The 227,629-nt window shown below is 46.7% G+C and overlaps 10 protein-coding genes across 22 annotated transcripts; 6 read left to right on the forward strand and 4 right to left on the reverse strand.

Moving 5' to 3' along the window:
- The first annotated feature begins 652 nt into the window (after positions 1-652).
- NPFFR1 (neuropeptide FF receptor 1) lies at positions 653-4,722 on the forward strand. Its single transcript, XM_065672827.1, has 4 exons — positions 653-695; positions 2,345-2,641; positions 3,469-3,568; positions 3,918-4,722. The coding sequence occupies exons 1-4, from the start codon at positions 653-655 to the stop codon at positions 4,720-4,722; spliced, it is 1,245 nt and encodes a 414-aa protein (XP_065528899.1).
- A 572-nt stretch (positions 4,723-5,294) lies between these two features.
- Positions 5,295-16,230, forward strand: PPA1 (inorganic pyrophosphatase 1). The gene is made up of 11 exons (XM_065671052.1): positions 5,295-5,404; positions 5,590-5,654; positions 8,109-8,162; positions 8,620-8,739; positions 10,701-10,787; positions 11,102-11,228; positions 11,731-11,858; positions 13,358-13,443; positions 13,670-13,739; positions 14,864-14,903; positions 15,903-16,230. The coding sequence occupies exons 1-11, from the start codon at positions 5,341-5,343 to the stop codon at positions 15,932-15,934; spliced, it is 873 nt and encodes a 290-aa protein (XP_065527124.1). The 5' UTR covers positions 5,295-5,340; the 3' UTR covers positions 15,935-16,230.
- Positions 16,231-16,539: 309 nt separating this feature from the next.
- On the forward strand, positions 16,540-22,344 carry SAR1A (secretion associated Ras related GTPase 1A). The gene is made up of 7 exons (XM_065671053.1): positions 16,540-16,647; positions 17,029-17,103; positions 18,357-18,476; positions 19,022-19,087; positions 19,645-19,748; positions 20,386-20,517; positions 21,243-22,344. The coding sequence occupies exons 2-7, from the start codon at positions 17,046-17,048 to the stop codon at positions 21,357-21,359; spliced, it is 597 nt and encodes a 198-aa protein (XP_065527125.1). The 5' UTR covers positions 16,540-16,647; positions 17,029-17,045; the 3' UTR covers positions 21,360-22,344.
- A 990-nt stretch (positions 22,345-23,334) lies between these two features.
- Positions 23,335-44,314, forward strand: TYSND1 (trypsin like peroxisomal matrix peptidase 1). 3 transcript variants are annotated; one of them, XM_065671055.1, is made up of 4 exons: positions 23,335-24,356; positions 24,434-24,567; positions 24,654-24,839; positions 24,930-25,330. In XM_065671055.1, exons 1-4 carry the CDS (start codon positions 23,350-23,352, stop codon positions 25,139-25,141), a joined length of 1,539 nt encoding a protein of 512 aa, XP_065527127.1. In that variant the 5' UTR covers positions 23,335-23,349; the 3' UTR covers positions 25,142-25,330. The 3 variants fall into 3 exon arrangements, with proteins under 3 accessions (XP_065527127.1, XP_065527128.1, XP_065527129.1); XM_065671056.1 differs by lacking the exons at positions 24,654-24,839; positions 24,930-25,330 and adding an exon at positions 44,115-44,314; XM_065671057.1 differs by lacking the exons at positions 24,654-24,839; positions 24,930-25,330 and adding an exon at positions 37,922-38,055.
- SPOCK2 (SPARC (osteonectin), cwcv and kazal like domains proteoglycan 2) lies at positions 25,766-31,127 on the reverse strand. The gene is made up of 10 exons (XM_065671051.1): positions 30,892-31,127; positions 28,527-28,572; positions 28,131-28,245; positions 27,937-28,039; positions 27,749-27,857; positions 27,553-27,672; positions 27,247-27,465; positions 26,678-26,740; positions 26,418-26,555; positions 25,766-26,317 (listed from the first exon to the last, which is right to left on the reverse strand). The coding sequence occupies exons 1-10, from the start codon at positions 31,105-31,107 to the stop codon at positions 26,172-26,174; spliced, it is 1,275 nt and encodes a 424-aa protein (XP_065527123.1). The 5' UTR covers positions 31,108-31,127; the 3' UTR covers positions 25,766-26,171.
- On the reverse strand, positions 31,819-72,204 carry ASCC1 (activating signal cointegrator 1 complex subunit 1). Of its 5 annotated transcripts, XR_010610798.1 has the most exons (12): positions 72,110-72,204; positions 70,211-70,332; positions 69,368-69,467; positions 68,326-68,423; positions 66,690-66,868; positions 58,789-58,925; positions 56,506-56,625; positions 52,569-52,693; positions 50,621-50,700; positions 34,649-34,787; positions 33,244-33,404; positions 31,819-32,298 (listed from the first exon to the last, which is right to left on the reverse strand). XR_010610798.1 is itself a non-coding variant. In XM_065671060.1 (11 exons), the coding sequence occupies exons 2-10, from the start codon at positions 70,317-70,319 to the stop codon at positions 34,674-34,676; spliced, it is 1,062 nt and encodes a 353-aa protein (XP_065527132.1). In that variant the 5' UTR covers positions 70,320-70,332; positions 72,110-72,204; the 3' UTR covers positions 31,819-32,298; positions 34,649-34,673. The 5 variants fall into 5 exon arrangements, 4 of the variants coding, with proteins under 4 accessions (XP_065527132.1, XP_065527130.1, XP_065527133.1 ...); XM_065671060.1 differs by lacking the exon at positions 33,244-33,404; XM_065671058.1 differs by lacking the exons at positions 31,819-32,298; positions 33,244-33,404 and having other exon boundaries at positions 34,149-34,787.
- On the forward strand, positions 71,885-78,777 carry ANAPC16 (anaphase promoting complex subunit 16). The gene is made up of 4 exons (XM_065671063.1): positions 71,885-71,993; positions 73,721-73,878; positions 76,006-76,080; positions 77,918-78,777. Exons 1-4 carry the CDS (start codon positions 71,938-71,940, stop codon positions 78,031-78,033), a joined length of 405 nt encoding a protein of 134 aa, XP_065527135.1. The 5' UTR covers positions 71,885-71,937; the 3' UTR covers positions 78,034-78,777.
- Positions 78,778-84,150: 5,373 nt separating this feature from the next.
- On the forward strand, positions 84,151-85,560 carry DDIT4 (DNA damage inducible transcript 4). The gene is made up of 2 exons (XM_065671064.1): positions 84,151-84,289; positions 84,396-85,560. Exons 1-2 carry the CDS (start codon positions 84,193-84,195, stop codon positions 84,869-84,871), a joined length of 573 nt encoding a protein of 190 aa, XP_065527136.1. The 5' UTR covers positions 84,151-84,192; the 3' UTR covers positions 84,872-85,560.
- A 2,936-nt stretch (positions 85,561-88,496) lies between these two features.
- On the reverse strand, positions 88,497-110,321 carry DNAJB12 (DnaJ heat shock protein family (Hsp40) member B12). 4 transcript variants are annotated; one of them, XM_065671066.1, is made up of 9 exons: positions 110,157-110,321; positions 104,352-104,526; positions 102,830-102,975; positions 99,572-99,757; positions 97,446-97,525; positions 96,224-96,333; positions 93,004-93,176; positions 91,873-92,015; positions 88,497-90,481 (listed from the first exon to the last, which is right to left on the reverse strand). In XM_065671066.1, exons 1-8 carry the CDS (start codon positions 110,287-110,289, stop codon positions 91,897-91,899), a joined length of 1,122 nt encoding a protein of 373 aa, XP_065527138.1. In that variant the 5' UTR covers positions 110,290-110,321; the 3' UTR covers positions 88,497-90,481; positions 91,873-91,896. The 4 variants fall into 4 exon arrangements, with proteins under 4 accessions (XP_065527138.1, XP_065527137.1, XP_065527141.1 ...); XM_065671065.1 differs by having other exon boundaries at positions 91,867-92,015; XM_065671069.1 differs by lacking the exon at positions 110,157-110,321 and adding an exon at positions 104,667-104,955 and having other exon boundaries at positions 91,867-92,015.
- A 425-nt stretch (positions 110,322-110,746) lies between these two features.
- On the reverse strand, positions 110,747-223,414 carry MICU1 (mitochondrial calcium uptake 1). 4 transcript variants are annotated; one of them, XM_065671070.1, is made up of 14 exons: positions 223,330-223,414; positions 222,171-222,261; positions 207,964-208,125; positions 196,548-196,725; positions 189,816-189,978; positions 177,634-177,677; positions 162,183-162,248; positions 160,856-160,970; positions 150,496-150,578; positions 145,318-145,515; positions 127,391-127,528; positions 120,670-120,778; positions 113,417-113,506; positions 110,747-111,623 (listed from the first exon to the last, which is right to left on the reverse strand). In XM_065671070.1, exons 3-14 carry the CDS (start codon positions 208,122-208,124, stop codon positions 111,463-111,465), a joined length of 1,506 nt encoding a protein of 501 aa, XP_065527142.1. In that variant the 5' UTR covers position 208,125; positions 222,171-222,261; positions 223,330-223,414; the 3' UTR covers positions 110,747-111,462. The 4 variants fall into 4 exon arrangements, with proteins under 4 accessions (XP_065527142.1, XP_065527143.1, XP_065527145.1 ...); XM_065671071.1 differs by having other exon boundaries at positions 223,272-223,344; XM_065671073.1 differs by lacking the exon at positions 162,183-162,248.
- Between the last annotated feature and the right edge of the window lie 4,215 nt (positions 223,415-227,629).

Genomic DNA, 227,629 nt, shown 5'->3' on the forward strand with positions numbered 1-227,629 from the left:
GATAAATGCTCCCCAATAGCATGGGCTGGCTGGGGGCATCCAGGAATGGTTGCTTCTGTAAATATTTGACTTCTAGAGTTGCCAAACCCGATGTTTGGTAAAAGACCATGGTAAGAGGGGGTTTGTTGATGTTGGCAATCAGAGAGGAGCTGGAGTCGAGCAGAGCAGCTTTGGGCTGGGACCAGCATCCCAAAGGATCATATTGCTTTTCCCCACTGTGTGGGTGATTTACACTGGGTGGAGAACAGTGGTCCTCCCAACTCGTGCTGGGGCTCCCAGCGTGTTTCCTCCCCCCCGGGGCAGGCAGGAGCTGGCATCAGCTGGAGGAGAGGGAGTCAGCAGCAGGGTGGGAACCTCTGGGTGGCGGGGGGACCCCCGACCCTTCCCCGGGACCAAACCTGCTCCAGCTCTCTCCTTGCCCCCGCTCCCTCTGCCTCGGGCGGGGGGGGGTGCGTACCCCGGTATCCATGACGATGGGAGGCTGTCCCCCCGCCGCCCCCCTCCGCTGCAGCCGCCGAGCAGCCGCAACCGGCTCGGCGGCACCAGCGGCAGCGCGGTACCGGCACCGGAGCTCGGCTCCGGGAGGGGGACTGGAGGAGGAACGGGGACAAATTTGGCAAGCTCCCCCGGCGGCAGGCCCCCCCCTGCCCGCATGCCGGCGATGCCACCCCCGGAACCGGGCTGGGACAGTGGAGGTGAGTACCAAGATCCGATCTATTTCATTCATTTCAAATAGGTGTCCAGCCTCTTCCACCCCCCGTGTCCTCCCCACCACCACCACCACCTTCCGACCCCTATTCCATCAACTCGGTCTTTCCCTGTGGTGGTTTCCCTGAGCCAGGCAGCGGGGCAGGTGACCCATCGCCCCCCGGCCGGTGTCCCCCCTTCTCCTCGTCACCGCGTCCCAGACGTCAGCGCCGAACGGAGGATGTCTCCATCTATCCAGCACCAACCCAGGCACTTGGCAGCCCCTTATTTTCCTTTCCTCATCTTCCACCTCGCTTTTGAAATTGCCTGTGATTTTTTATGCATAGGATACCCACCTCCCACTAATGCTGCAAGACACTGTAGCCCAAAGAGATGAAGTCCAGCAAAGTTTCAGGCTTAATATCACAGGTTTCAGGCAATCTCATTAGAGTCTTTGCTATTACTTCTGCTAAAGAAGCCAGTTCATGTGCGTGCATCTGATGCTGACCAGCTGAAGCATCTTGCTCCAATAGCCCTGATGTTTCCTTGCCTCTCTGAGAGGCTCCTTCTCCTGTGCTGGTGCTGCAAACCCCTCTGGCACCTTTCTGAAGCTCCGCTGGAAATGTATTGGCCAAATCCTGCACCCAGAACAGTAGCATATTACCCAGGCAGCGCAACCCCTGTGTGACAGAGCCTTAGAGAAGCCAGGGGTCCCAGCAGCTGGGAAAAGCATCTTGGATGGCAAGCTGAGCACCGGCACAGGGCTGGGGGGATGATACAGCCGCCCATCATGCAGTGGCTTTGCAGTGCTTTCTCAGAGCAGTGCTGACCTGCCGGTGGTTAGGCTGAGCCTCTAAAGCAAAAATATGCCTTTTATTGTCTTAAAATCACAGCCTGGGTTTGCCTGGAGCAAGTCGCCACTGCAGGCAGCTCCTGCCTGCACGCGGCATCCTCTTGTGTCCCTGCCTGCGTAAAGCCAGGGAAACCCAAGGGTGGGTGCTGCACAGACCTGCTCCCCCTGTTAAACTTGTAGTGACAAAATGTCATCCCCCTTCCATGAGAAGCAATCAGGGTCCCATATAACCATCATAATTACGCATAATTATTGCTTTATATGTAAGGGGACGAAAGGATCTTCGCTTCCCCAGCCCCTCTCCTTTGGGTACTGGAGCTTTGTTGGGTAGAAGATTTTTGGGGATCTCACATTGTGGACCTCATAAACACAAGGAGAAGCAGCAGCAGCAGACACCCAGGAGTAGGGATGCTCCCAGGCTGGCTGTACTAGGGACCCCCACAGATAAAGCTCCCACACTGCCAGAGCATTGCAGTGTCAAGACATGGATTTCTCTTCCCTGCATTATCCCTACAGAAATCCCACGAGAACAGGATGTCTTCTGTGCTGCTTTAATTCCTTGTTAAAATAATGATATAAAATACTAATGATATAAAGTAATACTTCAGAGGAGGTGCTGCAGTACCTTGGGCTGGGCTGTGTAACCCAAGGAGGAGGAGACTTGTTGAGCCACTGAGAAGATGCCAGTGGAACATGTCCCAGCCAGGCTGGGCACTGGTGCAAATATGGAACCCCACCTCCATGTGATAAAGCATAATAGCTTTATGCTCTCCCAGCTTTGCTGTGCTGCCTTCCTTCCCTCAGGCCCTTCCAATGGCAGCTGGCCCAACTCTACCACAAGTGAGAGCCACCTCCCGAGGGAGAACTACACCTTCTTGGCGTACTATCAGCATTCCTCCCCCGTGGCTGCTATGTTCATCCTGGCCTACACCTTCATCTTCCTCATGTGCGTGATCGGCAACATCCTGGTGTGCTTCATCGTGGTGAAGAACCGCCAGATGCGGACGGTCACCAACGTGTTCATACTCAATTTGGCAATCAGTGACCTGCTGGTGGGCATCTTCTGCATGCCCACCACCTTGGTGGACAACCTCATCACAGGTGAGTAGTAGAGGGCAAGACAAAAACAGGGGGAGAGAAAATGGTGGTGAACACCACCCACCTTCTGCCCCCCACATACGAGGCCACCCTGTGGGTGATGTTTTTGCTGAAGATGAGGAGGGCAGGTGGTGGCCACTCAACCACTTCTGAGGAAAGGTATAATTTCATTAACAGCTACTATTTTAGGGGGAGGAAAACATTTTTCTTTGAGGCTTTGGACTTTTTTGGCAAAATAAGTGACCTTAATGCCACATTTACACATTTATTTAAAGTTCAGCCACTCTGTACCAAGCAACCCTGAAAAAAACCCACCTTACATCGATCTTCTCCTGTGCTGGCTCAGCTCTGCCCATTGACCTTTACAAAGATAAAAGGTGACAGTGGCACTGTTGGTGGAGTTTAACCACAGCAGTAGCTGGGCACAGGGCAGAGTCTGTATTTATTTATTATGGGGCGTGATTTATTTATTGCCAACACCGTAGCATTGGGATCAAGAAACAAGACAAAAGCCCTTCTGATGGAGGATCACGAGGTCAGTCCCCATGAAAACACCCCAAGCCCTATATAAGGGTAAGTGGAATTACAACTACCATGCTTCTTGAGCTTCTAAGAAATGTAACATGCATCTTTTTTACCAATTTTGTGTTTTTTCTCCAAGCATCTGTTGCTAAAGGCCATCTCTGTAAGAGCCAAAACACAACTCCCCCTTAGGAGCAGGATTTAGCAACCCCCAGCAACAACACAGTAGATGGGGACATCTGGAGGGAGCTGGTGATGTAATTGTCCAAGCCAAAGGTACCTACAACCTCCATGGTGTCCCTTCACAGGCTGGCCCTTTGACAACACCATGTGCAAAATGAGTGGCCTCATACAGGGCATGTCTGTCTCTGCCTCTGTTTTCACGCTGGTGGCCATCGCTGTGGAGAGGTATGTTGGCATGAACATGTGGGGACATGGGGTCCTAGCCACCGCCAGAGTGTTATGGTATCCCATGTGGTTTCCATCATGGGAAATCTCCTGGGGACATCAGGAGTGTGTCCCAGATCTCCAGAAGGATGACAAAGTTACCCATGGAGAATCCCAGCACGGTGTCCTTCCCCACCTTGACCTGAAAACACCAAATCTGGAGAGATCCCTACCTATCTCTGTCACCAAAAGCCATATGTAAAGAGAAACCCACCTTATCATCCCCTCCCACCCCTGGGTCCTGGCTACCCTCCTTCCTCAGAGACATCCCACCAGGTGCCCAAAGCCACCAATGCCTGCCCTCCCACAGGTTTCGCTGCATCGTCCACCCCTTCCGGCAGAAGCTAACACTCAGGAAAGCCCTGGTGACCATCGCTATCATCTGGGTGCTAGCCCTGCTCATCATGTGCCCTGCTGCCATCACCCTGACTGTCACCAGGGAGGAGCACTACTTCATGGTGGACACCTATAATAACTCCTACCCCCTCTATTCCTGTTGGGAGGCCTGGCCTGAGACGGGGATGAGAAGGATCTACACCACTGTCCTCTTCTCCCACATCTATGTAGCCCCCCTCGCCCTTATCGTTGTCATGTACGCCCGCATTGCCTTCAAGCTCTTCAAGTCAGTGGCACCTGCCCATGGCCAAGAGGAGCCAGAGGGGAGGAAAGTCTCCCGGAGGAAGGCCAAGGTCATCAACATGCTGATTATCGTCGCCCTCTTCTTCACTCTCTCCTGGCTGCCCCTCTGGACACTGATGCTGCTGACGGACTATGGCCAGCTGAGCGAGGGCCAGCTCCGCCTTGTCACCGTCTACGTCTTTCCCTTTGCCCACTGGCTGGCCTTCTTCAACAGCAGCGCCAACCCCATCATCTATGGCTACTTCAACGAGAATTTCCGACGGGGCTTCCAGGAGGCCTTCAGAGCCCCCATCTGCTCACTCCACTGCCATCACCATCACCACCACCATGGGTCCTACACCTCTAGGAGCCATGGGATCTTCTTTGGTGCCCGCAACCGTGTCTTCACGCATGCACGGGCCAGTGATTCACCACCCGCCTCTGAGTCAGGGCCATTGGCACCACGCCGCACCGGTGTCCACGCATGGGACAGCTGAGCAGCCATGGCACCAGGGGCCTGTGGGGTGGGAAACAGGGTGCATCTCCACATCATGGAACAGGTTGTCCAAAGAAGTGGTGAATGCACCATTCCTGGCAGTGCTCAAAGCCAGGCTGGACAGCGCCTTGGGCAACACGGTCTAGTGTGAGGCATCCCTGCAGGGGGGTTGGAACTAGATTCTCTTAAGATCCTTTCCAACCCAAACCATTCCATGACTCTATGGGCCGTGAGTCACTGAAATAAAGACGCATCCTGCTGATGCCACATCCCTGCCTTTTGCTCCTCTGCTTTCCGCACCCCCACCACGGCAGATTGGGGGTGGAAGGGGGGGGCCACCAGCCAAGTTCCCTGCGGAATGACAGGCCACGGGGAGAACGGGCTGTCCCGTGACATGGAGAATCACGACGTGCTCTATCACGACACTCGCCACGCGACCCCGCGTCCCCCCTGCCACGCCACGCCGAGAACGGCTGCCGCCGGCGGTGCGCGCGCCCGCCCGGCGCGGGGCGGAGCTTGCGCAAAGACCTTGGCGCATGCGCAGTAGCCACCCCCTTGGCCCGGGGGGCGCGGCGCAGCGCGTCTGCGCAGTGCGTGACCGGCGGGCTGCGCGGCAAGCATGGCTGGATACAGCGTGGAGGAGCGTGCCGCGCCTCACAGCTTGGAGTACCGGCTCTTCTTCAGTGAGTCCCCGCCGCCTTCCTTGTCCCTTTCCTTCTCCTCGTCCTCCCGGTGTGAGGGTTGGGAGGCGGAGGTGCCCCCCTTCTCAATGTGAGGTGCCCCCCCTCCTCAGTGTGAGGTGCCCCCCCTCCTCAGTGTGAGGTGCCCCCCTCAGGCCGCGCCTGACTCGCCCCCTTTTGCGTTGCAGAGGATGCCGCCGGGTGTTACATCTCCCCCTTCCACGATATCCCCATCTACGCGGATGCCGGCAAGGTAAGGGGAGAGGGACCGGCGCGAAGAGCACTCGGTAGTTCGCGTGGCCTCGTCGGCTTGGGGGCAGTGACAAGAGAGACCGCTGGAGCTCTGGGTGTGAGCATTGGTGTATCGGTGCTCGCTAGGAGGGTGGCCCTGCGAGCCTGGAGTACCTGAGAGAAACTCCCGGTCCGTTGCACTTCCTCTTGGCAGGAGCACCTAACAGAAGCACCGTCAGATCTTGCCAAGACTTTACCTCTCTTTCGGGTAGAATGATGTAAGAGAAGAGAGCAGGTGATCTGATTCTCGTGTTTGTGTCTGAGATAAGAGTGGTTGTCTCGAATTTGCCCATGAGGCCACGTGAAAGGGTTTTGGGTTAAAAGAATCAGTTTTCTCTTTAGCTAAATATCTACATCCACGCCCATGGATGATATTTCAGGCTTGGGTTTTGACTGCAGTAAAGCCACTTTATAATCGGCTGCTGATCAGAAGGCAGGGATGTTAAATTCTTACTGTAGCAGCTCTTGGGAGCCTCTTGCCTCACAAAAAGTGCAGTGTTGCAGGGCTTTTACATCCTTCCTTCAGCTGGTGGTTAGGCAAATTAGGCTGTTCTGAATCACTGCCTAAGTGCCCCAGCTCTAGGAAGCTGAAGTGGCTGTGTTTCAGTTTTCACTGAATGCTTTGTCAGGGCTCTCTAACTGGGTTCCTTACCTTTGTAGCTCTCTCTCCTTTTAACACATACTAAAAAGCTGTGCAGTTTGAGAAACGGGGTGGATGAACTGTTGTAATGTTCATGGTGTAATTTGGAGATACAGAGTGGATATGGGAAAGGAAAAGAGTATGCAGGACTGAGAAATGAGCCTCTAAAAAGTACCTGATTGAGCTTTGAGGTGCAGGTATTGTCAGAATTTGCTTTGGAAAGCCTGACGTGGCTTTTGCCTGCTCAGAAGGGAAAAGACAGGTTGTAATCATCAAGGACAGTGGTGAAGCAGTTTCAGTGGCTGACTGAGAAAGCAGTTTTCAAAAGCAGGTATCTGAAAGGCAACTCAGGCAAGGGAAATCCAGGTAACACTACACTGCAGACACAGAACAGGGGAGGAAAGAGCAGGGGAGTGAGCATAGGGGTGAGGAGGGTTTCTGTGGACTTGTAACGCATAACAAGGGAAACTGGACTGCTGGGATTCACTTCAGTTGCTTAGTACTGGTTGCCAGCGTGTTGGTGCGAAGTCATTAAGAGAAGCAAGAATCACTAAAGGTCAGTCCCTGAAGTTACACAATAGTGCTGATCACATTAGACGTCTTTCTGTTGCTGCAGTGACTCTCTGCAGAGGTTTTACTTGTTAATTGGTAGGTTCATTGCCAGCTAAGGTAGGAAGCCCAGCTAGGAGCAAAAGGTTGCTTTACCCTGTCTGGGCTCCTTGATCTTTATCCTTTGACTTCTAAGACACTGAGAGGATTGCAGGGTGGGGTTGGTTTTTTTCAGTCTAGGGCTGGGATGTGCTGACCTCATCTGTACCTGTGTGTCTTGGCATTGCAAAGGAATGACCTTGGGCTACTTACTGGGTCTCTTAGACCAAGGCAGATTTGTAAGATCAGTTGTGGGAAGGCTGCAAGCAACAGAGATGTACCCCCAAGCTATCTTTCCTTGCCTGCAGGGCCATAAGCACCCTGCCTAGCTAGTTACGATTACCTCATTCCTTTCCTCAAGCTACTTATAAATAAAAATAGTATATACCTTTTCACATGCATATTGCAAATGAACAGTAACCCCCTGCAATTAAGGGATGTAATAAACTTGTGTTAGGAAAAGGTGTGGGCAAAGTCAGTGATGTAACAGCCCTTGTTGCACTATAGCAATCTAATTATGGCACGATACAGGTTTGAGGGGCTTTGCAAGACTAATAATAGTGCTTAACGTGGGGATTAGAAACCTTGCTAATGCTAGAGAGCAAGGTTTGACTTTTTGTTAAAAGCCATAATCTCTACAAACAGCAAATGTTAAGGTTCAAGCATGGAAAAGCTTGTTTTCTCGAGGAGGAGCCTGACATTGAACTCTTGAAAGTCCTCTCAGCCCAGCTGGAATCAGCAGTAGATGTTATCAAGTATCACCTGTAAACTAGGTACCACAAGATGTGGTTCTGTTTCTATCCTACATCTTTATCCTTGCACCATGCTGCTAACAAGGTCTGCTTTTATAGGAGTGTCAATTTGGGATGGAGGAGCTCATGCATCTTTCCCTGCTTCAAGACAAACTAGAATATTTGGGAGTAATGTTCTCTGTTGGTGAGAATAGTATATAGGTACCCATGTTATTAGCTAGATGGCTTACTCCTACCAACTGTGTCAAAACTGGCACTGGGAGGGAAAGCTTATGGTTTTCATGTGAACTGGCTGTCATGCTTACTTACATGTGTCCCTAGTTTAAAGTGTGGTCTTGAGATTCTTTACCATTCACTGATATTTTGCTTTCTTCAGAATGTGTTCAATATGGTTGTGGAAGTACCTCGATGGACAAATGCTAAAATGGAGGTAATTATATTACAGTTCCTAGCTTAAGTGCTTGAGCTGACTAGTGTAATAATCCTTGGCTTTGCTGATTCTCTCCTCCGTACTTCCACCTTGTGAATCTGAGTGGTTTCTAACTTCTCATGTAAATACTTCCTTGATGCTAAAGGTTTAGTATGGAGTCTGAGACTTGCAGAAGTTACAATAACTCAGTAGTCTTCTGTGACTTCCAATTAAAGCGGCATCTTCTGGCTCTCAACCGCATGTGCTTCTGACATTTGTAAGTCTGCTGAAAACTGTATCCCAGGATATGGCAATGCAACAGGAAATGGAGTTATTCAGTATCTGCTGTAGGCTTCAGGGTCAGCTCCTGGTGTCTCGGCTTGTCAGATAGTGGCCAGCTTCATTAAAAAAAAAATATAATTAAATTCTTGGTTTTTCTTAGAGCAGAGTGGAGAGATTTCTGTGACTTTTCTTTCAGATTGCAACAAAGGATCCTTTAAACCCAATTAAGCAAGATGTGAAGAAAGGAAAACTTCGCTACGTAGCTAACGTGTTTCCCCATAAAGGTTATATCTGGAATTATGGTGCTATTCCACAGGTACTATGATTTGTCTCGGTGGCTCATCCTTTCTGGCTGGGAGGAGGGAGGATGACTCTGTGTCTGTGACTACCACTACATTAATGAGCAAAAGGTTGGCTGAGAGTCTGATCTGGAGCACAGCATTTGTAGCTGAATATATAGTCTTGATAATGAAGAGAATTTGTTAAGAAAGCAGGGGTACTTTTAAGTAGAAATCTCAAGAGTTAGGTTTGTAGCTCATGCTGTGAACAAGTTGCTTGAGGGTAAACAACTGTTGCGCCTCTCCTTGGCCACCTGGCAGTTTGGTTGGACAGTAGCTGGCAGGTCCTTGTCTTTGGGTCAAGGAAGGTGTCACTACAAAAGGAACTGAGCATCTGGCAATGCAATGCCCTCAGTTGCTGTCTGGTGAAGCATAAAGAGCTAAAGTTTTAAACTAATGGTACAGAATCTCAGTGTACAGCCCTTAGACTTAATCTTTACAAAAGATTTTTCTTGCTGTGAATTAGCTGATTGTTTTAGGCTTTGGATGTGGGCCACAAAGATCTGAAGACTGTATCTTTCCCATTTCTGCCCCTCTTACTGTTCAGGGTCTAAAACACACAGCTAGACTAATGTATTGACCTGTTGGATGGTAGTGCATGCCCTGTGCTCAGTGTTGGTTCTGAGTGGCAGAAGGGCACTCGAAAGCCCTGAGACTGTGCACAAACATACTTTCTCTGAAACAGCTGGTAAGGTGGGATTGACAGATGGTGACACCTGGATGTATGCTCTTAACTGGCTGGTGACTGTTAGGTAAAGAGGACCTTTGAGCAAGGCTGTTTGCCTCTGATGTTCTCCAAGGTCTGAATTTCCTTTAGAGAAATAAATTCTCAGTGACAGTTCACAGGGTAACACACTGAATTTCGTAGCTGTAGTCTTGATAGCCGTGCATGTCAAGTGTTTCCTCCAAGTGGGTTAAGATGGTGTTTCAAAGTTGAATTGTTTCCTACTTGGATGGATTCTGGAGCCAGTTTTTTTCTGTACAGAGTTACAGCTTTTGAAGCCTTACTCAGTCATGTGTTAGTGATTCAAAGTTGTGTATGCACCAAGGACAAGGGACTGAACTTAACGCTTCCTTGCAGAGAAGTGTGGTGACAATTCTGAAGAGTCCTTCAGCACCACCCAGGTTTCAGTGCATCTTCCTGAGTGCTCTGGATGCATCACAAGGTCTTGACTACTTCAGTTGTGTCCTGGCATGCAGAAATTCGAAAAAAGAATTGCTTCTTTTTATATCTCAATAGCCTTAGAGGTAGATGCTCCTTACAGTGCCAGCAGGCACAGTGTCCTTTTGCTCCTGATCAGAAGTGTGTTTTAAGCAGCTATTATTTTTGGAGGCATAGCTGACATGCCTTCTGGAGTCCTGTCTTTCAGCTTGTACTCGCCTCTTTAGGTGAGATGCACTAGGACACTGGGAAGCCCAGGGTATGGGACTCTACATTCCTGTCACTGCTCTAGTGTAACAACGCGTCTTTAATTGTTTAATTAAAAGGAAATAATCCACCCTGTCTGTCTTCTGTGTCTGGTGGACTGCTATCTGGAGTTCAGGAAACTTCTGTTAAGACATGAATAGCGAGAGGAATAGGCAGGCAGCCAAATCAATGAATGTTCTTTATAGATGTGAACTTTACCTTTATGTAGCTGTGCAATGGAGGAGGAAGTCTGGAAAGTTGTTGAAAAATGGTTTGTCTGTAGGAGGGAGCAGTTTACTTTGGCAAGATAAGACCTTTTAGTTTGGATTCAAACTGCTCTTTCAGGCACAAGTATAGTATATATGGAATAGTAGCCCAACCACTAGATCTGAAAGCTTGTGTGAAGTGGGCCATCACCTGTATTTTGGAGGCAATTGCATGTCTGAAATAAACCTGCTTTTTATGTCCTCTTGAAACCGGAGAGTTCTTACTTGTGTAGGGTTTTTTTTTTGTTTGGTTCTTTTTTTTCAGACTTGGGAAGATCCAGGTCACAAAGATGAAAATACTGGCTGCTGTGGAGATAATGATCCGATTGATGTGTGTGAAATTGGAAGCAAGGTAATGTGTTCTAAAGGGTAACTCTCTTTTGAAACATGTCATTAATGTCTCTGAAGTCAATTATCCAGAGACATTATTCAGTTCCTACCTCCTCTACCTTAAGAATGTGTTTTTTTATTTCCCTTCACTGTCTCTGGAGATTGTTGATGAGGTCTTACAGCACAAGCCGTGTGAGCCAAGGATTATGAACTGCTGATAAGTGATATCTAATTTCCTGGTACCCACTGCTTGCTGAACTCTCATAGCTCACACAGTCTCCTTTTGTGCATTCCTTGGATGCATCAATACAGACAATAAGGTCTTTGTCCTTTCAGGTCTGCTCTCGAGGAGAAGTTATCAAAGTGAAGGTGCTGGGCACTCTGGCACTGATTGATGAGGGTGAGACAGACTGGAAGATAATTGCTATCAATGTTGAAGACCCTGAAGCAGACAGCTATAATGGTAAGCAACAGGAGGGAGGAGCAGGCTTAGTTGAGAGCCTGTAGGAAACTTTCAAATCAGGACGTGGGCTTGATCCTTCTATGCCATGGTATGAATCGGTTGTGATACTGGAAGGACAGCAGAACAGGATGTTGTCAGTCCTATATCAAGACATTTTACTGTTTATCACAAATTGTCCACGTCCTGCACAGCCTGGCATCTTGAAGAAGAGAGTGGTTGTAAAGCCTGTCCTCTGAGTGGAAGGAAAGGGATTATCCAGTTAAGTCTCTAATCAAAGCTGTTGAAATGAGTCCATGGTCCTGGGAGCGGTCAGGATACTGTGAATATGAAACACTAACTTTCTTGTGCAGATATCCACTTTGTGTCTTTACTGTAACCTGTCTGAAATGTTGCAAAGGCTACTTGAGGAGGGGCTGAAAGAGGGGCACCTCAGAAGAGCAGTAAAGTAGCTAGGTAACTTCTGTCACTAGGTCTGGCTAACAAACGTTTTCTCCCTGGCTAGATATCAGTGATGTCAGAAGAATGAAACCTGGATACTTAGAAGCTACAGTGGACTGGTTCAGAAGATACAAAGTACCTGACGGAAAGCCAGAAAACCAGTTTGCTTTTAATGGCGAATTTAAAGACAAGGTAGCATTGCATTTCTTAGTTACTGTGAGCGTGCCAAGGCACCACATCCACGAATGAGTAGTTGCTGAGAGAATGGGTTTCTATGAGGCTACTAATAGTTGGCTTAATTCTTCCTGCTGTTTTTCCAGCCTACTGTTCAGCTTGTTTTCAGCCTAGTGCTTGCAGGAATACTAGGAGAAAAAGCATAGGGTTATCACCTGCTGCTGTTGGATATTATCAGTGTTTCTTTTAGATGACATTGATGTGAGATCACTTTAAGGGCTGGGAGCCTCTCTGGCAGAACCAGGATGGAAAGCACTAGGTTTATTTGCTCCCGCTTTGGAGCAAGGGTGCTTGACATCACCCTTTGCCTCCCTTGCTCACTGGTTTTGTTCCACTGCAGCCTGGTGCAAGTTGAAGTGCACAGAAGTTAAAATGCCTCTTTCTTCAGGCATAAAATGTTCCCTCACACCCTTTGAGTAAGGCTCTGCTGTGGAAGCATTGTACCTCTGCCTCTTCTCTGGGTTGGGTCAGGTAACTTGTGGTTCCTGAGTGGGTGAAATCCTGCTTCTGCACCCTTCCTCTTGCCGGTCCTGCTGTGCCTTGAGTGTGTTAGCGAGGTGACTCAACTCCCAGAGCTCCAGAGTTGGTGCAGAGAAGGGGAGGGCCTACAAAGCCCCGCCTGGGAAGGAAAGGGTAAGGGAGGCTGAAATGGAAGTCATGTAGGAGTGGGCCTGTCCCCTTAGGCTTTAGCACAGTGGTAGCTTGGGTGGGCTGGGATATCTCACTGCCTCTCTGGATGGGTGGAACCAGAATCAAGGCCAAATTGTAAAATAGGGACAAATAACCTTGTGCATTTATGTAATGTTTTACTTGGCTCTGTATGGTATCAAACCAGGATATTTATTACTGGTGTCGGTGCAAACAAAGGATTTTGTGTGCTTCCTTCTTCAGCTGACAGGTTAATGCTTGAGCATATAGCCCTTTTTCTTCTAAGGGAAAGAGCTGTGATATGCTTGAAAGCAGATTCATTATGAAATAGTTGCAGAGCTAGAGTAGGTGCATGTCTCTTCCTGTTGGTCTGCACAGCAGTTGAATGATTGACCCAGAGTGGAAAAAAGCTCACAGGTATGCTGGGATCAGCTAGCTGCTGGAGGCAAACTGAGAGGGAGGACAGCAGAGTGGAGATGCTTTAATAATATAGCACTGGCCTGAGACTAGAATATCTGTGTTCAGTTTCTTTTGGCCTCAAGCTCACTAGGTGACCTTGGCATATCCTATCTTGAAAGTAAAACAGTTCGTGTTGTAAATCTCTGTTGTTTCAGCTGTTGTATGCTGGGAGGTTGCTGTTGTCCCTGAATGGTGCAGTAATGGAAGAGGCTAAGAGTCCTTTCTAGAGTCAGAAAGTATCTAAAGTCAACTTATAAATAGTGCCCATTGTTCCGTGTAACTGATAGTCTGGAGAAGATGGTCTAATGCTTACCCATAACATGATGTTTGTTCTCATCTTCACCTTTCAGGATTTTGCTGTGAATGTCATTAAAAGTACTCATGAACACTGGAAAGCTTTAATAGCAAAGAAAACTGATGGAGGGGAGATCAACTGGTAGGTTAATGCTTGTGGTACTTTGCATTTTCCTTTCCCCTAAACAAATAACACCAAAGCTGCCTTTCCTGAGTGGTGCTATGCTTCCTGTTAGCTGCCAGTTGTCTCTGCAGACCTCCCCCTTCAACTTGGCAACTCTAACAGTGATTCTTTATGTTCCATTATTTAGTACTCTTGGGAGAGAGACTTGGCTCTCACATTCTCACAACTGACCTGTCTCTTCTAGCACAAACCTGACGGTGTCCAACAGTCCCTTCTGCTGTAGTCAAGAGTGTGCAAAAGCTACTGTGGATGCAGTAAGTACAGATTTGAGTATCCCAACCCCAATGTTAGTATTGGGCAAAACAGTACTATTTGTTTGGTTAACTGTCCTCTCTGTGTGAATAGTGCATTGTATGCTCAGAACAGCACCTGTCTCTGATTGAATAGGATGTATGTGGAGCAAGCCAGACTTTCCTCCAGAGGCTTCTCTTAGCCCTTAAGTCATCTGGGAGATGGAATCTAAACCAGAGTTTGCGTGAAGGGCTATACTTCAGCTTGGCTGCCAGCTGTTCAGATAGGGTTTAAATATTTGGCCTTCCAAGAGCTTCACAGTACAGGTCATCATTTGACAAAAGGAAGACTAATTCCTGAGAGCCTTGCAGCCAGGGCCTTTGCGTTCTTTGCAATGAAAGGCTTAAAGTTCCCAGTGTAGAACTCATGTCCAGTTTCAGGGCTTAACTGCATCTTCCTACACGTGTGATGTGCTGCTGGTAACTTGAAAGGGGTTAGAGGACGGGGACAGAAGAATCAAAATGCAAATGTTGCCTCAGTGTATGGAAATGTGACTGGAAGCCAGAGTCTCTCCATAGCCTTGGCAGGACTCTTGAAGCCATTGCATTGGTTTGAAAAGTGTTTGTATTCTCTGGTGGTATCCAAATTACTTTTAAGTTTTTGAAAGTGCAGCCTCATGGAGGATGTGTCGCCAGCCAGGGCCCATTGCCTCTCTTTGGTTGCTAAGTAGCAGGTGAAAGCTCTTCAGAGAAGGTTTCTGAGAGTCTCTTGTACTTCTGTTCCACCATCACATTGTAGGTTCAAAAAAAGCAGGCTGCCTGCAGCTGTATTGATGCTGGAGCAGTAACTGCTTGTAGTGAAAAGCAGATGGCACTGCAGCCTGTGCTTAAAGCCAGAGCACCTCTGGCATGTAGGACATCTATGGAATGAGGAGGCTGTGGCGATGACAGGACTTGTGCTGCAATGTGAACTCACTTACTCCCTCACAGCTGACCAGAGCTGGCTGCCACAGACCAACTCATGCTGCTTAGATCTTAAATGGTGCTCATTAAAGACTTGTGAAGTTCTAAATGATGTCTTGTGAGCTTTGGGTGTAAGGTCAACCTCTGCCAGCAGCTGCTGTCTGCTAATGCACTTCTTGTTTCAGGCACCACCGTCTAAAGCTGCCAACCCAATCCCACCTGAAGGTGAGTCTCAAAACCCACATTTATATTCCAGTACTGAGTGGCGACTTCCTCAAAGGAATTACCAGTAGGAAAATGAGGGTGTTAGCTGATGGCTGGGTTTGGCTCTAGCACCTGGAGAAACAAAGGGCCTTCTTGGACCTAACTTGTGTCAGTAATGCAGTTTAATTCCTGAATAACATCTGTTGTTGTTGCCTTACTCCTTTGTTTGGGTACACAAGGTGGGTAAATGAGCGGTAAGAGAGACCTGAGGTTTACTAGTTTGCTTCAGAAGAGGTTAGCTTGTCCTGAAAGAGCCCTGCAGAGGACTAAAGTGCAGTGATAGCAGGAGACCAGTTTTGTTGGTTCTGCAAAATGGGTTTCATCAGTATCCTTAATGCAGGCGAGCCAAGGAAGGGAAGTACTCCCTACCCACACAGAACAGAGGCAGAAATTGGATGCACATTCAGTACTTCAGTTGCGGAGTTACACACCTCTGTAAGAATGCAGTGGCTGTGGGATTAATCCTCACTCAGCTGTCATCTTTTCCTTCCATGCGAGGTTGTGGTGGGTTCCTTGCATGGGAAGTCTGGACACTGTAGCAGGGACAAGACCCAAGGGCAAGCTAATGGTGGTGTTGAGAGTCCATAGCTGTGTGGCAGAAAGAGGAGCTAGGCTTTCATTTCCAGTCTTTCCGTGGGCAATAAACTTATGAAGAAATTGATGTCTTCTGTGCAGACAGGGGAGTTGGAGGCAAAATGACTTTGTCTCCCCAAGCCAGCTGAGACAGAGGGAAGCCAAGCTACCTCTGGCTTGCTGTCTCTGCTCACCTGAACTGAATCATGCCTGGGTGCTCCCAGTGGCAGCCTGGGTGAGGGTGGCTTCTTCAGCAAAACAAACACATGTAGGCAGGGTCACGCAAGAACCTGTTTGCTGGGTGGTGGAGTTGTTGACAGGAGCACTGGAGGTGGCATGCAGTGCTGTATGACTACTTACAAAGTGGGTGTTTTCTGACCCTTACAGTTGACAAGTGGTTCTACTACCAGAAAAACTAAGAACTGGGACAGCTGTGTCCTTCGCACTACGGAGTCACCACATCCGGGAATAGACCGAACCGTAGCTTCAGTGTCAACACCAAGGAGACATCGCCTGTATCTTTGCCGATTAGAATTCTGTATCTAGCAGTGACGTGTCTGCTGCACTGAGGTCTGGTGGAGGCTAGAAGCCCTAATTTATAGAACCACACCACCCTGCTTGTGCATGGTTGCGCAGTGTACTTTGTAAACCCTGACTGACGACTGCTCCCCCGGTACGTGTACAGATGCTAGAAATAAAAACTACCGCAACAGCACGGCGGAGCTCCCTCTCCTTTCCCTCCCTGTAACAGTCTCACACCCCTCCGTTCGGTGCCGGGGTCTGTTAGCGTGGGAGGGGATGACGGGGGGAGTTACCGGCTGATGCGGTACCATGTCCCTCGCAGGGACTGACGCTCCTCCGGAAGGGGTGCGAGGTCCGCCGGGGGCCGGTCTCGAAACCGGCTCCTCCAGCCCTTGGCGTTATCGCTGGGGGGCGGTCTCGAACCGCCGGCCTCCTGGGGTGGCCCCCGCGGCGGCGTGGCGTCAGACGCACGGCCCACGTGGGAAGCCAGCGCGGCGAAGCCGCCGGGCCGGAAGTGGGTGGGGGGACGCTGTGCGACGTATTTCCGGCGGGGAGCTGGCGGCTGCCGAGGAGGGGAGTCGGTGTCGCGGCGGCCCGGGAGCAGCCGTCGGTGAGCTGCCGCGGCGGGGCCGGTGGCACCGGGGGGGCTCCGCGGGGCGGCGGGGGCCGGACCGGGCTCGGAGCGGAAGCGGGGGGTGACACGCAGGCAGGGCGGGGGCGGGGCGGGGGCTAGGCCGCGCCGCCCGCCCTTGAGGCCGCCGTCAGGGCCGCTTCACCTACCCCCCCCACCGCTGCGGTCCCTGCTGCCGCCCCGAGCCCGGGTCAGGGGAGCCCGGCCGGGGGGGGGTGTTAGTCACCGCTCCTGCCGCCGGGCCGCGCTCGGGCTCCGGAGCCACGGACGGGAGCGGGACCTGCTCCAGAGTGGCAGCATCCCACGGCGCGGGCACGCCGCCGGCTTCCGACCCCTGTAACCCTGGTTTTGTCCCCGCAGGCGAGTAATCTTCAGCGATGTCTTTCATTTTCGAATGGCTCTACAACGGCTTCAGCAGCGTGCTGCAGTTTCTAGGTAATGCCACATTATGTGGGTTAAAAAGCTGAGGTCGAGCTGTGGTGGCTGCTCTTAGATCAGGTTGGCTTCTCCCATTTGCCAGCGTCACTTAAGAGCTGGCGATTAAGGGGTGTTTCTCTCAGAGTGTGCAGTAGCTCTGGCTAGGATGAAGTCTGACAAGAAAGCTGCAAATCAGCAAAGGGTTTTTTACACTAGGGGGAGAAACTTTCAGAATATCCGGAGGTGTTGGCCTCCCACTCAATCCTTCTCTTGCCATTTACAAATGCGAGAGCAGCTGGGCTGATGCCAAAGCCCTGTGTAGCCCAGGGTGCTGCCCCAGGCAGATGTGCTGCCTAGCCAGGGAACCCTGTCTTCTTCCTCATGGCATCCAAGTTCACCAGTTCCACCTGAGCTGGCCCTACTGCTGTAGCTCTCTGGCTTGCTTCTTCTCAGATGATCACTTCCTACACCAAGCTACCAGTTCCATGACATGCCCTGGGGAGCTGCTGGCCACTAACTAATGCGGGTGATCCAGTTTGAAGGCTCTTTGGGAACGTGCTGGCCAAAACATTGCCCAACCCAGGGGGACCTGCACAGCTGGGCTGGCTGCTGCACTGTGGCACGAGCAGCCCTTTCCTGAGCTGCGGGTGATGGAGAAGCTCCTCGTGCCAGAGTTGTGAATTCTGTTGGAGGTCCTTGCCAAGCAATAGGGTGCTGTCTATCCAGAACACCTCGCAGTGGTCGTGAGGGATGAGAGAAAGCTCTGCTGGAAACTTGAGGGAACTTTGCTGTGGCAGGTGCCACAGCATTTTGTTCACCTGGCAGTGAACAAAAAGAAAGCCAACACCAAACAAGTTTATCTAAAGAAAGTGATCTGTTGTTTCACACTTTGCACTGCTTCTTCAACAACTTGCTGCTGTCTTTTACAAGTTTATTTAATTTTCACATTTAAATACTCCTTTGGGGCAACATACTCATCCATAAGCATTGTACGTAAGCAGTACTTTGCTGCACACTCTTCTGTTAGGGGGTATGTGAGGAAAGAATTCATTGCTCTTAGGAATATGAGAATAGGAAACATCTGTTGTTGTAGACATGACCGTGGGCTTCCCTGGTAAAAGCCAGTTCAAGCTGTATGGGCTTTTTTTCCCCGCTGTTCTGTGCCTGTGCTGGAAGTCCTGTGTGTGCACAGGAGGCAGCATAGCCCTGAGAGAGGGGTTCGTACGCAAACAGCATCAAGCTGGAGTGTTTCTTGCTTGTTTTCCTTCCAGGTTTGTACAAGAAGTCTGGAAAACTGGTGTTCCTGGGCTTGGATAATGCAGGCAAAACCACTCTGCTGCACATGCTCAAAGACGACAGGCTGGGTCAGCATGTCCCAACACTACATCCCAGTAAGTCTGGCAGCAGTGGAGCGCCGCCTGCCTTGTCGTGCGGGTTTTCCTCTTTAGTGATGGGGTTACGGTGTCGCAAGGTTCCTCAGCAATAGTTCTGCACCGGGGAGACAGACTTTAAGAGTCCTGAACCTGCATCTGAGGTTGCAGTTGCATGTTGATTGCCTGGGCTGAAGTGGATTTGCGTTTTCCTCTCAAGTATAAAACAGAGAGCCTGAGGACTGGCATGGCTCAACTATTATGATGTGCCTCTCTTGGGGGGGAGTGGGTTTATAAGGAAAAGTATAGTAAGGTATAATAATTGCAGATTAGTAAGCATGTGCATAAGTAGGGAAGTGGGAGAAATTATTTTCTCCTGCTTATGACTTGGTGAAATTACTCCATTAGAGGGGCTGAATTCTGTGTGGGAAACGCAGGGAATTCCTGAGTTCTGCAGGGTATCTCATACAAGGAGAGCGTGTGATGTTAACTCAAGTCCCCAGGAAATTCTCTCTGTGACAGCTTCATCGTTTTCCTGAAACACAGCCTGTATTTGTACTTTTCAGCATCAGAGGAGCTGACAATTGCTGGAATGACCTTTACAACTTTTGATCTGGGTGGACATGAACAAGGTAAAAAGTGAAGTTGCTGGGTGGGAGGCACCAAACGAGCTCAAGCCCCCTGATGTACAGTGTTCCCGAGCCACCTTAAGAAACATCTACCGAAAAGCGATACTGAAAGGTGATGGCAATTAACAGTGCCTGGTTATTCATTGCCTGAAATTATTTGTGGAGCAATATATGGAAACAGCCTCCCGGCTCTAGGATACCAGTTGTCTCAGTGGTTCAATAGTTCTGCTTAAGTCTGGCACTGGGGAAAAAAATGGCTGCCAGTTCATGACTGAAGTATTTTTAGTTCTAAGCAAAGGTTTTCTGCATAGAAATACTGGAAGGCAGACACCCTAAAGGCTGAAAAGGCAGCCTTCCTGCCAAAGCTTGCTTACAAAAGCAGAGTGTAGCTGGCTCTTTGAACTGCCTGCCCTGCAGCCTCAGCCAGACCCTTACCCAGGACGTCTTCTGTAGTCTTGAGGAAATCACAACAAAGAGTGTGGCTCCTATTTGGGTGTAGTTTTGCCGTTGGCTTCAGGTATCGGTCTCATGGGGCAGTCTTTGTCACTTCTGTGTTCCAGCTCGCCGGGTCTGGAAGAACTACCTGCCAGCCATCAATGGGATCGTCTTCCTGGTGGACTGTGCGGATCACTCACGTCTTATGGAATCCAAAGTTGAACTTAATGTAAGTATACTTTCTTTTTTCCTTCCCCAAGACCTGTGAATAGCTAAATTATAGAGTAACATTGCTGGGGTGGGGGGGGCTGAAACTTGTGCACAGCACAATTTGAGAGTTTCATGCTTTGGATTTTCACTTCCATTGCAGCTTTTACACTAGCGATGTGCCATGCAAAGTGTGTGCTTGTAGGAAATTGCACGTGACTTTATGCAGGGACCGGATAAGAACAGATTTACAAATACCCTCTCACAGAGCTGGAGAAGCTGGTATGCCCTTACTGTGGGTTGACCTCAAGGCCAGGTTAGGTGGGACTTCAAGCAACTTGTTCTAGTGGAAGGCGTCCCTGCCTGTGCAGGTGGGGGTGGAAGTGGGTGAGTTTTAAGGTCCCTTCCAACCCAGACCATTCTGTGATTTTATGATCACTGTAGGCTCTTGAGCAGCCTTTGAAGAAGTTTTAAAACAGCCGGTGGGTTTAGATAGGACCTGCTTCTGAGAAACCTTTCCAGAGACACTCCCCTCTACAGGAGTACTGGAGCACGAAACAATAGCCCTTGCTGGTCACAGAGCTTAGACAAAAATACTGTCTTCAAATAATGAGGGTTTTGTCTGCCTCTGTTCAACTTCCCTTCCATCTTGCACACAGGCGCTAATGACAGATGAAACAATATCCAATGTGCCAATCCTTATCTTGGGTAACAAAATCGACAGACCAGAGGCCATCAGTGAGGAGAAGCTGCGGGAGATCTTCGGGCTCTATGGACAGACCACAGGAAAGGTAGGGAGGGATCCCAGTACCAGACTGTCCATAAGCAAGGGAGGGCTTGTGTGTTAACTTGCAGAACGAGGCTCAGCCCAGAAACTAATTGAGTTGTTACTGTGAATTTGTCCACAATATCAACCCAAAATGAATCAACAACAATAATAATAATAATAGTAGTAATAATACCGCCACCACCCCCCTTGGGCAAGATTTGAAACTGCCAGATGTGCAAAACACAGTACCTCTGCAGCAGTGAGGGGATTAGGTGTCAAGCTGGTATGTCAACATGCTGTCTAGCTCTTCTGGCTTCACTGCTCTGCATTTCTATCCCGTTACCTATCTGATCACTTTTTCAGTGCTTACAAACAGTACAGTTAGAATTGATTAGGAATACTGGTAGCGGTGGCAGTAAAACACTGCAAGTAAACCACTAGTACTCTCGGTGCTAGCTTGTGCGTGCAGTGACAAATGCTTCTTGTATCACATTGCCAGGCATCGCAGGTCCATCACACTGTGCCTCAACACCCATTTGCTTCGGTGTTTCTAACACCCATGCTCCCACACTGCTGGCTTTGAAAGTCTGGTGGTGGGTCCCTCTTGCAAAGGGACTGGGATGCAGCAGAGAGGGGAAATTCCCTGGCTAGAGACTGGTTTCCCTAGACAGAGGTTTCCATAGAGGGCAGTGACTCTTCCCTGAGGGTGGCAGGGGCGCGTTGTGACTTGCCTTTGGATTTCCTTAGGGAAACGTGCCACTGAAAGACCTGAATGCCCGCCCCATGGAGGTGTTTATGTGCAGCGTGCTGAAGAGGCAAGGCTACGGCGAGGGCTTCCGCTGGCTATCGCAGTACATTGACTGATGCTTGGACGGACACGAGAGTTTTACTCCTCTGGACTGATCTTGTTCACAGCTTCCTATGAACTTTTCTATTTAGAACACGGAAGACTTTCCAACCGCATACTGGCATTGACCAAGAGACTCCTGGTTTTCGGCTGCCCAATCGCACAGTGGTGACACAACTCTTTTCCACGTGACGGGGAGGCAGCACCATTCTGCACGTGGGTGCACGTCGTCCCTTTAAGTTTGGTTACAGCGGGGCTGGTGTGATGTGGGAAGTCAAACTCTGCAGGCTGCACAGTAACAGCTGAGAAAGAGAGCACGTCTCACCACTGTGGTTAATTGACTTAAGAAAAAGGAAGAAAAAGCAATTATATTTTTTAAACAAAGTGTTCATGTAAACAGCGTCCCTTCTAACTTTTCAGTTGACCGTTCATCTTGTTTAGTCCAGAGTCTGGCTAGGGTTTTTTAAAAACATATTTAACGATATTTAGGTATTTCACAAATGACTGAACCAAGGTATCACGATATTAGAAGTCCTCAATAAACATAGCATTTGGGCTTAACCGAGCTGTAGGGTGGCTGTGCTGTGTCACGCTGACCGACGACAGCAAGGCTGCCGTTGAGGCTGACGTGTGCAATCCGAGCTTCTTTAGTTTACAGGGATATGTTTTAGGTGGAGGGGAGGCCCTGCAAGCACTCCTGGTTTAGTGTGTGCAGGTGGCCGCCGGCGCTCACTCCCAGTGGGATGCTGGGCTCAACCCCAGCGTGCTGCTGGCTCCCCCCTCGGCTAGGCTGGGCCCCCCTTGCCCTCACTGCGGCGTCACAGGAAGAACCTTGAAGCTGTTTTGGTGGTTGTAGCTTGGAAGTGTTTGACATTTGCATATCATGAGGTTATTAATGTAGACTAAAGCGGTTTCTTTTATACTCAACGGACTTTTTGTCTGAAGTTTCATTACTGTCTAGCGCGCATTTTCAGTTAAATAAAGACGTCTTTCTCCTTCAAAGGGGTAGCGATCCTCCGTCTAACCTGGCATTGGCTGCGCATGTGTGCCTGGTGCTGCGCTCAGTGAGGGGAAAACAACATGCAAACGGACAGAACAAACTCGCTGTCACCGAGCCCTCCTCCTAAGGCAAGCAACGAGTGCTTGACATCAATCCGTACACTCAGCCCAAGCTTGAAGCCACCCTTGGCTTCTCCCCAGAGAGGCAGCCAGTGATTGAGGTGCTGCCCTATCAGGCGAAGCAGCTTCAGGGCAGTCCCACAGCATGGCAGGGCAGAGCCCATACAAAAATTGAGTGTGCACGGACCTGGCAAGACGCTGCTGTGGGGAAATGTGAAGGCAGGAGAGCCGCTGGTGAGGGGAACTGCGGCAGAGCAGAGGGCTTGCCGGCCTCGGGGCTGGTAACCGGCAAAGCTGGTGGGCTTCAGGAGCAAGCAGGGGCTTTCTTCTCGGTGCAATAGCCCCCGCACTGAGGCCTGCAGTGCCATTTACTCTCAGGGTTCTCGGAGTTTTAGCTCTTTGAAGGGATTCTGCAGGTACTGGTACCTCTTTTGGCAGAGAAGGCGAAGCTTTGGTGCTCCTTCGTGTTGTGGACGAGCAAGCCCGCAGCGCAGAAGCTTCGTCACCCCGCAACTGGAGTGCCAGCGCGCACGGACGAGGGTCGCGTTGTGCCAACAACATTTCCTGCTCCTGGGGAGAGCGGGGAGCGAGCACTTCCGTGAAGCGAGCAGAGCCGGACCCGCCCACGTGCCGGGGGACAGAGAAACCGAGGCCAGCGCCCGGCCCGGGGCCGACCGGTAGCGCAGGAACGGATAAGCGGGGGGGGGGGGGCAGAGGCGTGGCCCAGGGCCGAGGGGGCCCGGCCCCTGCCCGGGAGGCGGTACCGGGGCCCGGCGCAGCCCTCCCGGTCGCTGCGGGCCGCGGGGGGGCGGTGTCGGCGCGGCCGGGGCCGGCTCGTTCCGCGTTGCATTGCTTGGCACCGGCCCTCCCCGCGCCGCGGCCGCCGCCATGGCGGAGGAGCGGGTCTGCTGCGTGGTCAGCGTGTCCGGCCCGACCGACGGCGCCCGGAGCTGCAGCGGTGTGGTGCTGAGCCGCGGCCCCGCGCTCGTGCTGTGCCAAGGCGCCGTCTTCGCCCCGTTCCTGCGGGACGGCCCCGCCGCCTGGGCGCAGCCCCGCGCCCTGCTGCCTGCCGCCCTCCGGCCCTGCCCGCGCATCCTCGTCCTGCAGCCCCCGGCGGGGAGCCGCTCCCCGGCCCTCGGCCTTGAAGCCGCGCCCGGCGGCCTGCAGCGGCATGAGGCCGGGCTCCTGGCCCTGGTGCCCTGCGGCACCTTCCGGCAGGCACTGGGGCGAGCCTTCGGGCCGGCCGAGCAGTGGCGCTTCGGCGGGGAGGCGGCGGGGGACGACCCGCGGGCCCTGCACTGGTTCGCCTGGCTGCGGGTGCCCGGCCTCGACACCCCCGGCGGGGGCTGGACCGCCCGGGCGAGCGCCGGCTGCCTGCGCAAGGGCGAGGGGCTGCTGGCCTGCGGGTCCCCGTTCGGCGCCCTCTGCCCCGACCTGTTCCTCAACACCCTGAGCAGAGGCGTGGTGAGCAACCTGGCCGGCGAGGAGAACGCCCTCATCCTGACGGACGCGCGCTGCCTGCCCGGCACCGAGGGCGGCGGGGCCTTCCTGCCCTCGCCCGACGGGTCTCGCTTGGTGGCCGTCATCGCCGCCTCCTTCTGCTGGAAGGGCGCAGAGTGGGTCGGGCTCACGCTGCTCTGCTCCCTCGCCGCCATCCTGCGCAGCAGCGCCAGCGTCCTGGGCGAAGCCGGTGCCGCGGTGCCGCCGGTGCCGCCGGTGCCGGGGCGGGTGGCGGCAGGCGGCGGGCGGGACCCGCCGGGCTGGGTGGCGCTGGTGGAGAGCGGGGCGGCGTGGGGCTCGGGGGTGCTGCTGGCGCCGCGGCTGCTCCTCACCTGCCGGCACGTCGTGGAGGCGGGGGGCCCGCTCCGAGTGACGCCGGCGCCGGGCCCCGGCCGGTGAGTGCCTCGGCGTGCCCCCACCTCGACCCCCGCCGTGTGCCCCTGCCGGGACGGCTCACGTCCCGTGTCCCTAGGCCCGCCGCCGGCCTCAATGGACGCGTGGTGTTCACCACCGAGGAGTCGTCCCCCTTCGACGTGGCGGTGGTGGAGCTGGAGGAGAGCGTGCCCGGCTTCATCCCTCCATGCCCGGCAGACACCTTCCTCGCAGGTAAGCGGCCAGGGGACGCATGGTGGGGGGGGCGGAGGGGGAGGGAAATCACCCCCTTGCCCCGCGCTTCTGCCTCATCATCGCAGGGGAGGAGGTGAGCGTGGTGGGGTTCGGGGCGCTGGGGCGGGCGTGCGGCCCCTCGGTGACAGTGGGAGTCCTGTCGGCCGTGGTGGTGGTGGCCGGGCGCCCCGTCATGCTGCAGACCACCTGCGCCGTCCATGGGGGCTCCAGCGGTGGCCCCCTCGTCTCCTCCCGTAGCGGACGCCTCCTGGGTAAGCCGGGGTCTCCCGTGGGTGAGGGGGGCCCTTGTGTGTCCCTGAGCGGGGCCTGGTGACGTGGGCATCACCCCTCTCCCCCCCCAGGGATCGTGGCCAGCAATACCCGGGACACCGGTGTGGGATCCACTTACCCCCACCTCAACTTCTGTATCCCCATCACCATCGTGCAGCCCCCCATCGCTCACTACCGCCGCACTGGGGACCCCGCTGCCTTTGCTGGGCTCAACAGGGCGAGTGACGGGGTGCGGGCGGCCTGGCGGCTCCAGCGGCAGCCGGGGCCTCCCAGCAAGCTCTGACCCCCGTGCGGGGGGCTTGTGACCGGGACGGCGCTGCCCGATGCTGTACCCCAGCGGAGGGTGGGCATCCTGGGGAGGGGGACAAAGGCAGAGCCCCTGCCAGCTGCTGCTGACCCCAGACTGGGGGGGTGAAGCTCGGGGGTTGTTTTGTTTTGTTTGCTCTCCAGAGCCATAAATGCTGCGAGTTGAGGCCCTGGTGTCCTGTGGTGCTGAGCAGCTGGGGTGGGGGGAGTGCAGGTCCTGGCTGGATGTGGGCTGGATTGGGGGGGTCTTGTAAGGGATGTTCTGGGTCAGGAGTAGGATTGAGTAGGGATCGTGGCTGGAAGGGTTATAGGTTGGGGTCCAGGATCGGGAAAAGATGGTAGTTCTGGGTGCTGCTGTGGCTCAGGGCCCTGCGGAGGGGGAAGATGGGGCTAATTTGGGGCTGGGCTGGGGTCGGGTGCTGGGGTGGGGAGTAAGTATATTTGGAGGAAGGTCAGTTGCATCCTTCTGTCAGCTGAATGCAGGGACCAGACCGGGGGCACCCCAGCCTACCTGAGGGACAGGAGCAGGGCCCCCCCGCCAGCCCTGGCTCCCCTCCCGGGCGCACGGAGGGGGTCAGGGCAGGCACGGGCAGGAGAGCGCTTGACACAGCACAGGGTATTTATTTCACAGCCGCTACACAACGCCGGGGGCCGGGGCAAGCACAGCACGAGGGGGATGCGGGGCGAGGGGGCAGGTTTTCGATGGAGGGGGGGTTGGTTTTGTTCCTTTTCTCCCCACGTTTATTAGCGCTGCTGGCCCGGGCGCAGGGCACGCAGCCGCGCACTCGGCCTGCTCGGCTTTACCCAAAGACAAAAAGCTCAGATTCGCACAAGCGCAGCTCCCCGCCCCGCTCGCCCCCTCCCTGAGCGGGCACCCCGATGCCCCATCCCACGCAGGGCTGCGGGGGTACCCCCGCCCCACGCCACACCGGTGGCAGGGGTTCACGGGGACCCCCAGCTGGGGGGCTGCCACCCGGCTGTGCCGACCGCCAGGCTCCGCCGCTCCTCTACCAGATGTAGCCACCATCATCGCCCTCGCCTGCTTCGCCCTCCTCTTCCTCGCCTTCCTCACCCGCCTCCTCGGGCTCCTTCTCCTCCTCGTCCTCCCAGCCCACGCTGCTTCCGAAGTCACCTGAAAACCCCGCTGCCTCCTCTGCCGGGGCGAGGGGCAGAGGCTCACGGCCGGGTCCCCGGGGCTGTGACCCCCTTCCCGGGCAGGGGGGTCACCCCCCGCCTCCTCTCCGTGCACTCACCGCAGTCGGGGCTGCCGTGGCTGCGGGTGCCCGTCAGCTCGACACCGTGCTGGTCCACACACCAGCACTCGCCGCCGCCCGGCTCGCACTGCGCCCGCTGGTAGTACCCGTCCTCGTCACAGCTGGGGATGAAGGTGCCTGCAGGGAAGCAGTGACACCGCACGGCCACCCAAACACATGCAGTGCAGGGCCCCCTTCCTCCCCAGCCTGGCTATGCAGGGCCCTGCCAGGGGACAAAGGTCCTGGGACCCCTCACTCACCCGGCTTTTTTTTAGCTGCTTCTTGGATCTGAATCTTCTCCAGCTCCCTCAGACAGGGCGGCTCTGCAGCACCCCCATACGCCCTCTTAGGGTGGCCGTGCAGCCCCGCAGGGTGGGCGTCCGCCAGCCCTATGATGGCAGCCCCCTGACCCCACAGCGTGCATCCCCATGGTGTGCATTCCCCCTCAACCACCCGCTGAGACCCTGCAGCATGCAGCCCCCCATGGTTTGCATCCCCCCTGACCCATGGTGTACTTCCTCATGACCCCACAGCATGCACATCCCCTACCTTCCCCCCAGTGTGCTGCCCCTCCAACTCCGCAGCATGCATTTCCCATGACCACACAGTGTGCATCCCTCTAAATCCCATGGCATGCATCCCCCGCCACGGTGCGTATCCCCCCAGTGCACTTCCTGCCATGGCAAGCATCCCCCCCACCCTAACCCCACAGCATGGATTCCCTATGGCCCCACAATGTGCATTACCCTGACCCCTTGGCATGCGTCCTCCTGACCCCACAGCACCCCCCCCAGGCATTCACCCCCTGCCCCAGCAGGACACAACGCACTTTCCCTCCAGAAGCAAAAGCACCACTCGGGAGCAGAGACGCGGCCGTCCTTGGAGGTGTCGCAGGAGTTGAAGAAGGCGCGGATGCACACCTCGTACTTGTCCAGGTTGATGGCAGCCAGCTCAGCCGCCTCCAGGAAGAGATCCCCGCTCGTGTCCAGCCGGGCGAACATCCACCCCACTGCCTCCTTGCAGCTGGCTGCTACGCTCCTCTCCAGCGCTGGGGGGCAGGATGCGGCCCATGGCTGCTAGGATCCCCCCCATGGAGAGTGCCCCACGTCCCCTCCCCTGCAGCGGGGACACGTACCGGTGCTCGGGCTGGCCGGGAGGCTGCCGGAGCCATTCTGCTTGGCATTCTCCCGCAGGAGCTGGAACCAGTCACGCAGGCGGTCGCCCAGGTCGGCCAGGTCCTGCCCGGTGCATGGCTCTGGGAATGGCCCGGGGTGCGGTGTCAGGCCAGGCAGGGCTCGGGGACACCCCCCGGTGCTCCCCATACCGCTCACCTTGCTTGCTGTCGACGGCAGGGCTGTGCGGGGTCGGGCAGGGGCACTGCCCCTCGCACCGCACCGTCAGCTGCTTGCTGGCCAGGCACGCCTGCTGCTCCAGCTTGCACTGCGGGGTGGCAGCGGGACATCGGCGGGGGGGACACAGCAGTGCCCCCCTCCCTGCGCTCAGGCGCCGCCATCCTTACCGCCGAGCTGTAGGTGTGGCCGTCGGAGCCGCAGACGGCGGCGAGCGGCGCGGCGTGGCAGGGCTTGCAGCCCCCGTGCGCCTTGGTACTGGGCAGCTTGATCCTGCGTGGGGTGAGAGGCAGGCGTCAGCGCCGGGCCCGCACCGTCACCTCTCCCAGCCAGAGGCTCAGCCCTGGCCCTGCAGCCCTCCTACCTGTGCTCCAGCTTCTTGCGGCTGATGCACATGGCACGCTGGTAGCCCTGCGCCACGCACACCTTGTGCCGGCTGCACTTCACCTTCTGGCAGGGATCCTTGGTGGTGTCCAGGGCTGAGGGGGCAGAGAGGGGCAGGTGCAGGTGGGGACCCCTCAGGGGAGCCCAGCAGCAGTGGCCACCAGCCGGCCTGGCACAAAGTGCCATTCAAGCCGCAGCTGGGCAGCACCCCAGCACCAGCTGCCGCTTCCCGGCATGCACCAGCCCCAGTGATGCTCCAAGCCGGAAGGAAAAAGCCTGGGGGATGTGGGCAGAAAGCGTTCCCCCAGCCATGGTGGCTGGCACCGAGCCCCATGTGCCCCATCCCAAACCTGTCCCAGCTCCATCCCAGTGGTACCTTCGTCCCCAGGCTGGTTGTCCTCCCAGCTCTTGATGTAATCGTCCTGCAAAGGGGGCAGAGCCTGGATGAGTGCAGGTGGCCAGAGAGGTGACACCAGGCCAGGTGTGCCACCACCCAACTGGGCTCACCGGCCCAGCAAGGCTTCCCCTACCTTGCACACCCCCCCCACACCAGGAGGGGAGCAAGCAGGGGTGGGGAGCAGCCTCCCCCTCACAAGCAGGCTGCACCAGGGCAAAGCGGCCCCCGGATGCTCACCTCCACCTCCTGGCAGCACGGCAGCGAGATGGCCCAGCCGACACCGGAAAAAAGAGAGAGAGAGCAAGAGTGCCCGCTGTCAGCCCCGGGACAGCCCGAAACCTCTGCTCCTGGCCCCAGCCCACGGTGATGGGCGCACTGTGCCAGTTCACCACCCTGACCTTTGCAGGTCCTCAAAGGTCCTTTCACCCCCAGATGTCACAGTCACCCACCCCCATTCTGACTCAAGACCTGTAATCCTGGAGAGCCTTTATAGAGGGTAAAACCTTCCCCACCATCCCTTGGCCAGCCAGGAAATGCAGGGAACAGGGATGGAAAAGGTATCAGGTGGAGGAATCCCCCTGGGGCCCAGCAAGGCCCCACAGGATCCATGCGTTGTGGCAGTCCTTGTGCTGCTGCCTGTTTTTTTCCATAGCAAGCCCAGGAACAGGCTTAGATGGATGCTGCTGCCTGAGGAGGCAGGGCTGCTCCCCCGGGGCCCTGAAAGCATCCCAGGAGCCAGGAGGAGCAGTGGGGGACTCAAACCCTCCTGCCAAGCAGCATTGCTCACCCCACAGGATGCTCTGGAGTGGGTTTTGTGATAAGGCAGGAGCTCTGGGGAGGGCAGGCAGGGGTTTGGATGGCAGCCTGAATGAGCGGCAGCTCCGGAGGGGATGTCTCTAGCTCCAGCGCAGCAGTGTTTGCACTGCAATCGATAGCCGCGTTCCCGTGCCGTGATTAGTAACACTGCGGTGCTCAGCAGCTCCCTGCAGCGCAGCTCCCAGCACAGCCGCTGGCCTCCTCCCCGCTGCACCGCGGGTCGCGCACCCCCCCCCCCCCCCATTCCAGTGCTGCTTGGCCAAAACCCACATAAATCCACGGGATTTGCTTATTAATCCACGCCAGCCATCGGCAATGTCACAGACCCCTGGACCCGAGGAGATCTGGCACAGCTAGGCAGGCCCCATGTGTGCTGCTAGCACCCGCGGATAGGGGTCTCTCAGCCCCAAATGCCGCGGAAATGCCCAGTGCCATGGGGGCACATCCACATGTGCTCCCCCTCGAGCATTTTGCAGGCGACTGACGTCCCGGGTGCCCAGTGCTGCGCTGCCCAGCCGGATACATTGCTGGAGGAGGTCTCCGGGGAGGCATTAGCCCATCCCAGGCACCTTCACCCGTGCTTTGTCCCCCTAGCTGGTTTATCTGGGGGGGGGGGGGGGGTCGTGGGGCACATCTGCCGGCAGCGCATCCTTGCTCCAAGGTGAACCTGCACACGCATTTGAACAAAGACTGGAGGGGCCGGATGTGTGCCCCCTCCCCGCTCCCTCGGCTGCCGCAGGTCCCCTGGACGACCCCCCTTGGCTGAGACTGCAACGACGTCGCCCCCCCGACACGAGCTGGGTGTGACATGGGGGCAAAGGTGTAAAATAAGCCCAGGAAAGGTCCCAAGTGCCCCAGAAAATTAAGGGCTAGAAACAGATGCCACCGAGGGGCTGTGTAAAAGCTCGGGGTTAGGGGATCCAGAACCGAATGTGCCCGTCGCCTGCCACCGCTCCGGAGGTGCCTGCATCCTCCTGGTCCCTGACTCGCGTCCTCCATCCCCGGGACCGCCATCCCCCGGGACACAGCCGGCCCCGGCTCCCCGCAGGGCTCAGGGGAGCGCGGAGCAGAGGTGCCCTGTCCCCCGCTGCGCTCCTACCGAGGGGCTGAGGCTAGGGCGCAGCCCCCGCGAAAGGTAGGCAGGGCCTGCCTGTGCCTCTGCCTGCTGCCCTGATGCGGTGCAGTGGACAGCACATCCAGGTCCCTGGCGAGATTGGCTTTGGTGTCAAGCCCTGGCCACGGTGGCCTTGGCATTAGCCGCGCCAGGTTTGGCGATGGGCACGGTGGTCTCGGCGCTGCCGTGCCGCGAGCATCCCCCGGGTACCGGGGCCGGCAGCCGCCCACGGCCGCCGCGGGAGGCAGCGGGACGCGGGCAGCGCCGAGCACCCCCGGCCGCCTGCGGCGGAGCTGGCGCCGGGGGGAGGGTCGTGCTGCGGCAACCGCAGCGGCGGGGCGGGGAGGGGGCTCCCGGTGCCCGGCGGCGCGTCCCGTTCCCCCCACCCCCGCCCCGCTGCCGGCGCGGACTCACGTCTCGGAAGCGGTTCCAGTGCTTGATCCTACCGCCGTACTGGGAGATGGAGGAGAGCCATTGCTCATCCTCCATGAAATTGCCGGGGCTCTCCCCCGCCACGGCGGGCCCGGAGCCGGTGGCGGGGCCGGCGGCGGGCCCGGCGGCAGCGGCGGCAGCGGGCAGGAGCAGGGCCAGCAAGGCCATCAGGGCGCGGCGCCCGCCGCAGCCCCGCATGCTGCCGCAGCGCCGGGGGGAGCGGGCGGCGCGGCGGGAGCGGAGCGGCGCGGCGCGGTGCGGTGCGGTGCGGTGCGGTGCGCACGGGGAGGCGCCGGCGGCGAGTGCGGCCGCGGGGCGGCACCGGGCGGCACCGGCGGGAGGGCCGGGGCGGGGCGTCCGCCGCGCCCGCCGCACCTGCGCGCCGGCACCGGGGCGGAGGAGCCGCCGGTACCGCACGGCAAGGCATGGCACGGCACGGCTGCATCCCGGTCCCTACCCTATCTCCATTCTTTATCCCTCATCCTGCATCCTGGTCCCTACCACGTCCCCACAGCGCGCCCCCCATCCCTTCCACATTTCCATCGTGTAACACACATTCTGCATTCCCAGTCCCTACTACGTCGTCCCCATCCCACACCCCCGGTGCCTGCCATGTCCCTATCCTGCAATCCCCAACTTGCATCTCCTGACCCTGCCGTGCCCCCACCCTGCAGCCCTTGCCCTCCATCCCCACCAAAACTCTACCCTCTATTCCCCCATTTTCCAGCCCTTGTTCTCACCCTTTATCCTCTGTCCCTGACATGTCCCCACCCTGCACCCCCCATCTTTTACCCCATCACTGCCATGCCACCCTGTGATCCCTTGGCCACCCCAGCACTGCATTTTGGGGCTCCAGGAAGGATATCCATCCCACCCCCGAGGGACGCCACAAAGCAAATCAAGGCAGGCGAGTTTCACACCACTGCTTTTGGGGCTTCCCTCCTCTCAGCCCAGGGAAGGCAGGCAGGCAGGCAGGGTGGGCATGGGGCCACTTGCAGGGACATCTCTGCTGAGGCTTGGCAAGGAAGGGTGCTGACAGCTCACTCCAGCTGCAGCTGCAGCTGGGGAGCTCCCAGCACACACATGGCTTTTCTTCTCTGCAAGGATGCTCAGGATAGAGACAAAACACAGCACATTTCCTCACAGGAGAAGCAGCAGCTAGAGGCCATGGAAGCAGCAAAGCTGACCCTCACAGAGGCTGCTGCATTTGGTAATAAAGCTGGATTTAAGAAAATTGTTATTTTCAACTTAATGGTTAATGATGAACTGTGCTCCTGACCTGGGCTCCAACGAGTCTTGCTGCTGAGCAAAATGATGGCATACAGCAACTTCCTCTGTGCACTAAGGATGCAGGGATCTGCCAGCAGGGTGGCCAGCCTCCAATGCAGCCTAGGTGGGAAAAGAAGCGGAGCAGCAGATTTCAGTTTCAATAAATTTTAGGCAAGCTCTAAAGCATCAGATTATATCTTACAAAGCTGTAACACTGCCTGATTTAATGGGATTTCAATTCATTGGTGCAGGACCATGCATAAACCAGTTTTATCATGCTCAGTATGGAACTGTTTAATTATATTTATGAACAATGACAGATGATAATCCATCATGGTATATTTTCTTCTGGCCCCCACCCCCAAATAGCAGTAGTTGTGTTTTATTTATGTGAGTAGCTCCCTTGTGTAAGGGTGAGGGGATACAACACTCAACTCTGCCCCCTTCATTCGTGTAAGTGCTCGTTTCAAAAGCACTGCCAGCAAAGTAGAGCTGCCACTCCACCAGACTCACGTGTGTGCTTAACATTATACAAGGGGATCAAGCGAGGTGTGAATTTAAGTACATGCACAATGGTTTGCTGGATCTCAGCCTAACCTACGACTCCATGGATGAGAGAAAAAGACCAGAACTCTTAATTCTGTCCGGGAGCACGGGTGTGAAACAAATTTAGCCGTGCCAGGCTAGAGCAGCGGGATAAGCCGCTTACCACCGAAATGCAACCAACTTCCAAATGCTCACAGAAATAATTGTCCTTAAAACATGTCTGCACTAGTGGGAAGTGGAGGAGTATCCTTAGGTCAGCCCCTTCCTTGTAGAAAAGTCGTGTTTGGCTCCATGCCAAGATACTGTTCGGAAGGTCAAAGCTAGTCCCACATTAGGAAGGTGAGAGGGCTCACTCCCAAGGCCAGCTGCACTGCGCGCCCACCCCAGTGAACAACAGCTCGGAATCACCCAGGAGCTCTCTGAGGTGTATCTCTCTTCCTGCACAGGCAGCACAGCTGGTGGCTGTGCGAGTAGCTCCCAGGTCTGTTCTTTGGGTGGCTGATGAGATTTGCTGAGTACCTCTTCAGGCTGGCGGAAAGATGACAGAAACTGGTGTCAAGTGCTCTCAGCACCTCCCTGCATCGGGCTGCTAGTGAGCATGCCAGTGCTCTGCTTGCTGAGGAAACGGTTTCGAGTGACCTGTCTTCCTTCACTTTGAGAGCACAAAGGCATTTATTTGGCTGCAAGAAAAAGCAGAGACAAAAAGCCCCATGGCTGTAATTGGGTGCAAGCACAGATGCCACAGTAAAAGGCAACCAGCACAACCACATATGACTTGATATCCTGGCAAGCAGGCTTGAAGGCAGAGATAGTCGGTTTGGTCTTGGAAACAACTGGCAACGCATTTTGGGGAAAAAAAGAAAGCCACTCCAAATCCTGACCATCTCCAGCTGCTGCTCAGGCATGCAGTCAGAGCATGGCCACACCAACTCATTTTGGGAGGAAGGAGATGGGATTAAAACCTCTTACAAACAATCACTAAAACCAGTGGGTGCTGAGGGAGCAGCCCCATAACACACTCTCTGCTCTGATGACAGCGTAATTACACATTCATGGCAGCAACTAGGAAGGGGCAGTAGCAGCCGCCGTTCACTGCCAGGTTGTTGCAGAACAACTAAACACCAGCATCTTCCATTTTTCACACCGTTCATCCTCAGGCAAGTTGAAAGCTTGTGTTGCTGTTCTTACTGAACATGTTGATTTACAAGAGCAAACAGTTGTCTTCAGATCTCTGAAATAATCACAATGGTATCAAAGGGTTTTGCACTCCTTTTAACAGAGGAACCACCTACAAGGCGTGTATTTTTTGACACGCTCCAAAACGGTCACTGGAAAAAGCCCCTACCATAAATGCTTTCTTATTAACATAGTTGTGTGCTGGAAGTTTAATTACAGAAACTATCAATGCAACAGGAGATAAACACTTTGCTTTTGAAGGGAATTACTTTATTTGGAGATCTACATTACACAGGCACACTGCTGGAGATCCAAGCAATGCCTGACCTCAATATCCTTAAATCATGCTCCAGGGATCAATCTTGGATTTTAAATACTTATTTCAAGAACAAACTTCCTTCTTCTGAAGGAAAGCTATGCTTAAACACCGGCGATGCCCCAAAAGCCACCTGCACCAGTTTTTCTAGTTGTTTTCTTGGAAAACAAACAGGCCACAGACATCACATGGGCACCTTAGCAACATTTCCATTACCAATGGGGAAAGGAGGTGGAAGGATCCCAGTTCCCCCAAAAGGGAGGGCAAGCAGGATGTGTAGGAAAAGCTCCAGGGGAATGCCATGGCTCCCAGCCGCAACGTGCTTTCGAGGAGTGACGAGGCATTCCTGCTGGAGTTCCCAGGTTCCTATCCAAAATTCGTGTCTCATAAAAACATTTCACAGAAGAACATGTGCCTCTGCACAGAGTGAACCTGCTGCAGCACCCGCGTTGCTGTTTCAGAACATCAGCTGCCCAGACGTTGCGTAGTAGCCAGTGGCATCTGAGGAGAACCTCTGGGAAAGTCGCACTGAGTCCAGCTGCACCTCTCCAAAGTAGAAGTTCTCGAAGAGCTGAAAGAGAGGAGAAAAAAAACATCTGAGGGGCACCTAGAGAAATGCAACCTCTACCTGGCCCAGGGATTGCTCACAAGAGCTGACCCTGCAAAACCCCTCTACTCATAGACCTGTTTTGCCTTTAATTAAAGTATTCTTCAAATTATTGCCCCCTCTTAAGACTGCATTTAGCCTTTAAAGCAATCAGGGTATGAAATGAACACCTCTTTTCTACAGCAGCAGTTGCTCACACCTTCCCTACCTTGCTTTCTGACTGTGCCTCATTTAGGGAGCTTGGGGAAGCTCCTGACCAGCCTGAAGGCCATCACTCCCAGGTGTCTCTTGAGGTCGCAGGTTCCACAGGAGCAGGGATTGAGGCCAGGGTGTTTTTACAAAGCCACAGGACATACGACTTAACAGTTATGGCTCAGTTCTAATTCAAGCTAGCAGGCTAGAGGTGCAAGGTTCTTCATCCCAGGACTGACCCCACTTTGTTCAACAAATCCTTCTTTGTTCAGCAAAGACTTGAGGGCAAATTAATGAAAGCAAGCCAATTCAGGGACCCGGAGGCGTGTCTCTGCTGATTAATCCAGTTTATGAAGCAGATCAAAAAAGTGACATCAGAATTTCTTACAGGGAAGTTCAGCAATACTGCTAGTAAGGTATTGTGTCCAAGAATAAAGTAATCCTCCTATTCCATTAAGACACAGGAAATTGCTCTACCTGGAAACATCAGTCGTGCCTTAGGAAAAGCTTTTCAGTGAAGATGCTAGTTTCAAAACTTCCCTTAACAGGAGCACTGTGAATCGCCGAGGGCCTGAGCAGTGACATCTCCTCACTGCTGAGATCTCTGAAATGTCCATTCCATCTGTCTCCTATTGAATTTTCTATCTGTCCCTGCAGGCGTTAGTTCAAGACAGTCTCACACCCCTTCCTCCCATTACAGAAGGCACAAACGCTAAGGCTAATGGCCAGCAAAAGCCAATGCATTAATTACAAGGCATCCTCCCAGAGCCAATGGTGCATCAATTCCTCCATACAGCAAATGACTGAAACTCCAAATACCTAGTTAGCATCTGAAAGGCTGTACTTCACTTCCTCCAAAAAGGCATTTGGCTTGCCTGGACTGATTTGAGCACAACTGCTCTTTTGTTGGGTCTCCCAAGGGTACTGTATTTTGCAAATACCTCTTTTTTTTCACAAGGGAACCAGCTAGACTTCTTTCAGGACAATTCCTGGTTTCATTGTCACTCGTCCACAAAGGAAAAGTGCCCTAGGGAAAGTGATTCCTTGCCCATCTTCAGGACAGAGCAAGCAGGGCTTTGGCCAGGGAGCACCACCAAGGTAAGTGGGTCACAGACCAGACATCAGGCACCATGATGAATCCAGGCCTTGCTCCAGACTGCCAGCTTATCCAGACTGCTCTCCACTCAGGGTTTGGCTGAGGCCAGCAATTCCTCATCGACACACGACAGTCAGAATGGCATCTCGGAAGACAAGGGGTATTTATGTGTGCCGAGCCAGTTCTCAGTGATTGCCAAGCCCCTGCTTCAGTTTGAAATGGCTGCAGCTGCAGTCAGACGTGCTGCAGAGCACTTACTGCCAGCAGCCCACCTGCCAGGGACCACTCTCTCCTTCCTGGATCTGCCTGTGTGGTAGCACAGGCAGTCAACCCCAAACTGCTTCTGCAAAAAGCCTCTGGGTTAGCACAAACACCGCAAAGAATGGGGTTTCTCTGCACTGGACCATTCAGTCACAGTATGCCTGATGAAGAGAGGTGGTGGGAAGCCTCCAGCTCACCTGCACCTCCCCACAGCTCAACGTGCCTTGGGGTGTGCCTTGGGGTCACACTTGTCCCTTAAGACTCTAGCACAAGGACTTAGTTTCCACAGGGCCTGAAGTAATTCATCACTAATCACTCAGACTCATAGTAAGCTGCAATTCACTGCCAGCTCTTCTGAGTTCGTACTTGGCATGAGCTAGGCACCACCACAGGAGTCACGCAGGTCCCTGTCCCAGCAAGTGGCCCCACTGCAGTAGCTGGGCTTCAAGCACTGTGTGCACAGCTCCATGCAGCCACTACTCTAAAGCAGGGCACCCTATTGAAAGAAGCTGTACTAAGGGAGCATCCCAAACAGGGAGAGGAGGAAAAGAGAGAAGAGAAATTATACAGCCATGCAAACTCCATTTGATACAATTAAAGATTTATACAATTAAAGATTAATTATGTTCCCAAAAGCCTGCGTAGTTCACGTTAGATGACTTAGGATAAAATGTCTCATTAATAAGAGATGGTAGTAAAAAGGCAGGGGGGTTGGCCTGCCTTCTCTTTTTGTTTTCACTGATCTCAGAAGGAAGGATGACTTCCAGCTCTTGAAGGCTTGCTGCAGTGCTTGCTCCCAGTGTGCCCACCCACCCCAAACCTTCACACCTGTCTGTCAAATCCACACTCCTTCCCTGACAGAGCACTCTCCATCCGGGAAAAAGGGAAGCCCTTTCTCTCCACTCCTAATAGAGGGAACAGTAGGTGCGCCATGAAGCAAGGTGATAATAGGATTTGAAAAGGATTTTTTTTTTAAGAGAAGGGGGATGAGACACATTTATTTCTGCAGAATGAAGGCTTTGCAAGCATGAAGAAAACAACGAACTGCTGGGATGTGCTGGTCCTGCCAGCAGCCCTGGAAGTCAAACCTTTATGCAAGAACAGCCAAAGGAAGAGTCTTTCAAATACTTGTTTATACTATTGCTGCACACCACAACCTGTTTTTCTTACAAAACACATGTACTTCTATGATTCTACTTCAAAGCAAAAATTAGTTAATAAGACAAACCCTCCCCCTCTTGCCTCGCACAGCCTCAGGCACATTGGACCAGAAAGACAGTCAGGAAATCCCAGAAGACACTGCCCAGGTCAAGGGCACTCCATTTGTACACTGCTGAAAGTGAAGCAAAACCCTTGTACCAAAGCACTTTGTATTCCCTTGGCTTTTTTAAGACCCACGACCTCTCATGTGTCCGAGTGTGTATGTGTTTCCCAGGGAGAATGCTGCTAGAACTATTGATTTTTGGTAATGTAGCTGTACTTTCTGAGAGTAAACATGCTACAAGATTTAGAGGACAACCACAGACACTTTTTTTTCTCTCTTTTCAAGCTGGCTTCTCACTGATGCTCCTTTGCTCCCTGAGGCTTTCCACAACAGAAGCCACTGGACAGCAGGTTTGGGGATCACAGCTGAGCCACTGTATGGCCAAGATCTGCCTCAGGCAATAGGGACGGAGACCCCTCAAACACCATCCTCTGAGACCCCCAAAACATCAGGAGCTGACTTCCCATCATGAAAGCATGCTGTGCTTGGGTCCCCAGGGGCTTGGGAAATGATTTCAGAAGGCCAAGGCTCTGCTTTCGACTTTCACTTCTATTTATCTTGGGGAGAAGCCAAGCAGAGCTGAGAAAGATATTTATATCTCCCCCCTTTCCCCAGCCACCACGGAAACGCTCTGGTTTCGGAGGAGGCCTGTAGCACTGCTGATGAAATGCCTCCAATAAAAGCACTTTAGCATTTTTTATTCTGGGCCAGGACAGAAGATACCTGGAGGTTGTTATGCTTCGTGCGCAAATGCTGACAACCCTAACACTTGCTCGTCAATCTCCTGCCCTTTCCCATGGGTGCCAAGGGCCCACCTTTCTCCAGAAAGGCTGCAAAGAGCAAGAGGAGGTGCAGATCAGGAACAGCGAGGAGGGAGGTGGGGGGGAGGAAAAACATAATCACCAGCATGGTTACCGAAAGCCGTGTCATTTGATTGGAGTGGGACGTGAGGCTCAGCAAAAGCACGGTAATTCTATAAATCCAAAACCACTGAAGGATTTACGTCCCCACTGCTTAAAGCATAGGGGAGGAGGTGGGGATTTTTATTTTTTTTTTAATATTATAAATGAAAATGAACCTGACGGAGGTAAAGGTCAGCTTATGAAGCCAACACCATACACGCCGTGCAAGCTACTAACTTCCATCAAGAGAATAGCACTTACCAGACTAAGTGCCCTCTGTCTCCCAGCTGCCTTCCCAAATTAAATTAGAACCGAATAAGGAAAGAGCATTGTTAACTTATAACCCCAAGCCAAACACCTCTAAGCAAATGTGCCAGAGATGTGCCCTCCTTTTGAAAACACAGCCAAAACTGCAGGCTCAGTTTTGGCTCAAAAGGCTCAGAAACTGCACAGCGAGATTGCCTAGAAGGACACAGCATCTCCCACAGGGAGGAAGCGGGTGCCTAGCGAGCAGCGCAGCATCCTCCCAGGAGCAGCATCCCAGGACATGCAGGGGATAGCAGGGATTGCAGGTGTAGCACCTTCTGTGAAAGCCGCTACCCCTGAGAGAGGGAATTTATTTATGCATGGGTAACCAATAGTTCATAGGTCAGCCTGCAAACTACTGCAGACCCACACGTGCAAGCGCTCCTCCTTCTCCCTGTGCCTTCTGGGGGTCGGGTCCAAGGACACAACCATGCAGGTAATGATGAAAGGCAGGCAGCCCTGTGGTAGCTCCCAGAAAGCAAGCTTTTCTCCATTTCTCCCCCAAAAGTAATTAATTCTGAGCCACGAAAAGCCAGCAGCACACCTGTCATTTCTAACACCCCAGTTTCTCTCATTTCAGGCAATTCTGTTCAGATGTTGGAAACTCTTCTTCCTCTAAGATCCGTTCCCCTCTATTACCTACAAATTACACACCAAGGTCTCCCTTGGGGTGCAGCAATCATTTTCTGAAGGCAGACAGAGGCTGAAGACTTATTTTGGGATAGAAAGAATCACAAACATCAAACCACTCTCTCCTTGCAAAGCTGAGCCAAAAATGCTAGTACAAACTTCAGCCCCCAAACCACAACAACTTCCATATCAAAGGCAGAGCAATGGATGCATCTTTTATACATTTTTTTTCCCTTTTGCTTAAGCCTGTAAATTAAGTTTTACCAAAACACTGTAGAAACAAATGCAAAGGAGGATGATTCCTCAATGAAGCAGATAAAATGTGTGTCTAAATGATGTGTTCCTGAGCGCAGGTATTTGTCAAACAGCCACCCTCGGGGGCTCGCTTCCCATAGACAACCCTCCCAGAATGAGACAGCACCTCTGTGTTCAAACCTGGAAACAACGGTAATAATTCACGGTGCTAATACATGTAAGGACAGCGGCAACGCGTTTCAGCTCCGGTTACGAAGAGTGGAGATGCCAACACAAAACCAGCGCTTTTAAATCACCTGTCATGGGCTCAACAAGCATGAGAAATATTAACGGATTCGCCTGGAGAGGCACTGGGCAGCAGGAGGACAAAATAAGTCCAGACAAGGGAAGAGAGTAAGAGGTATTTAAAACTTCCTTCACGTAATCTCTGGCTTGCAGTCACACTGCCTGGCCTGGATTTTGCTGCTACCATCAGGATTATTGATCAGCTTTTAAAGCCTTACATCGTCTATGGTAGTCAGCCAAAAAGGACCCATCCTGAATTAATAAAAAGTCCAAGCAGCTCTGCTGAGAACCTCAGTGCTCAGAAATGCTGAGGGAACAGCGATTCACTGCAGTGCCTCGCAATTAAAAACCACCACCAAAGAGCAGCATTATCACAGGATAAAATGCATCACAGGATAAAACACACACATACCCCCCAGTCTGCGGGGAGCTCACTTTGTTGTGAACTCCAGCCACAGAAAGCAGTGCCTTAGGGTAGGGGTATTATAGATTAACAGTACAAAACTGTCCCTGGTGAATCAGCGCTGCAGGCGAGCAGAGGCATGTAATGTCATTAGCCTGTGACCAATCAGCCTAAGAAACCTGTCTGCTCTCAGCAGGGAGTTGAAAGCAGACAGTTTTCCATTTTCCATATCTGGAATGAGCACAGAAATTAACAACTTCTGAAATGCGGGAAGAAAGAAGCTCACAGCTCCAGGAACCTATGGCTGCAGCCGAGCTCAGTCATTCCTGCCACACAGTCCACACTGAGGATGGAACACCAGCAATCCCTTCTCCTCTGTTTCACCCGGGTTGAAAGTGTTTATGCACCAAAAGATCCCCTCCAGGAAGTCCTACAAACAGGCTGATCACCACTTGTCTCTGCCTCCACGGCAAAATATGTGCAGGAGTATTGGTTTTGACAGGCAACCCAGCACTGTGGCTACGCAAGATCGCACCAGGAATCAGGGTCCAGCAGCAGAGAGCAGAACCGAAAGAGCTCAAACCAGATTAAACTCAAGCTTCGGAGGAGCCGCAGGCTTTACAATTTCGTCTGCTCTGCACACAGTGACAAGAGCCACCGATTCACCCAGCAGCACCCACTACCCCTGGCATGTCTTGATCAGGAGCAGTGGTGAATGAAGGAACAAACTCAGAAAGCTGGGAGGGATGGACAGTCCTTTTCCATGAGAAATCAGCATGCTATGGTGTTGTTACCCCCTTCAGAGAAGCGAAGCAAACAAAATCCCAAGCACCCGCTGACAAGCATGGAGAAAAATTAAGCATCGTTTCTGAAGAGCATCAACATGGAGCAATGAAACCTTTGTTTTCAGACTCTCTACACCTTCCCCTGGATACTCCTGGTGGTACTCACAGCAGAGCATGATCCCAACTCCCCAAACCCTTCTTGCACTATCTTACACTACATGGGAGGGGAGGGACTCAGACAGGATCAAGACCATGCGCTGTGACTTCTCCGAACAAACATCAGACTATTTTTTCAACTCATGAGGAATGACATATTTGAGTGCTTTTATAACACATCCACAGCTTGGGATGGAAAACATTCAGAAGAGCAGAAAACAACTGCTCTTCTAAATCATCTGGCTAAAGCACAACTGTGGTACTCAGGACAGTTACAGCAATGAAGGCGCTAACTGACAAACTGCTGTATTACAAAGCTGATACCAGCATTAAAGGATTGATAGAGAAAAGGTTACTGACGGCAAAAAAATACGGATGGATTAAAAAATAATAAAAAGATATAGAAATGTGAAAGTAACTGAAACACTGATGGACTCTAAGAAGAGTCCGCTGAACTTCAGCAACCTATCCATTGGAGCCATTCTGACTAACCTTTCCTGCATGAACCACAGCCTCCAATCCTGCTTTTGGGATCCCACCTGCCTGCTTAAGGTGCCTCACTCCTGTGACCTCCCACATAGACCTGTCAGGGCCTCTCAGGTCTGAGTAGCACCTCTGTTCCTCCTTGGCAGGCTGACCTGTGAACACAGTTCAGCAATGGAAAGCTGCTGGCAAATGAGGGACCTCAAGGGCCAGCCTGCCTGTGCCCCATTTTGGCTTTACAGATTTACACTCCCAACACCTCCCTGTTGACCACCCCAGGGGTCTACAGAAGTCTGTTACATCCATAGCAAGAAACGTCAGAAGCTGTTCCAGTTCCAAGGCTGCAGTATATGCTGGCAGAGCTCCTTCTTCCTCATCCTGAGAAATGCACCAAAACCTTTTCCATTTACTACCTAAACATGCCCAAACTATTACAGAAAATCCCCAAACCAAATCCCCTGGTGGCTCCCAGAAGATGAGACACAACTGGGCAATGTGTCAAGATCTGGGAAGTTTGTTCACTTAATAGGTTTTTCTCTTCTATTTTCCACTTCCAAAATAAGTTTTCTGAAGCAGTTTGGTGCCAAAAGAGAAATACCTGATTCCTGTATTATTCACTAGGGACACCACTTCATCAATGATTATCTGTCAGAGGTTTAATTGTGCTTGGAAGCTTGCCAGCTATAATGCATGAGAAGTGTAGGAAAAGCAGGCAGACAGGCACTCATCCAGAAAGGTGGCTCTTTCCAGCATTCCCCACCCTGCTCTCCAGAAGCAACTGCTTCCTCTTCATGGCTTTTTAAAGGACCACTGGCTGGGCATCCAACACCTTCCACTAATGCATAGGTGTTACAGGATTAAGATGTCATGCAGAGTGGCAGGGCAAGGGTGGAAGAGAGGGCTAGGAAGGGCAGAGAGAAGGTGGTTGTCACCTGGTCCATCACCATGGGCACACTGCCTGTGCCAAGGCCTCCAAGCATCAGCCACAAAGCTTGGTGGGTGTATGCAGAACGTTTGTTCTGCTCTGCAAGTGTGCAGCTGGCTCTGGAGTGTCTCTCCATCACCGATATAGCACTGAGTCCTTCCACCCAGATAACGCAAGGAACAGCCCTTCCCCTCTTCCGACCTCCGGCAGGTTTTAAAAGGTGGCAGCAGAGGCCCTTTCACCTCAGGAAGAAGGAAGAAGCTTTTTACCCTTAAGATGAATAAAACATGCAGACTTCAGGAGGCAGAAAATATGGTCATAAAAGTCCCAACTGTCTGTCTTTTGGGAGTGCAGCTGATCTGTTACCATTAGCAAAGCACTAAGTCCTTTATCGGTTGCATTCAGCTTGCTAATTCTGGAATCATATATATCCACAAACTTTGCCACAAACCACCAAGACCTGAAATTACAGACAAGTTAGGTTAGGCATCTTAGGTTAGCACAAGCCTAACACAGGATGGTAGTCAGGGGTATCTCCTCTGTAACACAGGAAGAAGCCTTCTGATTAAACCACTGGTGCCATCCCTTGGAATACAATAACAATATAACCATCTCTAGCTGGAAAAGTACCACCAATGTAAGAGAAAGAAGCATGTATGGAGTTCAGGGAGGAAGACCCTAGGTGTGCATGATGGGAGGTTTCTTTTTTACGTTTCTATTTTACTGAGACAAAGTAAATGCAACGTAAATGCCAAGAAGCTTTTTGTAGGTTCACAAATGTCATCTCATGGGTGTTTTGCATCAATTTCATGTAGTAATCATAAAAGTGACAAACTGAAGAAAGGACAAAAAGAGTTCATTCTCTCCACTGTCCTCTCCTTCCCCAAGGCAGGTGAAGCAAATTGGTGGCAGATCCCGGACTAACATCTCTGCTTCGTCAAAACAACTGGGACCCCCATTTTTCCAGGTCCTTAGAGCAATGCTTCATTACCTTTCCCATTACAAAGATTTTCCTAACACCTTATCTCTTACTGCAATTTAAGCCCATTTTTATGTCCTCCAGAGAATGGAGGACAGAGTATCCACTACTTACTAAAGCTTTCACATGCTTAAAGAGTTTTGCCTATGAGCTATCCTCCTCCTTCCCTTTATTAGCCTCCAAACAATTTTAAGTCTTTCAGCCTCAGTTCGTAGGTATTTTCTAGTCCTCTGATTACCATATCATTGCTTTCTGGGCTCTTTGGCCCATCCATGGTGCCCCAAACTGGACAAATACTTCAGTTAAGGGCTGAGTGCTAAGTATAGTCAGAGGTTTAGGTTACAGACATTTGCCTCTTTATTTCCACAGACTTACTAGCTTGTGCTCTGAAGCAGTCCCCCATAACCCAAACCCCAGCCTGCGGGGCTGGTATTGAGGCAGTTCTCCATCCTGCACTGATGCCACTACTCCCTCCTGGACCTGCACTTGTTCACAGCAGCCCGTTCGTTTCTGCCTGATTTCTCGAGATTATTTGGAGCTCTGTTCCCTCCTACTAGTAAGTGCAATTTTCCTGCCTCTCCCTAGCTGGGTTTTCTCTGCAGACCTAAGAGAAGCCTGTTTCATTCATTCTGCCCATAACATCCTTCTGACCTCCATGGGTAGGAAGGGTACAAGGTTTCCAGCTGAGCTCTGCAAAAATGGAAGCAGCCAATCCTTCTTCTGCCTGTTGCCATGAAAACCTTGTATCTTCATGAAACTGGAGCAAAGCCACCTCAGCTGCCAGAGGGTGATGCAGCAGTGGGGAGGGTGACATTCAGCAATAGTCTAAATTAACATTAGGCCTGTTTTTTTGTAAATAAAACTATTTGGGGTCAGGTGCAGCCTTTTGTTCAGTTGAGTTCCTCTCCCTCCATGGTCCCCCTCCTTCATAAATCAAATCTAGTGGTGCTCCTGCCACTGCAAAACCTTCACTTTAGCTCACAGTTTTGGGTCCACTCCCCTCTGCCACAAATCTATGAAAATTCATGCGCTTGAGGAAACCAAACCCTAGTTGCTATGGTGAGAGTCATTCTGCAAACTAAGAAACAAATACAAGTGGGACATTTGGAGGTTACTGGATTTTTGCACATCTTTCTGACAAGAATAAAAAAGCCCTCCAGAATATGAAAGGCTCTGCTAACTTCCCAGACCCTGCTACACCTCAAACATAAGCGATTTACAGTACTTGCTTAAGGAAATTAATAATCGAGCACTGCAATTCACCAAAGAAATCATCCCCATGGCTCCTAGCGCTGCCTATTATAGCAAATGCAGGAACAGTTTTTAAGAGCTGGGCTTCTGTTTCGCTGCAGAGATGCCAGGAGGCTCGAGACACATCCAGGAATACTAGCACAAGGAGCTCCCATCAATGTGACCTACTCACTAATCTGACCAAACCACCAAGAGGAAAAGCCCACCTATAGAGCCAGTAAATTAATTTGGACAGACCCAGGAAATTATCTGGCAGAAGGGTCACGACACCTTTGGGATGAACTGCCTACTTTTGCTAATCACTGTGTCGATCTGGTTTGATTTGCTTTTTTTTCCCCTTAATGTGCTGGATCCCTGTCTTCTGTTAAGGCGCTGCTGTAATTCAGCCCCTGCCAGCTCCACCGAGCAAAAGTGTTGTCTTAAGATCAAAGAGGTGATGCTGTGTTGGCTGACTGGTGGCAGAACAGTGATCTCAAGGAAAGGAAGAAGCAGGATGCCCGCTGGGTGGGAAGCAAAAGCACTCAGAGCACGATCTCCAAAGGCAGAGGCACCCACAGCACCTCCAAAATGGCTGAGCTGCTGGGCTGGAGGGGACTGCAACGGTGCAGGCAGCCCTGCATGGAAGGGGAAAGAAGATTCAGAAACATTATAACCCTTGCAGCAAATACCCCCTCTTCCAGCACTCACAGTTCCTGTTAAAATTAGTCGAGAGAGGTGTTGAATACCTCTGAACAAAAAGAGGCTTCTCTCCTTTATGGCAAGGTCACCAAATGGATCTCTCTCACAGGCGGGCAAGTTAGCACAAACCTTCTGCACTTCCTGCGCTGTGTACTTCTCAGTGTGGCATCTCAGTCTTTCAATACCTCCAACGCTGCCTCGTCGCTTTGCTCCAAGGCCCAAACACTCCAACAAAGATATCTTCCCTCTATTGTCTAGTCTGATTTTTCAAATGCCACTTCAGATTCCTGTTTCACCAAATGTAAATAACGTGAACATGCCTGCTATTTCTTTTTTTTTTTTTTTCCTAAGGAGTATCATTTATAGGAAAGCATTTTCACAGCAACCCCAGTTCAATCTTTTTTCCCCCCAAGACCATACAAATGTCAATCTCCAGTCTCATCTGCTCAATTGTCACATCCTCCCATCCTACTGTTGCTCTAATTGCACACTGCTGAGCCCCTTCGTTTGTTTCAACATCCCTTGATAATGGCAGGATCAGAACTGAAGGCAAAAATCCTCTCCTCTGCAAAGCGGCATTACAGGCTTTCACTTCTGCTTTTGATTCTTCTGTATAACTGAGGCAAGGAAAGCACTGGCTTATTTCTGATACAGTGATGTTGCACTACAATCTTTTATTCAGTCTGTTCTCACCCCAGTGGATTTTTGTTCAGTATTTTTAACTCTAAACTTTCCAAGCAGCCACCTCCTGTTAGGTACTTGTTCCAGCTGCCAGTCATACTTCGGATATATACCTTTATCACCTTGCTAAGGATAACAGAATGTTCTTACCCTTTCCAAACACTGAGCAGTCTTGATTATCTCCTAATGCCAGTTCTCTGTCCCTTTGATTTCACCTCAGCTTAAAAGTACACCAGGAAAAGACTCTGTCTCCTTAAATTCACTAATGAAAGTTACACAGAAAAGGCCTGGGTACCGATGCCTACAGAGCACCACAAGCACTCCTCAACTGCAAGTGACGTTGGTAATGGTGGCTCTACAAAGGAGAGATGTTAATTTCTTTAGTGCTTGGTGGGTTTGGAGCATTTTGAGGGATTATGGGGTTTATCCACGACAAGATGAACTACTGCATACCATAGGCACTTCACTATTCTTACCCAGCAAGACAGAAATGATAACACAGAACACTACCAGATTTCCCTGCTATGATCGGCTCTTCAGCAGCCCCAGTCAGTAAATGCACTATCCCCCTGCTCCAAGTGAAACCACATACAATCCCGTAATTTAATAACCCATTTGCAGTCTCAAAAGAGAAGAATTACAGCTTGTCTGACCTAGAAGCCCTCCCAAGCAGCACTGCAGCCCAGCTGCTCTGCTCCTGCTGCTGGAACAGGGCATGGCAGCATTGGTGTCATTGCCTCGACTGATCCAGTTCCCAGTCTTGCATCCTAGCTTAAAGTCTCCCCTAATGCCCTAAGACATAAGATGTGCAGCTTTCTGCTGTTGTGCCTCAGTAGCTGCTCCCTCAATATTTAATCTTGTAAGCTGCTAATGCACAGATCTGTGCTAAGTGGCAGGGTTCATCTTCTTCTGTACTCAAAATCTGCCTCCTTCTTGTTTGAATGTGGCAAAGGCCACTCTTATTCCTCAGACCTCAAGTCAAAAATCATTCAATTTTAACCCAATGAGAGTCCAGGTGGTTTTCTTCCTACTGTAAGACCTCCTTGCTTTTTAAAGTACAATAGAAAATGTGGGCCAGGTGGTACACCTTCAAAATGTTTGCGTTTTTATTTATTCACTGCAGCCTTATTTTTTTTCACTAAGCAAAATAAATAAAAGCCTGGAGGCAGCCAAGTCTCATCTCCGGAAATACAGGCAGCTGCCCCAGCCACCTCTGTGCCAGCGCTGTGCCACTTGGCCAGCTGCAGCACAGGGCACACAGCCACTGCCTGGGACACAGGAGGAGGCAAGGCAGAAGGGCTGCCAAATCAGCATCTCTCTGAGGCCCAGCTGCCTGCCCAGCCTCACCCTGCTCTCATGGGATGGATCTGCTGCTTTCAACTGTGAATTGCTGCCCCTTCCCTCCACTCTCCAAGAGATGAGCCACTTTCTCTCGACCAGAGCTGGATTTTGGTACGTGACGAATATCCAAAGGAGTCAATCAGCTAGCCACTGGCCACCCTAGAAAAAATACATAGTGCTCCATATGATGTGGTGCATAAAGCATAACCAGCTTATTGGGACTAGATTAGACAAGCACAAAGCTAAAGTGTCTAGCACTTTAAGACACAAATCACTCAGCTGTTGGGTCACACTCCCTTGGGCTTTCAGTACCAGCTAGGCCAGGGAGCCTTTCTCATGGATATTCTTCAAGACAGAAGTAATTAAAATGCCCGAACGCAACTCAACCTACAGGATCTATTTTCTGAGCAGTGTGGGAAAATACTGGCCTGCACAGCCATTTATTAGCTCAAAGAGGAGTGTACGTTTAACTCTGCAGAATGGGTAGAACAAAGGATTATTAAATGAAATTCTGATTAGTTCAGCTGAAAGCAAAATACCAGCTGGAGCCTGGGGTAATGCAGGCATGCTATCAGCAAACATGTGCTGCCAGTGCATCTGCACATACACACCAGCTCTGACTGGGGAGCCTCAGACTGGAACAGCAGAACCAAGGCTTCTCCATCATGGTCCTTGCTCTGATAGCTCAGGTCCTGTTCTCCTCTAGGCAAAGCTTTTGGCTCAAAAGTGCTGGTCAGTGCTGCATAATGGGAATGAGGGCGACAAAATCCGAGCTTTTCAACTTTATGCCCTCCTACCAGTAGCTTCACTTTGTGGGCTTTCCAAGAGGGAACACAGCCACTCAACACAGCTATCACAGAGTCCCTCTGCCTGGAAACACAGGCATGGCACACGGCTCTACCTATAAGGGGATGGTGCCTGCAAGCCAGCCTGCCTAACTGCAACCATATTCATTAACAGCCCATCGTTTAGATCCTATTGCAAAAGTTAATGAAGACACCTTGCAAGAGGGCAGCCTCCCTGAGATGAAGATAAATAATGTATATAAAAGGGGGCTGGGAGGGAACTGGCACATCCTTGCAAGGTCATGCTAGAATGCATCAGTGGCTGGCTGAGGCTGGGCTCCTCCGGTAAGAAGCCTGGAGCTATTTATGACTCATGTAATTAATTAATGCCAACGGGCGTTCTGCTGCAGGCACGTGGGAGACCAAAGGGAAATATGAAGCGAGCAGGTTAGGAAATGTAATGGAGGTGGGGGAGAAGGATGACATTTCTTGTGGCAAGACATGCTTTGAAGTAATTATCAACAGTCTAAACAGCCAGCAGCTCTTTTGGCAACATCAGTACAAAATCAATTAGGAGCTTTAAAAATGCATTCACTCATATTTCAGGGAGCATTGAGAATAAGAAGTAGCCATCTGAGGCAGGGCAGCTGCATTTCTAAGCACGACAGACTACAAGACCCACGGATCCTCAGACCCTGCAGCGCAGCCCACAAATGGTGTGACCAGTAGAGGGAGCATCATTAATGCCTTCCCAATCATAAATGGGTTTGGATGACGAGCATTAAGAAAGTCGGACAGTTTGATCTTACGTGTCTCTGAGGACAAGTTTAACAAAAGGAAGAGAAAGAACCGAAGGGCCAAGCTAAATGTGAGTGTAAGCCTTGAAAGCTGAGTCCCTGCAGGCACTCTGGGCTTCTGACATACACCCTCCCCTTCTGGAGCCAGCTTTCTGCCACCAGGAGCTGATCAAAACTCATAGAATACATTAAGAAAGGGACCACGTCTGTGGTTTTCCTGCTTTAGTTTGCAATACTGCAGTCTTACACTGAACACTCAACATGTGGTGACGCTGAGTCATGACACTGCTTGCACAAACTGTTTGAGGACAATGAGAGCTTAACCTAATTTTGTCCCTTTGTTTGTCCTCTGCACAGAGGAGATCAATCAGTTCCACTCCCTGCCTTCACATCCCCATGCGTTCAGTGCCTAATACATTATACAGCAAAACTGTAAACACAAATAAAGTGCACCCTTTTCCTCCTCTAGAGCCCTAAAGTCCTTCTGGGTTGTCCAGCTCCCACTCAGGCTGCATCCTCTCTCATGTCTCTTTGTTGCCAGAATATTGGTTCCCAAATGTATTCATGCATTGTCCAGCCTCCCTCTTATCACAGCTGCCTGCAACAAATCCCCTCACACAATGAGGACTGCAAATCTGCTTACAACCCAGCATTGTTTTCCGTTTTCTACTCCACTGTGCTTCTCTTCTCTCTGGACTCTTGCAGGGGCCAAGCAGCACAGCATCAGTCTGCCACTGCCATCTGGATGGGCAGGAGAGGCTGCCTGAAGTCTCAACCATGGCTGGCAAAGCCTGGGAGGCTGTAGGATGCTCCTCTTTGAGCCTGACGCACCTCTGACCACCGGCAAAGCTGGTGGGACTCCCTACTGCTATCTGCTATTTTTCTGGAGCAAAATCATGCAAATCCATAGTGCAAATTAATAGAAAACAAAACAAAACAAAACAAAACAGAGTAAGTGGAATGACAGTCTGTTTTAGTTTCATAAATATATATGAGTAGAACAAGAGTAACAAAGTTCTCCTTTCTGGTGGGCTGAGAATTGACATGAGCCTGAGTCTCCAGGCTAAAACAGGAGTGAAGTAAACGACACCACGAACACCCACTTAGCATTCGTGTTACCTACACCTGATCTGAGCCTCACCAGCTTTAAGAACACTCCTGTTAAATACTGTAATGCTCCCAATTAGGAATGATCTGGATTGTTTTATTTTCTAACAGGATTTCTCCCCCCAGTGAGATCTCATAAGCCTAAAACAAAAGCAGTCTTGAAGAGGTGTTTCAACCTCTTTTGGCTACACAATATCCACAGCTGGCTTGATTTCCCTAATTGTTTCATACTGACCTTGAGGATATTTCGGCCATTAAATGACTCCCGCTCCTTGAAAGATGATTTACCAGTCATTGTATTGTTTCGCTCTTCAGCTGTAAAGAGAAAAGCAACCACCAGAATGAGCTTCAGATGGGAGAATTGCGTGTGCTGTACTTCACCCCCCACTCTCTCCCTCCCTAGTCAGCTGCCAGCTAATAGACCATCTTTGCCCAGTTCCTAGTGAAAAAAAAAACACTTCCACTTTGATTTTAAAGAGAAGAAGGCTGAATACACAAGAACTGGTACCTTTGTGGGGATCACCTACATTACCTGGAGGAAAGACTCTAAATCACAGCTACTGCTAGGGGGATTCTGTAGGGCTGACGGCTCAGTGCAACACATCTGCTTCTCTCTGGCTGATTTTAATCCCACATCCTGCCAGGGTGAGAGTCAGCACGATGAGTGCTTGCATCACCTGGAACAGCATCAAATACCAGACTGAGCATGCAAGCAGAATGTCAGACGCAACCCGGACAGCACCTCTACAAATCTCTGCTGCCTGCTTGCTCTGGGAAGCACATACATGTGGTGTGTGTGCTTCTGCAGGGTGGGCACACAGCCACACACAGACATTAAGAATAGCAACCTAGGCCTATAGCAACTGCCAAATGCCTACATCTTAGATCCATTTCCCCAGAGCATGTCTGGATTTTTATATAATCCCTAAGTACATGATTTTTTCTTTCCACAGGACCTCTGCCTCAGTCAACGAATATATACAGTATTTCTTTTTCATCTCCAGCATTAACTATGAAGTACACTCACATCTAGCATGCTATTCAAATCCTGTATTGAATATAAAGCGACTTCTGTGTAATGCTCTCACCATTGTGTCTGAATGCTTCACATGCCTCATGGGGTTGTTCAGAATACAGACTCATAATGCCAGATGTAGCTGCCCATGTGCCTCCCCTAACAGACAGACACATCAGCACTTTGGGCTCATCATCAGTTTTCAGGGCTCAATTTGAGAGCTAAGCCCCATCTCATCTTTCAGGGTTTCTACTACCTGAATATGCTTACCTGACTTCAGCAGCAGTCATCCCCAAAGTCAGCTGCTGGGTGTCCAGAAAACCACAACTGGTTTAATAAACCATCTGCTCTTATCACTGGCCATTCAGAGGCTCAGAGAGTCAGTAACTAGAGAATACCTGACATAGCCTAGTGACATTGCAGAGACCACTGCATCAGAGAAAGCTACAAAAAGCTCTAGTGCAATGCTGTTAAGGCTTGCAAAGAGCACACCAGTGCCAGAGCACATGCATGTTTGCAAATGGAGAACAGGGCTGTAATATACTGCCCCTCCCCAAAAGAAATGCATCTGAGGCTGCTGTATCAAGCAACACAGTAAGAACAATGCTACAGACTGCTAGAGCAGACAATCTTTTGGCAGAGACAGCAGACACTACACACTCAATAATAGCTTATATTCAGCCTCATAACCATTTGAATCTGATTTAATGAGAAGGACACTGGAATCACATTCCTAAACCAATGAGCAATCTAACTTGACCAAAGAGGATCACATTTTTTTCTTGTTTAAAAGTCAGCATAGCACATCGATTTGTTACTGAATGTCAGTTTAACATTGGGACACAGAGAGCCCAAAACCTCACATTGTACTTGAGTGCTTTCCTCCCTAGCCCAGATCTTATGAGGGCTACTTGGCAACAGGGTTTTCAAAGCTATGACGAAGATCCAAAAAACACTCAAAGCATGCCTGCCTTTTCCAGCTCTGCAGATTGCTTTTTGATTTTCCTCTGGGTTTTATCTACTGACATCCCCCTACAGCCTTGTATGTATTCTTGAGATTAAGAAAAATCACAAAATTAAAAGAGTGAACATAAAAGCCAACAAAAGCATTTCCTGACCAGTGGGACTACTTTAAATGCATTTACCAGTAAGGATGAGGGATACCCACCACTTGGATCTTTCCTGAAGAGAGTGTTCATGACTGTAGCATGCAGTTTCACCCTATCCCACTCTTTAAGCATCAAGCCGGAGGCCACAAACCGCTCCACCAGTTGATCAGCAATCACCTGCAATCTGGGAATGCAAAAAAAAGGAAGAACAAAGCCACATAAACCAAGGAGAAACCCTTGAGTCATCAACTTTCCACTTTTCAGCCAGGGAGGGCAGTATGTGTGAAATGAAGTCTGCACACACACAGGGAAAGGCAGCTAGTCTCTGACGGAAAGTGAACAGAGCCATCAAGGATTCAGTTCTAATGCAGAAAGTTCTGGCTGCTTTGCAAAGCTTCCTCAGTGATCACTTCTGCTACACATACTCCAGGAAGAAGGGAAGATTCAGCACAGCAGAGAGCTTGTTCTCTGCGACAGATGTTATTTGGACTTAAAAGCAGCATCTTCCCACTGCCAGGGAATACAATGTACCTACCCTTACAAATGCTAAAATCCGCAGACCCCCAGGAGGGGTTTAGGCACCTTGACTCTTGGAGGATGTGCTCTGCCCAAGGGCTGTGACCTGTTCAGTGCACTGGGCTGGAGCTCGGACATTCTCTGTTCCACATAAGCAACCCAGTCACTGGGCTTATTTTCTGGGAGAGTCCAGAATGGGGTGACAGAAGGCACAAACCCAGACAGCACATCGTGGTGAATGCTCCAGCTTTGGAGCTACTGAGCAAGCAGAATCACAGGATTTATTGCCACCTACTTGTCTGGCCTTCATCAGGGATGAAAGTGTCCGTGGCCGCAGGGATCTGCAAGCAAACCTGTCCTAAAATAGCCACCAGGAACAGGCAGGCGATCAGAGCAATGTGCTCTCATGTCCTACGTCTAAAGAGCTAGAAGGAATTTCCAGGCTGCTGCTGTCCCCAACAAAACTTCTGCAGTGCCTCAGCCTTTCCAAAAGCAGCAAGGATGTGGCAGAATGAGAGCAGCCCCCAAAACAAGGCAAGAGGGTATTACTCTATGCAGAAGAATTTGGGCTTCTCTCACGATGTCCAAGGGACTAGACAGCTTTCTGCTCCACCAGGTCCCACCACTTAGGCATCCCAGCAGTAGTAGAAGAGGCAGAGTGTGTCCTCTTTGAAGCTGGCCTCCAGAGCCTGGGCTGCCATGCTCTGGAAGCCAGTCCTACCCCACCACTGGTTTTGTACTGCCCCTCACAGGCCAGCCCCCATGCGACAATTTCAAGACTCAAACTACCAACTGTCATGGTTTTCTACCATTTTCTGGCTTTCCTTCAGTGATTTTTAAAATTAGGAATGACAAAGATTAAATGAATATAATTACAGACAATACTAAAACAAATTAACAGAGAATAGCTCAAGTGGAAATGGTGCTTTATTATGTTATAAAGTTAATCAAGGAAATAAAACAAATTAGAATGAATTATAATGGAAATCATTTGCCATGTGGGAGGCATCAGAGCATGATCTCTTTCTCAGTCTAAGCCATTATATGTGCAGAAGGGCTTGCCAACCCCTAATTCTGTCTGCAGTTATGCAAGCTAAGTCAGGGTAAATCAAATCTCCTGCTTTATAGCTTAAGCTGATCAAGATCATCCAAAGATCAGGAAGGAACTCCACCCCTCAGCCATGCCAAGAACTACACAGAGCAGCAAGATGCCTTGCATGAGACAGGAAGGCACACACCTCTCTCAAATGCAGACCACAGCAGTCTGAACCAGCACAGCAAGTCACGTGGCTGCTATTCTCCTCTAGTATTGGTCTTGCAGCTGAGAACCTCTGCTTTCTACGTAATTTCCCCATTTCCCTAGGTAAAGCATAGCAGGTTTTAGCAGGCAAGAGCTGCATGGAGCTGCTCAGCAAGGATCCATCTAGCAGGCCAGAAAACAAAGCAGTTTTCTTGAGGTATCACCATTTGTCCCCTCTTTATACTCATCATTTGTCCAATACTGCTGGAATCCCAAAGGAAGCAGAAGAGCCTTACACTGCTCTCCAACAACAGAAAAATACCTTCTTTTCCCTCTGCAAAGCTAAATGCTTACTGGATGCAGTAATACACTAAGGAAGAAGTGCCAGATTATTTAGTTTGCAGATGAGGGTGGGACAGGCCTGGGCCAAAGATAAAAACTTAAAATCACTTGGCCTCTCTGAACACACTGCTATGCAAAAAGCAAAAATGGTGTTGTGGAAGAGAAGTCTAGCAGCTTGCAGGTGCCATGCAAACCAGATTTGGATTTTGTCAAAACCTCAGCTAACAGATCTTTGTGAAAGACAGAGGAGACATCAGCCCTTTCCTGGGGCGGGGGGGGGGGCGGGGTAGTTTTTAATTTCAAGGCAAGATGGATTTAAAGACGTCATTTCTCTCCCCTGCCAAAAGCACCTCTGCAACCCCTAATGCACGTCAGCATTTTCTCTTAGCATTATGGGATGGTAATTATTCATTATGGGCTATGTGGAGTCTCAGCAAAACAGATATGGCTGGCATCTGAAGCAGACAAGACCACAGTGCTACTGCCAACAATTCAAGCTGTCTCCAGACACCAGCAGACATCACTGTCTTAGACCCTATTTACGCTCTACAGGGTTTCTCTACCAGTTCCTCAGGTCATAGACTTATTTGCACATGCAAGCAGACTCACAAGCACTGCACCTCAGACTACCTGGAGCACAGTGACTCACGAGAAAAGAGGCCCATACCTCAGCTCTCACAGCTGACACTTAGAATGCTTTCTAGAACATATCCACGAAAGGGCATTCAGTGAATGTCTCATCTTTCTGAGCGCTTCTGCTTTCTCCCTGCACTTCTGTCTCTTGGCTGCTCTATAGCTTGTCCTGGTTCTCCACCTGCCCCATTTGTTTTACTTCACCTCTTTCAGGGCAGGACAGACTTCGAAGTGGAAGAGCCGAAAAGAGGAAAAGATTTCAATTTCTACTGCCTCCCAGCAATTCTTACATTTTCATTTTCCCACCCATTTCCTTATCCCACTTCCGATCTCTTACTTCAACACGGACTCCAAAGTGCAGTTTTAAGCAGGGGCCCCTCTTGCCTCCTTAGCCCTTGGGGAAAGGAGATGCTAGAACATGTCTCTTTTCCCCTGAGCCAGTGCTTGCTCACAGCCTCCCTCTTCCAGCTGCACTGCTCTGTGCTCCTCTGCTAGCTCCTGCTGTCTTCTAGCAACAAGAACAAAAGGGCAGCACTGCCAGAAGAAAGAGAAGGCTAAGGCTCAGAGAGAGAAGGCTAAAGCTCTTTTGGCTACTTCCCTACCCTCTTTCTCATCTACCTCACAGCTGGCAGCACAGCATACAACAGTCTTCCAGAGAGCACTAGCAGAAAAGATGGTGCTGCCACTGGGACATACTTGTAAAATATTAGATTGAGGAAGGTTGTTTAGATACCACCATATCCCACGCATGGCTGTTCGTACACCTAAAACCATCAGCCACAGTGGCAAACAACACAAACATGACTGACACCATCAGGCATCAAGATTTTACACCAGTAGCTCAGAAGACAGATTCCAGGCTACTTACAGATACAAAAATCAACTCTGTAACCAAGTCGTGCTTTTCTGAGGACCTTCTGGTGTAACTGGGTTTTGAGAACAATTAAGTGCTGCAGAATACACCAGGCTGTCCAGATTAATCTGGACTGCAGGTTGGGAACTGCAGAGGTCAAGTTGTCCTACCTTCTTAAGTCATCTCAGGAGTATCTCCTTGGCCATCTTACCACCTTATGAGCCATGACACCATTATTCAATCTGTCAGACTGCTACAGAAACAAATGACATCTTTCAGCTGCACCACCAGTGATTGACTTAAAGAGCAAACACATCACTGCCTTAACCAGTTTAGGAAGCAAGAGTGATTTCATATTCCTGACTATGAGCCCAAGAAGGAGGAATGAAAGAGAGAAGCCTGAGGAACTCACCTGTCCGAGCCATCCTTCATGTGGACTTTGGCATAAAGGACGTCTGTCATGGCAGGGTCATCATTCATGTACTCCACTCCTACCACTTCCACAGTCAAGGGCTTGCCTCCAGCAATTTGGCTAAAATGCAATAAATCCCTGATGTTAAAAACCAAAACATCACACATGCTTTTGAAGTATGATGCACACACCAAGTATTTGGTTTTACTAGGGGAATGATAGAAAATACATTTTTTGCTATAGTTAAACAAATTTGAGGTTAAGTGGGACTTAGATGTTATATAGACCTCATGAGGCAGTGAACTCCAGCAAGGTGTTCTTCTCTTTTCCAAATCACTGAAAAAAAAAACCCAAACCCAACACACACAAAAAAGGCTCCCTAACTTCTAAAGCTTTAAAGGCTACAGGTGCTATTGTCTCACCATCACAAGAAATACTGTAGAAACACTTGAATTCATACATTCAGTGTTTCAGACACACATTAAGTCAACTTGTCAGTATTCACAGGCCATCTCAGTGCAGATATCTCCATTTACATTTCAGAAAACCCATCAGCAGTTAAATGGTACAAGTTCTCATTCCAGAGAAGCTCCTGCCTTCCCCATGAAGAGAGCGATTGTGATAGTGACACAAAGTCTCCAGCTTGTTGATTTTCACTGGAAAATGTACTCAATACAGAATGCAGTTTTAAGTACATCTCAACATCCACTTACAAATGCTGAAAGTAAACAGGGCTCCAGCTACTCTTGCAGAAAGGCTAAACTGAAAATGCATGCAGGATATAATATGCACTCCCACAACTGCAAACACACTGTGAAGTGTATCTTGCTTCCAAACATGCTGCGCCCCTGCCTTTACCACCAGAACATCACAGGGCGCTGCAGTGAAAGCTCACTGTAAGTTAAGTGTCAACGTCTCTAATGCTGAGGTCTCAGTCCAGGGAGTGTCTGGACAGGCAGAAGCAATAAACAGGAGTTAACAACGTGAGCATGACTTTGCTCTAACCTTGCTCACTTCTGTTCAGCTTGCCCAAGAGACCACCTTTGAGATTTTCTGCAAAGCTTCCCTGGTGCAATAAGGAGATTGTGATTTCCCCTTCCAGTATGTGTACTGGGAGGAAAGAGCGTAAGTGTACTGTCCACATCAAAACCAGAGCACTAAAGGCCACGTATTCTACAAAGAGTCAAAGAGTGCACATCCATGTTCACGTAGTGCTGCCTGCATTTAGAAAAGTAAATAAATGCTAATAAAGGTTTATATGGTAGGAAGAGAGCCTAAATTAGTTTTCAAAGTATATTTATTTCAGTGTGGCAGCGGAAATAACCTAAGGGTTACATTCAAGTGTTGATTCCCCCTTCACTAAAGAGAATGGAGAATAAAGATTTTCTCTGCCTCAGTTCAACCCACTTACAAGGGAGCTGGTGTCTTCCAAGTACTGTGGGCAGAGCCTTCCCCTGGTAACACACTTGCAATTCTGTTCAACACCTGAACTGGAGCTGTCATTTTAAAGGCAGAGGTATAAATTTTGGCCATGCATTAATTCGCACAGGTATCAGCTGGCACAGCATGGTTAATTCTTCACGCACCGAGGCAATAAATAAATAAATAGCAAGGGTCTGTGCTCTATGTACAAAGGTGTTGCAGAAATAAATAAATAAACCAATCCCTCAGGCCATCTCCAATTTCTAAGCTGAACAGAGATAAGCTAATTACAGTGTCATTCAACCACGTTTACAGTTAAAGCCCTAACATTGGCAGCTCAGTGTTAACAGGCTTTGAGAAAGCCTCAGTCCTGGAGCAGCACTGAATGCTTCAGACTGATTATTTGCATGGCTTATGCTGGCTTCCCTGCACACAGCTCCCTGCATCAAGAAATGCATGTCAAGGACACCTCAGCATCTGCTCTTAGGCAGGAGGGAAGCATCATGCCACAGCTCACTGCAGGCAAGATACAAAGGTAATGCAGCTCGTCCCTCCCTCTGCAGCAGGTAAAGGACAACAGCAAAAATTGCTCAGAAAAAAATAACAGGGAAGCATGTGAGAAAAAAAAATGCAAAGAGCAGGTTTTCTGCTGAGGGTTTGAGCTGAGCTGCAAGATGCTATTACACTCTTTGTGACTGCTTGGTGATTTCTACTGCTCCCATTTGAAATGTTTTAGCCTTCTAGACTTCTAGAGTTCAGATAGGCTATTGAGCAGCTTATCTCTTTGCTGTCCCTTGTCAAAGCCTGCTGCTTTTCCCCCACTCAAGTACTTGGTGATAATAAGCCTTTTTTATCACTTACTCCACAAAGTCCTCTTTGCATTGCTGTAGGAGGTCACACGCTTTCTGGATCTCTTGTTCATTCAGAAGTACCAGTGTCCCAAGAGTCAGGTGAAGCTTAGAAGGGTTCTGGAACAGGCTGCTGCTGACCCCGTGATCCTACAAATCAGTCCATACACAGGTGTCTTATCATACATGCACACACCTCCATCAGAGGGATAAATATACAGACAACAGGTACCAAGCCACTAGCATCAAACCTTTCATCTCTGCATCACTGGTTGGGTTGGTTGTGGCTCAAAGCTGAATAAGAAACAAAATTTCACAGGCTTTGTGAGCAAGCAAGCTCAGGCTGGCAGGCAAGCACAACCCCCCACCACACACACACTCCCTGCCTGCCTTTTCATCAGAGCTGCTCAAACAGCAGCCTGGAAGCTCGTTATGACAGGCTCTAACTCAGGGCCCAGGAACAGCAGCACTCGCTCATATGGGGTTTCGAGAGGAGACTTCCACAGCTGTCAAAGTGGCAGCTGCCATCAGCAGTGAACTCAACACAAGTCAGCACAGATTTAAAACTTGAGTTAAGCTCATTTTTTGTGCAATAAAGCTGGAACCAGCTGTAGTGACAAGCTCTAAATGGTCTCTAAATCCTGTCTAAACACAGGTTGCACCTCACAACACAAGCACAGCTAATACCAGCTCTGATAATTACATTTTTCTTGTTCCCATGTGCCCTATAGTTTGCTGAGATGAATTAAATTTAAATTCCCTTTATAAGAAGTGCTACGTGTTGCTGCTGGGGAAGAACTGTTCCCAGGTGGAGCAGTGGTTACATTCAGCTTTAAGAGACATGCTCTTTTGTTCTAGGACGTTTATAAAAATACCTCGAGGATGGTTAACACACCCATATTAAAACAATTATTTCCACTTAGTGGCCATTTCCCATCAGTGCATTAAATAAACTCCACTTTTAACTCTAGATGAAGCTAGCTTGCCAGGCCACTGAAGCCCTTCTCTCTCTGATAAAAGTCCACTGACTGAGAAGGACAGCTTTGAAGTTTCTAGTTGTGCTTCAGTTTGAAATAAAACCTTTCAGATGTTTAAACACTGCAGTATCTCAGCCCATCAGAGTTTAACGCCTCACATGTCGCTCGGTATTTTTCATGTTTAATGACAACATCTATATACTTCTTTACAGCTGTGCTTATGGGCTGGACTAGAAACAAGCCAGCCTGCAAGAGAGAGGTCTGGGTCTTGCCCCAGCAGTCACAGGCTGGCAAAGTATGGTGGTCCCCAGAGGAGGGAGAGCATGTACATGCCTTCCACAGCTGCTAATTACTGCTGACTGAAACCCCAAATCATACCATGTTAGTAGTGGCAAAGGATGTTGCAAACCTCAGCACTGTGCAGCAGCATGACACAAGCAGAGACTATGTCAGGCACATTAGGAGCAGAGGAAGGAGGGACAGCTCCTTCTCACTTCTCCCCACCCTCCCCTCTCTGTGGTAAAAGTCTTGCAGCTTCCTTTAATTCATCCTGCTGTTAACATGCATGACAGGACATGATTCCTCTCCGTCAGCCTTTTTTTCTCCAATGGTATCCATAGCCAGAAATATTTGGCCCACCTCAAAACAATAGCTTGGGTAACAGAAACTGGGAGAAAGTTCGATTTATCCTTGCCAAGGACAACCAGACAGTGTCACTCCCACAGTGCGCACAGATGATGTACAGTAATGAGAAAGTAGTCCACAGGTCAGAAAGCAAAAGTCCTACCCTCATTTTCTGCCCCAGCATGATATGTGCTGCAAACATCAACCTGTCCCAAAAGCAGCATTTTCCCTTGAGCTTCCCAACACCTGAGTGTGGGCGGATAGCTGACAAAGTGATGGCATGTCATCTCCACGTGCCACGCTACCACTGCTGGGGAGATCAGCAGGGAAGAGCAGTACACAGTGAGCAGACCAAAACCTAGATAATCTTCTTGGTTTACTCCCTAGTATTTCAGACAGCTCCTAAAAACCCTGCTTACAGCCCTACTCTTTCACAGGCCAGCAGATCCCACTTCTCCCACACATAAAATAGATACGTCAGATGTAGCTCTCCCTGTAACAGGCAACGTTTCTGCAGGCATCTGAGCAGCCCTTCATGGCTGGATGCTGCTCAGCAAGATGCAAGAAAGCTTGAACTCACTTATTCAAATCCCAGATGATGATATGCTATCAGCAACCACTGCACTGCCTTATGGGAAGCTGCCCTGTCCAGTGGTATCAGTCCTCTGCAACCTGACCAGCAGCGCCAGACAACAGCAATGCAGAGCCTAGAAATATGTTTTCATAACTACTGTTAAGGAAAAATCACATCCTCCCCCAGGAAGAACAAGCCCAAGAGATGTGATCCTGTCAATGTTGTGATTTGGGGTCCTTATGGACATCTTCCAAATACTTAAGGAACCCTTTTAAGGTAACCTACAACCACAAAAGCAGGAGTGAGGAGTGAGATTCAGCATCAGATGGACAGAGATCCACTGGCATCTAAGACATGCTCTCCAAGTGCTTCTAGACGACAAGTTCCTCTTTCACCAGTTTCCTCCCCCATACAATGGAAGGTGGGCACTCCTCATAGTACAAGTCACTGACTTGTGACAAGCAGCAGCTTCTTGCCTTAATGAAAGCAGAGCATGAGATTAGGGGAGGGGAGGTGTCACAGCAGGGAATCCCTGTATTCTACAGGGGAATCTGAAAGCAGCATATTTGAGGGTACTTGCTGGCAGATACAAACACATAAAACAGACTCTATCATCTCTCCAAATGTTTACTGTTCAAACTTAGGTTCTCTAAGGATGTACTGAGAGACAGGAAGAACACACACTTTACATGCTAGCTGTATACGATGACTGTCCATTTTAGCTTATTCCTTTTCTCTGACACTGCCTTGTCATGGTCAAAAAATTACAACTCATTTCCACTCAGCCTTAGAAATTAATTTTTTATACGTCCTCCTGCTACTTAGACTTCTACTTTTGCTCTCCTCCTTTAGAAGAAACATAGCAAGCATTTTACCTGGAGTCTTCACCTTTCTTTGAAAAGCCCAAGCACATTGTTCCTTTAAATCTAAGGCCCTGCAGTAGGGAAACCATAGACCAAAACACACTTCAGTGGTTCTACAAGACAAGGCAAAGAATTAATCTTAGCTTTTCCTTCCTGGTTGTGTCTTGTCTACTGTCTTCAGAGCTTCCAGTGTGTCCTGGGTTCAGCAGTAGCAGTCATTTTTCTCCTTCTCAATAGCTGGTCCAGTGCTGTGTTTCTGCCTTTCAGCCTGGGAACAACGCTGATAACACCGATGTTTTTAGTTGTAGCTCAGTAATGTTTACTCTGACCAAGGACTTTTCAGTCTCATGCTCTGCTAGGGAGGAGGGGCGCAAGAAGCCGGGAGGAAGCAGAGACAGGACACCTGACCCAAACTAACCAAAGAGGTATTCCATACCACAGCACATCATGCCCATATAAACCGGGGAGAGTTACTTGTAAGGCCCAGATTGCTGCTCTGGTTGGGCTGGGTATCAATCGGCAGGTGGTGAGTGGTTGTATTCTCTCCTCTTGTTATTCCCCTTATCATTATTATTATTATTGGTGGTAGCAGCAGTGGTTTGTGTTATACCTTAGTTAATGAGTTCCTATCTCAACCTGTGGGAGTTACATTGATTCTCCTCCCCATCCCTCCGGGAGCAGGGGGAGGAAAAAGTGGGGGAGTGAGCAAGCGGCTGCGCGTTCTGAGCTACCAGCTGGGCTTAAACCATGACACAGTGTTTGCAGATAGCTTTATGTTTTCGAGGTTTTTTCTTAGTAGCAAGATACTGCATGCCAGCTATATGCCCTCTCCCACCCTGACCCACAAGCAAAAGAGGAAGCCAGATAAAAAGCATTTCCTCAGAACTGACTGAAGAGCTGTAGGCTGAGAAAACCCTCCCATTTTCAGTCCCTTCCAGTCTGAGATATATTATCTCATTAGCAATGTTTGATATTTACAGGTTGCCATATATTACAGCAATCATATTTCTTCTCCATGCTACATGTTGAGCCTGTTGAGACTGTAAATGCTGCGTTTGCACAGCTCTGAAAGATCCAACTGTGATTTTTTCACAACAATATTACTGCAAAGTCTTTTCCCTTTTCCACTTGCATACTCAGACATTTCAGTTTTCTTCACTCTGACACCTACACGACTGCGAGAGACTTCCAAGGTCACCCAGTCATCTGGACTTCCCACTGCACCACATCAAGTAATGAGCCTGCCCAGGTGAGCCACCTCTCCATATCTGTATTAAATTAGCCTCAGAAGAGCCTCCCCTTAGCCCTGCTTCTTTGCCCCACCTGGCAGCCCTGAACATACAGTAACGTGAATGACACCTGAAGTTTTCCATATTTCAACCAAGGTTTATCTTATAAAAGGTCTTGAGGACACACATAAAAAAAAAAAAACACTAGAAAGCATATGCCCACCAACATAACCCTATGATTTAAAATATAAATGAATGGTTGTCATGGTAACTGCTTCAGAGAGAAATAGAGTCCCTCACAAATGCTCAAAGGCAGGAAGAAATCCTCATCCATGCACACCTGGTCCTTTCCCTTCCTTACCCTCATTACCAAGCTTCAAAGACTGAAGTTTACCTAATTCTGCAATGGTTCACACCAGTAAATTGCAAGAGAAGCACACTACTTCTGTCACTGAAACCTATTCAGATTTCCCCAAGTATCCTGAGAAATCCCATTGCTTTGGACAAATCTATAAGCTCTCTTATTGCTCTGTGAGGCACTGTTGTGAATTACTGTTTTTCATTACTGATGTGCTTTCCAGCAGACCCTGCTGTGAGATAAAGTGGTATTAGAGTGGCATTACGGCTGGTGGAGTGATTGAGAGACATACGGGGCTGCAAGATACTCCTTGAACTAACAGGCAGCAATAGATCTACAAACCCTATTGCTAATACCAGGAGAAGAAAGAGCAGAAAAAGAAAGTACCATATATTCCCAGGCTGTAAATATGCAAACCCCCAAATACCTGTTATTTTTTGAATTCTACATTTCAAACTAAAAATGAAAACTCTAGAGCTAATGTAAGCTGCACCAGGAACATTTCAGGCCCTCCTGGGAGGCTAACACAACCACATCCCTTCCACGTCAGGGAACCTGGCAGGCATGCAGTGTGGAGAGCAGGAACTACAGTCCCAGACTTTCTGCCTCCACCCACACAGATGTGTCCTGCTATAGGGCAGCTTCAGCTGCCACAATTCTGGGAGATTCCCAAAAGCACCTTGATGACTCGGCTGGTGCAAAAGGGATGCTATGTCTTAAGTGCCACACTCTCAGAAATACTGCTGTTACCGGTATTAGGAAGATTCACACCTTGGTGCTGGTTCTAAGTACAGTTCAAGCCTGAGGTTACTGAAAGGCAGAAGTAACTGTTAAGTTGAATTGCGTCTCCATGTGCGCATCCATGCTGCAGGATCCTTGACCATGAAGCACAGCCTTATAGTACCCTGTGCTGTCCAGACACAGAACAAAAACTGCAGGAGAGAAAAGAGAAGGTCAGGCAAGAGGAGGAAAAATTAACATGACTAGCCTGGTCAGCAGTGGTCTCAGCACTCCTCTGACCACGTCTTGTTTTCTGTAGCTTTCTAGGACAAGGAACACGTGAAGGTTTGCAGATGCTCCCAGGCAGCTTCTTCTGAATGTAACTGACAACACTGGGGAAAGCACCAAGATAAATGTTTCAAAGTGGATGGCAGACTCCCTGCCTACTCAGGGATGCAAACTGATACTAAAGAGTGAGCAAGAGGCAAACGATGTGACAGAGACAGATCAGGAGGGGTCTGAAGAACAAGTAAGATGACCAGCTAAGTCTGGGCCAATGGAGGTCTGCAGAGACGCAACCAAATGAACAAGCCTAAAAGATGAGTGCTCTTCAAGGAGAAGAGCTAGTCCTGTGTGAGGCCAGTGTATTGCAGGATTAAAGAAACAGGATGAGAGCACAAACAACAGCATTAGCTGCAAAGATGAACAAAAGAGACACATTTTAGAGACGTGACACTGAAACAATTTGCTTGACAACCAAGGCAGCCTGGAAGCCAGAACCCAGCAAAGCATAGGGGATGACACTGAGGTTACCGCCCTGAGCAGCTGGCAGGTCTGGGTTTGCTGTGGAAGGGAGGGAGAAGAGAGACCCACAAGACCTGATGGCAGAAAGCTAGAGGAGGATCAGATAAGCAGAGTCCTGGACACTAAGGCTTCAAGCAGAGCAGGGCCAGATCTCAAGGGAGATCAAGTGATAGGACTTTAACAGCCATAAGCCTAAGTAGAATGGGATAAAGGACAAGAGAAACATCAGACTGAAAGCAATGGTCTCAGTCCACGGCCAATGGCATGAACAGCCATGACCAGAGCCCTGTGCTGAAGTTACCAGCCCTCAAAAAGCTATTTCTTTCTGTATAACTTTGATGTGTCCCACACAAGGACTGGAACTAGGAACCAACAGAGGGAGCCAGGCCACCACCGATGCCGGCCCAAGGTCACACACTCTGTCCAGTCAACATTTTCTCAGGCTAATGTTTCCATCCCTTATCTTCAGGGCTTTCCTTTGATAAAGTAAGCTTTAATAAATGTAGCTGCCACTAGCTAACTGGGATAGATGATCAAGCCTAGCCCAAGGAAAGAGTGCTTGTGGCACTGCACTGTTTGCTAATCCCTGGATCTGTTGGCCAATTTCAGCTGTATCTAACATCAGGTAGAAACCCACGTGATGGAAAGCTCCTAAAATGTCATGGAAACAGGCAGCTGGGCAGAGAGGGACTTAGAACTGCCACGAAAGACAAGACTGCGAAGACAGCTCAGTTCTGCTCTTGGAGATGAGAAAACTGACATGCAAGTTACCACAAAAACTTGAGGAAGAACTTGTATCTCCCCAGATACCAGATAATTCACACCTACAGCATGCAGACATAGGAAACTAAACTTAAGCTGTGATAGCTGCAAGACTGTATTTTCCCTTTTGAAGGGCATAAGCAGAAGTGACGGACATGAATGTAAGAGTATCAGCCCTCAAAACTCTGCTGCTTGTAAACAATCTAACCTGTGGTCACCACGAAGAGGAACACTTTTCTTTAGCCTAGAGATGTCTTCCCAGGAGACTCAGAGGATACAGCAATTTAATACCACTACCTCCCCTCAGCCTGGGCTGTGCATTGACATACCACTTCTGTCAAACTGGAAGCATGCTAAAATAAACCAGGGAGTACACAGCTTTCACTTGATTTTTTTCCTCTTTTCTCTATGCTTAAGTATTTCCTGCTGCCCTCAGTGATCTGAAGGTAAGTAGGAGGGACTGTCAGCACAAAGTCTCTTGAGGAAGAAGGGAAGCAACTAGATTTGCAGGATGGCATGTGCTACCAAGTAATTTGTTGCTCAGCTCCGGTAATGACACTCATCTTCCTTTACTGTCAGTAACCAGAAGAAAAGTGAAATAGAAGCAGCAGCAAACTTGTGAATTCCTACCTGGTTTCATGGTTATGTAGAAATCATACAAAACATAGCGAGGTCCCCTACATTACTTAGTAGCTTTCCTATTAAAACCAAAAACCCCAACCCTCTTTTGAATCTTAGGTATCTTCTCACCTAGGAAAATCTCTAAGGAGAGCAGAGTATTTTACTAACAATTTGCTAAGTACACCATTTCACTTTTCATAAGATTTCACAACAGCACTGAACTAATTCACAGCAGATCCACTAACTTAAATAAAAGGCCTCTTAAAAATACATTCAGGAAACAGAGCAGAATAAGGCCTTCAAGGTAAATGCTAAAAAACTATCTCAATAAATTAAATGGCAGCCTGCTGGAGGGCTCCCACTTGATTTTGTGGATCCTTACCTTTGAGCATTTCTCCAACACCTCTTCCTTGAACTGCAGGAACTTCTCCTGGATGGTGGGCTGGTTGAGAGCCAAAGACAGGAAGTGTGTGAAGGGCTGCTTCTTACGGAAGCTGTCCAGAAGAACATCAATCCGTGTTCGGGCAGAGATGACACCACTGCGATGCTGCCCAGTAATCACTACAGAGAAACAAAGCAGTACCTGTCTCATTTCTGTGAAGCTACAGTGAAACTCCTGACACCAATGCCCATGCAAAATAGAGAGTAATTAAATGGACTGTGAGGTTACATTATATTTATCCATGCACTTTAAAATATCAATATCAGAAGATATTGTGAAGGTAGGAATGTTTCACCCAGCCGATGCCAGGAAGGAATCAGAAAAGCCTGCGCAGCAGCACCTCCCCAGTGTTAGCCCAGGCTCACTGAAGAAGCGTTAGGAATTAAACCCCCAAACCATGCACAGAGAAATCTTGCCAGACTGCCTGCTTGACTTAAAATGCCTGACATGGCTATGCTTTCCTCTGTACAGACAGGATGATGCCATCAAAAGTATCCCTCTGCTCTCAAGAAAGTCAGCTCTGAGTGCCTAAAAAACCAGTAACTAAGAGTCTATCATTTCAGCATCTCTTCAGATTTCTAGAGCTTTATTTCAAGTTTTCACAAAGGCAGTCAAAGTGAAAAAGAAAAGAAAATCTATTAAAGATCAAGATGGCCTCTATCGTCTGTGCATGCACTTAAAGGCACCAAACAGAGAACACTTGAGCTTGAAAGGAAAAAACTGCAAGGAGCAAAATTTTCTGGGCTTCCTGTTATTACATGTTTTCAACATCTCTCAACCTTCCTAATAGTCCTTCACAGTTCTCAGGAAGAATTCAAGATACACTTGTTAAGAAGTACTGCCACGTTCCTGTGCAGCACCACAGTTGGATCCCCCTCGGTCACTTTTTCCTCACAGCTCTGTCATGAACGTAACTGTACAGCATGCCATTTATCACCAGGGCGTGCGTAATGGCCCCTCCAGAGAGCCACTCAGGCAGAAACCTCCATGGGCCAGCCCTGAAGAGCAATGCCTTCTTTTTTTTTAAGTCACTGGAAGTGATGAGAAGGAACATGTGGTACCAGAAAGCCTGCTCTCAGTATCAGGATCAAGTGACTACACCAGAAAGGCAGCAACGTCATCAAACACTTCTCGTATTAAAGCAGATGCTGAAGTTTATTTTGTGCATAAGTATACAACATGGTAAGTTTTTCTGGATGGGTATTACAGTTTCTTATTAATGGAAATGGTATTTTAAAAACAAAACAAAAAATCCAACACATTCAGGCCCAAAATTTTCAAGCCAGTAATTTGAGGCCCAGAATTTACTTCAATGAGGCTATTCATAGGTTTAAGATAGATCTTTTTTTCCCCAAAAAAAAAAACCCTTACACTGCTTTATAAGGATTTATAGACAAGGAAAAGATAAACTCAGGAGAAAAGTGAAGTGATTTTCCCATGGCCATGAAGTGAGTCAGTGCCATGTCACAAGCAGGAATTAAATGAAAAACATCTCTTGTGCCTCCTCCCTGCTAAAATTGTTGTGTATGTGCAAGAGCTGATGAGAGAACCCCCATTTTGCGCATATTAAACTCACCAATTTCTCCTTCCACTCCAAGCTTGGGAATGCTGATGGAGGTTCGAGTCTCTGTTTCTAGTCTTTTCTTGGTTTCCCCTTTCTTCCCAATGATGTACCTGAGGCACAAAAGTGCAAGAGAGTCACTCATACAGTGTCGTTGGGCCACTCGCCATCAAGTGTGTCCAGCCAGCAAATTAACCATGCCACCGATGAACCTCGCTCTGAGCTGGCTGCAGGCAACTGGGTTCCCCAACACTAGGGATCTCTGTGCTGGAGGGATGAATGCACACAGCTCCAAGAGCAGGACTCGGTCCAGGTACAGAGGCTGCTCCCAAGATTCTGCATGTGACCAGCCCAGGACCAAGGGACAATGTGGAGCTGTGGTTCACAACTAGCTTAAACTAAAATAAGTCGGTTGTCCATGACAGCTCTGCCCAGCACATCCTGCCACAGCTTCTTTGTCTGCTGGGTTACCCCTTTTTCCCATTACCCCAGCTGATCAAGAACTAAGGGCTCTTTTTCTGATTTTTGCTTTGCTCCAGCATCCAAACACACAACAGAACATTTTTGCTTCCCTATATTGCAGTAAAACTATTCAACCAATAAAACTGTCAAAATAACTCGATAAAGCTTTGAACACTACAGGCATCCCAGGAAACATCAGATTGGAGTCAATAGTCAATTCCAGTCGTGTGTGTGCTTTCTCTCAAAGCTTTCACAAATTCTCTCTGCCCGGCTGCTGGCCCCAGTTCTTCCCCCCATTCTCCCACCCTCCCTGATGCTTTTATGTTCAAGGGAAGAGAAGCTCAAAAACCCTTCTGACAGCAAGAAAGCACCACCTGCTGTCTCTGTCACAGGGAAGGCTAGGAGTCAAGCATGGCACAACTGTACTAGAAAGGCGCTGCCAGTTTTCCCTTCCCAAAAGCTAAAACCCACATCCACATAATGTAATACACTTCAGAGATCCGGTGCTTACTCCAACCTCAAAAAAAAATATTCTGCACTCAACCACTTCCTCAGCTGGCGGAAACTCAAATAAACCAGCAACACACAGGCTCACTTGTATAACAGGCTGGGAACCTCCACTCTGCACTGGAAGCCTTTCTCAGTCTCTTCCACCACAAAGGCATCACAGGGCTCATCTGTACAGTCACCAGGGCCTAACAGAAAAAAACAACAGACCTTGTACAACCTTTGCGAAGTTTGGCAGCACTTTATGTAGGACTGACTATAGTCTCACAGGCTTCTTTTTCCAAGGTTAACTAAAGGAAGAAATGGACTCCTCTTTGTTGCGGCTAACCGCTTTTTATTTCACCTTACTACCAGCTCCAGAAAACATAATGACTACTTCTAAATCCACCGCACTGGGAGGTGTAGGAAAGTGATAGTTACAGCCCAGGTTTTCTCTCAGGTGTAAGTTGTGCAACTACCCAGTGAAAATGGTCTCTGCTGGCAGGGTGGAAGTTGCCAGCCCATTCAGAGACCTGAGCAGGAATTTAAAGTCACAGAAGAATACAAATAGAACGTGAGGATAGTTTTGGTTCAAGGGTGCAGGTGCAGTGTTTTGGAAATCAGTTGGCATAAAAGATCCACACAGCCAATCTGTTTTCCTCTTTTACGAGAAATCTTTCACAGCCAACAAGCAACCTGACAGTCAGCAGCACAGTCACCCAACCCACATTAGGTAACTGGGATTAGGTCCATTCTTTGGTCAACAGGATCATCAGGGACCAACATAAAGCATTTTTCTCCCTCTCACTTTGCTTCGTCACATGGGCAGGTCCTTGTGCACATAAAGACATCAGAGATGACACCAAGAGCTCCCTAGATCCCCAGTGTTGATGCTTTCATCTGTAACATGTCCTGACAGCACCACAGTCACTCTTCAAGCCTCACTCTTTACCTGCACAGAAATCATCCTCCTCTTCATGCTGGTAGGCCTGCTCTTGAATGACATTCTTCCTGTACACTCGCCCCTCTATCCTTATCAGGGTGGGTCGCAGAACATCCATCCTGTTCCTCCTCCTAATGCAGAAACAAAGACAGCTTTGCTAACATATGCCAACAAAAGGTAAATTCCACTGTTTCCTCAAGTATAATTTGTAAGAGGCATCAGGGGAGCTCTGAGGGGCTCAGCAGTAAAGAGCAAGGTCTGTATCTCCAGAAGAGCAATAGCTCCTTCTATGTATACATATGAGAGACTTCAGAAAGGCAACATCCTCTCAAACCTTGCCTTACTCGTTCAAAGACTAATTTTATGAGAACTTACAAGTATACTCTTTGTCAGCTCACGAAGCACAATCAAGTAAAAACAGGAAATTTATGTAATGTGAAATACATAATGAAGCATCAAGTTTTTTGCCCCTGCAAGGTCAGCACCAGATCACTACTCTACCCGAAACTCACAGGTTTTAGCTAAAACTCTCTGCGGCCTCAGTCAATTTTCCATAGCTGCAGACCAAAGAGACCCCAGCCTCTTGCAAAGATTCCCATACAACACCGACCTCTCTCAAAACACCTGACATCCTCCATTTGTTTCTCTCTCAAAAGCCCAAGAAGCTTTTCAAAAGCAAGCCCAGTTCCCTGGATGTGCTCCGGAGGCAGCCGGGGAAGGGACACAAAGCACAGTGAGGAGCTTACAGCACTGCTGTAAGTGGTTACACCTCCTGCCCCCAGCGCAGAGCACTGCAGTAAGCTTGAGGCATAGACACAGAAGTCTTCCCCTGCCCTGCATTATTCCAAACAACATCAGAAATACGGGGCAGAGTTAAACTTCTTGTGGTGAAGACCACTGAAGGGTGCAAAAGCAAAGCACTGCCAGTCATCAGCAGACTTCACGCTCTCGGTACATAAATGTCTGCGTTCACTGAAACAGTTAACATTATCCCAGTTGGCCTTGCTTTTAAAACAGAAGTTTCTGCTACTCAGAAAACAGTCTCACCAAAACGTTTGCCTTCATCACCTGATGCTTCATTTAAATAAAAAGGCATTCCTGTAGGTCAGCGAAGGAAGTGCAGAGGTAACAACCTCAATCTGCACCAGGGGACGTTTACATCGGTTATTAGGAACAATTTCTTCAGAGAGGTTGATCAGGCATTGGAACAGGCTGTCCAGGGCAGTGGTGGAATCATCGTCCCTGGAAGGGTTTAAAAACCGTGTGGATGAGGCCCTCGGCGACACGGTTTAGTGGTGGACTTGGCAGTGCTGAGGTAATGGTTGGATTGATGACCTTAAATGTCTTTTCCAACCATCATTCTACGTGAACTCAGCACACAGGAAGACGGAGTAAGCCATGAAACAAAAGTTATGGCTGACAGCGCTTTCGTTTCACTCAGGTTTTGGGCTTTGTGCTGGTTTTAACGGCAGCGCCGGTGTCAAAATTCCCCGCTGCAAGCCCTCAGGAGCGGCCACACCCCGCTGCCCCGGCACTGCCGGGCGGCCCCACTCGCACGCAGGGACAGGAACGCCGCCGGGGCGCCCCAGGCCGGGAGGGCAGCACCGTCAGCCCCCGCCTCAGCCGCCGCGGGTGACGGCGGCCGTTGCCAACGGTTACCGCCAGCACCACCCACCTCCCCCGGTCCCGACGGAAGTGGGCAGGGGCCGCGGCCGAGAGCGCCCGCCCGTCCCAGCATGCACCGCGAGCGCGATCACGCGCGCCGCCTGCGCCAAGCCGTCCGCACGCCCAGGTGAGGTGCGGAGGGGCCGGTGCACCCCGGGAGCAGGCGGGGGGCGGCCCGGGAGGAGAAGGGCGCTCGGCTGAGCCGGAGCGGGTAAAGGGGCTGGCGGCAGAGGCCACACTCACCGGGAAGCTGCTCGCTACGGAAGCCGGGGAGGGGCCATGGTGGCAGATGGTGGGGGTGGCGGGGTGGAGCCTGGGGCGGGCGGCGCATGCGCTATGGCGCTGCAGAGGCTGCTGCCTCTGGGCGGCGGTGTGGGCAGGATGTGCCCCTGCGCATGCGCAATGCCGGCAGCTCCTCCCCTCCGCGCTCGCCCCCGGCCGCTATCCTCGTCCAAAATAGCCGGCGCCTGAGGCTGTGGCGTTGAGGGCGAAGGGGCGGTCGTCGACATGTCTTGCCCCCCTCGTCCTCTGCGTTTGCTTCACGTATTTAATATAAAATCCTGAGCCTGTACGAGGAGTCTGCCGTGTTTGCACGTATGATTTCAGCACAAATCCTAACCTTGCTTCCCTCACAAGCGGGAGCAGGGCCTGCTCAGGGTTGCTGAGGAAGGTGTTTCTGCATGTATCATAAACATACTAAACGTTTATTTTATTCAGGCATTGTGCTTCACAACCTCTAAGCCCCAGCCCTCCTGCCAGCTGCTGCGCTGGTTTGTGTCACACACAGTAAACAAGCTTGAGCTTAAATGTGAATGAACGCACAATCCCTAGTTACGACATTTTGTCCACTGAATCCTTAAGTGCTTTCCAAAGGCACCATCTGCATAGCCTAAAGAGTCTGCAGAAGTGTATTAAGGAGGATAACAGAAATGTATTAAATGGGCAGGATAACTGGGAAGTGCTTGTAAGTGGTTTGGCAGAGTAGCAAGTGCTGTTTCTCAGAAGTGCCAAGCGACAGCTTTTTTGCTATTGGAGAGGTATGTGACAAGTTTGAAGTACTCCATCATGGCAAACTCTACAGCCAATTCCTTTTACAAGCAAGGCTAGGAAAAGGGTATGTGAGAAGCGACCAGGCTTATGCTGTACAGGCAGGCGGATGCTCAGCCATTGCCAGTTTAGGTCAGATGCAGTGTTCCTAAAGTAAAAGCACATCTGGAGTGATTCAGAGAGCAGTTGCTGTGAATCAGGCGTAGCGTGGCTTTGTGCAGGATGCAGCACTGGAACTGGCAGTCCCGCCAGCTTCCAGGCTTTATGAGGAAGCAGCACTTTTTCTGTTTGTGCTCCTGGAAACAAGGCAAAAAAAGCAAAATAAAGAAAATAAAAAAGTCTTTTTATGGGCCCTGGGGAGCAGGAAGAGCACAAGGCAGCTGAAGGCCAATGAATTCAGGCCAGTGACCTGTACCAGGTTATTTTTATGCATGCTCCGATCACCCTGCTGAGTTCCCAGGTCCCTTTGCCCGAGGGGGTCAGAGCCTGGGTTACCTTCAGTTTCTGGGTGCCACCGCGTGGTGTGACAGCTAACTGCAGCTGTCCCTGCGGCGGGTGCATGCAGTGTGTGCATGCAGCAGGCACAGCTGGCCTCTCCTACGCATGCAGGGCAGCCTGGAACCACCAGAGCTTTGAGGCTGCCAAGCCACAGAGGGGGGTGGCAGCCCAGAGCTGTGCTTACTGCCTCTTCCTGGACTTCGCTGCCTTCATCTGCTGTCAGATACGTGCACAGTTGCTGGCTTTGTGCCCTGGGAAACTCCGAGACGCCCTTCCTAACTTGGCTTTGCTCCCTTTTTGTTCTTCCAGGCTGGGACGGGGTGAAATGGCAGCCTCTTCCTCATCCTCCTCAGCTGGCGGAGTCAGCGGCAGCTCTGTAACAGGATCAGGGTTCAGCGTTTCGGACCTGACACCACCCCGAAAAGCCCTCTTCACTTACCCCAAAGGAGCCGGAGAGATGCTGGAAGGTGCTCCTGCATTTCTCCTTCCTTGCTGCTCCTGGTGTGCAGGCAGCCCTGCAAAGGAGTTGCTGAACTTGGCACCCTGCTGCCTTTTCAGACTTTAGCTGGCAAAAGCTGAAGGGAGGGAGGAAGGAAGCACCAGGGCTCGGGTAGGTCCTGAGCAACCCTGGCTCTCCCACCAGTTGTTCGTGAGGAAGTGATTTTTCTGGCAGTCACCTGTTTTTTAGCTCCGTGACACTTCAGATGAGGAAGCAATCTACCTGAAAGGGAACATGACGGTGTTAATTGCTCATTGTTAGCTAATCCTTTGATGTTGTGCAGGAATTACTATAAAGATAGCTGAGGTAGGAGTATTTTTCTTGGCGAAATGCATTCTCATGTTGGATTTGACTGGGCTAGTACAGAAGGCAGCTTGTATCCCTTCTGGCCAGGAAACAGGGCTTGATTTTGCCCTCAACCCAAATAAAACCTTGCCACAGAGGTCTGCAACAGGATAAATCAGGACTAGACCTCTTCTTTAATCCTTCAAGGCTGAGCACATTCCCCTTTCAGGCTCAGTTTTGTCGGAGTATTTCTGCAGGGGCACCTGGAGAGGGCTGGGTCTCTCATCCAGCACTGCATTTGGCGTTTGGGTGCCCGAGCTGCCACCCTCTTCAACAGTGCTGCCTGAAGAAGGACCCAGACACATCGCAGCTGCATGTCCCTGCGCCTGCTCTGGGTGAGGGAGGAAGGGCAGGTCCTCCAGATGGCAGGGTTAAGCCAGGGTCTGTCTGTCTGCCTGCCAGCTCCCCTTGAACTTACTGTGTATGCTGCACACTTGACTGTATGAGCCTGAGGTTCATGAGGTGGCTGGGACTGGGGCTTGGGTGGCCCTGCATCTCAGAAGTGACAGGGCAGTCCAGGGCATCTGGGAACTGATCGCTACATCATTTAAGGACTGTTTTTATTACACATTAGAGGCCATATGCCAGTCTATTGAAGTAATTATGACTGAAGGCTTGCTCATAGAACTTAACGAGCCCTCAAAACAAAATAATGAAACACTTCACATTACCAAACAGACAGGCAGCTAGAGAGCCACTCAGCAGGACAGCCAGGCTGGGGAGTCAGAGGAGAAGGAAGTGTATGTCTGGAAATAGCACAGGGCAGCACCAACACAGCATTTCAACAGCTTGCAAGAGGATGCTCTGAGCACAACAAAACCCCAGCTCACCCCTCCTACCTGGGATTCAGATTTTTCAGGGCCAGAGATCTGTTTCTGCCCTTAGTGTCTGAAATTGCTTCTCCCCTCATTTTTGTGGCATGGAACTTTTACTAGATTTTGCTTTGGGTTGACCTCTACCAGTAACACAGCAGTTTGTCTGCTCTGGCCAGCACCAGCAACTAGACACAAGAAGCTTTAGGTTGGGTTTTTAATGTCTGAGATAAAAGGTGATACACCCATTCTTTCATCTGGTGGGTACTAGAGGGTAGCTGCATATCAGTTTCTTGTTCAAAATCCACACTGACTGATTTTTATTGTTACTTTAACTACCTTGCTTGTTTTTACATAAACCCTTAGGTATTTTAGGATGTTTTTTAGAAGGGAGGAGTGTAAACTGTATCAGTACTTGGCACACAGTTCGCTATGTATTCCAGATTGCTTTATTTCTGGGACAGCTGTGTGATCAATTACTGACTTAGATGGCAAGAGATACACATTATTTGAAATCCTTTATGCAGGGTTATGGTCTAAGTCTGTGGGAAATCATAAAGCATTACAAGGACAGAAGCGTCTGAGCCCCGGGGGAATCAGAGACTGCCATAGTATTAGCTGGCTTCTCCTTAGCTTACCTTCTGTTTAAAATGGGCTAAAATTGCTTGACAAGAATATCAGCTGGGATGTCTCCCAGGTGGCACAGCCATTCCCCAGCCACACTGGGAGCCGGCCAAAGCCGTGCACAAGATTTTAGCACGAAGTCGCAAGGGCTCGAAACCAGAGCAATGCGTGCTCAGTGCTGGGGAAAGTGTTGGAACGAGGCAAGTAGGGAAACCCACAGCTCGGACATAAAAATAGAAGGTTGGTGCCACTCAGTTAAGGCTGCTCAGTCTTAAAGCTCTCAGATTAAACCACCTCTCTTTTTCTGTTTACAGATGGCTCCGAAAGATTCCTCTGTGAATCTGTCTTCAGCTATCAGGTTGCATCTACATTAAAGCAAGTGAAACACGGTAAGCGCTGAAGCGCCGTCTATTTTAACTGCATGTTGACCAGGAAAGATGGCAGGGGAACACAGAGAAAAGGCTGACATGTTCTCAGGTGCTGACCACAAAAAAGCAGAATAGCCTTTTAAGTTGGCAAATTAAGGCGAAGTCAGGCTATCATCAAGTCCTTTTGCAAGCCCTACTATGCAAAGCAAGGAGAACCCACACAGCCTGGGTGGGAACAGGCTGTGCCTTTCTAAGCTTGTTTTTCCATCGCTGTGTGCCGCGCTGCCTTCGCGAGAGGTGAGGCCAGCAGGGGAGGTTATGGGCAGGAAACGCCCACACTCTGATCTTGGCCCAGCACTGACTGTCTCTATGGCCCCAGGCACACAGACACTTGATTCCACCTTTGGTTCTCTGCCGAGCCTGAGCCCTTGTGACACCAGTAGGGTCAAGCCAGGTTTCCAGAGGTGCTCAGGAGATGGACACGCAGATGCCTGGTGTGGCGTGATGGGGCTGACTCCACTCCCTACCTCCCCAAGGAAGAGCCTTACGTCTTGTTTGAACTGCTTCCTTCCTGGGGCTTTTGTCTAGCTGCCTGTAACTGAATGATGGGCTTGACTGCACAGCAACTCTCATTCTCAAGTTACTGGGCAGAGCTCAGCACCAGTTTGTGTCTGCTGCTAGAGGGTCACATCCTTTCTGGTCCCCACCTCTTGTCAGCTAGAATGGGTACTTCCATGTGTTGTCTCAGACCAGTGAGGTTTCCTGTCCTCCACCAGCAAGGGTTGTCAGGAGGAGGTCTGGGAATGTGCAGCAGCCTGCGAGGCTGTGCTCCTGTATTTCAGAACCATAAAGCACAGCCAAGCTTCAAAGCTATTGTTTCCACAGCCCTGGTGCTGCTGCTGCACAGACTGGCACCCTGATAAGCACCAGCCTTTGAAACTCATTTGTGGAGCACCAGTCCCCTCCCCATAAGAAAGGGGAAAGGCTTAAAAAAAGATTAAGGTCATCATTTTTTGGCTTGTTTGTTTGACAGTTCCCAGAAGCACTCGGCTGCAGGAGGTGGAGTGAGAACAGTCCCACTTAAAAGCACCCACTGCTGCAGTCAGCATAAATCATGCAGATTTCATGTTACGCCTCTTGTAGCAAGTCAGCTGTGCTGGGCCGTTCTTCCAAGAGGCTGCTGTGCTGTTAAACTTCGAGCAGAGCCAAGAGAAGAAGGGGCTGTTCTCATCTCCCTGCCATGGCAGGCAATTTGACTGAAAATTGAGCCTGCATACCCAACACACAACTGGTTTTAAACAAAGCTGAGAGGAAGAAGACGTCTTGGGGATCCCCAGGGAGGCAGCCTGTCTCTCCATGGGGACCTCTGTGTCATTAGCATGCTTTGATTGCAGAGCCTTTCTGCTGGAGTCATCCAGGCCCTCCTCAAAGGACCTTCATTAAAATGAGGAGTTCCTTGTGCTGCACCCAGCTCTGCCGTGGGCTGACCAAGCTCTCTCTGAACTTCTCTGTTCTTTTGCACTATAAATATTTATGCTAAAGAAATGAGCTTCATCCTGTTCTCACCCCCATACGCTAATCGGCCTCGTGTTTCCCTGTTAGGACTTGAATTTAGATGGCACGGGCAGGGATAGGTAAATACACACTGAGCACCAGACGAGGCAGAAAAGCCTGTCCCTGCTTTCTCCTGAGGTCTCACCGTTTGCACAGGGCATTGTGTAGAGTGGGTTTGTATTCAGATTGGCTTGGTGGGGTTTATTCTGCTCTGCTCCCCACTGGCAGCTGGGAATTTGCATCTAATTGAAAGGTTTAATTGCACTGTCATTGCAAACCACAGTTACCTTTGAACTTCTTGCAGATCAACAAGTCGCACGGATGGAAAAACTAGCTGGTTTGGTGGAAGAGCTGGAGGCAGACGAGTGGAGGTACAAGCCAATAGAGCAGCTCCTGGGATTCACTCCCTCCTCGGGCTGAGTGTGTCTTGAATTGCTGCTGTCAGGGAGCAGAAGTAAAACATTCTCTGGCCTGGCTTCAAAACACCCCCCCATTTATTAAGATGCTGCCAGCTGCATCGGCAGGACTGGGCTTTTGTTGTGTTTTTTTTTTTAAGTTGAGAGTAGGGATCCCCCCATAAAGCTGGCAGTAAATGGAAATGACGGGATTCTCCAAGCCCTCTGCGGTGTTATGGGCTGGCGGGGCTCAGTTTCTGTAACTTAGAAGGTAGGATCAGTTTCACAGAACTTGGAGAATCACCTTACTGCTCACGGAGAAGGGAGGATTTACAGTGTGTGTGGGTGGGGGAAAGCAACCCAGAAACTTGGCCTGGCCTTTCCCTGTGCGTGGCCGAAGGACCAGGTTATCGGTGAGCTGGGAAGCCCGTGTCCTTGTTGCTCGAGCCAGGCCTCTGTAGAGCACAGGTAGGCCATCCTGCCAAAAACACTCTTCAGCCCTAGCCATTGTTTTGGGGGATGAGCAGGACAAGAACTGTCCCAGGTCGGTTAAGAGGGTGGCAAGTGGTGATGCTTTCTGCAGAGCCACCTCATGTATCACTGGAGCTGTTTTCTCTCTCTTGCTGTTTCCCCTGTGTCTGCACAACAAGTGCTGGAAGGACACTGCTCTCTAATGCAGAAGCTGTATCTTTTAATACCCTGAAACTCTTTTTTCTCTTTGTTACATATTAGATTGTTCTGCAATAATAAAATAATTGTGTCTTTGAAACCGTTCATCTTTTCAAAGCTTGTGCAGGGGGGTCTGATGAAAGAAACAGTCAGCTGTTCCGTAGGTAATGGGAGGTTTAATGAAGCTCAGAAGCAGCTTGGCTGTTACAACGGTCAGCTTAAGTTCAGTTTAAAAGAAACCCTCTGAGAGGAACCAAACCACGCTTGCTTTGTGCGCAAAAGTGGATTGATTTAAATCAGATTTTAATCCTCGTTTAGCTCTGCCAGCAGAAACCCCTTATTTAAATCCATCCATTTTAATCATCTTGTTTTCATTTGTACTTCACTGCTGTTCTTGAAGGGAACTGGATTTCCATTTTCTGGCAGAACCATTTAAACATGTTCATTTTTCCACTGATTACGGCCTCAACACCACGTTTTTTCTAGCCAGCAAGGAGATAGGCTTTGCACTCTACTTAAGCAATTAGACCACTTATTGCTCCAGATGCCCAATTCTTCCATTTTCAACTTCTTATTTACAAGAGGATTTTATTTTTACTATTTTAGTCCAGCCACATCTGGATTGAAAGAGATTAATCTGAATCCATCCCCATCACAATTGCATGGCCAGCAATTTCTGTTAGCTAAAACTAAACGGGGGAAGTATGCAGGCATATTCTATATTTGTCTCTAAATTAACCCTGGTATCAGAGTCAGCTTTTCGTGACCCAGAGCCACATGTCACCCCCAAAGCAAGCCCCGATCTGCAGACAAAGCCCCAGTTCCAGCCCTGTACCCCATGTAAAGTCACCATACGGTTTCTGAAAGGGTGTCTGGACGTTCTCACGTATGGCTACAGCTCAGCTGAGACGTGTCCCAGCCCGGAAAACCTCCTCCCGGTGCTGGCATGCCGCCAGCCCCTGCTCTGCAGGGCCTCCTGCAAAGTAAGCTGGTCCTCGGTCAGTACTGCTTTAAACTTGATGGCATTTGGCACTAAACTTCCATCCCCAAGCGGCTATTTTGAAAAGAAGGGAGCGTTTCAGTCATCAACCGTTTTGTTTTAAATCATCTGGTTTTAATCCTTACTCCAGACACCGAATTTACGTTAGCCAAACTTGCTAGAAATACCCCCTGTATCGAGACAACCCTGTGGAGTTTGGGAACGGAGCTGCGCACCTTCTGCTGTCTGCCGGCACAGCAGCGCCCCTTGCCCCTCGTACTGGCCTTGAGTCGTGTGTCCCCCCCCTCCCGCTGCCTCTACGTGCTGCAGCCGGCGTAATCGGATACAGAGAGAGCGTTTCCTTTTTACTGCTCCACCTGAAACTCTTCCACTCTGCCAGCCCTCCAGGGAGACTGGGGGATCGGTGCCTGTGGCTCTGCTGGCAGGATGCAGTGCCCAACTCTTGCCCACATAGCCCTGCAAGCCCAGTGTGTGCCAGAGGTTCTAAAATGGGGGGCTGAGATTCCCCTGAGGCAGGCCCCCCCTTGTCCTCCACCCATTCCGTGTTTTCCAGCTGTTTCTTAGTGGTGTGCTGGGCTCATGGCTGAGCAGAGCAGGAGCAGGGAACGTCCAGGCTCCATGCAGTACACGGCTTGTTTGTATGCGTGCCCAGCACCAAAATAGACACATGTGTGAGAGCCATTGAGAGGAAGTGAAAAGTTCAGCCTGTACAGTACTACAAATGCAAAAACATGTTGTTGGCTGTTCCCTCCTCCGGCTCAGTAAACACTTTATGTAAGGCAGCAAAAACTGGAGGGACTGCTGTACGGTAAACTAAAAAAGCCTTGTGCTCCCCCTCCTCCAAACACAGGTTTTCCCTGGCAGCTGGAAACCCCCCAGCTGCCCTATTTCACAGATCTGTGGAGCAGAGCCGGTGGTAATTATTCCTCCCCAGGGTTTTGAAGCCCTGTTGCCCCTCACCTCGGGGGTCTCTGCAGCATCTTCACGGGCTTGGTGAGCCGCTCTGGGGCTATTTGGAGACTGCAGCTGGGAGCGGAGCAGCAGGGGGCAGGGAGCCCATCAGCTGCGAGCAAAAGTTGATGTGGGGAGGGGAGGGAAAGTGAAAAAAGCTGAACAAAGAGCCCCGTTCAGGGCTGCTAGTTGGTTTTCCTGTGGGTGCTTGCAGCAGAACGTTATGTACTGCGCACAAGCCACACTCGTGCCTCCCCTCCCTGGCTCCTTGCTGCTGGCCGCAACCCCAGTGCTGGCCATGGCACCAAAGTACACGCTCTCCGTGCCGCTCCGCCAAAGCACCCGGCTCAGGAGGGCCTCTGCCCACACCCAGGATGCAGGACTGAGGGGCAGGCCCCCAAGCATCAGCTCATGGCTTTTACCTGGGGCAGGCAAATGAATGAACTCGGGAGATGAATTTCACAGCCCCCACCATGCAAATGGCACGATGCCAACCTCTCGGCTGCCAAAACCCATCCATGATCCTGCTTGTGCGCACGTTCCTTGTTTCTCTGCCCGACTCCCCCAGGTCGCGGGCAGGCAGCCTGCCTGCAGCTGCTTGTCCTGGGGGTAGAGAAGCCTGAAAGGTTCGGCTGCAGTGGAGACCTGCCCAGCCAGCGGCACGCCAGGACCTGCCGCAGCGTCCCACGCAGCTGCAGCCTTCAGCTTGCCTCTGAGAGCTTGCCCCTGAGAGCTGGCCCCAGGCTCAGCGCGGTGGTGAAGGATGCATGGGGTCACCTCTTGTGTGCCCGTCACCCCCTGCCACCACTGGGGACCTGGTGACTGCAGACAGGGCCAGAGAGGGTGCAAAAGGCACCCACCTTGCAGGCAGGTATGGGACAGCCCAAAAACCGTGACTTCCTTCCAGCTCAGACCCTTTGTTACATTCCCCACTTGGACACACAGGATCACACCAGCCTCTGTGCCAAACCCAACTGGCAATTGTGTACCGAAACAATGTATAAATCTATCTAAAAGCAGCTTTTGGGGCCATGGAGCTGCTGAAACCCAATGTGAAGACGGGGGCTACACTATGAGCAGTGGCAGCCACCCCATGGCATAGGAATGTGCCCCTCCGCATATGTGGGACAGGGTTTGCAGCCAGCGTGCACAGAGGCACTCACTGAGGCCCCCCAGCCAGTACATCCCCTCCCTTCCTCCTCCTCCTTCTCCGCCGGCCCCTCCCCCTGCAGCCCTGCAGAACTGCTGAGCTCAGCACATCCTGGGCAGGGGCCTAGCCAGGACCCTCCCCAGGGCCAGCCACCCTGACAGCTCCGCTCTGGTTTAACCCTTTGCAAAGCCGGCCAGGCAGGAAATGGGAGTGATGGAGCAAATCTCATTTGGGGGGTGTGGTATGTGTGTGTCCCACAAGGCACAGCAGGCCAGGAACAGGCTGTCCGGAAAGTTTCACCCATCCTCCCGAACCCCCTCTGCTCTCCGCAGAAAGGACTGCAGGTCAGGGGGAAGGACACGCTGCTTGGCTACAAAAATCACGCTGGATTGATGCCAGCAGCAGTTCCCGGGGAGGGGAAGCGCAGCGATTACAAACACTGTAGTTAAAGCTTTGCTTTCTAGCCCCAGACCATTTCCAGAGGCTCTCCTCAGCCTGGGTTGCAGTCTCTTTTGCAAAGGAAAAGGAGCTGCAAGCCCCGCATCACCTGCCCTCCCAGCAGAAGCCGGAGCATGCAGCATCGTGTTAGGATTATTTGATTTCAGAGATCAGAACTTACATTCCACTTTAAAGCCTGCCCTCACAGCAGAGGCTGCCTGCTTCCCTGCCTGCCAGGCAGTGTTATGGCAAAGAAACAAAAATATTTATGCTGGGCTTCAGAATTCAAGGTTATTTATAGCAAGGCATCTTCCCTGTGGTCCTGTACCTCCTTTTCATTTATTTGCCGTTTTCCCCGTTTTGACCCCAAAGCCAGCAGTTCCTCATCTATTTTCAGCCTCACCCAGGGAACACTTGCACCAATCACTTGGTAGCTGTGGGGAGAAAAAAGCCACGAGCTAGATTTCGTTAAAAACAGGATCCCAAGCACCATCCAGCCGTTCCCGAGTGTGTGTGTACATACTCCGCTGCACTGCGCCGCAAGTGCACAAGTATCGGTGTGTATTTTTAACAGCTGGGGTTGGTTCATGCTTTGTCCCAAAAAGCAGAGCCTTGCATGCCATGGGCGCAAGCCAGGGCTTGTTCCCAGCTCCCCGCACAGCCCCTCTGGCCCACAGCTCGCTGGGATGCTACTCGCTCCCCCCGCTCGGGCCTCCGCTCCCGAAACAGTGACAGATCCAAGCCCTGCTCCTCCTTTGACCCCCACCACTACAGCTGCTGGTGGGGTGTCCGGACCCTCACACCTGTCACCCAGCACAGAGGTCACAGGCAGCAAGCATGGAGCTGGCATGGAGAGCCTGTCCCCCTCCCTGCTGACCCACGTTTGCTCTCCGCCATTGTCAGTGCTGGGCTGTTATCACTCTGCTCAGGAAGGACAGTACCCAAGATAGCTCTCAGAGTGACTTCAGTGTGCTCAGCTCCTCCGATAAAGCCACGGGCAGCGCAGCAGGAGGACAAACAAAGCCCTTTATCACCAATTAATGGGCCCTGGGCTCCCGTACTCCTCAGGGTCTGGCTCTGGAAAGGTCACGTACGCAGGGTCCAGCACGCACGTACCTGTGGGGTTCTGCCTCCAGAGCAGAGGGCTCGGAGCAGGACAGTGTCCTGCCCCCATTCTGCGGAACCATTGGGAAATGCAGATGGGGTTACCCCAGCCTGGCACTGAACAAAATCCCTGTGCCGGGCCCTCCAGTTTTCAACACGTTTCACTCTAGCAGGCCTTATTTTCCTCAGGAACCACCACAACGCAGGCGAATGGGCCACTGGCACCCCGCTCACCTGCCGAGCCTCAGGCTCTCAGTTTGGTTTGTAACCAGCAGCAGGGCAGCAGTGACCTGAGCCTGCCACGGCACATGGCTGGGCTGCCTCCGCCGTGCGCAGCAGCACCAGGCCCTGCCAGCTCTCTAACACCGCCTGGAAGACAGCGGTGACCAGCGGGCACGTCCCAGCCGGCACACACAAGCCCCTCACGGCCCGTCACCTGCTGCCCGCTGCCGTGCCAGCCGGGGCGTGCGTCGCAACACGGGGAACCCGTGTCCACGGCGTGTGTCCCCCTTCCCGCTGCTGTCCCCACCACAACGTGTGCGAGGCCAAGCAGAGGGGCCCGCGAAGGGGCCTGCCCCCAGGCCTGCGAGCGGCGAAGCCCAAGCGCAGGCCCGGCCAGGCCGGGGGCTGGGGCGGGGCGGGGCGGCGCGGGGCGGGCCGCACCGGAGCGGCCCGGCGCTCCTGACGCAACCCCCGGCGCCGTTTGCAGGGGGAGGGGCGGGGCCTCCCGCTGTCACCGGGCAGGAGAGACGCCGCGGACGTGCCCCGCGCTCCCATTGGCGGGCGCGGGCGGGGGGGCGGGCCCTGCCGGGCCCGGTCTATATGAGGCGGCGGCGCGGCGGGCGCTGGGCAGAGCGGGCGGCGGTGGCGCGATGCCCGGCGTGTGGCACCGGCTGGCGGGCTGCGAGCCCGGCCGCCTCGAGAGCTCGGACTGCGAGTCGCTAGGCAGCGCCTCCGGGTCGGAGGGAGGTGAGCGGGGAGGGTCGCCCTCGGGGCGCTGGGGGCTGTGCACGGGTACAGTGTGCCTCCGCAGGCAGCGGCCCCGGTGCTGATCTGCCTCCCGTTCTCTCTGCAGATGCTGAGTACGCTGACGGTGTCTCCCTGCCGGACCTGGAGCTGCTGCATGACCCCGAAGATGAGCTGCTGTGCGCCAACCTGATGGACCTGGTCCAGACCACGCTGGGCAGAGCTCCGCTGGGCGCCAAGCGCTGCTCCCGGCTCCTCATGCCGGCACAGCTGCTGGCGCAGGTGAGGACGGAGCTGCTGCGCCTGGCCTGCAGCGAGCCGTGTGGGCTGCGCGGGGCCCTCCTCGATCTCTGCGTGGAGCACGGCAAGGCCTGCCACGACGTGGGGCACATCACCGTGGACCCGGCCGTGGTGCCCACCTTCCAGCTCACCCTGGTGCTCCGGCTGGACTCCCGCCTGTGGCCCAAGATCCAGGGACTCTTCACTTCGGGACCGGCTTTCACGCCGCTGAAGCTGAGCACGGGCTTCAGGGTCATCAAGAAGAAGCTGTACAGCTCCGAGCAGCTGCTCATAGAGGAGTGCTGATGGGCTGTGCCAGAGGAGGGACTTACCCAAGTGCTTTGGAAGAGCTGGTTAGAGCGTGCGGTTCCTGGCAGCTGCTGTAGTTTAGGTTAGGCTGGAGTAGGGCTGTAGGTGGAAGTAGTTGGGGCAGGCGGAGGTCTCCGCGGAGCGCCTGCCTGTGCCGGGGCATCCCTGACAGCAGAGCGGGCCAGGACACGGGCGGAGGTTGCTTCACACTGTCGATGATTGCGGGGTGATTGCGGTGACTGCGCTCCCGGATGTGGCAGCCGGGCTGCTGGGGGCAGGCAGCCTCCTCCCGTTGGCTCATTAATCATGGGGTTTTTGTAACGAGGATTGTAATCAATGGGGTTTCTGGGGGAGGGGCTGTGTGGGAGTGCGTGACAGCTGAGCTGTGAGGTTGGATCAAAGGCAAAACCCCGCTGCCGGCATCCGGGCAGCTCTCTGCGGGCTCCCCGTGATGCAGGAGGGGGTCCGAAATCGCGCTGGGTCTTGGATCGTCAGAGGGGAGGGAGAGTGAATGGTGGGAGAGGTGACACAGGGACGGAGGGCAGGACCCCTCGCCGTGGCACGCTGTGGGTGCTTCATTGGTTACAGTTTACACTCCTACACTTGATGTTCAAGTGCAAGACTTCCTATGCAATCGTGTCGGTGGTTTTTTTTACTTTTCTAATAAAACTTGTCTTAATTGATAACCTGCTGTCTCCCTTGTCGCTCTGGTTCAGAGAGGGATGTTGCAACTGCCGTCTGATGGTGTGAAACCCCCTCTGGCATCCTTGGGAGGCTTTTTCCTGGCAGGTGGGAGCTGAAGGCTGTGGGAAGGGGGTGCGGGGAATCCCACTGTGACAGCTCCTAATTGCAGGACATGGGGCTGTGAGTCAGGGGGGCTGAGTCAGACCCCCGGGCCAGCCAGGGGCATGCCTGTGCCTGGGCTCCCCAGCGAGGGGCTGCTGCTCTCCATGGGAGCTGGGGGGTGGGCAGAAAGCCGGCAGCATTGGCTGAAATGGTGAGGGAGGGAGGTGGGGGGGGTCACACCTGCCGGGGGAGTGCTCCCCAGCCCCAAACGCACGGCAGAAAGGAGACCAATTACCCAAGGCTGCAATTAGAGTCACTCAGAGAAAAGGCTTTCACTAAAGGGTGATTAAGCTGCTTGGCAAATGAAGAGCCTCAGAAGGTGTGGGGGATAAAGCCAGCCTGGAAAACCATTTCCATTCAAATGTGAGCTTGTTCTGGCTCGGGCTTCTGTTGGTTTTGTTGTTTGCTTTGGGTTTAGTATCTCTTTTTTTTTCCACTCTCCTGGGGACAGACTAACTTTCTGATGAAAATTTCCACTAAAAAAGTTGCTTTTGAGAAGGCCAAGCCACAGCCGGAGTGCTGGGGGATGAGGTTGCTCACCTATGTCAATACTGCCTCGGAGCAATCAGGACAACAAGGAATGCCTGGTGGATACAGCTGGAAACGTGCCTTTACAGGCCCACATTGTGCAAAGGGAGGTGGGATGTTTTCCAAAGGGTCTCATGCCAGAGCATTCCCTCCCTCACGTGACAGGCATCCTCATGCTAGGGTCAGGCAGTGCAGTGCCCTGAGGGGCTGCCCAGCACAAACCCACCCACCAGAACAGCCCCGGAGCCACTGAGAGGGCTGCAAAGGAAGCCCCAAAACCCTACGTTTTGCTGTGAAATCGGGAGAGAAGCAGATTTTGGCACCACCAGCACAGGGTGGAAGCAGCATGTGGTGAGAGATTTACAGCACGGTGACGGCAGCAACCCTGGTGGCCTGGCTCTGGCTGTGCCGTCATCACCTCTGAGACACATTGTGTCTTGAATCTATATATATAGCTCTATAAATACACGTAGTTTTATGTACCCAGCCCCTAAGCATGCAGAGGGGATGGCCCTGTGTCTCGCCTGTTCCCTGCCAGCCTTGCTGGGGCGGGTGAGGGACCCCGCATCACGTTCCTTTAAATCATTATTATAAGGAATAATGAAGGCTTTGTAGAAAATACCAAGGGAATGAAAAAGAATGCAGAATGGCAGTCTCTTTTTGGGGGGGGGGGGGGGGGTGCCCAGCAAAACCCTCCGTGTGGGTCCATAAGCCCCTGAAATGCCCCATGGTCACAGCCCCAGCCATGAGTGACGGTAGGTGAAGCTTCGTTTCTATTTATAGCAAAATGGCCTTGCTGTGACAAATCTGGGGGGATCTCAAGGTCCCTGGGCTTTGGCAGCTCCCTGGAAAGTGCCAGGAGCTTCCAGCGAGGCTGTATTTAGCATCTCCCAGTGGGATATTTTGGGACCCGGGAGGTGGTGATGGGGCTATTTGTGGCACTGGCCTCAGCCCCGGGAGTCCAGGTGCTGTCATGGTCTTGGGAAAAGTGAGATTTTTGGGACATCAGCAGCAATAGGGCAAGTGGGGATTTTAGTCTTTGGGTAATGCTAAACCCTCTTGTTTTGCTGCCGAAAATGATGGTGGTCATAAGCAGGGTCCCCTTCGCTCCTGAAATGTGGGAAAAGGATGGTCATGGGGCACCTGCCTTCCCCTGCTGCCTCCCTGCCTTTGGCTACCACTCCAATTAAAAGCACAGGCTAATGAGCTACCGAGTGGGGAAGCAGCTAATAGGCAGCTCAAATTGCCCCCCCCCCTTTGGTGAGTGGGAAGCAACCAGCACACCAAAAGTGCAGTTATCTCCTATTGCTCTGGGCTGGGAATGACCCAAAAGCACCCCAAAACCTTGGGCATGGATGCGCCCATTACAGAATTAAAGCAAGGAAATGGCGCGGGGTCTGTGCCGGTGGCACTGGGGCTTTGCTGGGGGCTGTGTTGGTTCATGCCAGACACTCCCAGCCGGCGCGGGCATTGCGGGAGGTCACCAGGGCTGACTCACCGCCGCTGCTGGGAACACAGTGCCAAGGGGAAACGGAAGCGACGTGACCCCTTGGCCTCTGAGAGGAGGGAAAAAATGGGAAAGTGGGAAAAAACCCACCACAAAACCTCCAGTCCTTTGATGTGTGGGGCTAGGGAGGTGGGGGGGGAGCACCAGAGGGGTCAGGCCTGCACCAAGAGCCGGCAGTTTCTGCTCTTGGGAAACACGTCTAGGCCACATTTCCATCCAGGACAAAGGCAGCCCAAGCCTTCCTGCCCACCGCCCTCCCCAGACCTGTCTGAAGGGCACCTTTGAACACTAGGATGCTGCTGCCAGGATGGTGGGATTCTGGGGTGAGAAGAAAGCATCCCCAAAAAGAGCTTGGCCAGAGGATGTGGGGGACCTGGCTAACAAAGGTGCTTTGATTCGAGGGAAGATGAGGCACAAGGCACCCCACCGGGAGCATCCCTGTGGAACCAGTTTGAAGCAAAGGTATCTTTCTAAGCCTTTGCCATCCCCTTACCAGGACCCACGGCTAATTCGGGGGGCACTACCTGCTCTCCATCTTCTCCCTGTCCTTCCCTCTCCCATGCCGGGGAGGCCTCTGCAGTGCTGGAGCTCCCAGCCGCTGGGGCTTGCTGGGACAGCAGAGACACCAAATCCCATTCACTGAACACCTGTGTGGATGCACCAAAGGTGGTGTGAAGAAGGAGCTGTAAAACCAGAGCTGGCTGGGGCAAGGATCCGCAGGACACCAACACAGCAGGAGCCTTTCACATTATAAACATTTATTTATAGATGTACAATTGTATAATTAATTCTAAATCGAGAGATACAGCCGCTCTGAGCATCCCTTAGGATCTACGCCTTCTGGGTCGTTATTATCCATGGGTATCTACTTGGAAAAATATAATCAAAAGGGTTTGGTGGGCAGGCTCCGGGCAAGGAATGCTGTTGTGTGAGACATCCAGCAACTTACGTGAACATGTTTCTTGTTTAACCCCCTCCCCAGGATCTCTTTGTGCCGGCTAGCCTGAGCCTCTAGTAGAAGCTATTTCCAAATGCCACCCAACTTCCATCCAATTGCCACCAAAGGTAGAAGAATAATTTAAGGAAACCAACAAACCAACCAAGAAACCCCAATCCTTTAAAATCAGGTCCAAGTAACGGTGCCTGTGGGATAGTAAGGCTTGCAGCTAACAGGCAGGCCAGTATTTTGCGAAAGAAATAAATGGCTGAAGACAGAGCACGTGGGTTCCTAATGGCAAAGAAACCAAACCACCTTACCTCTCACCTCTTCCAGCCCCTGCCATCCCACCCGGGAGCTGCCATGCTTCTGATTCATTCCCCTAAGTGGGTCGGGGGACGGTTCTCACTGGAAATGTCTTTAGACAAAAATGAACTGAAGAGTGCCAAGGAAAAGAATCCAGTTTATCCCACGGAAGGTAGCTCAGCTCGTGCCAGCTTTGCTTTGAAGAGATGGCTCCTAACCTTGAGTGCTCTCCCGCTGCCCTTAGGCCAGTCCTGCCCAGCGGTGATGGAGTGAGAGATGTGCTGCAGAGCTCAGGTGGGGTCCAAGGAGAGCTCCGGCGCACGCGCCGATCTCCCCCAGCAACACTTCTTTCAACAGAAGCGATAGGAAGCTCTGTTTCTTATGAATTAGCAGTATTCTAGAGGTCTCCTCTAGGAAACGTCAGAGATAGACAGGGTGTCAAGGCCACAGCCAAGCTGCAAACAGGAATGCTGGTGGGTGAGGAACCCCAAGTGTAGGACAGACCAGAAACAACTGTAACAAAGGGAGGCAGCTCGTGGAAAGCCCTCTTTACAGAGCGAACGCTGCACGCTGATTACGAGGCAAAATTAAAGCAGACTCTGCACAAAAAGAAGTTACGTGCACAAACAAACCTAACGACTGATGAGCAAAGCCCATCCGGGACAGTCCTCCCCACCACCGAGTGCGACGCCGGGGCTCAGATGACCTGCTGCAGCTTCTGCCAACGCAGCAGAACCACACCACAAATCTGGACAGCTTCCCCCCTTTCTCTGTTACCCCCTACAGTGCTGGAATTCCTTTTGTTACAAGCCGAAGGGCCGGTATCGACATCCCAAGGCGCAGAATGCCGCTGTCCTCCAGAAAGTAAATTACAGTAACTGCAAAGTGATTCTTGTGTTAGTGTGTCAGGCAGGAAAGCGCTGCAGGACGAGACACCCTGGGAAGAGGCTTCCCGCTTCCCCGTTTACCAAAGCGGGCAGAAGACAAAATAATTTAATCATCCAACCCCTGCATAGTTTAAAAGTACAACATATATACAGCTATAAATTAATTCTAAATAGATTATATATTGGTTTTCTTTTCTTTAGAGTTTTATCACCAAATCGTCCAATTCCTCTCTCCGTCGGCAGTGACCAGCACGGTCACAAAGGATGTCCTTCTGCTCCATGGCTTCTACAGTTACGTTGTGTTTTTACACTCTACGTGTCTGCTCTCAGGGTTGTGGGATCCCAGGAGCAACGAGACTGTTGCACGCTAGCGGTGTCAGAAGGGAAGGAGGAACACGGGCAGCTCGATTTCCTGTCCTAATCGCTGCCCCAGATGTACGTAGAATGGTGGAGACGGGCAGAGAGAAGAAAGAGGGCAGTTGTGCGTTGCTAATTCTCCAATTCCATTTGTAAGGTAAGGTTTGATTCTTTGAAATAGCAAGTCTGTCACCTCGATTCAGTGCACTTCACCAAAAGTCTTCAGGCATTTCAAGAGTCTGGGGACAAAAGCGGTAGCGGTGTCAGTCTCTGGACAAGCGCACGACACTGTACCTCCCCCTTCGTGTGTCCCCCCCCCCCCCCCAATACAGGCAGCAGCTTTGTCAGTCGCACTGTTTCAATCTGCAGCGGGCCCTCTGCCTAAGAGCAGCTCTCTTTTCAGACCACAGGTACAGAGAGGCAATTGAAGAAAAGCAGCTAATGCTGGTCTGTCATGAAAGAAGAGGCGCAGTTATCAGAACAGGAGAGCGCGTATATCAAGATAAGAATGGCTCCATAAACAGGATACACCCAAAAAAAGGCCGAATGCAACCCAGGGGATTTGTTTGAAAGGCCAAACTTTCAGGCGCACTCCCTTTGCCAAGGAAAATAAAAACCAAACAAAACCTCTCCTGCTAAACCTCCTTACTTGTGTCTATAAATCAAGCAGCTAGGTGTCCGACAGCCTCAAGCAGTCTGCACAAGCCTAAGTGGTGCCTGTAAAATCCACATTTGGGGCAAGCTTCACCTCTGATTAATTCTCTATGGAAACCCTGTTTTCCAATAACTTTGTGGTAGGAGGGGCCTGGGTGTTCTACAGCCATCCCAGCGCTATCTGGTAGGGGAGATCAGCTCAGATAATTAAGCAGAAAAAGGACTCCAAAATGCATGCCGATTTTTCTCCTTATTTTCGTGCAGTTCTCCTGTCACCCAGCACACCTGGTCTCACACGTGCTCCCTGGGCTCGCCTTAATCCAAGCTCTCTAACCCCGAAGTCTTCCAGGCGCCCCCTCAGCTGTTTTGATTCCCAGTTTAACACAGTAAGTTACTGCTACAACCTGCTGTGAACTTCTGGCCATTTGCTTTGTTCTCCTGGAGTGTCATGGGAAGACAACAGCAGGGGCAAGGAGCATCTGCTTGGTAGGAGTGCATTCCCTGTCATCATATTGCTTCAAGTACCAGCGGACAACAGCTTTTTCAGTAAAACAGACAATAAAGCAACCAAGAAAGGGTTCATTAAAACATGGCAGCTGCTTGCCATGGCTGGTAAAAAGCTCCCAACTAGCCGAGGCGTGCACGGCTGCTCTATCGCAAGCATAGTTGACAAGACCTCAGCTGTGTCACCAACAAGCCTGGGTCTTTTGCTCTGTTCCTAAAGACCCAACACTGCCAGTGCCAGATAAAACAGGGAGCTTGGAGAGAGCCGAGGGTGCCAACATGCAAACTAAACAAAATCAATTTCCTGATTAACAAGTGTATGCTTGACAGCGGGGGGTGCTTCCCCCCATGACGTGTGTGCATCCAGAGGAGACTCATGAGTATCTGTGTCTCAGAGATTTAAGTAAGTATGAAAAGCACTATTGTGCTCTGCTCTGCTGCCAGGAGAAGCATCACCAGCTCATACTTAGACCTCTGCTGAGTGGGCAGGCGGTGACTATCCATGCAGGGCTTGAACGTCTGACAGTCTGCTACAGCTGGGGGTGCTCATGCTCTGTGCTTGTCGGTACAAATCCGAGTCTCCGAAGTAGCGTGCCCGGTACAACAAGCCTTCCTCTGCAAAGGGAAAAGCCCAGCGTTATGAACCCGATGTGGAAGGAGACCCACCTGCCAGGCCACATCCCACCATGGGCTCTGCCAGGAACAGGAGGCAACTCACCGTTTGCAAGGCAAGACGAAGCACAGGATGAGGCTGAGGAAATGCCCTGTGCCCTTTAGGACAGGATGGGCGTAAGCTAACGTATGCTGACAGCTCATCCATCCCGGGAAACAAACCTTAGGAACCTAACAGAACCTGCCTCTAGTCCCAGGAGGCTCATGAGGCAGCCTACACAATGGTTACCCCAGCAGAAGAAACGTAGAGGGTCAAAGCTTCAAGCATTGGCCTCACCTGGCACTGTCTGGGTCTCTAACAGCCCCTCCTGCATCCCAGGCACTCACATCCTACCCTGACCACTGCTCCAAGAGCTGTGATCATCACCAGGTGGGAACGGGCAGGCAGGAAGTCAGGTCACCCCTGGGACTCCGCAAAAAGTTTGCTGCCCTTGCCACACTGTGCTGCCTGGCCAGATCATTTCCCATCTGTCTGTCCGGGCAGCTGTTCCTCCAGACCCTGCATGCCCTCAGCAGCATGCAAGGCAATGTCAGTGCTGCCACCACACCCTTCTGAACAGGGATAGGATGTGGGATGGAGGACTCCACGGGCAACAGACTTTTAGACGTGGTCCTCAAACAACTACAATATTACACAGAGCTGTGAGAGCCCTCCTGAAAATCAGGCGGCTGCAACCTTCCCCCTCCAGAATCTCTGAGGCACAACTCTTGTCTGACCAGTTCTACAGCAGCGTTGAAAAAAACCCCAAACCCCACATACCGCATTTGTCACAAAGTCACAAAGTGAAACAAATAGCCAACAACACAGGAAATGTGCTCGCACCGTGTTAAAGTATAACCTTAGCCTAGCTCAGTCCCCAGTTGATGACCTTTCCAAAGCTGACCTCATGCAGCAGCCAAGACCCTCCACTCCTGACCCCACACTACTCACTCTGCTGCTTCTCTTTCCAGCAGTTATTTCGAAGGTTTGCAATGTAGTCCTCCTCCACGCTCTTTTCAACGTTTTTCAGGTTCGTGCCTGTGTATTCATCTGCAAAGTTCTCAGATACGTAGTAGATGACCTTCAAGTGCTCTGTCATTCTCTTGTGTGTGTGACCCACAGACCTAGTTCAGGGAGAAGAGGCAGAACAGTGTAGGACATGCTTCAAGGGAATAGCAAAAGCTCCCAGCAATTTATAATGCACAATGTGCCACGATGCCAGAACAGTGAAAACATACATCGCTCCTAAGCATCCACAGGCTTGAAGGTTTGGAAAGGAGAAGCATTTCTCGTGGAAATGAAATGCTAACACAGGGAGATAAAATCTGCCAGGCCTCTAGCTAGGTGGGAGAGCTCTGAATACAGATATAACTCTGAGGCAGATTGCCCAAGGCCTAAGCCCACTTAAAGTGTTCACTAGAATTTTCAGCACTAATTAAATCTTTCTGCAGTTTCCTTGCTGACGACACCATCATCTGTTTTTGGCAGTGAGCCCCAAGGATGGTTACAAAGCTTGGAGGCTGATGCTTGTGCAGCGCAGGGTGAGAGCAGCCAGCAAGGCAGAACGGTGCCTGTGCAGAGCAGGGGAGCACCAAGGTGAGGACAGAGCAGGGGCTACTGTCACAGCTCCCCACAGCCTCCCCTCTGCCAAGTCAAACCCAGTCCCCTCTGCTAAGATATCTGCTAACCCCAAGAGCGTCAGCTTCCTTTACCACATCACATGCTGCAACGAACACTGTGGCTGCAAGAACAAAATTAGATCTGCTCTGCACTCAACCTGCACCAGCTAGCACAGAAAGTACTTTCTAGAAGGAAATCTCTTCTTACCCTACCCCCATGGATTTGCATTTCAGACAAAGCCCTGTACATATTTTCCCTGACACTTCAGCAAACCTAAAGATACTCACTAGGGAGTGTTTGCAAGCTGTAACACAGGACCTGTGCCCAAATGCTGGATTCATAAAGAACAGCTCCATCTGGAAACATGCCCAAAGTTTCCCATAATAAATACCAGCTGGCTGCTGCATTAAAAGTGAGCCTGATTTTTAAGCCAGGTATAAACATTCACTCATCTGGCTAGCCCTTCAGTCTGTTATCAGGGTTTACAGGAGTGATTCGAAGACGTCTGCAAGTTTCATCAAGGTCCAGCACTCATAGATGAGTGGTGGGTAATCGGATAGACTGAACGTGACCAAAAGGCTCTACTGGCATTCTTCGAGAGAAAGGCTAATGCAACTCCAGCAGTGCCTGCTGGCAGAGATGCAGCTCTGGAAAAAGCTCGGCTCACTATTTCACCTGTCCAGACAGGGCCAAAAGTTCTCCTGAAGTTCATATGCTGCTTCTGTATAATGATGAACTACGGAGGCAACAAAGCGTACCCTCACAGAAGGAGTACTTAAGCTTGCAGAGCTTCAGCAGCATGCTTGAGTGTGAAGCATCAAAACAAGGGCAGGACCTGGTTCAAGAAACCTGCCACCTGAAGTCAGACATGCAATTATTAAGTCATGCAAATTCGATGAGGTGTTACTGAAGAGCAGGGTGTCAGAGTCAGGCCCACAGCCAGAGAGCCCCTTCAGCAGAAAGCTAGGTTTTGGAAGAGATTGAAAAAAGTAATCAAGTAACAAATGGCTCTTTAGGACTCCACCTCTTTCAGTGACAGCTTCACTGTCAAGAAGTGGCATTAAAATCTCTGTGTGCCATTGAAACCTAACCCGGTTTTTAAAAGCTTCTCGCCTCCTGGTCACTGAGTTCAGTGCAGCAAGCTCCAGCTTTCTGCTGGACGACAGCCAAGCACAGCATTTCCCTTTACAAGAGGCAGCGGGGCTGCCTGCGCGGGTGAGTGAGCGAGCAGCACCGCCTGCCGGCACAGCGCGCCTTTTGCTCCAGGGCTAATTCCATTTGGAGTGCCCCGGTCACTCAGGAAGGATTGCAGAGGTCTGGATCGGCTCATTTGCTGCTCTTGTCCAAATCCAAACTTTGGAACTGGTTTGCTTGCTGCTACCTGAGCATGCAGAGGCAGGGACAGCAGAGGGAACAGGGAACCAAGCAGCAGAGAAACAGCTGAGACTCAGGGATGGCTTTTCTCTGACAGCTGACAAGGCTGGAAGCAAATCCCTGCCCACTTCGAAGCTGTCCTCCACTAAATGTCTTCCACAAACCACCTCTTCACCAGTATAAACCAAACTGATATACATATGTTTACGCTTAATTTGCAGTCCTAATATCAACTGCAGAAGTCACATCTCAATATTCTTTAGCTTCTCAGAATAACCCTTAACTGTGCCCTCTTAAAAACCACTCCACCTTTCGGCTCTGAGCACTAATATCATAGTCTTCACCTTGGACCTGAAAGCTAAGCTGCGATTTATAGTATTTAACATCATCAATGGCAAACTTTGTCACCTGTGAAACTAAACAGGGACCACTGGCTGTAACCAGTCTACCCTCTTTAAATACATATAAGGAACTTCCAGTGAAAATACATTAGGCTTTTGTCAAGAATGATGCAAGCAGCCAGAAATCAAGCCTGTTTTCCCATTCCTTGTTGGCACTTCAAAGTGGGTAAGAATAGACTCACTTAATTTGTCAGCCAAGCAAGCATATCAGGGCATTTCCACTGGATCTAGAATGAAACAGCTTAAAAAACAGGGGATTTTCCTAGGAGTGTCTTTTACTCTACGTGTGTTTTATTCCTTCTTTTCCTCTACTGCTCTGTGCTAAGCATAAACTGAGGCTTTCATGAAGAACAGATCTAGCTTTTGTTTTTCACAGTCCAATTTAACTCTGCATCTCAATTCATTCTGCATATGGGATCTTGGTGCTCAGCTAGTGTCTCTCAAAGTCATTTCATCTGCCCCTTTCTAGGACAGAAACGCCCAGCTGCAGAAGGTTTCTGTCAAAGAACTTCCTTAGGCAAGTGAGCACCCTACAACCTTCTGTACACCTTTCATCTCAAGACCTGTTTGAGAACCAGGAGGCCTTCACTGATGTGTGAGACATCTGCCAACAAAAGCAACGCTGTGATGAGATAAAGCAAAAAAAACCCCAACCCAAACCCCCTCAAAAGACAGAAGAACCAGACAGCCTCGATCCCTACCCCATCACGCCACCCTGCCCTCCAGAACCCAACCCCCTCCCCAGCTAGGTAAGTTTTAGAGTAATGGGTACTAACGGCCTATGGCTCAGACTGTAAGGTGGGCTGGAGACCATCATCTGGCTGAGGGCAGACACAATGATCAGGATGAGGATAGGCATCAGCTGGACAAACAACCCAAGGCCACCCTGTAGGAACAGAAACACAGAGTGGAGTGCCACCTGTACACGTGTACACAAAGCATCCCATAACATCACCCTCTCACCCTCCCAGCCCTAAGACAGCCTCGATTCTCCTGCTTTTCACAGGCATTTGGCTTATGAGGCACTCCAGAATAACTCAGGGGAACTCATCAGCCCACAGTTCCCACCCAGGAAAGGAAGCGTGACTGAAGGCCCAAACCCACTGCCCCTTCTCTGGATGTGACAGAGGGCAGAGGGGCCTGGCAGGGATACTGAGTGAATTTCAAGTCTCATGCCCGTATTTCGTTTTTCTAGAGCACGTGTTTTCTGTCCTGCTTGTGCTAGTGAGCAGAACCTTCTCCCCTCTTCAGTGTCAGATGAAAGTTAATTCCCTCTCTACCTCACCTCCTGAGCTCCCTCCTGTCTCAGCAGAGTACACTTTCCCCTTTAAGCTTGAGAAAACATATTCAGGGAGTTTTAGTTGTTTGTTTCTAAATATAATTGGTTATGCCCAGAAAACAGTAATCTTCACTATATAACCCTGGTTTCCTGAACAGTAAGTCCCTCATTCCCACTGCTCTAGACCAGAGGGCTTGGAGTGCTGGAGATATACTTAGATATTCTGTGATGGGAAAACATAAAAATAGTTCATGCTATAAAGTGCCTTCCTTGGTTAATTAAGCATCACAGATTAGAAACACCCCATCTTCGATACTGGAATAAAAGGGAGAAGGAGCCACGAGCATCCATATTATCTGAAAAGTGCATTTTACCCTTTGAAATTACAGAATTAAATCAGAAAGGAAATGCTTATTCTGTGGTAAAGACAGGAACACTTTACTGGTACCATCTTATTTCAAGGCAGCACTGTTTAAAGAGACACCAGCGTTTTCCCCACTGGATGACAGCTGTAAGAGCCCAGGAGAACCACCAGCAGCAAATTAAACTGCAGCTTGGTGTAAATCCTGAAGGCAGCTCACTTCCCATGACTCTAGCTTTCTGTTCAGGAGGGTGGAAACAAGCAGGACTGTTTCACAAGACGGCCACCCCGACTAGCTCACACCTCATGTGTCGGAACAACCTTTAAACTCCCAGCCCCCAGCCTGTTCTCCACTTACGTCACCCTGGTGTTCTCGTCTGTCCTGCCTCTGATGGTAGGTATATCGCATCCTGCCGTTGCTGTACACGTGAACGTTACCTACGGACAAAAGAGAAGTGTTACACAAAAGTCAGCGATGGTGCTGGCTGGGTGGGAAGGGACCACAAAGGGTGTCTATGTTCTATGTCAGCCTCACCAGTGAAAATACAGCAGGAAAATGTAGGGTGCTGGCAACAGCAAATTCAGGAATTTTAACTTTGAACATTGTCGAACAGGCTTGATCTGTTTCTTTGGTTCAGGCCACACTCAGCAAGGATGTAACGACATAGAGATTGTAAAGGAATCCATGCTGTGCTCACACTTAGATTTGGTCTGACAGCACCACCACTCTCATTTCAGCTCGCCTAGACTGACTGTCAGCTCGTCAGCTCGCATGCTGCTGCCTCGTAGCCAGTAGCATGCCAGCCAGTTCAGAGCCAGAAGACCATTATCTGCCTTGGATGGGCTGCTTCAAGGCTGGAACTGGGATGTCTCAGTGAAGTGGTGATTTGACAGACTTGGGCTATTCCTGAGATCCCTGCATATGTGCCAGTGCACAAGGTACACATCCATGGTTTTGCTCAAGAAGCCACCTGGCCAAAAGCCCTGACTCAAGCCACTCCATCATGCTGCCCTGACAGAGATGGCAGGAGCTTTAGGGTGAAGCAAATACAGGACCCCACAGGAGACTGATATGCACAGGAGACTGAATGCATACAAAAAAAATTCTATTCATTGCCTGTAGCCAACATTTAAAAAATGAGCTATATAAGCCGCTGCTGAAAAAGAAGTATTCCTAAGGGGTACTAAGCAGATATGTCTGCAAGGGAACTGGTGGTGGGCACAGAGATCCATCTATAGGACTTTGTAGCATCATATAAAAATTTCAGCTTAGAAGCGATCTCAGAAGGTCCAACCTCCTGCTTAAAGCAGGGTCAGCTCTGTAGATATATCTTGTACAAGCCTCCTCACTTTTAACTGAATTTACATTAGATTAAAACCAATTACAAAAAGAAATAATCTTGGTAGTTCTTCCACCCAAAAAACAGAGCTCTTCCATGTCTAGTTTTAAATGTCGAAACTACAGCTGAAAAGGGAGACCAGCTGAGAAAGGAGTCCTGAATTCTCTTGGGGCAGTGAGGAAAGGAAAAAAAAGACCGAGCTAAAATAGCAACCTCCTGTTTTCAAACTGGAGTAACTGTACCTCTCGGACAGGCAGAACATGCTGCAAAAGGCTTCAAGATGCCTTTGCAAGTATAAGACATTAGTGTGTTAGTTCTTACATACCAGATAGGAAAGAGCTACCAGAGTGTATCTCCTCAACTGAAACAAAAATATTTATGTTTCCAAGTTGGTCCACAGAGGTCAAATAACCACTGCCTCCACTGCCAGTCAAAGATGACTAGAGTAAATACAAGGGAGTCTTATAAAATACCCTTATCCTTATATTAAACCTGTCTTTTTGCTTGGAACTGATCAAGTGAAGGAACAGTCAATCGGTTCTTTCTTGCTCCCCAAACCAGGATCAGCACTGTGGATAGACAGGATACAAATTTAATTTTCAATTCAAGAGGTTTAAATTAAGCTGTAGGAATAACACTTTCCTCTTTTTTATGGGACAAAGTGGAAAGAAGGAAGTGGACACTGATCTCAGAGAAACTGCTTCAGCTGCATGGCAGAGTAGATACAGATCAAGAACAAGGCCCAGGCATTACCATAGTTTTGTTCTGATAAGAAGATTTAACTTCTAAAACCACCAGAAAGAAAAGCTTTCTTCAAAATAGGATTATTTTTATAACTAGCCTTAAAACAAGACACTTATTTTATTCTAACATTCAACCCAACCTAATAACAGCTAATGCAGCCAACATGCAATCAAACACCCCAAGCTGCAAACAAGTCCAGCTCTGATGGTATTACCTGCTGGCTGCTGAGTTCTCCAAGGACTCCTATGAACAACTTAGAAAACTCTGGGTGTTTAGGTCATGTGCAAAGAACTTTTATCAAACTCAGCAATCCTTGCACAGCCATACAAATCACTACTGCACTGTTTCTCTGTCAAAAGGATGGGGTCCCATTCAAGAGATTAAGGTTTAATGTGCTTACTAGAAGGAAAACCACCACCAAAAAACATGTTGAAGAGGTCCCCGGGGGAGATGTCTGCCTCAAACCCGCGGTGGAAGTCCGAGTGACTGTGTCCGTGCCGAGCTGGGTTGAGTTTCTCGTCTCCCAACTGGTCATACTGCTTCCTCTTCTCTGGGTTGCTCAATACTGCGTATGCATTACCAATGGCTGAAATATTGACAATAAGGAAGCAATTAGCTTCTTTCTTCTGCAGATAATACATCTAGTCCTGCAAACTGCCAAGACTTGCCTTTCTTATTACACAAACGAGATTCTCAACTACCCCCATCTTTTCAACAAGCTACTTCAGCGGCAGAGCACTAGCACCTGGCACGCTTCTCTAGCAAACACAGACAGAAAGAAACCACAAGAAGAGACTCAATTAAAAAGGCCTTAATTAATTCAAATGAAGAAGTTATGATATGACTGGTATAAATTTGGTATGTGTCCCTAGAGAAACCTTCTCAGATGAATGAAGCTATGAACTGCAAAGGAAATGCTGGTAGCAGAGCAGCTACATGTTTGACTTAAACTTACTTCTTTTGAACAACTAATGCCCAAGTCCTAAGCAACTGTATAGGAAAATACAAGTTCAGTTGACAAATTTTATTCAGAAGTAGCACTAAGGGAATCTAATATCATAGCCTAAAACCAAAACTGCAGAGAATTTATATAAGGGCTAGGACACTGAAAGAGACTTTTAAAACCTCCCATAAGAGCTAGTAAGAAAACACTGGCTAGAAGCTGTGTCCACCAACTACGAATTGCAAGATTTCTAGATGCCAAAAATAAGGTGCATAATTACAAGGACTGTTAGTGCCTGTGATGGTAGAAATGTCATGGAACTAAAGCCCCTCCAGTTCCCCAGCTCAGCATGTTTGAGCCTTTCTACCAGAGTATCTGCCTATCACCCTTCTATTTCTGTACTTCTCTGTTGACACGTTCCAGCTTACCACTTCGCCTCTGCACCAACTTACCCAAGAGCCTCCCTACGTGACTTCAGAGCCTATCCTCTCTCCTCCTTGTGTCGCAAGAAGGCAAAAATGTTCATGACAGTAGTTGCCCGCTGTATGAAAGGCAGGGGCAGAAGTGATAGAAAAGGGAGATACATGCCCTTTGGAGGAGATTAACTCCAAGATCCAACATTTTGCTGGTAGTCAGATTGAGGTGTACGGTTTCTTCTTAGACCAGAGATTTGGGGTGTGGAGGATGTAATATCAGTACACTTGCTCTCCTTCTTGGTTATAATTAGTTCACACAGAGCAAACACTTCTACAAACAGGCAGTGAAGCTGGACGACAAGGCCTGTCTCTCAGCATATTAATTTGATCTTTTAAACTGTATGATTAAGCAATGAAAATGTAGTGGTTCAGGGTCTTGTTCATTTCTTTCTGCTGACAAAGCCCAAAAACCATCTCATTCCAGATCAGGATTTTAGCTCAAAGTAGCCAGTTTCAACTCTTTCTCGAGTATCAGCCAAAGGTAGTGATGCAGATCTGCCAGAAAATAAACTGCAGCTAACTACAACGACAGACCGAGACAAGGTCTTGGGACAAGCTGTAATACTTTATCAGCTGTCACTGGGAAGATGAATACCAAGACTTCACCTAATACATCAATGTAAGGAAAGATTAACTAAAATCCTCACAGCAGTGCACATTTTCCCCTTCACCCTCTGGAACCAAACAGCTGGACTTCAGTGAGCCCTGAAAAGTAGGAGTTCAGCTCAGGGGCTGAAGGACAGGGGAACGAATGAGGCAAGGCTTGGAGGAGAGATAGCAGATAGCTCAGCACTGGAGGATAAAGGGCACCTTGCTTAACGCACGACTTCTGGCACGTAACTCTTGTCACAGCGTTCAGCAAACATCATTATTTAAGATTACAGGTGAAGAAACCTGCCTTTCGCCACTGAGCAGGGATCTAAGGATAAACTATCCAACATCGGCTTACTGCACATGCGGCATAGACAGATGTCTGCAGATGCTCACTCTTTAATCTGTCCCCCATACTAAAACAGGTTCTCCCAAGTAGCTGGGGGTCAGCTCATTATTTGCTAATGGCAACACACTTTATCAGTTAGGGATTTAAGTCTAAAAAGTCTTGAACAAACCTTACATAAGACTTTTACTGCTGAATTCATGTCTGCTAGAAGCATACCCGAATACCGTATCAATACACTCACACCAGGCTAGCCTTGCTCCCTGCTCCAGCAGACATCTCATGTATTTCACTCCCAAGATGGCCAGAATCAGATGTTGTTATTTAAATGCCTTAACACTGCAAAAACTGTGCTGTACAACTGGCATCAAGAGGTTCTGCATTTAGCAAAACTGTAATAATCAAACTTCTGCAGTTTGCAAAGGAAAATAGGGCTATACGTTCCAAGCAATAGCAATTCTCTTGGAAAATTATGCCACTTCTAAGGTATCTTATTACCCAGAAACATCCCTGCTGCATTTGTAGAGAGGCCCTGAGAACTGGGCTTTTTGCAGCAGAACTGAACCTCCTGAGGACCCTTTTTGAGTTCTGACTGGGTTCAGTTGTATGGCTGATGGTTTCACCCTAAGAATTTTCACCTGGGTTTTCTATCCACCAATTCCATCTGTAGGCTTTCACAATGGTCAGGTTCTGAGTGCTTGCTTAGAAACCTGAAGGCTTACTGGCTGCCTGAAATTCTCAATGAGTGGAAGAGCCTAAACACAAGTTCTGAGTTTCCTGCCACTGGGCCTTCCCAACAGTGTTTCTCTCGAGGGACTCATGAACCCAGCAGCTGCCTCTAGTACTGAACAATTCAGTGGGTCTCTGCTGGATTTGTCAGTTGACAGGGGTGCATCCCAGCACCTGTGCCGTGCTGGGTGGCTGCAGGACTTCGAGCTTCTCCCTGCTGGGTGAATGATCCTGCATCTCTCCAGGAAAGACACTGGTAACATCCCGAGGGACTTTCCTTATGAGCAGCGCGGAAGGAGGATGAAGTAACACATAGGAAGGGTTGCTAGGAGAAAAGGAAGGAAGGCTTCTCCTTGTCCAACTAGCAGAGGTGAATCCTACCTGTGCTCATTATTTTAATCTTACACTTTATTTGTAATACAACCAGATTAGAAGAGAGACAACTTTACAAAGAAGAACTTTATTTCACTCTACCTGGCTCATGAGGTTGTTCTTAAAGAGTCCTTGCTACCCCAGCTCAGCACCACTGCCTGATAGATGAGGTCAAACCAAAGAGTTGGAAATGCTTTTTACCTTTAAATGCCTCTGTAGCCCCTGGTGCGTGGTTCTTATCTGGGTGAAACTTCAGTGCAAGTTTCCGGTAAGCCTTTTTGAGGTCCTCGTCAGAAGCTTCTCTGTTTACTCCCAGAATTTCATAGTAATCTTTGCATTGCTTTACCCTGACAGCAGAGAAGGGAAAAAACATGCACAGTTAGTTTCAGCTCTGAAAAGCACTTTGCATTGAGTACATCAACTCTGCAACGTCTCACACATCACAGTTTCAATCAATGTTGTTCAGTGAACTCTGGTTTACTCAGCATTAATTCCTCACAGGATGAGCCAATTTTTTCACCGACTCACTCCCACTGTGCCTGCATTACTAGCATACAAACATTCTCACAGAACAAGTCAAGCCAGTAGAGTTAGAAGGGCCTCTCCTCAGGCAATGATATCACCCACAGAGGAATGTCATTGGCTAATAAGCTTCAGATTCATCATGCTCACGTTTTGGAAGCTATTTGGGATTGGCAGGGCAGGATCTGATGGGTAGCTGGGCTATGGGTGTCCCCTTCCCCCAGTCTCCTCATACTCAGTTAATTCACAGACCTAAAAATAACATCAGCTGAATACTAGATGAAGAAAGAGGAAGCTGCCCATGCCTGTGTGTGCAGCCAGTTTGTTCTGGGCACACTCACAGCATAGCGATGGTTTCTCCTTCTCACATGACTTTGATGAGACAGAACACACCTTGCTGGGGTTTTGGAGAAATGGATGATGTAACAAACATCCCCATAAGCCCATTAACCACAGCAGCTCTTGTGAAATTCAGGCCGTGTCCATAATCTTAAACAAAGTTTACCCAGTGACTGTGCCTGCAGTTCATCCTTCAACTTCCAGTATTTTCAAATGGTAGAAAGGAATAAAGAATGGCTTGAAACAGGATTTGGAAAACAGATGACTGGATAAACATGCCTTGGGATTTTCCAGCAGGAGCTTTAGAAGTGTATCATGCTAATAGAGTGAAGCATCCAACAGCAGACTTCTAGTTTATTGGGCTCTAGGAACAGAGTATCATCAGGAGAGAGGAAGAGGAACACGTCCTGTCACTTGCTACTAGACCAAAGCTTAGAGCAGGAGGGCTACCTTCTGCAAGCTGTGAGCCTTGACTTCCACCTACAGGATCTCATGGAAGCACATGGGATTTTCACAGCATTACTGAATAACACTAAAGCAAACATTAATGTGAAGTCCATGAGATGAATGCATCCAAAATGCCTCTTTGGACCTCTGCCAGGAATAGGCCTATATGCTTACAGCTCAAGCCCTCGTGCATGCCTTTGGGGGGAAATCTCATCCCTCATAGACCCAACCCAGCTGATTCCCAGAGCTGGTGTAGCTATAAATCCTCCTAGGACGCTTGTAACACCCAGCCAGCTAAAACCCACCCAATGTGGTTCAAAGCTGAAATCTTTAAATCCCTGTGAAAAACAGAATGGTAGCATACAACCAATTCAAACAAACTGCAGGTTGAAGCCATGGAGAGCCATGCACACACCTCTTCACTGCATCCACCTGGTCCTGCGTGTAGCCCTTGGGGGCCTCCCCACCAACCTCCCCGTTGGCCGATGGGAAGTTCCCACCCATTTTCTTGAACTGAGGGTTTGTGGACTCCTTGGACTGGGACTGGCCATTGGCTGATTGCTCGTTCTTGTTGAGTGATTCAAGCAGAACTGAAATGACAAAAAGATGAAAAGAAAAAGTTAAGAGACCACTAAGTTTAATCTGCCCTCTCAGCTCGCCCATAGACAGTACCCTCTTCATCCCTGCCACCACTCTAACATGCCCCGTCCTTCATCAGAAAGTCTCTCACCTTTTCACCCAGGAACCCTTGAGCTCCTGCTGCTTTTTGCCCAGATGTGAGAGTTACTGCTGAAGATATCGCCTCCTTCTCCCACCACACACAACCTTCACCAAAACCCCAGGCCCACCCAGCTGAACAATCCAGGAGCCACAATGGATCACCGAAGTGGTGCATCCTTGTCCTCTTTTTTCCTTACGTCTCTCCTTAACAGTGAAGCATTTCCACATTTGTTCTCCAGCATATTATAAAGCATGTTATTCTTCTTTCTCTCCTGCCTTTTGGAATATACAGGTAAATTATGTGACAATGCCATATCTTTTAGAGAGCTCAGAAAATGATACTGTGGGATACCAGTCACATGGGACACTCTTTCTGGGACAGAACTGCAGCACTGACTGCTGGCAGCACCACAGAATCATAGAATCGTTAGGGTTGGAAAGGATCTTAAGATGATCTAGTTCCAACCCCCCTGCCATGGGCAGGGACACCTCACACCAAACCATGTCACCCAAGGCTCTGTCCAACCTGGTCTTGAACGCTGCCAGGGATGCAGCATTCACAACTTCCTTGAGCAACCCATTCCAGTGCCTCACCACCCTCACAGTAAAGAACTTCTTCCTTATATCCAATCTAAACTTCCCCTGTTTAAGTTTTAACCCGTTACCCCTTGTCCTGTCACTACAGTCCCTAATGAAGAGTCCCTCCCCAGCATCCCTACAGGCCCCCTTCAGATACAGGAAGGCTGCTATTAGGTCTCCACGCAGCCTTCTCTTCTCCAGGCTAAACAGCCCCAACTTCCTTAGCCTGTCTTCATACGGGAGGTGCTCCAGTCCCCTGATCATCATCGTGCCCTCCTCTGGACTTGTTCCAACAGTTACATGTCCTTTTTATGTTGAGGACACCAGAACTGCACACAATACTCCAGGTGAGGTCTCACAAGAGCAGAGTAGAGGGGCAGGATCACCTCCTCCAACCTGCTGGTCATGCTCCTTTTGATGCAGCCCAGGATATGGTTGGCTTTCTGGGCTGCGAGTGCACACTGAAGCCGGCTCCTGTCCATTTTCTCATTGACCAGCACCCCCAAGTCCTTCTTCGCAGGGCTGCTCTGAATCTCTTCTCTGCCCAACCTGTAGCTGTGCCTGGGATTGCTCCGACCCAGGTGTAGGACCTTGCACTTGTTGTGGTTGAACTTCATAAGGTTGGCATCAGCCCACCTCACAAGCGTGTCAAGGTCCCTCTGGATGGCATCCCTTCCCTCCAGCTCATCAACCGGACCACACAGCTTGGTGTCATTGGCAAACTTGCTGAGGGCGCACTCAATCCCACTGTCCATGTCAGTGACGAAGATGTCAAACAAGACCGGTCCCAACACCGATCCCTGAGGGACACCACTTGTTACTGGTCTCCAGCTGCACATTGAACCATTGACCACAACTCTTTGTGTGCGGCCATCCAGCCAGTTCTTTATCCACCGAGTGGTCCATCCATCAAATTGATGTCTCTCCAATTTAGAGACAAGGATGTCATGTGGGACAGTGTTGAACGCTTTGCACAAGTCCAGGCAGACGACGTCAACTGCTTTACCCCTGTCCATCAGTTCTGTAGCCCCATCATAGAAGGGCACCAAATTGGTCAGGCAGGATTTCCCCTTAGTGAAGCCATGCTGGCTGTCACCAAGCACCTTGTTGTTTTTCATGTGCCTTAGCATGCCTTCCAGGAGAATGTGCTCCAAGATTTTACCAGGCACAGAGGTGAGACTGACTGGTCTGTAATTCCCTGGGTCTTCCATTTTCCCTTTCTTGAAAATGGGGGTTATATTTCCCTTTTTCCAGTCGTCGGGAACTTCACCTGACTGCCATGATTTTTCAAATACGATGGCCAGTGGCTTAGCAACGTCATTCGCCAGCTCCTTCAGGACCGCGGATGGATTCCATCAGATTCCATGGACCTGTGCATGCTCAGGTTCTTAAGATGGTCTTGAACCGGATTCTCTCTTACAGTGGGCCCAAGGTCTTCATTCTCACAGTCCCTGCATCCACCTTCTAAGACCTGGGTGGTGTGGTCAGAGCCTTTGCCAGTGAAGAACGAGGCAAAGTCATTCAGAACCTTAGCCTTTTCCAAATCCAGAGTAGCCAGTTCTGATAGCTTACAGGAGAGGGCCCACGTTGTCCCTAGTCTGTCTTTTATTTGCAATGTACCTACAGAATAGACCCATAACATATGAGCCAGAAGGGTACTTTGTTCTCTTGCACTGTCTTACCTACATATCCAGTGTGTGTAGAAGCTATGAAAACCATCTTCACTCTCAGCTACTGAATACCAACTGTATAAATTCAGTTTCCCTTTTCTTAAGTGTGGTGCCCATGTGTATTGGGTAAACTGCTGCAGATTGTCGCTTCCTTGCAAGTCTCGGACACTGCCCTCCATCCTTTTTAGCGAACAGGGGGCAAACATTCAGGCCTGGCCTAACCGCACAGGTGACAACACTGTGAAACCAAGTGAGACTCCTCCAAGCACAGAAATGTCTCACCATTATGCATTTCCCTGGCAGCTGGATGGTGCCATCTGTTTAAACTCTTTCTCTATTTTTTTTTACCATATGTCAGAATGACCTCTTCATGCCTGTAGCTTCTTAAGTTTATATACTGCATCCCACCAAAAAGAATAGGCACATGTTTAATAATATGATTAGAACCAGATATTATTTGCAAAGGCACCAGTAACTTGACAAGCTTGCAGTCCCTTATCCAGGAGCCTAGAGCTGAGAAGGACATTTCATCTCCTCCAGCAGATTGCATGTTACAGACCTTGCACTGTGGGGGTATTATGTTATTTATGCAAGTGCAAACAACACTTGCAGGCCAAGAGATGAGCCCAGATATCCTATCTGCCCCACAGAGTTTGTAGGGGCAAGAAAAAAACACTCAGTAATCCAACAGCCAATACAGGCTATTGTTACAGGCTGGAGGATAAAAATGACAGCAGGTAACAAGCAGTAATTCATGGAACGAGCTTTTGAGCTTAGGAACTTAATGGATTTCAGCTTTCAGAAAAATAAATCCTTCCTTTGCTCATATTTACACCACCACAGTGCTCACAAAACCATAGTATTTGCCTTTGATCCTTCCAAACCTGAAGCAAACTCCCATTTACTTTTAAACCTTGCCTTGCGAGGCTGTCCCTCCATCCACCCCACTCACTTGATGTTTTGGCATCAGTTCCCTACAGCTTGGCAAGAGATTTTTGGTAATGTAGTTCCCCAAAACAACCACAGAAGTCCACATATGGCCTCAGTTCAGTCCTGTTTTGTTCTACAGCCCCAATCCTATTGCATCTACATCCCAAAGCCACACTGGTCCTCTGTGGAATGACAGCACAGCAGAAATTCATGAACTACTGAAGCAGAGACTCCTCTGAATGAGTTTTCAGTTCTGCTACCTCAGCTCCCAACCAGGTATGTGCTGTGGGTCACTCTTCCTCACTTGTTAAGCAGCATTTGTCCAACTTCTGCTAATTTCTCCAAAATTCCCGCTTCCAGGTGACCAGTGTGACTTTGTGTCCCACGCTGTGGCAGTGTAGAAGGTTTTTGCTGACATTCCCTTGCAAAACCCTTTTGTGATCCTGTGACGACGCCTGTAGGACCCAGCCAGGGTCAGAGTCTGAAGTGCCGGCTGAGCAAGGTCCACATGGCAGATCATTGCCAAACCCAGCGTAACTCCTGAGAAGAAATTTCCCAAGGGCATACAAACTATGTAAAGACTCAATGACCACAGTGTAACTGGGGGATCTTTGGCAACATTTCCCAACCATACACCTAAAGTGCACGGGCAAGCAACCAGCAGGACATCAAGCGAAGGGTCCTTGGACAGCAGCTCACACAGCTGCACTAGCAGCTTGGTTGGGTCTGGCCACAAATTAGCACAGTGTATTTAACATTAACCCGCCCTGCTGTTTCCCTTTCCTCTGATTTCTTTCCCTATGCTCTTCTCCAACAGTACATGTTCCACCTTTCGTTCCAGCTGTCCCAGGCCACAGGACTAGGGCAAACCCTGATGGCTTTATACTGCAAACTGGTGCTTGCTGTCATCCAGATCTGCTTTTCTGGCACATGCCCTAGCAGAGCTCCTCAGGAAGAACAATGCTGGTCAAGGTGAGCTTTTCTGTGTACTATGCCATGCTTTTGCCTCCAGAAGTCACTTTTCCTACCCAGCAGTTTCGCAAAAGTATAAACTCTGACTGGGAAAGAAAACCATGCCACACACACGACAACACGACACACTATGTTTGAGGGAATGGGAAGAGACCTTGTGCAACAGGGAAAGCCTTGGGCTCTTTACAGGGCAGAGAAGCTGCAAAACACAGCTGCAGAATGATAACCAAAACACAGCTGCAGAATGATAACTCAGGTAAGGCATGTCAAAGTGAAAAAAGAAAATAATAGTAATAAAGAATCCACAGCCCTTTGCATAAATTTCTGCAACATAAGAACACACGGAGAAAGGACTGCCTGGCTGCTTCTGCAAACCACTTCCCAGTCGCTTTTGTGACATATTAGTTACGTAGGCTGTAAAGCTTCCAGGAAATGAGATTGTTCCTCAAAACCTACAGAATTAGCAGAAGGTCTTCAAGGAAGAAGATGGTTTTTTTTATGCGTGCTGTAATGAACTGCAGTAGCTGGTCTGTGGTAGTCAATGGCAGCATTCAAAATGAGGAGCCACGCTCGCTGAGCAGAAGAGCTGGGACAGCAAGCAACGCTCGAACATCAGTCTGTGCGGGATCGCTGCCCGCTGCTCCTGGGGCTGAGGTGCTCGAGGAGGGGATCCTCCAGCAGGGCCAGCACGGCTGCACCCCTGAGGGACGGACCGGAAGGCAAACCAAGCGTGAGAGGACGAAGAAGAGTGGGAAGGAGCCGGGCTTTCCGCAGCCCGACCGAGAACTTCCTTCTCCCTCACCAAGCCCCTTCGGCCCCCGGCAACGACATCCTCGCAGCGAGGCTCCCACGCGTGGCCATGACCGCGGGTGCGGGCACAGAACCAGCGAGCTCTTACGGAGGAAATAAGGCCACCAAGCTCTGGCCGCACCGCGCCTCCTCCCGCCCTCCCCTCTGCACGGACACCTCCCTCGCACCCTCACGCCCGCCCTAGTGAGCTCGGGCAAGCGCACGCAGCCGGTAACAGGCTGTCTGCGGCAGGCAGCAGCGCCGAGGCCTCCGTGGCCCTCCCGTCCCCCCGGGCTGCGGCACACACACACACTACGACCCCCTCACGGCGGCGCAGCCCAGCCGCCGCTAAGCCCTCTGGGAGCGGCCGCGTACCCACCGCCACCCCCCCCCTCCCCGCGGCGGACTCGTCTACCCGGCGTGCCCCACGCGCCCACCCCTTCGGCGCAGGCGCTACGAGGGTGAGAGGTCAGGCGCGGCGGCGGCGGCGGCGGCGCAGGCCCAGCTCCCCCCCGGGTCCCCCGCCGCCCCCCCCTCCCCAACACCCCCCGGGCTCTCACCGCGGACCCGAGGCGAGGGGTACAAGCGCTGCGCCTTCTCCAGGAAGCGGCGGGCCTTGTCGGGCTGGTTGGCCTTGGCGGCAGCCAGCGCGATGCCCATGCACCGCTCCGCCTCGTCCCTGTTCGACTCCATGGCGGCGGCGGCTGCCGGGCGGGTGGGGGGGGTGGGTGGGGGCGGGGCCGCGCGCGGCCTGATGGCGTCATCACCGCCCGGTGTCATCGGGGCGGAGCCTGGCCCCGCCATCGGTGCCATGGCAGCCGCAGCCCTCGGGTAGGGCTCCTGCTCCCGGAAGGGGGCCGCATGGCGTCCAGACGGGTGGCGGCTCCGCGGGGGGCTGAGGAGAGCAGGCGGGACGGGCAGAATCGCCATCACTGCAGGCAGGGTGGGCAAAGCCGGCCGCCACGCACCCGTCCGTTAACGGGACAGTCCAGGGAACGGCGCCTGAGCAGAGAGTGCTGCCCGAGCGTTAGATGGAACACAGCAGCTCTGGGCTTTCCACTGCTGGGAAGTCATGGTTTTTGAACCCCCCTTCCAAACACCCCATCGCTGGTGACTTGCCGCCATCCTTAAGTGAAGACATGAATCAGTCAAAAGAGACAAGCCACAGGCCATGTTATGAGCAACATCTTTACGTGATACAGAGAGGACAACACTTGGCAAATAACATTTTTCAGGCTGCTCCTGTTACAGAACAATTCCCCTCGGAGAAGGATCCCCGCTGGCAGCAGGTTGGTTATGCAAGGCAGGATGGGTGGGAGAGCCAGTTGGTCCACTACCTTTAACTGCTCTTCCACCAGAAGCAGCACCTTGGCTCAGGCAGCCCAGTTGTGGATGCATCTGGTCTGTCCACCCTTCCCCAAAAGCCTGGGGGAGCATGGAGCACTCAGCCAACCAAAAATCCTGTGGTGGCTCTCACCACCTGGCTGCTCCAGCCTCTATTCCTAGGTCCCACTGCTAAGGAGCAATCTAAGAATTAAAATAAACCCTATGCCATTTTGTAATAACATTAAATAAGTGATCTGGGTGCAGCCCCACAAGACTGTTCCATGCCCATCTGTGCAGGCAAGACTCATCACAAAGCAGAGGTGGTGACACTAAGAAAAGTCCTTTTCTTTTTCCTGAGAGGAACATCAGCGGCAAGCAGAAGCTGCAAATACAACAGGCTTTCATTTCTAACTTTGATTTACAAAAATCTCCTGTTATGAACAGTCTGGGCTTGCCAGAGCCTGGTGCCACCCGGCAGGTGTCTGCAGGCAGTGGTGGCAGGGCTGAGACAGGGAACCTGGGCACTCCTGCCTGATCCCACTAGTGCTTGGGCATGGCAAAGTCCCACGCTGTCTCCTGGGCACATTTCCACATCGCCCGCATGAGTCGCGTGAAGCCCATGTCCTTGGGCTTCTCCAAGCCTCTCATAAGGCGCTGCTTCATTATGGCAACAAACTCCTTGTTGCTCAGCTCACCGTTCCCTGCGAGAAGAAGAAAAAATTAGAAACACTAAACCCCACTGACAACCTCCTCCCTGCATGCACTAACTTTAAAGGGCAGCAGCCGCAAGTGTCATTTCTTGCAGAAACTGGAATCATGTTTGGCTTCAACCTCCCAAAATATCCTGCTGAGCACAGGTTGCTGACCCACATCAGGTCAGCAATGTCTTGCAGGGCCCAGAGTTCTGGGGCTTGAAGATGCAAAAGCAAATGCCCATGCCACAGGGAATATTCTGCTTTAAGTGGTTTAGGAAATTACAGGAGCACAGGGTAACAGCACAGGCTTTTCTTAATGGAGGAGAAGGAAAGGTTCATTAAAGTAGTCTAGTGAGGATACTGAGAATTATGTCAACTAAATTTACGTTAAAAATAAGATTATAGTAAATTGGGGCAAATTTTATTCCATAGTTGCTTAACCACAAATAAATTAAAACCTCTGGGATTTTTATTTAGGGCACTGGCTGATCAGAGGGGACAGCAGCACCACAGTGCAAACAACAGCCTGATGCCTCTGCTGACGGGCTGATGCCTCCTGCCACTATGCCACACGTATCCTGTTGCCTGTTCTGCTCCCCTGCCTATGGCGCACAGCTGACAGCACTGATTTTAGCTTCTGGGGAGCAGCAAAGGAAAGCAACCCACCTTTGGGCACAGAAGATACATAAGGGACATCATCAGCCCTCCAGAAAGAAACTCACCAGTGTCATCGGTTCCCCATATCAAAAGAGAGAACCTCTCTGGCTGATACGGGGAATCACATCATTTTATTTCATGAACAAGTTGCTTCATTTGAAAGCTTTTTTTCCTGCCTTACATCCAAATGCAAATCTGGGCAGCAGAATTCTAGCAAAATATCAAGAGGTGAGTAAAATTCCCTCCAGTGCTGCAGGTTTTTGATGCATGCATGGTAACGTCTTTAAACATTGAGAGAGTGAAAACACACAAGGAGGTCTGTGCCTGCTTTTCCACTTGATTCCTTCCTTTCAGGGACTCCTCTGGCAACCACAGTCTTTTTCCCCAAAGGTTTGCTATCAAAATATTTAGCAGATTCTCTTATGAGATGAGAATCCTTGGTTCACTTCTTCAGCACTGAAGCACAGAGCATAAAACAAGAGATGTAACCTTAGAAAGGTGCAAAGAAGCAGGTGGTGCTGAAACCCAGAGGGACAATAGAGAATAAAAATTCTTTAAAAATGCTAGTATTTATATCAGAATGCAAAAAACCTGTCTATTTATGTATCGCTGCTGCCACTCAGAGCTGTCAGCTCCCTTTGACTGTGCTGAAGAACCAGGATGCCAGCAAGGTCTCTGGTTTTGGCTTGACAGTTCCGGGCAAATGCAGAATTTTGCTGCTTTCCAAGTCTGAATTGCTGCCACCATCCCCTGGTGGCAAAGACTCCACTAATGCTTATGAAGTACAATTCTCATGAATTCTCAATCCCAGACTGCTTCAGTGTGGCAACAAGCTACCCCAAAGCGCTCACACATCCTCTGTGGGCCAGCAAAGCAACAAGCTTCCCAGCAAAGCACAGAGCTGCCATTAATTAAGCTGATATTTGTCCAGGACTTTGGAGATAACAAAACACCAGACAGGCTCATTTCCAACACTGGAGCACAATAGCTCATTTTGTTAAACAAAATAGAGTTTGGAGGTGGAACCTGCGCATGCCAAATGCTTGCATCCAGTGCTTTAAGATCAACATCTTGGAAGCTGGGTGTCATCAAATACCCTCCCTAGCAGGGCAGGAGAATAAGGCAAGGTTGGGGTCACTCACCATCGCAGTCAAAGAGTGCAAACACGACGTCGCACACATGGTCGGAGAGCTCCACCTTGGCAACTGTCTTGGCCACTTGCTGCATTGTCACTGCAATGGAGGGAAGGGCACAAGGTTAGCGAGATGCTGTGATCTGCCAACTGTAGCAAACACAGGCAGAGGAGCAGAAGACTCTTTTTCCTCCACAGAAAACTGCCTTTACAAAAGCATGTCATGTTCAAAGAGGCTTGAAATAAGCTTCGTACCCAGCCCATTTAATACATGCCTCAAAATCACACTCATCAAAGCCTTTGCCTTCCTAATGCAACACTGCATGGGGTGTTATGCTGCTGGTAAGCATCAACGTGCTGATACCTGTGTTCGACATAAACATTAAAACCAGAGATGAAGTATTTTCCCCCCAAATTAAGTTACAAAAATTGGAGTTTGCACCCTGTCAAATACCACGTGGAAAAGCTCTCCAGATGGGCTTGATCAACAAGGCAGCTCCTTCTGACTGAACTACAAAGATGATAGTCTATGAACCAGCTATTCCAACAGGTTGGGAGTAATAACAACCAGTCTCCCTGTTAAGCAAGCCAGGGCCAATAATTGCAGAATGAACCCATCCACGGTCTCCCTGTGACTGTGGGCTCATGTGACAGGCTCTGCAACAAGCAGACAGAGTCAACCTTGCAATAAAATAGTTGTAACAAGTTATTTCACTTCCCCCACCCCAGACTGGCAGCTGAGCTCATCAGCAAAGAGGCAAGCAGTAGTTTTATTCACACCTCTAGAAAAGAGCAAGCCATGGAGCTATCAGTCTGGCAGGGTTATGCAGTAGGTTTTGCTGCATAAAGAAAGAAAAAACCTCAAACTCACTGGGCTGTTTTAGCTGTTTCCTTACAGGTATTTGTGCGTGCCTGGCTGCCCTCTAGTCTGTTTCTGATGGCTGCTAATTGAAGGAAGGAGAGGAGGCAAGAGCAGCTCAGCTGTCACTTTTGTCAGCGTTGAAACACTGTTCCCTTCCAGACACCTGATAAAACGAAAGGGCTTTGCCCGACTCAATAAAATGGAAAGGCTTTGCATGGATGTGAACGTATTTTAAGTTAAATTGTTCCCCTATGAATTCTGACGCAAGGAAACCCTATCCACAGAGACTTTGCACTGCAGCAGCAAGCCCACAGGAACTAGGATGAATGTTTATCTGCAGAGCTCCCCTTCATTCAGCAAGGCAAAAGAGTGAAGTGGCACAACACAAAATCAGACTGAAACCAAAGCATCTGCTCTCATCCACAGCATCCTTCTGGGTTCAGGTACTCTGGCCCTTCAGAAATTTTGAAGAGTTATGTGTCAGGAAGTCAAGAATAAGCACCTGATCTGCACCATAACAGGATTAAATAGAACCTGCATAAAATGTTTCTAATAGTGTGGGGTTTGTAGTTTTGTTTTGGTTTTTTTTGTTTGTGCGTGTGTGTTGTGGGGGGGTTTGTGTGTGTGTGTTTTGGGGGTTTTTTTCTTTCAATGAATGTTCAGATTATTGGTTTCTTCCACCCTACTTCTGCTTCCCTAAGTGAGTTTTGGAGTTTTCCAGGAAGAACCCACAGCCACCATCAGGTCCTTTCTCCCTGTAAAATCCCTAGTGCAGGAGAAAACTGAAATGAAACAAAAGGTGGATTAAAATATAAATAATCTCAAGTAGGCACCCGCTGTTTCCTGTAATTGTTCATTTTGAGTTAAAGCCCTTTCCTACATGACAGATGTAGCTCTGGTCTGCAGTTATTATTCTGTATTTCAGTCCTGTCACTGAAGTGTCCTGAAGTGAGTCAGGATACGGCTGCTACTTCTGTGTGTGTCCTTCTGGCAGCCAGAGCTTGCCTTGAGGAGGGCAGAGGCAATGGCATCATTAAAGATGACTTTAATTCATTTTGTTCCTCAGCCTTGTGCCCAAACCTTGCCAACCATCCTGAGGTGAGACTGCGTGTCTCTCCCAACCCACCTGCACCAGCCACACTGCAGAATGTACTGTGCCACACATGTGGCACAGCTGGATAGTAAAGGAAAAGGGTGAATTAATGTTTTAAGCACACGGACAAGCCATCACATCCGTGCATCCCTCTGTTTTTAAAGACACACAAATTTGCCACCAAGATGCAACATGACTGAATGAACCACAGCACAAGCAAGTTAAGTGCATTAGATGGCAGCAGCCCTCCAAAAAGGGCTTTAACAGTCCACCACTGAAACTGCAAGTGTTGGTGTCTCCCACTGGTTCCTTTAATAAGCAATCTGAGTTATTTTATGCATTTTTAGTGTCTTATCTTTTTCTTTCACTCCAATTCCCAGAACCGCAGAGCAACCAATGCCTCACCAAGTGCTTACAAGCAGGGTTTTTCTATAAGTGAGAGCCTTGCCAGATGACAAACTTCATGTTTTTTCCTCTGTCTTGAGATTAATCACACATTTGGCCAAAATAACGGGCAGCTGGGTTCCTGCCATTTCCAGAATGGCACCCAGGGTGATGCGAGCAGGGGTCCCTGCCTTGTGTGGTCCCAGGCTGCAGAGGCAGGACGCATGTTTTGGGTTTCCAGAAATCAGGCTATTTAGGGTCTCACGTTGATGAGCACATTTCATTTTAAGCATCCCAGCTGGAAAAGTTGGATGCCATCATTAACAATAGAGCTAGTAAAACTCTGTTTAACCTTTTCAAATCATTTGCATGTGTATGTACTGAAATGTCCTTTCAGAAGAGAGATGTATAAACCCTATGCAATCCTGTGGCACAGCACGTTTTTCTTTTTCTTCACAAAATGCAAGGCTGCAGCCCTGCAGCTGAGTAGAAACTCCTTTGACATCAAAAGGAGCATGATGAAAAGTCATGGAGATCATGCTTCTGGGAAAAAAGCAGAGCTACCAGACCAAAGGCACATCCAATCCACTGCTTATGTGAGATTCACAGTCATAAATAAGTAAAAAAAGGAGATTCCAACACAAAGTGGTTTCTAAACTGAGAGGTACTCAGCATTTTCCAGGGGCTGGTGATTTATGGAGAGCCTGTCCTTGGGATTAGTGAGCTGATTTCTTACATCCTTGTGGACAGACATCTGCTGTAACAGCAACACAACTCATTGCATCAGTGCTCAGCAAACACTGCACTGCAATTGTGCATGTACTAAAACCAAAGGGGCAGGCAAGTTCTGGAGCACTCTTGCTTAAGGACGTGGTGCTGAGCACTTCCATGGTCCCTCTCCATCAGGATGCACATATATATGCATCAGTGCCCTGGTCTGAGGTCAGCAAAGGTGGCAACCCATGACATTGTCTTACCTCTGCAGGACACCAGATTTCATTATTCAGCTCCTCACTAATTACCTCAAATACTCATCCAGGCTTTTTTACTAACCATGAGAGGCTGTGATATTTTCATCCTTGGAGAGATCCAAAACCTGACTGTAGGGGGCCCTGGGCAAGCTGCTGTAGGTGACCCTGTTCAACTAGAGGGTCTCAAGAGACCCCTGCCAAATTCACCTACTCTACAGAAGTCCTCCCCACGCAAATAACCAGCATTGACCACGTGCCATTACTCCAGAGGAGCAATCTGAGCTGCGCCTCCATGGGGGACTGACTTCTTTCATCCAGCCTTGAAGGCAGATTAAAGTAAGCAGCAATTCAGTGACAAATACCTGCTGCACTCAAAACTCACTTCTACTTCCCTTCAAATTCCCTGTCAAGTCTGCAGCTTTTTCAAACTCTATACTTCAAATAAAATGATCTTCCATTAACCTGTCCTGGGCTCCAGCCCAACACCAAGCCAGCCTTGCCACTGGAGCCAGCAGTGGGCTCAGCCATCTCCACTTGCTTTGGCCCACCTCTAGCAAAACACATCTGTGCCTTATCCTAAAACACAAAGGAGTTATATTATGGCTCTCTGGCGGTGCCAGCAGAATGGCTGCTTGGAAAGTCTGGCTGCAGATGGTGCCAAAAAAAAAGTGCAATTCACACCCTCGCCTCAAAAGGGGAATAAGCGACAAATTCGGCTCCTGTCCTGCTGCCAGCTGTAAGCCCATGCTGAGAAAGTTTTCCAAGTAATGCTTCTGATTTAAGAGAATCACAGCTATTGTGTTTCTGGTAAAATGAAAGATTGACTGGCAAATAATCTGTGTGTTATTCTATGGGTCATTAAAATGCAGCTTTATGACCCTTTTTAGAAGAAGCAGCTACTTAATTTAACACAGAAAACAGGTTGTCAAGCTATGGCTGTTCACCGAATCAGCTCGGTTGGAGAAGAACTTTAAGATCACCAAATCCCACCATTATCCCAGGACTGCCAAGATCACCACTAAACCATGTCACTGAGGGCCTCATCTACACGGTTTTCGAACGCTGCCCTGGGAAGCCTGTTCTAATGCCTGACTACCCTCTCTGTGAAGAAATCTCCCCTAATACCCAGTCTAAACCACCCCTGGTGCAGCTTGAGGCTGTTATCTCTTATTCTATCCCTTGTTACTTGGGAAAAGAGACCGACTCCCACCTCACTCCAACGTCCTTTCAGGTAGTTGTTGTAGACAGCGATAAGGTCCCCCGATCCTTCTCTTCTCCAGACTAAACACCCCAGTTCCCTCAGCCGCTCCTCAATAAGATTTGTGCTCCAGACCCTTCACCAGCTTTGTTGCTCTTCTCTGGACCTGCTCCAGCACCTCAGTGTCTTTCTCGTAGTGAGAAGCCCAGAACTGAACACAGTATTGGAGGTGCCGCCTCACCAGTGCTGAGCACAGGGGGATGATCACTGCCCTGGCCCTGCTGGCCACACTATTGCTGATACAGGCCAGGATGCTGTCGGCCTTCCTGGCTGCCTGGGCACAAGCTGGCTCATGCTCAGCAACTGTCAGTCAGCACCCCCGGTTCCTTTTCCACTGAGCAGTTTTCCAGCCTCTCTGCCCCAAGCCTGGAACACTGCAACTCTATGTTGCAATGTCTGATGCTATCCATTTTTTAACTCCTAAATTTTAAATGGCCCTTCTAAAAGTGTTAGGTGCTAACCTAATTATGTTTCTAAAACCCTAATGATTGGTGCATTAGGTTAGCAGCCATTCATTTAATACACTTCCTCCTCCCTCTATGATAAGTAATTTTTACATTTGTTGGTTTTTAATAAGCAACCTTATGAAAGCTTGATTTTTATAAGAGTACACTCCAGTTATTGCTTATTTGATTTGTGTGTGCAATATCCAGACTCTGAGCGCACACATATGGAAACGGGTAATGCACAGACAATTTAGGCATGACAGCAGACAGATGCCTACTTCAAAGGGATTACCCAGGTGTACTACTGCAGCTTGCTTTGCACCTTCATTTGGACCACAGCAAAACCCTCTCTCTTCATGCCTCCTGCCCAGAGCATCTCTGGGTTGAGCAGGACAGAAGGCTGCGAGGGTGATTTATGTCAGCTACCAGACACACGCAAGGAAGGGATTTATAGAATAACCCTTTTCTCCTGCATGAGCCCCCAAAAAATTATCTCTTGAAAGCTGGGACCCTGCAGGCAGGGACAGGGATGTGGGGAGAGCTAAGCCCGTAAGTGGCTTGAAACCATGCCCTGCACACCACCAACCCTCCCCATGGTTTACTTACTCCAGCCAAATCCTCCCAGCTCAGTGGCTGTGGCTCCAGCAGAAGCTCATTAATTGCACATAATTAAACAGCAAATCACACTGATTTACCAACTGCATGCGGACCTAAATACTCCATGCAAACATATTCCACAATTGGGCAACTGCTAATTTACTGTTGATATTAAGTAAATTGGATTTGCTAGGCTATTACCTCCTTGTGGGACACTGCAGAAAGGGCTCTGCACAGCAACAGCACATCCGTACTCCATATTTTGCTTTTAAATGAAAGAAAATCCCACCAGGTTCTTTTAACTTTGTCTTAAGATAATGGTGAACTAAAACAAAGAGTACAGATGATTTCCCCCATAAAAAGTCAAACGTAAGAAGGTCTGTTCACATTTGACTCCCTTCGTAATTCCACTGCCCCAAAACCTGTTAGTCTTAATATTCCCACAACAGCAGCAGTTGGAAGAATAGCTTACTTCCAATTTTGCAGCTGCCCAAATAAATCAGTTTTAACTTTCCACTAGAGAAGGGTTTTCACTTAGCCTACAAAACTTCTAAAGAGTTTGCCATCTTCTTTTTTTATACTCCCAGTCTGAGTGCTTAAAAAAAGCATCACTTAAAAGAAGATCTAGAAAAGAAAAGCACTTGTGACAGACCCTGGCAGCAGAGAGCTGGGATATTTTTTGTTTCAATATTTCTCTTGGTTTTTTTAATCAGTGTGTTGGATCTGAGAACAAACCTGATATGGGTTAGCTCAGAAAAGAAAACACATGATGAGATAAAGAAGGATATGTATTGGTCTGATCAACAAACCGCAGTATTACCAAGGTCCCCTGGAAACACCAGCTCTGAGGTTTATTCTGCCAGCTCTTCTGGCCACATGCAGCCTCTGGACTGTGGGTTATCTGAGCCTGCTCTGAGTAGACTTCAGTGCTTAGTTTGGGATCTCTATGGCATTTTAATGCTTCCCCTGCTTCCCTCCATCATGCCTGAGACATCCAAAGGTGGTTGCCATCACTTGGATTTCAGATCAGAACTGCAGCATCTGGCTGTTCTTACAGCTCTTAGTTCTAGACAAAGACTCTTATTTTTAAGCAAAGGTGAAATAGAACAAGGGTTGAACCTTGCTCCTGCCACCAGCTCCACAGATGGTTAGTGCCTCTGACACATTCATCGCAGAGAGCTCTACAGAAGACACAATTTGCAAGAGCATTTCTTATAATACTGCTTGCCTTTGCTAACAATATTTCAAGTACTCTGTAAAAGGAGAAAAATAGGTCACTTCAGAAATGGCAATGAAGAAGAAACACTGGTGTGCCTGGGATCTGGTACCAGAGCCTGTGATACACTCACTAGGTCATCTTGCCTCTGCATGTATCAGGCCTGAATAGTCCTGCTGAAATATTACCACTATTCAGGCTACACATTTCAGCCTTTTTCCCCCTCTACATCTAAAACTGGGGAAGCATAAAGCTTAAAACCCCTCTTTATCCATGGCTGTAGCGAGTTAAACCTCTCATTACAGGGAGGAACTGCGATTTCGGTACATTTTTAACATGTCAGTTGGGTTCATTCGACACCTTCCCAACTCCAAAGACACTGCATGAATTGCACTCCTTCAAGCTTTCAGTGCCTGCCCATCTCAAGTTTTAATACCTTTATCAAGTGAAGCTCCAGCCATGTGGTAGAAGCTCAAAGCTGTGTCCACGTCATTTATGTTCTTCAGAAAAGTGAAGAAGTTCTCCACCTCCTCAAATGTCAGCCCCTGGGAGAGAGAAAAGATGGTCTTACAGTGACGGGAAAAGGAGAAAGTGACATTACCTGGATTACAAATGACAAAATGATTCATCTGCCCAAAGCTGTAGCCAGAGGGGAATTCATCTGCACACTCAAAACACTCCTACCTTCGCACCTGAGGATATGGTCTGTGACCTGTACTTTTGCTAACCACCTCTGCTCCCCTCTTGGCCACACCAATCATGCAATGGGAAGGGACTTCCCCATGCATGCTCAACAACAGTGGTGACCAAAAAGCCCTGGCAATTTCTCTGGCCCTTGCTCCACAGCCAGCTCTTGCCCAGAAGAGCAGACCATGATCCAACAACTTCTGTGGTTGGGATGCAGGTGATCACCGCAAGCAGGTTCATTTATTTATTTTAAGCCTGCACATTTGCAATGACAATAATGAAGGAGTTCACACGCTGCAAGGTCTCTTCCAAGAGATTCAGGGGTCTCTGGGGGGGATCCATGTCTTGGGGACATGGGTAAGATCCATGTCTTAATCCAGTGTCACAGAAGGTGACACTGCAAACCACCACATGTATAGCTGCGCCACAGTTTGCTTTGCTGCTGGTTGCAGGATAACTGCAGAGCTGGATTGCTGTCTGCTCTACTTAGCAGCACAGTCACCTGAAGCTCAGCTCACCCTGGGACAAATAAGCATGTGCCTGGTGAGTGCCTGCAGCCATGCACACAGTCAGAGAAGGGCAGCCCGAGATGCCCTACTGCTACACCCCAGCACAGTGGATGGGCAGGCAGGAGATAAGCAACACACTCCTCTCCACACCAATCCGACTGGCAAGGAGTGCACTGGGAAAGCAACTGCTGAAGAGCACAGCTCTGGGACTCCTACCCAGCTGCACTACACGACACCAGATTTTATCAGCCTATTTAGCACCAGCATGACTGCTTTGGTGCTGGTACAAGAGGCTGCAGTCTCCAAACTCTCCCACCACAGCCACAGCCCAGAGCCAAGGGAGAGGTAAATCATCACCACAGTAACAACCACTCAGCTTTCCTCTCTGGAAGAGATAAATCAGCTCATCAAGAGGAGTTCAGGTTCAGGCTCCTCCTATCCTGTCTAGCATAACAGACTGATACAGCAAGATATTAAAAATCCCAGCTGCAAAGCACGGTCTGGATGGAAGGGCACACGTTCAGTGGGTACTGACAGATATAAATTTATACGATCTGTTGTAATCCAACAACTTCTAAGCAGGGAAGAAGCCACCTATTTTTTTTTTTTTTCTAAGAAAAAGCCTATTTTTTTTATGATCTTCTCATACAGACACAGTGCCCCTACAACTGCAAGCAGAACTACAGAAAATTTGCAGCTTGTTTCTGTCTTCACTGTAACTATGTGGCAATGCAGCACTGATGTACATTGCACAGCATGCACGCCAACAAATGCAACAGCAGGCTTTGTCAGCCCTGGATTTATGGATCCGGATCAAAAAGGATGAAATAGCAAAATGCACACATGGATCCATGCACACATGGACACATGGCTTTTTTCAGTGATATCCAGTGATAGGACAAGGGGCAATGGGTGTAAACTGGAACATAGGAAGTTCCACGTTAACATCAGGAAGAACTTCTTTACTGTAAGAGTGACAGAGCACTGGAACAGGTTGCCCAGGGGGGTTGTGGAGTCTCCTACACTGGAGATATTCAAGGCCGCCTGGACAAGTTCCTGTGTGATGTACTGTAGGTTACCCTGCTCTTGCAGGGGGGTTGGACTAGATGATCTTTTTAGGTCCCTTCCAACCCTTGGGATTCTGTGATTCTGTGATTCTGTGTGACACCAGATCTGACAAGGAAGGTTTACATACTTACATACATAAACTCAAGGTCCTTCCACCAGCTGAAAAATCTAAACCAATGATGTATGGGGCTATCCTACAAATCTGGGATTTCATGTGGACAGAGATACTGAATCTCTGTAGCAAAAATGCCATCACTATTATGCAATTTAATATTTTATTGATGAATGTTATAGTTGAGGCTAGCAGCAGCTTTAACTCCTTTCCAGCTACCAAAAGGAAAATAAAACCAGAGACTGGGACACCCTCAGGCTTGCACCGGCAAGTCGATAGAAGAACAATTACCTTACTCAGAAGTCTGAGTATGGGAGTTTATCTGTTTCCCATCAATATGACTGTCAGCACTGCTCAACTCTTTGTAAGTTATTCATGTCTCCACTGAAAGACCAAGAATAATAGAAGCTAGGGTTAATTTGGAATCACAAGAAATTGCATATCTGGAGGATACTAGGGATTATGGGATCTGGATGGCCACTCCTTTCAAGGCATTCGCAGATCTAGCTGTTGATTCATAAGCCTGAATCCTTTAATCATTTAAGTAATACAAAGGATACATAAGCAGGCTAATTCCAGAAACATGTATCTGCTTGCAACATGCATCTTAGCTCAAACACCTCTGCAAAAATTAGGGCTTTTCACCTGGGAACCCAGGTTTCAGCCAGGGAGAATTACATCTCACTCCCACCTTCTGCCACCTCAACAGAAAAATATACGACACCGCTCCCAAAGCATGTGTGGAAGACAACCTGAATCACTAGTTTCTGAAAAGTCAAGTTGGTTTTCTAGCAGTTAGGGAGACATAAACCAAATACCTTGCCTGTAAATATTACTGACAACTCCAGCCTTTTTCCTAGGAGAAAAGCAGCTGTGTAAGTCTAGCTTGAAGGTGAGAATCGTAAGCAATTTTAAACAAAGTGGAGTGTGGCAGCTCCACTGAATATGCAGAGGAGTTCACACATCCAGGGTAAGATGGGATTTTCCCTCAAGAAAAATAAAAGCAGGTTATCCATTCCCAGAAGCAGGTGTGTAGAATAATGATGTCAGAAAGTGGCTACAGGTTAGATTAAACCCAGAGCTTTAACATTTTGGAGGCTGTCAGGGTTGCCTTGTGCAGAAAAGGTAATTGCATCAGACAATGAAGATGATGTCTGGCAGACTTCATTAGAAAGCACTCACGAGGTAAACTGTATTTCCAGTGTAAAGCTCGCTGGGTAGATTTGGTATAATTACTGGTGTTCCCCTCCCAGCATCACACTATCAAAATTATTTTATTTAATTTCCTCTTTCTTTGGAAAGCAATAGCAAATCAAAGCCCCTACTGCTTTTGGTGTAGAGGGGAGTTACAGGAGGTTAGTAAACTGTGCAGGTAATTATACTACGCTGCTATAGAAGTAGGGTAGTGAAGCGTGAAAAGAAGGGATTTGGGGAAAAATTCTTCCTGCAAAACATGTTTGCATCGTAAACTTGTGACCTAGAAGGTGTTCAATGACTGGAAAGTATTGCAGGATAAATTGGCTGGGTGGCTTTAATGTCTCATTGAGGCCAGGGAGCCAAAGGGAGAGCAGTGGATAGCTTGGGCCCTGCTCCTTTTTTATACGATGGGAGTAAAGCAGATCCTGACCAAAGCAGACTGATCTGCTCTGCAGATGTCTGGGTTACCAACACAGAGGAAGAAACAATGCCAGCATTGAGCTTCTGCAGTTTCAAGCTGGAAACTGGTTTAATACTCCATTCATTTACAAAAAAAAAACTTTCCAAGTGCATCCCTGAATAACTTTTCCAGAAAGCCTGAAAAGGGGTTAACATGATTCTTGTCATGGCAGTCCTGTTTCTAAAGAGATGGGTAAAATTAAAGCTACTTAAAACCACTGACAGCTGCACCAGGGCGATCCAACAAAAGTACGTAAGTGTATTAGATACAAAGCACTGCACGCAAGTCTGCAAGGGATATGGTCTTCTAAAATACCCTGGGAAAAAGGAACCCCCCAAACTTTCAAGAACAAGTTCTCTTGAATAAAAGACAATGCAAAGTTAGGCACCAGGCTGGATTCACTGTGAGCTAAAACCTGCTAAAGTGGAGGATTTCAGGGCCTGATTTCTCTTGCTCTGCATAAGCACTGACTTTGAGCTGCCCTGGCTGCAAAAAAGGCTTATCTGCTTCCAGTGCAAAGTGGCTGGCACTTCTTGCATGCTTTAAACCATTAAATATCTTGTACTTGCTAACAGAGACGCTGTCCTGTTTTAGGGTTTTGGGTGTCTCATTCCCCCTGGTCTAAGGAATCATGTGTTTTCCACCAACATTGCAAATGTCATTTTTTGTCCTATTTCCCAAATTCTCTCCTTGAAAGTCATTGAAATAAATAAAGAAAAAAGACTTGCTCTAAATCTGATTATCTGCAAATAGAAACACAGTCTGGCTGATTTGGGGATGAGGAGTAAGGTAAAACCAAAATGTTCTTCCTTTGCCACAGATGTCAGGGTCTTGGCTTACACATGAAAGGAAAAAACATCTGCTGTAAGAAACCTTCCAAAATAACTCCCACTGCCTAATTTCTCATACAGTCACCTATTGTTCAATAACATATATACACATATATATATTAGGAAAATACAAATTTCAGAAAAAGAATCGACAGTCTGAGAATGTTAACAACAGAGCTGATACTATTCTGTTAAGCACACATCACCGTTAAGTACTTTTTCCATGAGAAATCAAATAACTCCTATTAGCACCCAGGGGAAAGAGAGGTATTGGAAAAGCTGAATCTGCAGTGTCTCGCTCCAAGATCAAATAAAAGGACACAACCTTTGAAACATCAGTGGTCTTATTCAAGCCAGTGACAAAGACTTTGAGAAGTGAGATTTCCAAATATAAACACGCAATGCACCTCAGCTCTGATGACACACTGACACTATCTATTGATAGCAGCCTGATAATTATCAAGCCTATTCTTCCTACAAAACATGACAGAATTGGTAAAAAAAATCCTCTTTCTGGCACCCCAAGGCCACACAAAGCTACAGGTAATGCAGCTCCTCTGTCAGGAATGCAACTCTGAGCATGGCCTTTTGGCTCGCTCATGGTTTCCTCCAGTTTTTAACTTTTTGGCATTGCTTGCAGTTAATAGTTAATTACTTGGGGGTGTTGGGTCGATGAGAAAATGAACATGAGCCAGTTTCAGTGTGTGCTCACAGCCCAGAAAGCCAACTGTATCCTGGGCTGCATCAAAAGGAGAGTGACCAGCAGGTCGAAGGCGGTGATCCTGCCCCTCTGCTCTGCTCTTGTGAGACCTCACCTGGAGTATTGTGTGAAGTTCTGGTGTCCTCAACATAAAAAGGACATGGAACTGTTGGAACAAGTCCAGAGGAGGGCCACGAGGATGATCAGGGGACTGGAGCACCTCCCGTATGAAGACAGGCTGAGGAAGTTGGGGCGGTTCAGCCTGGAGAAGTCTGCGTGGAGACCTCATAGCAGCCTTCCAGTACCTGAAGGGGGCCTATAGGGATGCTGGGGAGGGACTCTTCGTCAGGGACTGTAGTGACAGGACAAGGGGTAACAGGTTAAAACTTAAACAGGGGAAGTTTAGATTGGATATAAGGAAGAAGTTCTTTACTGTGAGGGTGGTGAGACACTGGAATGGGTTGCCCAAGGAAGCTGTGAATGCTCCATCCCTGGTGGTGTTCAAGGCCAGGTCGGACAGAGCTTTGGGTGGCATGGTTTAGTGTGAGGTGTCCCTGCCCATGGCAGGGGGCGGGTGGAACTAGATGATCTTAAGGTCCTTTTCAACCCTAACGATTCTATGATTTTATGATTCTATAACAGAGACCTGTTAGGTTACATGCCCTGCTGCTTCAGTACACCAAAATTCTCCCACAGCACCAGTGAAAGAGAGAGAAAATGGGGAGGAAAAAGTCACTGGAGTGGCTTCACATGAACTGAGGATTCCTGCCCATCACAGGAACCCAGTTCAGGCACCAAAAAGGGACAAAAAATGACTAGTCCCTGGCAACACTTGCGTGTTATAAACACACTTTGTATCTAAAACAGTTAAGAAATAAATGTCAGTTCTGATGTCAGGAGGAAGCAGCTCCAAAACAGTCCGACCAACCCAATATGCAGACAAAGACCTTCCATCCATTCTCATTTTGATGAATTGCTTATTTATGACCTAATTAATAAAAGAAGAATCCGTCTTTATAGAAGTAGACATGAAATTCCAATACTGAAGTAATTTAGCAGCCCATGCTTGCCTTACTTGCCCATACTTGCCTTACCTGAAAATGCACATCCTTCTAATACATACGTCTTATTCCAATGTCTCTCACTAAATTAACTAAATTAAGGTGTAGAATCTGCAACTTATTCCTTTCTAAATCGTAATTCAAATCATTTTTCACATAAGTCAGTAACTAAATACTAAACTGCGCATCTGCAGCAGCCAAGTAATCCAGTGTCAAGCCAGTAACTAGGAACATGGCTTCAATATTTATTTTGGCTCCAGAGCCAGGGCGCCATTCAGAAAATTTAAATTTTGAGAATTGCAGCATCCATTTTAATAGGGATAAGCCTACACTGTGATCTGGACACTGACCACTGCTCTCCCATCTGTCTGCTGCTGGCAAAGTATTTATCATCTGCAAAGTCAGTGCGTGTCCCTGCACTGCTTAACACATGTTTTTCTTAAGAAGATGGAGATTGCTTACTCATTTCTCATCATGGTACAGGATGGCTGCCCCCACCAAAACATGCTGAATTTGCCATGAATGCTACTGACCTCTCCGTCTTGGAAGTGCTTCTTGAGCTGCTTCAGCATGACAGTGAGCTTCTTGGACTGCACCCCACTGTAGGCCAGCAGCATGCTGCCGAACTGCCGCTCTGTGATCCGCCCCTCCACAGGGTCGTGCCGTTCAAACTGGAAGGGGAGATAAAGAAAAGGAATGTGAAACCAAAGCCATGCAGCAGAAAGCTCCACCCAGGGTAAGGGCATAAAAAGGTACTGTAACAACAACAAAAACATCCCAAACATTGCAAGAAACACTCAAGAAGACAAAATCTTAGTGCATTTGAGTATTTGCTTTCCCCAGGCCTGTCTCCATCAATAAGTCAACATTTTCTCTATGTGCTATTCCCTGGAAAACTTCTGGAAGACGTCTTTGTATCTGACCCTTCCTGTTTTATCTCACAGGAGGGCAGCATTTGTAGATCTGGACTTGAAAAGGCAGGATGATTACCTGTAACTTGAAACCAAACTAGTGTCCACAGATCTCCAAAGAGGAGCAAGAAGAAATAAAATACTAAGGTATTCTCCACATGCACTTCCAGCTTGGAGGTCTGAATAAGCATCCACAGAATTTGATCTATTGGGAAAGGTGCTGGGCTGCAGCACTGGCTCTCTGCTAGCTGAGTAATGCAGATTTCATATTTTCCTTTTTCCCCCCACCTCTTTGTGGCTCTACAAGCATTGATGTCAGACTTCAACCGACTTCAGTTTTACAGATCTCAGCATTCAGGATCCCTTTTTTGATTTCCCTCAATTTTATCAGGAAACATATGACCCACACTACAGCTGATCACAAGCCAGAAGGTGACATTTAACAACAAAATTAATTTTTCAGTTCCTATGGAACAACACAGTACCACTGACTTGATACTATATATTGCTTGATGAGTTAACCATTTCTGCTTCAATCGCACTTCTATGCTTAATTACGCCGCTAGCACAAAAGCCAGCAAGGCACCTGACCAAGATGAAGGAGGGGAGATGAAAGCCGGCAGCTCCACCAGCCTTGTTTTCATTCCTTGTGTAGGCAGAGCTCCAGATGCAGCAGCTATATGTGCTTTTAACATACAGTGCTCTTCAGCTACGCTATATAACAACGAGGCTGCTTACAAACAAGGTATTACAGTTTCCATGCTAATGCCAAGTTGGGGGTAAATATTTTTTAATTATTAGAATATCAGCCAGACTTCTGCTGCTTTTCCCAGTGGGATACTAAGTGATTCTTACTGCATCTGAAATACATGGGAGTGCCAGGACTGGAGGGATTTGGATGGACTGTGCTGGCAGGAGGCAGCTCCCAACTGGACAAATTCTGCTTCTTAGCACCTTCTGCTTTTGCTTGAGTGGCCCACATGGCACTTTTAAATGTCATACGATGGAGACCTTGGGGGTTCCTCACACCACAAAACATCAGCCTTCCTCAACCTTTTCATCTTCATTTTTCTCCTGACATTCGGTACCAACTTTAAGGTAATACAGGAGGATTATTCCCAACTGCCATGCTGAAGAAGTCTTAACAGGAGCACAATGATGAAACATTGTTTCAGGCCAGCTCTCCTCTTTCTTTCCCATTGTCAGCTATGACCCAGAGATGTTCAAAGTGATCGCCCTACTGCTGCTGCAGAGGGTCTTGGCAAGTGATTTGGCTCCCCTCACTCAGGCTTTCTCAAAAAAAAGATGATGAAAACACATCTACAGTTTAAGGATTACCTTGGGAAGGTTAGTACATGAAGAATAACGCTATAATTTCCAATCAATGTTTGAAGCCACGCAGCCAGACAACCCTGCTTTAAGCAGGATTAAATGCAAACTAACTTCTGCATGTCAAACATCACTATTGAAAACTGATAAACTAAGTTACCTTATTTAGTGGCACCTATTACTAAATGTTTATAGCTACAGAATAAGCAACAGGGAAGCATGCTTATTCCTCCTGTTGGCCATCTTCTCAGTTTTTGGTCCCCAGGGTTTTAGGGATTTCCTTGTTGGCAAGCTGCAGCTGGACCAGTATGTCTAAATAGCCCCCAGCAGGTTGCCTGATGCCACTTGGCACCCACTAATTCTTTTATATTAGAAAACCAAAGCGTACTGGCCCAAAAGTTTCCCAGCAGGTACTACTGGCATGCTTTCATGCAAAAGGAAAAGATGGACAGAGCTGCAGCAAAACACCCAAACTCTGGGTTTGGGCAACCTGGTCTAGACCAGGTGCTGGTGAGTCTTCTGTACTACTGGGAAAATAGGAATCAACAAGTGCTACTGCATGAGCTGTCAAAGACATGAGCTAAGGCAGGCGGGGAAAGCCCTCCTGAAGGCAAACCTTTCTATAGCATCTGTTAAAAATAACTCCAATATTCAAGTACAAGGATCTCGCCAGCTCTGAGCATTATGCTCTCCCATACACAGGCACACAGCAGTGTTCATTTGTAAAGGCCAGCCTAGAAAGGGGCTTGCACGCAAGTGAGAACTGGTCAACAACCAGTTTCCAAATTCAAATATAAACACCACTGGACTAAGAAAAAGCAATAGAGCCAGGGTAACAGGTAAAGAAAGTTCAAAACTTGCCTCCAAGCTAGTGTCAGATACATTTAAATTAATTACAGAACGGATGAGCGGGGGGCGTCATTTAAAGACAATACAGAAAAAGAAAAATCCAGATGAAAGGATTCTGCCTATTTTTTCTGATGTGCTAGCAATCGTGTTTATTCACGAAGAAACTTGAGGGGGAAGGGACACGAGGCGGAGGGGGAGAGGATGGGACAGACACCAAACCCCACAAGGATGGGATGCAAGGCAGAGCACACAGATGTATTACAAGCAAAGAAGTCCTCTGACAGCCTTTTTCATACATCTTAAAGAAAGGAGAAGCACAGCCACAGCAATCGCTCAGCAGCGTCACAGTGCACCGACCAGTGTGAGATGGAGCATCTGCCGCACGTGACACCCACCATCAGGGAAGCTGGGGGGGGAACAAGGGTGCCTTATGCCCCTCTGAGCTGCAGCCCCAACATCTTCACACTGAATACAGATGGCTGGCGAGTCCAACACCTCTGGAGCAACTCCCACCCACAGCCACTTGGTGCCAGTAGCGGATTCTACATCCGCACACCAGCAAAGATACAGTAATAATGAAATATAATGCTCTCCAGTGCTCTTACAGCAAGCCAGGATGCCTGAGACGTGTAAGAAATTAGCTTAGAATATAATAAGCAATATTTCTGAAATTAATTAGAAACCAACATGACTTGAAAGGAAATCAAAGGCTTTCATGGGAGAGTAAGAAGGCAGGAGAAATGGGCACAGCACTCTGCCACTGCCAACCTGACCCAGCTTTGCTAGCCTACTTGAAGTAGTCAGTCAATATATCACATTAGCATACTTTCTACAATCATTTAAAAGACTACCTATAATCTTAAACATGTGTTAAACACTCACACCCCCCCCCCCAAAAAAACCCCAAAAACCAAAAACAACCAACAAAACCACAAAAAACCCACAAACCCAACCCAAACCATCAGACAGGACAATCATCATTTTCCTCTATAAGCTGAAAAGTGGGTAAGGTTCCTTCTATCTTAGCTTTCTGTCTGAATAAATTACTCTTATCTTCAACGCATAGAGGAAAGGCTTTATCACATGAGAAGAGCAAAGACAAATAAACAATTTTCTTCCACATCCCCTTAATTGTGTAACTTTATACAAAGGCAATACAAGGATCCAGAATAAAATGACAGACTCATAATCTCTCTGCTTTCAGACTTCACTTTTTTCCCACCCACTAACTCAATCCATCTTCTCCTGGGGGAAATCAAATGCCAGCTTCTGAGAAGCATCCAGCCTGAACCAATTCAGAGATACCAACACAAGCAACATTTTTATTAAAAATAAACAACTGCTGGAACTTCTTAAACATGGACATTCATTTCCTTTCATTTCTCCTTCTGCCATTAGCTGCAAGCCTTATTGCTGGGAAATGAAGCAGCTCCAACGGCTAAGGAGCCATCTGGCTCCGCCAGGAGGACTTCCTCTGAGTCCTCCTTAACTGTGCACATGAAGCATCATAAATGCCTCCGCAGCCTCAGACCACCCACCTCAGACTTTTTCAATCTGAGAAACAATGGGAAACCAGGAAATGTAATTTAAATCAAAAGTTTAGGGTACAAACAGCATTGTGTCTCTATGAGCACAGACCTGCAGCCCTGGCTTACCGCATCTTGTGGGGTAAGGGCTGAATTGCCCCTTTCAGTTGAGACTCGGTGCAGCGGGATGAGTGGTGACCTCTCATTCCAGCTGACTCTCCTCCCTTCTTGTTAAATTTGTCATAACCAATAGCATTAATATGAGACATTTCTATTTAAAACCCTAGTGCTGAAGCACTGTCCAGTCAGACACTGCAAGTGTAAAAAACTGTTTAAAAAACAGGGAGCAGTATCGTCATACCTGTCACCAGACAGAACTATGCCCAAGAGAAAAATACCAGCTCTGCAATTGCTTTGGAAGGGAGAGCAGAACACCAAACCCCTCACAAAGGGCTTACAATCATTGTATAACCACAAATAGATGTAAAAATCTCATGCTTGCGAAGTGAGGTTTCTTCTCCTTCCTAACCTGGCATTGCATTTTTGGTTTGTACACTGAATGGTGTCTTACTTTGTTTCGCTTGCCTTGTTTGCTGAAGAAGATTGTTAAAATACCCATCATACCCTTCCAGTGACTGCACTCAGCATATATTCAAGCGGCATTTAAGATCAACCAAAACCAGCAAGAGGCTTGAAGCCCATCAATGCAAGAGACACACACCCAGCTGTAACATGATGCAGCACTATGAGGACACAGCTCAGACTTTTCCCAGAGAAATGCCAAAGAAAAAGCAGTGGTGCCTCCCATGCTGTTTGCCAATCACCTCCACAGTGCAACTCGTCCAGCAGCCCCAGTGCGACAGGATGGGAAAATCAGCTCAGTTTGTACTCTGGGACATGAATCTGTATTCCCCAGACCTATCCTTCAATGGGAATACCAACTGCTGAGCCGCACAGATGAAGGGAGACTCTGTTCCTTTTTCTGCTATTATACCCATAGCTATTAGTGCACAGGCTCATCAGAAAGTTAGTGCATAGCTGTGCTAGTCTATAAACACCAGGAGATAATATTAATAGAATCATGGAATGGTTTGGGTTGGAAGGGACCTTAAAGCTCATCCAGTTCCAGCCCTCCTGCCATGGTCAGGGACACCTCCCACTAGACCAGGTTGCTCAAAGCCCCATCCAACCTGGCCTTGAACACTGCCATGGATAGGGCAGCCATAGCTTCTCTGGGCACGCTGTTCCAATGTCTCACCACCTTCCTAGTGAATAATTTTTTCCTAATATCTAATCTAAATCTACCCTCTCAGTTTAAAGCCATTCCCCCTTGTCCTGTCAACTACCTGCCCTTGTAAGAAGTCCCTCCCAGATATCTTATTGGACCCTTTAGGCACTGGAAGCTGTTTAAGGTCTCCCTGGGGCCTTCTCCAGGCCGAACAAGCCCAAGTCTCTCAGCCTGCCTCCATATGAGAAGTACTCCAGCCCTCCAGTCATCTTTGCAGCCCTCCTCTGGAGTCACTCCAATAGGTCCACATCCTGGTTCTGTGGGTTGTCTGGGTTTGTTTTTGGCAGGGGGTTTCTTTTGCCTTTTGTTGCTACTGTTGTTTTTGTGTGTTTTGTTTGTTGTTGTTGCTTGTGGTTTTGCTTTAAACATAGCCACATCAGTTTTAAGAGGGATACAAGTAAGTACCATGAAGCATAGTACTCCTGCTGTGCAAGAATCAGCATCTTCAGCTTACTAGGTTTTTATTTTTCAGAAATACCCCTAAATCCATCTTCTGTAAATTTCATGTAGGTATTCCTGAAAGTCAAAGTAGCTGCAAGCAGGCATCCTGGCACTATAATTTCTATCCTCTGTAAACACTCACATTACCAAAATATCTATCTGTATTTTAACTGGCTCTTCAATTTCCAGGAAGGCTTCCAAAGACCAATCAAAGAAAGTATGTATTCCCTAAAAATCTCAAAGCAAGCATCTAAAAACTGAATGCACATGTGCCACATTTCCAACTGAGATAGCAAAAAAGAAAATAAAATATACAAGGACTTTTGGGTGCAGAGAAAAACTGTTGAGGGATTAGTTATACTGGTTAAACAAACATCAATAGCAGGAATATTGCTAATACTAATTCTGTCAGGGTTAGTGGCAGTTAAAAAAGGTGATCTGTTCGGAGAGCCATGGTATGCATAATAAGGAATCAAAAGGATCTGGGAAATAATGATTTATGGGGCAATCTTCAGATTCACAATATATGACCCTTAAAAGCGGTATTTGCTCAAAGCTTTATTTGACAGGCTGTAATACATTATTTATCTGCAAACTACTGCAGCACTGGCTCTGTTTACTATTCTGGAGAAGCAGGCTGCCAGGATCTCTTGTCAAGCTGCATATACAACTATGACAGAGGAAAAAAAAAGGGGGGGGGGGGGAAGGGGGGAAACACTGTATATCTTCCTAAAGCCCAGCAACCTCCCTCCATCCAAAAAAAGTTCATAAATTTAATATATGTAGTGTTTGCAGAGGCACCAGATTAGTGCCAAAAAGGAAAGAAAGGCAGAAGTTTCTACAGGTTTTTTATTTGGAAATAACAAAGGCCTCAAAATGTTAGCTTTTTCAGTTAATTATGGTCAAAGGTTCCAGTGCGCATGGATCTAAACCACTGGGTTTTTCAAGGGTAGAGCCCAGCCCGCTGCAGATACAGCCTGATGTACTGCACTGGCAGCCTGCAAAGAGCCACTGGATGGGATCAACAAAGCCTAATTACATTCTTTGGTAAAAAAACACTCAGAGAAACAGCTCTAAAGATTATCAGAGCTACCAACATCAGGAGAAATGCCAAGAGGACAGATGCAGAGGAGGAAATGCCAAACCCAGCCTGAGCCAACACACACAGGCTGTTCTGGGCACCACTCTGCAATGCTGGGCAGTGTGAACTCAGCCTGCCCAAGGAAGTCACTCCAGAGCTGGACAACCCATACAGAGCAGCAAACAATGACCACCAGGACCCATCTCCAATGCCTGGAGCAGGCTGAGAAGCTCCCTGCCTGCAGTAGCTCCTGCGCTGGCATGCTGCAACACAGGCTGCACTGAGCTGGCACGCTGCCTACTGCTGATAGCAGTCCCTGCTCCACTGGCAAGAGGCAGACAGCACCATGAAGTCCTCAGGTTTGGAAACCGTATCTCAGGCTTGTAAAACTAGGCAGAGCACCAGAATTACGTGATTTCCCATTAATACCCTCTCCTACCTGATCCCCTGGACTCAAACACAGGTTGTACAGCTGGATCAGGTCAGGAAAAACACTCCCAATGCTATCAGCCGCAGCTTGCTTCCCTTAAAAGGAAAAAAGCAACTATATTCACAGAAGAAAATCCAGTCTTCCAAGTACCTTCCCCATTTCCAGTTTCATTCTGCTCTCAGAGAGCAGCTTAGGTGAGCATGTAGCAGCTACGTTTAAAATGTACATCTGTCAGTGGCAGTGCAATCCCAGAGAACCACATGTTTGATAGATGCTTTTGAAGTTCCATTGACCTTAGCATGCCACTGCTGCCTATAAAGTGAAAAACATTAATTCCAATCACCAGCAACTTGTTATGCTTTAATGAGCAATTAAAAAAAGGTTATGTAAAGATGGCTGCACCTGAACTTCATCCTCACGAATCAAAATAACTTCTTGCCAGCTGTGAAAAGATCAGTGCTTTGAAATTTCATGCGGTGAGGGAATGAAAGGAAGGAAATCTAAAGAAGAGGAATCAGTAACACTAAGGGAAAAGGACATGTCTGAAATTAAAGGGAAGCCTGACTGCAAAGAGATGGAGAGAGAGAAGAGATAAGCAATCACCTCCCGCTGCTGCTCACCAGACCTGGCTCCACTACTGCCATTCCTGCCCTTGACAATGCTTCTGGTACCTAGGTGCAAGGAACAGAGCAGAGCAGCTTTACCATCCTACACACTCACTGAATGGGAAAAAGAGCAAAGTTCAGAAGCAGAGTACAAGTTCCTGACCCCCACCTCCCCCAGCAGCGAAACCCACAGGACAGCAGAGCCTGGAAGCAGAGTGGTACCCAGCAGAACAGAACCCGAGTGAAACCATTACTCTGAAAAGCACAAATAGAAGTCTCCATGGAACAGATGTACACAATTTTATTAATACAGCTCTCTTACTGCCTGCTAGAGCTTACACTGTTTCAGTTTGACCTTGGTGCTTAATTCCCCAACAAAAGTAAGTTTGCAGGAGTTTGATTCAGACTAGCAGGGGAAAGACAGTGTCTGTGTGCTGTTCCCAGTCCTTAATGCACCAACAGAAGCAAAGTCAGGAGCTGAAGCAAAGTCAGCAACATGTGGAGGTGCAGAACAGCTGCCTTTAGAGCTTGAAAGGGAAAAAAAAGCAAGAGGACTAAAGCATACAAAGCTCATATAGCAGAAGGGTGAGGCAGAAAAGTCAGATACCTGCTACAAGAAGTGCTCGTCAGAAACTTCCCAAACAGTGAATTTAGCATGCTGTTGTTGTGCAGGATTTGATTTGTATTTATTCTGGGTTGTGCTTAAGAAGCTGGCTGACATGCTCACTGGAGGAAGCAGAGCAAGCCCACTGGGTGATAAACATCTGACTTTTCTGTGATTAACACATTGCCCACACTGCTGTAGTCACTGTACTTAAGGGTCCACAGGAAGATGGGAAACACGCAGCCCTAAGAGTCTCCTTTGATTTTTGTCAGCTCAGCAGGACATTGCAAACACCTCAGCAATGGCTCAACAAATGGTAACAAAAAGCCATGGAAGCTTCCGAGACAGTTCCTACCTTTCCCACCTTGTTAACAAGAAGAAACTCAGCACCAGCATGAAATCCTGCACATGTGCTGAGCTTGCCAAGCATGAGCTAGTGCTGATCCAAAGCCTTCCTCTGTACGGGATTACGTGCCCAGGTACACCCTGCAGCTAATGCAGCTGTACGGCTGTGGTCCCACCATCTTCACAAAGACTTCAGTCTTTTGCCCATCAACTTTTGGGATTACCTAGGTCTTGGCTAACTGAACCATACATGAACAAAAGCATCCATGCTAACTAGCTTATCCCTTCTACTTTATGGACTCAGTGATACAAACCTCCACACATGCTCTCATGGCAACATAATTACTCAAAACATCATTCTGGGGATTTTATTCACAGAGGTCCTACAAAAGGCCCTGCATGAGCACAGGGCTCAGCATGCTGCACTGTGGGAGCTTGGAAGTAGATTTACACACACTTCATAAACCAAAGGAGCCCGTTCTTACAGAGCCAAACCCTTTACTGCTACTAATGATGCAATAAATAGAAATTCCAATAAAATCCTCAAACGGCTTCCCCTGCAGAGCTGCTGCATCAACCACATTTAAGTCACCCAGTTCAAATATAAGCAAAACAGCAGCATATACCATAGTGGGTGTTTTCTCACCACGCACTGTGATGGTTGCTTTAATCAGTCCATGAAGCACCCATCCCAAATGAGAAGATGGCAAAGCTACTCCAGTGCCTTTGAGTGACGTCCCAGCAAGGTTCACAAGCAGCTGCAGCACCCCAATTCGCATGTCGTTACACCCATGCCAACTTCAGTGGCACACTTCTGGACCACTGACTATTTTGGTCTGCTGACCACAGGATGGTGGTAAAGGATTGTCTTGATGCTGGGTACCTCCTCGGTGCCACTACCCTTAACCTCAGTGTGTTGGTGCCATCTGTAGCACTGCAACTGCTCACTTGTCACTGCTGATGGAGTGGAAACGACTTACAGCTAAGACAAAATTTAAGAAGTGGCTGCCTGAGTGCTTTTGCTTAATTTCAATCCAACGGGTATGTTGAAGACAACCACACAGCCAGACATAGTCTTCCTGTTCTCATGTAGGCTGAGCATAGAGTCGACTGAAGTACAGTCCACGGGCCAGTGTGCCCACCACTACTTGAAGCACACTGGTCAGCACCCCCAGGATGTCTTACCAAGCAACTGACAGCTGGCATGAAGATGCTTGATGTGCTCTTATGATCCTGAGCCCCTCAAACCACCCCACAGCTGACATCTGACTCTTCCTCCACCTCTCAGAGTGAGGCACTGGAAGGGTTTGATTCCCCTGGTACAGGCCATTTCACCACTTGCTTTTGCAGCCTGTACTGGGCAGGAATTAGTCAGGAATAGCATTTATGGCATCTTCCATAGACACAAGAAGCACAGCTTTTGGTACCTCGCCCATGACGGTGAACCACCCACCCACCAGCACTGTCCCTTCCTAATGAAAAAAGGGACTGAAGTTCAACCTGCCTTGTATTTAAACTAAACTTTCCCTGGTGCACGTTTAAGCCTTTCATTACCTGCTCTGCTGTTACTGATTGATAAAAATTAGTTGCCCCAGTCTTCCTTATAATGACTCCTCATGTTTACTGAGATAGTTTTATCTCCCTTCCATCTTTCTGTTAAACTGCACATGCCATGGCCTCATAATTTATTCCTATTTTCCAGATTTCTTTTTCACACATTAACATCCCACTCTAAACCTGACACCATCTTTCCCCAAACCCTGAGACAGTACAGTCGACCCGAAAGCTTCACATGACCCTTTCCATTCACATGCCAAGATATAAGGAGGCTGTCAGAAGCTTTGAATGCCATCAAAAACATGATAACCTGTCCAAATAATTTCAACTGCTTGAATAGAAATTCCCAGCTTAACATATGTATATGCTGGGCTGTGACTCCTTATCTACAGGGTTTCCTAACATGAAACTATACATCATGGTCAAATGATCCCATTTTTAACTAAAAATGTCACAAAATTCTGTGACACCTTCACAGCTATCATCAGCTTTATTTCTATTCCCTAAAACTTCTAACATATTAAACACAGGAGAGGGAATATACAGATCTGCAGGAATAAGCCTGACAACTCCTCTCCTTGGCACTGAACTCATCATGGCTTCGTCCATCCCCGACTCTAGTAAAGACTTCTGGAGGGGAAAAAAGCCTCAGCAGCAAGTTCCTCTTGCCTTCCAGAGCTGCTGGTTAAAAGTTATTAGCTATCAACATACCTTGAAACTAGAGTCAGGGGATGACAATAGTGACACAGACACAGAGTGTGTGCTCTCATTCTCTGACAGAAATGGCTATGATATGTAAGACATCCCATCCAGTGATCTTTCCCTATCTGCTTTGCCAACTGGGATTGACCAAAAGAAAGAGGTTCAGGCTGAACTTGGTATGTAGTAGCACAAAGAGACAACTGGGTAGCAGAGGATCACTGCAGGAGGTCTCCCCTCATTAAACAGATCTGATTCTCCACCATCATCTCCCATGATTCTCAGCTTTATCCCGCAGCTGCACGGGCAGTTCATAAGCACACATTTGGTCTGTTGTCTTAGCAAAGAAGAGGCTCCTAGGCAACACACCAAAACACAGATATAAAAGTCAAGCTGCTCCAGGTCTTTCTTTGGTTTTTACTAAAAAGTGGCTGCTTTTTAACTGTGCTCTCAGCTCATTAATATTCCTCTTCCTGCTCTAATTCTGTGCTTTACCTATTCCCTCTCACAGCAGCCATTGTTTGCCCTTCACCACCCCCAGGGCTTGGACTGCCTCCCTCCCACTGCTCACAACCCAGCTACAGTGCTTGTGCTCCCTGGGGCAGGAGCTCTCAAGCTGTGCAGTACATGTGTTACAGAACCTGGGTCCTCCCAGTGCTGCATCCCCACCTCACCTTCCCACTGAATCACACGTCCTCTGGGATGAGCCCTGAGGCACACTTCAGGTTTTCTGTGTTTAATGATCAGCCTATCCTTCTCTCCTTCCCCATGGCACACCATATGATTTCAAAGTTTATCTTTTAATACTTCATCCCACAGTCTCAGAGGCACATCTCAGGTGACTCAAACCATCCCTTTAAGACATTCGCACATCAGAGATGGCACAGTGAGAGACACCTCGGGTAAGAACTGCAACTAGGTCAGGAAATCACTAACAACGAACCCAAGCAATTTTTGTATCTGCCATCAATTGCCCCATTAAAGAGAACTTCACAAGTGCTGGTTTGGTTTTTCATATGGCATGACCATGCAAAGGAAGAGAGAGCAAGTAGGGGACTAAAAGGAGGAAATATAAAGGACATAGATATAGAACTAGATACAGAACTGGGAAAACTATGTAAGTACACAAAATACAGGATGCAGAGAAGGAGGAATTCATAAGAAAAAAGTGAAAATGTTATATCCCCCATCATTGTTTCCACAGTGGCCAGGCCAGCAGTGAAACTGACCGTGAGCAGATCAGCAGGTAAGGGACAACTTTGTGAGACCACACCGCTAACCATGACAAAGACTGACATACAGGTGACTTAAAATGAAAATGTCTCATATAAGTTCAATAGTAAATTAACCTCCAAGAAGTTTTGACTTTTGGACCCTTCCTTATGAAGCTTAGCCAGCCTGACACTGCCAAACTTCCTTTTTCATGCCAGGCAAAACAATTCAAGTTACTCTTTTCTTTCACCTAAATTACTGCAGCGGATACCAAGAAACGCAACTCATTACCACAAGCTTTATAGCCTATGCTAGCAAATCACTGAAAATCTGTATCAGTCTGCAAGCCCCCATAAAACCAAATCAGAACTGCAAATATAAAGAAGAGTAAGTTGGTAACAACACAGTAGCTTTTAATACTTGTACAGGACTTCTTAGATACCAACTACCCCAGCACTGGGACTCAGAACAGAAAGGCACTTACAGACTCAAGTTATTATCCTAAAACCAGATTGTGAAGCATTACAAATGCTTTCTGAAGCCAAAATATCTCTTTAAGACAGGGTTGAGATCCAAAAAGATCTAGAACTTTCTAACGATATGTGCAGATGGAAGAGCATCCATCACCCTTTCAGAAAAACCAAACCACGCAGCAATCTTATAAGCACTGGTCATGAAAACATGAGTTCCCAGGGTAAAGAAGTTACTCTCATCACCTGTCACAGAACAGACACGTATAATAAGTGATTTTCTGAATGGCAGCAATGATGTGTGGTACCTTTGCTGTATTCTCACAGAATCCCATTTTACTCCTCTTTGCCTCAGAGCTTGGAAGACCTTTTCCCTGGGAGGGACCCCTGTTGAGGCATCCTTGGGTAAACAATAATCTGCAAAGATTCCTATGTATAAGCATAAGGACACACAGCTGCATGAGGATCTGACTCTTCAACCTATCTGGCAAGCTCCTCCATATGAAGCTGCATCTCACTACCTCAAAATGTAGACCCTAGATCACACCAGACTTGAGATGCGGGGTTGCTCAAAGCCATGAAGCACAATCTTGCCTCTCTAGCCATGGCATCTCCTTCCAGAAAGACAGCCCCCCACCTACAAGGTGCAGGGCTGGATTAGTACCTGCTTCACCAATTCATCTAAGAACAAATGCTCTCTGTGAGTACCATCAGGGAAACAATGTGCTATAGAAACCTCACTGCAGGCAATCTGGAAACAAAAAAAGTATCTTTACTAAGGGCTTATGCCATAGGCATATATCCCACTGCTGGCAGAAGGAGACCTGGGGAAATAAAACTAAATATGAAGATTAAATCACTGCTATTAGCAGGGTTTAGGTTGCCTTTCAAGGGTGACCCAGATGCAGAGAACAAAGGGCTAACACATCTTTTCTATGTGCACTTACATAACCACAGAAAAATTTAGGCTGGAAGAGACCCACAGGCTGGTTGGGACTCCTCTTGGTCCAGCAAGGACACGGTAATATCTAGGACAGACAGTAACAAGCAGAAACAGCATAAACAATGATGTCAAGTCCTATTCATCTTCTTACCTCACACAGTACTTCCACTCAAATAAACCAACAAACCACCATTTGAATCCAATACTGCCTGTCCTAACATAATACACTATAGCTGCAGGGCCTGTCCAGACAAACTCATCAAGGTTTGTCACACAAAGTGATAAGAAAAGAAGTCTTTCCGTAAGCACTAATGCAAGGCAGCATGAATGCAGTAAGAAAACAGTGAGGACTTTGCTGGGAGCCTGCCCCATTCAGTGTGTTGGCTCCTCTGCCTCAGCCTTTGCTAAGCTGGGTCACCCTGCAACACCAGGAGGTGGCCATGGCTTGCTCATGGTAGCCAAACCACAAGAAGTTGTAAAAAGCCATCAAAAGCTTCTCCTCTCCCTCTGGCTGTGGTTACTTTTCTCATCCTTCCTTTCCTGCAACCAAGCTGATTGCTGAGTTTCCATTAAATGATGGAAAATATACTTTCATAAAAAAACCCAACCAAACAAAAAACAAACAAAAAACGAAGAAGAAAACACCAGGCGCTGGTTACTTAAACATGCTGTCAGCACTTCAGCCATAAGGAACATTGAAATGTTCAGGGCTTTCTCTGATCTAACTCCTCTGAGAAAGTGTCTGCTCAATCTTAACAACATGCATGAATATTTTGGTAATGAAAAAAGAAAAAAAAAATCAAAATCAGTAAGAGGAAAGTGGGTTCACTTTCCTTGTGAAACTCTTGTCCCACCTTCACAGTCAGCAGAAGAAACTGGTTCTCCAGCATATTAAGTGCAGCTACACCTGGATCCTGAGCCAAAGGGAAAACAGCTTTAAAAAAGACCTTAAAGTAGATTTCTTTTGGAAGAAATAAAGCATCCCTGTTTGAGAACAGGGGTACTGTGCTGCTTAGGGACCGCGCCAGCCCCAGGAGATACTCTTCAGACCTGCTGATGGTGCAATTCACCAAAGCTTTTTCTGGAGTTCAGAGACCAAACATGAACAAAAACTGGTTTTCAAAATAACATCCCAGCTTCAGACCATGTACTAATTTTGTTAAGCCAGCAAAGGATGAATAGATGAGGGTACAGGAGTTCAGCTGAGCCCCTGGCAGACGTGCCACCAGCTCCTTTCATGTCCTTCTTGTCTCCCAGTAACACTACTCATGCCAACAGAAGGATCCAGAGATGATCCGCATGGCCTATTGAGCATGGGGCTGTTGAAGGACCACTGTGCTCACAGGCTCATTACCTGAACAGACATACCTAATAAGGGAAACCGTTAAAAATTGGCTACACGAGTTACCTGATGCTGTGTAGTACAGTATTTCGTAGCACCACTTCTCACTGCTCTGATTTGCATGGGTCAATGAGGGATGTCTCTTCTCTGAATTACCACATTTTTTAAGTGAAGAAGTTCATTACATCACCCCTTGTAAAAGGAGCAATGCAAACCCACTAGATATGTCTGAAAAGATTCTTTACCATGAACAAACACATCAAATGTGAAGCAAGGAGACAAGGTGGGAGATCATGTCAAAAGAGAGAAAAGTAGAAGAGGAGAGAGGCCACGTTGCATAATGCTGAGGACAGAAATAGGCCTGTATTGCCTAAATTGATGAGAACTATGAACACAAAAAAATGGGTATCATGAACTTAGATGAAAATTCAGCTTGGTGGAACAGAACTTTATCTTTGCGTAGGTCAGTTTTTCAGTTAAAGTAAGTATAAAAAATGCTAAGCACAGCACAGCACTCTGCTCAAGGGTGCTATCAGGAATTTGATAATGATGCATTTATGATATTAACTTAAAGACATAAATATCTTTAATAACTAACTCATTAGAAAGGCAACTAACATGCACCAGGACGATGCACAATTGACTGAAATCAGTAAGAATTAAATTAGTACTAAACTGTTGCAGGAGGAGAAGAAAAAAGTACCATGAAACTGAAAAAAAATCATTGCTTCTTAATAAGTTGGGACCCATGGAGGGAGCAGAGGACTCCAGCATAGGGTAAAAAAAATACTTAAGTGCTTCCTTGTTGCCTGCCCTTGGAGTGAATATGGCAGTGGGAAACCAGAGCTGGGCAGAGAAAGAGGACAGAATAATCTCTATTTACAAGGATGAATCATCTCTATTTCCCTTCCCTTTGTGTTTGAGCTTCAGCTTATTTTTCTTAACCTTAAAAAGTATTTCACTTGTTTCAATTTGTAGAGACACTGAGGAATTGATACTTTCCAGTTCACAAAGCACATTGTCTTCAACCAGCCTACACCCCTGCAAATGCAGAGCCACACCACCTGCTTTAAAGACCAGTTATATTAAGTCCGTGAACTGGACAATTACCTTCATAAAAAAAAGAAAAAAAAATTCCTTGAGTAAGTTTCTTTCATAGATTTGTGAAAGTCCAAATAAAAAACGGAACAAATTCAGCTAAAGTTTGCAACAACTGACTTAATAGGAACTTAATAAAATGCTGTTTGTTAGCTGGATCACACAACCTGAGCACGCAGACATTCACACATCAGACTGAAATGGTAGTGAGGTCTGAACACTGTTGGCTTAACAGGTTACGGTTGTGGGCCAATATTCTTGTGCACAAATCTTCATTTCTGCTGCAAATAAAAGCCTGGCTTTACTCAAGCCAGGTCAAACCTCTGAGCCTGTTGCAGGGAAGGGCACTGTTTCTAATTGAGTCAGCTCCCTTTGGGAACTGAGACACAGCTGTAGTCGCTGTATTCAAAAGAACCAAATTTTAAAGCTTAATGCTTAAATTCAGGCTATGTGACTAGAGGTAGGAGATTAGGAGCTGGTATTAACTCACGTTAATGCAAAGAAAAAAAAAGGAGGCCTTCAATTCAATTCAAAAGTAAAAAACTCAGAAGAGATGGATGACATTTTTTATAAAGCACATTAATCCAGGAGTGAATAATGGAGGTCACGTAACAGAGATCACCTATTTAGAAGTATTCAAACAAGGCTTGAACACTTACACTGAGGTGATCCTGCCCCTCTACTCTGTTCTTGTGAGACCTCACCTGGAGTATTGTGTGCAGTTCTGGTGTCCTCGACATAAAAAGGACATGGAACTGCTGGAACAAGTCCAGAGGAGGGCCACGAGGATGATCAGGGGACTGGAGCACCTCCCATATGAAGACAGGCTGAGGAAGTTGGGGCTGTTCAGCCTGGAGAAGAGAAGGTTGTGTGGAGACCTCATAGCAGCCTTCCAGTACCTGAAGGGGGCCTATAGGGATGCTGGGGAGGGACTCTTCGTCAGGGACTGTAGTGACAGGACAAGGGGTAACAGGTTAAAACTTAACCAGGGGAAGTTTAGATTTGAGATAAGGCGGAAATTCTTTCCTGTTAGGGTGGTGAGACACTCGAATCGGTTGCCCAGGGAGGTTGTGAGTGCTGCATCCCTGGCAGTGTTCAAGGCCAGGTTGGATGAAGCCTTGTGTGGGATGGTTTAGTGTGAGGTGTCCCTGCCTATGGCAGGGGGGTTGGAACTTGATGATCTTGAGGTCCTTTCCAACCCTAACTATTCTATGATTCTATGATTCTATGAAATATTCAGAATAGTGAAGCAAACAAGAAGGCAGGGTCAAAAGCAGAGGTGAAGAGTTTTGCGAATGTTGTAAACCCTGGTCATCCCAGGACACAGCTCACTCATTAGGATTGACACAAACCAGTGTCAGTAAGGTAGCAACATGCCCCACATTCCCTCTATTGGTTCTTTTTTATTAAAGCATCTCAGTCATCTCCATGGGTAGTGCCAAGACAACAGCAAGGCAAGTACCACATGGGGGGATAGCCAAGCTGGCTGCTGCTTCAACTCCACAAGAGCAACTATGGACAAAAGCTGGAGATGTTCCTGACAAGTGCCACGGGCACCAAAATGTTCATCAGAAATTTAACAACAGACTAGACCCATGAGTGCCAAGAGCTGCAGCTGTAGTAATTCCCTCTGAACCTTTCCCACACTCTTGCTCTTCCTCCATGAACCACATCATGCAGCATAGCCCAATGCTGTACTGCCCTCTCCCATGTGTAAAAATAACCCAAACCTCAAGTTTCAGAATGTCATGCTGCAGTTTGCGCTGGAAGTCGAGGAAGTGGGAGATGGTCAGCTTCCCCTTCAGATCTGCTCCAAAGAAGTATGTTGTTAATGCAGAGTTGAAGCCAGTTTTCAGTGTGTTCCCCGTTGTAGACCGGTCTCTGTGACGCATTCCCATGCTGGTTTGGGAACGAATGATGCTCTGGACCTAAAAATAAGAAGAAGGATGCTAGTTTAAAAAACAGCACTGGGGTTTATACCAGTCAAGTATCAGTACAAAGTACACCATGCTTAGATGTGCGATCTTTTTCTTCCTGAAATAATTCTTGAAAGACATAACTCAAAAATTTGGCTGAACTTAGGCTTTGGGTTTTTTTCAGTTCTTTTTAAAGAAAGAAGAGTATGAAACACTTAAATGACTCTTAAGAAACAATTCACCCAGTCTGCAGGTTAGCTCTCTAGTGCTGATCCTAAGCCTGGTCAGCAGAGAGCAGCTTTTTCCCAGCAAAGTTGCAGGAGGAAAGAAAGCCAAGACAACTGTGAGGAAATAAAAAAACCTGCACACGTTTTGGAGCTTCCATTCTTACTGTACTGCACATCCTTGTCAGCTCACACCAACCTCAGTAAGCCCACAATGTATTTCCTTTCCCCTTGTGTACAAAACCAGGGGTTTTCTAACCCAGAAGCACATGCTCCTTGCTGCCTGCTGCTTTCTGCCGTAGCTAGAATCCTCCATCCCTGGGGCTGTGCAGCAAGCTGATCTGCAGGCAGGGACTGACCCACCTGCAACAAAGAGCTCTCCAAGAGTCCCACAGACTGCATCAGCCCAAATACAATCCCAACGGCAGCAACAGCAGAATAAATGATGCAGAAGTATCTGAGTTACCAGCAGACTGGGATATTTGCACAAAGCCAAGTGTGAAAGCACACATTATAACAGCAATATCTCAGACAAACCACACAGGCAACCTTCCTCCTTCTTCTCCTCTGAGCTCTCAGTAGTGCCCTGGTACTTTCTTGAAAGCACTGCTCAACTTGAGGGGATGCTATGGCACAGAGCAAGGGCATGCAGGACAACTTCCCTGACCCCTACAGTATGCAAAATGTTGAACATCAAGGATGCCACAGCCTGAAAAATCAGGAGTTTGTTATTGTAAGGGTCCTGTGCTAATTTAAGGGGGCAGCCAAGCCAAATACTCAATCCCCTCCTCTCACCATCCCCAAGTATCCTACTACCCCCTTCCCAGCATCTGCCCATCTGAATGATTGCTGCTGGGATATGAGAAGCCAGGCTTATTTTTTGTGTAACAACTCATCTCTTCCAACAAGGCAGCAGCAGGATTCATTTTAAGGATGAGTGTAAGAAAGGAGGGAAAAAAGAGCCACCCAGTGTGCTGCCTGGCACTCAGCATAGCCTCAACAGCACAGACTTCCCAAAGCTCCAGCTAACACTGTTGCTTTGCCTTCAGCCTCTTCCTCCTGTTGACAAAAGTTGGAGGAAGAAAAACAGCTGCCAAGAGCTCCAGCTGTCGAAAGGATGCCAGAACCTTGTTATCATGGTATATGGCATGTCCATTTTTTTTCCTGACAACATAGTGAGCGTCGAAACAACCCCAAAGGGGATACTGTGGAGAACACTGCATGTTGCTGCTGGACTTCCCCGACTTGAAACGCTGCCTCTGAAACACAGACTCCTGGCTATTCTTCCACTATAAGGGAAAATCAAGTCGAGTCAGAGGAAAAAAAACTACATAAAAAAGGTTTTGAGGTTTTTTTTAAAATATACACTATGATGTGAGGAAGGATTTTTGCCCTGTAAATACCAACTCCTTATTTTGCTTTGTGTTCCACTTTAACTGCAAGATCTGCAAGCACATTTAGGAGACAAATATTTATAAACTGTCTGAAGCAATGCAGTTTATGACCAGCTTGGAAAATTGCCCCTGTTTCTGCAGAAGCGAGTGTTTACCACATTGCAGACTGTTCAATAGAGCATGTTTTCTTGGGTGTTATTTATATGGCATCCTACACCACTCTTTCTCTCAGAAAAGAAAGGAAAAAAGTGTCGTACAGTTTGAAAATCCATCTGTAGGCACTGGAGCCAAAATTATTTGGCTGGTACCTATCTTAGGCAATCCATCTAACACCCAGAAAGGCAGGCAACCACTGCAAGAAGCTGCCCTCCAGCCCAGCCAGTGCTGTCCTCCCCCACAGTTCATCGATCGTACTCTGATGTAAAGCACAGATATGCTTCCCTGCCTTTTGTGTGTATTTCAGCCTAAGTGTTTGTGCTCTGTCCCACCTTTTGCACCAGACAAGGAAAACCAATTAAAAAAATCAATGAAAATAGCTAATGGTTTGACAAGAAATCACAAGTAACACTGCCTGCGAGTTTACTACTTTTCATTCAGCTTTTAAATTAAAACTAGAAAAGTAAGCAAACAATTTACATGCTGAAACATGAAGAGGTGAAGATGATACTGATGCAGGCACCAAGCTATTCAGCACTATGCATTGATCATATGCATCAGGTAGGGAAAAAAATCTCAGGCCCTTCAGTGAGGCTTGAAAAAATTCAGTATTTTCTTATTAAGTAGTTGAAGCCTCTGACTTGCTTGCATATTAGCTAAATTACTGCAAGTAATTTTCTTTCTTGATGAATACTCTTAAGGTTTTGCAGACATTAATGAGAAGAGAAACCCACTGTTGGGTGTCTCCAATGACTATGTGTGAAAAACGAGTATGAAATTAATTTCCATGTGCTCAGAGCTATCAGGGACAGTATGATGCTTCTCTGATGACCCTTTTCTTTCCCTTCTTCTTCTACCCATTCTTCTCAAAGCAATGCTGCTCTTTTAAGCTGATGTTACCTCTGGCAGCAAATCTCCTTGAAGGACCAGTTCCAGCTGCCCCTACCAGGTAAGACGTTTATGGGATAAACCTGCAAACCCTGCCATCCCTCATGTTTACTCAGGCATTTACACAAGGAGTGAAACAGAGTATTTATACCAATTGTTGTGTGTGTTGTATGTTTATTGTTATATATTTGCCTCCTGCTAAAGCTATTAATTCTCTCTGGGAAGTGCAGCAGATCAATTACAGTGATACCTGCAGAAGTATTGCTAGCTGCTTCTCACTTTCCAATACAGCTCCTTCATTCTCTGACTCGAAAGCTCTGGAAGATCAGCCTTCACCAAAATATTCTGATGCTACCCAGGAATTTTATTCCCTTATGTAGAGGCAGTGGCGCATGTAACAAGCTTAATAAAAATATGTTTCCCTTCTAAGGACTTTTATATGACTTAATGCACAGATAACACCCCTTTGCCTACCAGATGATTTGAGATAATTCAATTTTGTACCTTCATCTTCATAGCACTTCTGAAACATTCATCCTCAAGAAGCATTCTTACTTTACATGGCTAACAAAAAAGCCAAGCATGACACCTGCCCTTGTACCTCGGCATCACTACATTTTTGGTAGGCGGTAAACAGTTCCCCACTTTTCTTGAATTCATTTATCTCCATAATTGATTTCACTCTAAAACATTAGTAGCTACTGTAAAACACCTTTTGAATTGTTAAATATTATCAGATTGGTGCAGTGGAGTGCTGTATTCCTGCACTGTGCAAGCAGAATGAAGAACAGTGTTTTTTTTTTTTCACTTGGGAAAACAGGAAGCTTAATTTTTCATAGCTAAATCAGTAGTTTATAGGGAGGCAGTGCCAAACAGCACAATAACCTGTACACAGCTGTGTATTCAAATCTGCACTTAAAGGAACATGAACAAACTGCTGTGTTTACATTACAAACTGTCAAGTGAAAGGATATCATATTGGAGATAAACATACTCCGTTCTTCTCCAAAGCCTGCAAAACCCCATAAAACATACAGTTCACCAGATGTATAGCTCTGGAGCGAACTCATAGTAATAACATCATACCCACAGGTAATAATTCAAGGAGGATGACAGCAAAAGATTAGAAGGGGGAAATTATTTAAACAGACCTGCTTTGCCACTAGTTCTCCCCATTTATAGCAAGCACTCCAAGCATTCCCTCTTAAGGACTCTTCCGAAGTTAACCAGTCTTACGATCAACTGATGAATAAGAATTTGTAACTAGATTATTCACGGCTGTTTTGTTCTCAGATATCTTTTCACCTTCGCCAAATATGGATGTCCTCCAGTGTAAAAAGCCTGGCAAGGGCAGGTTGTATTTTTAAGCCAGAGAGCATAATTTCCTTTGCCCAGAAGCAGAAGCTTCCACTTGCCCATTAAACATACTGCTCTAAGGGATATTGGGTCACAGAAGTGCCAGGGGCCACATGAATATTAGGTAGATTAGTGGTGTTATCTCCTCTACCTTGTTCTTTTGTAACAGAGATAGTGAGATTCCACTCAACTGGCCAATTCCCTTGTTTGCAAATGCATTTATTTTCTTCTTATGAGTAGCACACACCAGGAGCTTTGCTAATATTCAGGGACTTCAGGATGTTTATGAGTTTCCAAAGCCTTAAGGCTGTTTTCTACACAGGTAAGAAAACCATACCTTCTGCCTCTGGAGGTCAGATCTTCTCTCCACTGACAACTCAAGTCTTCAATCTATTCTCACGCTAATACAGTCACAAACTACAGCTTTCAGGGGGACCTCACTAGTATGAGACATGCAGGCTAAGCTCATTAAAAAGCCTACATCAAGCTCCCCATTGATGAAACCTTGCAAGTAGTAGGGGGGGGAAAAACCCTAATAACATGTTTTCAATCACATGGAAATAAGTGGCTACATTCTTCTTCGAAGCAGACTCATCCTAGTTATTCTCTGAAGACAAAATTAAGGAATGCAGTAAAAGCTGTGGAAGAAAACAGGATCAAAATCCTAGGACACCAGTAGAGTGAAAAAAATTCTTTATCTACATTGGAGGCAACATCTTGTTAAGATACCTTGGTGACAAAGTCATATCAAATCAGAGTTTATACTTAAAGTTGCCCTAGTTGAGTGAAAAACTGTCTTGAAACATCCAGTTAAAAAAACAAAAAGAACAAAGGCAGGCACTAAGGCAAGACAGAAGGAAAAGATGTAAACCAGCACTAACCATGAAGATAAATCACAATGACATTGCAGAGGAGTGCTGCACTTATGACTAAGATGCCATAGCATTAAGAAGTCAACCTGTCATTCAACTTGCCTGCTCAAACTCTTCCATGTCCACCTCACCGTCACCGTTCAGATCAAACATCTTAAAGGCAATTTCAAAATTCCTCTGGGGAGCTACATAAAAAGAAAACAACACAATACAAAACAAACACCAGTTAATGAAGATACAAAAGCTCAGTAAAACCAGCACAAGTTCAGAATGACTTTATCCAAATGCAATTTTCTGCAATTCTTGCAATTTTAATATGAAAATACAGTTCTTAGGAACCTCTAACTACAGCCTTCATGGAGCTCCTTTCACCAAAGGTCTCAGCAAGGAGGCTGGGAGGAGGAGATGCTTCTTGAACAAAATTTATTACATTTACAAGTAGAAAAAACCAAGACACCATCTGATATTTCTACTGACAATCAATAGAACATGGCGCTGTAGCAAGAGCTTCAGCCTGCTTCATAAAGCAGAACACCAATTTGGCCAGAGGACATTCCTTCAGCACTGCAGAGCACTCTCCATGCTTTGTGAAGCAGCCAGTGGGTGAGGAGCAGACATGGACTTTGAGTAATTCTATTCCAGGCTCAGCTCTTGTCTTGTGCTACAGATTTAAACAAATCATTACCAACTCTGTCTCAGTTCAGTTATGACATCGAGATAACGCACGAGCTGGTGCTCACCAGCTAAGACACACCCGAGACAGCGTGGTACCTTATTTTTCATTGCATTTTAGTTTATGTTGTCATGGCCTATTTAGTCAGAACTCTGCAAAAGTACTGCTTCACAGCCACCCCTCACAGCAAAACCACATTCTTTCCCCTGCATCCCACCAAAGGATTTCAGTACGCTTCCATTTTGGGCTCTGTAACACATCACCATTTAAAGCTACACCACACTGCCACAATTTTTTCCAAATGAAGCTAATATATGAGAATTTATCTTGCTCTGCTACTTTCAAATACATACCACCTACAGGAACTTTGGTGTTTGCTGGGATTTCTAGGGAACCCTCTAGGCTATAGCTAGCGCTTAAATGGTAATCTTAAATGATAATTAAAACTTAGCACCTTTTTTGTGTTCTGAAGATAGCTCTTCCATACCCAAATCTGGCAGGAAGATGTACATCACTGGTGAAGCTCATCCCCCTTTTATGTAACCTGCTGCAATCAACTTTGAGTATTTCTCACAGATGCTCAAAAAGTAATGAGTTTCTGCAACTGCCCTTCTGTGTTAAGGCATGTCCCAGATGGAGGTGGAAGGGACGATGCAAAGATGAATCACTCAGACAGAAAGAAATTAACACGGAATTAACAGAACTGGATTTTGTACATTAGTTACAGTTTCAGCTTAAGGCCAGGAGACTTTTACACGTTTTCCCCTTACTATAGTAAACTGTAGCACTTTATCACTAAAAGATTAAGCAAACGTCAATGAGATCACATTTTCACTTTCTGCCTTAAACAGATGTGTAACAACACTAAACTCAATGGCAGGAATGGCCTGTAGCTAAACCACTTGATATATAGTCCTGCTGCTATCATCTCTGGATTTCCATTTTCCTCATGACACTTTTTTGGGTTTTAAATTCTAAACACCACATGGATAAGCAATGTCTCCTACAACCCAGGCAATTGCCAGCAGCACATGGTGGGTTATCCCTACACAGCCCTGCAGCAGAAGCCCTGCCTCCTCCACTCAGCTTCTCTGTCCTGTCTGCTGGGATGATACCTTTGCTCACCATCCCTTGTTAATTCTGCATTAGCTGAGCTATAATCAGGCGGAGCGGCTGTGCCCAACACCAACTTCATAATCTCTCCAATGATGCAATCTAATTAAAGGGATTTATATAAAAAGCCCCCTCTGTAGCCATCCTTCATTTCCAGTGATTAATTCCACAATTATACTAAATAATAAATATTAAGCACCTTCCAACTACCATCTTAGTGTTTCTATAACACATCCAATCTTATTCACTTGAATTGCAAGTACTGCACAAAAGCCTGGAAGCAACTTCTTCTTAGCCACAAAATCTAGTGCTGCATGGAAAAAGTTGTTTCCTCTATGAGGAAAAGTAGGAATATGCAGAACTCTCAAGCAGATACAAGATACTAGAGAAAGAGCAATTCACACATCTCGTCTTTCTTCCCCTATTTTCTCTGCCAGGGTACAATGATGCATATTGTGAGATAGGAAAATATTTTACTCCTGTTAAAAATTGTTGTATTTTTTTTTGGTAGGTGCCCTCCCTTCCCCTTTCCTTTACGGAAATACATTATACCATGTCCCATTTGTACAGACAGGGTGAACAGAGAAAGTGAGATACTGAACTTATCCCTCCCAAAGGCCATTTCCTTCCTTTCCTTTCTCTAATACACATTTTCAAGAACAGTTTATCAAACTCCCAGAGGAGAATATCACTTGCAAAATTGAAATGAACAGTTCAGCATCAAAAATCTGCAGGGTCAGTATTTTCGAAGGACAGGGAAAGAAAGTAGCTTTAAATTGGCAAATTTAATTACTTCAACCCTTTAGCTAATAAGTGACACAGCCCGTTTCTTCCTCTGATCTGCGTATCTAACTCCAATTACTTGTAATGACACTTATATCCAGCAAATGTGAGTATGAGCCAGGGAAACCAGAGGGCACCATAGACAATTAGTGTTCATCCCACTCCTGCTCAGGAGGAAATGTTTATTAAGATGCATGTCCCTGAATGTCTTGGTCCCAAACAAGATAGTTTCTGCCTCTCCTCTTGGGCATGATGTTTCTGCTCAGGATTTATTGGGGAAGAGTCATCCCAATGGCAGCTGACTCCCGTTGCCCATCCTGCCCCACTACTCATGGTTACATCAGCCTTTACAACATCCATAAGAATGGAGGTTCTTCCTCTTGTATTTACATCTTTCAGAAATTTGCAGACCATAAGAGCAGCAGATACCAGTTTGCCTAGTTAAACTTAGCCTTCCCCCCACCTTTTATTCTGCCCCCAATTTTACCATTCCTGACTGCAGTGTCTCCAGATCTCCCCACTGCTTCCTTAATAAAACCGCACCAAAATGAACCCAATATTCCTCCTGCAATAGTTATTAAAACCACTTAAAGGACCGTTTGCTTTTAAAATAGTGCAATGCCTGTCCTTACAAGGGAAAACCATTTCTGCTCTTTCTCCAAGTGCTTTGTTGCATTTTCAGCTCCCTGATTTTGTGAGCTACCTCCTTGCCATCCTTTTTGACATTATTAAGAATCAAGATGTTTCATTGCATCTCATTTCCTTCAGGCAATGAGTCAGGAACTGGTCAGAGCAACTGCAGTTTCTTTTCTAGTTTAATTTCTAGTCTGTAGGTGTTCAGGATATGACTTCCTAATGATTCTTCCAAATCATTAACATGAAAACATGGTACTGGAGCCCACAACAATGCCAACTGATAAGCTACATACTCCTACCTTTGAGATATCTGTAACTGTAGCTAAAAAGACGAGGTTGAAATTGTTCCGTAGATCTACAGGTCCATCAGCTCTACACACCAAGTTGCTTTTCAACTAACCAGGGAGTTAGTGCAAAGGACAATTAATATTTTTCTTAACTCATTTGTTCAAATGAAACATTATGGAACAGAGAGGCAATAATAAAAGCAAAAAGCCACATAGTAACATTATGAAGATGACCAATCTCAGCCAGACAAGCAGCTGATAAGCAGCAGCACTGAGCATACTGAAAAAAACCCCACTCTATCCATCAGTATAAAGCCCCAGAGAACCTCAGAGGGATTAGATGGGTTGATGAAGCATCTTTAAGTCAATGATGTCATTTTCAACTCTTTTCAATTATTCAATGGACCAATTTGTAACACTCAATTGCTCTTTATTGCCAGTTACTCTCACCAGAAGCAATGCATTCTTGAAAGACAGTAAATGCTCACTGATGAGAAAAGCCACATTTTACTACTTTTATGCTCATGTGATCTTCTCCTCCCACCAAGCTCTATACTCACAAAAATTGCCTGTAGAACACCCACCTCCAGCAGAGGTACCGTATTTTAAAAGAACTATTATTAACACCCTTTTTGAGAATAAGCATTGCTCCCTTCAAGTGTAGTTGAGAATTTCTTTGACAAAGTAGGGTGGGTTTTGGTGATGTTACCTAGAGGATGTAAAACTTCTGGCTACTCCTTTGAAAACCCTAAAATTTCTCATCTTCCATTGGGAATTCAAACACAAAACAGCTCAAGCCTCCCATATTGATCTCAAAGCCCAGTAACGCCCCAAGCAACACGAGTGTGGGAAGAAAGATCAAGAATTCGGCTGGGGAGTTATTCTGAGGAAAGTTAGTCCCTAGGAATTAAATACCTTATGAATACTTATTTCCCATTTATCTAAAAATTAAATAAAAAAAAATCTGCGCAAAGGCCACAGTACCCTGAAACTAATTAAATGTCTCTTCACAAATCAATTACAAATTAACACAGTCCTCTCCTAAAGTACAGATAGATTTTCATTCAGAGAGATGGATGCTCAAGCTTTGCAGCTGTAACCGCATTTTTTCTTTTCCTCTTTAAGGCCACAGCATTAAAAAAAAAATGCTTACCTTTTCCTCCAGCCAAAGATTAATCACATTTCCCCTCCTCACCCCCTTAAGTTACATGAATCAACATGGTCATTATTCTATCTCACTTTGTACAGCAGTATTTCAGCCGAGAAATGTTTCTGTACCTTTCTGAATTGGAACATTTCTGTCTGACGGAAAGAATCCGGGTCGTAGATGAGCTCACCCTTACAAAACCACAGCCTGCAGCATCAGCACCTAGTTAATTGTTAGCAACTGCACCAGTAATAGAGAAAGATGATGTGCTTTCACGTAATGCGTCTTCAAATGCTCTGATTTTGTTTTTTATTTTTTTTGAAAACAGAGTTACAGCTTCATAGAGCACAAACCATCCACAGAGTACAGATGACTGAGCCCCAGCTACAATATATATGGGGGGAAAACCCCACTAAACTGTCCTAATGCCGCATGTATTTTCCTTTCAAATTATTCCACTATTTCAGAAAACAAATCCAAATCCCATCAACTTTCTTTTTTGCTGGTCATGCAAGGTAAAAACATCACCACAGCTAACTGTAAGAAAGGCTCTGAACAACCCAGACCAAGAGAAATCAAGCTTGTGTTAGCTCCTCACTCTAAGTCCATGCTGAGGGTTCACATGTTTAAACCCAGACACATGGATTCAAGCTCCACTTGAGTACCAAGCTCCAAGGTTACTGAGCTGCACATGCCCACATTGCCACCAGAGACAGTGTCAGGTGCTCGACAGAAGACAAATAAGGGGTTAACTAGTACAGTTGACAGGTAAAATCCAAAATAAATTGCCATCTTGTACAGAAGAACACGGACCGGATACAGGCATAAGGAACAGCTAGAGGATCAGCAATGTGAAGAGATGCTCTGATCCTCCCTTTGGAAAGTTGTCCCATGACAGTTTGCTACCTCCAGATACAGAAATTCGTGTCAAGCATGCAGTACAATTTTCCTTGGAGTGATGTCCCAGATAATGCCATTTTTCATCTTTCATCTTCCTTCTACTTAAGCAATGAAGAAATTAAAGGAAAAATACTATTGCTGCTTCACTTTTTTATTTTGCTTGTTAGCTTATGAACCGAAGAGACTGCGTGATTTTAACACCAAGTTTTGTATTTTGTTTTTAATGTCAAATATACGCCTCAGTTTCAGAGATTTGAGAGAATGTGACAGTGCCTCAGCTGGCGTACAAGACTTACCTTTCAACGGCTTCTCAGCAGCTGCCACATGACTTGTATAACACTGCTGGAAATCAAGATTCTCTCTTAAATGACTCCCTGAAATAAGGACCTGGAAAAAAACTGTGGAAATGGCAGCTCCAGACAAAGGTCATTAGAAGCTGCACCCTCCAGAGAACCCCTGGAGAAATAGGACACCCCAGACATCTGCAGACTCTGGGATATGGCTACTCTATTTCCTAGTTCTGTAATTCTGGAACATGTCAATCAGGCTACGAATTGCTACATGCAGAGTAGTCCTTTCCCACTGCAAATTTACTGTCCTCTGTGGTACAGGAGGTTGGTGGAGATCCATCAGCCCACCACACTATGCAAATGCAAGGGGTGAAGAGCTGAACAGACTGCAGGCAGAGAGGGTGGTAGAGCATCTTATTCCCTAACACTGGTTTTCAAGCCAGAGGGATCCAGCTCAGCTTGGGAAGATCCCAAACTACTAATTCCAAGAAATCTGTCCAGTTTCTTTTCCTTCATCACGGCTACAGCCCATGGCAGAAGTGGGATGCTGCCAGACAGCCCTCGCTCTGACATGAAGTAACCACGCTTACATTTGGAAGTTGGGACATGCCTTGGAAGACGATCTCTGTGCTACTCAGATACATCTCAGAAATCCCACACAGTGATTGGGCTGGCAGAAAGGTATTGGAGACATCCCTGCACCATACAGTGTAGCTGAGATGGACCCACGTATACGCATGTAGGTAAAAAGAGGGTCTTGAAAGTTTAAAGATAAAATTAACATGAACAGCACCACAAAAGAAATAATCCTACAAACTCAAAGCAACCTTGTAACTTCTTTTCTTGTAGAAACAAGCCCTATGGCACTTACTGCTGCTTCACAGGATTAAAACACCATTTGCAAGATAACAGACCTCACCTGTGGCAGGGAATGAGGCTGAAGGCATTTGTGTCAGCCAGCAATGCATATTCAAAATGGCCATAATGCAAACAGACCCTCAAGATCACATCACCTGCATGCAGCAGTGTGGGAGGACATGTAGTGCCAACTCCATCACAGGGACCTGCACAGTGCTCAGTATTTGGCCAGAAAATAATCTCCAGAGCTAGATGGCTCGGGATATATTTCCTACACAGGGGAAAGAAAACAATAGCAACAACAAAAAAAAGAGTGAATCTGTCCTCAGCAAGAGGCTTGCAGGCTAGTACTCGTAAGGCATGGCAGCATGCCATGCTCTAGAAAGAATCCACAGGAGAATGAAAAAGGACCTGGAGGTCTGCTCCAAAAGCCTTAGCAAGAAAGTAATTACTTTGGCTAGAGCCAATGCTATTTAACCATCCTTCCAGGGCTGGGACAGTCCAGCAACAGTCCAATTATGGAAAAAATGCCAACTTACTCTTTTAACGCCCAGCTCCCTTTGGTACCTGCTAATCAAGTAGGCGTTAGCAAGCCTGGACAATGGACCACGTTTGCTCTGAAACTGATGACAGAAAAGCTCTTTCTCTCCTTCCTCCACCTGTTCTGCAAGTTCAAAAGCAAAAACTTCTTTAGTCAGAGAAACGATGTCTTTGCTTTCGTATGACATTTGAAGGACCCTGAGGAAATCCCATCAACATTTTGCTTATCCCATATTTTGCTCATCTTTTTACCTCTTCCCCAAGAAACAAGGAGCAACTGAAGCAACAGAAACCATGAGGTATCCTTAAGGCTGATCAGTTCTCATTGCCTTTAACAGAAAGTTGTCTTTTTGAAGCTGCTAAATGCTATTTTATTAGTTGTTTCAAAAATACATTTTCACAGAAACACAGCAACTGACAAGAACAGACAGTGCTAGAGTGAAAAACCACTTGTAAATAAGATATGGTGACAGACTTAATTTTCTGTGCAATATGCAAACAGCTCTCTGCAAGCAACATACAGATGAAGCCTCCAGCCTTTTCTCCTCCTCTCCCTTCTCTGGCAGCTGCCACATGGTCCATGTTTCAGAGAATATAACTAAATGAGCTTCAGCTCAAGCTGCAAAAACTAATTAAATGGAAAGCTTTGGGAAAAACTCCCGAAGCCCAGCAGTGCTTTCAGCAGACCCAGGGAGATGGGCAGGAGCCATCTCAGCAGACTTGCTGGGCACAGCCCTCGAAGGAGCACGGTAAAACGGAGCCCTTTGATTTTCTGGTTTTCAGAGGTTATCATTGATCAGCTTTGAGTTCAATAAGCCAGACCAGAACACGACTGATTCCCACCTATTATTTCTGAGCACAGAGCAGGGGAGCACCTCTGCCTGCTGCCTCCCACCCACAGAGCTGATCTCACACTTCCCCTTCTGATTATCCCGCTTTAGTCCTCAATACACCACCTTCCTTTTTCGATAATTAGTGACTTCTAGCTATTTGATGTAATCTACAGCTCAATCTTATCCTGATACCTCCTTCATGTTCCAGTTATTTAAGCAACAAAGGGAGAAAAACAACTGTCAGTTTGAAGATCTGTTTTCCTCATTCCCTTTTATTTCCCAGAGGAAAAAAAAAACCACAAAACCCAAACATAAACTACAGTATTCCTGGAAGGTAGCACTTACTAGTAGGAGAGTAATCCAGTGTGGCATAACAGTGTATTTTCTATGTAGCCACAGGACAAGGTTTGTTTGGGAGCTTTATATTTATAAAAGCAAATACTTTAAAAATGGTATCAAACTCTTCCTCTGGGCAATCACTGTTTGACAGTAGGCTCCAGAAACATTCCTCCATCTTTAGTAACTATTCAGCAAACTCCCCAAATACCTACCAGTCAGCCTAAGAGTCCCAGAACACTTTTCTTGCCTTTTTGTGGTTTTCCTTTTTGAAAGCTCCTTCCTTGCCCACCGTTCACACCATTCCTCAAAGTACACACCACTCAGTTCTTTCCCCTCTCATTAGTTTGATTCCCCAGTAATTGTGAACATGCTTAAAAAGCCCAAGAACAAGAGGAGAAAATCCTGTCCCTCCCGCGCAGCCCTCCAGACCAGGGCTGGCTGCTACACTAACACAAGGAGGTCCCTTTTCTTTCACTCTCAGAACAAAGAAATTAAACCAAAGCAAGAACAATTTCTCTTACTGCTACCTGTGGAAGGACTTGAAAATAATTTTGCACCCTGAATACTTGATTAGGGGGCTGCTCACCACCAGCACAGCCATAAAGCCAAGGGCACAAGGATTTTCTAAACCACATTGAGTAATGCAATACTACAGGCTTAGGAGTCCATTGTTACTTGTGACTCAGATGAGAAGCCCTCGTTACACAAGTGAAAATACCTTAGATAATTTCAGCACAGGCTAAAGTGATGTAAGAAAGGAACAGCCAAAGTCTGAGGAGTCAGCTCTGAGACTGTCAAAAAAAAAAGAAAAAAAAAGGAGTATAGATTGAAATCCTAAAACAAATTCCCTGCCTTGAACTAGCTTTATCTCTTAGTGTTTGTTTTCACAACATGAAGGTCACACACGTCTTCCCCTACCATGTCCATATGCCAAGAAACAAGACCTTGAACCTTGCTTCTCCCTCGTAATGGATCCTCAGTAAATGAAGAGCTACCCCTCATTTGTCCATGTTGCAGTAAGCAAGAGCACAGGGAAAAAAATAAAGCACCTGTTGCTTTTACAAAAGCTAAGTGAATTACCCAGCTGACTCCCTTGAATAGCACAGGGCAATGAGGGTCTACAGTAAAGCAGGAAGTGTTCTGCATGTTAAGTCCTACAATAAGGTCACCATGAAACAGATACTTACAAGATTAGACGGCCAAGTTTTCTCTCTTTTTTTTTTTTTGAAAGTCTGAAAATAAAATGTCTCAAGTTCATTTGGACAGGGGCATATAAGCCATTACCTCACACTTTCTAACAGCGCTGAAAAATAACTAGAGTTTCTGTAGGCTCTGATGCTGCACCTTCCAAGCAGCTACAGAACCCCTACAAATGAGGTTTTGAGTTCGCTTTTCCCGGTGAAGAAAGTCTAGAAATGCTGTTTGACATTACCAAAGGCTTCAGTTTCACTGTTTCTTGCCAACAAAGCAAACTTTTAAGTGTCAGCACTTCAAGTGCAGAAGACTGCTGGAACAGATTAGCAGATCACAGAAATATCTCCAATGCAAGTCAAGTGCAGCAGGGTGAAAAGACAGAAGGTATCTAATGATACTTGTTGAAATGTAAACAGCTTAATTTGTCTTCACATCAGATTACATCATGCACAAGCGTGAGCTTACCCAAGTGAAAACACAACTGGAGAAGAGAATTTGAACAGATTGGTAACTAGTGAAGAGCTGGAAAGCAGTATTCATCCAAATACAAGAATAACATACAAACACAACTCAAGAACACATCTTCATTTACAGTTTTGAACAGCAGGTCAAATGACTCATTAAAAAAAAATTGCCACATTTGAAAAGGACAAATCTTCAGTCATCAATCTGTTTACATTTCTGAACCACTTGACGCTAAGTCTAAACCAGATGAAGCAATAGCAATTATTCACTCAGCCTGCATTTCAGGCAATCAAGAATTCCTTTTAAGGAAATATATGTAGACAACAATAGCAAACTCATTGCTTGTAAACCTTCAAAACTTACAAAAGCAGTAATTGCAGAAGAAAAAAAACCACTGTACTTACTGGAAAGGACCGTTGTAAGGAAGATGTAGTCAGAAAAAGAAATGAGTCCACATTCTCCAAGTGCATAAAATATGCTGTCTTCATCGGCAAACCTCTCTCTCTCCTGGGATAATTTCTACTTATTCATCCGACCCACACCCCAGAAAGAAAAAATAAAGCAATTGATTAAATAGAGAAATGGAAGGCTTTATTTGTATCCTTACCACCACCAAACCATTCTATGTACACACACCCCTACTATCTCCATTCATATTCAGTGGACCTTTTCCAGCCTTCAAATATGTCAGAAATGCTCTGCAGAGATCAGTGCTGCCCCATCTCAATGAGGGGTAAGGAACTGCACAATATTAATGAGTTGGTTTAGCCTAGCTGAAATACAGATAAATAAAACTATGTCTATTTTGCTTAAAATTAACTGAATCTTTGAGATTGTTACAGAAATCAGATTTCTTAAGATACGATTAAAAACGGACATTACTGTATTTCACTAATAGCATTGCAGTTATATTCTGTTGTTGCAGTAGCCAAGAAAGAAATATTTCACATTAATATAAAGTATGATCAAAGTTATCAGAAACACATGATTCAGGAGTGGGTTTAGCAGGCTCACTAGAAAGACAAGGTGCGATACCATCTTTCTCTCTCTCTTTCTCCAGCTATTTTTTCAACATGTTCTTTTAATAGAAAATTCCATGTTTTATCAGCTCATATCCCTTACTAAGCCAAAAATCCAAGTCCTTTCGATCTGCAGAGCCTTCAAAGACTGAAAAGGATCCATAACATTGTTAGGAAATCCACACTGGTGACCCATTTTAAGAATATAGCAGGAGAAGGCACACACACACACAAAGCAAAATGAAATTAATATATAGGAGAGTAGGCATGGATGAGGTTATTCCATAGAAACTAGGTCATGCAAGCACACAAGCATGGTGAAAGCAAGGCTGAATTTAGGAATGGTTTTAGGAAAAACCACCAACAAACACCACCACACGAGGGGCCAGCTACACAACTGTCCCCCACTGTTACCTCTGTCTAGCGGAGATCCCATCATATACAAGATAAAGGAAAGAAAACTGGTTAACCAACAATAAAATAAGCAGGCAAACATAATATCAAGTCAAACGGTTAGACCTGCGAAGAGCAAGAAAGTTTTGAAGCAACCACATTGTTGCTTTGACTGGGTGCAGCTAAGAAGCCCAAGTAGACATCCCAGCAAGAGTTAGCACATAGCCTTTCTGGGTCAGACCCACTGTCTGCAGCTGATGTCTCTCATCCACCTCAAGTTTTGTTGGGTTTGGTTTTCTTTTCTTTTGAGAGAACTCACCATTGTATGTGACTGCAGAGAGGGGATGAGCTCAGCTAATAATTTAGATGAAAATTTAACCCGTATCTGGCTCGGAAACCACAAGAAAAGAGACAAAAATAATCATACAGATCACAAAAAAATACAGATTCCAGGGAAGAAAGTTCAGCTCTATTGATCAAATATAAATCTCCCAGTAGCTCTGCCTCTACCATCTGCAGAGTGTCAGGAATTTTATAAGAGGTGAACCACTAACAGCAAACAACACACTAATGGCATTCATTCCATGCAAAATAACTGCTATTCATACCTACAGAATACGAGGCCAAAGTATCATTTACTGAAATGTTTTTGCTTCCTTCCCCATTGATATGGATCTGAAGCAAAATTACACTTATGCCTATGTTGAGGATAAACAAACAATGCCTGGTTTTCCCTTAAACTGAAGGAAGAATTTGTGGAAATAGCAGTTTTCTGCTGTGGGTGGCACTGCCACCAGCATCTCACCTGCTCCTGTGATTTATTGCGTCTTCCAGTTGCCTGTCATTACCAGCATTTATCATAAACTAGCTACTAGCATCCCATTTTACCTGCTCAAAGGATCCCATGAAAAGTTCCAGAGGTTGGCTTATTAATTTTTATGGGTTTCTTTTCTGCACTTAAAATTCATAGTTGGCAACAAACGGCTCAAAATATTCATCATAAGCTGAAAACCACATCCACAGACTAACAATAAAAAAAGATATTAAGTTAGTTGCTCTCAAAAATACACAGGTGCAGACAGATGGGAGAGAGAAGCATTTACTCATTTGCATCTTACTTCAAGCAAACAAAGTAAAACTTTTTATTTTAAACAAGCACCTACTTGTCAGAAACCTGGGGAAAGAGAACATACACTGGCTATGGTGCTCACCCTGCCCGCAGCTAACGGAAAAGGGCATTTCTCCAACTGATCTTAACAGGTGAAAAATAACAACTGACCTGATCAATGACATTTTCAGGTTCACAGCAGTAGGAAGACTGAAGGGGTTTTTTTTCTAAATAATTTTAAAAATCCCAACTCTCCCATTTATTTTCTTCTGGCACACTATTTTCTTCTGGTGTGTCTGACTGCTTCCCACAAAGTATATGGGCAGCTTGCCCCGCTACGGGAAAGGCTGAAAGCATCCTCCTCAGGGCTTTTTTCCCCACCATTAAACATTATATTCTCCAGAAATACATTACAAACCTAGGAAAAAACCAAAACAAACAAACCAGCCAACCCAGCCACTGCAAAAGAAAAAAACAAAAACCAACCAAAAAACCAAACCAAACAGCAAAAAAAAACCCCACCACATCAAACTACCTACTTCACAAAGCACAATGGAGAGTGTTGCGATCCCTCAAATTTCAAGGTGGAAAAACCTGAAGTCCTCACTAATATCGGAAACCACTGTCTAAGAACTCAAGCTTCTTTTCCACAGTCTAGTTTCCTTCCATCATACTCTACCATCCCTTCTAGCCAGGAAGGTAATGCACAAGACCAGTAAATGTAGGGAAAACTCCCCTTCCAAGCTTCCATCCTCTTTTAGAGACGGCATCTTCACAAATTCGTTATCCACAGAATTTCAGGACAACCTTCACATTTCACACCCTTTTGTACCTGAAGACATGCTAATTCTCAAAGCATTCAGTTAAAAGTTAAATGTCTTCCACTTCAGATTTTTTCTCTATGTTAAATCCATTCCCAAAAACAGAATAATTGGTTAAGATTATTCAGCACGCCCAAAAAGACATTTAAAACTGAGCATTCACCAGTGAGCAAGCCACAGGGAACAGTTTACAACTGTGATGTATTTTCCAACCAAGCAGTAGATTCATATTAAACAAGCACACAAACAAGCAAACATTCAAATTAACATGTAAGAAGAAAACAAAATCCAAATATACCATTGCTTTTGGCACAAGCATGGCTGTGTAAGTTGAGTGAAAAGCCACCACTAGTCCAGTCTCAGTGGAATAAAACTTTTTACATTCAGGCAGATTATCATACAATACCAGACATGAACAACAGGTGAAAAACAGATAATGCAACTGCGTTTCAAAATACGAAGCTTGGTTTGCCCTTTCCTCAGGACAAACTCAGGCTCCAAGCCCACCAAACAGCATCACATGGGCTGAACATATCAGTAGCAGCAATCAACCTCCCCCAAAACCCATGTGCTATAGGAAAGTTGCATGCCATATGCAGGCAGCTCCCCAGACCTGTGCTACGGGCTGGCTGCAAGCAAGCAAAGCACCCTAAGGTATATCACAGACTTAACATATTCTGCCTCAAACCCGATCTACTACTGGAGCATCCCCTGAGCAAAGTAAATGGGTACAGCTCCCAGGTCACAAAGGATTTTTGGGAAAGAACACCTATCAATTCCTTCAATTCCTTGCCAAATATTACCTTTATTTTGGATTTAAAAATACTTTTCCCAGGACTGAGTGAAGTGTGAAACATGGAAATACTTAATTATGCAAATCTGAAAAAAAAAGATGTCTTTTTGCAAATTACAGGATGCCTTCTCTGCAGAGGCAGAGACTAAGGCAAGGTGTGCTGCTGGTGTTTGCTCTATACATTTGGAAAAGCCTTATCAGCTAAATCATTGCAGCTCCACTTCATTTTCCATTTCAGAAGCTACTTAATGACCAGCATTTAATTTGCCTCTTTGGGAAGAACACCTTCTTGGAAAGTCACTTAGAGTTGACAGTTTGTGTTTCAATGTGGAGTGAAAACACACTTTCAGCACATTTATTCAAAGTTACTTGTGTATGTTTCAACATCACCTTTATACTTATATAAACCAAAGCTTCAGGAATTTATCGGCCTTATGTGGCCATTCGACAGCAACTTATGCCTTCCAAAATGACATCAAAATAAATATGCAATGCATGCACGATAACGAGCTTTTCTGCAGAATCAGAAAGTAATTTTGTGAATTAGTAAGGAATTCTAGATGAAGCATAACCATCTTTTATGGACAAACATCAGACTCAGTTTGTTCCTATTTAATAGAAATACTTTAAGGTTACCAATACTGTGTAATCAAATACAAAACCATGAATGTTTCAGTAAAGTCACCTTGCTGCAAAGCAGCTTTCAGTCCCAACTGATCACCTTCAGTTATGAAGACCATTTAAAAGACACTTCTAAAACTTATTTCTTTCATGGTTAGCTGTAGGCATAGAGGAAGAGAAGTTAAAATGCTCTATATTCAGTGTTAAAAAGAAACATTCTCTTTTCAGTAGGAGTTTCTAAAAACTGTGTTACAAGTTGGCCTAATATAGACAATTTCTGTCCTTGTTTCTGAGTTTTCTGGCTTTAGAAGATAAAGATGTCCCTCCGTATTATTGCAGTTTTGGGATACATGTCTCTCTACAAATGAAATCTCTAACCAGAAGAAAAGAACCCCTCATGAGGACTTGTGAACACACCATTAAGCAGTATGCAGAGATATGATGTGCTATTAGCCCTGCTCACAAATGGCTTGATGCCTTGGGCTTAAATCAGTAGACAGCACCCCTATAAACAAAAAACTATTAGGAACCCTTCTGAGGAAAGGAAAACAAATCCTTCTGTAAAATTTACTGGACAGTACATTTAATTAACATATTTTAAAAGCTTATGAGCTCATACCGCACATATTGTTTGACATCTTTAAAATGTATTAGCTAGCTTCTGTCATCTCATTAGAGCTACACAACATTTAGATGTGCAGTGATGCAGCTCCTATTTGCCTCGTCCAGCAGTCTGGAGGACAGCATCATGCTGGCACAGATCTGGGGAAATATATACCAAGACACTCTATGCGTTTCCAGCAAGTGCTCTGTATTAGCCTGTCAAACAAGACAGATAGGAGAAAACCCTTAAGAAATGCCAGTGAAAACTGGAGGCAATGCAGCCTGCTGTGGTAACTAAAAATATTGATGCTTCGAACTGTGTCTGCATCAAAATGCTGAACTTGGGGCTCCAAAATGAGGAAGATTTTTCATTTTACTTTCTTTTTTAAGATATAAACTTTAAAAACCCAAAGCCACATATTTAGAGATTTCATAGAATCACAGAATTAACTGGGTTGGAAAAGATCATCAAGTTCAAACTTTCATGACAACTCACACTGGCACCTCAGTACCGACATTAAGAAAACTGAAATAAAGAAATAAAAAGACTTTCAGAATCAGGTTTTAAAAATCCAGCCTTTCAGCCCAGACATTCAAAAGGGAACAAGAGGTGGGGAAGGTCCCTCTGTGCTATGAAATACAAATGAAAACAGGACCTGGAGAAGAACTGAGATATTTACAGGTTTTAAAGATAGCTTTATAATGCAGATGCAAAATGAATTTGCTTAGATGCACTGCCTGGGATTTTTTTAATATCACTTTATATCTATCACTAAATTAGAAAAAAGTGTTTAAGGTTATGGTAGAAACAGAACAAGGACTTTCTGAAACTCATAAACCTCTTTTTGCAATGCGAAAGTTCACAGTACTATTCCTAGTGGCTCTAGATTAATTTACTGTGAAGTCGACATACTAGCACAGGCAAACTCAAACAGATTCTGCATGGCAAAGTGTGGTGGGTGAGTGTTAGCACAAGAAAATGGTAACAGTTTACTGCTGGCAGATAAATACTGCAGCTCATGACCTTTCAAGAGTGTATTTTAATAAAGAGATTTTTAAAACCTCTGATTAGTGGACTACTGTATCTCTATATATACACAGGGGGACAAAAGTATAGAGCTGGTCATGGATGAATTTGCTCTGCATCCTCTCCCTCTGAATTTGGACATATACAGAGAATTAGGCAGCAATTATTACTATGGGTGGTCCCCTGAGACTGGAAAGAGAAATCTGCATTCTGTCCTTCCAGCAAGGCTGTAAATATTCATCACCTTCAAACCCTTTGCACCTGAAACGCAAGGCCATCATTCTGTACAACCAAGAAAAAAATTGACACAGACTTTCCCAACCCTTTGCAGGCAGCAGACCCACTCATGCAAGGGAGAAACCCCTGCTGGAAAAGCAAATAGGAAATGCCTCAGAAAAGGGACAGTATACACTCCTGCTCCCCTCTGCTGTGTTGTCTCAGTCCTCTGCAGGGCAATGAAATCACGATCTGTAGGATCACAGTGGCATTCGTCACGGAAATTTGATGGGGGAGGATTAAAATTGGGACCCTGATGTCCCAAGCCAGGCTTCTAAAATGAGTTGACTTTTGACGCCTTTGAATTTAAATAGCTGTTTAGGTTTCCAGATGGAGATTGGGATACTGCTTTCCCCTGGCTCAGCTCCCATTACCAACATTAACTCATTATGTTGATAATGCACGCTGCTTGTTTTCCCAGATAAAAATTCCAGTGTGAAAATACATGAGGAAAATAATTCTGTACCGAAAGGAAATATTAAACGTTGGCTCAGAAGATAAGGCTGGGGCCATACACTCAGTTCTAACCACCCGCCAAACGAGAAATGGGTTTGGGGGAAAAAAAAAAAAACCCTCATGTAATTTGAGATTGCCATCATGACTGTAAACATATTGAGGAACTGAATTAAAGATACAACTAAAAACCTTGCCATTCTCTTTCACTCTCTCACTCCCCTTTTCTTCTTCACCCACTTCTCCTACTCAGACCTCCCCTCCTTCTGTAGTTAGTGAGGTCAAACATCTAAAATATTCCCTCCCACCCTGCCCAATCCATCCTCCTTCCCCCTCCTCCTAGCTAAATCCATGTTACACAAGGACAGAGTTTTCAGAGTTCATTTTATATCCCTTAAGTATTAAGCACTAATCTAACACCAGTAAAACTACTGAAGAAATTAAAGCCCCAGGTGATTCCATAAACAACTTTTTGATTAAAAGACTTAAATAAGTCTTATTAAAATACACCCACTAAGGGCACTTTGTCAGCAAGTTGCTTATTTTTGCCTAACTTCTTGTATGGACTGCATTAAATCACAAAGCTACAGGGCAAACTGAAAGTGTTTAGAGTACATTTCCCTCTTCACTTACTAATACTGAATGAACTTTCCTCTGGTTTCTAGTTCTTTTTCCTAGAAACCATCTTATGAACTATAGCATCTAAATATCTTCTTCCTAAAATATTCTTTAACATAGCTCACCCTACATAGTTCTGTAACTTGAAAAACTTAAGGAAGTTTGAAAAAATAATCTTCCCCAAGCTTACATTTAAATACATGATGTTTCCTCCACAGCATTTGGCCAGAGAGAGGGCTGTCCTTTCTCACAGAATATAACTAATTTTCCACAGTCAGCTCTATCACAGTCTCATCAAGCTGCAAAATAAGTCAGAAGCCTCAAAAGACACCATGAGAAGAGGAGGGCAGGGAGATACACATCTGAGCATTGCTCAGAGGCTCCCGTTAATAAAGCCATGTAGTAACGGTTACCTCGAGGACTGTACTCTTAACAAGCCAAATTCAAGTATTTTGATATAAATCCTTTAGACTGAGGACCAAAGAAAGGATTCAGGATTATTTATGGAAGGAGTAGGGAGAAGGGTTGAGCATACACTGTCCCTTTTACATGTAAAGTGCATATTATGAGGTCTGAAGCACAAACTAATCAAAGCACATGCTGTCTGCTTTGTACCTGCCAGAAATCCTGGTGGAAGGGGAGAAGGTTAGAAAAGGGAAGAAAACGAGGTAATTCTTGGTTACACCAAAAGAACCCCAAATCATAATAAGAATAAAGACACAAGTATCAGAGATATTAATAGCTGGAAGAAACATCCACCAGGTACCTAGAAACCAGAATGAAAGAGGACAGAGAGCAACCAGAGCATTTTAGTGTCTGCCAAACAAGCCCTGTGAAAATGAGCAACAGAATTAGCAGTACAAAAAGACAACTGCAAGTAGAGCTCTGTCAAAACTGATACACCATTAACTTATGGTAGAAGAGGTAGAAAAGGATGAAGCATGTTCTGTATGTGGACATAAAGTAACCCAGGTGTCCACAGGGATGTTTGTGCACCATGCATTTACTTGTTAGAAGCAAGTATTTTCTTTGATTAAATTTGTCTTTATTAAAAGCAAACGAAGAGGAGAATTTGTAGTTCACTGTCCACCCAGTGAACAGGGAAAAGCAGTGAGGAACACAAAAGTAATTCAAAACTGCTAACCAAAGCAGATGGGAGGGCAAAGTTTGGCTGGAGGGAGAAAGATAGCATGCAAAAGAAACCCACAGACATGGACAGTGGTGTCAGCAAAAAAAGCCAAGACAAGAAAAACTGTGTCAGCTTAACTCAGATTTGCTGATTATCTGCAATAAACTGCATCTCTGCTTGTTTACATGAAGGATCACAGTCAAGAACTGTCCCTCCCACAACATCACAATATGGTTGGGGTAGGAAGGGACCTCTGGAGATTATCTAGTCCAATCCCCTTGCTAAAGCAGGCTCACCTAGAGCAGGTTGCAGAGGGTTTTGTTCATACAGGTTTTGTATCTTTCCAGAGGAGACTCTGCAACCTCTCTGTGCAGCCTGTTCCACTGCTCTGCTACCCTCAGTGTAAACAAGCTTTCCCTCGTATTCAGACGGAACTTCCTGTGTCTCAGTTTGTGCCCATTGGCCCTTACCCTGTGGCTGGACATCACTGAAAAAGAGTATGGCCCCATCCTCCTGACACCCACCACTGAGCATATTTGTATGCACTGATAAGACCCCCTCTTAGTTGTTTCTTCTCCAGGCTAAACAGACCCAGCTCTCTCAGCCTTTCCTCGTAAGAGGGATGCTCCAGATCCCTGCTCATCTCTTTAGCCCTCTGCTGTACCCTCTCCAAGTAGTTTCTTGTCTTACTTGTACAGGGGAGCCCAGAACTGGATGCAGTACTCCAGGTAAGTCCTCACCAGGGTATAGCAGCAGGGGAAGAGGCCACACTCTTCCTCATGCACCCCAGGATACCCCTGCGGTATATATACACATGGCTGGCCCATGGTTAACTTACTGTCCACCAGGATGCCCAGGTCCTTCTCCACAGAGCTGCCTTCCAGCAGGTCAGCTTCTAAGCTGTACTGGTTGCATAGGATTATTCTTCCCTAGGTGCAGCATGCTACACTTGCGTTTGCTGAACTCCATTAGGTTAATCTCCAGCCAACTCTGTCCAGGACTTGCTGAATGGAAGCACAGCCTCCTGGTGTACCAGCCATTCCTCCCAGTTTCATATCATCAGCAAACCTGCCAAGGGTACACTCTGTCCCTTCATCCAGGACACTGACGAGACTAAGTTAAGTAAGACCGGATCTAGTACTGGTCCATGCTACAAGCCTGCATTATGTAGTGGAAATAAATTTCAGATGGCTTTTTTAAGGGCCAGTAAAACATCTGAATTATTTTCCTTCATCTTGCTATTGTTCTGCATTGCTTACACCATCCTCAACATTTAGAGATGTAAATATAAATGCTGGCAGGAAATACTTTAATTCATAAATTTAATTAGAGGGCTTTGAAAGCCTCTGTAATTACTTACTGCAGCAATGGTAGCAGGAGGGTAAGCTATTGCTGGTAGCTCGAAGGCTTTTATTCGTATTAAGCAGTAGCAAGAAATTTTCCCCACAGGAGAACAAAAAGAGTAAGTGTATTCTGTATTACACTAATAAGCCACCTAGCATGTTTTGGTGTGTTTTTTTTCTTTAAATAGGCTAGAGGTTTCTTAAAAGCACTACATCTTACCTTTGTTGTAAGCACCCACCTGCACAAAGACAGGTCTAAGCTGTGCACTCACTATAAACATTTTCTGACTCTGCCCACATCTTTCCAGCAGGCTGCATTGCTGAAAGCTCAGCTGTGGGACACTTGGGAGCTCCCCTGTGCTGGCTCACCAGGATGAGAACAGCACCAAATGAATTAGGTGACAGGATGCGATTTTGCTCTGAACAGGGTAGATATGCGGTTCATACATTAGAGGAACAGCACTGGCAGCATCACTTCTTTTTTTCTTTGACATATTAAGCTTGTCAATGATCAATGCATAAGCCAAAACAAACCCATCAACTAAACAAAGAGTGCATGAAAGAGGAAAATTTTAAACAAAATTTGTACTACAACTTATGTAACATTAATGAAGCTTATGCCACAAGTGCTAAGATACATACTACTTAGTGAGTTTATTCGTCACTATCATCTTGCTAAGCAAGATGCATGCAGTGAGTGATGACACAGCCCAGTGCCTCAGTCTGAAAAATTAGATGTGCAAAGAACATCTACACATGACTCCCAGAAACGCCCTTTCTTAAGCCCTAACAAGTATTATGAAGCAGGGAAACAGCACATCTTAAATAAACATCTTAAATAAAACTTCCCTCCTCCTAATCAGAGATGTGCTCTTCAGGATGGTAGGACAAGAGAAAGGACAACACAACATTTTTCCTATAGATTGGTTAAAAAAGCTTTTGCTTTTCCATTGCTGAAATACAAGAGGAGGAAATAGACACAGTGGAAATGGAGCAGATGAACAGTTGTGGTCGGGACACCTTTGCAACACAGCACCCTGAGCTACAGCTAGATTGTTTCTACTCTGAGATCAGCCTTTAGTTAAGGCTCACTATGAACACTTTGAAATATTTGCAGAGTGAATAACAGGGTTTTTTCCTACCCTGAACAGATATTAAACAATGCATTTTTTTTTAATGCTTTCCAGAGCTTGCTTCCCTGGGGGAGAAACCACCACACTTAGACAAAAACAAAACCAGGGACAGAGTTACCTCCCTACATATTCAGCGCACCAGCAGGTCAAAGGAAAAGTATGAATTCAGGCTGGCAAACAGATCTGACAAAGGGCTTTTGCTGGAGGAATGTCTCCAGGGGTTTTGGTCTTGCAATGAGCGAAGAAAAAGTGTCAGTCTCAAATTACAGAAGCGCTGTTCCCATTAATAAGGCAGTAACATTTACCTCCCTCCACATCAACTCTATAAATTATCACTAGGAAGAAGGCAGGGCAGTCTTCTCACCATAGCATTTAATCACAGGCACAGCAAGATGCTTCAGACACCCGACACAATTACAATACAGAGACACATTATTCCATAAAATCCTTTGGCAAGACTGGTCCCGATCACTGCGTGACAGCCAATTTGTTGTTTTGATTGTAGTTTTATGTAAATAAAATTGGTTCTGTGAAAACAGCAGCTCATACATCTGCTTACCAATGCTGTAGCCTTTAAATCTCAAAAATACATGCACAAAATTCACACTTGTATTTTAAACATTATCCTGTAATATGTAATTAAAATGCAACTGATTGCATAGCTGATACTATTCTTTGAACTGAATCTGTTTATTACTTGCACGCAACCCTGGGTGTACATTTTTGCTTGGAAGTAAAATTAATTCTCTTTTCTACTTTTCAGCCAGGATCTAGCCTGCATATTTTCAGTACCCTTCTGTACCACATCTTCCTTGTGTCTGACCGCTCACAAACTCCCTTAACTTTATAAATGAAGAGGAAATTTCCAGTGAACAAGCTTATTACTTTCTGAGCAAAAGCCTGAACCACAAGGATGCTTAGATAACACAAGAGGAATACATAGTTGGAAACATGGAAGGAGGAAGAGATACAAAAGGGTTTTATCCCTCAGGTACTACTGTGCAAGTGAAACTTGAATGAGTAAGGTCAGCTCTGTAGCACCTCAGTTGGTGCTTGACTGAGTAAAGACAGTGTTGTTTTTTAAACTGAAACCCAGAGCAAGCAGTAAATGAGAATAAGATGCTATCAGACAGATCAATCTACTGTCAGCTTCTTTCATTACCAAGGGAGAGCCAAGGCCAACTTATTTATACTCTTCTCAAATTACCTTCTTGCCTGGACATTACCACTACCCTAATGTTCACAGCCAGATTTAAGCAGTCCCAAAGTGTCTTTAAGCAGACAGCCAAGCAAATGGGAACCTCTATTTCTTCATTACCAGAGGAAACTGTTTCTAGGGTGTTATTAGACTGTGGAAAAAATAGGTCGCGAAAGCAAATAACAATAAAGAAAAGGCATCGCAGTTCCCTAAATCTGCTGCTTCACTTTCAGACGACCCAAACCTCAGCAGGCAGAAATCCAAGTGCATAACCAGCATCTGTAAGTTACATAAAAAACTATTTCACTTTTCTACAGGTCAGAGCAAAAGGTGGTCAGCATGTAAGGCAAAAGCTATCTGTTCACTAGCCTTCAGCCAGCACAGATCTTCACTATGCTGAAAGATAAGATACTAAGAGCACGGATGAATATGCACAGTAACTACGCACATGCACTAAGCATGATATACCTTAGAATCGTAGGACCTTAAGATCATCTAGTTCCGACCGCCCTGCCATGGGCAGGGACACCTCACACTAAACCATGTCACCCAAGGCTCTGTCCAACCTGGCCTTGAACACTGCCAGGGATGCAGCATTCACAGCCTCCCTGAGCAACCCATTCCAGTGCCTCACCACCCTTATAGTAAAGAACTTCTTCCTTATATCCAATCTAAGCTTCCCCTGCTTAAGGTTTAACCCCCTAACCCTTGTCCTATCACTACAGTCCCTAATGAAGAGTCCCTCCCCAGCATCCTTATAGCCCCACTTCAGATACCGGAAAGCTGCTATGAGGTCTCCACGCAGCCTTCTCTTCTCCAGGCTGAACAGCCCCAACTTCCTCAGCCTGTCTTCATACGGGAGGTGCTCCAGTCCCCTGATCATCCTCGTGCCCTCCTCTGGACTTGTTCCAGCAGTTCCATGTCCTTTTTATGTTGAGGACACCAGAACTGCACACAATACTCCAGGTGAGGACTCACGAGAGCAGAGTAGAGGGGCAGGATCACCTCCTTCGACCTGCTGGTCACGCTCCTTTTGATGCAGCCCAGGATACGGTTGGCTTTCTGGGCTGCCAGCACACACTGAAGCCGGCTCATGTTCATTTTCTCATTAACCAACACCCCCAAGTCCTTTTCTGCAGGGCTGCTCTGAATCTCTTCTCTGCCCAGCCTGTAGCTGTGCCTGGGATTGCTCTGACCCAGGTGTAGGACCTTGCACTTGGCATGATTAAACTTCATGAAGTTGGCATCAGCCCACCTCACAAGCGTGTCAAGGTCCCTCTGGATGGCATCCCTTCCCTCCAGCGTATCAACCGGACCACACAGCTTGGTGTCATCGGCAAACTTGCTGAGGGCGCACTCAATCCCACTGTCCATGTCAGCGACGAAGATGTTGAGCAAGACCGGTCCAGCAATCCCTGAAGGACACCACTCATTACTGGTCTCCAGCCGGACATTGAGCCATTGACCACAACTCTGTGTGCAGCCATCCAGCCAGTTCTTTATCCACCGAGTGGTCCATCCATCAAATTGATATCTCTCCAATTTAGAGACAAGGATGTCATGTGGGACAGTGTTGAACGCTTTGCACAAGTCCAGGCAGACGACGTCAACTGCTTTACCCCTGCCCATCAGTTCTGTAGCCCCATCATAGAAGGCCACCAAATTGGTCAGGCAGGATTTCCCTTTAGTGAAGCCATGCTGGCTGTCACCAAGCACCTTGTTGTTTTTCATGTGCCTTAGCATGCCTTCCAGGAGAATGTGCTCCAAGATTTTACCAGGCACAGAGGTGAGACCGACTGGTCTGTAATTCCCTGGGTCTTCCATTTTCCACTTCTTGAAAACGGGGGTTATATTTCCCTTTTTCCAGTCATTGGGAACTTCAGGACCCGCAGATGCATTTCATAAGGTCCCATGGACTCGTGCACGTTCAGATTTTTAAGATGGTCCTGAACCAGATCCTCTCCTACAGTGGGCCCACGGTCTTCATTCTCACAGTCCCGGCATCTGCCTTCCAAGACTTGGCTGGTGTGGTCAGAGCCTTTGCCGGTGAAGACTGAGGCAAAGAAGTCATTCAGAACCTCAGCCTTCTCCATAATCCAAGGTAGCCAGTTCTCCTGATAGCTTCCAGAGCAGGCTTATGTTATCCCTAGTCTGTCTTTTATTCGCTATGTACCTATAGAATCCCCTCCTGTTATCCTTAACATCCCTAGCCAAGTTTAATTCTAACTGGGCCTTAGCTTTCCTAACCTGGTCCCTAGCTTCCCGGACATCATCCCTGTATTCTTCCCAGGCTGCCTGTCCTTGCTTCCACCTTTTATAAGCCTCTTTTTTCCTTCGAATTTTCCTCAGCAGCTTCTTATCCATCCAAGGAGGTCTCCTGTCTCTCCTGCTGCACTTCCTTCTAGTTGGGATGCAACACTTCTGAGCTTGCAGTAGGTGATCCTTGAATATCAACCAACAGTCTTGGGCCCCCCTGCCCTCCAGGGCTATATCCCATGGAACCTTACTAAGCAGGCTCCTGAAGAGGCCAAAATCTGCTCTCTTGCAGACCAGGGCAGTGAGCTTGCTGCATGCTCTTCTCACTGTCCTGGGGATCTCAAATTCCACCATCTCGTGACCGCTGCATCCAAGGCTGCCCTGGAACATCACATTTCCAGCTAGCCCTTCCCTGCTGGTGAGCACGAGGTCAAGCATGGCACCTCTCCTTGTCGGCTCCTCTATCACTTGCAGAAGGAAGTTGTCTTCCACACAATCGAGGAACCTCCTGGATTGCTTGTGTCGGGCCATACCATCCCTCCAATAGATATCAGGGTGGTTGGAGTCCTCTGTGAGGACAAGGGCCTGCAAGCGTGAGGTTGTTCCTATCTGTCTACAGAGTGCTTCATCCGCAGGTTCCTCTTGATCAGGTGGTCTGTCACAGATCCCCACGGTAATGTCTCCCATTGCTGTTACCCTTTAACCCTGACCCACAAACTCTCTGTTGACTGCTCACCTCTCCCCAGAGAGTTCCATGCTCTCCAGCCTATCCCTAACATAAATAGCAACTCCATATCAAACACTGACTGTGGCTTTTCAATACCCCTGTGTGGTGACTGTCCATGACATCCAAATGTGCTGCATTTCAAGCCCTAGGTGCTGAAGGACAGAGGAACAGAAGGTTGAATTCAGCTAAGGGATCATCTTTGAACCTTTTTTATCCAATGTGATAGGAACCAACTGCAGAATGCTCAGGAACAGAGGAATGATTAGCAAAAATAATGTTGGATTCAGCATTTCTTCCCTACAAACAAATCCTGCTTATGTAAAGCCTAAGGGATGAGTGTGATAGCTTGACAAGATAAAATGACAATAGTGAGCGCACAAACCAAAGGGAGAAACATTTGATATTTTGCAAAGAATATACGCACTTTCTGTTTGGTTGGGGTTTTTTTCTTTTCTTTTTTTTTTGAATCACAAAACAGCACAACTTGGGTTTGTGACACAGGGAGGAGAAAACAAGTGTTCACAACATGCTTTGTAGTTTTATGCATCAAAACTAACTGCCAAAATACTAGCTGCCACTTACCTGTTTTCAAGCAAAATCTTGCTCTGCTGCCTGGGTAACCAGAACACTTGTACACTGCTGATGACAGGCGCCCCAGGTATTTGATACCCTTAGTGTCTTTACCTTTCCCTACTAAACACGAAACAAGACAGAGAACTCCATGTGTTCGGCCCACACTGTGTTTATATAAAGCTTTAAATACTTCTTTTTTTTTTCCAGTGTCAAGGTTTTCTGTAAATCCTGACACTCTATGTCAGGTACGCCACTCAGCAATGAAGGGATCAGATGCTGACTTCCCTTTGGAAACACAAAAGCTTTATTTTCAGATGATGCAGATGGAATGAAAATATTGCTAAAAGGTGGAATATCATTATGTGCCCATGGTGAGATGATGGAAAATTAAGTAACCTGCAGTTATCTGCATCAAGAAGTCAATATGAGCTGCTAGTTCTTGGGCCAGAGCTGTCTTTACTGTACTCCTCCATACCAACGGGATTTACGGTGTGATTAATTTGGTTTCTGGTTTCTGAACAGGTTGGATGCTATGTGGCTCCTCTTACACAAGCAGACAAAACTAGATCAGATCATGCTCAACGTTTTACCAACACGTATTATGACAGCGCAAACATCCAGAACAGTTGTGTACCACTGTACGAAGGACCTAGGGTTCGAAAGGGGAATGGAGTAATGCTGTCTGAAAGAGGGGGAAACAAATGCTTGGTATGCAGGTAAAATAACCACAAGAAGTTGAGTCTAAAAGGAAAAGGTCAAAGGGGTTTCAAAAGGGTTAGCTCATGGGACTCTCATACAGGCATAAAGAAGCAGCAAGAAAACATGAGTACAACCTGTTTACTGGCCTACCAGTATATAAGAGGAGACAATACTTTGTAAACATTAAAATAAGACTGCTAAAAAAAACAACCACCCAACTTTCTGCCATTACAGAAAAAACACCGCAATGCTACTAAACAACAAAAGCTCAAAAGAGAGCATGTCAAATACATTATTTAACTTAGACCCCACACGAAGGTAGTAACTAAAGGAATCTAGGTGAAACAGAAAACACTGAATAATATACAGACTTAATAGTCTATTATGCTCACCTTCCCATCATAGCGCTTCACTATAAACTGATCCAGGCCCAGGTCTGAAAAAGAAAAAGAAAAACCAAACATTCTCTTAGAGTGTAGAAGTGAGCATTTCTTGGGTTTTCTGTTCAAGTGCAGATTAGAAAGCAAAATGCATTTTTTGAATAACATCAGTAGAAAGTATAAGGACAAAAGGAAATTTTTTTGGCTGTGTGCATTTTTTACCTTGTATTTTGATCATGAAAGTCAACAAACTCATGGCATCAGAGAAGAAAGCCTTCTTCTGTCAGGGAAATTAAGAGCACAGCTCCTAGCACCTCTCAAGAGCCCAAAATCCCCATCCCAAAGTAGAAAATTTCTGCACTGTTTTACCAGGGAAACATTTTGCCTGTGATGCCCCATGTAAATGCATGTTCATAAAACAACTACTGGTTCTAATAATACTTTTTGAATTGCTCACAACTGGGAAAACAAAGAATTATTCCCATAATTAATTAGGATACTCCCAAATAAATTCAAAACTTATTTATACTTTAGTATAAAATGGCTAATAGATTTTGAAGGAGATAAGTTGTATCTACATTCATAAGAAGGTGAGAGCTTTAGCTAGAAGGCCATTTTGGAGAAAAGCAGGAAAAGTGGTTATTTATACCAGTAAATTCAATCTTTCATACCATTACAAATGTTTTTTTCTATCTTGAAGGGGGAAAAAGAAATCCCAGCATTTGCAGAGTTTAGGCAGAGAGCCCTCAATCTAATCCACAGAGCCCGGCAGGCTTTATGTACACTCATGAATGCACATATAAGCAAGATGACAAAAATATTCAGGAAGATTAATTATCTGAGCTTTGTAATCCAAAATCAGGAAGATGTACCCTGAGAGGAGATTAAGCAGAGCTCAAACTGAGAACTTCCAGGCCTCCAGGAGAGCATGGGCTGATTTTTGGTTCTCTGAAGAATAAAACTGCTCAGCAGAGCTACGTCCCATGCATTTTCTGCCACTGTTTATGATAATTATCACACCCTCATTTCAATTTAAATTAGGAAAAAAAAAAGATGGAAATAACCCAATAAAACCTTTCCCATGCCTGCTGCACCTCCAGCTCATGAGAGAAATTAATAAACTCCGTCTATTGGAAAGGTTCATAATGGTTATGGTATTGAAAGCTTAGTTATTAATCTCTCCAGGGTGACCTCCTCGATCTTTCTGAACGAAAGCAGCTAATTCACCAATTCAAAGGTCAAGGCAATTGTCAAAGGGCTCTGTGGATTTGTGGATATTCAATCCAGAAAGCATCTTCTCAATATTTTGTGTGCCCAACAGAGCGAAAATTATATATTCAAATACATTTTCAGACTTTAATCATCATCTTCTGAATTTTGCCCTCCTCAAAGTTGTAGGTATAAATGCAGTACAGTAAGTATCGTCACATTTAGAGGCACGACTCATTTGATAAATGTGCTGATTTTACCAAAGACATGTTATCTGGCCAGAGCTCGTCCCTAACCATCCATTTGGATGCCGACTGCTAAACTGAGCTTAGCTTATACCCATGTGTCATAATAAAGTCATTTCTCAAGAACACCTCCTGTTCCAATGCCAGGAAATAGTGCTGTAAAACATATCCCGACTTTATACATGTACTCATGTAAAGCTAAGAAAGAACATGGGCTAAAAATAGCAAGTGAAAGCATGTCTTAATGGCACCCTCTCACCCCCCCCAGCTGAACACTACTATTGGGAAAGCAAACAGGTTTCACAGGAGACTCAAAATGAATGGCTGCTCACGTAGATAAATAGCAAGAAAACATGAACTAAAAGTCCGTGGGACCTAATGAAATCCATCCGCGGGTCCTGAACAAGCTGCCAAATGAAGTTGCTAAGCCACTGTCCATCATATTTGAAAAATTATGGCAGTCAGGTGAAGTTCCCAATGACTGGAAAAAGGGAAATATAACCCCCGTTTTCAAGAAGGGGAAAATGGAAGACCCAGGAAATTACAGACCAGTCAGTCTCACCTCTGTGCCTGGCAACATCTTGAAGCACATTCTCCTGGATGGCATGCTAAGGCACATGAAAAACAACAAGGTGCTTGGTGACAGCCAGCATGGCTTCACTAAGGGGAAATCCTGCCTGACCAATTTGGTGGCCTTCTATGATGGGGCTACAGAATTGATGGACACGGGTAAAGCAGTTGACGTCGTCTGCCTGGAATTGTGCAAAGCGTTCGACACTGTCCCACACAACATCCTTCTCTCTAAATTGGAGAGACATCAATTTGATGGATGGACCACTATGTGGATAAAGAACTGGCTGGACGGCCGCACACAAAGAGTTGTGGTCAATGGCTCAATGTCCAGCTGGAGACCAGTAATGAGTGGTGTCCCTCAGCGATCGGTATTGGGACCGGTCTTGTTTAACATCTTCGTCGCTGACATGGACAGTGGGATTGAGTGCGCCCTCAGCAAGTTTGCCGATGACACCAAGCTGTGTGGTCCGGTTGATACGCTGGAGGGAAGGGATGCCATCCAGAGGGACCTTGACACGCTCGTAAGGTGGGCTGATGCCAACCTTACGAAGTTCAACCATGACAAGTGCAAGGTCCTACACCTGGGTCAGAGCAATCCCAGGCACAGCTACAGGTTGGGCAGAGAAGAGATTCAGAGCAGCCCTGCAGAGAAGGACTTGGGGGTGCTGTTTGATAAGAAAATGAACATGAGCCAGCAGTGTGCACTCGCAGCCCAGAAAGCCAACCGTATCCTGGGCTGCATCAAAAGGAGCGTGACCAGCAGGTCGAAGGAGGTGATCCTGCCCCTCTACTCTGCTCTTGTGAGACCTCACCTGGAGTATTGTGTGCAGTTCTGGTGTCCTCAACATAAAAAGGACATGGAACTGCTGGAACAAGTCCAGAGGAGGGCCACGAGGATGATCAGGGGACTGGAGCACCTCCCGTATGAAGATAGGCTGAGGAAGTTGGAGCTGTTCAGCCTGGAGAAGGCTGCGTGGAGATCTCATAGCAGCCTTCCAGTACCTGAAGGGGGCCTATAAGGATGCTGGGGAGGGACTCTTCATTAGGGACTGTAGTGACAGGACAAGGGGTAACAGGTTAAAACTTAACCAGGGGAAGTTTAGATTGGATATAAGGAGGAAATTCTTTCCTGTTAGGGTGGTGAGACACTGGAATGGGTTGCCCAGGGGGGTTGTGAGTGCTCCATCCCTGGCGGTGTTCAAGGCCAGGTTGGATGAAGCCTTGTGTGGGATGGTTTAGTGTGAGGTGTCCCTGCCTATGGCAGGGGGGTTGGAACTGGATGATCTTGATGTCCTTTCCAACCCTAACTATTCTATGATTCTATGTACGTATAAATTAAATATCTTACATATTTCTAAATACAGATTACTTATATAACAAAATAAATAATATATACACGACTCTGTATGTATGTATAGAGTAGTTACTAAAACCAGCCAAACAACACCTAAAAAGGCAGAATACCAGTACCTGTACTAAAGAAAGAGGCTAACATTATAAACTTTGTGCTCTCTACAGATGTAACATGAGATGAGGAAAAGGGGAGGTGATGGGAGGGTATAATTAGAGGGGACTAAAAGGCACCACAATAGTTAACAGCAATAAATTACAATAATGATGGAGTCATCAAAAGAACACACTGACTATATCGGGAGTTTTGAATACAGGGTAGTTTGCCTCCAGACTGGGGTTTGCTCCAGCCTCATTCACCTAAGCACAGAGATGTTGGTTTTCATGTATTTCCTTGATTGCTATGGCATGTAACAAAAAGACATGTTAAAACAAAGTGTCTGGGTAACCTGAGACTATTCCTGGCAGGAACAGAGTGAAGGACCTTTACTTACACACAGCTTTTCTGTAACTGCATCCAAAAAGAAGAAGCTACCAGACCTGTCCCCAAGCTTAAAGAGCTCCAAGCATTTCATTATTTGCTGAAGAAACTGCTTAAAACACCACAGCTGTTACAGAAATGTAGTAATCATTACCTATATCACATCAACCTCATTTGACACAATCGCATCTGATAAGAAGGAAATATATAACCTTGGTTTATGCATGTCTCTGAGATCAGGAAGAGACATTTATATGAAAATACAGCACTAAATTTTGTCACTTATGCTGCTGCCTTTTTTCATTTCACTGTATCAGCATGCCCTGGAAGACAGCCCTGATAAATGGAGTTAAACCCAGGTGACAGTCAGAAGCGGTGTTTCCCAGGGCTCAGTACTGGGGACAGTGTTGTTTAATATCTTTACTGATGACCTGGATGAGGGGATCAAGTCCACCCTTAGCAAATTCACAAATGACACCTACCTTGGCAGGAACGTTGATCTGTTGGAGGACAGGAAAGCTCTACAGAGGGATCTGAACAGGTTGGATCAATGGGCCAAGGTCAACTGTGTGAGCTTCAACAAAGCCCAATGCTAGGTCCTGCACTTGGGCCACAAGAATCCCATGGAAGGCTACAAGCTTGGGGCAGAGTGGCTGGAAAGCTGATCTACAGAAAAGGACCTGGGGGTGCTGATTGACAACTGCTGAACATGAGCCAGCTTGTGCCCAGGCAGCCAAGAAGGCCAACAGCATGCGCTGGCCTGTATCAGCAACAGTGTGGCCAGCAGGGCCAGAGCAGTGATCATCACCCTGGGCTCGGCACTGGCGAGGCTGCACCTCCAATACCTCAGTTCTGGGCCCCTCACTACAAGACAGAAATTGAAGTGCTGGAGCGGGGCCAGAGAAGAACAACAACAAAGCTGGTGAAGGGTCTGGAGCTCAAGTCCTTTGAGAAGCAGCTGAGGGAACTGGGGTGGTTCAGTCTGGAGTATGAGGCTCAGGGGAGACCTTACCCCTCTTTACAACTACCTCAAAGGAGGATGGAGCCAGGTGGGTGGTGGTGTTTTCTCCTGAGTAAGAAGTGACAGGGCAGAAGGAAACAGCCTCAAATTGTGCTAGGAACTGTATGTTAGGAAAAATTTCTTCACTGCAAGGGTTGTCTAGCATTGGAACATGCTGCCCAGGGAAGTGGTGGAGTCACCATCCCTGGAGGTATTTAAAAGATGTGGCACTTATAGACATGGGGTTTAGTGGTGGACTTTGCAGTGCTAGGTTAAAGGTTTGTCTTTTCCAGCCTAAAAGATTGTTATTCTACTGCAAGCACAAGAATATTGGTTCACATCAGTGTTTTACATTGACCCTTTCTTCCAGCCATGCACAACAATATCCCCTTTGCTCTGCTGCATTAACTAAGCTGCATGCTTAGGCTCCTCTATAAAATTCACCTTGCCATAGATCCTAACAGGTGCTATTCAAAAGGTGATTTATGGCATTAATGAGTTCAAGGCATACAGTTTCACTCAATACATCTTCCTTTTTCAAATACAGTTTATGTTCTTTTTATGGATTTACCTATGTGTTTTTCTATGAGTCTTCAATCTTAAAAGTTGACAAAAGGAAAGCAAGAAAAAAAGAGGGCCTGTTGCTTGATACCTGCGGTGTTGTTCTGTATGTTACATAAAAAACCCAAAAGACTTTTCCTCTGAAATATTACAATAGGAATTCAGTGTTTGCGTGGGCTGGAGAACTAATGGAAACACTGCAGGAATTAGGACAATCACATCTGAACAAGGAAAGGAAAGAATGTTAGTTATTACCTGTTCGTGAAAAGACAGTATGCTAAGTTAAAGCTACTACAGGATTGTCTGTGATACACTAGTAAAACAAATAGATCCTGGCTGGCCTATTGCTGACAAGCTGCAGGAACACAAGCTAATAGGCATGTTTAACAGTGAAAAAGAGCTTTTACATCTTTCACTGAAAAGCAGGAGATGAAATACCATTCTCCCAGGAATGGATTAAAGGATCTCCTTCAAAGGACATGGCAATGAAAACTGGAAGTCTTTCCAGGAGAACAGCTGGCTGCTTCACGAAGCTTTCCTGGGATGGAAGGCAGCACAATGCACACCACGGCTACTCCAGACTGCATAGTGACCACCCAGACCAGATGCATTTTGGTGCTCATTTCTGCTTGAACAAACTCAGAACTTTCATTGTGACCTGCCCAGAATATGCCTTTTATTTACACCAACCACTGCACAATGCCTCACCTTTCACTGCACACCTGGATTACTGAAGCGCTTTTCCCTCCCCCAGCCAAGGGTTCTGCACCAGCCAGTCACTTTCAGTAGTGCCTATGGTGACCTGCAATGATTTCCTAACTTGCTCACCATAGCCAGCTTGCTTGTAATCTGTGAGTACCACTATGTATTACTCCTACAAATTCTGCTACCACCTAAGGTGGTATCAGGAGACCAAAAGAAACACCAGCACTGTGGTAGAGTACCTAAGCAAACAGCATCACTAGAACTGTTATTTCAGATTTGACTGACACCATTTACACACCAATACCAAAAATATAGGCCTCCACTCTTATCCATGTGATGGTACTTTCACAGCACTAAAATCAAAACTGTTTCAAAATAAGCCAAAATGACTTGCACTCACTACCTGCAACAATGGGGAAAAGGGGTGTTCAACAGGAGAACCGTATTCTCTGCAGTTACTTATTTTTCCTAGTCTAGGAAAGATATTTTAATGGAGAAGGAATTATTTATGTAAAGGAAAAAACACAGAATAACCTGCTGTTACTCTTCTTCAGCTCTAATAAAATCTGAAGCCAAATGCTTATTGTATTTCTGCTCATTAATGAAAACATACATTCCACAGATTCACTCAAAACTACCCAATTACCACACTTGATAAATAGCTAAACAATTACTAAGCTAATGTCATCCTGTTAAAAAAAAAGGAAAAAAAAAAAGAAAAACAGCAGCTATGAGCAGCAGATTATAGACTGCAGTTTAAAAAATATTTTAAGAAACAGGTTTCCAGAAAAAACGATTCTACTATGCCAAGAACACAGTTGAGATCAATTAGAAACCATTATGATTTCCTCTGGGATGCCAGCAGTTTTCCACTGACAGAAAAGCCTTTTCAACTCCTTCCAGTCTTGATATCCTTGTCAGATTTTTCACATTATTTGAGTAACATTTACTCATCATCTGCTTTTCCCTTCCAGTTGCTCAATATATAACATAGACTCTTTTTCTTGAGAGTAGATGAGTAAATGGGCTAATGACCAAGACTGAAGAACAGCTTGGTAACCATAACATGCAACATACTACATTATAGGGGGAGAAAATGACGGACCCAGTTTTCCCCTCCAAAGCTGTAACCCACGTTCTGATTTTTCCGAGTATTCTCCCCTGAATTTAGAATGTAATCTGCAAGCAAACAATGAGCTGCCTGAGATTTCTCAAGGGGTAACACTCTCAGCTTTGCATTAAAGCCCAGAACTGTTCTATTCAAGGAACTACTTTGCTCACATCTGACCCCCTCCTACAACAGACAAGTCAGTATAAGATGTGCCTTCGTAACACAAATGATCATCCACACCAACCTGTCATCTACACTGAAAACTGTAGTAATTTGTTTCTTCTGGTAATTATCACATAAGCATGCACATAAATGTACCTTTCGCTCCTCCTTGGCTAGGTTCCTGGGGTTCTGTGTCAGGCACTACAGGCTCAAATATGATACTTGCCTTGGAATGATGTATTTTCACAGAAAAAAAACCCAAAAAACATATCTATTTACCCTCCTGGTTCAGGAGATAACCATCAAGCTACCTCCCCCTCTCACTCACATTCTTTCCCTGAAGACCTCTGTAGCAGATGTATTTGGGAGAGAAGTTCCCATCAACAAACCAAAGGCAAGTTCAGCATCTCTAGTTTCCTTCTGGGTCTAAGCATTTCAGTTGAACACTTTGTATAACTTTAGGGATCTGTACAAGCCTAGGGAATCTTCCCCCTCCCCTCCAGACCAGGTGAGTGCTTGTCACAGCTCATAACTGTTGGTTCCACAAAAGATTAGATCCTTATTTTACAAATCTAACACAAAATAATAAATAATCACACAAGCACTGCAAACAGTCCAGAGCCAGCTTGCGCTCAGCTGCTTATGAAACCCAGACATAAAACCCAAACCATTTCAAAACTGAGAATCAAGCTATGTGGTCTGAGCAAGCCACCAGACATCAGCTCTGTCCTTCACAGTTCCTCTCTTCTGACACCACCCTATGCACAGAGGCACAGCTGCTGCTCCTGGCTGAGCTTCAACAGCATGTTTGTGGTTTCTTACAGACACAAAAAAACACAACAACAACAAAAAAACCCAACCCCTAAAACACACACACCTTCCAGGACATTTCCAAGAGCTCAGATATCTGAACTGCTGCAGTGCATGGTGGATCTGAAAGGCATCTTTCATGTGGCAGGAGGGAGGTTAACACTGAGAGGGAAGAGCAAGACTGGTTTGGGTGTAACCTGTCTTCATTACAGTGTGCTGCGATAAGATATGGAGCATTTTCTACTTCGTTTAATTACTGGCTCTGGCTGAGTATGCTGCAGTTCCTTCTTAGCCCAGGATGCTTCAAAATACTCACTTTCCCCAGGAAAACAATTAGTGCAGAACAGATCCAGAGAAAGCTGGGGATATGAAGGTAACTCAGAGGCTAGGAAAGACAGGAGGACTGCACAGGCCACCACTAAGTAAGTCCAAGCACTTGAAAATGTTCATGCAGGCCAACAATTACCTAAGACTACAGAGGACGTGCCAGCAAAGACCTGCCACTATCAGGCAGTTACAGCACTCCTGCCAAGTGTCATGGCTTCATGCATCTTTTTCAGCAGTTCACCTGTCTTCAAAGAGCTGCACCATTCACAACTAGGTTTTTACAAACCCCTACCCTTCCTACCAGAGACTGAGAATTAGTATTTTCAGCTGAGTTTGGGCAAGCAAACACCAGCAGGGATGGACTGAAGAAATCACACCTGCTCACTCAGCCTTGGAGAACAGCTCTCTGTCAGGTATGAGAGGAGGCGGGAATTAAAATATAACACAGGGCTGCAGGGAGCAGATATCACTGCCCACACTTCTGTTGCACTTGGATTTTACAGGCGGCATATAAAGACTTTCTTTTTTTTCAAAGCAGCTTCCAAGTTTAATGCCATTGTTTGTCTTATTCTGACAGTTCCAAGGACAGCAAGAGTGTGTCACACCCTAAGCACAGCTTGCATGCTTGGGAAAGCTATGGCAGGAAATTTTTTTACTGAACTGGGGAAAGCAATCTACAGGAGCTAATGAATTGGCATTCATTTTCCCCACACCAGCAAAATACAGTGTAGAATTAAGCTGACATTTTTACTGACAATAAATCAACTTTCCCCTATGTAATCCACAAAAATGAATCAGGCGTGTGATACCCCACAGTAAATTAGCAGTTTAAAAATAAATACAACAGGGACTCAGATACCCCATCACTCCCTTTCATTTGTATTCCATAGTATTTTCTTTCTGTAAAAGCAGACGTATTAACAAAAAGTTACTTGCTGAAATTACATGCAGCAACTTGAGCACACAGAGCATCCCCTGTCCTCCTCAGGTCTCAGACTGCTTATGCAGGACTGTATTAATTCACAGGTCCAGAAGCCAACTGCTTCACTAGACAAACCTACCAACAAATACCACTCACTGAAAGCCTGGCAGTCAGTGGGACCGCACCAAGTAATCCACAATTCAGTTCAAGCATTAACGTACCAAGCCAGTATGATTACAGCAGGCTATGTCACTACCTGAAGGAGATTTCCAAGAGGCTACATCACCATCTGCAGGAACACCCTGAGATGAAGGAGGAATGCTCCAGTCCAGGCAGAGGACACACCTGAGTTGTGACTAAAGGAGAAAGTAGCTGCAGCATTTCCTTACTGATCTATAATCCTGACTGCCTTCTGAGTCACCAGTGCCAGACGGATGTAAAGTTCAGATCTGGTGAGCAGGTACAGTCTTTGGTTTTAAGCTCTGAGTTTAAAAAAAAAAAAACAGCAAAACAAACCACACAGGACAACTTTTTTTTTTTTTTTTTTTTTTTACTTTTTTGGGGTGTGTTTTTGTTTGTTTGTTTGTTTTGCTTTTTCTTGTTACGACCAGATTTGAAAACATTTGGGAACAAGGTTATGGATGGTTTGACTTTACTGTAGCATTTAGCATTTTACTCTTCTACTGTTCATCGTAATTAAAAAACCATTTACTATGATTGTCATGACATACAGCACTTAGTAAAAAAGAACCATCCTAGCAGCAGCTTCATCTAGAAGCAAGTCTGTGTCAGTTACAGTCCTCAAGACATACTTTCAAGCCAGGAAGACCTAAAATGCCCACCCTCATGCTTTGTCTGCTGATGGGCAGCCAAAGTTCAATTTCCATCTCATTCCACTTTCCAAGAGCATCTGTAATTATCACTAAGGCAATTTTCTTCCTCTGTAGTCTGCCTTGTGTCACTTAAAAGCCACAACAGGCTTCACAGAGCCATTTAAGCAGATGGCTTAGCCAGGATAATAGTTACATTGGGAAGTTAGCGGCTAACACTGACAAATTATTTCCCATTAGTCACCTTTGCTTGTCTTCAAAGTAGGTGTTTTCTGAGCACTCTTCCACATATTTTCTGCACACCTTAAAGTGCACCAAGCACATATGGAAGAAGTAAAAGAGAATCGGATGTGTTGAAATTAAACACAGGATGGTTTCAATTTTTAAGCTGGCTGACAAAAATACCCCAACATTACTTGCATGGGAAGACTTGCACTCAAAGTACTGTTACTGCTTTTCAAAGTACCAATTCAAGGAGCTTTAGATAGGTAAGATGGCAGCACACAATTTCAGCATCTGTGAACATTATCTTCAGTTTATTGCTTAAACTACCTCTTCACTGAACATGAAACCACATATTCATATGAGAACTACAGCCATTTTCAGGACTTGATGAAAAGCTAAGTATCAATTTATCAACATGCATCTAACACTAACACCAGGACTGTTTTTTCTTCCCTTCTACACACACTTCATATCCTTGTTTTCTAAGCACAAGTGTACATTAAACAGCTGTCATGAAAGATACCAAAACAGTTTCATACTTCGTACATAAACCCCATGCTCAAGAAGTTAACATTTGAGGGCTGAAGTTCTTCATTAATGCCTGCAGAAAGGAGTTTTAATTTGACAAAATCCCTTTTCATTCTTTGAGATACACTGTGGAAGACGAGGAAACCTGATTGCCCATGTCTCACCTAAAACACACATCTCCTGCAGAACAGGAGACAGACAAAATCCTCAAAGCCACCCCCACAAAAGCCAGCCTCTTACCACTCAGGACACAGCTTTCCAGACCAGGAAAACAGTGTCTGCTCTCCCACCTGCTGCCTGCCAAACCTCCACAGGTACCACAGCTGATCTGCTCCCGTGCAATATGCGGGGAATTTGAAGCTGGCTGAGATCAGCCATACCCTGACCAGCAGCACCACAGCTCAGCCACAAACATGGGGCTGCCTGGACCCCTTTATTGCTAGGGGTTTCATTGCTATTCATAAGGTTTTCCTTGCCAAAGCAACCTCCTTTTGTAGGTTTATGAACAATTCTTGAAGTGTTCCAGTTGAATGTAACCCTTTACTATTAAACATATGAGAAAGTTGTCTCATCTACTCCTCAAGGGCTCATACCAATGAGATCTACCATGCTGCAATAGTACTTCAGGCAACACAGGAGAGATTAGGCTAGTTTAGGTTTGGAGCATGCAGGTGGAATAGGTAGCTTCAGGAGGTGCTTCCTAGCCGTAGCAATCCCCGATTTGAAGCTCCAAAGAAACATATCATGAGCAACACTTCTGAACCTGAAAGATCACTGTTGTTTAGCTGCTGCCAGCCAACTGGGTTCAAGCCAGCATGGACAAGCTGCAGACTCATCTGGAGAGACAAAAGTAGCTCCTTCACAGCTGCACTGATAACTTTTTGCCTTGCTCCTGCATTTGTTGTACCTGTTTATCCTCCTGCACAGTCGCATTGCTATAATGCATGGGGTTGAGAGCATCACTTTTTTTGGCTGTGGCAGCACCCTAATCATACAGCAACTCACCTTGTGTGCCATACCTCTGGACATAACAAGAACAATACTCAACAACATAAATGTTTGATGGGAAGTTTAAAGATCAGGCAAGCAGAGACTGGAGAGTTTATTCCCCCTGGCTGTATTAGTTCCTCCAATTACTACACAGACATCACTTACTTTCCGGTTGTTTTTCATTAGGCGTTATTGATCTCACGAAATCCTGCGGTGTCATAAAAACCTCCGATTCACCATGCTCATTTATGACTTTCAAAGTGGCAAAGTATCTGAAGATTTTGTCTGGCGTGGAGTAAGCTCTGATCCTGTTCTCATATTCCATCACCTGGAAATTAAATGCAACCAGTATTAGATGTGCATGGTTCCTCTCCCAAGACCTGCATTAGAGCCTGAAGATAGGCCCTCCTATCTTCAGCCTTTGAACTACCAGTTAAACTAGAAGTTATCAGCTCCTGATGTCCCAGGAGTAGGAGCAATCACTAAGAGCCTTTTACTATTTTTAAAGTTTTGACTCTTCGTGAGGGCTGAGTAAAACCAAGTTAACAAAATCCCTGAAGGCACTTTTAAACATGAACATAAAAGAAAGCACTTTTAAACATTAGTGCCCCTAAAGCAGTTCAATATTTTAACCACAGTGTTGAAGGGTTCTGATTTGTGATTAATAAATGAAGGGAAAATGTCTTGGAGAGCTGGGAGAGACCTTTACTTTCAAGCTGAGTCTTGGAAAAAACTACTTGGAGCCACAGCTGGTTGCTCAGGCACTCAACCTAATTTTTTCCTCTTTTCTATCACATTGGCAAAATTCTGCAGAAACATTCTTTACTCAGTCCTCTTTTCCCGACCAATCTGCCACTTACTAACTCTGCCAGTAGTGATTATTTTGTACCTAGAACCATATTCCCCAACACACAGCTGGAATTAATCAGAGAACAGAAAGCTTTTATAAATAAAACCACAACATAAGGTCACAAGTGAGGAAAAAGGCACAAGGACCTACACTTCATTATGCATTAGAGCAGAAACTTTCCTTCTTTGTACAGCTTTTTATTCCTGCATTATATACCATGTTTAACAGTCCATAAGGTACTTCTTGAAACCTTCAGTACTTCTGGCCAAGAGCCACAGGAACTAAAAGCAAAACCAAACAAGTAATGATCTGCTAGAAGAGAACGCTCAAGATCAAGGGTACTGCCAAGGCAGCTGTAGATCATTTATGGCTTTGGTTCTGTTTCAGCCTTGTCCTTTAACTTGAACAACTTTTCCACCCTGATGTTTATCAGACAGAAAACACCCTCTCTAGTGTTGTCATATTTCTAGGATAAATCAAGCCAAAGGCTTTTAATCCCTCAAGCCAGGCTTCGATAAATCAACTAGGGGAAAGCAAACTCTCTTTCTTCTATATTAGTTCCAGCTCAGATCTCCAGCAAATGCAGCCTGAGATGGCAGTATCTATAATGAAAATCTCAAAAGTGTTCTCCCCACTCTTAGCATCACCATAGCTTTTTCATAATTCAGAAATACCCTTGCATCAACCACTATAACCAGCTCCTTCTTTCCTGCAGTCACCTGTGCAGAACAATGTTTTTGTCCCTACTTCCTTTTGCACCTACAATCAACAAACCTAAGCCCATTTTTACTGCTTCAGTCCACAAGGTCCTCCAAAGATAAGGGCACTGGATTGAGAGCACCTGTTACACTGCGAAATTACAAGGCACCATCTATCAGCCGTAAACAACACCATGTGCTTCCCCAGCTCTTCCTGCTGCCAAGCTGCACGTGTCTTTGCCTACAGCTCCCACCTGGCAGGCTGTAACTTGTTATGTCAAAGTGATCTTTTGACTTGCGATTGCAGGCCTGTATCTCACTCCTTCCTGTAGAATGACCTGATCTCATGAGTAACACCCCCACTCAACTTCATCAGCCAAAACCAGAGTTAAGCATTTTTACCTTCAAGCAAGACAACTAAAACCAACTACAGTATCAAGTCCAGGACCAGAGCCAAGAGCAGACACCAAAAACCATGACCAGACACCAAAAACCATGACCAGCAGCTTTCAACACAACTTGCTTTCTAGCCAAAACACTTGTCTGTCTGAGACTCTACATTACTCCCGATTTTCCAAGCCTGTGGAAAAGATTCTTGCACTATCAAATGGTTTCCTCCAACCCAACTAGGTAAGTTACAACTCTTGTACTCAAAACCATCTCTGCAGCAGAGACGTTAGTCCTGACACTTCTGCCAGTAAAACCATGTTTCCTTTTATCCCATTCAACTTCACATCTGCAACAGATCTTTCCTCTGTATCTAAGATCTTTCTAAGATACTACAGGCAGGCCTGTTGCTGTCAGGTGCTTTTCTCCTCATTTTTGGAGTATGCGCATTGCTCCTCATCTGTTGTATTTACCAAGACTCCTCCTTTCTGGTCCAGCAACTTCACTGCCAAGTCTCTGTCATCTCAAGCTCAGGGTAATCCTCAAGTCCCCTGCTTTATCAATGCTCAGCAGTCTACATTTTGCTATGACTTCACACACAGCAATTTTCCCACCCATTCAGATCCACACTGCACCCTCAAGTCTAATACAACCATCACCAGCCGCAGAAGCAAAACTACATGGTCCTTTCCTAGACCATTTGCCATTCCGTCTCCTATCCATACATACTGCTAAATCAAGATCTTCCTCGGATAACTGTTAGGCAGTCTTGAAGATGCAATTTTGAATATGTGGCTCTAGAGCAGGAAGGGGTCATTCTTTTGCTCAAAAGCCATGTACAGCTCAATGTGGCACAGCTCACAAAAGCCAGCTAATGACACAGGCCAGGTCTCCTGTGTCAGCATGCAGCACAACCACCCTGCACAGATCTGCAAACTCAGGTTTGCTCCCATGCAGTCTGTGGTTTCATGAAAAATACTAAGTAGTTTTGGGCTTCCCTTCATCCAACAAAAGCAGCTGAATGCCCCTACAGATGTAGGGCCGCCTCATTAAGTCTCAGAGCAGCATAAGGAGGAACATAAGGATTTTTAATGACCATAATTTGTTGATGCAAAGTTTGCCATATTTGGCCAAAGACAGCCAAGCTGACCTATCATCTCCATGAAAGCTCAAAGCAGCTCCTGTAAGCCCACTGCAGTTTATGAAATGGGTGTTACCTGTTAAGTGATCTGAGTTTCAGATCCAGAAGGAAATGTGATTATGTACAGCTACTCAAAGTTCCATGGGAAGCTACTGTTAGTTTTAATTATTTCCATCCTTTTGAGTTCCAGCAATTAGCCATCACATACACAAACACACAATTTTCAGGACAAATACATTCTGGAAAAATTATGAGGAACAACAATCTTGAATAACTCAGAACCTACGGGGGGGGGGGGGGGGGGGAATAGAGCAGAATCTAAAATGTTTGTTTAGCTCTCACGGGCTGTTTTCATCAAAACAGAAATCACACTTCTTCCTCAAACGTCCCTACACGAAGTGAACAAATGCAGCAGATTTCTCCCCTTTTGCCCACAGCTGAACCCACAGTCACCTCATTTTCACTGACATGATCTAATCACTGGCAAAAACTAAACAAACATGCTACAACTCATCACTCTGACTTCAAGACTGGATTGAACACGAAGCCAGGTCAAGAAGGGAACAGCCAAGGCCCTGCAAATGAGAACAACTCCCTTATCCAAGACAGGGCACAAAACACAAGCAAGCGATAACATGGGTGCCCTGATCACACTATACAAACGTGGAGATAGAAGCACATGTACGTATTTGGGTGCACATACCACCATTTGTGAGGTGTTTTTACACTACTTGGAAACAATCTGGACATAAAGTCATCCCAGACAAGTCTCTCCTCCCATGACCTCTCACCTACAAAATACTCCAAAATACTTTCCTGGCAAAGCGGTTGCCTCCCCCAGCACGCACCAGTCCTCGATGCAGTGGATACCAACCAAAAATTCTCATCCTGCCACCAGAACTGCAACCTCAATGTAATCAGGGCCTCCAGAAAGATTACAAGACCGAAAGGGAAAAGTCCTATTTTGGCATTTATTAATAGAGGATGCACTAGAGGAGACAGATGGGCAAGGAATCCATATTGCGCTACAACATTAAAGCTGCTGTTGAGAGTCAGTGTTTATGCTAAGCCTCAGGTTAAAAGTTAAATAAAAAAAAATAATCCTGTGGAGACATGAAGATTGAGCTCTAAATTAACACTTCAGTTCACTTCCAGAGCATCCTTGGGGCCTCCCTGATGATGCAACAACACACACATCTTAGCAGGGTAAATTAATTACGACTTTCTTTGGGCTTCCTACTGTAATGCACACCAACATGAAGTCTCAGCACGACTGACACTCCTAAGGCAGCATACCTGCAGGACCCGGCAAACACTGTAAGCAGATCTTGATAAAGCAAACCTAATGCTGCAAGCAAATGCTTTCAGCAAGTTAATTAACACACCAGCCCACCCACAGCATGTATTACTGCTCATTAGCCTTCAGACTATAAAAGCATTCAATCTTCTCCTTTTCTGCCTTACCCAGTCAGGACCTCTACACTGCATAGCCTGCATGAAAATACATGCCCATGAACCATTCACACATGATCCCAGCACCAGCCCCACAGCCGCCAAGTAATTTGTATTTCAACTTCCTCTTCACTGAATCACTACCCAAAATAGCAATGTCAAGCCTAATTTATTATTTTCACTACTAATCATCGACTTCATTAAAAGCAACACTGGGATAACAAACCAGTGTTAAACACTTTCAATTAACCTTATATTTTGTCAGGGAAAACATCACACTTTTCATTTAATTATGGGAAACAGCTGGAAATGTTTTTTACTGTGGGTGGTGGTAAGTTTTGGGTTTGGTTTTTGTTTTTCTTCGTGGGGTTTTTTGTTTGTTTGCTTTGGGTTTGGGGTTTTGTTTTTTGGTGGCTTTGTTTTGATTTGTTTTTTTCAATACACTGAAGAGTCGGGAATTCCCAAGGTGCTACACAACTCATTAGGGGAGCAGCCCATCCTGGGAGCAGCCCGGATTTTGAGCTGGGAGCAGGGGCACACCTTCCTCTGTCATCTGAACTGGAAACATTCAAACATACCTCCTGAGATGACTCACTAAGGCAACTGCTGATCAAACACCAAGCCCACAGTGTAGCTGCTCAAACAAACACAGAACCTGGCAACTGCAAGGCTGCCAGTTACATCCTGCATCAAATGAAGCAAAAAAAAAAAAGCCAACATTCAGGTCACAGTAGGCACATTCCATCTCAAGGCTGAAAGAAGAGGACTTATGTTGGCAAAAAGATTGTGAGGTTGGTTTTAAACTGTGCTCTCCCTGCTGAAATTGTTGCTCCCAAGTTGAGAACTGTAGGAGGAAGGCAGGCTGTGGACTGAGAAGGGATGTAGGCTGCACGTCATTCCCACTGGACCTCAGGGTCACCCTCCATGGCTGGCTCAGGTGTTATTTGGAAAGTGTGGCCATTTTCCTCCCTGCCTAATGTGGGAACAGAAAAGCTGGTCAATGTAGGCATGTCTCCTAACAACTGGAATAAAAATCTCCACCTGCAAACAAATATTCTCTGGTTTTCCTAGCCAGAAGCAACCAGCTATGTTAAAATTAGTCATTACATTTGCTGTATCAACAAATAGGTTTGGATTTGGTTTTGTTGTTTCGGGGTATTTTTACATAACAGTGTGGATGAAAGTGAATCACTTCTTCACTCTTTATAACCTGCCTTTATATGCTGACAACGGTTAAATTAATCTTTTTCTTGAGTAGCACTGGCAAGAGTTGAAGTTTTGCTGAAGCTGTCAGTGTATCCAACATCCAGTTGCCAAGAAAATCAGCAAAGAACCCATACTCCACGACCATTCTTCGTATTTCAGCATAGAATCTTACAAAATAACTTCACTGAGCTGCCACCAGCAGGTCACCACAGGGAGATAATTATCAAGAGCAAATCGCACAGAAAGGAACAGTGAAGAGCATATACTCCCGCTCTCCTCTTTGGCACTGCAAAGATACTAAATCATCAAACATAGCCCAATAAAAACAACACCCAGACAAGTTTAAAAGATAAAATACTGCTGTCTGCCAACTCTCATTTACAGGACTCTCTGTCAGACCAAGTAACACATCTTTTAATAACAGTGGTTACAGATAGTACCAAACTAGTTGTAAGACAGTTCTGAGGACCCCTAAGCTCTCAGGATTGTCCAACAGCGAAGGCAGGTCACAAGCTGACAATATAGCTCGTTACTCAAGCTTTCTTCCTCTTGAAAGCATGTCTGATACGAAAATTAAATAGGCATAAGCATCAAGTGAGGGACACAACTAACTGCGAATAGAGAGTGAGGCTGTATTTCAAGAACTACGTTTACATGGAATAATTAAAGGAAAAAATCAAGTACCCCTTTCCCATAACCTCCCTTCCACACTCACCCTCTGCTTCCTACATACACTGTGTATGTTCACAGGCAAACAGACCAACAGAAGGACTCAAATACACATATGATGGATGCTTTTGCACCGATTCCCTACTTTGCATACACCATCCTAACAGCCATCAAAGCAGGAGCCTTGATTTCTTAACAAGCCACTTCTCGAACATCCAACTGGAGAGGGGAAAAGAGGTTTCCATTTCAGAGAATCAGTATATTGTGCTTTCCAAATAAATGAGCTTCAACCTAAAGAAACTCAAGGTAGCATGCCAAGAAAGGAGGTTTCCAAAATGCTAAGGTCTCTTAGAAAATAAAGACAAGTACAGAGCTAAAGCCAGACTCTTTACATACCACAGCATATCACAACCTGAATAATATGTTCTGCAGCTTTTCTCCCTTTTTCCACTGCAGTGCATAAGATGCAGGTGAAATATGCCCAAGTTTGGTACCTTACGGTCCCTGAAGCCAGAACGCTTCTTCTTCTTCCCTTCTGGCTGAGCCTCCTCATCACCTGAAGCAACAGCCTTTCTATCCTCACTGTCGCTGCTCTCCTCCTCATGCTTCACCTTCTCGCTTGGCTCTGTCCTTGGATCGTGTTTTACAGAGGATGAGTCTTCTGCATAAGCTCTGCACAAGGGAAAAGAAAACACAAGGTTAGGAAAATGAGAGGGCTGCTAAGGCTACAAAGATGGCTGCAAGGCTTACCCTGAACGAAACACTTGTTACAGTTCAGCATGGAGGATTGCAAAGCAAAAACAAAAAAATGACTGGTCTCCTTAAAATACTGCATGCTTTTCCCAGCTGTGATCAAATTTCCACCCCTCCATCTCAAACCCCAAACTTACAATGACAGTAAGTTTCCCCAGTCCAAGAACACCAGAGCAAATCACTCTGTGAATTATTGTACCCTCTCCCAAAAACCAGACATACAAGAGAGATTTGGAAGGGCATACCATACCTCCTGTAGCCCTAAATTCCCCCTCACTCCCTCAAGAAAGATTTACATAAAGTGATAGGAATGTTTTACCATCAGCACCACAGGAGTCAGAATAGCCTCTGTTTCATCTCAAGTGATTTATTTTCTATCTCCAGCAGGTGATAGGCTGGTTTATTTCCTTCTTTCACCAATTACTCTTCTGAACTCCAACGCTACAGGATTTGTGACAACAAAAACTGGAGTTGTTTATCCTCAAGCTGGAAATATGGCTCTGGCAGAGCAAAGGACCCCTTTTCCTTTGCTGTTCAAATACAAAGATCTTCAGCAGCCCTGTTTGTAGACTAAGACTCAACACTAAGATTAATCATAGAATCATAGAATCATTAGGGTTGGAAAGGACCTCAAGATCATCTAGTTCCAACCCCCCTGCCATGGGCAGGAACACCTCACACTAAACCGTGCTACCCAAGGCTTTGTTCAACCTGGCCTTTAACACTGCCAGGGATGCAGCATTCACAACTTCCCTGGGCAACCCATTCCAGTGCCTCACCACCCTTACAGTAAAGAACTTCCTCCTTATATCCAATCTAAACTTCCCCTGTTTAAGTTTTAACCCGTTACCCCTTGTCCTGTCACCACAGTCCCTAATGAAGAGTCCCTCCCCAGCATCCTTATAGGCCCCCTTCAGATACTGGAAGGCTGCTATGAGGTCTCCACGCAGCCTTCTCTTCTCCAGGCTGAACAGCCCCAACTTCCTCAGCCTGTCTTCATACAGGAGGTGCTCCAGTCCCCTGATCATCCTCGTGGCCCTCCTCTGGACTTGTTCCAGCAGTTCCATGTCCTTTTTATGTTGAGGACCCCAGAACTGCACACAATACTCCAGGTGAAGTCTCACGAGAGCAGAGTAGAGGGGCAGGATCACCTCCTTCGAGCTGCTGGTCACGCTCCTTTTGATGCAGCCCAGGATACGGTTGGCTTTCTGGGCTGCGAGTGCACACTGAAGCCAGCTCATGTTCATTTTCTCATTGACCATCCATGAGCAACTCAGAACTGTAACTGGCAATGGAGTGGTTAAATAAAAAGCAGGATAAATCCATAAGCAAACAGTGTGATGACTTTTCTATGCTTTAAAAGCAGTTTATTACCAGACAGAGCTCAGACCACATTAAAATAAGTGAAATTATAATATCCAAGGATGATAATTGTAATTATTTGTATTTTTACATGACTATAGATAACTATATATATAAACATAAAATAGAATATAATCTCCAAGGACACTCCTGGAAGTAAGTGCTCAAGACGAGGTTGGATGTGGCTTTGAGCAACCTGGTCTAGTGGAAGGCTGCCTTTGGAGAAAATAAAAAACAAATCATGATTTTTGAAGTCTCCCAAGCACTAAAACCAAAAGGCTATGCATATTTAATCCTACCAGTTTCCTGGAAAACACAGATGTGCTATATAAAATTAACAGAGAAGAGTCTGTGCCTGTGTCCCCAGCAATACACAGCTTTACAGCAATCTCAGCACATCATCTTCCAATAAGGAGAAAGGAGAGTAGATGCTTCTTCAATCAATTTTAATGCTACCAGAATAAAACACAACTGACTCCTTATCATCATCCAGTAATTCACTAACAGTCACGATAAAGGGTAGATTGGGAAGGGCTAAAGAACTCAAATCCTTCCACAGTACTGGTAGGAAGCAAAACCTGTACTATTCTAGAATAAGAGCATACTTAAGAATAGAGCAAATCATGACAAAAGCAAGTTAACTTTTGTTCATGTTGTGACAACTACTTCAGCAAAGTACCGAAAGCACTGGAACAACCACCAAGATCCCAGCATTGCTTTGAAATGCAATAGTCCATGGCACTGTGGATGTGTTAAAACAGTTCAGACGTTTCTAGTCCACACTGGGACAGAACACAACTCCATCACAATGTCTGATTTAATAAAATAAGCAAGTGCTTAGTGAAGACCAGTACAAAACATGCCTTTTCATGCAAAGTGGAGTCTAACACACCAGCTTTTCTGGACCTTCTGAAAAGGTCCTGAGCCTTTATTTGCCAATATATTTTTCTAAGTCTTACAGCAAAGCACGATCTTTAAGGCCTCCGCTGAACCAAGCTTTCAGTGGCAGGATCCAAACCTGGGTCCTCCGCAAGTATCTTAAGATAGGGAAACGATTTCCCCAGAAGGCCCAGGTAACTGATCTGTCTCTTGGAGCATGGAGTCTGTGCTGGCACCTCTCCTGAAGCTTTTCCTGAACGTTTAATCAGGACTGGCACATCCTTGGGGAATTGTGGTTTTCGCTGATGCGCAGTTTGCTAGAATAAACTGTTGCCAACTGAAGCTACAACAGCAGCACTGACAAGGAAAGCCCTTGGGTAGGCAGGTCACCAGTCTTTAGTAGCTTTGAGAATCTCTGGGGAAAAGGTCTGGGGACAAAAGCACCAGAAAATTGATTGCTTATCTACACAATCACGCTATTCCCTATGAAGCATGCCAGAAAATAGCTGTATCGATAAAGATTTGCTCCTGTAATGCTTGACTGATATCTAGCAAACCAAAGAAGGATGAAACTCAAAATCAAATGTTTTCAGCAAATCCTACATGTTCCTTCAATCCATCACACTGTCAAGCCAGTTTGCTACAGCAAAACAGATGTAGACTGTTTGAATACAGTCCCATCCCGCTCCCCAGTTTATCCAGGTAATTGAAACTCTACAGTTAGATTGTCATCCCAACATACAAGCAAACTGAGCTATGAGAATAAAAGCAGAGAAGCAGAGTTTGTAATCTATTTCTCAAGCGAGGTTTTAAACAGTACCTGCTATTCCTCACCTCCAGGCCACAGTCTGAACTACTCACTGAATTAGCCATTGAAGGATCTGCTCTCTATGTACACCTACTAGTCTGTGTATTTTATGTCCTGTACAACCACCCTCTGTTGAAATCCTTGGCTTCCAACAACTGCCACTTCCATACTGCATCCACATAAAGGAGTCTTTCAATGCAGAGATTACAGCTGAAAAAAGCCCATGGGTCCAGAAATATCCACCCCACTGGACTGCCATTAGCAAGTGAAGAATCTCCACCTCCTCTTTTGATGAGACCGACTTTCCAATGGCATGCCTGTTACCACAGCTTCCGCATGAAAGGGAAACAAAAATACAGAGACACCCTTCACTCTGTGCCAAGAGTAACTGCCAGCCCTTATCCACAGAACATGCCTGGATCCCAGCTGCCATGCTTCAACACCCCCAGTCTCTTCAGGATTCCCCAACCTCTTTCCCTCCATTCCCTTAGTCCCCCATACCACCCTCTCCCTAACTATCCCCCTCCCTCTCCCCAAGAACTGAATCTGAGGTAAAAACCGTATTTCCCACCTACTTAGCAATACCTTCTTTTAATCCTTCAGGAAAGCTAACAATCAAACATAACACTGAGTTTAGCATCCCCAAAGAAAACCACCTAGAATCCCCTAGAAAACCACAGAGGACTACTTAAGTCACTTGAAGTGATAGGACAAGTGGTAATGGCCTCAAGCTGTGCCAATAGAGGTTTAGACTGGGTATCAGGAAAAACTTCTTCACCAAAAGGGCGGGTCAGGCATTGGAATGGGCTTCCCAGAGAAGTGGTGGAATCACTGTCCCTGGAAGTGTTCAAAAACCTCTTAGATGAGAGCTTTAGTGACATGGTTTAATGGTGAACTTGGCAGTGCTAACAGTTGGACTTGATGATCTTAAAGGTCTTTTTCAACCTAGTTGATTCTATGACTGAATGCTAAATTCTCACATAGCGAATTGTTCTTTGAGAAAGCCAAACTCATGCAACCACAAGATATACATCCACAAAGGATCATGGGACTCACACCAAGCACTGGCACGATACTCCACAGTTGCAAGTCTTTCAGTTAGAGAAATCACAGTCCCTCATTTAGAAGTATTTTTCTCCTTTGAGTGACAGAAGAAGAACAGTGTACTAAAATAACCAAGCTCTGTGCCAGAGATAACAGTGCTCAGTTATTCTAATCCAGAAGGCAGTAGAAAAGTACTTAGCTATCAGACACTATTTAGTCTCAGCATGAAATGTAGATCTAACAAGAAGCTGGGCACTCAGGAGTCAGCAAAATCATTGCCACCAAATAAGAAGCATGAGATCTTGCCTGACAGATGTGTTCTCCAGTTCACTAGAGCTGCCCCTCTCCCCGCATGTAAACATCTAAAGACATCCAAGTGAGGTTTAAAAGCCACTTAAAACTTCAGGCTTTCATACTGAATGCAAAAGTAAGCTTTGAAACAACATTCATAATCATAGGCAACCTCCAGAGATCAGGAGTACTTCCAGTGAAGAGCTCTGTTTCATCCCCAGTTCAAGCATATTCAGTGAATAAATTAGTTAGCTGAGACTTTAATAAGAAATCAACCAGAAATGATCAAGATCCACAGCCCAATTTTTTCAGGATGTCACCTCACTCATAGACTTTTTACTACTTTGCTCCCTCAGTCTTTCATGGTACACAACACTGACATAAATTGGCATAGTGAATTTGTGGCAAGAACTGCAACGAACACACCAAAATTAAGAAAGATTCCAGAGATGAATGTGAACAATCATATTGAGGAGACAGCTGTGGATACCAGCCATAGCCTAAAATATATGCAGGAACATGAGGAGACAGCAGCATAGTCCGTGAGATGTGTATGTCATTCCTTCTACCTGAGCCAGCAGCAAGAACGTCCCCGTAGAAAGCACCTTCAGCTACTGATGGTGCACTCCAAAGAAGAGCTAGACCAACCAGAGAAGATCTGACAGGGAGCAGCAGGAATGACTAAGGATAAAGAACACACTGTGGGAAAAATTACCTAAGTAAGTCAAATTGCAGTAAGGAAGATGGGAAAGAGGAAGGTAAGATAACTGTAACATACATAAAACAGCTGCTGCAGGATTTTTCTCTTGATCCAGTGAGGACAGGACAAGATGCAGGATGTACTTGACATCGTAAAGGAAGAGACTTACACACCAGGGAAAGGAGAAGCCTGCACACACGAATGTATACATAGACACATATACATACACAGAAAGCGTTTAATGTTAAGGACAGGGGAACACTGGAATCAGCTGCTGGGGAGGATTTATTCTGTCACTGCTCTCTCCATCACCCGCATACTGCTATAAATAGGCAAGACAGTTGTCTGTCAGGACCACTTGGAAGCACTCAGCCCTGCCTTGGCAGCAGACTAGCTGATTTCTCACGCTCCCTCCCACTCTTCTCTGCTGCGGCCCAGTTTAGGCATAGGCACCAGCATATGAGAGCACATGGACAGGCCACATGAGGACCTCTGCTCCAAGCTCCTTGGAAGAGACTGCTCTGAAGAACATGAACCTGAATCAGCTTAGGTCAGTCTTACCAGCTAACTTGGATCATATGGGATAACATGCCACTCCTTAAAGATGACTCCCTGATAGCCTGCAGAGTAAAACTATTGCTTCATGAAGGCTGTCAACCCTAACAACACATGCTGGAGGCATCCTACTGACCTTACATTAACATCCTCATAAACTATAAATCTCTTAATTGCTTAATCCAGGAGACACTGCTTACATTTCCAAACAGAGTTCTCCCAAGTAGGGTACAGGACCATACCCCCAAGCTGCAGCCCTGATGCATGCACACAGCTGCAACTCAGGTTTGCCATTCAGTGTAGTCCCTATAAAGTCACAGCAAACCCAAATGATTTGGGAAAACAGTGTCTTCCATTTCTACCCGACTTCTCTGCACAAACCCCAGCTTGGATTTGCTATGCAACATTTTAAAAAGATATTATGAATGTGCACTAATTGAACTCCAAGGCTCTGCGTGCTTAGGGGCAATACCCCTAAGCTCTGCAGGTCAGCTAAGGTCAGTTTTCCCAAGGGCAGTTCAGATGTTTTCCTAATTGACTCCACTTTTGACTTTGGCTCATTCCCCAGCATCAGATTCTTTCCTTCCCCTGAGGCTCACGGGTAAAAATAATATGAAGCCACAAGCCACCTGAGAGGACACAGTCCGCTTGCAAGCCACCACTCACGGATCAATGTGTCTTCATGCCTTAGGAGAAAATCCTGAGCACAGCAATCCCAAGGATAACTTCTTGAGTCCGACACCTTTCTCAAAGAATTAAAACAATGGAGCAGAGCTCTCAAAATAAAAACAACCTCACATGGATAATAGCTACAATTTTTTCTCTTCTCTCCTACATCAGGTTAAGTAGTACCTGATACATCTATAGCTATAAAACAGGTTTCTCTCCTCTTGACTATGATTTATGTGGTTTCCTTCGTTTTACTAGAACGAAGGTTTTTAAAGTCTGAGTTTCAGCTGGCATAAGATATTTCCAGCAATTCTGACACGAAAAAAATGTATTCTAAGCAAATTACTCTAAAGCCTTTAAGACACTGATGCAAAAAAGCAATGCATTCTTAAACAGTGTTAGCTAAGGGCTGATCTAGGCTTCAAAATTAATTCCAGAAGCACTGATGGAGAAAAGCCAAACAACAAAACTAGCAAAGGTCAGCAGAGTAAGGAATATGAAGTGTCTTTCCTACAGAAATCTTCCATAAAGCAACTGAACACTTGTTACAGGATGGCTGAAGGACAAAAGGGTGGAAGAAGAGAGGAAGAAATGTTAAAGATCAAATGAAATCTGTCGAAGTGGCAGCCAGCACCTGAACAGCTCAGCTTGCTGGTGAGAAGTGGGGCTTGAAAAAGAAGAGCTTTTAACAGAATGACAATACACCACCAGGTCAGGGAGACAGGTATCTTAAGTGTAATTGCTTCGACTTACATCCAGGATGAGGCAAAAGGCAGAAAAGCACAGAATAAGGCCGAAGGGAGGCAGCAAAATAAGACCAGGTACCATGTTAAATACAAACATGCTGGTAGCAAAGGATCTTGTTCTTAAGCAACTTACAGAGCAACATGGATGTCTCGCCCTTATTCTTACTGCTAATAGACCTGTGAAAGGGTAAGAAATTAAGAATAACCAAATCCTTCCAGGCAATCAGGAAGAGCACTGGTAAGACTCTGCTTACAAAGGTCCTTCTGTGCCCCCCAAAGGCACATTTGCTCCCTTATTTCATTAAGTACTAGAACTGATTGTGTGACAAGCTTCAGAACTGAAATGCCAATTGTTTTCAGATGCTCACTGCCCACAGGTTCAGCCAGGAAGGCTTGTGCCGAAGAACGTTACCTGTGGCCATTTAATAACACGCCAAATGGGTATTTGGAACTACCAATACAGAATACAAGTTTCACGTGAGCATCAGTAACAGAATATTTTCTATAAACATTAAGCTTGCCATAAACTGTGAGGTTCAGTTCCTCTTCTATATTAATAATTACTCATTTAGGTTATCCAAACACTGTGCCAAGATTTATTTCAATTAATTAATTCAGTACATTATACCAATGACCAGATTCTTAATTGCATCCGTTGCCAGCTGGAAAACCTCAGAGTTTAAGTTATTGCTTAGAAAGGATAAACTTCATTAGATTTCTAAGCTCAGTTATTTGCATTATTGAAGTAATCTTCACCACAGCAGAACAGAGCAGCATTAGCTACTCCTGTCATACAGTTATTTAGATGAGATATATTCCACCAAAACCAGGCAGCTGGAGCTCCTGAAAGACAGCTGAGGAAACAAGACCAACACTCACCCGCAACAGGCAGGCTACAAGCAGATGCAGATCAAATGTGAAAATCCCCCAACCCACCTCCCCTCTCAGGAAGACACAAAGTCTTTCCTATCTTGCATTACACAACTACTGTTTCTTTTATTTTTATATATATATATATATATATATATATATATATATATATATATAATTTTTTTCCCCTATCCTTTTCAGTCCTTGACTTCTCTACCTTTGTGAGGGCTTCCTTACCCCAGCACTGGCTTTTGATGCTTCACAAACCATGTCCTGCAGAATCCATCTGAAATACACTGGTTTCAGGCTGCACATCACAGTTGGAAACCACCCAAGAAGTCTTGATTTTTTTCATGCTAAGTAGTGGAAGGAGTAAGTTCACATACACCCACCACCTTAATACTCACTTTTATCAAGGTTCACCATCATTAGAAATACAAACATCTTTTTTTGACATAAGATGTTTGGGTGTTTTTAAAGTATTGATGAGAGATGTAGTACTGCTTCTCACATGGCAGTAGAAAAGAGCTGGTGCATTTACACAAGGCTTTGTGGAGATGACAATAAGAAATACAAGTCAGATAGTCTTTTCTTTTTATTGCTGCTCTTCCTCTAACATTGCATCATCTTCTACTTATCCACCCCAAGAAGCATAAGATTTTCAACTGCTTCTTGATTCAGCCTATTACATCTTTTATGCCGTAACTGTAAAGAAAAATAATTATAAGAAAACAGAAAACGGTAGACATCTCTCATCTTAAAAGGAAATTTTACTGACAGCCTGCAGGAGAGCATCCCTTACTGCACTCCCTACTCAAAGGGTGATGAAGTCTCAGCTTCCTTAACAGACCCTCCAAGGTTGTGCAGAACATTAGCAGGCACACATTTGTCGTTACAGTAATCTGCCACCAGAGGTACAGTAATTCTCTGCAATGCCAAGGGAGTCACACTTAGGATCTGCTGGACACCTCACAGACTAACTGCAGCACAGGAGAGCTTCATATCACAGCAAAAGCAAAGTTGCTTCACTTATCAAAGGTAAACAAACATCATAAGTCAGCCCTACGACAGACTAACTGGTTATGCCCTGGACCTCCCTAACCTGCTTCCCATTTAAATACCACTGCAACATTTAATAAATCAAAATCACTTACTGCTAAGTGTAATACACAGATGCACACAGACATTTCTCTCTGTAGTCTATAAATTACATTTTCAGTGACACTTGGCATATTAGATCTGTGTGCCCTCGTTACATGTGTTACATATTTACCTTTTAAAACTAGTTCACTATACTTATGGCTGCTTACTGTAATAACTCAGGATGTAGCTACCTGAAAAACCCAAGATGTCATTACAAACTTTTTGTATTCACCTACACTTATTCTAAAACTCTACTAATCACCCACTTTATATATTGTGAAAGACAAAGGAAATTTGGAGTTCCTCATCCCTCATTTCTTTAAACACAAAGTTAAAATGCCTATTTGAAAGTCTGTTTAAAACTTCTGCAGGTGTCAGTATGAAGTATTTTCTACACCAAACATATCAGTTTTGCTCCTCCTCTTATTCAACAGCTGTATGCCAAGTAATTAATTATATGAGTATCATAAGCCTGGATGTCCATCTATTTTAGTTGCAGACATTATGGATTTATTTCATGGCTCATATAGGAAAGGAATACTTCAAAGTCTGTACAATTCTATTTAGTACTTTACAGATTTAGAAAAGACAAAGGAGACAGCAAGGAAAGAACAAAACCTAACAGTAAGAGCAAGTCAATCTGTCCAGACTGATGAGGACTGGGGAGACCACAGACCACACTACTCCAAAGAGGTTGCCTCTCTATCTGATTTCTATGAGTGCTCTCAGCTGAGCAAGGTCAATCCTGGCCACAGTGCCCAGGGGCCTCCAAGGAACAGACAAGTACACCAGGAGCCAAAAAAAAAATCACTCCCTGAAAACAACCACGACCTAGCACTCCACATACCATTAGCAGCTCTTCACTGCAGGAAGCACCTTCCTCCAGATAAAAGGCAAAGCTAACAACTGGTAATTTGTCTGTTTTAAAAGCAAGGGTGAACTTCCTACAGCAGAGAGACACTATCTCTCTCTGTGTCTTTGGGACAGCTCTAGTCTGACATGATGTCCTACATACTTTACAATAGTACTGAGAATGTTTTAAATGTGAAAAACCCTGCTTGCTTTCCTCAGAGGCATTCAGGTTCTACAGATAGAGGCACTACATAACTGCAGATTTTTAGCAAAATGCAGCAGAAGATGACACTGTGCTGGATCACAGTGTTCTTCCTCAGCCTGAGCAGGTATCAAGATTTGACAGCTCTAGGAACAGCCATCATCTTGCTCCTACTGCATTAAAACTAGAGCCTTCTAGCCACAATACATGTGAGAAGAGAGCCAGCAATAAATCACCTAAATATTGGAATAAAAATAGGACCTTTCAATGTCTTTTTTTTGTTTGTTTATTTTGAGACTTTAATTGCAGTCATGAGCTCAAGTGACACTGCTGGTGCCATGCAGTTCCCACATTTTGAGAGAAGGGAAGGTAGTCCTCGATTTATTTCAAATGTGGCATGGGCCCAGGGTTCAGTGAGCCCTCAGGCAAGCACAGATATCCCTTTTCTCCTCACAGTTATGGAAACGAGTTTTGAACCTCATGGCCCATAAGCAGGTGTCCTCGGACTCTGGCCCTTAAAAACAACCTAAGTCCTGCCTGCAGTTACCTGACCACCAAAGGATAGACTGTCCCCTTCTGCTCCCCTAATACATTTTATATATGAAGCAGTCGGCAAAACACGAAGAAAATCAGAGTAGCCTCCTCTGGCCAAGCATGCTGTGCCTAGAAGCCCTCCCACAAGCTGAAAGCACATTTGCTTTCATTTGACCCAGTTTGGTCAAGTCAACCGAATTTTCTTTGCACACCACCACAGGCCCATGTAGCATCACCAAGCAAGGGGAAGCCAGGCAGCAAACCATGCCAAGGGCAAACAGGCCATGTGAGAACAGCTACAGAGTAAAACTCTTCAGCCCTGAGCTTTTTCACATCTCTGACCACTCAAAGCAGCAGAGACACTCCCCAGAAGTCACCAACAGCCATTCCTTCAATGCAGCAGTTCCGCAGATCTTAAACCCATCTCCAAGTACAGGACTAAAGCAGCATGAGGTCTCAAACAAACAAACCAAAACAAAACCCAAACAAACAAACAAATTACCTCTGCCAAAGAAATCTGGCACTTGCTGTCGCTGCAGTTGTCCCTATGAAAGCCGCCACCACGAGCCTACGTCTGGTCCTGGTGTAATGTGCAGTCCCATGGTAACGCCGCGAAACAGCAGAAAGCCCTGCTGCAATGGGAAGAAACCGAAGGCGAAACATCCTGTCAAGTAAGAACAACACATCAGTAAAGCAACAGTTCCAGTTGTGGACTCTCACACTGGCCACCAACCAGAAACTTGTTTGCATTGTTTCTAAAATAAGAGAAGTTACAGAAAGTAACTGTCACAGATGCTTATTAGCTGTTCTGAAACAGGTAACCTGCCTAATAAATAGCAAATTACAACTATTAAGTATGGGCATACACCTGGCTGACACACTTTGCTGTCACACCCTAGCTACTTTCTCAGCTGCTCTTACAGCGCTTTTCAAATTCCTCTTCAGCTTTTCCCCAGCACACTTCATTAAGAGGAACTATGTGCACTCACCCACTTAAGGGCCAAGGCATGGAATATGCAGGTACATCTTGAAAGCAACTACAGCAAGTAAGAACCATTTGACCACAGGGAAAGACACAGCTGGATTTTAAAACACAAATTAAAGCAAGTAACAAGCAAACCTACGAAACAAGTCCCAGCCCAGTCATTCTACATTTCCTAAGAAACCCCTACTGTTCTTAAATCACTTTTTTACCTAGCCTGGAGCTAAACAGTTATATTCAATTTTAAGTATAAAGCAAGTTTCAAAGTGTCAAAACTCATGAAATAAAATCCATACCCTGTTACACACAATAGGACAGAGACAAATGGGAAACCAGAGCTACAAATCTAAACATTATCACAATGGAGAAATCTGAACAGCAAAAACGTTACCTCATCACACACACACACCAGCTACAGGAGGCAAAGCAATTTTTGCTAGCTCACAAGATTAACGGTGAAGGGCAAATGTTGCCTTTAAAAAGAAAAGGTGCTGCACCTTATTTCTAACTGATGCAAATTCAACTTTCTGATCATGGGGTCATGATTAAAAAATTGTTCCCAATTTCTTAAAAAAAGAAACTGGGAACAGAACAGCAAAAGAAATCCCAAGGCCAGCACTGGAAGTGGAGCGCAGGGGAGCAGTGGCCCTATTTTTTTCATTTTGTTCCCCATTCTTGCTGTTCTATTCAAATATTCCCAGACAGCAAATAACTATAGAACACAAAAATAAAGTCACGTCTATTGGTTTCTATTTGCTTTTGCAACATGAGATGCCACCATTCTGCTAAACCATTAACTTCTAACAGTGAGAACCTTGGGACCATTTTATGCAAACATACCTTACATGTGTGATGTGTTATCCTATTTCAGCTATACGGAGTTGAACATACTACTGCCATTTTCTGCCGATTAAAGCAACACACAGCTCAGGATTTCATAATGTGAACCACTGATGTGAACTTAGGGAGGGGAAGAGAAGAAGAGTGAGGGAAGATGCACATAAAATATTCAGTAGATCACTTTGAGTGCCAGAGCTAAATATCTTTTAATGCAAGAGGTGGTGGAGATGCATCTGAAGACTTCACAGCACAATAAAGAAATATGTGGCAAGGGGAAGGAAAGCATAGACAAAGAATCATTAGGAAATCCCACATCACCTATTTTTCATTATCAGATATAAGGCTTTTGCACTGTCCTGGGACAAGAAAGATAGGAGGGAGCACCAGCAGGTGATGGCAAGGTGAGATGGAGATGGCAATACTGCTCTTGCTGGGTAGGGCAAAGCCACAGGGTTCCAAGCCTCACCACCCCGGTTTATGGGCAAATACAACAAACTCTGCTGCTCACAGCTAGTGTATCTGAAGAACACCTGTTTTATATTCATCTGTGCACATCGTAACCTTTGCAGTCAGCATTATCATTTTGTTTAATTTTAAGCCTATTTATGTTTAAAGGATTGAAGCTTTAATGGAATACAGCCAGCCAACAGTGCTTACTGTCCAATCTTCTTCAGCTCCGAACAATAGCAGGTTGTTATGAAAAACAGCTCTTATTTAAAATTTAAAGTAATTTCTATCCTATACAAACCTGATGCGCCCATTTCATCTCCAGGGATGAATTCCTATTAGATACACAGAGAAAAATCTGCATGTGTAATTTTCACCAAGAAGCTAATAGTTGCCCTTACTTGGGTTCCCCATCCTAATTACACCTTTATATGCATATGATATAATGGATAAGGGAACTGTTGCCAGTATAATTTAATCAGTCAAAATGAAAATCAAGTCCCACAGTGCTTACTTTTGAGCTTGAAGAGATTTTTATAATATTTCAGATTGTTGGCTTTCGTACTGCATAAATGTTTGCTCTCTCAGAGCCCTAAGAAACACTCTATTATCCACTTTGTCCAAGTAATCACTATCACTGATGGTGCTGGAACATTCACCCAGACAGGGCCCACATGGTAGCAATTGCCCAAGAGAGCTGAAAGCTGGTACTCCTAAAATTTTAAAAATAAGCTTCTTGCCCTAATTGCAGCAATGAAAAGCTTAACACCATGATCTGCAGTAATATAAAGAATAAAGCAGAGAAAAAGCATAAAACTCCCAAGAACTGATGTGATTACAGCCTACAATAACAAACAATATCAACTCTTGCATGATTTAATGCATTATCTTTTTTTTGTTCTACCATTACAGCTACAAAGAAACTACAGATCATGTTTCTGTTTCTAAGAGATGAGCTAGTCTTAAGTTCTTGTTCAGAACAGCGCTACAGTTACTTTCAGAGGTTGAATTAATATCCTTGGACAAAAGAAATAGTTGGCTTTTTTCCACAAAAAGAATGACAAACTGCTTTTATTTATGCCATAAGACATGGTTGGGGTGTGGTTTTTTGTTTGTTTCAAGCAGAAGAGTCAACCAACAGACCTGAAGATTTAGAAACAGAAGCTGTTTTTAAACAGCTGTGGACTGTCTGCTCCACCATTAAATATGAACTGCTCCACCAAACCCTAAACCTCAGAGCCCGAATATTCAGAAAACTAATAGTGTTTACACATTTTTAAACAAGAGAAAAATCCACCCCAAGCCCCCACCAAAAGAGATTTGACAGCCCATCCTGGTACCTGGCACCTCTGTTCACTTTGGCTCCACGTTTTAGTGTCCCAGCTTCCTGGTTTAAGCTGTGTTTCTGTCCTAGTTGCTGCAGCAGCTCTTATAGCCACCACATAAAGGCTCAGAGCCCTGAGCTATGGGTACACGCTGTTGGCAAGGTGGAAGAGCATAAAGCTTCATGTATTTGTAATTTAGCATCAAACATGTTAGTGTCACTGACATCCAAGAAACCCACAAACCTATTAGGAAAGTACCACTTCCCATCCAAGACACAATGGACAGCATTCAAAATGAGGACATCCAGATTGCTTAAGAAATGCAAAACTATTTCTACAGCTACATACATTCTGGCTTGATGTGGCTATTTATTTCCCCAAACAATTCACTAACGTGTTTTGCAAAGAAATTCAGACAGGCTCTCAGCTTCTCCCCCCTGCCATGTCCAGAGCACCAGCAGTCTAGCCCTGGATTTCTTCAGTGCACATACAAATTGGCAGACCCCAACTCTCTTGCATTCTTTTTCTGATACCAAAATACCTGTTTTTCTGATTAACTGGTGGTTTCAAGACTGAAAGCACTAAGTAGTCCAGTCTAGGAAAAACAGACTTCTTCACATTGTGGGTACCCCACAGCACTGAACTTTTTGTATTTCTTTTGGGCAATCCAGAACAACCTCAGTTTTTAAGATGAAACACACTTAAAGCAGCTTTTTCATGTTAGAGGTGGCCTCAGTGGCACAAGTATATGAGTGTCGTGGTTTAAACCCTGCCACACAGCAATTTCACTCACTCCCCCTCTTCTTTCCCTCCCTCTGCTCCCGGAGGGATGGAGAGGAGAACTGAAAAGAATGCAACTCCCATGGGTTAAGAACAATTTAGTAACTAAGGTATAACACAAATCACTACTGCTACAACCAATAATAATAATGATAAAGGAAATAACAAGGGGAAAGAATACAACACCTCAACACCAGCCGACCGCTAACTCACCCCACCCCACCCTACCAAGCACCGACCAATACCTCATCCAAACTTGCAGTCCAAGCCTTTCTGGGTAACTCTCCATTACATCCTGGGCATGACGTGCTGTGGTATGGAATACCTCTTTGGCCAGTTTGGATCAGGTGTCCTGTCTCTGCTTCCTCCTGGCTCTCCCTCCTCCCTGGCAGAGCATGAGGCTCAGAAAGTCCTTGGTCAGACTAAAACATTTGAGCGGTAACTAAAAACATCGGTGTTATCAGCTCTGTTCCCAGGCCAAAAGTCAAAACACAGCGCTGCACCAGCTACTAAGGAGAAAAATGACTGCTACTGCTGAACCCAGGGCAGAGAGGGAGAACAGTAACTGAATAAGCTGATGAGTGTTTAATTTTTAATCAGAGAAGGGTTCACAGGCACTTTTTATTTGAACTGTTTTACTAGGACATGGTAAGCTTGCACATTAGTGCAGAATTTCAATTATAAATTTAAATGGAAAATATTATGTAGTAAGATATGCCCCAAAGCAATTTGCTTTTAAAAGGCATTGCCTGGGGATAAAGACTTCTGCAGGGACTGGCTAAGATGGAGTCACAGAGAACTGAAAGAGCTTTCTGGAGCTGTATGGCCACAAAAAAAGTGAAGTTTGATTTTGCCAAAGCACACCAAGACATCCTAACCCAAGGTCAATCTTCTCAAGAGCATTACTGGGAAAGGGCAAGAAAAAATTGCACTGGGGAAAAAGTACAACAAATCCAGTGGGAAGGAAAAGCCAAGGCACAAGGGAAAGGGCAAAGCAGGAGAGAAGTTTCACTATCAACGCTAACACAGAGATACTTAAAATAATATGAGACACGTAAAGTGGAAGAGGGGAGAGAAGAAACCTCTTAGCATCAAACCTCCCTCCTCCAAAATTATTTATTTTGACTTCCCCTTTCCCCAGTTCTCAGTATTTTCCATTTACAAACTGGTACCACTGAGAGAGATCTGTACAAGGATAATTCATACAAAGGGTACCCAGAGGTGGATTCCAGCTACCAAGGCATCTGGAATACGTTCCTTCCCTCCTCCTCAAGAAAGATAAGCTGCTCCTCCTCTTCAACCCTCCAAGCTTTCACCTTACCCAGTGCAATTTTCAGATAAAGGATTACTCACATCACTGAAGTTATTAGCTTACCAAGATGCATAAATCAGGTTTGAGAATGAAACTGAAATCTAGCAGCAAAAGTAATTTCTTCTCAGCTATGAGATCGAGGCAATATTTGATCACATACATTTGCTAGAGAGGGAAACTAGATTTGTTTCAGAGCATGATTCAAACTGATGAACCCACAAAGCACCAATCAATAACATGCTACAGTGTCTTTAGCAGAAACCTAAGCCATAGCCTGGCAATATCTTTCTAACTGTCGTTGCAGTAATGGTTCACCTCTTCCTAAAATCCTCAGACCTGAAAATGCACACTTCTAACTCTACAGCTCTATGACTATATTCCTTATTGTCCCCTTGGGGACAATCAGTGTTATCCCTCAAATAAACAGCATTTAGTAGTAACCTTTTATTCTGCTCTGAATACAGCTGTTATTACAGCCATACTACTGCATTTCATAGCATATTTAAAAATTCAGTCTAATATTGCACTGCCAACATGTTTCTGTGTTCTGCAATCACTTCACCATTAACATGGCTTATTTAGTGTAATGACTTACTGGGATGATATCCATTAAGACTCCATTATTCATGTCATCCTCCTCTCACAATTTGCTTTATTCTGCCTAATTGATCATTTAGAATTATAAGACACGAAGGGAAAATAAACCAGCAAAACCATGGCTAGCTGGAATCCAACTTAATAAACCACCACTGTCACGCACACATGTTCCTCTCCTCAATTTAATGCATACATCATTACTATTAACTATATTTAAATTAAGGAAAATCTAGGTTTCTCTGTTACTATCAGTTGCTCTAATCCATCCCCAACTTTTAAGCTCCACATGGGCTACCTGCTAGGAATGGCAAATCATCCTAAGATAGCAAGTACTGTACAGAAAAACTAACCATTTCTCCTTGGTCCATACGAGTCACCCATGCCAATTTCTACCAAGTCTGCTACCACAGGAGCTTCACCTTAGAGTTGAGCGAACTGGCCAGAGAAGAGTCAGCAGCCCCAAACACTGATGCATAGAGTCTAGATTAAAACAGGCAAGACGGAAAATAATTTCTCTGATTGTCAGTGCTAAGTAGAGAAGACAATACATTGCAAGGGTGCACACAATACTTTTGATTTAGTTTTAATAAAACATTATTTTTAATAAAATATTATCATGTGGGTGCTAGGGATATAGATAGTAGCATAAAGAAGGACTACAGCTATGGACGACATTATTGTGGGGATCTGTTACAGACCACCTGATCAAGAGGAACCTGCAGATGAAGCACTCTATAGACAGATAGGAACAACCTCACGCTTGCAGGCCCTTGTCCTCACAGAGGACTTCAACCACCCTGATATCTATTGGAGGGATGGCATAGCCCGGCACAAGCAATCCAGGAGGCTCCTCGATTGTATGGAAGACAACTTCCTTCTGCAAGTGACAGAGGAGCCGACAAGGAGAGATGCCATGCTTGACCTCGTGCTCACCAGCAGGAAAGGGCTGGTTGGAAACGTGATGCTCCAGGGCAGCCTTGGATGCAGTGGTCACGAGATGGTCAAATTTGAGATCCTCAGGACACTGAGAAGAGCATGCAGCAAGCTCACTGCCCTGGACTGCAAGAGAGCAGACTCTGGCCTCTTCAGGAACCTGCTTAGTAAGGTTCCATAGGATATAGCCCTGGAGGGCAGGGGGGCCCAAGACTATTGGTTGATATTCAAGGATCACCTGCTACAAGCTCAGGAGTGCTGCATCCCAACAAGAAGGAAGTGCGGCAGGAGGGCCAGGAGACCTCCTTGGATGGATAAGGAGCTGCTGAGGAAAATTCAAAGGAAAAAAGAGGCTTATAAAAGGTGGAAGCAAGGACAAGCGGCCGGGGAAGAATACAGGGATGATGTCCGGGAAGCTAGGGACCAGGTTAGGAAAGCTAAGGCCCAGTTAGAATTAAACTTGGCTAGGGATGTTAACAATAACAGGAAGGGATTCTATAGGTACGTAGCAAATAAAAGACAGACTAGGGACAACGTAGACCTCCTCCGGAAGCTATCAGGAGAACTGGCTGCGCAGGATTATGGAGAAGGCTGAGGTTCTGAATGACTTCTGTGCCTCGGTCTTCACCGGCAAAGGCTCTGACCACACCAGCCAAATCTTGGAAGGCAGATGCAGGGACTGTGAGAATGAAGACCTTGGGCCCACTGTAGGAGAGGATCTGGTTTGAGACCATCTTAAAAACCTAAACGTATACAAGCCCATGGGACCTGATGGAATCCATCCGCAGGTCCTGAAGGAGCTGGCGAATGAAGTTGCTAAGCCACTGGCCATCGTATTTGAAAAATCATGGCAGTCAGGTGAAGTTCCCGACAACTGGAAAAAGGGAAATATAACCCTCATTTTCAAGAAGGGGAAAATGGAAGACCCAGGGGATTACAGACCAGTCGGTCTCACCTCTGTGCCTGGCAAAATCTTGGAGCAGATTCTCCTGGAAGGCATGCTAAGGCACATGAAAAACAACAAGGTGCTTGGTGACAGCCAGCATGGCTTCACTAAGGGGAAATCCTGCCTGACCAATTTGGCGGCCTTCTATGATGGGGCTACGGAACTGATGGAAAGGGGTAGAGCAGTTGATGTCATCTGCCTGGACTTGTGCAAAGCGTTCGACACTGTCCCACACAACATCCTTCTCTCTAGATTAGAGAGATATCAATTTGATAGGTGGACCACTTGGTGGATAAAGAACTGGCTGAATGACCGCACACAAAGAGTTGTGGTCAATGGCTCAATGTCCAGCTGGAGACCAGTAACAAGTGGTGTCCCTCAGGGATTGCTGTTGGGACCGGTCTTGCTCAACATCTTTGCTGGTGACATGGACAGTGGGATTGAGTGCGCCCTCAGCAAGTTTGCCGATGACACCAAACTGTGTGGTCCGGTTGATACGCTGGAGGGAAGGGATGCCATCCAGAGGGACCTCAACATGCTTGTGAGGTGGGCTGATGCTAACTTTATGAAGTTTAACCATGACAAGTGCAAGGTCCTACAGCTGATTCAGGACAATCCCAGGCACAGCTACAGGTTGGGCAAAGAAGAGATTCAGAGCAGCCCTGCGGAGAAGGACTTGGGGATGTTGGTTGATGAGAAAATGAACATGAGCCGGCTTCAGTGTGCACTCGCAGCCCAGAAAGCCAACCGTATCCTGGGCTGCATCAAAAGGAGCATGACCAGCAGGTCGAAGGAGGTGATCCTGCCCCTTTGCTCTGCTCTTGTGAGACCTCACCTGGAGTATTGTGTGCAGTTCTGGTGTCCTCAACATAAAAAGGACATGGAACTGCTGGAACAATTCCAGAGGAGGGCCACGAGGATGATCAGGGGACTGGAGCACCTCCCGTATGAAGACAGGCTGAGAAACTTGGGTCTATTCAGCCTGGAGGAGAGAAGGCTGCGTGGAGACCTCATAGCAGCCTTCCAGTACCTGAATGGGGGCTATAAGGATGCTGAGGAGGGACTCTGACATTAAGGACTGTACTGACAGGACAAGGGGTAACAGGTTAAAACTTAAACAGGAGAAGTTTAGATTGGATATAAGGAAGAAATTCTTTCCTGTTAGGGTGGTGAGGAACTGGAATGGGTTGCTCAGGGAGGCTCTGAATGCTCCATCCCTGGCAGTGTTCAAGGCCAGGTTGGACGAGGCCTTGGGTGACATGGTTTAGTGTGAGGTGTCCCTGCCCATGGCAGGGGGGTTGGACCTATATAATCTTAAGGTCCTTTTCAACCCTAACTATTCTATGATTCTATGATTCTATTATTAATAATAACAATTGGATTATAAGGGTGTATGTCAGTAGCTGGCTTGGTCTTCCCTTGAAAGGGAGGCAGGAGTGTTTATTCACTGGGGAAAGACTTTGGTGCCAACTAAAATGGCAGAAGAAAGATCACTTGGCAAGCTCAACAGCAACCTCAAATCTAACCTGCTAGCTGAGTCACTAGAAGACTTGTGAGTGGATGCAGCCACCACAAACTGCAGCTTTTGAGAAACACATGAAAATATGAGTGTACACAAAGAAAACAAACTGGTTACATCTGTTGCAGCAGCACTGAAAATAGCACCTTCAGCAAGGATAAAATATTTGCTTGCTACTCCAGTCAGTCTCCAGCAATTGACAGTAGCTTTTTAAGGGGCAACTGCAGCCTTCCACAGAAGTGAACGTTAAACGCTGTTCTTTCCTGGTTAAAGTTTTCCTTTCCCCACCAAAACCCCCACAACTCAAAAATTCCAAACAAAAACCCCCAAAACTTATCTCATCCCTTATTAAAGATAGTGACTCTGTTTCACAACTACTTCTACCTTAATCAGCTCAATGTGAAATTTTCTTTTTCCAATCACTATTCCCAAACAATCAGGCTGCCTTTGCAGATGAGCCACAAGAGCAGGCACACCAGAGCAGAAGCATTTTTACAGGAGGAAAAATTACACCACTTTGAGGAAGAAAGGTTTGTCAATGCACTGTTGGCAGAGAGATAGGAAACATAACACTTCTGCCTTTTTCTGTACAAAGTTACAGCCAGTAAGAATATGGCTGCTTAATGACCGGAGTGATTTAACATGCCTTGCACTGTCAGCGTTTACTGGATGTGATTTTCCTGAGAATTCCTCACTTTCACAGAAAATGGAAAAACCCTCCATGAAGCCTCTGCCTTTCTTCCAGCTTACAGTCACCTACCTGCATGTACCTTGCAATAACAGAGCAGCTGAAGTAGACTTAAGAGATGTTTATGGCTCACTTGGCTCCAAGAAAACACATGTTAATTCTTAACAAGCAAAAGTGTTTCACAAGAAAATAATGCTGGAAGAGAAGAATGTCAGTAGTCTGAGAAGAAAGCAAAAGCCTCACTAGGCTGTGAAGGGGACAGTTTAGGCTTGAATTATCTGCAGATACACATTCAGCGCCAGAAAAAAAACCCCAACAAATTTCTTTTTTGGAGGTAGATAGACAGCAGAATTTTACAGGAAGTCTGTATCTCTTCCTCTCCAACAAGGACAAAGAGATTTGTGAATGCACTAAGAACCTGAATTTGAGTATCACTAATTTCCCCCTTTCCCATTCTATTTTTTAAACAGAAACATCACCTACCCCAGCCATGGCCACTTGCTGCTTTAGACAATGCCTCTCCTGCCCCAAGAGCCACACTTTGGTGGCACATATCCAAAGAAATTTTAAATTAAAAAAAAATCTTACTGAAACAAACAAAAAGGTCACAGCATCTGTGAATCATCTAATAGATGGCAATTTGTGAATTCAAGGTAAGAGAACTGGTTCCCCCCGCCCCCCAAAAAAGGAAAAGCAAGTATGAACCACTGCAGCTGCTCTTCCAGCAACACATTATTTGATTAGCTTGAACTACAGAGGGAAAAAAATAATATGGGTAAGCCTGGCTAATGGTTTGTGCTTTTAGAACACAACCTGAGGAGCTTATCTGCAGCATGAAAAAGGCAGCAACAAATACTTGGCTCCCTACAAAGCAGCCAGGCAGACAGCACACATGTGCTCACGTGCTTGTCTGGAGCAAATGCGTGCAGAGGACCAGATGACTCGTGGTGTCTGACCACTACTGCCCACCACCTCCCTCCCTGCAGCCATGAAACCAAAAAGCAAAATAGCCATCAGTGGAGGGAAGACTCTTACTTTGCAGTTCACCAAAACTTCAGCCATCAGAAAAATAAGGGGGATTATATTAATGGAAATGGCAACCTATAGTTACAGGCTTTAAGAAGAGGTGTACAGAAACACCTCTGCATATCAGTGCTGTTAGGGGTTAAATTAACAGAGGCTGGCAAGCTCCTGAGCAGCTCCAATATACAGCAAGCATACACTTGGTGTGGACACAGAGGGCATCTAATACAGTGACAATCCTCCTGTATTCTTTAACACCAACTGGCATAAGGCAGGCATCAATTCTTGCCGATCTTCTTGGTGTCTGTATCATAGCTAAGATTTTAGTGAAAAAAAAAATGAAAGCACTCTTCTAGGTCTTGAAGCAAAAATGCCTTGAGATGGAAAGTCTGCATCAAACTAATGAAAACACAGATGCTAGAGTGGTGGTACATTACACAAATAGTCTGTACAGATACTGGGTCTGATTCAGAATACTCAAAGCTACCACAGACCAGCTTTATCTGCATGACAGACTTGACCCACTACAAATTATGAAGCCACACGGATTCACAGCTCTCATGTTTCAAGCACAGGTCAGCTGCAGTGTTGGTCATCTCAAACCATGATCATCTATCTTGCTGTCTACATGAGGATCTTGGGTTTCTTTCCAAAGAGCTATAAAGTTTAAAAGAAAAAAAAAAAAAAAAAAAAGAATTTGAGCTTGAGGGGCCCTGGTGACTTAAAAGAAACCCCAGAACAGCCAACTTTTTTTATTTAAAAACACAAGCAGAAAACCATGTTAAACCACTGATTTGGAGGGGACGGGGCGGGGAGCGTGTAGCGGAAGGGTGACAAGTTGTCACAGGCTGCAGGGACGGAAAGGAAACCTTATAATGAATCAAAGGCTGTTTATGCAAAGCATTTAAGGCCACACATTCAGAGGTATTATAAGCCAGCACAAGCAGCTGGCCCTCCCCCAGCTGCATATACCCACCTTGTGCCAGCTACAGCACAAAATCCCACAGCACTTCGGTCTGTTCTACTTTCTCCTTACTCCATATCCACAGTAGTGCCACCCCAGACAAGAGGATCTCTTCACATGGTGGTACTGCCAGCTCCAAGCAGTTGTGGGACTACAATTAAAAGCTACTCTTGACAGAGGTTAAATCCAGAGTGCATGAAAGAAAATTCCACAGCAGGTTTCTCTGGAGGGAATAAGTAGTCACTGCACTCACAGGCAAGGCAGCAGACAAAGATAGCCCAGAATTTACTAGCCAAGAACTTTTCAGAGAACACTACAGAAGCCACAGTAAAACAGTGCATGATCTGAACAGTCAAGCTATTTTTTCTGTTTATAGTATCTTAAATCTTTCACTAAGGGGCAAGCCTGCCAAAGACTTTTGGATGCTACGTACTTATCCAGCCAAAGTGCATTTTGACTCAGATTCTAACTGAGTCCTCCGCAGAAGTGTTCAGAACATCACCATAAAGTTACACAGCCATCCTCCTCATTAGGAGGTAGCCATGCCATCTGCAGCACACCTTTCTTGAAAACATTCTGTTAAAAGAACAAAGTTAACAATGTTCTTCTCAAAGGCATACAATGCTGGCGATGACCCTGGGTCGAATACTCGGCAACTCTGGGTAGCTGTTTCCTATGGAACTATCCCAAGCAGCATCATCCCACCCAGTCACACCTACACCAAGATACTTCTTCACTTAGACCTCTGCAATGTCCCAGCAGGAATGCACAGCCTCTGCAAAACCAGCAAATAAGCTTTTTTATTGTTGTACACAAACATCCTCAGCCCTACTGCACTGAACTGTGTTAAAATGTTGTGTACCAGTAAGGCCACTCGAAAATTCGGAAGAATGAAACAAGTATCTCCATGTCCCAGCTCAGTCCATTTCCAGAACTGCTACTGCAGCAAGTAGAACAGCATGTAACATGTTTTTGTAAGAAACCAGACATGATTTCTACAGAACTTATTTTGCTCCAGAAATGCAGAATGGTAGTTTCCACATCCGAGATCTGAACATAGCTGTCGACTCCTTCAAATATCACCTAAAAAATGCAATGCTTCCAAGATAATGCTTCAAAGCCCTTCTGAGACTTCAACTGATTTTGCAAACTTCAAATCTTGCAGTTTGCCCTGTTAAACTGCCTGAGGACAACAGTACAATCTCTCCTCTGAAAACACTACTGTGAGGTTACCCAGGAACCTGACTTCTCAGCCCAAGAGGCATAACAGGAACCTATGCAGAGAAGTTACACAAAGACTAATATAATAAGAGACCTGGAGCACCAGGGAGCCCCCAGTAGGCAGATACTGATGATGTAAGCAAGACGCGCACTTTTTCCTCCAGAGAATGAAATTTCAACTTCTGCAGTTCAGGACGCATAATGAATATCACAAAGTTTTTGCAGAAAATGGGCCAGAGAACAAGCCATTTCCACAAGTAAACAAGCAGGGGTTATGTGAGCTTAAGATACAAGCTGAATACACACATTATACTTTTTCTAAAACACCAATGAATACCAGAAAATGTAAGAGGATGGTTATCCTCTTAAATACCTCCAGGATCCTCCATGCCCTCTTCTGGCAGCAGCTATATTGGCTAAAGAACCTACTGCCTGAAACTGGTGGCTACAATGACCCCCCAAAGAGACCCAGAGAAGTGGGCAGTGATGATACTAGACTGTGTTTCCCTTGCACCCCCGGGCTGGCCAAGAAATGCTGTATCGCTTCAGAGGGACAAGCACACACAGTGTAAGCACCTGTAGCTAGTTTTGTAAACAAACTAGGAGCTTGGTTGGGGGGGTTTCTGTTTGTCTGGTTTTGGTGGTTTTGTTGTTGTTTTTTGGGGGTTGTTTTTTTTTAAAGCTACCACACCAGTTCAAACACATTTTTACTGAGTGCACAGAAATAGTGAGTTGCATTAGGGTTTTTTGCTGGGGGTGGGGGATGTGTCTGCATATTTTACGAAAATGGCACAACTGAGGTTGGGTTGACAGGAAGCACCAGGCAGCACACTTCTTCCACAGCTCTCTTCCATGTCTGCTCTGCTCCTCCTTCCAAATCACACAGCACTGCACAAGGCCTTCCAAAAGAAAAGTCAACCCAACTTTTCACACTGCAAAAAGGCAAGATATTTTCCTACAGCTTCACGAAAAAAAATCTGCAAATGCTTCAGAACAAGAATAATTCCAAACAGGGCAGATTTAAGGGTAAGTATCAGTCAAATTATTACTTCAGCAGAGTTAAAAGTACCTGAGAGCAGGCCACAGTATGCTACAAGTTGCACACCCCAGCAAGCAGCAATACCATCCTCACCTGTAGTGCAAGCGTGTCTGCTGTCAGCTTGCAGGTCAAGTAGTCACAAGTAACACAAGAAATTAGATCTTAGTGATTGCAGGGCTGTGTTCTAAAAACAAGAAAGAAACATAATATAGATTATAACTCTTTGCTGACAGGTATGTGCAGTCATGCTCTTTGTACGAGTGTTCACACATACTGAGCTCAGTACATGCAGTTCGGACTGCCCACCAAATAAAGCCAGGGGGGAAAAATGGTCATGTAGCTGATTGAAAGAAAAGGCCAGCCAGACCTTTACTTTAACTGAAGTCTGAGCTGGCACTCAGGTTTCTAGAGGAGTAAGCCTCAAAAAAATCCTCCTTTGTTTGACCTGCCCACCCCTAGTCAGAAGATACAACTGAACACATTCTGATTTATTGTCTTTTCCAAGCAGCTCATTAAACTAAAGACAAATACAGTATACTTTAATCATGATTGATAAAGATCAAGCCTTTCTACACCCTCAGCAGTTTATTAACCCAATTCACCCTACAGATTTTTCCAAACAGAAACTTCACATCAAATACAGTTTGGCCATTCAGCGAAGTTAGAGCTGTTTAACAAATCGCTATTAAGAAAAACTGCTTTGACATTAGCTATGACACACAGCAGTAATTCATACAGCCTCGGCAGCTCCACGAGCAACCCCCTCCAGCAACCACAAAACAATCGCAAGCGGGGAGCAGAGACTCAGCTCCTCGCTGCGCTAGAAGCTCCCCAAAACATTCCTTGCAGGCCCCCCTTCGGCCAGGCATTCTGAGGGGAAGCCTTCCTGTCTTTCCCAGCAGGAAAAGCTGAACCCTATTTCTTAGGGAAGAAGTTACAGCACTGCTGCAGGGACCGGGACACGGAGAAGCCGTAACACGCACCCCAAGCCCCGTGTGCCCTGAAAAGCCTGGTTTCCCCGGACAGCAGCTCTCCCTCAGCTCCTGGGCCTCGACCCCCCCAGCCCTGGGCCCGGGCACCCCATCTCAGCCTGCTTCACGGTAGAGCACCCGCCTACGTGTCCGCAGCCTGCTCCCGCCGGTGCGCGGGGAACAGAAGGGTCAACCCGAACGGAGAGTCCGTGGCCACGCGTACCCCGACACCGGCTGCGGAGGAACGGACGGGAATCCCCTTCCCGCTAGCCAGCGCTCACCTCAGCCCCGCAGCCAGCCCCGCCGGAGCGCACATAGGCCCTACCCACCGCGGCCGCGCTTCCGCGGGCAGGGGCACGCCGGGAGGGGGCGGAGCCTGGGGCCAGTGGGGCGGGGGCTCTGTAGCGCCCGGCAGCGGGGCAGAGTCTGAGGGGTAGGGGCGAGTACGTGTTCTGGAGGGGCCATGCGGAGGGTCCAGGGGCACCTACATACAGGTCCTGAAAGTCCGGGGCGGGGGGTTGTCTCAGGAACATATGTGTATAGTTTCTGAAATGCTCTTATATGAGGAATGTTTGTATACGTCCTGTGTATAGGGCCTGAGGGTCTTGCGTGTAGGGACTGAGAGACCTGCATACGGGCTTTCATAGGCTTAATATATTTAAGTGCTGAAAGAGCTGTATGTAGGGCCTTAGGGGCCCAAACATACAGGTCCTGAAAGGTTTGTGTATAGGGTTTGCTGAGCATATATATAGGTCCTGAAGGGCTGGTATAGAGGGTCTGAGAGGCTTATAATATTTATATGTATATTTATGTTTATATTTACATTTATATTTATATTTATATTAATTTATATTTATATTTTTATATTAACCTGAGAGTCTCTTCAGATGTGTGTGTATATAGGGTCTGAACAGCCTATATAAACAAGGCCCAGAAGAGTCTATACACAGAGTTTGAAGGGTCTATGTGCAGGGTCTGAGCGGCCTATGTTGAGGTTTAAGGCACCAGTGTGTCCAGGGGCTGAGACAGCAGCCTGTGTGGTCTGCAAGCCCTTGGCCATTTATGCCATTCTCTATTGAATATCCCCAGTTTCATTTCTTCAGTAAGTAATTTTCTCCTTCTGGGCAAACACTTCACATGCTGGAGGGGCTTCCTGCTTGCCCATCTCCATACCTAGAGCACACAAGTGATTGAGGTGCTGTTGGTGCTGCAAAGCATTCTGAGATACACAAACCCAGCACAAGGAGAAAGCAGCTCTTCCGTCACTTTAGACATGTGGAAAATTTTATTCTCCAGGAGTGATCACATAAACTGCAAGTTCTTTAATAGTATATGAATTGAACTGCTTTTTCTTGCGGGTTTCCACCCCACGCCTCCCCCCCCCCCCCCCCCCCCGGCATATCTCGTTGAGCTTTTCTGTGTTTCTGATGACAATTCACATTTAAAAACAAAGTGATTATCTCTTGAGAAATGTGTCTCGAGCAGATAATTCTGTGGGGTCCAGAACAGTTGCTGGCTCCAAACCTTCAGCAAGGAAAGCCAGCACTGCTGTAGTGCGGCACGCCCTGAATTAGCAATGAAGTAGAAATCATGGCCTTATATCTATCCCTCACCCTCCAAGCTGTGCCAGCAAGCCGAGCCAAACGGTATTAACCACGTCCTCCTATTTCTGCATGGGTTTCCTCCCCAGGTTATTGAATTTACAAACAAAATCTCTGTGGGAGGATTTATTTTTCCTTTTGACCATAATATGTACAAAATACTAAGGGAAGTATTTCCACTGAGCTGCCAGCTTGACACCTCCCCCCACAACAAACTTCTCACGTACTGGGGATGGCAGGGAATGGCTCAGGATGATGATCACAGGTAGAAAAACCTCTCGATCTATCAGAGATGGAAGCAGCACCAAGGATATTGCATCAGCCCAGCAGCACTGTGAGTTCAATTAATGTCATGCACTAATAAGATTTAAGCATCAGGAAAGAGTGTGCTTGAGTACCTCCCCTAGAAGGGGCTTTTTTTGGGTGGCAGAGGAACTGGGAAGGAACTGAGACATCTTGAATATAAATGTGGCTGGGTGTCATGAGTGGCCAGGGTTTGGGGAAATAAGTGTTGCTCCGCCAGGACAGAGCAATACCCAGAAGTCCCCATTCCAAACACTTCCTGTGCAATGGGGAAACATCGTAATTTTTAGCCATCTCTGAGATGGGACAGTTCCAAAATGTAAAATTGGAGGCTGATTTTTGAAATGAGGAGGAATCCCAGCAAACCCGGTACAAGGATGCTATTTCCTCCTGGGTCATAGCATAGGGTGGGTGCGTTGCCTGCTGCAGCCATGCCCGGCAGCTCAGGAATGGGGTGGCAGCGAGAAGGAAAAATGAGAAAGGCATGCCTGGGTCATGTGCATCTCAGCATCCAGATCAGAGGGAGGATTCACCGCTGAGGGGGCTAATTTTAGGTATTTTAATTTTAGTTGCTTCCAGATGCCTCTTACATTGGCTCTCTTCAGGCTTTAATGACCCCCCCATTAAAAAATACATTTTCCGGAGGCATAAATAGACAGCAATTGCTCTTCAGGAACATGGGAGGCTGCTGAATCCTGCCATTCCCTCCTGCAGTGAAAACACTGCAGGATGAACCTTTTGGTGTGGCTTAAGGTGGTGCCAGAGACTTGGAGGGATTGCTGTGGGGATGGGGTGCAGTAGCACACAGAGGTCTGGCCATCTCTGATGGAGAGGCTGGACCCCAAAAGGAGATGGAAGGAGAACACACTGCAGCGAGCAAATGCTGGCATGTTTGGGTAATTGGGGGTTTATAGCCAAGGTCCTGCAATGGGACAGGGATCATCATCCTGCACAGCCTAGGGGCATTTCCCATCATATCCTATTGCTCCCTGAGCAGCCGTTGCAGTACTCAGCTTATGGAAAATGGCCAGCACCATTCCTTTAACAGCAGGTAGACTCTGATCTCCTATCTCAGGGCTTGGCTGTGTTATCTGCATCAGTCTGAAAGCTCCAACCTTTCCTCTAAATAAAAGGAGGTAAAATGGACTTGGACCCAGTATCCTCCCAGATTTCCACTCACACCCAATGCACCTGCAGGATTTTGCAGATGCACCAACCTTCATATGCAGGATTTTGCAAATATCACAGCCCTGGGAACCTATAGAGTAAATCCTAAATTTAATAACATGAAGAAAGTGATGAGCCCATGGACTAAGGCACCTATTTTTATTTTTTTTTTTTAATTCCTGGTCATCTTATTTAATCTGAGCACTTTGGGGCTTGCTCAGGTCTGAGCCAAAGTGTTGGGTTTACCTATAGGTTCATTGCACACTTGCTTTCTTTTAAATCAGTATCTTATTTGCATGAGGACAGCATCCATGCCTCCATCAGCAGTTTCAGGATGGCAGATGGGAGTTTGAGGTTTTAGCTTTCTACTTCAGTCTTTCCCACAGCAGTAATATTAATTGTGAATGCTGGTGTGCTTTTCCCCATCAATTCTTCTTAGGAACATTTTCCAGTATTCATCCATCTGTAATTATAAGCACCAGGAGAAAGCCTGGAAAATACATTATTTTATTTAAGTTTTACAAGAGTAGAATATGCTTCTAGCAGGGTACCGGCAGCTATTTGACCTTAACAGATGGGGTTTCATTTTGGTGCTGATATTCTCACTGCTTTCACCCTTGTGCTCCTGGGAAGCCATTCCCTGCTGGCTTGTTTAATTGCATGGGGTATTGATCTTGGGGGTTGTGTTTAATTCCCATTTATATGTGTTATAATGAGTGCCCACGTGCTCAGCATGGTCTTGCTAACAAATTATTGGCCTTTCTGCTGCCCTTGGCCTTTGCTTGCATGCTGTCTTCTGTCACCTCTGTCAAATACTTCTTGGAAATGTTTAAACTCTGCCTAAAATACAACTTCAGGTGAGCACCTCCAGCTTCTCTTTAAATAGAAATAAAAATCTAAATATGAACAGCTGGAGGACTAGGGAGTAGGAGAGAGCAGTTGGGGCAGGTCTGACAGCCCACGGTTTGCTGGACGTGCTCATCCTTGCCTTTTTCTGGAGCTGCCTGCATCAAGCCCCTGTAGGAAACCCTATGGGGAGGGTTGAGCATGGGCTCATCCTTACCACCTCTACTCACTCAGCCAAGAAAAAACTATTCGATTGGGTAGTTTATGGCATGAAGATGTGTCTCTGCCCGAAAGTGGTGTGGGGCTGCATCCTCTGTCTTCTTTGGGACCTTCTCCATTCTGGGGACTTCCTTCCTCCCTTTTTCCTGTCTTTCTAATCACCCTTTTCCAGCTCCTCTGGGCTGCATTAACCCCAGTTTTGCCATTTTGAGGCTTTAATTCCACTGTGTGGGGATGCTTCAAACCATACTGGGAAGAGGCTGATGTCTCTGCAGAGGGACAACCTGGCTGTGGGCCACAGGGCAGCTTTTCAGCGGAGATGTGCACAGGAGCATCTTCCGGTGCTGATGCTCCCGGGGTCATCACAGAGGGCTGCCCTACACAAAATCCTGACTTTTAAAGTCTCTTTCCTCATGCTGACAGTTTTTAGCACAGAGGGAGAGGG

The sequence above is a fragment of the Lathamus discolor genome, chromosome 3, assembly GCF_037157495.1.
Source record: "Lathamus discolor isolate bLatDis1 chromosome 3, bLatDis1.hap1, whole genome shotgun sequence".
NCBI classification, from domain to species: domain Eukaryota; kingdom Metazoa; phylum Chordata; class Aves; order Psittaciformes; family Psittacidae; genus Lathamus; species Lathamus discolor.

Coding starts and splice junctions, on each gene's coding strand:
- NPFFR1 (XM_065672827.1), top strand. CDS start 653: ATGCCGGCGATGCCACCCCCGGAACCGGGCTGGGACAGTGGAG. Junction 696..2,344: donor ACCGGGCTGGGACAGTGGAG/GTGAGTACCAAG, acceptor TCCTTCCCTCAG/GCCCTTCCAATGGCAGCTGG. Junction 2,642..3,468: donor GGTGGACAACCTCATCACAG/GTGAGTAGTAGA, acceptor GTCCCTTCACAG/GCTGGCCCTTTGACAACACC.
- PPA1 (XM_065671052.1), top strand. CDS start 5,341: ATGGCTGGATACAGCGTGGAGGAGCGTGCCGCGCCTCACAGCTTGGAG. Junction 11,229..11,730: donor TGAAGCAGACAGCTATAATG/GTAAGCAACAGG, acceptor CTCCCTGGCTAG/ATATCAGTGATGTCAGAAGA. Junction 13,444..13,669: donor GATGGAGGGGAGATCAACTG/GTAGGTTAATGC, acceptor TGTCTCTTCTAG/CACAAACCTGACGGTGTCCA.
- SAR1A (XM_065671053.1), top strand. CDS start 17,046: ATGTCTTTCATTTTCGAATGGCTCTACAACGGCTTCAGCAGCGTGCTG. Junction 17,104..18,356: donor CAGCGTGCTGCAGTTTCTAG/GTAATGCCACAT, acceptor TTTTCCTTCCAG/GTTTGTACAAGAAGTCTGGA. Junction 19,088..19,644: donor TCTGGGTGGACATGAACAAG/GTAAAAAGTGAA, acceptor TCTGTGTTCCAG/CTCGCCGGGTCTGGAAGAAC.
- TYSND1 (XM_065671055.1), top strand. CDS start 23,350: ATGGCGGAGGAGCGGGTCTGCTGCGTGGTCAGCGTGTCCGGCCCGACC. Junction 24,568..24,653: donor GGCAGACACCTTCCTCGCAG/GTAAGCGGCCAG, acceptor TCATCATCGCAG/GGGAGGAGGTGAGCGTGGTG. Junction 24,840..24,929: donor CCGTAGCGGACGCCTCCTGG/GTAAGCCGGGGT, acceptor CTCCCCCCCCAG/GGATCGTGGCCAGCAATACC.
- SPOCK2 (XM_065671051.1), bottom strand. CDS start 31,107: ATGCGGGGCTGCGGCGGGCGCCGCGCCCTGATGGCCTTGCTGGCCCTG. Junction 26,556..26,677: donor AGCAGCTAAAAAAAAGCCGG/GTGAGTGAGGGG, acceptor GCTTCCCTGCAG/GCACCTTCATCCCCAGCTGT. Junction 26,318..26,417: donor CCACGGCAGCCCCGACTGCG/GTGAGTGCACGG, acceptor TCGCCCCGGCAG/AGGAGGCAGCGGGGTTTTCA.
- ASCC1 (XM_065671060.1), bottom strand. CDS start 70,319: ATGGATGTTCTGCGACCCACCCTGATAAGGATAGAGGGGCGAGTGTAC. Junction 66,869..68,325: donor TGGAGTGGAAGGAGAAATTG/GTGAGTTTAATA, acceptor GTTTCTCTGTAG/TGATTACTGGGCAGCATCGC. Junction 52,694..56,505: donor ATGAAGGATGGCTCGGACAG/GTGAGTTCCTCA, acceptor TTGCATTCCCAG/ATTGCAGGTGATTGCTGATC.
- ANAPC16 (XM_065671063.1), top strand. CDS start 71,938: ATGCACCGCGAGCGCGATCACGCGCGCCGCCTGCGCCAAGCCGTCCGC. Junction 73,879..76,005: donor AGCCGGAGAGATGCTGGAAG/GTGCTCCTGCAT, acceptor TTCTGTTTACAG/ATGGCTCCGAAAGATTCCTC. Junction 76,081..77,917: donor ATTAAAGCAAGTGAAACACG/GTAAGCGCTGAA, acceptor AACTTCTTGCAG/ATCAACAAGTCGCACGGATG.
- DDIT4 (XM_065671064.1), top strand. CDS start 84,193: ATGCCCGGCGTGTGGCACCGGCTGGCGGGCTGCGAGCCCGGCCGCCTC. Junction 84,290..84,395: donor CGCCTCCGGGTCGGAGGGAG/GTGAGCGGGGAG, acceptor TTCTCTCTGCAG/ATGCTGAGTACGCTGACGGT.
- DNAJB12 (XM_065671066.1), bottom strand. CDS start 110,289: ATGGAGTCGAACAGGGACGAGGCGGAGCGGTGCATGGGCATCGCGCTG. Junction 102,976..104,351: donor CAGGTGGATGCAGTGAAGAG/GTGTGTGCATGG, acceptor CTCTGCTGTCAG/GGTAAAGCAATGCAAAGATT. Junction 99,758..102,829: donor GGCTACAGAGGCATTTAAAG/GTAAAAAGCATT, acceptor TCAATATTTCAG/CCATTGGTAATGCATACGCA.
- MICU1 (XM_065671070.1), bottom strand. CDS start 208,124: ATGTTTCGCCTTCGGTTTCTTCCCATTGCAGCAGGGCTTTCTGCTGTT. Junction 162,249..177,633: donor TGAAGCGCTATGATGGGAAG/GTGAGCATAATA, acceptor TTTCCGAGCCAG/ATACGGGTTAAATTTTCATC. Junction 160,971..162,182: donor CTCTGCAGTCACATACAATG/GTGAGTTCTCTC, acceptor ATGAATAAGTAG/AAATTATCCCAGGAGAGAGA.